The sequence below is a fragment of the Chenopodium album genome, chromosome 19 (assembly GCF_948465745.1).
Source record: "Chenopodium album chromosome 19, dcCheAlbu1.1, whole genome shotgun sequence".
Taxonomy (NCBI): Eukaryota; Viridiplantae; Streptophyta; class Magnoliopsida; order Caryophyllales; family Amaranthaceae; genus Chenopodium; species Chenopodium album.
This window is the reverse complement of record NC_137852.1, coordinates 39,239,773-39,489,772: the sequence shown is the minus strand read 5'-3', so window position 1 is coordinate 39,489,772 and position 250,000 is coordinate 39,239,773. Positions and strand designations below refer to the sequence as shown.

The window sequence follows — 250,000 nt, the reverse complement described above, 5'->3', positions numbered from 1 at the left end:
TTTACTGAAATCTGCTATGCTTTGCCTAGAAGCTCAAAAGTATAGGACCTAGCTAACTCCGATAGATATTTAAAAATTGCAAGCAATGACCTAGTTACAACCGTTATGTGGATGTTTAACTAGGTTAAATCTCGTACAATGCACGAGTTCAATAATTATTTAATAATTTATTAAGTTATAATAAATCAGTTTCACCAAGTACTATAACGTATAAAATATTTTAAAACAATATAAACATATGAAAGAAAACATTGGCTTTCGGACTAGGCTGACTGTTTCTATTAGGTTTGACAATAAGTATTTCGTATGTAATAGTTATAATGTGCAACTTGATAATTCAGGAGGTTTTATACAAAGTTAAGTATTATTTTTAAATACAATCATTACTTTTATTTAACAAGTTTTTTGTGTGGCCGGTATTACTTATTTAGGGGTTACTTGGTCGATCAAGGGTTATTACTTGGCCAATTAAGGGTTACTAAATTGATCACAGGTTACTTGATAAGTCAAGGGTTCTTGGTCGGTAATAAGTAAGTGGCTAGCCACATATGAAACTTTTTGTACTTTTTTTTTGTTTTTGTTATAAAGTAATTTTGAGGGATGTTTTTAAAATAATACGTTGCCAAGTACGAATGGCAACGGATCAGATTCGGGTCGGATTTGGCTAAATCCGAATCCGATCCGTTTAGTAAACGGACTATGGATTTGGATTCGAATCCGAGTCCGAATCCGAAAAGTCCGAGTCCGAATCCGATCTGACTCGTAATTTTCGGATCCGAATCCGGTCCGTTTTTACGGACCCCCGAAATGATCCGATTATTTTTTTTATTTTGTAATGTCATATACCTATAATTGCTTGTATTGTCATACCAAGGTAAGGGCCTGTTATCTTATGTTGAAATTCAGTTTAGTTCAGTTTAGTTCAGCTCAATTCAGTTCAGTTCAATCCAGCTCCTAATTTCCTTCTCTTATAAAATATTCATTTCAGTTCAGTTCAGCTCAGCTGAGTTCAGTTCAGTTCAGTTCAGCTGAATTCAGTCAATGAGAACAGGCCCTAAGTATAATTATAACATAATTAAATAATGTACTAAGTTACATAACAAAATTTTGCTACAAACAAGCAAACAATTGTCCCAAGTTATATAGCGTATGCTCATAGTCTCGGATTCGGACTCAGATCGGACTCCACCGGACTTTGCGTAGGGTCCAAGTCCGATCCGCCTCCTATTCGGATTCGAATCTATTTTATCGAATTCGGATTCAGACTAATTTTAAACGGATTCAAATCGAATTTTTTTCTTCGGATTCGAATAGAACTCGGATTAAATTGCCATCCCTATTGCCAAGCATCCATTTAGTTTGTTTTTAATATGAACTAGGTTAAGTCCCGTGCCATGCACGATAATTTTTAAAACTTGATACTTATCATTAATTTAGCATTATTATTTAATTATAAAAAATTAAACCTAATTGCAGAATAAGATAAAAGTTTTGTAATTACAAAAAAATTTTAAAAAATTGATCACACCAAAGAAAACAGAGAGAATGCGAGTGAGGGATAGCTCAAGTGGTTAGAGATCTTGGGATCGATTCTTAACCCCGCCCTTGTGGCTCTCTTAACACAAAAAAAAAAAAAGAATAATATATACACAACTAATAAAAATAACTGTGAATTACATCATAAAGTTGTAGATAGAAAACAATTATTGCATAATATTGTATATAAAAAAATAAAAAAATAATAAAAAAATTTTTAATTGATTGTGTACAAATGTCAAATGGAATCTATACTATATACTAAAGTAGTCACCAAAAATATCCTAGGATTACATGTGTCAACTTCTCATAAAATATTTTCCCGTCCAAAAACTTAGGATTTTTTGTTTTTTTTTTTGTTTTTTTTTTTTTTGACAATTTTATTTTATTTTTAAAAATAACTTGAATTGTTTTCAAAAAAAAACTTGAATTTATTCTTATCTTATTATTTATCCCATATTCAATTTTGAATTTTGAATTTTTGACTGAATAAAAAATAAAAGGTGTGTTGGTTTCGCCTTTAGTATAAAATTATAGATTATGTAACTAGATTATAAATTGTTTCACAAGAAACAAAAAATATCTAAAAAGTGTCAAGATCGAGTGTGAACAACTGATTTATTCTCTTCAACCTGTTTTAGATAGACCGGACTAGGTTTATTAAGATCATATTAGATTAGAATTTTTAATTATCATACAATTTTTTTGCTAAATATTGTTAATTGCTTATTAATTTTTTTTTTTATGAAAATTACTTATTTGAAAATATGTGTCACGTAAGCAAAATAAAATATGCGTTGAATAAGATTCGAACCCATAAATACATATGATGTGAAATACATATAAATACATATGATGTGAAAAAAAAAGTGACACCCGAGACAACGCCCGAACCATTACACACTGACACTAAATATACAAATAGTCGAACATAATCATTAAATTAAAGAGCACAAACTAGCAACCCGGGATATCGCTTGGGTACACACTAGTTAATAAATTAAATCACGCCAAATTAACCAGATCTTTTTATTTATGAAAAATAGTTCTACTTAAACTATTCATTTTAGTTTAGTTCAATTTAGGAAATTTTGACATTTGCTACCACCTAAAACACCAAGCTTCAGATTTGCTACCTATTTAATTTTTTTTTTACTTTGCTACCACCCTAAACAGAGTTTGTTAGAAATTACTACCATTTGTCTTACACCGTAAGCATTTCCGTTACCACCACCCAACCACCGTCCAGCCAGCACCCAACCACCCACTCCTTCCACCGTCACTGTTCAACATCAACCCCACCGCAACCACCACCCAACCTGCTCCCAAATCCCTTGCCGCGACCCCAGCCGCTCAAATTACCATCAACAATCGCCAATCAGCAGCAAAACCACAGCCAACCACCATCAATTACCGCCCCTTTCCCCTGTTCCCTTGCATTACCATTAATCGGCACCAACATCTAATCCCAACCACCGCCAGCCGCCGCACACAGAAAACGAACTTAAATTCACAACCCCAGCCCGTCCGAACCCCAGCAATCGAACCCAAAATCGCGACCCCATCCCCGTTCGAACCCTAGGAATCGAACCCAAATTCACGAGACCTTTGGCCAATTTGATTCGATGGAGAGATAAACCAGTGGCTATTTCCATTGTACAAGCAAGATTAGTTGGATTAGCTCACTTTTCCGTAGGTTATATATTCACATATGCGGCTTTCTTGATTGCCTCTACATCGGGCAAATTTGGTTAATTTTTGTGTTGTCTTCACGAGAATCTCATTTCTTTGGATGGAGAAGGCAACCCCCTTTCTTATACACTTTTACATCTAGGATCCGACTTGTATCATTGATACTAATAGGAACGCCGGCGTCGCGATCCCAGCCCCCTTCGCAGCCCCCTCCCCTCGAAAACCCGCTTCAATCCCAGCCAAAAACCCCAATCGATCTGAGCAAATCTCAAACCCCAATTCAATTAAGCTTGTGGGTAACGAGAGTGGAGAATGTGGGTGAAGGAGAAGGAGGAAGAGCCGTTTTTGGGGAGTTTTCTGGCGGCGAGGTGGAGGACCATGGGGAGGTGGCGCCGGCGGCAGGAGGGGGATGGTGGCTAAGGTGTTTTGGGTGGCTGGTTTTGTTTTTGTTTTTGTTTTTTTTTTAATTATTTTTCTTTTAATTTTTTAATAAACTTAACGGAAAATCTAACAGATTCCGTTAAGTGGTAGTGAATTTTAACAACATCTGTTTATGGTGGTAGCAAAGTAAAAAAAAAAAAAATTTAAATAGGTAGCAAATCTGAAGCAAGGTGTTTTAGGTGGTAGCAAATGTCAAAATTTCCTACAGTTTATTGAATCAAAACTTTATTAAATCAAAAATGAACGAAAATACTCCTACATAAAGTAATAACTAGGTTAGGTCTCGTGTCATGAACGGTTATTTTAATTACTCCATGTTTTCTTTTTATAAAATAATTTATGATATACAAAATAAAAAGTTAATATCTTTATACAAAAATCATACTCTGCCATAATTATATCTTATGTAAAAAGATTATTTTTTTTCCTTATTAATCCGTATTTAATTGGGCAATAACATAAGAAAGGTAAATATTATTGCTTGTTTATTTGGTTGACAAAAATAAATTTTCTTTTAAATAACTTTCTTATATAAATCTTTTCTAATTATATTAAATTTTTTTAAAAAATACTAAGGACACACCAAGACATGACATGTGTCATTACTGGTGTGTCTTTTAGTATATAGTTATTAATTGGCCCCTATGAGTGAGTACCCACATTTTACATCAAATAATAATTCGCTTCTCCACTTCTTTCCACATTTCATTCACAATCACACATTTTCTGTAATTTCAACTATTCTCATCAATAATCTGTTTTAGGGTTTATTCTCATACGATTATTTTTAGTTCAATTCAGGTTAGTTCAGTTCAGTTCAGCTCTAATAAGTTCAGGTCAGTTCAGTTCAGCTCCTAATTTCCTTTCTTATAAAATATTCATTTCAATTCAGTTCAGTTCAGCTCTAATAAGTTATTCAGTTTAGTTTAATTCAGCTCAATTCAGTCAATGAGAACAGCTGAACAGGCACTTAGTATTATGTTATTGATGAAGGAGAGGATTCAACAATAATACTCTTATACTTCGTATAAAGTAATAATTGGCACTTGTGACTTTGTGAGTACCCACATTTTACATCAAATAATAATTCCCTTCTCCACTTCTTAGTTCTTTCCACATTTCATTCACAATCACACGTTTTCTGTACTTATTATTATTATTATTATTATTATTATTATTATTATTATTATTGTCGTTCGTTGTTGTAATATAAGCTTAAAAGTATGAAATGGCTTTATATCATTAGCAATATCATTAGACAAAAACTGAATTGAACTGAACTGAACTAAACTAAACTTATTAGAGCTGAACCGAACTAAACTGAAATGAATTGAATTGAACCGACCCATTACGAAGGAGAGACTAATTCAACAAAAAATACTTTCATTTTAATAATTTCCATAAATTAATATTTGAGTCTTGTGAGTACCCACATTTAACATCAAATAATAATGTTATCTGAATTTAATTTCCATCTCTCATATATGATATTTTTCTAATTAATAAATCCCCAAAACTAAGAGAGCCATTCATATCAAATAATAATGTTATCTGAATTTAATTTCCATCTCTCATATATGATATTTTTCTACTAAGAGAGCCATTCATTTCATTCACAATCACTTGTTCTCTGTAATTACAACTCTCATCTATAACTTTTCTGCTGTGTTCAAAAAAAAAAAAACAAGTATGGCAATTGTAGAGATGGTAGTTTCAGCAATGTTTAAGGAAGTTTTAGATAAATTGGTGTCCGAAGGAGTGAAGCAGTTCACGAAGCTGTTCAACAAAGGAAAGAATTCTGAAAATGAAATAAAAATCGAAGAATGGAAGGATGAGCTGGAGATGATTCAAGCGGTGTTGAGTGATGCTGAACAGAAGCAATGTGATGAGCCAAACGGAGAAGCAATCAGGTTGTGGCTGGAGAATCTTCAAGATTTGGCCTTTGATTTGGAGGATCTTTTGGATGACTTTGCCGTTGAAGCCCTGAAAATGAATGATGATTATCATTTGAAGAAGAATGCTCGTGGATTTCTCCCAACTTCCTTCCATAATATGGTTTGTACTACTTCTATTTCTCTCTACTACTCTGTACTTACTACTTACTCCAATAGCATTTTCTAAAGACCATTTATGCTCTACATATAGACGTCCCCTCTTTTTCTAAGAGTTACAATTTCATCGATACAAGTTATTAGGATATAATAATATAATGTTAGATGTGCATAAATAATATGGATAGTGGCGAATTTAGCATTTTCAGATCAAAACCTTTTGCGTGCCTCCGGTTTACAATAATTTTATTGTACATCGAACATTTTTGCAAAAAGTGACTCTTTTTATTTACAAAAGTTACCCTTTTTCTTTACAAAAGTTACCCTTTTTATTACAAAAGTAACCCGTATTTTCACAAAAGTGACCCTTTTTTTTTACAACAGTGACCTTTTTTTTTAACATAAGTGACCCTTTTTTATACAAAAGTGACCCCTTTTTTTCACAAACGTGATCCTTTATTCTCAAAGTAACTAAGCTACATATGCAAATTGCAAAACAAAGTATCAAAATCTCACTAGTTTTTTTGTTTTTTTCAATAGTAAACCATACAAGTATTATTTTACTTTGATTCCAAAATTTCTGCTACTGCTTCCAATTACCATACAAGCATGCATCGTCACCATCATTACCTTCGGAAGCAAGGAACGAAGAGCTTGGTGCCGCGATCGAAGGAATGAACGGCCAAACACTCAACAACCATCAGATCACTGTTGATGAGGCTCAAGCTCGCGACAGTGGTGGCGGCTCCCGTAGTGGGTGAAAAATAAGTGAGGAGAAAGAGAGGCTCAAGCTTGCGGCGGTGGTGGCGGCGACGGTGGCTTCCGTAGTGAGTGAAATAAGTGAGGAGAGAGAGAGAAACTGATAAAAGAAAGTGATGAAGAGGCTCACGTGCTATTGATTTACAATAGCACTATTGTACATCCGATTTTTTTAAACATTTGTGTTTTCAGATTGGGATACTCCGTAAAACCGTAACATTTTATAGAGGTGTCAAAATTCGACCTAATCTGAATCCATCTGTTTTGAATTGTAATAGAAGTGATTTGATTCGAGAAATTTAAAACCCAAATCTAATATGTAACCAACTTCGAATTTGACCTGATCCAAACTTAATTCGGAACAAAACTCGAAAATGATTTGACTCGACTTTAACTCAAATCAAATCAGATTGACTCTATCTAAACTTAATTAGACTTAAATTAACCAATCAAACTCATTTTGAACCCAATCCGAATTTAACCGAACTATATATGAATCGATTTGAAGTTAACCCGTTTTAAACTCTGCAGATTTTTACCGAAATTGGCAATCCGAACGAACAAACCCGACCCCTCGTGATCAAACCAAACTCCATCCGATTATCCAAATTGAGACATCTAGTAGCATCAATGTGCCAACCACTAACAAACACACCAACTTGTCAATCTCTCATGTCCAAAGTATATAGGATTGAAGAGATATTTTCCCTTTAATATTTACAAACCCCCACTATTAAATTAAGCTAATTATATTGGTATTTTTTTGATATTTTTTTTTTTTTTGAATGATAATCAAAAGGGAAATACAAATAATGTTAATTTATGAAAGTACTAATTTTTTTTAAAACTTTTTTGCTCAGGTTGGCAATATTTTGGCGTGTGGTTGTGGATCTACCCGGCAAATTGGATACTCTGGTCCAGACTTTTCGTCAAGGATTGATGCGATAAGCAACGCCTTGAACAGTATTAAATCCCGGGTTCCTACTTTGGGTCTCATATCCAACAACTTGAGGCTACCAACATACGCAATAGAGGAGCTAAGAAAGACGCGACAGACCTCTTCTTTATGTGAGCCTCATGTTTACGGGAGGAATGATAGGAAAGAAGATATCATCTGTCAATTGTTAGAAGATAACCCAACTTATGAGAATTATGTTGTGATCTCAATCGTTGGCATGGGAGGCATTGGGAAGACTACTCTTGCTCAGTATGTTTACAATGATGAGAAGGTGAAGGCTCACTTTGATCTTAAGGCATGGGTGTGCGTATCAGACGTGTTTGATGTCAAACGCATAACAAAAGATATCATCAATTCGGCTACCCCTGGCAATTTTGATTGTAACAACTTGAATGAAGCACAACAGAAATTGCAAGAAGTGGTAAAAGACAACAAAATCTTTGTTGTTCTTGATGATATTTGGAGTGAGAAATATGAGGAGTGGAACCAGCTACAGATACCTTTTCTTGGTGCAGCACGAGGAAGCAGAGTCATTGTCACAACCAGAAAGGGAGTCACTGCAATGGTGATGAATAATCAGCAATATCCCAACACCATCCGTTTAGAACGTTTGTCTGATGAGTATTGTTGGAGTATATTTCAGCAGCATGTTAATACTGTGTATCCAGACCTTGCTGAGAGGCGGGATGATATTATCCGCAAATGCGATGGATTACCTTTGGCTGCAAAAACTCTTGGAGGTCTCCTACGAAAGACAGTGGATAAGGGTAAGCGCCAAAGGATATTAGATAGCCATATTTGGAGTGACAAGTGTGAAATTTTACCGGTTCTAAGGTTGAGTTATCATTATCTGCCATCTCTTCTGAAGTGTTTATTTGCTTATTGTTCTGTATTTCCCAAAGATTACGAATTTAAGGAGATGGAGATTATCCAACTGTGGATGGCTCAGGGCTTCCTACCAGACAACACAAATGAAAGAATTGAAGATATAGGCTATGATTACTTCAATGATCTGGTATCAAGGTCATTATTTGAAAAAAATCCAGCTTATGAAGGAACGTTCATCATGCATGACCTCATACATGATGTGGCTCAATTTGCTGCAGGCAACTTATGCAACGTAATGGATGGCACGGATACACACACAGATTTCAGAAGAACTCGCCATTTGTTTATCACCAGGCATGTTCAAACCTTGGGAAACCAAATTATGGCTTCTCAGTTGCGTACTTTTCTAGGCGACTATGGTTTGAAAATCAACTATTTTGATTTCTTCACAAAAATCCGTCACGTACGCACTTTATCTCTAAGTTCGGGTGTCATTAAAACTTTGCCGGAATGTATTGGTGATTTAAAACACTTGTGCTACCTTAGTCTCGATTTTCAAAGAATAAAAGAGTTGCCACTTTCAGTCAGTGATCTTTGGAATCTCCAAACACTTTGCTTGAAAGGATGTTACAATCTTGAGAAGGTTCCATGTATTGAATTGCTTGGGAAACTTCACCATCTGTACATTAGTGATACCTCTCTAAAGGAGATGCCGCTTGGAATCGGGAAATTAACAAACTTGCAGACTTTGGATACATTTGTGTTGGCAGTTGGAGGTGGGTCCAGGGTAAGGGAGTTGGGGAAGTTGCATCAGCTCTGTGGAAGATCAATAATCGTTTCCGGGCTAGAAAATGTGATAGAGGTTAATGATGCAGAGGAAGCCCAATTGTCTAAAAACGAGAATCTAGCTGAGTTGTATTTGAAATGGGGAGGAACTTGTCGTGATATGGTTGATGACAAGACTAGGACATATGTGGTTGAGAAGTTGCGGCCTCACACTTCCATCAAAAAGTGTAAGTTGGATGGGTACATGGGATCGAAATTTCCAAGTTGGTTGGGAGATCCCTCTTTCATTAACATGGTTGACATACAGTTGAAAAAGTGTCAGAAATCTGTATGCTTGCCCTTACTAGGGAATCTACCCTCATTGAAGAGTCTTCTAATTGAAGATATGGATGGTATTAAGAAGGTTGATATTGAATTTTATGGGAATTGCTCAACTCCTTTTCCATCTTTGAAGACTCTACGTGTTTTGAGAATGAATTCCTGGGAGGAGTGGGTGCACCCTCCAGTCGTAGTCGACAACATCAACAAGGCATTCCCAATCCTTGAAGAGCTTTCTATTAAGGGTTGTCCGTCATTGCAAGGTGATCTACCTTCTCATTTGCCTTCTCTTAGAAGGTTGGAAATCGATGGAGTCGAGCAGCTACAATCCTTGGAATTGAAGAGTTTGTTTACCTCAACTTCTCATCTTGAAGAAGTCATTGTTTCCAGATGCAAATCTATGGTCTCTATTGGTCAAATTCCCTCGACTCTAAAATTGCTGAAGATTTGTGGTTGCAAGAAACTAGAGTATGTAGAATTTGATGAACATCATGTGAATTTGTCTTGTGAAAGTGACGACGAGAAAGGCCTAAAGAGTGAAGAAAGCATAGGAGTCTCCTCGAAGGTTGCATTGGAACTTCCTCTTCTCACCGAATTGAAAATAGAAAGATGCCCAAGTCTAATATCATTACAGCAAAACTTGCTTCTCCCAGCTTTACGAGATCTTCAGTTACGGGATTGCAAAAATATGGAATGGCTTCCTGGTGAATTGCACAACATTACCTCCCTCCAGGAGTTAGGGATTGAAGAATGCCCTAAAATACATAGCTTAGCAGAAGTTGGTTTACCCAGAAACCTTACATCTCTTGCAATTGAAGAAGTGAACATAAGTCAGGCGATACAAATAATAGAGTGTATTCCGTGCCCCCACCTTTCTTTCCCTTCTTCCTTGTCCAAATTAGAAATCAATGGTTTCCAAAATTTGAAAACCATATCCAATGGCAGCACCCTTCCCAACCTCACTGACCTTCATGTTAGGGATTGCCCAAGGCTTGAATCATTGTTTAGCAATTTCATCTCACTTAGGATTTTATCAATTGAAAATTGCCCAGAATTACACAACTTTCCAGGAGGAGTTTTACCCACAAACCTGAAGGAGATTACAATAAGAGGAACCAAGATAGACAAACCAATAAAAGAGTGGGGATTGCACCTTCTTACTTCCCTTAGTAAGCTTATACTTGATAATGTAGGCAGCTGTGTTGATACACTAGAGTCCATTAGCTATCCTGACTTTCCCTCTTCTTTGGTTAGATTAAAGATAAAGGGTTTCCAAAATTTGAAAACAATATGTTGTTCCACTCTTCCCAACCTAAGGTTTATGGATATCAAAAATTGCCCCAAATTGGAATCCTTAGGTGACAATGGCCTTCCTCCACTCAGTCTTGTTGAAATTAAAGAGTGTGATATGATAGAACAACAATTGACAAGTGATCCCTATGGCTGTATACATACAAAGAATGGAATATTCTCCCTGCCTCCATTTTCATCTGTTTCCATTTTCACTTGTATATGCAGGTTTTTGACATTCTTTGCTTATCTATAGCAACCCCAGTGCATGTGATCTCATGTTTTCACTAGAAACTGTATTATTTGTATTATTTTATCACACGTTTGCTCTAGAAACTTGTAGAAAGCTAGAAACAATAGCATATAATCCTTTGCCTAATACCATTGCACATACTCTCTTATATCAGGTGACAAACATTATTGTTCTACACTTCTAGAGCTGCAGAAAGTCTGTCCACGTTCAGACATTCATCCAAAGATTAATGTCATTACAGTTTGCAAGACGATCAGATCCCTGGCAGAGTGTTTTGGTTATGCTGCAGTCGTACCAAATAGAAGCTTGTCAAAGCTAGAAAGTTTCGACGTTTATTAAATTAAGCAACATTGTGGCCAAGATGCAGTGCTGTAGACTATTGTTCCAAGAACCAACAGATAATGCATTAGGCCTCTGTTTGAGCTTAATGGCAACTTTGGTTAGGCAAGATACTTGAGAGTCAGACCGCTCTATATCTGCAACTACTTCAAGGTTTGTTATTGCCTTGAATTGTTTTCATTATTCACTTTTGATTCAGGGACAAGTCGACAGGAAGCACCTGTAACTTTTACAGTCACATAAATTGCGAATTTGCTTTTCATTGATGTTGTATATGCATTTCATCTGTTTCCAACTTTTTGTTGTCCAAAAAAACCAGGTGTTTCTCTTTTGTTTCACACCTTTGGTAATTTCTCCTATATTACTGATGATCAATGGCTTTAGGAAGCACTAGTGTCCAGAGTAATTTTTTTTTTTTTTTTGTAATTTCTCTTATACTACTGATATCTAGCTAGCACCAAGTATGCACACACTAGAAAACTGGAAACAATAATGTATAATTTGTTTCTCTTTTGAAATTGCTCGTAATTTCTTTTATCAGGTGAAACATTTTTGGGTCTAGAACTGCAGAATGCATATATCTCCACATTGCTCAATCCTGTTGTTGAGAATGTTGACATTCATTCACCGAATACTGAGGTGGCGTAATTACAACCCCTGGCAGAGTCTTTTGATTATGCAGGTATCATACGAAGCAACATAGGACCATATTGTGGCATTAGACATCTGTAAGATACCTAAGAGTTTGTGGCAGTGAAGCTCACTTTGGTTATGCAAGTTACTTGGGACCGATTTCAATGTCTGCAAGTATTTCGAGGTGATTAGTGACTCATGTACATGTTTAATCAGATTTCAAATAATTTTACTTGATTCAATCATTACTCTCATCTGTATGTTTGATTTTGTTTGTTCTTTTTTCCTGGTGTATTTACAAGTCTCCAGAATTTGGATGATTAGACATCAATATGATAATATGTATAAGGCAATTTTTCCTAATTACATGTATTTGAAGTTTTAAACTAGCTTGGAACAACTGGGAGGGTGCTTATTGTTTTATGAAATACAAAATAAAAATTCATAATATATGGTGGACTTTTTTTTTTTTTTTTTTTTTGACATTGATGGTGGACTTGTATACACAAGTAGAATAACTTTTGTATACATCCGGTATACAGTAATTTACTGTACATCCGGGGTCACTTTTTATTAAATTTAGGGTCACTTTTACAATTTTTTAGGTAACTTTTATCAGTAAAGCATAAATATTTCGTAACTTATATTTATGTCATGGTAACTTTTATTCATATTAGGGTAACTTTTGTTCATTTTAGGGGTAACTTTATACCGGATGTTCAATATTTATTGTACATCCGATTTATTTAAAAGTTTGTCACACAAGTATAGTATGAATAAATTCTAAGATTACCTAAAATCGGGAGGAGAACACTAACCACTTGAGCTATCTCTGACTCTCTTTCCTTGATAAATGATGATGTGGAGTAACATCTTGCCGAGCAATAATCATTGCCCGACCCCATTATACATTGTAATTAAATTATTATTTTGATGCTTAACATTGTAATTAAAATAATTAGAGCTGTTTTGTACAAATAGAAAAAGTACTTACTAAATAATTGGTCCTTTGTGACTTTGTGAGTACACCCATTCAGAATTTCGTCACTTTACAACTATCTATCACCGTTAATCCTGCTATCAATAATTCATTTCCCACCAATCCCAGACAAAGATAAACCAATCATTTCATTCACAATCACATTTTGCTAAATCATAAACAAAATAAAAATCAAATTTTGCTAGTAGCCGATCAAGGATGGCCATTGGTGAAACGTTTCTGTCTGCATTTCTGCAAGTGTTGTTTGAGAAGCTGCTGTCAACCGGAGGAAGCCAATTCTTGAAGATGGTTGGTGGAGTTGATCTGCCGAAAACAATCAAGAAATGGAAGATAAAGCTTACTAGGCTGGAAGCTCTGCTGGATGATGCTGAGCTGCAGCAATTTCACAGTAAACCTGTCAAGTTATGGCTCAATGATCTCCAAGATTTAGCTTATAACATTGAAGATATCTTGGACCATTTTGCAATCGTAGTTCAAGGTTACAAGTTGAAAAAGGTGGAGGAAGATCAAGTTAATGCAGTAGATGATCATTCTCACCAATGGTATTCTAGACAGTAGTTTATGCAGTAGATGACCATACAAGTCATACAACAATCCTAACTATCAATGGAACTTCACTCAAGCAATAAACATTAAGCGACTTCAATGAATTTGACCATTTCAAGCTAGTTATACATGCCCTTAAGCTAGTTATAACATAATTACATGACTGGATATAGGGAGTAACCAAAAGACATTTTGCTTGATAGACTTGAAAGTGAAACTGCTTTGAGACACTATAATATGGAGTAAGATGCTATGAGCAGTCAAATTACAACATGTGTGCTGTAAATTTAATGGTATAAGTTTTATTCATTGTAGTTCCTCAACAAAAAACTCACCAACTTTAAGGGTGGCACAGTCAGGAATTGACAGCATCAGCTTTTCATTCCAGACTGGATTCAGGTTGTTCTTTATAACACGAGTCTTCACTGACTGCGAGGAGAGTTTCATCAAAACCAAATCAATATAAAAGCAAGATCCAAAGATAAACCATGAGAGCTCACAAAGTCACAAGGGGAAGATTCTTACTTCTTGTCCCAGACAGAGGATGACATATGGATAACTAGATACCATATCTTGGATACCAAGGTTCGTGCCTCTGACCACATTTACTTTAATCAGTCTAACAAATTCAGTCATACCTGGCTGCAATCAGAAAGTACAAGCTCGGTTGCAGAGGACTATAGTTTCTAATGAATTAAAGGGTTAAATGTATAAGAATTGTTGTTTTTAAGATGAAAAGGATGAAAAACATTCATGAAAATAATGTTGAAAATAGATTTATGAATAAAAAAAAAAGAAAAAAAAATTGTAATCCATTATGTTTCATGAAATATAAAGACATACAATCAAATCACAGTTTTAAAACTTTTCTGCTCGTCCTTTCTTTTTGAGCTATGGCAGCTACAACGAACACATGCCCAATTCCCGTAATGCGAAGGCTGCTTACTTGTTTATGTATTTTTATCTAGTGATAACACCAGATTCTTGCTTGATGAAGTTTGATAGGTTGACGGACTTCTATAGGTTGATGAACTCGTAGGACGTGAATATGGACACATCAGATGCTCATCTGAATTTATAAATTGTTGTAGCTCATAATTTCTCCTACACAAATCCAAAAGTAAATAAATACAATAAAAAAATAAAGAGAGAAAATAGAATAAATTAGCGTACCAAATTTCTGCATTTGTAGAAAAAGAACTATGAGGCATAGGACTATAATACCTGATAAAATCAGAACGCTCCTCTAGCAATATCTGGTTTTGGTTTCATTATGTTTCCAGGAATGCAGGCTTCATACCTTTTGTTGGCTACTATATTTCCTCCTATTACTTCCAGGGCACCTACTTGGTCCTCTGTCCAATCATCAAGCTTCACTGATAAAATTTGTAAATGTAATACAAAGACATACATTCTTCATCGTGATCCCCTCCCCAAAATAAGATGTCCATATCCCTACGACATTGCTATAATTTTAAAAATAGAAGCTCGGATATGAGGTTAATCAGATATTGTGCAGTAATAAGCTTCCTCAATAATAGCAGAATGTGACTATTTTCTTGGGGCATAAGCTAGTTTGCCTCTTCTATTTTCATAATCATTCAGCTTAATAATTCGTCTATCTTTAAGGTAATAAACTTTGGAAAAAGCAATGAAATTTATCAAAAATCTAAATGTTCCCTGTAAAAGCCCCATGCATCCACCTCAATTAGCTAACATTTACCCTTGTAAACGTTCAATTTTGTTGGCTGTAAGCCTGTAATCACTATTAAAAGATGTGAAAAAATGATAGGTATACCTTTAATCACTAAGCACTATACTCATGAAAAAGTGTTACTTTCAAAAGCATATCACTAAAAAGTAAAAACACATTTCTAGTTATGACATACAATTCTCATCAACTTCACAAGTATTGTGTAGATTCACTGTTTCCTGCTTATCAAGCAAATATACATAGTTCAGCTTTAGAAAATAGCATGTTCCTAAGAGCACACCAATCACACAAGACTTACGGCCTAACTGTGGCCATCACAACACCCCCCCCCCCCCTCTTTTCTAAAAAAAAGGCACTAACCACCAGTTTACATCTCATGCAGGTCTAAATCACACAGCAATGGCAGTCGAGCCAGTCCTGCAAATCAATTTAGGGGACTTCAACAGGACTAAAGATCAGCTGAAGTCGAATTAACTCATAAGAAAATTACAAAGATGGTTTAACCCCAAAGGATTGCAATGAAAGGGTATTCAAAATTGAATTCATATAATTATGCTTATGATGACAACTGCTGTATAAGCTTCAACAAAAGAATATCTACAAGACTACAAATACACAAGAGGGTAACCAAAAACAAACAAATCAATGCTTGGCAATTCAATTTTGCTTACAAATTACAACAAGCCAAACATGTACAAAATCAAGAACATGATTCTGAACCTTTGTTCCACACATTAGTTTACCTTCATTAATTTACAATACAATACTGGGCTTGTTTTTCATCCATCACACTGCATCATTCAATTACTCATCTCTAGTGCCTCAGCAAGGTAATGGAAGATATGGCTGTGAACTGTGCCTATTAATCTGTTTGGGGATTTAAGCAGTTTCATGGATATAGAAGGAAAGTTTATTGGTCATCACACCCTATGTTTTATGGTATTGCAATTATATGCTCCATCATTGATCAGCCAAAATATAACTTCGCAAACATTCATCAATTAATTCTTACATCAATCTACAGTATTTTGTAGTGCAACTGAAACTACTCAATCATTATTACAAAATGTAAACATCTGTTGCATTTATAGATTATATCAATGTGGTCAACTTTTCTCAAACCCATATACAAGTTTTATCCAACACACTTAGCTATGTCTCTTTGTTTAGATATATCTGCTCATCCCATTTTTTCCCGTAAAATCTTTCATAAAATAATTTAGTCCACCAATCTCTTTATTTCTTCTTAATTAGGGGGTTGCATTGCATTTATAAAAATTACAAGAGTAATCAAATGCAATTATAAAGCACAAAGCATTTCTAAGCATATTTACATAGGTTTGGATGCCTTACAGAGCACATAAGATCTAATATAGTCATCCACAAACAAAGTTGACATGTCAAAGAAGCATATTATTTAGCAAAGCATTTAAACATTAAAAAGGAGAGACGAAATCAAAAGAAAGCTCTGTGGCATTTTATAATTTTTAACAATTTAACAAGAAACTGAATGTACATCATCATCTCAGGAAAGGGCCTTAATATTTACCATATTTTGGTTAAGTCATTGTCCTCTCCAAAGCCAGAGGCAGTTTCTTATTCTCGATCAGCTGCTACAGCATGAATTCATCAAACTGCTCAGCTCTTTTTTGCATGTCCTTAATGATCTCATCTGTGGCAGCATAAATCTGGTTCGGCAAATATACTTCCAAATAATCAAACCATTCTGCTAGAGTCAGCTTTTCCAGGTCGGGCACATTAATGGCCTCAGGATCTTTGCTTCTATCATAGCACTTGACCTCGGACTCTTTAACAATCTCTTCAATATCTGATTCGTCCACTCTCCCATCATTCAGTATTACATCACTCTCTACTCCATTACAAACCCTTTCTTCAGCTTGAGAACCGCCATTCAGATTGCCATCAGCTTCCTCCGTACAATGCTGCTCTCCCACACATTGATCCCCTCCATCCTGATCAAGAACCATCCCCTCCAAATACTGTGCATTTCTCTTATCATCCATCCATTTTTCGCAAAGTTGGTGCCTTGAATTGACCACCTGTTCTGGCAATTCCTTCCCCAACACTTCATGATTCACTTTCTCTTCCAAAACATCTTGATCACCTCCCACACATTGATCACTTTCGCAAGGTTGGTGCCTTGAATTCACCACCTGGTCCGGCAATTCCTTCCCCAACACCTCATGATTCACTTTCTCTTCCAAAACAACATCTTGAGCAGCTTCCATTCTCGAATCATCCAACATTGCATCACTCTCTATGCCACCACATAGACCATTTTCCTGCTGAGTAGTCTCATCCATCGGTTCAGCAGAATTCTTCCCTTTCAAAGTCGGAGCACCTCCCTTTTGTTCAGAAATCCCCACCTTTATTTTATCATCCACCCAATTTTCACAAGGAACTTCCTTTTCTAATGCCTTTAAACTCTTAATACTATGTTTCTTTATCCTCCCATGTCCACGCCCACGACCATGGCCACGACCCCGACCCTGACCACGACCACGAACACCTCGTGTGTTTTTACAATCATCCATATCAAAACCCTTGTCTTCCACAACTTCCTCCACCACAGAAGTGGGTGGTATTACAGCGACAGCATTCTTGGCACGCCTAGTCCTCCTGGGCAGCATAACTTGTTCTAAACCCAGAAATTCAACCTCTCCTCTCCTCCTAGTGTTCTTCTTCCTCATAACCCCACACTCATCTTCATCCTCTTTCTTTGCATCAACCTTCAAATCCCCAATTTCCAACTTAAAACCCTTAATACTCCCCAAATCAATTGCAGCTTTTCTATTTCTAGTAATTCTACGATTATTGGTTTCCTCCCCAATTGGGACATTTTTAACCCTAATTGAGGTAAGCTCACCGATTGCAATCTCATCCCCATTACGAATTACAAAAGGGGAAAGGGGTTTAAGTTGAGAGGAGTTCAAGATAGTACCATTTGAAGAATCGAGGTCTTTGATTTCCCAGATTCCAGATTCTTTGTTGAATTCGATGATGAGATGATTGGAGGAAATTCCGGGATCTTTGATGGTGAGATTGTTGCCTTTTACGACTCGCCCAATTCGAACTTTGGAGTTGAATGCTAGGGTTTCACCTTGTCGAGGACCATTTTGCATTAGCAGCTTCAGAGTTGATGAATTGGTGGACGCCATTGTTGGGAAACTGGAGATAGAGTTCAAATTAGAAGAATGAGCTATTCAAGTATAACTGAAAAATGAAAATAATGGGAGTTGTTGGCGCTATAGAGGAATTTCAAAATTATACTCGTATATACGAAGTATATAACATCATAGTCTCTCCGTGTTTTTTAAGTGATACATATTGACCGGCACATAGTTTTAGGCAATTTAATTGACTTAAATAAAATAAGAGATAAGTGGGGCAATAGAGTATTAAAAAATTGTTAAAGAAAGATAGTGAGGTTAATAGTTTATTGAAAAATAATATATGTGAGAGGAAAGATATAATAAAAAAAGTAGTAGTGGGTTTGGGTGGGGACCATGAGAGGAGAGAGATATAATATTTTAATGTATTGTTTGCCAAAAAAGGAAATGTATCACTTAAAAAAAACACGGAGGGAGTAACGATATAAGGGCCTAATTGACTGAACTTAACTGAACTGAATATTTTATAAAACTTGAGTTGAACTGAATATAATTTGAAGAGAACAGACCCTTATAAGTTCAACTTATTTTGCATTTGTACATTCTCATTTTGCATTTGCACAATTTCTTATCATGAATATTTTCGATTATATTATGTGGATAAATAAAAAGTGGATAAATAGAAATATTAAAATAAGGGAAATCTAATCTAGCAATTTTTGTGTGGGGCTTTCACACTGTACGGCCAGCTAACGTACGAATAGCCCCTGACCAATTGAATAGCCTCTGGCTGGCTAAGTAATCCCAGACCGAGTAAGTAACCCCGACCATTCTTTCAAAAAAAATTTGGTTGGCCACACAAAAGTTTGTGAATCTAATAAGATACCACATATTAATATTTCTATATATTTTTTTTTAAGCTTATTAATATTTCTATATAAATCATTATTGTAGTACCAATTATTTTATTTTGACGACATAAACAGTAAATGAGTAAAAAAAAAATGTTTAAAAAAAAGGTAAAACTATTAATACTTACGAGTAATATTTTTAAGGCGGAAGCCAACAAACGCCCCGAGGGTGTTGGAGAAGATAGTTTAAAGTAAAAAGATTAAATTAAAATGAACATTAATTAGGAAAATTTGATATAATAATCCAACCTTTCGCCGGTCTTCTTTTATTAATCCAACCTTTTGATTATACATGATTAAACCCACCTTTACCCCCATTCTATTTTATCAGGCCAAGTTGACTTGCTACCTGTTCTTTAGGTAATTTATTTTTTTAATTATTAAAAAAGACTTTAAACAAAAAAAAAAGTTGAAAAAATAAATTAATTTTTTTTTTTCCTTTTCTCTTTCCCCTTCCCTTACCCCTTCCTTAAATCAGACCCCTCCCCTTCCCTCCATTAAATCCGGTGGAAGCCCTTCCCCTTCAACCTCCATTTCCGGCCAACAGTTTCCCCTCCGCACCTCCACTTCTCCTTCCCCACATTTCCAAAAACCCTTTTTCGACGACATTTCCAACACCCCCATCAACAATCACCACCGAAATCCTCAATCACATAAGGCCGTAACACATCACGACACCCAAAAAACCCACCACGACACTCCAAACACCTTGAAACCCAAAATTCGGTGGTGGGTGGGTGGGGATTTTGCGATGGTTTTGAACTGAATTTTGAGGGAGGATGGGTGGGGATTTTGCGATGGTCAAATTTTCTAGTTTCTGGTTTCGAAGGCGGCAGGGGGTGCGTGGGAATTCTGGGTTCAAGTTATGGTGGTGGTGGTTGGTTTCTGGGTTTCATGGTTGGTGAGTGCGTGGGTGGAGAAGGAAAGAGAAAAAGAGAAAGGAGGAAGGAGAAAAGAGAAAGAAAAGAAAAAAAAAAAAAGATGGAGGGTGCTGCCCGTGAAATATGGAGGAGAAGGAAAGAGAAAAGAAGCAGGTTGGAGGAAGGAGAAAGAAAAAAGATAAATAGATAAATAAATAAAAAATAAAAAAATTGGACCAATCCCAACGTGACATGTGGACATGTAACCTGCTGTAGTAGGTGGATGACTGGTTGGGCCTGATAAAATAGAATGAGGGGGTGAAGGTGGGATTAATCATGTATAATCAAAAGGTTGGATTAATAAGACAAGACCAACGAAAGGTTGGATTATTAATCATGTATAATTATACTGATCGGTGTGTGAATTTGTCATGCATTCCCAAATTAATAACAATTTAGATAATATTTTAACACTTTGTTGGGATCAAAGGAAATGGAAGAAAGAGAAAGAGAGGGGGACAAACTCTTTTGTTTGGGTAAATGATTGAGGTAAGGAAGGGAAAGGAGAGGGATGGATGGATCCATTTTCCCTCTCTCTTTAATAAGCACAAGTTAAGAAATGCACGTGTGAATATTAGTGATCCATCAAGCTCGATTTTCTATTTTTTTTTTTTTAGATGGTAGTTTTTTTTGTTTTTTAAGGATGGTAGTTTTTATTTATTTTTTTTTTTAAAAAAAAAAAGAAGAAAAACAAAAATAAAAAGGGTATTTTGGGAAAGTGAAATTTATCACCCAAAACCCCCCTTTCACTTTATATATAGGATACTCCCTCCAAAATTTGAAATATTTGGAGGGAAAATGGAATTTACCTTCCCCTCCCTTTCTTTCCCCTTTCCCTTCCTTGTATTTCCCTCCCCTTCCTTTCTTTCCCCCTTCCCTTCCTTGTATTTCCCTCCCCTTCCTTTCTTTCCTTATTTGCTATCCAAACAAAGAGTAAATGCTTATCTAATGCTCTGGGGATGTTCGTTAGCAAGATCCTATTTTATTCATCATCTAATAAAAGTTATACTCTTTTCGATTTTAAATATTTGCTATGTTGAATCAATAATTGTAGATATATCGTATAACTATAATTTATGGGATGCATGACAGATTCAAAATCAGCTAACACAACAAGCTTCTTGTTTTTAATAAGATTGTCAATTATTTAGTCCACCAAAATCTTTTAAACTAGTACATGTCCAGTTTTGAAATTTCTGTGCATTGAGTAGCCTTAGTGCTTCAGTGCTCTGCATTAGAATGTACAAGAGAGATATAAGATTCTACCTTGAGTTTCAATTGAAATGAATGTACACTTCATGGTTACTATTACATCAATGTTAATGTTATATACTTCATAACAAAGACAAAGAAAAGAGGGATTTACATTTCTTTTCTGGTAAGCTCGAAACTAACTATCCTGCATAGGAAAAAAAATACGACACAAGCTTCTATACGTGCATTTTAAGGGGTCTAAATGACCCCGTTTTCCCCACAAACTTTTTCCGGGGGGGGGGGGTGTTAAACCTATTCTTCCGTATTCAAAATCCTACCAAGCAGTGTGGATTCATCACAAGTCTACTTTAAGATCCCCTACTATTGAGAGAGTGGGACACATTCGAGCTCAAGGTCAAGGACTCCTCTTTCTACATTCTGCAGTTTGATAGACAATTGCTGCTTTATTTGCCCGTCTACAAGGGAGATAATGCTGTCGTTTAGAAGGGTGTTATCTTCGCTTGCAACCCATGTTCCAAGCTGGGTTGCTCCATTTTGTGATGACTTCTCCAAATCCCTAGCAGCAGAGACCAAGGGTTGGATGTCAATTTCAGCTTGGCCCATAAAATCGTCCGTGGTGAAGGTGTCCTTGTCATACACAAGCTGCAAATTTAAACTAGGGCCTAAGTTTTTGAAAGTAAAAGAACCAAGGAAAAAACACAAAGATAAAATAATTGACGTCGAAAAAAAAAAAGGTTCAACTATATGAGAGTGCAAAACTGGGAGAAAATTTATTCTGTAATGCAATATGCATTCAAACTCAAGAAAGAAATTGGAGCCTTGAAGGTGAAACTGCTTAAAGATAATATAACACAGAGTAAGATGCTATGCCTATGAGCAGACATGTTACAGTATCTGCGCTGTAAGTTTTCGTACTTTAAGTTTTGATCATTGTAGTTCCTCAACAAAAACTTACCAACTTTAAGGGTGGTAAACAGTCAGGAATTGACAGCATCAGCTTTTCATTCCAGACTGGATTCAGGTTGTTCTTTATAACACGAGTCTTCACTGACTGCAAGGAGAGTTTCATCAAAACCAAATCAATATAAAAGCAAGATCCAAATATAAACCAGGAGAGTTCACAAAGTCACAAGGGGAAGATTCTTACTTGTTGTCCCAGACAGAGGATGACATATGGATCACTAGATACCATATCTCGGATAGCAAGGTTCGTGCCTCTGACCACATTTACTTTAATCAGTCCAACAAATTCAGTCATACCTGGCTGCAATAGGAAAAGTCAAATACATGTACATAAGACTGCACTTTAGGACCCAATCAGTAAAATTAAAACATGGGTCATGACATGAAATGTAATGATAGACGAAAGTACAAGTTCGGCTACAGAGGACTAAAAACCCAAAGATTCTAACAAATTAAAGGGTTGAAAGTATAAGAGTTGTTTTTAAGATGAAAAACATTCATGAAAAAATGCTGAAAGTAGATTTATGAATTAAAAAGGAAAAAAAAAAGAAAGAAAATTGTACTCCATATATTGCATTACATATAAAGACTTACCATCAAATCACAGTTCTTAGAACTTTTGTGCTCGTCTTTTCTTTTCGAGCTATGGCGGCTACCACGAAACGCATGCCCAATTCCTGCAATGCGAAGGCTGCTTACTTGTTTCTCTATGTGTTTCTTATCGAGTGATAACATTAGATTCTTGCTTGATGAAGTTCGATAGGCTGACGGACTTCTATAGGTTGATGAACATGTAGGACGTGGATATGGACACATCAGGTACTCATCTGAATTTATAAACTGTTGTAGCTCGTACTTCCTCCTAAACAAGCCCAAAAATATATAGTTAAAAAAAAAACAAATAAATAAAATAAAATTTCGCGTGCCAAATTTCTGCATTTGTAGAAAAAGCATTATGAGGCATATGACTGTACAATACCTGATAAAATCAGAGCGCTCCTCTATAGCAGAATCTGGTTTTGGTTTCAATATGTTTCCAGGAATGCAGGCTTCATACTTTTTGTTGGCTACTATATTTCCTCCCATTTCTTCTAGAGCATCTACTTGGTCCTCTGTCCAATCATCAAGCTTCACGGATAAAACCTGTAATACAGACATATCCTTCATCACAATCCCCTCTCCAATAGTTATTACAATAGGAACTCATGTATGAGCCAAGTCAGATATTGTGCAGTAATAAGTTTCCCCAATAATAGCAAGATGTGACTTCTCGAGGCATAACTGCATAAGCTAGTTTGCCTCTTTTATTTTCATAGTTATTCAGATTAATAATTTGTCTATCAAAGCAATGAATTAGTCAAGAATTTACATGTTCCCTGAAAAATCCCCATCAAATTCACCTCCATTAGCTAACATTTACTCTTTTTCTGTTCAATTTTGTTGGCTCTAATCACTATTCAGAAATGTGGATACATATAGCTCTAATCACTAAGCACAATCCTCTTGACTGAAAATTTTTACCTTCAAAAGCATATCACTGAATATTTTCACAATTATATTAAAAAAAAAAAAAAAAAAAAAAAAAGGCAAAAGGAAAAGGCACAAATTAGTAAAGCACGCTCCTAGTTGTGACATACAGTTCTCATCAACTTCACAAATATTATGTAGGTTCAATTTCCTCCCTATCAAGAAAATTGTATAAAGTCCAGCTCTAGAAATAACCGCATTATTGGGTAATCCATATGTATATCCAATTATGTAACTATGTTATATGAAGTATATAAAAATTTTGTACCATACCTGTGTTACATGTACTCCAAGGCTTCTGTGAATACCAGAGCACTTGATACAGATGAATACACCGACACCCATAGACCTGAAAATCACAGCACAACACAAATCATTTCATATGCCTGTTGCTTTCTAATTTTTGCATGTGCTTTTACTTCATGTCTTCATCTTCAATCTTATTCAACTTTCATGACATAATTAACTTTTTCCATACATTTGATGTTTCTCATCCTATATGTCTATTGATATATTAATTCTTCATTCTTTATTACAGATCCCACTCTTTGAAAGATCCAAATTCATAATTTTTATCAAAGTATACATGAATTGTCTATAAGTTTTATATCAATAACCAAAGTTTTTATTTTAACATGTAAATAAAACATTACCTAATATCTAACAATGGGACAAGATGTTCATTTAAAGTACTTACACCCATTTTGGTTCTGGGGTGCCACAATCTGCACATTCTCTATTTCCACTGTGAGATAGCAGTAGCTCTAACTTCTTTTGAGGGCCAGAAGCTGCAAAATAATGTAAGATTTATACATGACAATAACATGCAAAATAAATGATGTGTTCTTTCTTAATGGAAATATTAGGGGAAATTGTCTATGATCAGTATCTTTTCACTGAGCCATTACAATGATGCAAGTTCCAATTTAGAAAACAGAATCTAGAATATCCAGCTAGTAGATTCTCATTAAATATTTCCTATCTAATGACTAATGCATAGACAAATGTTTGTTATATTATAAACTACTACAGTATATGATTGTATACCTTAGGTTTCTTCTGGGACACTATAGTGCTTTATCAGCATTTAGTGCACTTATTTTGACTTTTTAGCACATCCAATAATCCTAAGACGTTTCAAAAGTGCATGATTTATTTCTTTAAATCTAGCAAGAAATATACTACTATGAAACAAACTAGATGATTCATTGAAAGAGGATCTCTAAGTTAAAGGGTGTTGTGAGCCAAGATATGTGCAATAATCAAATAGATCCCAGCCAGAAATCTCAGCAAAATTAGCTGGAATTTTACGGTGAATGATCATACTCAAGATGCAAATGGCATAAACAAACATGCCAAGCACCTTTATATGTTGAAGGAAGACATTTATAATCTTTCCATGATAATTACTTCAAGAACTAGCAAATGAGAATTAAATGCAAACAATAACAGTATACTGTTTCAACATGGTGAACAAATTTAAGAAATTAACGTAGTAGCATCATATAGAGAAATTGATTGTCAGCATAAATTTTAAAGTACCATGCTTTTCTCTTTTTGATTTGTTGCTTTTACAATGTTTATCTGTCGGTGCTTTTCCAGAGTGTTGATTTTCGGAAAATTGCTTGTCTGCCTGCTCGTTTGCTGATTGTAGTCTTTCTGTCTGTTCTTGATCTGATTGTAGTCTTTCTGTCTGTTCGTGTTCTGATTGTAGAATTTCTACCTGTTCTTGATTTGATTTCCGTCTTTCTTTCTTTTTTGGTTTTGACTGTTTTCTTTCTGTTTGCAGTTGTTCTAATTGCATTTCTTCTGCCTGTTCTTGTTCTAATTGTAGTCTATCTGCCTGTTCTTGTTCTGCCTGTAGTCTTTCTGCCTGTAAAAGTTCGTAAAGAGAGGTACCTGTATGCATCATTAGTTTAAGCCTTTGAGTTACAGCTAAAGAACATTATTTAGACCACAAAATAAATAAATAAATAAATAAATAAATCTAAGACTCCATCAAACAATAAATGGAACTAAACACCAATTAACATCTCATGCAGTCAAGCCAGTGCTGCGGATCAATCTTCTTACTTCTACAAAGCTATAGATAAGCTGAAGTCAGAGGTTTTTATACTGCAATTTGTACCAGAATATAAAGGATTAAAGGTGGTTTACCCCCAAAGAATTACGGCGAAAGGGTATCCAAGACTGGATTCAAATATATATGCTAATGACTGATAACTGCTGTTATCAAAGAATTGGCAATTTAATTTTGCTAACAAATAACAACAAGCCAAACATGTACAATATCAAGAACATGATTCTGAATCTGAACCTTTGTTCCAAAAATTTATTACCTCCATTATACTAAAATACATGATTAAGCAAATTATCCTTCATTGTTTATCCTATCTAACAAACATAACTACTAAATTGTTTGAAATTCTTCAGAATTTGAATTTCACTTAACTTTGGTATTATACAAAAGTTTTGCCACCAAAATGTAATAATTCAGCACCTTAATGCTAAATAACATAGATAACATGAATAAATATAACCATAATTCTAAAAATTGTGCGCAAATTCTTATAAAAGACGGTATTATAGCTGATAGATAATAAAAAGGACAATATAAATTTGATATGCCATAAAATACAATGTTAGAAATTGGAAATACAACCCAAAAAAAAAACGAAAATTTAACGAGAAATTACCTCGAACATGAGTTTTTGTATCTACATTTTCTTCTTGTGTGTTCATCTCTAGCCTCACTTGACCACAAAACGAAATCATGAAAATTTGTTTGACCATTAAAGAACCGCCATTTTTAAGGCTCCTTAATCTGCATTAAAAATAAATAAAAATAAATAAATAAAATAAATAAAAACCATTCCAAAAAAAATACCCAGAATCAAATTATCAAAAAGCAACAAATATTGCAATTACCCACATAATAAAAACCAAAGAAAATTACACTTACAATATGAATTCGTAAAATAAATGCAATTTTATCAGAAAAATCAAGAATTTTGTATGGAATTGTTGCAATGTAATGAAGATTAAGAGAATGCATGGAGAAAGGAAAAAAAAAATTGTAGCAAAGATATGGGAATCTAGGTAGATGAATTGGGTAATCTGTTGTTAGGCTTTTTTGCTGGATTTTTTTAATTAGGAATTTTTATGAACAATAATTTGATTTTTAATTGTTGGTGGAATATTTCTTTATGAGTATTTAATTTTCAACTAACAGGGGAAAACCATTAACCACCACTATAAGGCAAAGGAATTTTGCTGGAATTTGAGGTTACGTTTTTAGGCATTTTTAAAAATCGATTAATAAAAAGTTAATTAAAGTGAGGACTTGAAGAGAAATTTTATTTATTTTATTTTTATTGATGATTTTAATTGGATGATTTTGTTTGTTCTGCTTTTGGATAATTGTACTATATTTGTTGCATAGCTTCTCGTCCTCTCCCTCATGGCGCGTGTCTAACTTGTGCCGATTGCCGAATATTTGTTTTATACCTCTGTTTTTGTTAGTTAACATGTTTTGACTTTAACATTACTCGTATTTTAGTTTTGTTCTTTATACATATGAAAAATATAGTCAAGTAAGATCTTGTTAGATTTATCACGATACATATTCTTTGATTATCAACTTTTTCATAATTTTTGCTTATCATCTTATCGGTAATCAATCATATTAATGAATAAATTCATGCATTTGCAGACGTGACTAAATAAACGTGTTTACTAAAACGAAATGGAAAAAATAGTTTATACTAAGAAAAAATACTGGCTAGGTAATAATTTCAGGTCTTTGCATGTAAAAAAAAATGGATTAAAAAAAAATCACTAGGTTTTATTGTACTCATCTCACTTTAATTTTCCACTTATTTCAGGAAAAATACTCAGATTTTATTTAATTAAAAGTCGCGTTTTATTCTTTCTGTATCTATTTAAGTGCATTACTAACTTATGCATAGAGTTTTTATGCAAGTGAAATTAAGTAGATTTGTTAATGGGTAGGCTTGTGAAATTGGAAAACTAAGTAGACATAATTAATGATATGCTAGTTTTGTAACTTTGAAAACTGATTTTTCATTACTCATTATTGTAGTTCCATACATGATCGTTCTTTTATCAAAAGAAAAAAAATAATTCAATGATCGTATAGATACAGTACAAGATACTTAGTAGGTAAATGTGTTGAAACAAGGAAATTGTATAAGTAGATTAGTTGGTGAGCTATTTGCTTTCCAATCAAATACAAGGTTGAGTTAGAAGACACATTCTGAATTAAATGTTTTTGTATGCTAGAGGCAACTCATGTCATCATATTTGCAAATTCAAACTTACAACCAAACAAAATTAGGAAAATTCATAAAGAGAAGTTATCTTTTTCATATCCCCCCTTTCATAAATGAAAATCAAATACTACCTAAATGAACCAAATAAACACTAAAGTGCTAGCTTAATGGATTTCGAGAAGGATTTTCTCATGAACAAAAGAAAAACAACTATACTCTAAATACTTTTTTTTTTTTTTTTTTGAGGGGATCACTTTAAATACTTTTTGTTTTCTTTTTTTATAAAAAAAAAAAGTAAAAAAATATTATAAATAAAAAAATAAATCTTTGCAGTTAATATCTCAAAATTTTCAGTTTTCATTTCAAAATTGTTTATCAAACGAGTCATGAGTAAAACCTATTACACCGTATGATTGAATTGAATTCATCATGTTACGTAGCTTATTAAATCTACAACAATTTGTAAGGTACTCAATTGTTCTGTACTCCCATGATTAGCTTGCAATTAGACGTTTAACCCTTATTGCTAGCAATGCTTTAATTTTGTGCTATTGTCAAAAAAAAAAAAAAAAAAAAAAAAAAAAAAAAAAAAAAAAAAGAAGAAAAAGAGAGAAAAAAAAAAAAACAATGCTTTAATTTCCAACATTATTGGGATTATATCGCTCAAAATTGTATAAAGGCGCGTGAGGTATCCTCATGGTTGTGATGCAATCTAGGCGATAATCTAGAAAAGTGGTGTGTTTGCAAGTCAATGAATAAAAACTTTTGTACCACAAAAATGATTAAAACATTTTAAAATGACATTAACAATAATAAAAGAAAAGTGCTACTTAAGCAATAAAAACTAAGACGAATTATTTGATAGTCTAATGCAAGAGGAGAGGCATTAGTGTTGGTTTGCCACTCCTCTGCCACTAGCCTTACTGTCAACTTATCAAGTCACGTCCACGCCAACCGTCCAAAATTTCAAGATCACACATTCACACAAAGTACGACTCAGCTTCCTTTAGTTTCAATAGTTAGGTATATATGCACAATTGCACAAAGAAGGTCTAGGGTGGAAATGAATGTGAGCTTTTATGCTACTCGTATTTATTATAGTCGACGAGTGATAGGGTATTAAAGGAAATATTGACCTTCAATCATCACTTTGAGGTTTTAGATGAGTTGATCTTAACATAATATCAAGATTATGTATAACTATTTAGTCTACATTCTTATCAGCTCATGAATTTGGAAAAGAGGCAAAATGATCAATTAAAGAATACGAAAATCAACTTCACTTAAACAAAATATGGAAAAGAGTTAAGAAAATAGAGATGCATGGCTAGAAATACCAAAAGAATATTCAACGAGAACCCCAACTCATTGATCAAGGGTTTGATAAAGAGTCAACCGAATTAATTAAAGACCTTATATAATTAATCAAGACTACCGCGTGCATAATCAATTAAGCAAAACTATTTCATTAAACAAATCACTTGATTAGCGAATCATATCTGTGCAATGGTCCAAACTGAGTATTAATTAACAATATGGACTCAATTGCCCTTTTGAGCTCGTCAACTTGTTTTCTAAGGTCGGACTCTTTGATAATGCGTGATGAATACTTGGGTAGCAAGAACAATCATGTTCCTTGGTTTGAGGAGCTATCAATTATAAGTTAATGTTTCCTAATTGATGATGATGTCAATCAACATTGTCAGTATATATTGGGGGTGTTTGGAAACCAGCTTTTCAGCTGGCTTTTGGCTTCTTCAAGTTGGTCAAACAGCCAAAAAACATGTTTGGTTAGTGGCTTTTTTAACTAGCTGAAAAGCTGGCTTTTAAGCCAAAAGCCAAAAGCTAGTTGGAGCAGCTTTTGGCTTATGGCTTTTGGCTTGTTGACATAATTAACTTTTGATTAATAATAATTAAAAATTAATAATTAATAATTAATAATTAATAATTGATAATTGATAATTAATAATTAATAATTAATAATTGATAATTGATAATTAATAATTAATAATTATTAATTAATAATTAATAATAGTAATTAATAATTAGTAATTAATAATAGTAATTAGTAATTAGTAATTAATAATTAGTAATTAGTAATTAATAACTAATAATTAATAATTAATAATTAGTAATTAATAATTAATAATTTAATATTTTTTGAAACATAAATTATTAATATTTAATAATTAATTTATAATAATTACTATTTAATAATTAATAATTAATTATTATCATTGAATAATTAGTTTTTAATAATTAGTATTAAAATGGAGTAATATACAATTATTAGTAATTTCTAACCAATAATTAATTAATTTAAATTATAATTAATTATTATTAAATTATTGTAACCTTATTGTAAATACTTAATAATTAGTTTACAATTATAATTACCAATAATTTATTATTTTAATTAATATTAAAGTACTTTATTAGTTCATTAGTGTTAATATAGTTTAACAACAGCTAGCACCCAACAGCCAATTTACCAAACACTAGAACTCTAGTCAAACAGCCAACTAAAAAGCCAATCTAAACAGCCAGTCAAACCAGCCAACTAAAACAGCCGACAGCCAACAGCCAATTGCCAAACAGGGCCATTACCTAAACAAAAAAGATTATTCTTCAAAAGCTATTATTCTTCATAATTTGCCCATGTATACTCATATTTGTCCCTCTTACTTTGTGCTTTATTCTAGTAAATTCGAAGATTCTTTTATGAGATTTGGCCAGAACTGTAACACCCTAGAAATTCCTTTCCTTTAAATACACACTTTACTCTTTTAAAAATACGATTTAGGAATATCTAAGACATAACCGCCACCGTGAAAACGGCTAAGGCAATTATCAAAGACACACAGCGGAAGACTTAACTCAAAACCATTCAAAACGAGTCAACTTAAAAGTTAACCAAACGAAAGTAAAGATTAAAACCAAAGTCAAACGAAGTCAAATAAAATCAACCTACAACTTGGAACCATTGAAGGCCCTTATCAAAACCAATTAAATTACGAAAACTTTTGCGTTAGTCTCATAAGCATAACATAATATAATATAATATTTGAATGCAATAAACCACATCACAACTAATAGAAACTAGCATGATTCGCTCTTCACTCATGCCCCATCATGAATATGCCTCAATACCTGAAAAGAGTATCTCTACTTGCCCCCACTACTCTCCATTAAAATGGATCATCGTAGGGCCAAGATAAAGACATAGCCAGACATAAACAATACACACAATCAGCATACATAAGCGTAATTAAACACACTAACATGCATTCTCCTATCATCACACAGACTTACCTCTTTGCACCTGTTTACAAGCACACACAACAAACAACAAGACTCTTTGACTGGACACTAAATAATTCATTTAGCGTTGATTACGCATTCGAACGGGTTTCCAACTAAGCCAAACCTACCTCAATAAAATGAGGCCCACTGACACGGGAGCTAACCGTGCCAACATCACCTATGGCACACACATTGGTGGCGGAATTCCAGTGCATAATAATAATAATAATAATAAAAGGGAATATATAGCGTCCTGTACTCCATTAGAAGTTATGGTTAAATATAAAACCCCATAACTCCCCCCATATGTTCATACTCAAGGTATATACGTTCCAAGAGTTTTGGTGCGTAATCTCTTTCACTTTACGTTATTTACATATTATTAGACTTGGTGATGACTCTCAAAGCATAACAATTCAAACATCAATAATATTTCAATCACTCAAACATACCAATTTAATTCTTGAATATTTAGTGACCACATGATATTTAATGTTGAACCATTTTTAATTCTACCTCAGTGTCAAAGACACCTTAAATGCATAAAACGCCAACAATCCTATCCCTCGGTGTTAAAAACACCTTAAGTGCACAAAGGCACCAACATACAATTTATTCCCTGTGTACATAGACACTTATATAGCTCATTCCTCATGCTTAAACCATCAATAAAAATTATATGAACCATAATAAAATTCCTTTTCAATAATCCAAACATAATTAAACAATTAGTTTGATTAAACATGCTCTCTATCATGCCATAAATAAATATGTAGTCCATATAATCATGCCAAAATATAATTTTCCAATCCATAGATCATCACAAATAATTCATGCTTCACAATTCAATCACCAATACCAATAATTCACAATTCAATACATGAACCTTAGCATGATACTACTTGTAATTGATTGAAATTAAGCCTAGCATGATTCTACATCATCAAAATATGCTAAGTACGCGAACGTACCTCAATTAAGCCCATAAAGTGGCCGAAAACACTACAACAATTCCCGAATCAAGTCTCCTACATAAAGGGACAATAATACTAAATTAATTACTCTTGTATACACAATTTCCAGCAACTTAAACTCACTTTAAACTATTTAGAATAATCTGAAAATTATTTAAAAACCCCTAATTAAACTCCTTTTTAATGGGTATCACACCCTTTTATTAAAATCACAATTATACTACTTTAAATAAAATTCCAACATTTTAAACTAATCAAAAACCCCTTTAAAACTTCATCAAAATATATTTTCATACTTAAATTATCCATAGAAAAATTAAATTATCTCTTACCCTTTAAATTCAAGGATAAAATTTTAAAAAAACTTCGTTAAAAATCAAAAACTGCCCAAAAATCATACTTAGAGGCTGAATTTGGCCACGAGAGGGTGGTGCACACTACCAGAGGTAGTGATCCTTTTTTAAAACGTTGTTTCCACATGGAAAACACTACTTTTTTGTAACACCCCAATAATTCTCTCTTTAAACCTGTGAGAAACCTGTAAATAACCTGAACAAATCCAAGAGAATTACTGGAGTGCTACCGCCACGTGTTCAAACGTTAAGGCTATTACAGAAGTTAGCAGCGGAAAACCAAAACAGTTTAAATAAACCTCAAAGAAAAGTATTACAAGTTGGAACCTTTAAGGCCCTTATTCAAAACCCAAAAGCATAAGTAAGTAATTAAAATTCAGTGTTAAAACAAACTTAAACCAAAAGAAATGGTGTCAAGTGGAATCGCGTTAAATAAAATCAAACTTGCAAGAAATGCGAAAATAAGCAACCAACTCTCTACTCAAGATCCCACAACCCTGATGAATGCTCCATGTGAGAGAACCTGTGGTTATTCTGCTCCCCAATATTACAAGTGTAAAAATTGGATCGTCACAGGGTCATTTGAAGGCGAAGGCCATGACCAAGAAGGACACACACAAAAGCACGCAATCAGCAAAGCTGAGTACATACAAGCTGCAAGTAAAATAAGGAAATACTTAACATGCTACTAATAAACAATCATACGCATAAGTAGATCACAAACTCAACACACGACTCGATTATTTAATTTATTAAGACTCCACTAGCTAATAGTAGCTAACTCATTTCAATTTATTCATTGGATTTAGCAATAGACAAGGTTGTCCAACCCATGTCCCATTTGGAACATCAATAAAGAAAAACCCCATGCCTCCTTTCGGAAACATCAATAAACATCCAACGACCACGGGCGCGACTCCGTGACCGTAGTTAGTATGAGATCTCACCTAACTCCTAGTTTTATAAAAAAAAGTATTTGAAATAAGAGACTCGTAGATCAGACGGCCTCGAGAAAAGTACACGGCTAATACCCCATGTACCCCAACCCCTGATTGTCATTACTCCAGAAGTGCACCAATCCAGAGTTTTATTGCTCATCCATCTTGCACTTTACGTGATTTACAGGTTTAGACTTGGTGATGACTCACATGCATAACAATTCAATCAATCCAATATCAATTCAATCAAGTAAAACAACTTTTCAATTTCAATTCTTGATTTATTGGTGGCAAGCAACATTTATTATTCATTCCTTTACTACCTCGGTGTATAAACACCTTGAGTGCATAAGGCACCCCAAACTCGTAACCTTGTCTTATAAGACATGAACCATTCCTTTACACATCCTATTTCATTAAATCATGAATGAGTAATAGTTGAATCATTTCACCAATCACATACCTTTGCCTCTAAGCACACCTTGCATAATTAGTACATAACCAACAATTGCAATAATAAATAATGCACATCAAATGAAATTCACAATGTATAACCATACAATTTTAACCCAGTCATCCCTAGACATGGTACTAAGTTCTCGATCCATCCTTAAACATGCACCTAAAAGCAAGGTTTTGTAACTTGTACGTACCTTGAGTAAACGATTCGATTGGCCACTTTAAAGACTAAAAATCGCCTTCTACAAAGTCCTCTCCTAAACCAATTAATAAGGAATAAATCAATACCAAAGCAATTAAAATTACAGCAATACTAAAGTATTTAAAAACCTCTCAAATCATTAAAATAAGGTCCTTAAATTAATCCAATTAGCCAAAACTAATAGTACAACATCCCAACTACAAGTTTAGGTGTTAAAATCATGAAAATATAGTGTTTAATAATAAATTACAGCAACTTTAATGTGGTAAAATAAATCTGAAAATTTGGTTTAAGCATATAAAATAATCCCATAAGCATAATTATTTGAAATAGTCATTATGTAGCAAATTAGTGTGTTAAAAACCCAAGAATATATCAATTCAATGCAATTAGAGGCTTCAAAATAAAAACATAAAATCTGAAAATTATTTTTAAGGTTAGAATATAAAGTTCAAAGCTTTTTCAATCACAAAATACTCACAATAATTATTTTATAGGTTTAGAAGCATAAAAACATGAAATTAACACTACTTGTTCATAAAAATTGAAACTTTAATAAATCTGAAAATTTATATAATAATTTAAACATACAAAAACCCATAAATTTATAATCTTTTATAATCTAAACATACTATCAAACTATAATAATAAGAATTCATAAACAAAATTTAATAAAGATCAAAACTTTAATTAAATAAAACAAGAATAAGAGAAGGAGAAATAAGGGAAGGAGAAGGGAGGAAGGCAGACTGTTGCTGCTGGTGGTTCGGCTGGAGGCGCGGCGGTGGCTGCTGGCGGCAGGGGTGGCAGCTCGGTGGTGCTGCTGGCGGCAGCACTGTAGCAGGTAAGGTTTTTTTTTTTTTTTTTTTTTTTCTTCTTCTTCTCTTCGTGAAAACAGTAGGAAGTAGAAGAGTGTTTCTTTTTTTTTTTTTAACGTGAGATTTGAGGGAGGAGAGCTATAAGGGTTTTTATTTTGGGCTTTTTAATCTCCTAATTAAATTAGGATTGGTATTCCTAAATAGGCTAGGATTATTAATAAATATAAAAAAAAAACACTACTTTATTTTAAAAACTTCCATAAAATAATTTATTTAATAAAATTACCATAAATATAATTATAAGAGTAACATATAATTAAATTATAATTAAATTAAAATTTGGGGGATTACAATCTACCCCTCTTAAAAGAAGTTTCGCCCTCGAAACTTAACCCAAAAACCATAATTTTTCAAAATAGCTCAAACTTTTGTGTTTTGTATTGCTGTAAATTGCTTGCTTCTTAACAAACATACTTAACAAATCGGACTTTGTACTCAATGAACTCATATTTGGCTTAAGTGTACATACTTTTATTGTATGTAAACGCAATAATAATGCATAATGATAACCAAAAACATGTAAAAACGTGCAAAATCAAGCAATAAATGGTATAATTAAGGTAAAAGCGCGAAATTACATCGCATTCTTCCCCCCTCAAAAGAAAAGAGTTACGCCCTCGTAACTCACCTCGTCAAATAACTCGGGATACTTGTTTTTCATTTCTTCCTCGGCCTCCCAAGTGGCTTCTTCATATTCCTTATTAGACCAAAGGACCTTCACTATCTTCACATCTTTGTTTCTAGTACTGCGCACTTTGTGATCTAGTATCTTTACTGGTCTTTCTTCATAAGTTAGAGACTCATCTAATGGAATAGTCTCTGGTTGCAAAACATGAGTTTCACTAGGCACATACTTCTTTAGCTGGGAAATGTGGAACACATCATGCATTTTCTCAAACTCCATTGGCAAAGCCAATCTGTAAGCCACCTTTCCCACACGTTGTAGGATTTCATATGGCCCCACATACTTAGCACTAAGTTTCCCTTTCTTGCCAAATCGCATCACACCTTTTGTTGGAGAAACTTTCAGAAAGACCTTGTCCCCAACATTAAACTCATCATCTCTTCTCTTTAAGTCAGCATAACTTTTCTGTCTATCTTGTGCTGCCTTGATACGCGATTGGATTAGTCTCACCTTGCCCACCATATCCTCAATGAAATCTGTACCCAAAGTAACCCGTTCACTGTAGTCATTCCAGCAAACTGGACTTCTGCACTTCCTTCCATATAGTGCTTCAAAAGGTGCCATCTTGATGCTTGCATGGTAACTGTTATTGTAGGAGAATTCTATCAAAGGTAGGTGATCCTCCCAATTTCCTTGGAAATCTAAAGCACAAGCTCGTAACATATCCTCCATAGTTTGGTTTGTTCTCTCAGTCTGACCATCTGTTGCAGGGTGAAAAGCAGTACTCATCTTCAATGTTGTCCCAAGGTTCTCCTGCACTTTTTGCCAAAACTTTGATAGAAACCTCGAATCTCTATCTGACACTATGTCCTTAGGAACTCCATGCAATCGAACTACATTCTTCACATAGACACTTGCTAGCTGCTTCTTTTTCCAGGTCTCTTTGATAGGAATGAACATCGCTGACTTAGTAAGTCTGTCCACAATCACCCAAATCGTGTCATTCCCAGAACGAGTCTTGGGTAGGCCTGTCACAAAGTCCATGGATATAGAATCCCACTTCCATTCCGGTATCTCCAAGGGTTGTACTTTTCCCATGGGTCTCTTGTGATCTATCTTCACCTTCTGGCACGTCAGACACTTGGATACAAACTCAGCTACCTCTCTCTTCATATTCGGCCACCAATAGAACTCTTTCAAGTCCTTATACAACTTATCTCCCCCGGGGTGAACTGAATAAGGTGTATTATGGCACTCCTCCATGATTTTTCTTTTAATCTCCTCGCACTTCTGTGGTATACACCATCTCTCTTTATATCTCAGACTCCCATCCTCATGAATCTTGAATTCAGTCTCCGCACCACTAGTCACCCGATCCCTAATCTTCTGAAACGACTCATCCTCCAGTTGCTTTTCCCTAATCTCCTCAAATATGGTAGGTTGGATGGTTAAAGCACTCAGTAATCCCTCTAACTCTCCTTGATTGATAACCTCAAGGTTCAGTCTCCTCATATCTTCACACAACTCATTAGCCACAATTAAAGCATTGACATTATGACTCGACTTTCTGCTAAGGGCATCAGCAACTACATTTGCCTTTCCCTCATGATACTGAATGTGGACATGGTAGTCTGTGAGGTACTCTAGCCATCTACGTTGCCGCATATTCAAGTGATCTTGGGTGAAGATGTACTTTAGGCTCTTATGGTCTGTGAAGATCTTACAAGAAACACCATAAAGGTAGTGCCTCCAAATCTTCAAGGCAAACACAACAGCTGCAAGCTCCAAGTCATGGGTAGGGTAATTGACCTCATGTTTCTTCAGTTGTCTCGATGCATATGCGATCACCTTTCCATTCTGCTGTAATACACATCCCAAACCATGCTTTGAAGCATCACTATACACTTCGAATCCTTCTCTCCCATCAGGTAATACCAGCACTGGTGCAGTAGTCAATCGCTCTTTGAGGGTTTGAAAAGCTGACTCACAACTCTCATTCCACTCAAACTTACTCTGCTTCTTCATAAGGGTAGTCATGGGTCTAGCTATCTTCGAAAAATCCTTAACAAACCTTCTATAATACCCAGCTAATCCCAAGAAACTACGAACATCAGTCACATTCTTAGGTGTTGGCCACTCACTTACTGCCTTAATCTTCGCAGGATCCACAGATACACCCTCTTTCGAAATGTAATGCCCCAAAAATGCAACCTTCTCCAACCAAAAATCACACTTAGAAAACTTAGCATACAACTTGTTCTTTCTAAGAGTTTCAAGGGTAGTTCTCAAGTGCTCAGCATGTTCTTCCTCATTTTTCGAATACACCAAAATGTCATCAATGAATACAACCACAAACTTATCCAAATACTCATGAAACACTCGGTTCATCAAGTCCATGAATATGGCTGGTGCATTGGTTAACCCAAAAGGCATGACAGTAAACTCATAATGCCCATATCGAGTTCTAAAGGCTGTTTTGGGAATGTCTTTATCTGCAACCTTCAGCTGATGATACCCCGACCTCAAATCAATCTTCGAAAACACACTTGCCCCCTTTAGCTGGTCAAACAAGTCATCTATCCTAGGTAAAGGGTACTTATTCTTCACAGTCACATTATTCAGCTCTCTGTAATCAATACATAGCCTCAAGCTTCCATCCTTCTTTTTCACAAATAACACAGGTGCTCCCCAAGGTGATGCACTAGGCCTAATGAACCCCTTGTCTAACAACTCCTGTAATTGAGCCTTTAGCTCACTCATCTCAGCTGGTGCCATCCTATAAGGTGCTTTTGAGATAGGTGCAGCTCCTGGGACTAAATCAATGGTAAACTCAAGTTCCCTCTTAGGTGGCATTCCTGAAATCTCTTCTGGAAAAACATCTAAAAACTCATTCACAATGGGTACATCCTCCATCCGCCTACTCTCACTCATACTCAAATCTTGGACACAGCAAAAGTACAATGGACATCCCTTACTCACTAGCTTCTTGACCTTTAAAGCAGAAATGATCCCAAAACCCTTAGGCTTCCCTAAACGTCTATATGACACCTTCTTGCCCAAAGGATCTCTCAACTGCACCCTCTGCATCTCACAATCTATCTTGGCCTTGTATGAGCTCAACCAATCCATCCCCAGAATTACATCCAAATCCCCTAGATTAAACTCAATAAGGTTCGAAGGGAAGATAGCTTCTCCTATTTTCAAAGGCAAGCCTTTGAATACTCTATTACAATGGACAAGTTTGCCAGTAGGCAGACTAACCGACACATCAACATGACTGGACTCAGTTAAGTTTAATTTGCGCACAACAGAAGTAGAAATGAAAGAGTAAGCTGCTCCAGAGTCAAACAAGGTGTTGACAGAGGCAGAATGAATAGAAAAAGTACCAGTAACTACATCTGAGGACCTCTCAGCTTCTCCCTTGCTCATCACAGTCAAGCGTCCGGGAGTGTTGTTTCTTGCCTGGTAACCATTGTTGTTGTTGCCTGAGTTGTTGCTGTTGTTGCCAGATCTGTTGTTGTTGTTGCCTCCATTGCCGAACTTCCCATTCTGACCATTTCCAAACTTCCCATTCCGACCGTTTCCCCTGTTCCCCTGGTTGTTGAAGTTGTTAGGCCTCTGTTGAGTGTTCCCACCATTCCCACCATTTCCCTGTTGTTTCTGTTTGGTGTAACACTCATATTCCCTGTGCCCCTTCTTGTTACAGAACCGACAAGTCACTAAATTCCCATCACAATCTCTCCCAGGGTGGTTTCTCCTACACCTCTTACAATGGTAGGTTCTCTCTCCATTGCTAACAGTAGAAGAGTTGCTAGCAGTTTGGTCACCTCTATCAAATGAGTTCCCATTCCTAGGCCTCTTATAGCTACTTTGGTGCTCTGGTCTCCCAAAGTCCTTCCTCTTTTCCCCGGCCTTGGCAGTCTCTCCCACACTCTTAGAATTTAGGTGGTACATGTGGGCAGCTCTTTCATATACCTTGTCTAGGGTTTTAAATACCTTCCCCGCTAGGTCTTTTTGCAGTTGGTTAGTTAACCCTTGCTCAAACCTCTGAGCCTTCAGCTCCTCAGTGGGTACTACTTCAGGGGCAAACCTAGCAAGTGCCATAAACTTGTTATAATACTCAGAGATTGTCATCTGCCCCATTTCCAGGTTTATGAACTCTTGGGCTTTTTGTTTCTTTAGGAAAGGAGGGTAGAATTTGTCTCTCAAAGCGGTTTTGAATACCTCCCACCCAAAGTTAGGTTTGGCTTTCACTAGCTCACAGTTATCTCTCCACCAAATGTCAGCTTCATCCTTAAGATACATGGCTGCTTGATCCACCTTCAAATTATCAGGGCAGTTCAGTGCCACAAACAATTTGTCAAACTCACGTATCCAGTTCTCTAAGAAGGTGGGGTCAGCACCTCCCCTGAACACTGGGGGTCTCACTTGTGCTAGCTTCTTGAACATTTCTGCCTGGGGGTCAAGTTGATCCCCTCGGTTTTGGTTCAGATTCTCTGCCAACATTCGGATGGCTTCAGCAAGGGCGGCGTTATTGGCCATTGTAGTTTTACGCCTGTAAATATAGGGACATCATACTCTAGTTCAAATACCATACACATATACTCACAGAATCATCATAATAAATATCACATATATTGGTTCAAAAGGGCACCTTGCTTTGCACCCCTTTGTCCCAAGTAGAATCATACAAATATAAACACAATTCACACCCAAATTCAAGTAAAATTAAGAAAAATAATCCCCATACCACGTCACTCTTACTAGCTTGATAATAACCAAAGGAAATATCTTAAAATCTTTATTTCACTAACTTTAACTTTCTTTGGCTCACAAATATTAGTAAAATGAAACTTCTAATATAAAATAATGACTTTATTATAACTTAAATAAAAGTATGAATCCCAAAGAACAATAACTCTATAGCTTTAGCTACTTATTCAAATTAATCATCTAAAGCATACTATAATGAAGTTCTAATAGCTATTATTAATGGCAAGTTGCCTTATTCATGCTAACTATACTCTAAAAAAAAAATATCTCAAGGTATCACATTGTTGTTCCTATCCTTCTTTTCATCATAGTTATTGATATCAAAGTCGGGATCCTTTTCATCATCTGAATCTTCAATAGTTATGTACTTGTGAAGCGGATTAGGATTTCTAGTAGCTCTTTTTCCCGCATTTGGATCTTCCAGTGGTGGTTGTAGCCATTCAAGGTCATCCTCATCTGGAAAGTCAATAAGGGTATAGTCCTTGAACATTCTGTTATAAGTGTTAATCTTATGCTTCTTATTCTTCGCAGTTTTAAACTCATGTATATATTGGTAGTCTTCCTCATCAGGATTATCTGGCGTCATAGTCCTTTCGTACCTCTCTAAGGTATCTTCACTTCGCGCATCATTCTCATCCTCAGACACAACAATAGGGTTGTTCCTAGTAGCATTATTCGTGCTTCCAGACGTGCTTACTGAATCACTCATCTCCTTTCTACGTCATCCCAACGCAACCAACATACAAAAGCATAACACAAGCACATCACAAAAAAAAACATCAATTAAGACATTAATTACTAAATGTTAGATAAATAAGAAAAATGACACTCCAAATGACAATAAAATGTAAAGATATGTATGGAATATGCATGCATTCCCTTCTTAAGTCTACCCAAAGCTCACCAAGTAGACAAAATAAACTTCAAAATCATTTTAGATAAAACATTTCAAACATACCAAGTTTCGAAAAATCACTTTAGCCTTTGAACTTAAATCCTCAATGTTAGTTAGTTAGGCGCCTAAGACATGTTAAGCTAATTGGCTTTTAGTGGTAATTAAATCTAAACCTAAGCTCCCAGATACCACTTTGTAACACCCCAATAATTCTCTCTTTAAACCTGTGAGAAACCTGTAAATAACCTGAACAAATCCAAGAGAATTACTGGAGTGCTACCGCCACGTGTTCAAACGTTAAGGCTATTACAGAAGTTAGCAGCGGAAAACCAAAACAGTTTAAATAAACCTCAAAGAAAAGTATTACAAGTTGGAACCTTTAAGGCCCTTATTCAAAACCCAAAAGCATAAGTAAGTAATTAAAATTCAGTGTTAAAACAAACTTAAACCAAAAGAAATGGTGTCAAGTGGAATCGCGTTAAATAAAATCAAACTTGCAAGAAATGCGAAAATAAGCAACCAACTCTCTACTCAAGATCCCACAACCCTGATGAATGCTCCATGTGAGAGAACCTGTGGTTATTCTGCTCCCCAATATTACAAGTGTAAAAATTGGATCGTCACAGGGTCATTTGAAGGCGAAGGCCATGACCAAGAAGGACACACACAAAAGCACGCAATCAGCAAAGCTGAGTACATACAAGCTGCAAGTAAAATAAGGAAATACTTAACATGCTACTAATAAACAATCATACGCATAAGTAGATCACAAACTCAACACACGACTCGATTATTTAATTTATTAAGACTCCACTAGCTAATAGTAGCTAACTCATTTCAATTTATTCATTGGATTTAGCAATAGACAAGGTTGTCCAACCCATGTCCCATTTGGAACATCAATAAAGAAAAACCCCATGCCTCCTTTCGGAAACATCAATAAACATCCAACGACCACGGGCGCGACTCCGTGACCGTAGTTAGTATGAGATCTCACCTAACTCCTAGTTTTATAAAAAAAAGTATTTGAAATAAGAGACTCGTAGATCAGACGGCCTCGAGAAAAGTACACGGCTAATACCCCATGTACCCCAACCCCTGATTGTCATTACTCCAGAAGTGCACCAATCCAGAGTTTTATTGCTCATCCATCTTGCACTTTACGTGATTTACAGGTTTAGACTTGGTGATGACTCACATGCATAACAATTCAATCAATCCAATATCAATTCAATCAAGTAAAACAACTTTTCAATTTCAATTCTTGATTTATTGGTGGCAAGCAACATTTATTATTCATTCCTTTACTACCTCGGTGTATAAACACCTTGAGTGCATAAGGCACCCCAAACTCGTAACCTTGTCTTATAAGACATGAACCATTCCTTTACACATCCTATTTCATTAAATCATGAATGAGTAATAGTTGAATCATTTCACCAATCACATACCTTTGCCTCTAAGCACACCTTGCATAATTAGTACATAACCAACAATTGCAATAATAAATAATGCACATCAAATGAAATTCACAATGTATAACCATACAATTTTAACCCAGTCATCCCTAGACATGGTACTAAGTTCTCGATCCATCCTTAAACATGCACCTAAAAGCAAGGTTTTGTAACTTGTACGTACCTTGAGTAAACGATTCGATTGGCCACTTTAAAGACTAAAAATCGCCTTCTACAAAGTCCTCTCCTAAACCAATTAATAAGGAATAAATCAATACCAAAGCAATTAAAATTACAGCAATACTAAAGTATTTAAAAACCTCTCAAATCATTAAAATAAGGTCCTTAAATTAATCCAATTAGCCAAAACTAATAGTACAACATCCCAACTACAAGTTTAGGTGTTAAAATCATGAAAATATAGTGTTTAATAATAAATTACAGCAACTTTAATGTGGTAAAATAAATCTGAAAATTTGGTTTAAGCATATAAAATAATCCCATAAGCATAATTATTTGAAATAGTCATTATGTAGCAAATTAGTGTGTTAAAAACCCAAGAATATATCAATTCAATGCAATTAGAGGCTTCAAAATAAAAACATAAAATCTGAAAATTATTTTTAAGGTTAGAATATAAAGTTCAAAGCTTTTTCAATCACAAAATACTCACAATAATTATTTTATAGGTTTAGAAGCATAAAAACATGAAATTAACACTACTTGTTCATAAAAATTGAAACTTTAATAAATCTGAAAATTTATATAATAATTTAAACATACAAAAACCCATAAATTTATAATCTTTTATAATCTAAACATACTATCAAACTATAATAATAAGAATTCATAAACAAAATTTAATAAAGATCAAAACTTTAATTAAATAAAACAAGAATAAGAGAAGGAGAAATAAGGGAAGGAGAAGGGAGGAAGGCAGACTGTTGCTGCTGGTGGTTCGGCTGGAGGCGCGGCGGTGGCTGCTGGCGGCAGGGGTGGCAGCTCGGTGGTGCTGCTGGCGGCAGCACTGTAGCAGGTAAGGTTTTTTTTTTTTTTTTTTTTTTTCTTCTTCTTCTCTTCGTGAAAACAGTAGGAAGTAGAAGAGTGTTTCTTTTTTTTTTTTTAACGTGAGATTTGAGGGAGGAGAGCTATAAGGGTTTTTATTTTGGGCTTTTTAATCTCCTAATTAAATTAGGATTGGTATTCCTAAATAGGCTAGGATTATTAATAAATATAAAAAAAAAACACTACTTTATTTTAAAAACTTCCATAAAATAATTTATTTAATAAAATTACCATAAATATAATTATAAGAGTAACATATAATTAAATTATAATTAAATTAAAATTTGGGGGATTACATTTTTTGTCAAAATCGGATGAGTTTAGAACCTGATCGGGATTAAACGGGATTAATATTAACGAACGGGAATCTATAAATTAAAACACGAATTTATGTGTTCAAAATAATCTGGAATTAAGTTAAACTAATTATTAGTTATAATCACCAAAATTTCCAAAATATCATTACTATAAAAGCCCTAAATCAATTGTTCATAAAAACCCTAAAAATCAAGTCTTTAATAATTTTAAAACCCTAACTTATAATTTTATGAAATCTGAAAATAAAACACTTTATTATTTAAAATTTACAATCTTTAATCATCAAAACATAATTATGATACTAATCAAACATACTTTGAATAATTAAAACCAAAACCCATAAATAAAATCATCAAAATAGCTAGAATGAAAAGAGGAGAGAAAAAGGAAGAAAATAAGACTAACCTTTTTGTGTGGGAAATTTTGGGGATCTAGTAGATATATATAGTGTAGGGTAATTAGTGTAGGTTTGGGCTTCATATAATCATGAAATTTAAATGTTGAAATAGGTGGCCCAAAAGTAAAAATAGGGTGATTGGGTATGGGTTATATTTGGATTAAATACTTGTTGACCCAAAATATAAACACTTGCTTTATTAATAATTAAATAATTAAAATAGTTTGACCCAAAATATATTTTATAATTAAATAAATAATTTATAAAATACATCAAAAATACGGGGTATTACAAGAACAATGACTAGAAGATCACTAGATTTAATCAAATTCACCCCTCTTTTCAAGTGAAATATCTATTGCTCTGTATGGATTGGAGAGGAATAAAGTTGATTGGGAGAGAAAAAAAAAGTTACTCGTACTAATTAATAAGTAATTCTTAACAAATAAGAAAATGTTGCAATTAACTATAAACATAAGAAAAAGTCAAGTATAGATTAATTAGAATTGGAGAGAAGTTTTTTTTAGTTGTTCCAATTTAATAAATTGCATGTTTGTCAACGCACAGCTTTGATTATTAATATATATATTTTTAATTATCTTTAAAAACAAATTATAATGTAATCATAATAGTATTGCTACCGGGAAGCCAATAGAGTTGCTAATTGGTTGGCAAGCTGATTGGTTGGCAAACTATGGGGTTACTATGGAGCAATCTTTGGTAATTTTTGATGCGATCCTGGAGGATCTTCGGGCCGTTTAATTAGAGGATCTGAGAGGAGTGACGATGCCGAGGATAGATTAGTTTTAGCTACTTTGTTTTTAATTTTTGTTTTCTGTTATTTTTGTTTTCTAGTTTGCTAGTTTATCGTTGTTTTGGGGGCTTGCCCCTCGACCCTTGTGTTCACCAAAAAAAATAAAAAATAAAAAATAATAGTATAGATAGAATCTTTTCTGTAAAAAAAATAATAATAATACTTCCTCCGATTTATTTTAGTTGACACCATTTGATTTTTACACTATTCACATACTACACTTTGACTCGCTTTTGTGATTTATAGATACGATAAAATATAATCATGTGTGATCTTGTTTGAATCGTTTATATGTATATTTTATTGATATCCACTTTTTATAATTTTATAATGTTGATAATTGAAGTTATTAAGCGTTAAAAACATGCGTTGGCAAGCGTCATAATAGAAAGGTGTCAACTAAAAAAAAACAGAGGAAGTAGTATAGATTGAGACAAATCAAGTACACTTTTAAATGAATTTTTTTAAAATATATTTAGTAAAAATTGTGGTCAAAATAAGTATTTTAGGGTGTATAAAAAGTCAAAGTGGAAGAATTGATAATTAACGGAGAGTATATATCTTAATATTGTCATGGGCCACACCTAGAGGTATCCTTACGCCCTTGAAATAGATATCGCCTGATATCAGAACTTGAGTTGGGTTGGTACTTACCAGATCAAGTTAAAATGGGTTAATTCCACTACTTGGATCAAACCAAGTTAGGTCATTGTCAAGCTACGTAAGGTTTTTGCTTGCTCGAGTATAGTTCAGGTTCGAACAGGGTCTTATTTGGTAGACGACACTCTAGCTACTACAATAGGTTTCAATTTTGTAAACACCTTATAAAATTGTGAACTTTGATCAATACCTCAAAGATGGATCATTAATTTATCATACTTCATGCATGATTGAAATGCATATACTTCATGTGTCATTAAAATGCATATACTATAATCGTTTGATACAATACACTCGTAATATACAAGTCCTCGTAACCCCGAAAGAACCATTTTGCCTTTTAGCAAAACACTACTCCCTAGCCCTCGTCTACTTTCCGTATCATCTCCTTTCAGCCGCACTTCCCACTTAAAACGAACATATTCACATTCACTTTCACTCCCATTTTCTCACTCACTCATTCTCCGCCATTTCCCCCTTTCTTCTGCTCAACTCCACCACCATCAATGGCGGCAACTTCCTCATCAATGGAGTCCCTAATCCTCAAACTCCACGAAATTTCCGCCGTCAAATTCGGCAACTTCAAGCTCAAATCCGGCATAACTTCCCCAGTTTACATCGACCTTCGCTTAATCGTATCATACCCTTCTCTCCTCTCTCAAATCTCCCAAACCCTAATTTCCGCCGTCGCCGCCGCCTCTCCTCCGGCGACCTTCGATGTCATTTGCGGTGTTCCTTACACTGCGCTTCCTATCGCCACCGTCGTCTCCGTCGCTAACGATATCCCCATGCTTATGCGCCGGAAAGAGGTTAAGGCTTATGGTACTGGGAAGCTTATTGAAGGGGTTTTTCAGGCGTCGCAAACTTGCCTCATTATTGAAGACCTTGTTACTAGTGGTGCTTCTGTTCTTGAGACTGCTGCTCCTTTGAGAGAGTCTGGTCTCGTTGTCACTGACGCTGTTGTTTTGATTGATAGGTGAGCGCTCTTTTTATTTCGATGTATGGTACACTCGAGTGTATAATAGAACTTAACGTAGTCGGAATAGGGTACACCCCGGGTGTAGGATGGGGAATTGATATACATTAAAGCTAATTTAATTTCCAATTTTAATGGATAGGTGAGCGCTTTAGTATCGATTTTCACTTATGGTACACTCGGGTGTATAGTAGACATTATGTAGTCCACAGATAATTTTTAACTTGTTGTACAACCTGTATGTTACACCCGGATGTATAATGGAAATTAACGGGTTATATATGAAGTGATTGACTTTGCAGCTGATTTGATTTCCAGTTTTTATTGATTTTTGCTGGATTCATTTGATTAGTGTTTATGTAAAGTGATGATAAAATCTGAAGTTAATACTATGTTTTATTAAATTTGAGAACATATTGGTTGATGGCTGTTGAATATAAATATTGGTAACTTTGCATTTGCAGGGAACAGGGAGGAAGAGAAAATTTGGCCGAAAACGGGATAAGATTGCACTCATTGTTAAAGTTGAGTGAGATGGTTGGAGTTTTGAGGAGGTTGGGTAAGGTAGAGGAAGAAACGGAGAAGATGGTGTTGAAGTTCTTGGAGGAGAATAAGAAGGTATCGGTGCCAAGTGTGGTGAAGGAGAAGGTTGGAGGATCGAAGATGGGTTACGAGGAGAGGGCTAAGTTAGCTAAGAATGAGACTGGTAGGAAATTGTTTGAGATTATGGTAAAGAAGGAGACTAATTTGTGCTTGGCTGCTGATGTTGGTACAGCTGCTGAATTACTTGACATGGCTGATAAGGTATTTTTTCTTGCTATTATATACATTAAACTTTGAAGCTGGTACTTTAGCTTCTTCTCATTGTACAGCATGTTAAAGTATGGCGCATTTGCGCAACACTAGCAATTAATTAATATTCAACCATGATGAACATCTTTTTTGGTGGCAGATAAAGTTATCCTCTCTTCTTGGTCCTTAGTAGTTCAAACTTATAAGGATTATCTGTTGTAGAACTCTGATGAAAGTGCTGAACTGTCTCATATTGGTTTCCTTCGCTAAAAACTTTTAACATTTCATGATTTTTCTAATCTAACTTGAATAGCTGAAATATCCTAGTGGAAACTGGCTATTTTACTTTGACTTGATAAGCAAAATTTCAATTGTTTTGGTGCATATTGTAGTGTCAATTGTCAAATGTCCTACATGTGTTCTGACTAGAACTTAAATTTGGAGTCTCAGCAACATAGGGCAGAGGTAACATTGTTCTTTGGACCTAAAGTGTAACATTGAGTTTTTTTATGAAAATTAACATGAAGCCGAATCCTATTCAAGAGATGCATATGCTTTCCTCCAAAACTTTCTATGGTTTACTCTGGTAATGGAGGTGCTAGTCCTCCTTAAGAGTACTTGTGTATGATGGTTATATCATTAAGTCATTAACATATGAACCTATGAATTTTCCGATATGGTTGTCTTGCATTGCCTCAATTTTTTAAGACAATGGTGCTGATTTCTTCCTAGTAAGCAATGTCAAAGGCCATGCCTTGAATCATTTATCTGTAATTACATTTTGATTTGACTTAACCTGTTTGCACACTTTATTGCAGGTTGGACCAGAAATCTGTTTGTTGAAGACTCATGTTGATATATTGCCTGATTTCACCCCAGATTTTGGTTCTAAACTTCGATCGGTATGTTGTGATCATATCTTCATCCTAATTCCATCCCCCCCCCCCCCCCCCCCCTCTCTCTCTCTCTCTCCCCAAATCCCCTTCTACAGAATATGTCATTATTTGTTTCTTAGGCAACTGTTTTGCCACATTGGCAACTGAACTTGACAGATTGCAGACAAGCACAATTTCCTAATTTTTGAGGATCGCAAATTTGCTGACATTGGCAACACCGTAACTATGCAGTATGAAGGGTAAGAGATCATATTTTGCTCAAATTTACTCTCACATTCTCACAGTGTTTATCACCTTGTCTCTCGACTCCTCTGAGCTTACCACTTTGCTTGTTTCAGAGGTGTCTACCGCATCTTGGACTGGGCTGACATAATTAATGCTCACATCATCTCAGGCCCTGGTATTGTGGATGGTCTTAAATTGAAGGTATGCTTTTCAGATCAAGTCATTTAATACATTCAGCTTTTCTGGATTTATAAACATTTGTCAATAATCATTTTCCTGCTGAATTTCAGGGTTTACCTCGTGGTAGGGGCCTCTTGCTGTTGGCTGAAATGAGCTCTGCTGGTAATCTTGCAACAGGAGATTACACAGCAGCAGCTGCAAAGATTGCCGAGGATCATTCAGATTTTGTTATAGGTTTCATCTCGGTTAATCCGGCATCTTGGAAATGTGGACCTTTGAATCCATCCCTAATTCATGCTACACCTGGAGTTCAAATGGTTTCTGGTGGTGATGCTCTTGGCCAACAGTACAACACTCCACACTCAGTATGATTCTTTCTTGTTACTCCATATTTTCTGGGAACAGAATACAGATAGTTCAAATACCACGGTACCACCAGAAATGCTAAAGAGTTAATTGTGGTCTGTTACTCTGATATATAGTTGTAGGACCCAGGTGATGTACCTGTTCAAAGTCATATAAGTATATAAAAGTATTGATTCACTAAACTAGTTATAGAACTTGATATGGGTAAAATAATTAAGGCCATACTGATTTTAAAAGTACATGTAAATTTAGATGCCAAAAGAAGGACTATTCTTGGTAAAAGAAATCTATGCATGTTGCATACCGTTTACCAGGCTGCTTTATATTTTAATTAAACTGGCTACACTATTGCAGGTTATCTATGACAGAGGCAGTGACATGATAATTGTTGGTCGTGGAATCATTAAAGCAGCAAATCCTGGAGAGGCTGCTCGTGAATACCGAGTCCAAGGTTGGAATGCATATTTGGCAAAATGTACGTAAATCAAACAAGTCTGCTTGGACATGCTCAGTTTTGCATATTGATGGCCTGACTTTTCCAATAACCTGGAACTTTGTTCAAGGAAGACCTGAATCGGTCTACACCGATGGTTCAACTGTAAGGTTCAAATGTATTTTAGTTAGGGCCGTGTTAGGCTTTTGATCTGGCTTGAGTTATTGTGATTCTCTTTGTAATTTAGAATGATGGTATTGAGCCGCTATTCTTGAGTGCTGCATAATTCCTTGGACAAATTGCGCCCCATGTATCTCTATATTTGAGTTTACGAAAAAGTAAAAGTTTAATAAATCCAGGTTACTGCAGTTTTATCTCAATTGATGAGTAAAATATAGCTATGTTGATCCACCTGTAAAAAATTTATGGTAAGAAATTACTCCATGATTATGCAGATTGGATGCCTTGTTGCAAGTAGAGCTCGCAATTTGAGTTTATGGGTCCTGTTTGAGCTCATAGAATTCACAAAATTTATCAAACATCATGTGTAATGTTCGTGTTTAGGTTAGTTTCGTGTTCTTCTTATCTCAAACTTGTGTCTTTCAGTAACTTTGTACTTCGCATCTGTCGATTTTGGTTGTGTTGTCACGAAAAGGTCAATATAGACTTAATTGCAAGGATGCATTCCTAGCTGGAGACCCAAATAATTAAGTACTTAGAGCATCCACATTTTAGGATAAATGTTTCCAAAGTGACTCTCCTCATTTATGCTTGTGCAATGTGGTAAATAAAAACAATGTAATGAGAATGATAGAGATTAAAGACAATGGGAGGTGATAAGAAAAGGTATGCTTTGAAATCTCACATTAAAACTTCTCTTTTAATATCTTTGCTCTTTGAATACCCCTTGTAAGTAATAAAGTACTCCATTCTTTTTAAGTTGAAGCATTTTGGCTTTTCATACTGTTCACAAAATATGCTTTGATTAACTTTTATAATTTATAATTATGATAAAACGTTGTCACTTGAGGTATTATTATAAATGTCTCTTAATCTTCATTATATATTTTTATACTGGTTTTTTTTTTTTAAACTTTTTGATAATTAGAGAAATTAATTGTTGAACTTGTGTGCTAATAAACGTGATAAAAGATACATGTCGACTTAAAAAGGACGAATGAAGTATGAGTATGACACTTAAAGACTAGTTGTCTTTGTACACATTACACAAATGCCTAAGCCAAGTCATATTGAAATTTAAATGTTACTCCGTACTTCGTACTTACACAATTGTTGAGTGATGGAAATAGTTAGGAATTAGGAGCTGTACTGTTTAATTGTTTATGAAATTTGGCATTTTACGTTTTAACATTAGTAATTGAATGTTTCCTCTGCAGCTGCCTTGCCCTATCCGGCTATCCTAGATGTAATGAATCACTGATTCAAGTGTCAAAGCACCCTTGCATTAATTCGTCTGTTGCCCATTGTTTAATATGCTTCCAACATTCAGTGATCTCTAACATAAATAATTAGTGCAACTTGCAAGTAGGGCATTTGGCATGTTGCTTGAAACCAATTGCCTAAGCCGTGCAACTTGAATTCTCCAGCGTCCGTATTATATAGTTGTGCGTACCAACGAAGTTTCGTGTGTAACAGACGCACTCGTCTTACAGTGGCAAATGCCCTGCTTGCCTGTATTATGTACTTGTATAGTAAACGCACTCGTCTTACAGTGGGTTGACAATCACCATTGCTAATATTGTACGAAATCCTGCTAGAAGCGAAATAAAACTATTATAGTAAACTCAACTGACATAGACGGCAAATCAACAAAATATCTTGGCTATCACACGTCAATGGTTAATCTTCGAAAAATCTCTGCTTAACCATTCATAAGGCCTTCCATAGAGTAGGAATTATCCTGTGAGCTGCCAAATATGATAATTCATGTCGATCCACAAACAACAATGAAGCATATTTGACATTTTGCCAAAAAAGGATAAGGATTCAACACTTTTCACATGAACAACATAACATCGTCTCAGTCATGTATTTGATGCATAGGCCAGCAAAGAGAGTTTGCCATTTTACACACACGAAAATACACGAACATAAGACTTTCTAGTGGAACTACAAGGAGAAGCTAATTCTAACGGAAGACTTTCAAGAAAACTTAAGTCACTGTTCTTTCCAAATCCTACCAGTTACCCTCAGTTTTAATTCCTTCCTATCACCACCTGAAAAGAAAAGAGCCATATTTCTCTGGATAATCAGGCCGTCAAAGCTGTCACGAACCTTGCGATGGCTATCCCTGATGCTCCTTGGCACTCCTTGCCAGCACAACTTTCTTCCATTTCCTCCTACCTCAAGGCTGTAGCTATAGTTCTTTGCCTCATTGTCATCCCCCATGAATCGTAAGAAAGCTATGTAGACAGGAGCCATACCAAGCTGGAATGCTTCAAAATGAAGGCAGAAGTACTGTCCAAAGCAACTGAAGACCTGAAGTGCAAAAATAGGAAAGGAAAATATTAACACAAATACATGATCAAGTTATCAGTATTCAGTATTACTAAGGTCATGTGAATTCTAAGTTCTCCAAATCATGCATCCCTTCCTAAACAATCCTTTCAGTATTTAAATTTTCAACTCTCACTTGCAGAGTTATCAATTTATATCTGCAACATATTGAGGGCAAAAACTTTTTAAGGCCCAAATCATTGGATGAAAACAATATGCTACAGATCAATTATTAGAGTTAGCAATCTTAAGCGCTCTTCCACATAGCTTAGGATGTGTTGTCCACAACATATTTTGAATTTAAGTTCAGATAGTCACAGTTCAGACAACTTAAGCTAAGATATGTATGAAAAAACACACAGAGTGAGCAAATTAACTAATTCAGTATTCTAAATTTTAAATGGATGTACAAAATCTGAAAAATGCTTACCGTAAGCATCCAAGTAGCATTTTCAACCTCATGGGGATTTGACTTCACATAGCGATGGTTGAATGTACTGCCACTGTGCATGTCAACTTTATGATCCTCCTTAAGGTGGGCCACCAGGTAAGGGATATCACCAATGACAGTGCATTCTGATCCAGCATAAGGACAGCTATAGGGTCTAAAGGAACATTGGGACTCATGCTTCAGCTTGCTATAGTAAGGATATATGCCTACACATCCGTAACTTTGATATTTACATGGAAGTTCAAGAGATGCAGCCACCTTCTCCAGGGCAAGGCATCTAATGTTACCAAGTTCATGCCTGCAAGTTGGGCACCGGTTGTGTACCCTGGGCTTGCAATTAGCACATATTGTGTGGCCATTTGAGCACTGCGTCAATGACAAAGGATACTGTAATCAGAAAATTGCACAAACATATAAACCATAAAAGTCGTGCTCAGAATTTAACAACCACTTGCCCCCTCCCCACCCTCTCTCTCAAGCCATTATAGCTAATAAGAGACAACTGTTCATTCCAAAAAAAAAAAAAAAACACTGGAGTAGAGAGTAAGGAACTATGAACCAAATGAGTTAAAACGAGAAAGTAGAAATCAAGGAGAGCTTACATTTGAAAAAAACAAAAAATAAAGAAAGGAAAAAAAAAAAAAAAAAACTGAGCAAGGCCAGGCAGAGATGGAGCACAGTGATCTAGAATCTTTATAAACCAATTCACCATTGTTCGCATTCAACACTTCACTTTACGTTAAACGACATTCTAGACCTCTGATTGAACTACAAGCATAAGTACATGAACACTCTTTAGTGCAAACCCAACGAAATGGGCTGCCTTATAATAATTTCGGAATGATGCAATTGGAGCAAGTTGTACGGACCTAATGGAAAAGAGTGAAAGATTCATCTAATTCTTGTAATGAAAGTGAGTGCACCAGAGAACAGAAAAATTGCCCTTAACATGGCAATCTAATTAATTTAGCTTTAGTCACTTACTAAGAAAGTTATTCTTTACCCAACCAAAATCAGATTGATCTAATTTTCAATTGATCTAAAGTAATTTCAAGTATCTGCTTAAGACTATTTAATTTCTAAGCTATTCATTTTCTCTGTAGGCTTTTGATATCCACAGCAAATCATGGAATTCGACAGCATGAAAGCAAGAAGGTGCTACCTTTGTTATCAAAATTCTTAGAAGACGAGTGAAAAACTTGTTTACAAATCCTTAATACAGCAATACACTAATACTCAACATACATCTTTTAAGATCCCATATCAGCTTTCAACACGAGCATATCGATCATGAGACATATTTTTCAGTCAAAAAAATCATCACCTATCCCCTCACCTCCGACCCATACAAACGATTATGAACCATATTTATTTAAGACAGAGGCAGCAGGGACAGCACTACATGGAAAATCCAGGTGCAAGAGTTTAAAATTTTCAACCAACTGAAGATATTCAGGTACTTTAACATCACATAAGAAGCACTAGAGGCAGCCTCACCTGGTGGATTGGAGGGTACATGGCAGTTAGGCACACTGGGCACTCCAGCAGCTCATAAACACTGCTAGACACAATTGGATTTGGTTTAACAGTACTTTGTGCAGTATCCATCACATTTTCTACAACATCAATCATATCTTCAGTCGAGGGAGGGTCGATAACTTCAGGCTTCCCCCTCACATCATCAAGATATGGACTTCCAGTAGCCATATTGTTGGCCAAATAGTTATCTGAAAGCAAAACAGAATGTTTATCATTATTTCCTTTTCAGTAAAACAATGTGTTCATCAACTCCTTTTCAGTAAAACATATCAGGAAATATAAGTTCTATGGAGTAATAAACTAAGTTTTGGGACTTATATTTCACAAAGATAAGTGTACCAAAACTCAATTCACAAATATGATAAGCTCTAATAAGTTAAGTACAAGGCTAAAAAGTTCTTAAATCAAGTGAAGAGATTTTTTGACAGAAAAAAAAACCCTATTCTTGACAACTAAAACCAAGGTACCCACACATTGACATTACCTATACATAGCCATACAACTATTCAAGGCCTTCATCTAATTTAGTTCTCTCTGCAATCATAAAAACGCGATTTAGCATGTTAATGCAAACAAGGATGAGGATTACATACCAACAAATTTCCACTCCGTTCGAATCCAATTACCGGCCTTCCTCTCTTCAAATTTGTTGACTAATTTTGATCCCTTGTCTACATATAGACAAAGCAAAAAAAATGTTCAACAATTAAGGTAACAGTAAAACCCATGATTTTTTTTTGTTTCATCAAGTGCAAACATCAGTCAAAATGAAGGACCTAAATATCAAGCTTTTTCAAAATGAACATCACAACTATAGAAATCCTAAATAAAGACAAGCATATATAGATTCTTATGCACATAAAAGCGCATACTTCAAATTGCCTAATTATACAAGTAAATTAGACAATCATCCAGCTATAATTTAGCCTATGCTAGGAAGTAAAAACTATGAAAATAGAAATCGTTTTAATCACAATAAGCTTAATATCTACAATAAACAGGGATTCAAACAAACTATAAGTTCATAATTACAAATAAAATATAAGGTTAAGTACTTAAGTCTCAATTATTTTTATAGTAAATGATATATTCAAAAGATATAAACTTTGAAATTTCTTCATCAATACAGAAAAATAAACAATAAAAAGATACAAACTTTTACAAAAAATCTACGCCATAAAATGCAAACATAACATTCTAATTTTGAAAATAACTAATAAATTACGAACCACAGATAATTTGAAAAACAAAAACCTCTAATAAAATTGCATAAAACATTTAAAAAGAAATTATCACAGACAAAAAATTGAACCCAAGATTTTAACATCAAAATAAAATTGATCAGTTATATTACTTCTCAGAAAAACCCAACAATTAAAAATCAAAAATTTGATCGTCAAAACCCCAAATCATCATCACAATAAAACCCACAAACAAACAATCAAATAAAAAGAATTAAATAAATTAAAACAAACAAACAAATAAAAAAATAAAGAAACAAAATTACCTTGAAATGAGGAATTCAAAATTTGAAATTCAAAACCCCATGAAAGAACAAAGAAGAATAAAACCCTAGAAAGATGGAAGACGGTGGAAATTGGAGACCCTCAACTTTAACATGAACAAAAATTCAATTGAATTATAAAAAAGTGGGGAATTTGTAGTTTCAGAAGAGCTAATTATTAAATTTGTTTTTATTTTGGCCGTCTGAAAATGGGAATAATATGGGAGACGACTAATAAATAAATAAAGAGTAAGAGTAATAAATATAAATATTTATTACAATATTATTATTACCAACAATAATTTTTTTTTAAAAAAAAATATAGCAAGGCCTGCAATTTAGTTAGGAGGGCAAGATATTTGAAAATAAAGAGAGTAAGAAAAAATTTGGGAAAAGAGAAGAGAGCGTATGTTTGTGTAAAAATGTGTCAAGTTGATGGGTTTTTGGGGTTGACAGACTTTTTATTGAGTAAATACAAAAAGAACTAGTCAATATATGTGGGGTCTTTCCTTTGGTTCAAATAGAGAGGGACTGAGGAAGGATCATCCAAATTGTTTGTTCATCTAACACCTACCCTCATCATGATGTAAATTATGAATTTATGATGAGTTACGGCTACGAATATAGATAACGTCTTGATTTAGGCCCCGTTTGGTTTGATGTAAAACATTTCAAAAAAAATATTTTTTCTATTTAGTGGCAAAGATTGAAGATGATGAGTTATAGATTTAAAATTCCTTTCTCTGTTTGTAATATGTGTTGCCCTTGTGTCTTATTTGTACATATAAAAAACAATTAAAACAGCTTTGCACTTATGTTCACGTGAAATTTTAATAGGACAGTTTGATGATTTATAATGAATTTACATTACAGCGAAATATTATCTCATCAATATTTTGATTGATTGTAAGACTCGTGTGACTAATTTATTGATATATTTTCATTACTTATGCTCGTGTATTTTTTTATTTTTTTTATAGGTAAGGAGAAGGGCCCTGATCGAATCTCAACCCTCACGAGTTTTTTGGTCCTGTATTTACGGATCAGAGTGCTCGTATGATTAATTGATTGAGGTATTTTCATTACTTAGGGTCTGTTCACATTTACTGAACTGAGGTAAACTGAACTGATTGGAGCTAAACTGAACTGAACTGATTGGAGCTGAACTGAAATGAATATTTATGAGACAAGGAAATTAGGAGCTGAACTGAACTGATTGGAGCTGAACTTAAATGAACTAAACTGAAATTAAGTAAATGTGAACAGGTCCTTAATGGAGATATACGGGTACTCGTAGAACTGATTGATCTTTCCTTAGGTATATTGGTTTATTAGATTGCAAATCAAGAATACAATGAATTTTAATATTTTTGTAAGGATTTCTTCAAGAGTATATATGGAATCTATAAAAGTTTAAATACTTAGACTTCAATTTAAGAATTGAATGATTATAGATGAAACTTTGTTGTATAAGAATAACTTGTTATATTATATGGTTTCATATTCTTTCTACATTATCTTTGTGCTTCTAAAATTTTTCACCTTAGTAATGCAAAGTCTAAAAAAGTATATCTAATAATTCGGTGTAATTTTTTTTTATTATTATTAATTTCAAACTTTTCATGAGTGTATATGTCGCTCAGTCATAAGAATGAGAAGAAATTTCTTGTGTGATTTTAGCAATTCGTAGATAAATGATTAAACATTTATTCGCATAACTAGCCCTCTATAAAGCTCCATTTTGAACCATAAAAGAAAAAAAAAAACTTGTGCTCTTTCAAGTGAAAAAGCCATTCAATATAGATGGTTCAAAAAACTCATAACGAAATAAAACTATATACAAATTACTTCCCTGTTTCTTTATAGTTGCAAATATTTTTGACTTAAATACCATTCAACTACTATACTTTGACGAGTTATAACTAATGAAAAATGTGGTCAAGTGAAAGTTTGTTAGATTTGTCTCAATTTATATACTTATAAAATCTCAAATTATAATTTTTAGGTACTGATAATAAAAAATATTAATACTGAACAAATGCATTGACAAACGTGAAATAAAAATTATTGCTATGTTTTACACATAAGTAAAAAAACTAAAGATTTAAACTATATTCCAATCAAAGCTAGTTAAAATAAACATCTTTCATTCAAAGAAATTAAGTTGTTTTTAACTTTTTCTTTTCCATTAATCAATTAGCCACCAGCCCCTCAATCAAGTAAACAAAGTAGTCGCCCTTGCCTCAAATCTTAGCTCTAAATAACTAACAAAACTTATATTTTTAGTCGCCTTCCAACCAATCTTCCAAGGTAAGATAATTTTCCATGCTCATGTATACAACATAGTTGTATGTCAATGGGTGATTCACCTTTGCAGCTCTTTATCAAAATTAGTCATCAAATTTATTTGAAGCAACCAACTAGAGTTAGGGTTGTTCACATTCATTGAACTGAGCTGAACTATATAGATTGGAGCTGAGCTAAGTTAAACTCAGCTGAAATGAATATTTTATAAGAGAAGGAAATTAGGAGCTGAACTGAACTAAACTAAACTGAGAACTAAACTGAAATTAAGCTGAAGTGAACAGGTGGAGATTAGCGGATATCCACATACCCGCTGTGGGCACTATCCAACAAAGTCGTTGCCATACCCGCTCCAACATAAACGAACGCAAGGCAAAATAAGCAAACAAATGAAACAATGCCTGCTTGGCATCCCTGAACCATAGTTGCTAGTTCATCTAACTTTTATACCTTAGTCAACCAAGTCTTCTTCAAATCAACGCAAGTAAAAGAACATTGTACAAGGATATACAATGTTTGTGTACACTTTTTCGCAACCTATCTAAGACGAGTGGAAATCTGATGAAATCTTCTTCAAACTCATTCTCACATAAGCAGAGTTGCACAACAAATCCTGGGAACCCTTGTTTTTTAAACCCAACTTGCCATTAATGGAAGAATCCATTGAACTTTAGTAGTGAATCAACTGTTTTGACGGCAGTGATCGAAATCCTTGCCCATAGAATTGGATACCCAAATTTAGTAGTGGAGCTTTTTTTAAAAAAAGTTAACTTGGTACATTATGCTTCAAAAGTTCAATGAAGATTGAAAAAAAAAAAGAAAGTATAGAAAGCTAATTATATACTCCTAGACTCTAGTGTAGCTATCTATCCATACACCTCCACCCCTAAACAATGCATAAACAAACCCAAGAACCCTTGTAATTGTGTAGTAACTGAATAGTAACCACAATTTTTACCCACCTATACATAAAAAAAATAAAATAAATAAAAAAAATAATTCAAATCATCATTTCACTTCATTTTCTCTCTCTTCACCCAATTTCTCTCCTTAAACCCATTGATCTACTTTTTCAAATCCAAAATTTCTACGAATTTAAGACAAATTATCAATAAAAATTGTTCAATCACTACAAAATTCAACAAAACAAGATTGAAATTCGAAAGAATAAGTGGTTTTGTTCATATTTGGTTCAAAGAAGAGTATGAAACCTAGGTTTTACTAAATTTTTTTTGTTGTGATTGTATTTCAAAACAATTATTGAATCATCAACTTTGGAAAATGCATCATGTAAGCATTTACTATAGTTTTAGTAATTTTTGTTCAAAAACTAGTAAATCAAATCATTACATTCTTTATTTTTTTTTTTGTGCAACGAAGAAAACAGTTCTAGAAAAGGAAAACAAAGATTCTGGAAAAATGTAAGTATTAATAAAATTAATTCGTAGTGAATTTTTTTTTTTTTTTTTGATGAATGTTCATTTCCATTTTGATAAATGCTCATTTATACATTTGTATACTATCATTCACATGTTTTTTTTTTCGAAAAAACTCTCATTTAATTAATACAAATGCTCATTCAATTCATATGTATTTAATAATTTACAGTCATTCATGTAACAATGTTCATTTTTTTCATAGTTTGAAGTGGAGAATTATTTTGATGAATGTTCGTTTTTATTTTGGTAAATGTTCAATCACATAATAATACATGGTCATTCACAATTTCACATATTAATATATGATTATTAGAACATCAAAGGTGTTTGATCATGATTGTTCATTTTTATTGCAGTACGAAGGAAATAGTTTTAGAAAAGAAAATAAAAAATCTGGAGAAAAGTAAGCATTAATTAAACTAGTTCGTAGTGGGTTTTTTATTTAATAAATGTTCTTTTCCATTTTGATAGATAATCATTTGTATATTAGTATACAATCATTCACTTGTTAATAGATGATTAATATATATGTATAGTCATTGTATTAATGTTTATTCTTTTTCATAGTTTGGGGTGGAAAATTATTCTGATGAATGTTCATTTGTATTTCATGTTCATTGATTGATATCTTTCATAGGCATTTTTAAACTGATGCATGTTAATTTATATATTAATAGATGGTCATTTTAATATTCAATTATCTAATTATGTTCATTTATGTATTAAGAGTTGTTCATTTCCATATTAATGGATGATCATTTCTATACTATTATATGTTCATTTATTTATTAATATATGTTCATTTCCATATATATATATATCGATCATTTTAATTGTTCTACTATTCATATTCATATGAAAATCGGTTCATTTCAACAGTTATTCTTGCTCAAATCTAAATAAAAATTCATTTGTTTTTGTCTATTAGTTAAACAAAGAATCGTGGATATAGTGAGTTAGTTACACCACATAATATCAAGGAGAAAAAACAAGACGACAAAAATAAGGAAATTAATCAAGAAGACATGTATTTGTGCAACATGAACCAATAACATGAGCTTGTATCTTTCAATTTTGAATCGAGAATTCAGTATGTATAATAATATGTGTGGAATTGTGTTGTATATTTTAATATCCAATATTTCAATTTTTGGTGATATAAAATTTCTATTTGATTTTAACAAGAAGGAAATAAACTTTTTTTTTCCCAAAGTATTATTACAAATCACATCCTTCAAAAGCAAACATTTAAAAGGAAATAAACTTTTTTTTCCCAAAGTATATATAATGTTCATATTTTTTGACGACTTGTATAATGTTCATATTAGGAAAACAATATGTTCATAAACAAAAAACTAAATATTCATAACAAATATACATATATAAATGAACATTAAAAGTCACATGTACAACTTATAATCCCATAAACACAAATATATATGAGCGTCTTTAAAAAAATTATTACAAATACACAAAATAACAAATTTTAAAATATGTTCACTAGTTAAAATATATATGAGCGCCTTTAAAAGAATAAAAATCATTGAAATTCACGTGTACAACACTTATATTCAAATACAACTACAATAATCCTATAGTTTACTACAGAAAACATACATTAAACATAAATGAACATTAGATGATGGAAATGTTCACTTTCATGTTTATGAAACAATTACATGCAATAAGATAGCTGTATGGAAATGCATTATAAATTGTAATTAAATTGAATATATTTTATATTGGAAATTATTTTAAACAACTCTTTATTTACATAAATACAATTCTAAGACGTATGTATTTGCATACATCTTACTATAAAACTTACACATAGCTCTTAAAATGAACATTTAATGATACAAAAATGAACATATGTTGAAACACGAATAAACAAAAATGTACATTGGATGATGCAATACTTCTAATAATAAAAATGATTTGAACGCAGCAATCCATATAAATAAATTTGCTCATTTTTATTAATAAAAAAATTCTTAAAATGCAATTCAAAATATACTAATTTGAACAAAAACTCCTTATTATAAAAATGAACATCTAATGATTTATAAATGAACATTTACCAATACAGAAATGAACATATTATAAAAAATTTACAGAAAATTCATAAATGAAAGGACCGGAGGCGGGGCACGCGCGGAGGGAGGGTGCAGGCAGTGTTCCCTGCCTTAGAGTCTAGGTAAAAATTTGTAATAGAAAGCTCGACAATTACTAGGCCCGTTCTTTTGGACTAAATGCATTCTAATTGAACTGGACTACAAAAAAGTGAGGAAACCAACTAAATTGAGCTGAAAAACAGAATAATAAGTCCAAAAGAACAGAGCCTTCGACCAACAGATGTACCTGAAAGTGTTATATTCCCATAAATTGTGAGAAACAAAGGTCTGCGTATAAGCGTATACATTGGATGGATTCAGGTTTCCAACAAGTCTAAATTTAGTCCATACTTTGGAATATTGGCAATTGTGGCTAATTAGCATAAGTTACATTGTAACCACTCAACTAATACCCATTTTAAATACACAGTTGTCTTGAAAATTATTAATGAACTATAAAGCTGATATACATACAGGATACAAGGAAAAGAAAACAACAAATGAAAAAAAAGATGAAATTTTACCAGAGACTTACAACAAGTGACGGAGGATGAAGTGGGTCATGACTGATGCCCAACTTCAAACCAGAAAAGGACAGAAGTACGACCATAAATGACTCGTACACTCTGCAACACAAGAGTGCCACTGGTCAAAACAGCCTTGGCACCACCTTCAATCCTAGTACGAGAAACAGTAACACCATCTCCGCGGGAGTTTGAAGAAAGAGATGGTAACTTCTTTGGCCCCGTGGCTGTGCTCACTATTGGGCATGAAAGATAATCCAGAGGATCGGTTTCACATTGGAGGAGACAACTGTCTATAATCAACCTCCCACTCCTATGAAGCAAGCAGCAGCCGAGCTCAGCCTTCACTGTCAAGTTTGTAATTTTGCAGGTGGAAAGGAGCTCCAGAGCACTGTTTAACAAAAAGAAACAATGCACAGACGATACTGTCATTTGCATCCAAAAAGAATATAGGGTCACTACCCATAAGCCCAAATGCCCAACCAATCAAGCCTAAAATAAAAAATTTCCGATCACTTAATCTCTCTAGCATGAAGGTTTATCTCAATTGTCTGGCTGGCACCAATGAGTGGGAAAATGAGAAAATATCTCAATCAGATTGGTGAAAGGCTTCAACCCCACAGGTTTAGTAGCAATGCTTGTACTTAAAATGCTCAAGTTTGGCAGAGATTCATCATTTAGAAAGGCCCATTCAATAAAGCCCAACAGTAGAAGGCACAGCAAAGAAATTTTGCGAACCTGTCAGTGCCCCGGGAACAAAGAAGAGTGGTTTCTTCAGGAAGCTCACCTCCACCAATCTGAGCAAAAATAATCAAATTAGAATATTGAAAAGGCAACAATAATGCGCACAAAATTATGAGATAGCAAGGATACACCTGACCTATTCCTCAACTGAGAAAAGCATGCTTTAAAGACATGTTTAATTTGCTGTATTACTTAAATAAGATACAAATGGATGTGAAGTGGTGAAAAGACCAAAAACAAAAGATCAATCTATTGCACCATTACCATCTAAATCTAAAATTATGTGTTGCACAAACACTACTTAGAGCACGTATTTTGGGGTTCTACAAGTAATTCTTCAAGTAGTACTTAGAGAAAAGAACTCAAGAGCCAACTCTACCACAACAGTGGGGCTCATGAGTAAGCCCTAAGGTGGGTCTCCACGAAGAGTCACTTCAGAATGGCTAAAGTCATCAAAAAAAATCGGAGAGCTGCTTCTATCCCTTCATTAAATGACATGAGTCCATGGTTCTTTGAATTTTGTTGGTCTACACTTAGGTGTATCCACATAAAGACACACTTACCATTGCTGGGGTTTTTTTGGGTAGAGATCTTGAGAGTGTCTTGAAGCGAGAGAGTGGAGATCTAGTTCTACCAATGTACCTGCTCTAAGTGCACAGTTGTGCACGCATAAAAGTGTAATTTACCCGTCCATATGATTCTCAGGTAATTTTGAGAAACATTCAGATTCTCCTAGGACTTGCTCTAAGTCATTGAGATTTTTTTTTCCTATATGGTCTAACATTATTGATTTACCCCACAGGCCCACAACTAATAAAAGAACCCACCTCCTAAGGAATGCTAGCGAGTTTAATCATATACGATTATACGAGTCTTTGACCAACAATACTCAACAAAAAAATAAGACGATACTCGAGGCTATTAAGCAAAGTGTGCCTGATTAGATATACTTTTTCAATAATCACTTTTACATAGGCCAATATCAAAAAAAAAAACCAGATAAATAATCAGTGGTAACATAAAAGAAAGAAAATGTGCATGTGGACAAGTATACCAACATCCAACCTGTACTAAAAGGAAGAGATAAAGGTGAGGGATTGAAGCAAACTAAATTATACATCTACACTGACACTGACACTGACACCGAACTCCCTATGCATATGCATATGGCTATACAGAGGGACACTCACACAGTCACACCAAGTTGCACACAAAGCACAAATAAGAATCATCAAAACATTTGAAAAGGGCAGAGGCTCTGGCCTCTGGGGGTGTGGAAAAACTGTTACAAGAGCTCAATGGTTTCTCTTAATAAGTAAAACAACAGTAAATATGAAATGAAGAATATAATTTGGAGAGATTATTAATATTACCAGGCAGAGAGGCTTCTTGATCTGAATGTTAGAGGTAAAATGGACCCCTCCAGCAGCAATCAAGATGGTATCACCAGGCCTAAAAGACAAGAAGCCTGTGAGATTAATTGATTTGTATTAAGAAATGACAGCCACTCGGGCAATTTATTTGTACTCACTTTGCAGCGGATACCGCAGCATCAATACAAGAGAATACACCAGGTTCTGAAAAATCCTTAATAGTTCGGTCAACTCTCAACCATAGGCGTGGGTGGCATGCCAAGAATCGCCATCTGTGGCAAACGAGGGCGGTGTTATAACGATCTGCAAACTCAAAAGTAATAAGTGACAAAAGCTGATACCCACAATAATACGCTGAAGCAAACTAATAAGACAATAAGTCCATACACCATCAACACAAAACCTCATCCACCTGAACTATAGCACTACCAATAAAGATAATTAACTACTATATGATTTATAAAGTCCTATACAATCTAAACAAAAAATGTTCAGCAAATTAAAGGGAAAAGACGAATAAGAGGAAAGACAAGCAAATATCAAGCACTTCTTTCACAGCCATAAGCCAAAACAACCCCCTAAGTCCCAAATTTGAATGTAAAAGCGAGCAAACATATCAGGCACGGCTTCCAGAACCTATTGGCCCCATCATTTCTATAGTATTACTTCTTCGATAGACTAAATCAATGACAAGAATTCATGGAGGAAACTCTTGAAGCAGACCAATACAATGACAGAAGTCAGTGCCACGAAATCCATTCAACTTAACAAAAACTGATAGATGTATATCCCATCACATTCAAATTCAGCTCAATCAATGTTTAAAGGCAGCAATAACCCCCACAAAGGCAAGCATTTTGTTTCTCATACTATTTTTAAAAGTCTCAAGATGCCACCTTTCAATTCGTAGAGTAAACAATTCATCCAGAAATTAATCATTTCACAACAATTTGACAAACCCTAAACCAGCAAAAGAATCCAGTAAAACCCAATTACCAAAATCAAAACTTTCAACCTTCTATAACCTCAATTTCACAATTAAGCTCAATTAAACAATCAAATTCCACAAAATACGATATGGGTCTACCTCCAATCAGAATAAAATGATCCAAAATCACATCAAGAGGGTAAACAACCACCAAATTGAACAACAAATTAGGGTTTCAAAATCAAATTGAAAATTGCAAATTGGGGAAAATGAAAATAGGGTAAAGTAACAAACCAGGAAGAGGAGAGAGAAAGCTGAAAATGTGCATGAGGCAATTATCATCCAAAGAGTTGATTAGGGAATCTGAGGTAGTGGATAAATGCTTCGAAAGCCGCCTCCATTTGTTCTTACTCCTCTGTTTTCCCCCAAATTTAGATATAGAATTAGCTTCAGAAGCAGGGTTTGCTTGCTCCTGATCAGCTATAGACGCCATAGAAATCAATTTTCATGAAAAAAAAAATTCTGGGATTTTTTGGGTGCTGCAATTCTGGGGGTTGAAGAAACGTTGATTTGCAGAATTTTGTGCACCTCAAACCGACGACATCAACGATAAATTAAAAAGTTTGCGTGTATATACTCTTTTCATTCAAGCCCCGGTCCACTAATGTCTAATCAGTAAACAGTAATCAGTAATCACTTATCATAGACTCATACAGAGTGAGGGGTAACAAGTGATTTAGGCTCTGTTTTGATTTAATGAATTGAGCTGAGCTGAATTGAATTGAACTAAATCGATTGGAGCTAAACTGAACTGAACTGAACTGAAATAAATAGTTTATATGAGAGAAGGAAATTAAGAGCTGGACTGATTAGAGCTGAACTGACTGAACTGAAATTAAGCTGAAGAGAACAGACTCTTAGACTATCGATTTCAATCGATTCTCATCTTTGTTGTTGTTGCTCTCTAAACACCATTTATATATATGTATGTATACATATATGTTTTTGGAGGATTTTGACCAAACCTTGACCCAATTATATGGAATTTTTTAAATTTGTGGGATAGATTATAGAAGTAAAAATAAGTTAAGTTTAGTAAAATAAGTTCAATTTAGTAAGAATAAGTTTTGCAAAAATAATAAAACTTTAGTAAAAAGAAATCTCAATTTTGGCAAATATAATTTCATTTCAACATAAAAAGGGTGAAGAGGATAAGGTTGGAGTAAGGGTCTATTCTCTTCAGATTATTTTCAGTTCTTAATTTCCTTCTCTCATAAAATATTCAATTCAGTTCAGTTTAGTTCAACTCAGTTCAATCAATCAGAACAGGCCTTAAGATCTATGGAGAAAGTAATATACAAAATAATAACCCAAATAAAGTAAAGATGATCTTTTTTTTTCATAACATGAACAAAGAGGTTGTAAATGCACAACATTGACCATTAATATTTGCACTATATATTAAAAGGCGTTCCTTTTTAAGAAATGGTGCCACGTGGCACTCTTCAAATTATATGTGCCATGTCACAATGCCACATCACATCCAAAGTACATGCGCCACGTAAGCTTGTCAGCTCATTCAACAAAATAAAATATGCTTTGCACAAGATTCGAACCCATAACCTACGATGCATATATTTAATACATTTACAATCTCAACTAACCTCTATTAATGTTTCAAATTTCACATAATATTTAATTATATATATTCCTTTAATTTACTTAATAAATTATATATATTAAATTATATATATAACATATTCCTTTAATAAATTAAAGGTAATATAATTCATTATTTTTAACAAGATTATAATATAAATACATATTGTAATCCCCCGTATTTTTAAATATTTTATAAATGAAAATTTATTTTATTTATAATATTTATTTGTTATTTTTCATAATTTAATTTCAAAAGTTTCAAATTATTAATCTGGGTCGAAAATTATTTGAACAAATTATTTTATGCACCTTTATTCTACAATTTATGTCCAATCACACAAGCCTAACCCATTTATTTACTTAATCGACCCATTATTTTTATGAGGCCCAATCTTTCTTTTTACCCTACAATAATTCTCTCCTATAAATACCCCATGAATCTCCAAAAATTTCCCACACAAAAAGGTTAATTAGTCTTATTTTCATCCTTCTTTGTTTCATTATTTTGCTTAATGTTAATTTAATTGTTTTGGGTTTTGATTTTAGTATAAAGATTATATTTTTAGCATCAAATTATATTTTAATGGTATAAAGATTATAAATTTCAGATTATATTTATGTTATAAATTTCATATTTTATGAATTATAAACCTAGGGTTTCAATTTATTGAAAATCATGATTTTAGGGTTTTTATGAACAATTGATTTAGGGCTTTTATAGTAATGATGTTTTGAAATTTTGGTGATTGTAACTACTGATTAGTTTAACTTGATTCCAGATTATTTTGAACACATAGATTCGTGTTTTAATTTTTAGATTTCCGTTCGTTAATATTAATCCCGTTTTAATCCCGATCAGGTTTTAAACTCATCCGATTTTGACAAAAAAGTAGTGTTTTCCATGTGGAAACAACGTTTTAAGAGATAATTTAATTTTTCTATTAAAAGGGTAAGAGATAATTTTCGGGCAATTTTTGGTTTTTAACGAAGTTTTTTTTAAAATTTTATCCTTGAGTTTAAAGGGTAAGAGATAATTTAATTTTTCTATGGATAACTTAAGTATAAAGATGTATTTTGATGAAGTTTTGAAGTGGTTTTCGATTAGTTTAAAATGCTGGAATTTTATTTAAAGTAGTATAATTGTGATTTTAAAACAAGGGTGTGATTACCTATTAAAAGGGAGATTTTTAGGGGTTTTTTTATATAATTTTTAGATTTTTATTAGACTTTGAACTTGCTGTAATTTCATGTATAAGAGTGTATTTTAAGGTTTTTATGAAGAAAAATTTAAAGAACTATATATCAGCCTTTAATTTTAACTAAAGGGAAGATTTTAAAGTGTTGTTTGATTTGGATTTTGAAGGTTTTAAAGTAAGTTAGTATTGCTGTAAATTTGATTGATTGGGTATTGATTGAGATGTTATTATTTTGTTTAGGAGAGGAGTTTATTGAAGGTGATTTCTAGTTAGTAAAGTGGCATACTGTAGACACCCATTTGTGTCTCCCCAAAACCAAACCCGGTGATGAATGCCTTGTGCGTCGAAACATAATCGAATTAGGTGAAAGTGATTCGAAAGTCAAGTGTCGCGGTTTAGTTTTAATTAATTTCTTTTCTCTCTGTTTTTGAAAATGACTTTATTTTATGAAAACGTCCAATTCAGTTTAATTTGGTCCATGATAAGGGTCCAATAATAATGTAGTTGGATAGGGCTTGAAGAGACCTTTCCAACGATATATTATAAGCCCAATTCCGATGAATATTGAGGAAGTTATGGCCAAAATACTAAACTGGGCCCGGAGTTCTATTTTAATACGGCCCAATGATCTAGAGGAGGGCCCAATGTTAATTATCATTCCTAAAGCTATTTGGATTGATTATAGTTTTCTAGAAGTTTCTAGAAAGTTCTTTTTAGTTCTAATATTGATAGGATTAATAATTAATTATCTTAAAGGTTTTTTATTTGGAATAAAATATTATTTTATTATCCTAAAAATGTATTTCATCTTTTGTACGGATTCCGTAGATCAAGTTGATTAAAGATCGGATTCTGTAAAAAGATAAAAACGCGCTTATACAGGCTGTCGCCAGACGACAAGTTTGTCGCCACGCGACAGACTCTGTCGCCACGCGACAAAGCCTGTCGCCTCGCGACAGACACTGTCGCGTCGCGACAGAGTCCAGTCCTGGCGACAGCGTGAAGTTTTATTTCTTATCAAATTCCGTGTTTTTCCGGATTATTTTCATTATAAATAGCGTCCGTATTCCTGTTTTCAGAATCATCAATTATCAATTATCAATTATCAATTACTATCAATTATTATTAATTCTTATTCTCTCTTCTCCCTTGAGCACTTTATGCTTTCTTTCTCTCTTTTCTAGTTTTACAATATTCCGCATACATTAGATCTTGAGTCTCCTAGCCAAGTTCGAAGTTGCCTTCGCCCTAGACGTGCAAGGTTTGATATTTTCTGAGGGTTTGGTCCAAAACTAGTCTAAACTTTATTTAATTTGATTTTAATTTAATTCTTTAATTGTTGTTTATTTATTTTCATTGAAGTTTACTAACTTGTGTATTTTGTTATTAGAAAGAGGTACGAGGCTTCAAAGTATGTAATCTTATTACTCTCTTTCAATGTAGAAAGCATGCTTATTATTGATTAATTCCTAGTATCATGTTAGGATGTTATTTTATGCTTTCTAGTATCATGTTTAGGGTGCCTTTACTCTTTCTAATATCATGTTAGTACCATGTTAGGTTTAAAGCTTTGATCTTTATTGTTTAGTGACATGCTAGGATTGGTTATTAATCTTGTTAGTATCATGCCTTGGATCTTGCTATTATTATCAAGCTTTATTATGCCTTATCATGCTATTATCATTATCATGATTATTATTTATTGTTTATTATTATGTTGCTTGATATTATTTATTATATTGTTATTGCTTGATCACACCTTTTATGCAGGTTTAAAGGGAATTTGTACTTGAAATCACGCTTAATAAGATAATTAATAATTTGGTTTAGGCTAATGTGATTTTAATTCAAGTGATCGCCAATAATAGTATTATTTGTGCATTAATATTCAACCAACATAGATAAACAGGGTAGGTTTAATATAATGTTTGTATGTTATTCGAAAAGCGCGCATGAATACGAGCAGAACAAAGTAGAGGCCTATTTTATAGGGCGGGTCCTTTCTTTTGTAGATTGGATTCGTACCCTCATCCCCGGACCCTGTTTGGTTCAAGACCTTATGGAGTAGTTGACGGTCCTTTGGATTGTCTTTTGGGTACAAGTTCCTTAAAACTTGTTGGCGACTCTTTTTGCTCTTTGTCTTTCCCTTTGGAACGCCACCGTACTTTAGTGTATGATCACAGTGGGGTTCAAGTTTGGGGTTATCATAATGCTTGAAATATTCCCTACACATACCAATTTGTTTGCTCAAGGTACGTACAAGTTACGAAACCTTTCTTTTAGGTGCATGTTTAAGGACGATGGATCGAGAACTTAGTATCATGGATAAGGATGACTGAGTTAAATTGTTTGGTTATACATTGTGAATTTCGTATGACGTGCACTATTTTATATTGCAAGTATTATTTGTGCTCTAATTATGCAAGGTGCGCTTAGAGGCAAAGGTATATGATTGGTGTAATGATTAATTTATTACTCATTCATGATTATGCAAGCAGGATGAGTAAAGGAAGAATTTAAGTCTTCTAAGACGAGGTTGAGGTTTTGGGGTGCCGAATAAATAATCGATGTTGCTTGCCACTAATAAATCAAGAATTGAAATTGAAAAGTTGTTTTACTTGATTGAATTAATATTGGATTGATTGTATTGTTATGCATATGAGTCATCACCAAGTCTAAACCTGTAAATCACGTAAAGTGCAAGATGGATGAGCAATAAAACTCTAGATTGGTGCACTTCTGGAGTAATGACAATTAGGGGTTGGGGTACATGGGGTATTAGCCGTGTCCTTTTCTCGAGGCCGTTTGATCTACGAGTCTCTTATTTCAAATATTTTTCAAAACTAGGAGTTAGGTGAGATCTCATACTAACTACGGTCACGGAGTCGCGCCCGTGGTCGTTGGATGTCTATTGATGTTTTCGAAAGGAGGCATGGGGTTTTTCTTTTATTGATGTTCCAATCAAATGGAGCATGGGTTGGACAACCTTGTCTATTGCGTAATCCAATGAATAAAAATAATAATTTACCTATTCTTAATTAATGGAGTCTTAGTAATATAAATAGTTGAGTCGTGTGTTGAGTATATAATTTAATGATGCATGATGATTGATTATTAGTAGCATGTTATGGATTTCTTTATTTATTTTGCAGCTTGTATGTACTCAGCTTTGCTGATTGCGTGCCTTGCGTGTCTTTCTTTGGTCATGGTCTTCGCCTTTCAATGATCCTGTGACGATCCAAGTTTTACACTTGTAATATTGGGGAGCAGAATTATCACAGGTTCTTACACATGCAGCATTCATCAGGGTTGTGGGATCTTGAGTAGAGAGTTGGTTGTTTGCATTTTATTTCTTTTGCAAGTTTGAATTTATTTTAATTTGATTTTATTCGACACTATTTCTTTTGGGTTTGAATTTATTTGAACACTTAATTTAATCACTTACTACTTTTATTGGGTTTTGAATAAGGGCCTTAATGGTTCCAAGTTGTATGACGTAATTTGGTTTCATTCGTTGGTTTTAAAACTTATTTACAACTGATTTAGTTTTTCCGTTGCTATTTTCTGATAAAGCCTTAACGTTTGAACACGTGGCGGTAGCACGCCAGTAATTCTCTTGAATATTGTTCAGGGTCTTCACAGGTTTAAAGAGAGAATTATTGGGGTGTTACACATATGATGTTAAAAAAAAAGTGATACCCGAGGCAACGCCTAAACCACTACATACAACTATGTACAAGTAGTCGAACATAGTTATTAAATTAAAGAAGTACACAAACTAACAATCAAGGGTATCACCCGGGGTATACACTAGTTATGTATTAGTAAGGACTAAGGAGTATCCGAATATTAAAAGTTAGGAAAATTTGCTCGGAATAATCCGACCTTTTGCCCGTCCGCTGAAAATAATCCCACCTATCGATTATTTTTTAATAATCCGACCTTTAATGTCAATCCGATTCAAATGGTCCCAAGTGACCGGTAACCTGTTAAATAAGTTTTTTTTTTTTTTTGGGTTTAAACTACACGTGTCACTCTATGATTTGTCTAAAATTTTAAATTAAAGAATTGATTTAAAAAAAAATAAACAAAGTTACAAAAACTGCCCCAACCACCAGTGAATTGCATCCCCAACCACCGCCAAATTGCAGCCCAGCAACCGGCAAATTACAGCGCCAGCCACCGCCGCTGAAAGGAAGCCCCAACCACCGCAGTCGATTTGCAGCCCCGACCACCACAGTTCAAGCTTCGCTCAACTCTTCCTTCCCCTGCTTTTCTTTTCGATGTAATCGAGGTTCTCTCGCCAAAAAACACTTCTTCACTTTCTTTCTCTCTCTTCTCTAATCACACTCAAAAAAACAGAGCATGAATTACAGAGCTTTCAACAATGGCGAACATCCTAAACCTCAAAGCCACAACATTCCTCCTATCATCCCATTCTCTTTGCCACACTCAACGCCTTCCCATCCACCTCCTCACAACCCGACCCACAACCCGAATCCGGGCCAAAATCCGCGATATCTTCATTTGTTCGCTCTACAATTCACACCTGAAATCTAGGTGGGGAAGGTGAGGGAGGACGAACTGGAGGCGGGGGAAGGGGAGGGAAATCGGTATCGGGATTAGGGAAGAAGGGGGGGCCGAGATCGGGATGGGGAAGGGGATTTTGACGGTGATTTAAGTGGGATTTCGTGGGAGAGGGAAGGGAGTTGGTGTTTCGAGAAGGTGGAGGGGGCGCCGGCGCTGGGAAAGAAGCCACCGGCGGCCGGATCTGCGGCGGTGGGGAGTCAAGCAGACTGGCCGGCGGGATGGGCAGAGGTGGCTGATGGTTTTTTCAATAATTAATTTTTTAAAACTTTTTTCTTAAAAAAAAAAACTTTTTTTTTTAATTTTTTTGGCCAATTATAGGTCGACACGTGTCATCTAACCTGCTATAACAAGTTAGGTAACCGGTTGGGACCAGTTAAAGCGAATTAACATTAAAGGTCGGATTATTTAAAAATAATCGAAAGGTGGGATTATTTTGGGCGGATGAGCCAAAGGTCGGATTATTCCGGACAATTTTTCCTAAAAGTTAATATAATGAAAATGTACATGAAATAAATTCAGAAATAGATACGTTTGTTAATTTTTATGAGTTATTAGTAAAAAGAATATAATTTAACTTTCCCTTCGTTTTTTTATGTAAGTGAAATATTTTAACTTTTGAAACTATTCACATAATTCACGTTAAACTTTGACTAATGTTAGTGATTTATACATAGAAAAAATATAAGTCTTGTAGGTATGTGCTGGAATCTTCTCAATGAATGGATTATCGATAGTCAATTTTTATGGTTTCACTTGTTGATTTAAAGATATTATTGGTCAGAATTTTGCATTGGTATATGTGCACAAAAGAAACATTCCACTTAAAAAAATTGAGGGAGTTAAAAATTCAAACTATGGCGACTAATATGAAACGGAGGTAGTGTTTTGTAATGAAATACGGAGTATATTAAAAAATTATTGTAATTAGTGTGATGCCTTTATCCTAAAACGCGTTAAATTCAAGAGGGAAAAAAACCTTTAAAAATTAGAGTGACTTTGATACCATGTTACACTCAAGAGAGATTGGAAAAAACAACTTAAAATTGTACTCTCTCCGCCCCTTAATACAATGTCTCTTTCTCTTTATTATGTGAGTAATAAATGATCGAAAGAGGCTTTGTATTAAGACGAAGGGATTATTATATTCACGATAATATATATATATATATATGTATATATATATATATATATATATATATATATATATACATATATATATATATATACATATATATATATATATACATATATATATATATATATACATATATATATATATATATACATATATATATATATATATATATATACATATATATATATATATATATATACATATATATATATATATATATGTATATATATATATATATATATATATATATATATATATATATATATATATATATATGTTAATACAAGGAAACCTAATTTGCCTAAAGCTTGATAAACTTCCTAAATGATAAATATACCCCCTCCGTTATTTTTTTTTTTAAAAAATCACTTTGACAATTGCACTATTCATATACCATGGTTGACTTAATTTTTTCACCTCTAAAAAATGAATAAATGTTATTATGTTATATATCATTAGATTCGTCATAATGTCTAGTTTCATAATATAATTTTGTTACAATTTTACTAATACACAATTGAAGATATTTTTGGTCAAAATTAGAGCTGTTCATGGACGGGACGACCCGCTAAGCCCGCCCAACCCGGCCCACAAAAAGGCGGGCTTGGACAACCTTTTTTTAAAAATTGGTTTTTTGGGCGGGCTAGGCCCGACCCGTTAATATAAACGGGCGGGTATGGACAAGAAAATATGTGTCGTGGGCTAGCCCGTCCGGCCCGTTTATAATAATAATAATAATAATAATAATAATAATAATTTAATAATTTTATTTAGTTAGTGTGATATTTAATAATAAAAATAATATTTTGTGTATTTAAGAAAATAAAATAATTAGTACAAAGAGACTATAATGAACTATAAGCTTTTATTAGTTACAATTATTTATTTTAATTTTATATAATGACATACTTTGTGTGTTTTTAATTTCTACTATCATTATTTGTGGATAAAATAATTTAAGACAACTCTACCAAAATAATTTTAGCACATGTAAATAATAAATAGATTAATTAGTGTTATAAAATAAAACAAAAAATTAAGGCCCGTTAGCCCGCGAGCTAGCTAGCCCGGTCCGTTTAGTAAGCGGGCATGGAAAAAGTATCAAGCCCGCATAAAAGGGTTCGGACTTGTTACATGAAATCCGTTGGACAAAAAAATAAGCATAAGCCCGGCCCGCAACCTGCCCAAGCACGCAAATGATCACCTCTAGTCACTCAAAATAGCGTTTCGGCAAATGTGCCGGTCAAACTGATGCATATAAAAAAAAAAAAACAGAGGGAGTACAATTTTATATAAACCAACCGACTTTTAATACAACGATCATATATAATGCATTTACTCCATGAGTATTTATTACTTCATCCACTTTCCTTTTGCAACCTAATTTTATTATTCCAGACTTGCTTCATTTCTTTTTAGAAAACTTTTAAGAAGATTTTATTATTTTCCTTCCCAATAATGGTCTCCTCATAATATAAAATAATATTGTTTACTCCGTACTATTTACTCTTAAAACTTCGTGTCCGTGTCCAAAAACTACGGAGTAAATAAAAAAACTCCTTGTCCAAAAACTAAAATAATCAATAAAATACGGAAAAGTATTTAGCTATATAAACGCTTAAAAACCATTTCAACTAACCAAGCTAGTTGTCATCCAATCATAATACTGTATAATGAATGAGGTACCTAGGGCCCACCCCACAACCTTAGCGTGCTAAATACAGCTCCCACAGTCCTACAACTACACTACTAGCGTACGTCCCTTCTTCTTCTTCCATACCTTATAAACCTCCTCTTTTCCCCCTTTTTTCATCCCACACCAAAAACAGCAGCAAATTTACACTGAAAAACCACCAAAAATGGCTGATAACAATGGCGAATTCAGCAACTGCTTAACCCACTTTGTAGAAACTGGAAGCGTCGAAAGTCACAGGTATTATCTGGCACGTAAAACCCTCTTCGAACTTCTCAATGACAGGGGTTATGCTGTTCCTAACTCCGAGTTAACTCGCTCTCTTCCCGAGTTTCGTGCCGAGTTTGGCCAGAAACCTGACCCTCTTTCCCTTCGCATTTGTGTTCCTCTCCGAGTTGACTCGTCTTCTAAGGTACCCTAATCATTGTTATACTCTGTTTTTGTAATAATCCCACCATTTTTATGGGGTTGAAATTATGTTGGTATTGGTTGATTTTGATTATATGTTTGATTTAGTGCATTGGGATTAGTAAAGTATGCAAAAAAAAAAATGTGATTTTTGGGGTACCACATTGTATGGGGATTGTGGGTGCTTTATTTTTTTTTTTTAATTATTCTGTAAAAAAATAATACAAAATTGCGAGAATTACTTCCTTGTTTACCAGTTTTTTGATTTTTGGTTTTTATTTATGGTTGAATGAAAATATGGTTTAGGGTTGTGAATATTGAGTATGCTACGTTTGGAACCCTAAAGTTGCTGATTTTTGGTTTTGAATTAGATGATGTTGGCTGTGTTTTCAACTAGGATTATCATTATATTTTTATTACTATTTATTTTTCGGTTTGATAATGCACGAGAAAAATGCGTAGATTGTTATACCATCATGTTAGGGGTCATTCTTTTGCTTTTGATTTTTGAGTATGTTATGGTTGATTATTTGGAATGGGGTGTGGCCGAGTCAGTGGTTGTGAGGGTGGCGAGGTTGCAAAGATGGGGTGGTAAAGGTTTATCTTAGTTACAACAGCGGTGTAGTGAATGACAAAGGCTATGTTCGATTCATCTTATCTAATCCGATCTAATTTCTACGTTCCGTCCAACTCTGATCTCTTGACTAAACTTTGATTCTAATTGCGCCTTAATCCATAAGAAAAGAATGTGTCATATGAGATGTTGTAAATTCGTGTTAACACTTAATTTCCAAGTATGAAAGTTCCTTAACTTCTTATCTTACAAAGTCAGATAAAAGCAAATGAAAATATTTGGTGTGCTTAATTTTGAAATTAGCAACTATTTGATTAAATAAGTTGTACTATACTAGCGAAAAATGAGTTATGGGAACATGGAGTAAAAAAAGATAAATAGATTTTAAATAGCTCACCCAAACAATCAGCAGGGGATAGAGTGGTTTTAATTCCCTTTCCATTACTTCATTTCCCCCAACCAAACACCCCTTAAATTTATCCTTTGAAATCATGTTTTTTGTTGACATGTCTTGGCTGATTTGTTTACTACTCTATGGTTTTATGTTATGCATTTGGAGGAGGAGGATCTTTGTCGATGATTATATGGAAAAATAAAATTTGGTTTATGTAGCCGACCCTACTTATGGGATTAAGGCTTGGATTGATTGATTTGTTGAGAATTTACATTTTCAAGCATGCAACAATCAATGAGTTGCTTGCAAAATCCTGAAATGAGACATCCATGACAAAGAAGAGTGTTTTTGAAAATTTACATTAGGTGGAAGTGTGCAAATAATGTGTTGGCATCGGCTTAATACCACATTGTGCAGCCATTCTGTGTTGTATTGAGAGTTTGAGGCCCAAAGACCCTTAAACATGTGTCTCATACTATAAATGTCATGTGGTCATTGTGTGCTATTTCAACCTGTAGAGGCATATATTTCCCATTTTGTTGATAAAAAAAGAAAAAACATAAATTACATTTAGTTTTGGTCTTTGAGGTTATATACTAGGGGGCACTGGTCTGGAGAGTGGTTGTATGACTTGTATCTGAATATCTTAAGAAACTATCTTTGCTAGCCTGTGCTATGTCCTAGGGTAATTTTACACTGCTATTGGAAAGGGCATATGTTGTCCATCACTCCACCCCGTTTTGCTCCGAATCATTAGGGTAGCACGAGAGTTGGTATACTGTGTTTAAACTAAATTTGTTTGGTATACCTATAAAGACTTTGTACTCATTGTATTATTAATGACTTGGCTTATTTGAGACGTAGTTAGCAATCAGAACCATTTGTCGTCAACTTTTGCTGTAGCATTATATGGACAAGTAGTACTTTCTTGAGCATTTTTTCTGGTCAGTCATGGTCAGCAATGTTTACTTGTATATTGTCAGCCCCCCATGAATAAAAAGACCCTGCTTTTATGTTATTTGCTTGTTCATTCCCTATGTAATGGATTCTGATTCCTGAAATAACAAGGATGCCTGAAACTGAGTAAGCCTATTGTTCTGTCATCTAGTTTTATAGCATCCATGTGAAACTATTCTTGAGCATTCTTAAGATTCTTTTGGTGGAAGAGAGGTTAGCATATTTACAGATAGGAACTCTAAGGCAAGTTGTTATGGACATATGGTTGACATAAAAATTTTAAGTTCAGGCACTTGAGAATGGCAATAAATTATTTTCTTTATTTTTGAGCTGTTTTTTTTAGTCTCATTATATCTAATACAGTACCACTAATTTCTTGTCCTGCAGATTTTGGTCATCTTTTGTGGAACCGAGGAAATTAAAAAAGGCAACATCCTTACAATTTTCAGCCAAGTCATCAACAAAGAGAGCTTGCACCGGATTATTTTAGTCCTGCAAAGCAAAATGAATCACCATGCTCGAAAAGTTGTGGATGAATACCCAGTCAAAACAGAGATTTTTCAGGTCATATCTATAGGCAATTTCAAGCCTTTGTTTCAAACTTCTTATGCAATTTTGCCCCTTTAATCTCTCCTACATGTTCTGTTAAATACATCTGTGGCTGTTGAATGCTCTAATTTTCCTGGAAAATCCACCTTATCTTCTTTGGGTATATCTCTTATCTGTGCTGTGACTCTGTGAGGGATTTTTTTCCCTCTGAAGGTTTTTTTTTTTGTTTTGGGTGTTGGGGGGGGGGGGGGGGTTGTTCTTTCGAATGTCTGTGCCAGACTTTATATCTTTGTTTCCAACAACATCACTAGGTTTACATGCTTGGTTGAAGAAATTTTGTACTACACTGTTTCTTCAAAAGCAATTGATATAGTACTTCTATTGTCGGCATGAATGGATTTTCTTTTGGATTCTTATCATGATAGCTTATCTTCTGTGCTTATCTTGTTATTCAATTATGTATAAGCTGCTGTTTCAGAGTTTGGAAGAACTTTGATCAAATATAGGCTGATCCCTGCTCTAAGTGGCATGCATTTTCCTTTTAAATATCCACTTGTGTTTTTATTTAGTATTGCATTTTAGGTTTTCTTTAACAGGGTTAGATCATAAATAAACTATATAGTCAGTTGAACCGTCAATTTTGCTGTTACCTTGATGGTTTGATGTATGCTTGGTGCCAGCTTCATTGTAGTAGCTCATCGAATGGCCTAATTGAGGTGCTTGTGTCAAGATGTGACATTGCGCTACTGTCTTTCTTTGGTTATCATCCTCAATTCAACTTATTTCAAAGTTTAAACCTCTATCTTCTTTTCCTTGTAGATCAGTGACTTGTTGGTCAACATCACAAAGCATGTCCTAACACCAAAGCATGAAAAGCTGACTACTCAGGAGAAGGAACGTCTACTACAGAAGTATCAGGTGAATAAACACCAGGTAATTCGTTATTTCCCCCCTTGCAAGATGCATTGCACTCCCATCCTGGTGCACTTGAACTTGCAATTCCTGTCTATACACACGAGCTAGAAGGTATAAAGTTAGGTTGTTTGGGCCTTTACTGAACTAATCCACATGTCTATTCTTTGGCTGTATATTTTCGTTACTAATGCTGGTTTTTGGTGCATGCGATGTTTTCCCTATACTCATTATTAAGTTCACATTCGTTATACAAAGTACATTCATAGTCATAATGCAGTCAGTATGGCCTAAAGGAGCAGATCTATCTATAGATTGCATTAGATGTGTCTCTCTTCTGCTGTAGGTTGCATAAATTAGAGGCTTCCCGATTCTAATTTTTTCTTGTCACTTGCAAGCATGTGTTACACCTGAATTCATGCATATCTACAGCAAACAAACTTTTTAGAACTTGACTCACTAATCATAAAGCTTTGATCCTTATTGGTCCATTTAATGGCTGTAGATATTGTGACTGGACAGTTACTATGGAATTTGAATGATATGATTACCTTGAGAAAATTTATTTACTGCTATCATCTTCAGAAGCATGAAAAAGCCAGCGTTTAGTAGTATCATTTTATAACTATTATATTGTGATTTTCTTGAGCACAATCTATGATTTTGTCCTTTGAGAATTTTGTGTTTCTCAGGCTCACATATGCAGGACATTGTTTACGCACCATAATAATTTTATTGTTGATTGTGACTAGTGAAACAATAAGCATGCCCCATAATTCTTGGATTCTATAACTCAAGTTATATAACATGGTTACATGTTTATTTTCAGTTGCCACGCATGCAGGAGAATGATGCGATTGCACGCTACCATGGACATGAGAAGGGGGAAGTCATGAAAGTTAGCTACACTGCTGGACTACCAAGTTCCCTGGTTACTTATCGGTGTGTTCTGTGATGACTGGAGCTACAAATTCGATCAAAATTCACTAAAACAGTTAAAATCAGACTTCTTTATAATATTATGACATGAAAATTCTCATCTTATGCCACAAATTTTTGATTGTTTTGCTGCAAGATGCATGCATGAAACATGTAAATTTGGTGCTGGTGATATGAAGTACATAAACAACAGAGGATTTGATGCGTTCTGATTGGATTTGTTGCTTTTGTCGATTTCACTTATAATAGAAGGTTCAATTACTTCCGAATATTAATTCTCAATTCACATTATAGCTTATATTCATTTACCATATCAATTTGTATTATAATGCTAACACTTGTAGCTGCTTTTAAGGACATGCATACATACTTCCTATTATATGTCTTTTTAAAATATAATTCAATTATATATCAGAACATAACCTAAAAACAATTTTGCTCCTTGTCAATAAAAATAATAGGACCTTTATTGAATACAGGTCTCACTCTTGATCATTGTTTCATTATTGTTGTAGTTTTACACCCACTTTACCATATTTGTTGTCCATTCTCCTTGTTTAAGAGTTTGTGATAAAACATATTCCATAATCCCATATAAAAATGTACTATTTACAAAACTAATTACAATTATTAACTTTGTTATCATAAATTTTATTGAGAAAAGAGGTGATTTATTATTGTTATTGTTATTGTTATTATAATATTCAAGCAGGTTTTTAACTAACAGATATTTGAATAAGAAAAATACTTAAATAACGAAAAAGAAGTAGATATAGCTTAAATGTATCAAAAAAATACTTAAATATCAAAGTAAAATGTATCCAAAACTACATAAAATGATAAAAGATATAACTTCAACATGTATCTCAGTAGTAAATAACACACTTTAATGACAGAAATTAAACTCGAGTGGAGATGCCTTGAACAATTTCCTTGAATAGGTCTTTGGCCATGACTCTGTAGGCGTGTTGAGTCATGTGAACTCCATCCCAGCTCACTAGTTTAGAGGGATCACGACAAACTGGTACTCCATTGTTTCCACACATTCGAGTAAGGTTAAAGTTATACTCGTTGTCACCAATTCCACAACATGTCTTTTGTACATCATTCTTTTCAAATCCTGCATACATTGATAAGTACATGTATCAGTACTTACTCTAAACAAAAGAATATAATCAAATACTTCGTATTAAGAATTGATAAAAACTAACCATGTGAAGCAGCATTTTGAATGAGTCCCTTCAATGCGTTGAAGTAATCAGCATAGACAATTGCAACATTTGGATACTGTCCTTGAAGCTCCTTTAGAACTTCTTGTAATCGATCATTTTGAAACGTTGCGAATTCGTTCAAACCCTTTAAACAATGGAGTTCATCATACATATTCGAGTCATTCACCTTGAAAGTGCTTAGATAAATTGGCATACAACCAATTGCAAAGTTGCCAGGAACTACAACTTTAGTGGCACCAAGATTAATAACATCCTGCATTATTATGTATGTAATTAGTAATCCATAATTATTTTATGAACAATCTAAAAACTGTAATTAATAATACGATAGAAAAACAAACCTTCACAGAATTAATAATGGCTTGAATTACTTGATCCACCATTTGTTGCACTTCTTCCATTGTTTTTCTTCCAAAAAAAGCGTAGTTAAAGTCGTTCCCTCCGGTTTCAATGATAAACAATGCGTTTGCAAGTTTAGTCTTACAATCTGCATACACATATATGAATAAGAATAATAAGTAACTATAATCTTGATCGTTAATCAAATCCTTCATAATCATTAAAACATAATGGTAGTCATATTTCAAACGACTAATATAAATTTTCATTAGTATATAATACTAAAATTTATTTGATAGTTTCATGAGAATTTATATTTAAACAAGTCCAATAATATTTTGCGTGATATATATCATCTTTTTTTTTTTTTTTTGATGTAAAATATCATCTATTTTGTATTAGTACAATAATTTAATTAGTATAGAGTAAGATGGGAAGTATAAGTACCTTTTGGGTCGTTGGGGCAGAGTGATTGAAGGTGAGACCTAAACCAACCAAGTTGAACGGATAATGAACTTTGGGTGACCGGCGATGTAATATTTTTAGCAGCTAAGGTTGAAGAGTCTAGAGCCGTTGAACCCGCGACAGCAAAGTTCACACCATGAGCGAAGTTGCCAGCTTCATTAAGATACGCATCAAGAAAAGGTAACTTGAAGTATTTGGCTGCAAGTTATACAACACAACAAAATTAGTTACTAGGGTTACATACATATATTATACTGACTTACAAAAAAAAAAAAAAAAAAAAAAAAAAAAAAAAAAAAAAAGAAAAGAAAAGAAAGAAAGTACTAGGGTTACATAATTAAATTAGTTGACTAGTTATACTAGTCCATACTACGTTGCACCAAAAAAAAAAAAAAAAGAAAAAGAAAAAAAAAATAAATCCATACTACGGAGTACTTAATTATGTATCATTGTAATAGTTTTTTAGCACCGGTTTTTAATTAGTGGTTTAAATCATAAAAAACTGATGATATTTTAAAAATATACTTCATACAAAATAAAACTAATTCAACGACAATTCTTTATATACGTTATTAGTTTAACTTATGATCAAAGAATACAAAATATAAAACAACTAATGCAAAATCGTTGCAATTTTTTTGAAATAATGGAGAAAAATATAAGTGGATATATATAAAAGTTAAAACATTAAAAGATTGTATATTTAACATAAAGATGATTAGGAAGTCTAGCAAAGTGACACATACCAATAAAATCGATCATAAGAAGACCATTGGAACAACGACCGGTTGGCTTATGGAAGAAAGTTTGTCCATAAGGAAGTCTTGCAAAGGTTGTATGTTCTCCAATGGGGGATTCACGTACTAGGTTACCGGTATCTGATATCGAATCACCAAACTGATAGATTGCATCTACTTTCGGTATTTGTTGAGGGAGTGCATTGAGGCGAGGAAGGGAAGAACAAAGAGCAAGAACAACAAAGAATACTAGCTTTAGGGAAGCCATAATTTTCTTATTACTACGCACTTTTTTTTTTTTTTTTTGGTTGTGTTGTAAATGAAATTGAGAGGGGAAGTGAATATGAATTTATAGGCTTAATGATCTAGTCGGCTTAACTTTCTAAGAAGATTAAGTTCTACTAGGAATAAAATTTCCTAAATTAACGTGTTGTACTGAATCTTAGATTATCTGGAGTAACTAATTAGGATTAAGGTTGTACTAATTAACTTGCATCAGAAGAAAAACTATTGCTAATAATTAACTATTGTATATATTCGTAGGATATTAGGATTAATGTTTCCTAAATTAATTTATATATTGTACTAATTAGGATTATAAGGTCTTGCTAGTAAAGTTGACTTGCATCATAAGAAAAACTATTGCTAATTTGCTTTTGTATATAATTCGCATGATATTAGGATTAATGTTTCCTAAATTATCGTATTACACTAGCTTCTTTCAAATTTTGCTAAATTGGTCATCTAATAGAGAATGTTTAATGTTACAAAATTGGTTCTAATAATTCTAGTTTTACTACATTTAATTTAATAAACCCAAATTTGCAATAGGTCTTAGGTGCATACTTATGCATATTATAGCTGGAACAAAGGAAGACCCAAAACATGCGGCTCGATTCAATAACCTAGACAACATATCTGCGATTCGCCAAAATCAACGCTACACTCTACAAAATGAACATTTAGTAAAAAAAAAATATGAACATGAAAAATAAATAACATTTAATAATAAAAAATAAACACGTAAAAAAAATGAACATTATTTAATACTTATAATGCATATGTTTCATAATCATATTATTATCATTTCTATCATTTTTATGTTCATAATTAAATGCATTTTATTCATAATAATATTTTATACGAAGTATGTTCATAGATAATTTCAAATATTCATAATGTAAATATGTGTTGTTCATGAATTATTTTAATTAAATCTGTTTATACTTATGTTGTCTTTCTTAAATGTTTATGCTCGTATTTTTTATGCATATGTTCACCTTTTAAATGCTTATATTCACTTTAAGGAAACCAATGCTTACGTTCATATTTTGAATTGTTATGTTCACTTTCTGAAATTCATATGTTCATATTTTTTATGCGTATGTTCACTTTCTGAAAAGCTAATGTTCACATTTAGGGGAACCTATGCATATGTTCATATTTTGCATGATTATGTTCATTGATAAAAAAAAATGCAGAAAATCAGATGAAATTCATACACATATGAAATTGATCGAAGCTAAAAAAATTCAATTCATATGAATTTAAAAAATCAGATAAACTTAATCAATCAAAATTAAGCACAAATTCACCACATGATAAATTCAATTGAAAAAATTGAAACCAAAGAGAGAGAGAGAAAGAAAAAAACCCTCAGGAGAGAGAAATTAAAGAAGGAAGGAGAAAAAACAAAGGAAAATAAAATCATAATGAAATTTTTATCGAAAATTTTGATGAGAATTAGGAAAGAAAAGAGAAGAGAGAGAATTGGAAAGAAGGAAACCAAAAACTTTTTTTTAATAAAAGAAACAAAATAACGAGGGAAGAACGTTAGAGTTGCGCTGCGTTTCATGCAGGATGTGCGTTTCATCTTGTTGCATCTATCTTACATGCATGTATGAGGATGCATGTAAGAATATGCACATAACTTGAAAAAATTTAAATTATACAAACCAACTTAAAAATAGAATGGATCAATTACTTTAGGTCCAGTCTCCAGTCCATAAAATAACATTTACTCTGGTTTTTCTATCAAGTCCGGTCCAAGTACTTAAATCCAAATTGGAGGCCTGAAATTAGGAAGTTTAACTACGAAAGTATGAAGTACTAGTAATTTAGTTAATAAGCTTAGGGCCTGTTTACATTTACTTAATTTAGTTCAGTTCAGCTCCAATCAGTTAAGTTAAGTTCAGTTCAGTTCAGCTCCTAATTTCCTTCTCTCATAAAATATTCATTTCAGTTTAGTTCAGTTCAGTTCCGCTCTTGATCTTATCAGTTCAGTTTAGCTCAGTTCAGTAAATGTGAACATGCCCTTAGTCTAAATCCCAACAAAATTTTGATCGTTTAGCTGCAAGATGCAAGAATGAAACATGTGAATTTGGTGCTAGTGATAGTACATAAACAACTAACACAGTATTTGATGCATCCTTCTTAGATTTGTTGCATGGTAGATTTCACTTAAAGTTAAAATATATAGAAATTAGTTCAAGTACTTCCGAATAATGATTCTCATCAATAAGTTATATGAATGAACATAACCTAAAATACAATTGTGTTCAAAAAACCAATATTCGGACAAGCATATATGTTATATAATTCCTAGTTCCTATTATATGTCTTAAATTAATAAAATTTAATAATTTATTAGAACATTAACTCAAATACAATTTTGTTCAGAAAAATCAGAAAACAATACCTTAGGAATGTAATTTTCTTGTAAAGAGAATAACGAACCTTGTCAATAAAATTACTACTAGTACTAGGAGTAGGTGATTTTTATTGATACGAGACATACTAGGCGACTAGGCTCACTCTTGATCATTATTGAAATAATTTTACACCCACTTTACCATATTTGTTGTCCATTCTCCTTGTTGAAGAGTTCGTGATAAAACATGCAAATTCCATAATCCCATAAAAAATGTACTCCTTAGTCCTTACGAAACTAATGACAACTATTAACATTGTTACCATAAACTTGTTGAGAATAAGGGTATTATATTTTTTAGGAAAAATTGTAAAAAAACAACCTTTTATAACACCTTTTTTGTGAAAAAACTCCTTATAAAAAATTTCTTGTAAAAGCACACCTAAAACCACTTTTTTTTTTTTTTTTTTTTTTTTTTTGCGAAGTAACACCTTTACCGATTTCCAGTGTTTGACTCAGTTTTCCGGCGTTGACTTTGCACGTGTGGGTCACGTGATCTTCTTCCTTTAATTTTTTTTTCTCTTTTCCCTCACCGTCACCACCTCACCGCCGCCACCTCACCACCACCACTAATTCACTACTACTCTCACCAACACCATTTCACCCAATAAATTTAATTTGCTCCCATGAAAAATCCACCCCTTTTCATTCAGACCCATCCACCCAAAAACCCCACTTCACCTCTTCATCCCCTTCTTTCATTGAAGCCAAATAGAGAAAGCACATACAAATAAAAAAAAAAAAAAAAAAGAATTAAAGACCACATTGGTGTTCATTAATTGGCCTCTCGAAATTACTCCTAATTTCATCATTTGTGGGAAAAAACGAAGAACTAACCCTAATTTTCAATTACAAACCCTAAATTATGAAAATACGAAAAAACCCAACATAATTTACAAGAAATTCAGTAATTATAACAACTTACCCTACTCGAAATTAGGTTAATTGCAACAGTTCATGCTTAAAAATGGAGATTTCTTCATCAATGGTGAATAATTGGGACTTTGTTGGAGAAGAGGGAGGAGAGAGGAAGTTAAATTGGAGAAATGGAGGGTAAATTGGGAAAAGGGGGAAGTCACCGGAATACGTGCTTCTCACGTGCAAGTCAATGCCTGAAAACCAAGTCAAAGGACTATAATGTTTGACTATAATGTTTGCTGGCATACAAATTTGAACATTAAGTATAATTTTCCATTCAAAAAAATATTGAAATTTCTTTTTAGAATTCTAGATTATATCCAACAACATGAACAATTTATCAAAGAGATAGTAAAACCTTTTTTCATTATTTTATTTTAATGATTAGGAAAACTGTGTAATATATTCGCATAATACATTTTGTAAATAAAAAACATGGAAAGAGTAATCTGTATTAATATTACTATAAGAAAAATACTTAAATACCGAAAAGGAGTTTATCAAAGGTATGTATCAACAATGAAACAATACATACAAATTACGGAGTAATTTATAGGTTCAACACGTATCTTAGTAGTAAATAATACACTTTAATAAAGATTGAGAATTAAACATAAATCTTTTTCTCTCTTCTCTAGAAAAGAATTATACTTAAGTGGAGATGCCTTGAACAATTTGCTTGAATAGGTCTTTGGCCATGACTCTGTAGGCGTGTTGAGTCATGTGAACTCCATCCCAGCTCACTAGTTTAGAGGGATCGCGACAAACTGGTACTCCATTGTTTCCACACATTCGAGTAAGGTTAAAGTTATACTCGTTGTCACCAATTCCACAGCATGTCTTTTGTACATCATTCTTTTCAAACCCTGCATATATCGATACATGTATTAGTACTTACTCCAAACAAAAGAATATAATCAAATACTTTGTATTAAAAATTGATAAAAACTAACCATGTGAAGCAGCATTTTGAATGAGTCCCTTCAATGCGTTGAAATAATCAGCATACACGATAGCAACGTTTGGATACTGTCCTTGAAGCTCCTTAAGAGCTTCTTGTAATCGATCATTTTGATACGTTGCGAATCCGTTCAAACCCTTTAGACAATGGAGTTCATCATACATGTTCGAGTCATTCGCCTTAAAAGTGCTGAGATAAATAGGCATACAACCAATTGCAAAGTTGCCGGGAACTACAACTTTAGTGGCACCAAGATTAATAACATCCTGCATTATTATGTGTGTAATTAGTAATCCATAATTATTTTATGAACAATCTAAAAACTGCAATTAATAATACGTTAGAAAAACAAACCTTCACAGAATTAATAATGGCTTGAATTACTTGATCTACCATTTGTTGCACTTCTTCCATTGTTTTTCTTCCAAAAAAGGCGTAATTAAAGTCGTTCCCTCCAGTTTCAATGATGAACAAGGCATTCGCAAGTTTAGCCTTACAATCTGCATACATATATATGAATAAGAATAATAATTAACTATAATCTAATAATCTTGATCGTTACTATCCTTCATAATCATTAAAATATTATGGTAGTCATATTTCAAAACTAATACAAAATTTTCATCACTAAAATTTATTTAATAGTTTGATGAGAATTTACATTAATACAAGTCCGATAATATTTGACGTGATATATATCATCATCTACTTTATATTAGTACAATAATTCAATTATTAAAGAATAAGATGGGAAGTATAAGTACCTTTTGGGTCGTTAGGGCAGAGTGATTGAAGGTGAGACCTAAACCAACCAAGTTGAACGGATAATGAACTTTGGGTGACCGGCGATGTAATATTTTTAGCAGCTAAGGTTGAAGAGTCTAGAGCCGTTGAACCCGCGACAGCAAAGTTCACACCATGAGCGAAGTTGCCAGCTTCATTAAGATACGCATCAAGAAAAGGTAACTTGAAGTATTTGGCTGCAAGTTATACAACACAACAAAATTAGTTACTAGGGTTACATACATATATTATACGTAGTACTGACTTATACTAGGGTTACATAAATTATTTGACTAAATTATTAAATAAATAAATAAATAAAGGTACTAGGGTTACATAAATTATTTGACAAGTTATACTAGTCCATACAACGTTGCACAAAAAAAAAAAAAAAAGTCCATACTACAGAGTACTTAATTATGTATAATTGTAATAGTTTTTTTAGCACCGGTTTTAAATTAGTGGTTTAAATCATACAAAACTGATGATACTTTAAAAGTATACATCATACAAAATAAAACTAATTCAACAACAATTCTTTATGTACGTTATTAGTTTAACCTATGATCAAAGAATACAAAATATAAAACAAATAGTGCAAAAATCGTTGCAAATATTTTGAAATAATGGAGAATAAAAATAAGCGGATATATATAAATTTCATAAAATTAACAATTCAACATAAAGATGGTTAATTAGAAAGTCTAACAAAGCAAGTGATACATACCAATAAAATCGATCATAAGAAGACCATTGGAGCAACGACCGGTTGGCTTATGGAAGAAAGTTTGTCCATAAGGAAGTCTTGCAAAGGTTGTATGTTCTCCAATGGGAGATTCACGTACTAGGTTACCGGTATCAGATATCGAATCACCAAACTGATAGATCGCATCTACTTTCGGTATTTGTTGAGGGAGTGCATTGAGGCGAGGAAGGGAAGAACAAAGAGCAAGAACAACAAAGAGTACTAATTTCATGGAAGCCATAGTTTTCTTGCTTCTACGTACGTACTTTTTTTTTTTTTGGTTGTGTTGTGAATGGAATAGAGAGGGGTAGTGAATATGAATTTATAGGCTTAGTGATCTAGTCGGTTTTTTGGTTAAGGCGGCTTAACTTTCTAAGAAGATTAAGTTCTACTAGGAATAAAATTTCCTAAATTAACGTGTTGTACTAATTCTTAGATTATCCGGAGTAACTAATTAGGATTGAGGTTGTACTAATTAACTTGCATCAAAAATTATTGCTAATAATCAGCTATTGTATATAATTCGTAGGATATTAGGATTAATGTTTCCTAAATTAACAAATTGTACTAATTTTTTAGATGATACGGAGTAGCTAATTAGGATTATAAGGTTTTACTAGTACAGTTAACTTGCATCATAAGCAAAACTATTGCTAATTTGCTTTTGTATATAATTCGCATGATATTAGGATTAATGTTTCCTAAAATTGTTCTACTCCGTAATAACTCTAGTTTTACTAGATTTAATTTAATAAACCCATATATTCAAAAAATAATAATAATATTGCTAATTTTGATTTTTAACACCACAAAAAAAACGAAAAAATGGTTTTTAACACTACAAAAAAAAAAAAAAAAAAAAAAAAAAAAAAAAAAAAAAAAAAACTTTTATTTTAACACCACAAAATTTTACAAAAATTGGATTTTACCACCACTTAACTCATTTAGGGATGAAAACCGTTAGTGGGGCCACAATGCCTACGTGTCAGCATATTATTGGTCTAATATAATAAAAAAAAATAAATAAAAAAAAAAGAAAACCATAAAACTACCCCAGCCACCCCACCTCCACCTTCAGCCACACCTCCGGTAGGCTGCCGCCGCAATTAACTCACTTCGGCAGCCCCGTTCCCAGCCCCAGACCACCGGTAAATCCCCTCCCTCCTTTAATTTCCCCTACCCCAAAATCGATAAACCCTCCCAAAGACCACCTTGAACGGCTGCCATTTTTCAAACACCATGAAATTGGCGATCGAAAACGACTGCCAGTGGTCGAATTTGGTCGATTAAGGGCCTGTTCATATTTACTTAATTTCAGTTCAGTTCAGTTCAGTTCAGCTCCAATCAGTTCAGTTCAGTTCCAATCAGTTCAGTTCAGTTCAGTTCAGTTTAGTTCAGCTCTTAATTTCCCTCTCACATAAAATATTCATTTCAGCTTAATTCAGTTCAGTTCAGTTCAATTCAGTTCCAATCAGTTCAGTTCAGCTCCAATCAGTTCAGTTCAGTTCAGTTCAGCTCAGTTCAGTAAATATGAACAGGCCCTAAGGGATGAAATGGTCGGTTAAGGGCCGAAATTGGTCGATTTTCGCCCGTAAGTGGCCATTTTAGGGCCGTTTTTTGGTTGTTTGAAATTCAAACGACCTTAGATTGTGGCCGTTGGGGGTGTGATTGTCGATTTTGGGGTGGGGGAAAGGGAAGGAGAGGCTTTTCCGGTGGCTTTGGACTGAGAAAGAGAGGGGAATGGTGAGGCGGAGGTGGCGCCGCGCTTCCGACAGTTGGGCTGGGGTGGTTGGGTTAGTTTAGGGTTTTTGTTTTTTTTTGTTTTTTTTTTCTTTTTTTTTTCATAAACTAATAATATGTCGACACGTGGCACAATTGGACCCCACTTAACGGAATTTTGGATGGTAGCCGTTAAGTGGTGGTAAAATCCATTTTTTGTGAAATTTTGTGGTGTTAAAATAAAAGTTTTTTTTTTTTTTGTAGTGTTAAAAACCATTTTTTCGATTTTTTGTGGTGTTAAAAATCAAAATTTCCTAATAATAAACCCAAATTTGAAAAAAATTTAAATTATACAAACCAATTTAAAAATAGAATGGATCGATTAATTTAGGTCCAGTCTCCAGTCCATAATATAAGAAAACATTCACTCCGGTTTTTCTATCAAGTCCGGAATAAGTACTTAAATCCAAATTGGAGACCTGAAATTATGAAGTTAAACTATGAAAGTATGAAGTACTAGTCATATAGTTAATGAACTTAGTCTAAGGGTCTATAATTGACTGAATTGAGCTGAAATGAATTGAACTGAATTTTTTACTCCCTCCGTGTTTTAATAAGTGTTACACTTATCAAATTTGGCGGTGTTTTAATTATACTTTCTTTTTTTGGCAAAAAGCTACATTAAAATATTATATCTCTCTCCTCTCATGGTCCCCATCCAAACCCATTACTATTTTTTTATTATATATTTCCTCTTACATTCATTACTTTTAAATAGACTATTTACCCGACTATATTTCTTTTACAATTTTTTAATACTCCAACTACCCCACTTAGGCACTTAGCTCTTACTTTATTTATGTCAATTAAATTGCCTAAAACTATATGCGGGTCAAACTGTAACAATAAAAAAATCACGGAGGGAGTATAAGAGAAGGAAATCAAGAATTGAACTGAAAATAACATGAAGAGAACATGCACTAAGGGCCTGTTCTCATTGACTGAACTCAGTTGAACTGAACTGAACTAAACTTAGCTGAGCTGAACTGAACTGAACTCAGCTGAACTGAACTGAACTGAAATGAATATTTTATAAGAGAAGGAATTAGGAGCTGAACTGAACTGAATTGAGCTGAACTGAACTGAACTCAACTGAATTTCAACGTAAGAGAACAGGCCCTAAGTCCCAACGAATTTTTGATTGTTTAGCTGCAAGATGCAAGCATGAAACATGTGAATTTGGTGCTGGTGATATGAAGTACATAAACAACACAGTATTTGATGCATTCTACTTAGATAGTTCAGTTCAGCTGAACTGAACTGAACTGAAATGAATATTTTATAAGAGAAGGAATTAGGAGCTGAACTGAACTGAATTGAGCTGAACTCAACTGAACTCAACTGAATTTCAACGTAAGAGAACAGGCCCTAAGTCCCAACGAATTTTTGATTGTTTAGCTGCAAGATGCAAGCATGAAACATGTGAATTTGGTGCTGGTGATATGAAGTACATAAACAACACAGTATTTGATGCATTCTACTTAGATAGTTGCATTGTAGATTTTAATTTTTTTTTTTTTTTTAAACCTCACTTTTATTTTTTATTATTATGATTATTATTATTATTATTATTATTTTTTTTTTGACAACAGCGAAACAATTTTTTATGAATGATCATAACCTAAAATACAATTGTTATTAATCCTATATATCATATACTTCCTAGTTTCTATAATATGTCTTAAATTTATAATGAAATTTTATAATTTATTAGAACATTAACTTAAATACAATTTTTGTTCAAAAATCAGAAAGCAATACTTTAGGAATGTAATTTTTTCTTTATTCAAAAAAAAAAAAAAAAAAAAGGAATGTATTTTTCTTGTAAAGAGAATAACGAACCTTGTCAATAAAAAATGATACTACGTACAACGTACTGGCAGTAGGTGATTTTTATTGATACGAGACATACTAGGCGACTAGGCTCACTCTTGATCATTAATTCATTAAGTTTTACACCCTAGTTGTTCAATATTTGTAGTCCATTCTCCTTGTTTAAGAGTTCGTGATAAAACATACTCTATAATCCCATAAAAAAAAATGTACTCCTTAGTCCTTACGAAACTAATGACAATTATGAACGTTGTTACCATAAACTTGTTGAGAAAAAGAGGTATTATATGTTTTATTGTTTTTTATAATGTGTTTCTTCTTGTGCTTCCTTAAACTACATTTTTTTTTTTTTTTTTTTTCTTTTTGAACATTAATGTATTACAACTTTTCCATTCGAAAAAATATTGAAATTTCTTTTTAGAATTCTAGATTTGTATCCAACAACATGAACAATTTACCAAAGAAATAGTAAAACCTTTTCTCATTATTTTATTTTAATGATTAGGGAAACTGTGTAATATACCCGCATAATACATTTTGTAAATAAAAAATATGGAAAAAAATTACATGTAATCTGTATTAATATTATTATAAGAAGAATACCTAAATATCGAAAAGGAGTTTATCAAAGGTATGTATCAAACAATGAAACAATACATTAAAATTAATACATAGCTTCAACATGTATCTTAGTAGTAAATAATACACTTTAATAAAGATTAAGAATTAAACTTAAGTCTTTTTCTCTCGATCTTCTCTAAAAAAGAATTAAGCTTAAGTGGAGATGCCTTCAACAATTTGCTTGAATAGGTCTTTGGCCATGACTCTGTAGGCGTGCTGAGTCATATGAACTCCATCCCAACTCACTAGCTTAGAGGGATCGCGACAAACTGGAACTCCATTGTTTCCACACATCCGAGTAAGGTTAAAGTTATACTCGTTGTCACCAATTCCACAACATGTCTTTTGTACATCATTCTCTTCAAATCCTGCATTTATCGATAAGTACATGTATTAGTACTTATTCTAAGCAAAAGAATATAATCAAATACTTCGTATTAAAAATTGACAAAAACTAACCATGTGAAGCAGCATTTTGAATGAGTCCCTTCAATGCGTTGAAGTAATCAGCATAGACAATTGCAACGTTTGGATACTGTGCTTGAAGATCCTTAAGAACTACTTGTAATCGATCATTTTGAAACGTTGCGAATCCGTTCAAACCCTTTAAACAATGGAGTTCATCATACATATTTGAGTCATTGGCCTTGAAAGTGCTGAGATAAATAGGCATACAACCAATTGCAAAGTTGCCAGGAACTACAACTTTAGTGGCACCAAGATTAATAACATCCTGCATTATTATGTAACAATTGTACGTAATTAGTAATTCATAATTATTTTATGAATAATTTAAAAAATCTAATTAATAATACGTTAGGAAAACAAACCTTTACAGCATTAGTAATGGCTTGAATGACTTGATCCACCATTTGTTGCACTTCTTCCATTGTTTTTCTTCCAAAAAAGGCGTAGTTAAAGTCGTTCCCTCCAGTTTCAATGATAAACAACGCGTTTGCAAGTTTAGTCTTACAATCTGCAAACATATATAAGAATAAGAATAATAAGTAGCTATAATCTTAATCGTTAATTTCCTTCATAATCATTAAAATACTATGCTAGTCATATTTCAAACAACTACTATAAAAATATTATGGTAGTCATTAGTGTACAATACTAAAATTTATTTAAAAGTTTGATGAAAATTTACATTAGAACATGTCCAATAATATTTTACGTGACATTATCTATTATTTAATAGTTTGATGAGAATTTACATTAGAACAATTTAGTCCAATAATATTGTACGTGATATTATCTATTTTATATTAATACAAATAATGTAATGTGAACAACTTTTTAAAAAACAGAGAAATTATTATAGAATGGGATGGCAAGTATAATTACCTTTTGGGTCGTTAGGGCAGAGTGATTGAAGGTGAGATCTAAACCAACCAAGCTGAACAGATAATGAACTTTGAGTGACCGGCGATGTAATGTTTTTGGCAGCTAAGGTTGAAGAGTCAAGAGCCGTGGAACCCGCGACAGCAAAGTTCACACCATGAGCGAAGTTACCAGCTTCGTTAAGATACGCATCAAGAAAGGGTAACTTGAAGTATTTGGCTGCAAGTTATACAACAGAAAGTATTTAGTTACTAGGTTACAATGTTAAATACATATATTAACATACTAACTTATACAACACAAAAAATTTAATTACTAGTGTTACATAATTTAATTGACTAGTTCGTTAAGAAGTTATAATAGTCCATACTACTTAATTATGTACATAAATTAACTTACTTTCTCTGTTTTAGTGGTTTAATTATACAAAAATAATGATATTTTAGATTATTTACAATAAAACTAATTCAACAACAATTCTTGAACACTTTATTAATTAGAATAAGAATAAACAGTGCAAAAATTTGCAATTAATTTGAAATAGTAGAGAAATAATAAGCGGATATATATATTGAACATACGAAGATGAACTATTTCATAAAGATGATAAAAAAAATCTAACAAAGTGACACATACCAATAAAATCGATCATAAGAAGACCATTGGAGCAACGACCGGTAGGCTTATGGAAGAAAGTCTGTCCATAAGGAAGTCTTGCAAATGTTGTATGTTCTCCAATGGGGGATTCACGTATTAGGTTACCGGTATCGGATATCGAATCACCAAACTGATAAATTGCATCTACTTTCGGTATTTGTTGAGGGAGTGCATTGAGGCGAGGAAGGGAAGAACAAAGAGCAAGAACAACGAAGAATACTAGTTTCATGCTAGCCATGGTTTCTTGTTTCTACGTACTTTTTTTTTTTTTTTTTTTTTTTTTGGGTTGTGTTGTGAATAATGGAATAGAGAGGGGAAGTGTATGAATTTATAGGATTAATGATCTAGTCGGTTATTTGGTTAAGGCGGCTTAACTTTCTAAGAAGATTAAGTTTTACTAGGATTACAATTTCCTAAATTAACTTGTTGTACTTCTTAGATTATCCGGAGTATTGGAGTAACTGATTAGGATTAAGGTTTTACTTATTAACTAAATTGCATCAGAAGAAAAGCCATTGCTAATTTGCCACTGTATATACTTCGTAGGATATTAGGATTAATGTTTCCTAAATTAACACATTGTACTAATATCTTAGATTGTACGTAGTAAGCAGACACTAGTAATTATTTAGGACTAAGGTTTTTTTAATTAACTTGCATCATAAGGAAGCCATTGCTAATTTGCTATTGTGTATACTTTGCTATTGTGTATACTCACTGGCAATTCTAGGAATTTTTTGTTATGGGTTCGGAGTTTTCGAACATAAAATAATATACTTCCTTCTTCGTTTATTTTTTGACTTAATTTGAATTTTGCACTATTCACACTCATTTTTAATCGCCTTTTGTAATTTATATTTAAGTTAAAACATAGCTATGTATGTTTTTCTTTAAATCGTTTCAATAAATCTTATCACAAAATCTATTGATTGCGATTTTTTTCTTAATTATTGGAATTAAATACATTGATGATTAGATTTATGCATTGACAAACATGATAATGTAGCAGATCAAATAAAAAGAATAACAAATAAGTTAACAATTACATAAATTTGTAACTATAGTTATTAAATAAATCCAATGACCAATTAAAGCAAGGGAATAACAATAACATTACATAAGTAAAAGGCCAACTAAAAGGAAAGATGTGGCTAAAAAGCCAAAAAAGGTCAGTTAAAAAGATTGAATCCGCGTCACAGTGTAAGGAACAACTTCATATCACGCGCGACCTTCACCACTGCTCCAGCTCCTCATTTACGTTTACTTATTGCACAGAAATAGATATTATATTTTTTCTATTTTGCAGATTTTCAGAAATTCCAGAAATCCGGTATAGGGTCAGCTGAACCCACTGAACCCATACTGGAATCGCCACTGTATATACTTTGTAGGATATTAGGATTAATGTTTTCTAAATTAATGTATTGCACTTTTCTCAAATATGAATTGGTCATCTAATAGAGAATCAATGAAGTATTTAAAAGAAAAAATTGGTTCTAATGGATGAATTCATTGAATTGTGTCTCAAATTACATGTCTAAATGAAAAAAGTAGAGTTTTGAGTTGTTAATGGTTCAAGTGCAATTATAGACAATTTTGCAATTACGGAGTATCAACTATCAAATACCAAGTCCACGGGTTTGTAAAGGCTTAAATTAGCTGGTAATAGATTGGGTTAGTATCATAGATTAACTTTTGTCAATTCTGTGTCAATTAACCCAATCGAGAACTTTTGTCAATTTTGTGTCAATTAACCCAATCGAGACTAAAGGTTCCTAATCAAGTTTAATTTGGCCAAATTCCAACTTATAATCAATTTATTAGATGTCTGTATTTCCTAATCTAGTCTTACCTTACTTTTGAAGTTATGGGGCATTAAATTAGGTCACAAGCTGGTATGAGTTTAAAATAAAGATGAAATCAAGGTTTAATTTGTGTGAAACTTGAATCAAATAAAAAAAAAAAAAATTCCCTCACGATGGCCGTCTATGCACGTTTGTCCATGTATTATTTTAACCACTAATAATTTTAATTGTATATTAGCAAAAAAAAAAAAAAAAAAAAAAAGGTAACAATTTGATATTAATAAACTACTTATTGAGGAAAAAAAAAAAAAAAACTACTTATTGAGACAAATCAAATAAACTTAACATGATTATTATATGTTGTACTACATTTTTTTGAATAGATATGTTGTACTACATAGCAAACCCTATATCTTCATAGTAAACCTTGAGAGGCAGGTAGTTAGAGATCTAGGTTTTAAATTTACAAATGTTACTACAAACATAAATTGCCCCCAACTTTTCTTAACTTAACTGCACCGTAAACCATGTTTTGATTTTAGATTTTTTTTTTTTTCCTTTTAATATTATCAACAACATATGTTTGGCTAATTACTGATAGCTTGTTTAATTTACCTTAATTTTGCTTATCTGAATTGATTTGATCTGATTTGGTTTAATAAGATCTAATTGTCTATTTTGACCAAACTTTGACCTTAAGTGTACGATAACTATAAGAAAAAAAAAAAAATAACAAGTGGGGTCTTATTACATTCGTAATAATGTATATTTTATTAGTATGTAATTTTTATAATTTTTTTTCATTACGAAATTAAAGATATTTAGCGATTAAAAACTGCACATAAAACGATGATCTAATATGAAATTATTTTCAAATCTGATCAAATGTGAACTTATCTAATCTAAACTTTTTTCTGAAATAAGTAAAAATTAGTTAAACTAAACAAGGCCAAATCTTGTGTGTTGTCTCATTTTTTTACTAGACTAGAATAATCATTATTTGTGAATATGAGTACTTCAATTAATCAGGTAGGTAACCTTAATTTGCTCATAAGAATAACCCCAATTTATTATACGAGTAACAATTAAATAAAAATACTTTGACGATTAAATGAGTAATTTTTTGCTTGTTGATAAGAATAACCTAATTTTTCCAATGCCATAACCCTATATATGTCAAAATAACCCTATTTAACCATCGATGTAACGCTGTAAACTTTAATACTAAGGACTTGTTTTACATCATTTTCTATTTTCAATTTTCTATTTTTTGAAAAACAAAAAACCAAATATAGGAAACAAAAAAAAGGTGTTTCCACTTTTCTGTTGTAAGTTTTGCAAATTATAATGATTTTATAAGTTTGACTAATTTTTGTTTCATTATATGACTTATATCATATGAGGTTGAAAACCAAAAACCAAAAAATAGAAAACCACAACAATGCCAAACAAACCTATTAGGCCGTATGATGTATTTAGCTCTATTGGGCCAATGTTATGTTATGAGCCCTACTCTTTAGGTTGTATATATATACACATGTGCATATGCTAATGAGAACACAACACTATTCTTCCTATTCTCTCTAATATTGTCATGGTATCAGAGCCAGGCCCACGGTTTGGGACCTCTAATGGCTTGAGTACATTGTCAGGCCCAAGTTTGGGACCTTTAATGGCATTAAGTATTCTGGGCCAAATTGAATTGGATCAAGTGATCCTTGAGTTAAAAGGGACCTTACATGTGAGGGGGAGTGTTGAAGTATATCCCACCAAGTAACACATGTAAGAGTCCCACATTGGTTTAAGATGAGAGAGTTAATCACTTTATAAGGCTACGGGGCTACTCCTCCTATTGCCATATGGTTTTGGGATGAAACCTCCTTTGCTTCTATGTGAATTGATGGTACCATGTGACTAGCCACATTTAAAAATTTGTGTTGGCCAAATGGGTTTTCTATACAACTTTTAAATGGTTATATGGAAACCAATTTCTCAACCCAGATTTTGTGACTTTGTCACACATGAATTTCATATTCATTAGATCCAATACAAGATCATTTCGCTCCCCTTCGATTTGGACCCTCTTTGTAAATCGACCAATTTCTTAAATTGATAAGCAAGCACAACACTAGAAGTCTAGAACAATGAATGATGACGAGAAAAGAGCCTATTGGGTGCACCAAATAAAGACATGCTGCCAAGTGAAACGGCATCAATCCAAATTAAATAAATCTTCCTGTTGATACTAATAAAGTTTACTTTTTCAATTTTCTTGGTGCACCTTACTATAGTGTTTGTAAGCAAGAAGAGTACATAACTTACTACACAAAGCTACATATCCAATGAATAAAGCACCATAACAATCAAACCTGAACAAACTCAATAAAATATGAGAACATCAGACTCGAACAAAATAAACCACAAGAGCATCACAAGATCAAATCCAGAACCTATGAGGTCATCTAACGGTAAAAAGTGTAATGCAGAAGACATCATATATTCATATTAACCTTATCAAAAGAGTTAGACCGAGACCTGCCCAGCTAAACTAGAAAATCGATGATCATATACAAAAACAAGATTGTATCATGGATTTAAGGGAAAGACCACAAAAAATTATGAAGTAGCCATAATGCCCTATAAAGAAAAACAAAGGGGAACAAAACAATCCAAACTTTCCCATGGAGGGTGTATTATTACTTTGCACAGTATAACTGTATAATCTATCTGTTGGTCTTTCCCAGGGAGGGTGTTCACATGATTTTTCCAAGTAAATCTCCACCCTAAACATAAAATACACCCCTAAAGGTCCTCTTGACAGTTCCCCAACCTATCTATCTCTAACATCTTTGAAAATCCAAGTCGATTGCCATAATACTCCAAGGTTGACAATAATTATCATAGACCAGCAGACACCATATGCAGAAGAGACAACCTCAAATTAAAAAGACACCTCACTGCAAGCTTAAGGACACCTAAATCAACTGTGCCCAACAATTCATCCTTCTCACAATGGTTTATGGTTAAACTTGCCTAACACAGTTTGCTTGAAGTGGTAAGAATTTTGGATTTGAGCAAAATTCACGAGACATCTTTTTAAGCTGCCAGCCAACATAATTCCCTTAAGCTGCCAGTCATGGTCAATTTTATGAAAGGTATGGGTGAAGAAAATAAGAAAAAGGGTGTACTGGGAAACATGTTAGCAGTTCTTAAGGGCTATGTAACATAGCACCTCTTTTTTTGGGGAGGAGTGGGGAAGGAGGATTCTGTTCGATTGAAAAGCCAAAGGTGACATTAGTTAATCTTTGGTATTACAGATCCAAGGTAGCATAGAAGAAATTTTTTCCAACCAGTGCACTTATTATGAAACTTCATTTTTATAGTGGGACAAGAAGTAGGTACAACAATCTTGTATGATATAAGAACTGACATTTGCAAGTACTTGCATACCTGTCAGTCTTCTGTGATGGAACTTATGAAAGGCTGTACCCTCACAGCACTCAAATTGAGTACCATGATAAACCTAAAAGGTGATAAAGATCATACTGAAAAATCCACCTGGGCAGTTTAACTAATTTATTAGGTATCAACAATCTATATAAATCATACATATCATTACCAAGACGGAGCGTGGACTTACTACCATGAAGTCAGGTAGCTTCATTTGAAACATAGCAATGCCCACAAGCAATCATCGGCAATAATGATGTTTTGAAAGATAGAGATGACTACGTAGATATACTGGCTTAAATTACTTAGACAGATGGCTCTGTCAGCAGCAAGAAATTTATAACCTCCATGACATGCGCCTTGCAATGACCAAGTTGGCTGACAAACAAAGAAAACCACCCAATTACAAGTAATCCGGTAGATTAACTTACAAATGCAAATTTACTAACCATTAAGAGATAAAGGAAGGAATTACCCTTATCATCCTGATTAAAATCTCAACAATAGTCAACAAAGTTCAGTCTGCATGCTCTGCTGTAGTTTGTTTTATTTGTGGATTGATGTTCATCTCGTTTAGAGAAACGTCATTAGATACATCTCCCTCATTGGAATCCACAAAATCATGAAGACTTTTTGATCCACATGGAGAGAGAATATATTCATTTTCAGAGTTCTTGGGCAACAAACCAATTGGCTGGCTGCTTGGAGCAGGTGGTTCTGGCTCAGTTGAGACTTTTGTTGACGTGGATGACTCCGGTGTCTCAGCATACCTGCTTGAAAGCTTGAGAGGCCGATGAAAGAGCAAGTGAGCCACAGCTCGGTCGATATGGTTGGTCTCAGTCTCCACATTTGCATTTCCAACAAATCTGAAATTACACGTACATAAATATGGATGTGGTTAAAATAAATTTAATTCAAAAAAAAAAAACCCAGTAAAGTATCTCTCTTAATATCAAACAAAAAAGCAGTTGTTCCAATATATAATGTCAATAATTTCTTAATAAAACAGTCTCTGGCTTAAACGCTAAAAGAATTCTGATAGTTTAAAGATTGAACCACATCCATATACCAGGCCAATGTCTATCAGTCAATTACCATGGTTATGCATTTCCTTTCCATAGAAAAGGCCTTTTGGATAGAAAGGGGAAAAAAATTTAAACAAACAAAATAAATCTGGCCAGGGACTTAGTGTAAAGGTCCAATATATCTTACATAGCTCACAAGAGTAAATTGCAAACTTGTTGCTCATATAACACCTTTGAGCATCCTAAACATATTTCTTTTTGGGTGTCAGCATGATCGGCATAGTTTTATGTTGATTTGACCAATGGAAACAACGATATATCCCTGATTCATTATTAATTTTTAGCCAGAGAAAATAAATTTAAACTAGATTCAAATCAGACATCTCTGAGATCCAAATCATTCTTTTCATTTTCATTATTTAAAAATAGACTAATAAATCCCGCTTACATTTTTTTATCCAGTTCAAGCACAATTCAATAATACGAAGCCATTGCCCATAGCTTTGATTAATATGAACTATATAACAATTCGAAAATTATAAAATCATATAGGATTAACTCCCTAACCTGTCATGATTGCTTGTCTCTTCCTTTGCAATATCAGGCTCAAAAGTGCTGCTCTTTTTACTGCTAGTATCACTAACATAGAGTCTTTGTGTAGCACTATGAGCCAATCGATATAAGCTATCTCTTATACACAGCCTTATCTTCATATCCAACTGCATAATAAGAAGGGAGCTTCCTTCAGATTTACTTCACATTATGCAGAAATCAAATGCAATTAATTGCATCATTTTATCAGAATACTAAAATATAAATACCAAAAAAAGGGGAAATAGGCATTTCTAACTCGCACAAAACATATAATTGAGTCCAGTGTAATTTCCAGCATATTTTGGGATGACTCAAAAAACTACCAAATTTCATGAATCAAGGCAAGAATAACATGGACGTACTCTTGATACAATATCTTGCAGTTGGTAGAGAATTGTGTCCTCTGCTGAATAGTCGTTGATGTTGGAAATCATACTAGAATCATCCCCTTTGTTTGGGGAACCAGGATCATAGCATGGTACAATGTTCAAGATATCATCGACTTCAAGGTCAGAGTTATCCATATGACGGACAGGATCCTCTAGGCAGCTCTTACGAGATCGGGAGTAATCCCCACTTGAAGCTTGTTGACCTAACCGCTGCTGTTGTTTCTGTATAGCAAGCATTGCTCGCATTTGCTGACGCCGCCTCAGTTTTTCAATCTTCTCTTGGGGTGTCATTTTCGTTTGTTTTGTTGTAGTCCCAAGACTCCCAGCAGGTTTGTTAATTACATCTCTAGGACTTACTTCAGAACTTGACAGTATAGACTGATTTTCATCTTCTGTATGTTTCAGCATGCGCAAGGCTGGATGACTGCTGAAATTCCCACAAGCATAAGGAGCACCATATGGGGTTGAGAAATTTTGGTATGAAAAAGGCCTAAATTCCTGGGACAACTGATGTTGAACAGGGACTGAGGCCGAATGATTTTCTACTGTACTTGTAGCACATTGGCGACTGAACTCTGGAGCATTAGATGCAGATGATGGCCAATTGTCATATACATCCTGCATTAATCTGGAATCAGTTAATCTATCAGTTGCCAGCTCATATTTTGACGGAGTTCCAGACCATTTTTCCTGTAGGAAAGATAAAGAAACATCAGTGGAGAGGACAGATTTCTTAAAAGTATTGCAGTCAGGAAATTTATACATTGTAATCATGATGACATATTGAAGATAGCATATAGGAGGATACATCTTGCAACAAATTTTACGGAACACAGTTTACAACTCCAGAAAGTAAAAATGAGATTTATATCTGCTATTAGTTTTATAGTCAGAGGCCATGTAAGAATTTAGATGCCAAACTATGTAGTTCTATCTCTATTCATTAAGTAAAAGCTTTAGAGTCTTCTCTTAGGGATTCAAAATCCAGAGATATAAATATAAATATACAGGGTCTCATCATCAATAGGAAAATATAGCTTGTGTAGTTGTGTGTCATTCTCCTATAAAGATTCACTCTCTGTATTGGGATATTGGTATGATTCTTTCTCAAATTGTCAGCACTTTTAAAATAATCAATTCCATAACCTATAGGGTATGACTAACAAAATGGAAGATTATACAATTCATTTGGCTCATCATGCCAGACCTATTGTTAAGTTGTTAGTCATAATAATTTTCCTTTCCTAATCTTACCCATAAAATTGTTCAAGACTAGAGAGGTTTGAGTAATTTCTTGCTTGATTAAAATGATATTCTTATGTTATGTTTCTTTCAATAAAAGAATATTTTTACATGTAAGATAATTATTCAAGATGGATGGGAAGATTGTCCAAGTTTCTGAGGTCTTCCTTGGGAATCTATAATTCAAAAGGATGGAAAATTGGATGTAGATGTAGCTCATAGGATCAACGCAGGTTGGTTGGAAAAGTGCGACAGGGTTTTCATGTGATCCCTGCATACCTCTTGGATGGGTATATTCTACCAAAAGCAATAAGGCTTGCTTTGTTATACGGTACAATATGTTGGCCGTAAAGCATTGCCACGTGCAAAAGATGAATGTGGTGGAGATGTGTATGTTGCGATGGATATGTGGCCATAAAAGAATAGACCGATTAAGGAATAAAATAGTCAGGAAGAAAGTAGTAGTTACATCGATTGAGTACAAGATGAGGAAGAATCGCTTAAGGTGGTTTGATCTAAGAAGGAGACCAAGTGAGGCTCCAGTAAGAAGACTCAAAGAGTTGCAAAGGGCTGGAATCGCAAGGTGCAGGGGAAGGGAAAACCTAAAAAGACATGGAAGAGGGTGTAGAGAGCGACTTCACACTTCAGTGCTTTGGGGATTGAGGAAACATGAGAACATTCACGTCAACGACGTGTCATGATTAATATTACTTTTGTTTATGATATCTTAGTATATTCTTGTTTTATTTTACAATTCGTGTTATACAAACTTTGTTGATTTCCTTTGCTTAAGTTTTCTCAAACCATTGTTTTTTTTAGTTTTTACTCACACGTTTACCACTCTTTTAAAACTTCTTCAATTTTATTTTTGGTACTCTTATAAGTTATAAAACTCTCTTAAATTTCACTTGGATGCTCTTTCTTTTTCTTAACACAAATTTTTATCAAACAATTTCAATTGGTCATCTTGTTATGTCTTTTTTTCTTTGTCGGACGATTCATGTTAGACGACGCCAAATCATTTTGGGACTAAGGCTTTGTTGATGTTGTTGTTGTTGTAAGGAAATTATTCAAGGTAACTCATAATGGTTGAATAAACCCTGGGTGTTTTTCTAAAATAATCCTAAAGTGCCAAAATCTCTCCCAAAGAATCTTAATTATAAGAGAATTATGATTTCAAACATAGAAAAGATTAGGAATCATTATTAGTGGGACTTTATGACAACTCATATCAACATCAAACCATACTCCATTAACAAAATTATAATTTCATTACAAGTAAGATTACTGTGGAACAGACTTTGGCACTTGAGTCGTTTTGGAAACTCCCAATAAATCAGGGTTATTTTGGAAAAACACCATAAGTTCAGGGTTACCTCGTTTATTTCCCTCATTAACTGTCCCCGACAATAAAGACATTAGTCTGCCAACAAGAAAACAAAGATGTTACTGGAAAGGCAAGACAGCCTTAACAGGTATAAATTACTAAATCCATTTCACAATACTAGACAAAGAACAAGCTACTGATGATTTTCATAAATTTCCACAAAGTGAAGCTCCTCAAAGAAAAAGACCACTTTGATTTTTGTAAACGATCCTCAAATTTCAAATGGAATAGTCCAAAAGGTATGAGTGGGGGAAAAAAAAAAGCATAGTCATTTCTTTAACCTTGAAAGTAAAACAATGATGCCAATACCAAAAATTATCAGAATACTAGGACCAGATTCAGGGTGTAAAGGAATGTCTGTGGATTTCAACTGTCTCTATTACCAACAATAGAATTAAAAAGTCTCAACCATTCTCTTGGGCTCCCTGGACTCCTCATGACATTCAGATTTTCAACAATGATATTGGGAGTCATATAAATGAAAATTACTTGGCTTCACATATCACCCTCTATACCAGTCCCTACAAACATCCTAAAGCATCACCAACCCCTGCACGTGTTTGGCAGTTTGATGGAAATGTGAAATTCGCTCCAATGTAACAATCACCCTTTCTCTACCACCTATCTGCTCTAACCAACTATATATGAAATGTCTGATTTACGGGGAATCCTTCACCTGAGATCTGGTTTTGATTTTTGAATATTATTGACAGATTTAGACTATCAAGAAAATGACAAATCCCATTGGAGTTACTTGATTTCTTTGCAGGGTAAATGTTTTTCTAAATCCATTATGGTATTTCATCTCATGCAGCTGAGACATGGTTTTGAATAGAATAAGAGTTACAGACATACTTCGTATTAGACGACAATTGATCTAGTTGGTGTTAATTGGTTCGTGTGAAGGACCAAAATATATCAGACATTCTGACCAATCATAGTATTTCACTTCATGCAGCTTTTACAGTGTTAACCATCTCAACCTCAATGTTGTAACATATCTAACTAGAGTGAATGGCCAAAATCCATTAAATGTCATTTCTTTACACTCATTTGGCACAAATTCAGCAAGAAAGCATACAATAAAGAAAAACATACTCCATATATAAATTCTTCAGTAAGAAAATGTTTTACCTTTACTGTGGGCTTGTTTGGAGATGCAATATTTTCAGCAGCAGTATGAGAGTCAATTGGTGTCTTTAGAGTGATGCCCAAACCTATCTGTATAGTATAGTGACCAATTACAGCATTCTATAATAAACCCTGTGGAATGTGAAGAATAATTACAATCAGTTTGACACTAATTACGGTTGTACCTTTTCCTCAACCAAGCCAGTAGTATCCACAGCATAATCTTTATGTTCCACATGTCTGTCGATGGTTCGTCGATGGCAAGGTGAGATGCTGCCGGCCTTTCGGCAGCCAGTTGTTACAGAGGAGTCTTCATTGTGCAAATATTCTGAATTTATTTCAATATTGGTAGAGGCACTTCCTAATGCTCCAAATTCCCAATGTGTCGAGCGTAGAGCTGCAGATGAGGATTTAGCTGCCCCACTTAAGAGACCCTTAGGTGATGACCATAGTTCATCTGTGCTTCCAAGACTTGTGCTTCCATCTATGTCATCGTTGCTGCAATATCATCACTTGTGAGAATACTTTGTTAGATGGATATTTATCACAAAATTTCGGAATTTCGTTTTCTCCACCAATAAAGATTTAATCAGGAAGGGCTTCAAATTTTGTTGTACAAAACAATGAATGCATAAGCGTAAGTCAAGAACTAAATGTCGTGCACATATGGAAGATAAAACCAAATAAGTACAAATGACTATATAAACAAATAAAGACAAGCAGTCTTAATTTGGGCCGTGCTACAGCAAATTATTTGGTCCCTGATGCTCTGTCGTCTGTACTAAACATTCCCAAACTATCTAACCCAATGTTAAAATCTATCCTTTTCTAACTCCCACCGGCCAGCTTAATAGCTACTATTTCTATACATATGCCTAAGCCTAAGCCTAAGCTTAAGACCTTAAGAGTAGAGTTTTGCTGCATGCAAAGGTTGGTGAAGTTGCTACACTTCATAGTCCCACTTTACAACAATGTAGTCAAGTTATTTCTGACAACACTCTTTATTTCCAAAGCTGTTAGGCTATTGAATAATGAACCCCTTAGCCTTATCCATGGCATCTATGTACCTTAAGGATGACTCTCTATTTATCCACCAATCTAAGAACCATATATAGAAGAGGTCACATGTAACTTGAAATTTTTAGTTGGATTATTGTAAGGTGGTGTTGGTAAGCGAATTTGAGATGTTGGAATTGGGCAATTATGAGGTGGTGTTGCGAGCAGTTTGAGTGAGGTAGCGTGTTGGAATTTTGCAAAGGGTGAATGAAAGGGTAGTGAAGGGGGGTGAGGTCGATGGTATAGTTGGCAAGTAGGTGAAGGAAACAATAATGTGGTTTTGAAGTGAGTGGGGGCTATTTGGTGCTTGTTAATGATAGGGATAAAATTAAGGCATGGTGGAGCATGCAATTGGTTAAGATTACGGGGTGATGGGGTTAGTTAGTACTACGTATAGTTTAAAAGTCAATTCGGGTTATTAGGGATAATTAGGCGGGGGGAACTATGGGATGATGTAATACCCCCTTTATCACCAATTGAAAATTCCATTTCACTAAAAAAATCTTGTCCCTAAATAAAAGTATCATTTCATATTTTTTTCCTTTATCTAGATTTTTTTCTCACCTTTAATCAATCAAACCCCATTAACTTCTTTTTGTATTCACTTTTAATCAATCGAACCCCCTATCTTGCATTTTTATTCACTTTCCTAAAAATGTGTGCAAAAGGCAAATGGGACTTTTATTTGGGGACAGCAGAGTAATGCTTTTCACTTAGAATTGGTTTTGGGAATAGTGGTACTACTTTGGGGTGGTTTTAGATGTAAAAGCCCTTAATACTATGACCGTGGGATCCATGTTGTCTCTACTAGATATGAAAATAAATAGTATTCAAATAGTGAATGAGTGAGTTCAAACAAAGATAAAATTGGCCAACAAAATATAATGTTGAAATTATTGGATCTTTTTAAATTATCTTTGGGAAGATCAGACACCTCATTTCAATGTGAATGTCAACCATTGTTGAACAATTTTTTCAGAATTATTTTGCTCATTAGTAGAGGACGTCTTCTATATCATAAATTCTCTCTAAATTAGTTTAGTGTTTCTTTATTACTCCGTATATAGAACAGCACAAGACATGAACACAGGACACATACAAAGACTAGACTTGTAAACTGGGTTAGTAATTTTGATTGAGTTTTCCATAGAATAAATGTAGACCATCATAGACATGCATAAATATGTACAACCAAAATCCAGCAGGAGCAAGGACATGTTTTATTACCTGAATATCCTATCAAGATCATCAAAACTTCCAATGCTTGCCCAACTGTTGCCTACAAGATCACCAAGCTCTTTGTCCTCGTGATGAATTTGGGAACTTTGAGGAACACCATCTAGCTGAATTTTCTTAGCTCCAACTACAAGGAAAATATTATCTTTCTGTAATCAGAGATAGTGTATTAAAGTATATTTGTGAAAACTAAGATCAGCACAATTTCTGTTTTAAGGGATGACAAAGGGGTGAAAGGGGTGACATAAATTGTTTTTTATAAAAAATAAATAAATATATAAACTAAGATATTATCAATAAAAAAAAAAAATTAACAGAGGTACATTAAGGAAGTACCAAGTGTCGGGAATTTTTTTATCACAAGAAGACGCCTAGCATTGGCTCATGGAATAATTTTTTTTTTTTTTTTTTACAAGTGCCCAAATACTCAAGTTTCTTACTTCATAGGACAAAAAAAATTTCAGATACAAAATTACTTAGTAAATCTTGTCAAACCAGCAATCTCATTGTGTTATTACATACATAAAAAATTGCCAAAGGGTTGAAGAGATGATAGCCCTAATGGACCTATCATTTCCAACCAAGGAATTCCATCTTAATATATCACAGGCTTTTATAACTCACTTCCTATATGGATCTTTGAAAAGGTTAATATCTAATGTGTACACATCAAACAAGGTAAATTGCATGCTCATCCACTCTTTTGTCATTCGTACCACTATCACAGTACTACTGATGAAATACTACATTACATTAATACCTATACCACTGCCGTCAGATTTTGAAGCACTGAATGAAGGCAAATCGAGTTGAGAATCCACAACTTCTCCTGAAGCAGACAAACCATCACTCTTATCTCTTTTAAATCCATCTATAAACAACTTAGAGGTAGATGCGTTTTTTTCAACAGCCTCCTTTTTAGAATTCTTCTCAGTCAATGTTTTTTGGTCATTATCACCAGAATCTGACAAAACTTTCTTCTCAATATCTTCTGGATAAGGCACAATGTGATCATCAGCTTCCCTACCTTCACCCCATATAATATTAGCAAGCTGGAAATACATTAGAGCAATCAATTAGTCCTACAGCATTAATTGGAGAAAAGAAAAAGATAGCTTACAGCAGCAATTTCAATCCATAACTGAATAGAGAAAGCTTAAATCATGCAAGATGAGGAAGACTCTCTATTCCTTCCTTCACAAAAAAAAAAAAATAAATAAATAAATAAATAAATAAATTGTGCCTAGTATTTTGAATAATCCTATAATGGTGTTTCCATTAAATAGACTCATAATATCATCCTCACAAGCCCTCCAAAAAAATGTCATCACTTTGAATTCCCAACAAATAGGTAGCATCATGAGATTCATAAAAAAAGTGATTCTATGGGTATCTACTAACATGGTATTTAGTGTAGTCATTGTCCTTTCAACTCCACCATTAGCTTTATGCCTTTATGTCATGTAAAGTGGTTTTGTGGTAATGGAAAGATTTTTTTTTTTTTTTTAAGTAATAGAGAGATAAATTAAGTTTAATAAATATATATAAAGCAAATTGTAAGGTATCTAAAGTTCCATACATAAACTCATTCGTTAAGAACAAGTAACGAATAACAATAACCGAGATAATGAATATTGAGCACTCCATCATACATAGTAGTATAGTACATACCACAACACCCATAAAACCTTGAAGGCATAAAGGTTATCTTTATATTATGGCCAAATGTTAAGCTAAAGATCCTTTCCCTACCACACTCTTTTTATGATGACAAACTAAGAGAGCAAATAGTGAGAAGACACTAAGGCAAATGCTAGATACTCAAGAGCTTCACTGGATGAATAATCATCCTTGTATCAAGCAAGAAAATAAAGTTCTTAAATATGGAAGAAAACATTACAGATTAAAAAATTTCTCTACCTTAGGAACATGCTGAGTATCAAATCAGAAAACAAATCCGAAAAGGCCCACATTGCTAAGAAAACAAATCTATAGACAATAGAGGTGCAAAGGACAGCCCAGTAGCCATCGATCTATGTAGAATACTATTAAATTTTGAGATAATATGGAATTGGTATAGTAAAATAGCCAATATTAGTAATTTGATGTTAACAAATAACATTCCATATTACAATAGTATTGTAGGACCTATATTCTGGATCAAAAGGAATCAGAACAGCATTTTTTTTATTTTTTTGGCTGGAGGGAGAATCATCACCATTGTAGATTAGTCCTGAATCCCCTTTCAGATTTTCACACACAGTGGATGAAGTCGTTGCTAGCCTTCCATGTGAAGGTCCAATTGCGATGGTATTGGAATGCTAGTTGGGCCAAAGTTGAAGTGCAGTGATGGTATTGGAATGCTAGTGATGGTATTGGAATGCTATTTGGGCCAAAGTTGAAGTGCATCTCAGTCTAAATCCTATGACTGGACTAGCAGCAACTGAATTTACTGCTGCTTAATTAAGAGCCTTTAGTTCAAGACAAAAAAAAATACCAATTATCATATTTAGTAAGTTCAAACTTCAGTGACTCCCAATTTGAGGATCAAAATCTTCTGAGAACAAATCCATTATCCATAATGAAATTGATTTTAGAATGACACAAAGAGTTCACTTTTTCAGGAAAGACCTATAGGCAGAATATGAAGATCTAAGTGCCCAAGGCAATAAAAGTTCGTAGCTGTTCCTCATGCTGGAAAGAGGAGAAGGTTGAAAAAGTTTTGAGGAAGAGATAATAAGAGGTGTACACTAGCTACTGATGAAAGATTGTATCTTTATGCATCAGAGAATATTTTGCCAATTCAATGATATAGTAATTAGGTAACAATGGTTATTAATAGTAAGGATAAAGCTGCATACATATTAAAAGGCTTATGTCTTATTCAAAAAAAATAAAATAAAAAAGAAGGCTTATGTCTACACAAAGAACACCACAAAAAAGCCAAGCACAGATAATAATAGCGCGTCACAGACAAACACACCCTCCACATAACTGTGCATGTCAGGCCTAGCCAATGCAGCACATAAGTGTTCATGTCAGGCAGTGTGTGAGTGTCATGCCTCATTCCTCAACCACAATCTTGTAGAAAAGAAAATGTGCGACACGAACAAACACAATAGGCAGGCCAAGCCAACCCCAGGCCGGGCCTGCCTGATTGCCTGAGGCACGGCCCAATCTTATGTACAGATCTTCTGACATAGTGCAATACATATATGACATTATAGGTTTGCCAAAAATATGCCAATGTTCTTTTCACTGTATGGTGTTTTAGCTAGTTCGTATGTTCATAGTCAGATTTTTGACAACAGCAAATCTAGTTGCCACACTTTCCTTAGCCAGAATCTAATGCTAAACGGTCACAGCCAAAAAATCATGGAATATCAAAACAGGTCACATTGGATTACCTACTTACAAATCATAACCATGTGAATCTATGAGAATTTTCTGATAATGCTAAATTAATTCTATAATCCACAAATAATAAAATTTAACACAAATTAGAATTATATCATCACAAACAAGAAATTACTACTCCAAACTTCAAACAATTTTACGCTTTTTTATTTTTTTTTAACCTCACAAATTTATGCAATATTCAGCAATTCCTTAAACTCTCTCTTGAATTTTCTCATTTTACTAAACATCACCTCAAAAAATTAAAAAGTAAATGTAACATGTAATGTGATACTTTGCCTAATTAAAAATCCTCATTACTCTATGAATATTATGCTATAAAAAAATTACTAATAAATTAAGATTCATAGTTATCAGATTTACCAAATTTAACACATCACAGAGTAAAAATATACTAGTACTTGTATAATATTATAAATATTAACCGATATAGTCCGTCAACAAATCAAAACTTAATCAAATTCCACAGAAATTCCGCCAATTTTTCAAATGTGACTCCGCAAATTACATGAAATTATTAATTCTAAAAAAAAATTCATAGTAAGCCATAAAATAAGCAAATATAGTATCGTCAATCAAATTCCTCAATAAATTTCTAAAAAATCAACAGAAATTTCCGGCACTTTTTTCGTGCATATTTCACATATAAATCCACAAATTTATTAATTTTATTTTTGAAAAATTTGTAATTAAGCAAGAATACGCTCAGCTCAACAAAATTCAACCAAAATCCACTGAAATTCCGCCAAATTCTCAACTAAATTTCACATTTAATTTCACAACAAACAATTTAAAACTAAAAATAAAAAGGCAAATACGACTTAAATTAATTCGTAAAAATTAAAATTAAAAACAAAATAAAATACCTCTTGGTCGTCCCAATCAAACATCTTCAGAATATGAAAGCTTAACCCATCCTCTTCACAATCAGCTCAAAACAAATTCACCATTACTCCAAATTCAACCTCAGATCAACAAAATTTCAGCAGAAAATCGAGAACCAGAAAAAATGGCGCAAATTGCAGAAATGAAACCTAATTAAGCACAATTACAAGTTGTTCCGACAAACGTCAGGCAGAAAATAAGAGAGAGAGAAAGAAAGAGAAAAAATGGAAGTTTGTGTGATTGTATTTGAGTATTAGAGAGAGAAAGTGATTGATTGACACGTGTAAGGGAAGTTTGGCGGAGGAGAGAGAGAGGGTATCTAAATTAGTGGTTTAGAGGAGGTTTCTAGAGATCTATTCCTTGCCTTTCATTGGTTGGGCAATTTTGCCCAAGTATTTTATATTTGTGGGTTCAAATTATATATTGCTATGTTTTGACGTGTATATTCTCGTTTACTAGATTTTGATTTCCTCCGTTTACACGTCAGATTTGTTCGTGTATATCCTCTACCATTTTTATTGCCACTAGTAAAACACGGGAGTAGTGTTTGTGACTTTGTGGTTCGCCGGCACGAGTAAGCGGCTAACCGTAAAGCATTAATATTTGAAAAGGTAAACTTGACACTTACGAGGCGTTTGGATTGTGAGAATGGGAGTTCTGGATTAAAAAGTGGGAATGGGGAATTAATTGATAGTAATACATGAAAATTTACCAATACCTTGTTAGGATAATGGGTGGTAATATATAGGGAATAAATAACAATTTTACAAATATACCCTTACTAAAATTACTATTTCATTCTTTTTATTAATGTTAAAAATGTCATTTCAACCCTATTCCCATTCTCATTCATTTATTACCTACCCTCCCTAGGTAATAAAATGGTGGGAATTCACCTATAAATAATCTCATTCTAAAACCCCTTTTTATTTTCATTCCATTCAAACAAACAAGGCTTATTTTTTAAATTGGGATTAAAATTCCTAATCCCACCCTCAATTCTCAATTACCAAACACCCCCTTAGGTATTGTTTAGTTCACCTTATTTTTACTTATTATAGAAAAAATAAGTTCAGATTAGATAAGAAAAAATAAGTTCGGATCATAACATCGTTATATGTGCGGTTATTTATCGCTGAATATCTTTAATTTCGTAATGAAAAAATTGTGAAAATTTCAAATTAATAAACTACACATTATCACGAATCTAACAAGATCTCACTTGATATATTTTATCCTTACAGATTATCGTACACTTAAGGTTAGTTTGATCACATCAGATCAGACCAGATCAGATTAGTAAAAATAAAATGAACCAAACAAGGCCATAGTAGGTTAATAATTATCGGAAAATTTGTTTAAGATTTGGTTAGCTCAAAATCGACCTTTTGATTAATTAAAAATAAACCAATTTTTTTGAACTATTATATTTGATTGGGTTAAATGACCTTCAACCAGTGCAACAAGTCAATTCCTTTCCCTATTTTTGTGGAAATTTCTCCATCTATAAGAACCACTCAGGCCAACCAACCACCGAAGCCAACAAATTACCTTCAACCCCCTCCCCAACCACAACCACTGCCTTCATTCAAGACTCACTTTTGCCAACTATCTCTTCGGTAATATAAGGGTTTGTTTAGGCGGTAATTGATGACAATGGTGAGCAAGAATAGCAGCAGCATCGCTCACATAGTGGTGGTAGTCTCTAGTGGTGCACTGAGAGAGGCAATTGTCAATTTTCATCAAACTGGGAAAGGGGGGGAGAAGGAGGTTAGGAATTTGGGTGCATGAGGAAAGGAATTAGAGGCAAATAGGGGGTTTAGCCGGCGTTTAGGGAGGAAGGAGATTGATTAGTAGGGCGAGGAGACCGTGGGGAGCTGAGGGGGGTTTGTCAGCAATGGGGAAGGAGAGGAAGAGATGAGTATTATGAGGATAGGGATGGTTGGTGGGAGGAGAGATATAGAGAGAAAAAGTAGTGACAGTAGGGAGGGGGAGATGGCAGGCTAGGTGGGTTGATGGTTTGCTATGGCCGGTATTGGGGTCTGCGGGGCTTATCTGCAGTGATCGACATGAGGGGGGCTGATTGGTGTTGTTTGGGAGGGGTAATTTAAAAGTACTTTTAAATGATTAATTTTACTAATTTTAATTAAAATTTCAAACGAACCAATCATATTATGACACATGGCATAATTAACACTAACAACTGATTTCCCTAAAATCTTACAGGTCATTACTCATTTTGAGAAGATAAGCTAAGTCAAAGTAAGACTAAATATTTGGTATGCCGCTTTGGTACACAGAGAGGGACAAGCAATGAGGTGGTGAGTTTTGATGAAAATGACTTGACCATGAGTCCATTAGTGAATGCTTTAAATATCATGGGTAAATCATCCAGAAAAGTGGTGATATTGATCAAGGCATAGCCCACAGGATTAAGTCGGGGTGGCTTAAGTGGAGAGCGGCCATGGAAGTGTTATGTGACCGAAGCATTCCCTTATAGTTGAAGGGAAAATTCTAGGATTGCCATAATACCAGTGCTGCTCTATGCTCTATGCTACAGAATGTTGGGCTTCTAAGAAAAAGCACATTAAAAAGATCGATGGAGGTTACGGGAATGCGAATCTTAAGGTGGACGTGTAAGAACACTCTAAGGGCTGCTCTGATTTACTAAATTGAGCTAAACTAAACTGAACTGATTGGAGCTGAACTGAATTGAACTGAACTGAAATGAATTATTTATGAGAGAAGGAAATTAGGAACTTAAATGAACTAAAATGATTGGAGCTGAATTGAACTGAATTAAGCTGAAGAGAACATACCCTAAGAGATAGAACAAAAAATGAGATTATTCGCAAGAAGCACTAGTAGAAAATATGTAATGGCAAGCGGTTCAAACCCCCAAATGGAAAGCGGTTTTGAACCGCATGCTATTAAAGGGCTTGCCATTAGCCTTTTACATGGCAAGCGGTTCTGAACCGCTTGCCATTTGTAGTGAATGGGCAGCGGTTTTGGCGCCAAACCGCTGCCCATTATGGCTACAAAAAATATTTTTTTTTTTTGGTGTTTTTCACTAAAATTGATACACGAACAAACTATATGTAAAACCAATAATATTTAGATAAATTAATTGATTGTTGTAACTTGTAAGTATTACATTTCATAAAAAAAAAAAAATAATACAAGTAATAAAATAATACAACAGCTTGATTAAAAAAAAAAAAACAACAACAACAACAGCTCTTGTTCACTTGCTCCACCACCACCACCGTCCACATGCACCACCACCGTCCATGCACGCGCACCACCACCAGACACCAAATCCCAGCCATTTTTGCGTAAAATGACCCCCACCATCCATCATATCCCAGCCCATTCGACCACCAAGACCCCCACCAAAACCCCCACCAACACCAGATCCCAACCTACTTCGCCCACCACGACCCCCACCAACACCAGATGGGCCTGAAACAAATCAATTCAACCACACATCACCATAAAATTTAAAAAAAAAACTTAAAAAAATAAAAATTACCATGAATTCCACCATAACCTCGAAATTGACTTGAAATTTGGGTTTTAAGGGTCAAATTCGACCAAGAAAACTCTAGATCTAGAGTTTTATGGTCGAGTTTGACCTAAAAACTCGAAAATTATAGTCTAAACTCGAATTTGCTCGAAAAGGATGGTCTATGCTCGAATTTGCTCGAAAATATGGTCGTGGGTCGAATTTTTCGATGATCACACCAAAGAAATGAGAGATGGAGAACGAGATGGAGATGGAGATGAGAGAAGAAAGAGAAGGAGAACGGAGAACGAAGATGAGAGAAGAAAGAGAAGGAGATGGAGGAGAGCTGGAGAGAGTGAGGGCGTGAAAATGGAAGGGATCGGAGGAGGATCGGAGGAGGAGAGAGAGCGTGAGAAATAGAGAGGAGGAGGAGAGAGAACGTGAAAACTGAGGGTATAGAGGAGGAGGAGGAGGAGGAGAGAGAGCGTGAGAAATATAGAGGAGGAGGAGAGAGAGCGTGAGAATTAGGGTTTTTTTAAAGAAATGGCAAGCGGTTCATGTTCCAAACCGCTTGCCATTTACAATTTGGCAAGCGGTTCACCCTAAACCGCTTGCCATTTACAATATTGCAAGCGGAATTGCAAAACCGCTTGCCATTTGGGGCTTCCCATTACATTTATTCTACTAGTGAAGGTATAGGTGACAGGCATTGTAGACAAACTTATAAGGAAAAATCGTCTGCGTTGGTTTGGGCATGCAAGAAGGAGACCCGAGGGTGCACCGGTACAAATAGTGGAGGGGTGGGACCATGCATGGAGGGATTAAACAAGGGAGAGGGCGGGAGACGGAAATTGACTTGGTTGAAAGGAGTGAAGTTTAGGATTTGCATGAGGATAAGGCTTTGGATTATTGTAAGGGATGGAGGAGAATGATCTTTGTCGATGACTACATGGAATGATCAAATTTAGTTTATGTAGCCAACTCCACTTAAGGAATTAAGGCTTTGATTGATTGATTCACTGGCGGAGTTAGAGGAGTTAAACGGAAAGTGCGTGTTTCTTTACTTCACACATTCAATTAGAAGTAATAATACATAGTTGTAGGCGTCGTTCGAAGCGCGCCTACGTAGAAGCATGTTGGTGAATATGCTTGGCACTCATAGGAAGTGGGAATTGACATATACGATTAGGGACAACGATTAGGGACAAGGAAAGTAGGGAGCCGCCAACAAGTTTTTTAAGGAACTTGTAAACCGTTCACGGATCATAAAAGGCAACCACGATTAAGGGACAACGATAGGCAACAACGATTGACCCGTGAAGGTTACACCCCATTCATAATCCATGAGATTACTAACTCCATATGGTTCGGAACCACGAAAGGAGGATCGGGGATGATGGTACGAAGTGAGTCATGGAGTCACATTCGCCCGTATTGGCCTCTACTCGATTCTTATATTGAAAAGTATTCCTGTGATCTCAAAGGCATACAAACAAAATATTCAATTCGCTCCAAACTATTATTATGCTAAATTGGTTTAATATTAATGCAACACATAATTCTAATTATTAGTGATCACTTCGATTAAACAACAAGATTAAAAAGGAACCTAAACCGGTTGTCCAAATTATCTTATTAGGCGTGATTTTCAATTACATATTCCCTTTAACATGCAATACGGTGATCATAATAAACAATAGAATAAACATTAATATTGGAAGCAATATAGCAATAATTCCAACAATAAAATCGTTAGAAAAATAATAGAAATAAAAGGAACATGATTCCTTACTTTGATTTTGTTTGCTTGCTACTATAAAAACAATAAACGCGTTAGTAACTTCAAGGAAAATAATTAAACAATAATTAAAATGGAATTAAATTAAATGAGAATTGATTTGGGCCAAACCCTCAAACAGTTCTACCTTTCACGCCGTGGCTTAAGGACAGAACCTCGGGTAAAGTATGGACTCCTTGGAGTGCTTAAGGAAGGTATTTTGAAAGAAAGAAGGGTAGGCTAGTGTTTAGGCTAGAGCATAGAAGAGAAAATGAGAGATTATTTGATGCCCCGTACATCAGAAATGAGGGGTTATTTATAGGGAAAATGTGCTGAGGGAGCACACGGAACCCTAAAATGACAGAAACCCTAAAACTGTATCCCGTGACACGGCAAAGCGTACCGTGACACGGTACATAATACCGTCAGACGGGAAATATTCCCGTGACACGGTGTACTTTTATGTGACACGGGATAATTTTTAACACACGGGAAAAGAAAACGCGTTAGGGTTTACGCGGAAAGGACACACACTGTACCCGTGTCACATCAGATCTCCCGTGACACGGGACACTCTGTCGTCAGACGGCAATGTTCCCCGTGGCGCGGGATTTCTTGCCGTGACACGGGACATTTCTGTCCTTTTCCGTCAAAATTTAAATTTAACCCTAATTCTAATCAGCATTTTTAGGTGCCGATTGATAATTTCGGGCCATTTTTCTGATTTATTAAAATCGGGCTAAAATAAAAAGGTTTGAAGTAAAAGGTTTGGGCCAAAATTAAAACTATGCTTTTACCAAACATCAAGACTGATCCACGGGCTATTCAGAAATACGAATTTAATTAAATATGAATATGATTTTTATACACTCTCGGGATTAAATATTAAACCCGACCAATAGTGGCAGTGAAAGGTTGTTCATCATCGGGTTTGGTTTCGGGGAGACATTTTTAGGTGTCTACAGAAGCCCCCACTTTGACTGAGTTTGTAGAAACGTCAGTTTCGAAAACGATAGTCAAAGTATTCGAGTGGGACGGAGAATGATTTAAGACGTTCTGCGATCTCAAATCACTCTGTATACGCCGATATCTGCAGAAAAATGTTAGTTCTACAGATAAAATAGTAAGGGGATAGAATACGTATCTGACACCAGTGTATCGGTGACAAATGAGTTTGGAAGCTTCCTATGCTTGAAGGAATCCACCGGATAATGTTTCGCTGAAATGCTTTCCATGCCTGAGGAAAGCCGACTGATGAATTTGGTAGTTTTCTATGCTTGAAGAAATCTACCGGATGACATTTTCCATGCTTGAGGAAAATCGACAAATGATTTTTGCGGTTTTCTATGCTTGAAGAAATCCACCGATAATGTTTTCCATGCTTGAGGAAAACCGACAAATGAATACTTTCCATGCTTGAGGAAAGCCGATGAATGAATACTTTCCATGCTTGAGGAAAGTCGATGAGATGAATGAAATTGCAAGTCTCTGTGTATCGAGAACCTTGCGCCATGAAATGATGGTGGTTCGATTGTCCCCGAACGTGGGCTATAGTTGGTTCGCTTGTCCCCGAACGTGGGCTGTAGTTGGTCCGCTTGTCCCCGGACGTGGGCTGTAGATGGTCCGCTTGTCCCCGGACGTGGGCTGTAGTTGGTCCGCTTGTCCCCGGACGTGGGCTGTAGATGGTCCGCTTGTCCTCGGACGTGGGCTGTAGATGGTCCGCTTGTCCCCGGACGTGGGCTGTAGATGGTCCGCTTGTCCCCGGACGTAGGTTGTGGATGGTCCGCTTGTCCCCGGACGTGGGCTGTAGATGGTCCGCTTGTCCCCGGACGTGGGTTGTAGATGAGACCTGCAAAATAAAATTTGCCAAGGGACTCGTCTAGACTATGATTGACTCAACCAATTGACTTGACCAATGACTTGACCAAGTTTGACTTGATGTGACATGACATGTGTATGACTTGTGAGTGTGTGTGTGTATATGTGTGTGCAGACACAAGCAAACGAAGATGTAAAAGCAAAAATTTTCCGTCAATTTTTGTCATGAGTGGAGGGTACCGACTTTCTCCCGAAAAAGAAAGACATGAAAAAAAGTTTTATTTTCGAACTTCCCTTGATGAATAATTTTGAAAAAGTTTTTGAACTTCCCCAAAAGAAACATACGAAAAAGGAAAAGAAGTTTAAAACTTCCTCGTTGAGCATAGAGAAATGAATTGCGTGGATTTTCTTCTAGTCGTCTTGAAGATAATGTATGCATGATACATGTTCTTAGGCCAGGAGGCTAAGGACAATTACATCATGTGACACGATAGATGAATTAACTTAGGTCATGGAGCTAAGCATCATATATGGTGTAAGAAACGATCTTGAACGTCACTTAGGTCTAGAAGCTAAGCACATATATAATTATTGCATAATGAACGTTGCTTAAGTCAAGGAGCTAAGCACGATATGCTTTGTATGATTAAAAATCACTGATATATAAATGTTGCTCAGCATATTATGCGATGCATGAAACAATGAATATTGCTCAGGTCAGGAAGCTAAGCATGTTTACAATGTTGTCGTGAAAGATGATGACATGCAAAATGTTGAAACAAGATTTCATGATAAAGGGGTCTTAAAGGGAAGGATGATATGACTATGTATGTGTGAGTGAAGTGTGTGAAAGGGATACTAAGGTTGGCTGCAGGGGTTGTGGTGATAGAAATAGATGTGAGAAGAGTCAAAGATGATGACTCTCTTTAGGCTGGGTAAACTAAGTAATGTGGGTTCAAGCCCCCAGGTCTAGCTCTAAATGGGTAGGGATAAGCATTGGATATTCTTTGACTCAATCATGCATAGATATGAATATGAATGTGGCCGCACCTCAATGTGAGGTTGCCTACGTATCCGTTAGGAATCAGGCCGAACGTAGCTCTAACCGAACCTTGCACAAGTGTATGTACACCTCAAAGAGGTCTTTCAAGGGTTGTAATGTGGTTAAGTTGATGGTTTAAGGAAGAAAAGGATAAAAGGCTCAAGACCCGAGAGAAACCCCCCCGAGATGTGAAATTGTGTATTTTAGAACTTTGAATTTGCAAGTTTTATTTTTCACATATTTTTTGCTTTGAAATTCTTTTCTTTCTCTTCCTTTTTTTTCATTCTTTTGAATCAATGTAGGCAATCTCAGATCATGCGGTTCATCACTCACTTAGCATTCATGTTTCTCAGGCACGGTACCAAGCACTCGATGAGAGACGCAATTTGAGACGTGTTCATATCGAAGACATTGGAACACTTGCCTTTAGACATTGTTTTTTTTTTAATTTTATTTTATTTTTTATTATTTGAACTTGCTTTCTTACTGTTACACAAATTGCACATCTTTCCATCCCTGGGTTAAGTGAATGTGGGTTGAATAAATAAGGTCAATCGTTAGACGAGGCTCAAAGTGGTTTACGAAGAAATGGAATGAGTGTTTGAAAATGTTTTAAAGGAATGAAAGGGTTGCAAAGGTGCCTCAAATCATGGGTGTACCTTGTGTTTAGTTCGGCAATTTTTCTTTTTTTTTAAAATGAGAATTGCTATGATCAAGATATAAAGAAATAATGCTCATTTTATTGATGGAAATGGTGAATAAGATAACAAAATATCAAATTATAGAAAAAGGGAATCTAAACACTAAACTTAGGATGGGAAATCTATGCTAGACTTAAAAGGGCGAAAAGGAAAAAAATCATGAAATCTAGCACGAGGAGCTCGTCGCGCGCTTTATCTTCATTGCTGCTTGTCACTTTTTACCACCTGGAGGGACTGGAAGTTTGTTGACATCAACAAGATCCTGAATAGCATCCTTTAAATTCCAGCATTGTTCGGTAGAGTGACCCCTTCCTTGATGGAACTTGCAATGGGCATTGGGGTTCCATTTGGCGCTCCTTTCTTCAGGTTTGGGCTCTGGAAATGGCCCAATAGGTGTGATCAAGCCTTGTCCGTAAAGGCGATCAAAGGCCGCATCATAAGTCATTCCTAAAGGAGTGTAGGTTCTCCTTTTCTTGGGCAATGGAGCATCAAGAGCTAATACTTCGTTGAGATCAACTTGGTTTATATTGTTGGTAGTATTTTCCTGCTTAGAAGACGAAGAAGAAGGAAGGTCGTTCTTCTTGTTTTTCCAAGTGTTGTTATTGTTACTACCGGCAGTCTTTATTAGTTCGTCCTCGATATTGATGCCAATGTCATATACAGCTTCAAAAGTGTTCAACGGAAGAAATTTGAGATGTTGCTTGTACTTGTGAGTCAGATTTTGGATGAAGAGGCGAATCATCTCTTTTTCTTTGGGAGGATCTACCAAGAGTGCAGCTGTTTCCCTCCACCTATTTAGGTAAGCAGTGAAGCCTTCATTCTCTTTCTGTTTGAGAATTGAGAGTTCACGTTCAGAAGTTTTACTTTGAATGTTACACTTGTAACGGTTCATAAAACTGTCGGTGACATCTTGCCAAGTCGCAGTACATTTGGCATCTAGGGAATAAAACCATTGTTGGCAAGCATGTTCTAAGGAGAGAGGGAACACCGTAGGGAAGAGTGTTACGTCCAATCCCTTCAGAGCCATGGTTGCAGAAAAAGCCTTCAAATGAAACATAGGGTTATCAGTAGGTTTGAACTTGGGAATGTCAGCGGTGGAAAACTTCTCAGGAAGCATATCCCTTATATTCAGAGAAGTGGCAGGTTGCTTTACATAGGTAAACTCTTCAGAGATCTTACTCATCTGTTCTCTGATCTTGTCTATTGCAGCTACAGTGGCATTGCTTTGATTGTTTTGCTCTACTGTGAGAACCCTGGTAGTGAGTGCTTCCATCATAGTAGACAACCTTTCGATGGCCTGGTTCATGTTCTCCATATCTTCCTTAGTGGCCATTGGTTGAAAATAAATGGTAGATGGATTCTGTGGGGATGCTTGTGGTGTTTTTCTTGTACGCCTCTTAGGTATAAGAGGTTGGTGAGGTAGCGACTCAAACCGTAACAGTCTTCCCCTGCTTCTTGACCAAGTGCTGTGAAATGAAATAAAATCACTTAATTGTTTGACTCATTGCTCAAGATAGGGAAGGAAGGAAAAAGACATTTGAAAACAGGTGAGAAACTCCACTCATTTTTTATTATGACGGAAAAAGGGTGCATGAACCTAATATACGATCATAAACGACATGGTGCATGACTCAAGTCGGAACATAAAGAAAGTGCGTGGACTATTCTTGACTCGTGAGTGACTAAGTGATGTTATAAGACTCGTGGTATGATCGTATGGCTAGACATGTGAACAAAAACCAAGATGACTGATGCGAGGACACGGAAAACTTGACTGACGGCTTTTTTTTTTTTTAAAAAAAAAAAAAAAAAAAAACACCATGACACGGTATACATTCCCGTGCCACGGTACGGTACCCCGTCAGACGGTGTACTGTACCGTGACACGGTACACAACCCCGTGCCACGGTACGGTACCCCGTCAGACGGTGTACTATACCGTGACACGGTCAATTTTTTTTTTTTTTTTTTTTTTTTGAAAAACCCACCGTGACACGGTACACAATCCCGTGCCACGGTACAGTACCCCGTCAGACGGTGTACTGTACCGTGACACGGTCAATTTTTTTTTTTTTTTTTTTTTTTTTTTTTTTGAAAAACCCACCGTGACACGGTACACAATCCCGTGCCACGGTACGGTACCCCGTCAGACGGTGTACTGTACCGTGACACGGTCATTTTTTTTTTTTTTTTTTTTTTTTTTTTTTTTTGAAAAACCCACCGTGACACGGTACACATTCCCGTGCCACGGTACGGTACCCCGTCAGACGGTGTCTGTACCGTGACACGGTCAATTTTTTTTTTTTTTTTTTTTTTTGAAAAATCCACCGTCTCTCGATCGGCATTCTCCGAATAAGGGGAGGATACCATCCGACGACACAAAAACAAGACTTCCCTAAAATACGGTCAAAAAGTGGTGCACGATTTAAAAGTGTGTGAACACTACATGTAGTGATAGACGCGTGTTTTGACCGTATAGCTAGACATGACACCAAATTGGACACATAGACCACATATGCACACAGAACCAAAAAAAGGATAGACGGGACATTTTCCTGGGCACCGTGTCACGGTGCTGTCTTTCGTGACACGGTACAGTCCACCGTCAGACGGTAGTAAGAACCGTGTCACGGCACTGTTCACCGTGTCACGGCAGACTTGCTGTGACGCGGTGCTCAGTTCCAGGGCTTTTTGTGACATTTTTCCAGATTTTAATCGATTTTATGGTCCGTTCTAATTACTAAGTGGAAATAAAAACCCTCGGTCATAGATTAGAAACAAAATGAACAAACACGTGTGGGTTAGTATCAAATAAACCACGTAGCATTTAGTCACGATGATGCAAAAACGTTCTCAACCTAAAGTCAAGTTCTATGTTCGACTATGGTCAAGCTTTGGGTGTCAAAAGGGTACCATGGTTAAGAGTTTGGACGCGTTAGCAAGGCAGCCTCCCTTGAGGGTGTATGCCAACGGGCGGCTCCGCGAGTTCGTGATGAAATCGAACTCGACTCCATGGTTTGGGTGGATTTAATAACTCGGATGAACCCTTATTGCCATGAGCGTTTTTGGGTTGATAGAGCTTAAATCCCCCGGGGCTAAGACGTATGTAGAACACATACGGTTTTTCAGAAAAATCGAAGGAAGTCAACTGTGAGAAGAGAAAATAAGCCACCGGGCTGATTTTAGAACTGCCGTGACACGGCAAAATTTCCCGTGTCACGGTACAGTGCACCGTCAGACGGTACATTGTACTGTGACTTGGCAGACTCTGCCGTGACACGGCAGTCAGAAAATCTGACTGGTGCCCTATTTTTCTTCGTACGCAATCGAGTTATTCAATTTTTCCTACGGGACAGATCCAAATTCGACGTTAAAACGTCGATGCTTATGCAAAAATGCCAACTTAATCACAGGAATATTTTTCAAGAATCTTTCAAGTCTCATCCACTCATCTCGATTAAATACCGATCACTCAAATCGATAAATAACCGAGAATCCTCCCCAGTGGAGTCGCCAAATTGTAGGCGTCGTTCGAAGCGCGCCTACGTAGAAGCATGTTGGTGAATATGCTTGGCACTCATAGGAAGTGGGAATTGACATATACGATTAGGGACAACGATTAGGGACAAGGAAAGTAGGGAGCCGCCAACAAGTTTTTTAAGGAACTTGTAAACCGTTCACGGATCATAAAAGGCAACCACGATTAAGGGACAACGATAGGCAACAACGATTGACCCGTGAAGGTTACACCCCATTCATAATCCATGAGATTACTAACTCCATATGGTTCGGAACCACGAAAGGAGGATCGGGGATGATGGTACGAAGTGAGTCATGGAGTCACATTCGCCCGTATTGGCCTCTACTCGATTCTTATATTGAAAAGTATTCCTGTGATCTCAAAGGCATACAAACAAAATATTCAATTCGCTCCAAACTATTATTATGCTAAATTGGTTTAATATTAATGCAACACATAATTCTAATTATTAGTGATCACTTCGATTAAACAACAAGATTAAAAAGGAACCTAAACCGGTTGTCCAAATTATCTTATTAGGCGTGATTTTCAATTACATATTCCCTTTAACATGCAATACGGTGATCATAATAAACAATAGAATAAACATTAATATTGGAAGCAATATAGCAATAATTCCAACAATAAAATCGTTAGAAAAATAATAGAAATAAAAGGAACATGATTCCTTACTTTGATTTTGTTTGCTTGCTACTATAAAAACAATAAACGCGTTAGTAACTTCAAGGAAAATAATTAAACAATAATTAAAATGGAATTAAATTAAATGAGAATTGATTTGGGCCAAACCCTCAAACAGTTCTACCTTTCACGCCGTGGCTTAAGGACAGAACCTCGGGTAAAGTATGGACTCCTTGGAGTGCTTAAGGAAGGTATTTTGAAAGAAAGAAGGGTAGGCTAGTGTTTAGGCTAGAGCATAGAAGAGAAAATGAGAGATTATTTGATGCCCCGTACATCAGAAATGAGGGGTTATTTATAGGGAAAATGTGCTGAGGGAGCACACGGAACCCTAAAATGACAGAAACCCTAAAACTGTATCCCGTGACACGGCAAAGCGTACCGTGACACGGTACATAATACCGTCAGACGGGAAATATTCCCGTGACACGGTGTACTTTTATGTGACACGGGATAATTTTTAACACACGGGAAAAGAAAACGCGTTAGGGTTTACGCGGAAAGGACACACACTGTACCCGTGTCACATCAGATCTCCCGTGACACGGGACACTCTGTCGTCAGACGGCAATGTTCCCCATGGCGCGGGATTTCTTGCCGTGACACGGGACATTTCTGTCCTTTTCCGTCAAAATTTAAATTTAACCCTAATTCTAATCAGCATTTTTAGGTGCCGATTGATAATTTCGGGCCATTTTTCTGATTTATTAAAATCGGGCTAAAATAAAAAGGTTTGAAGTAAAAGGTTTGGGCCAAAATTAAAACTATGCTTTTACCAAACATCAAGACTGATCCACGGGCTATTCAGAAATACGAATTTAATTAAATATGAATATGATTTTTATACACTCTCGGGATTAAATATTAAACCCGACCAATAGTGGCAGTGAAAGGTTGTTCATCATCGGGTTTGGTTTCGGGGAGACATTTTTAGGTGTCTACAATAGTACTAATTAATGGCATCATATCATGTACTAACTTCTAAATTACCATAGTAATTTACATAATTTTTTTTTTTATTTTTTATTTTTTTATTTTTTTTTATTTTATAAATGCATACATTACAACCCCAAATTATTGGTTATAGTAGGGATTTCGGGTAAAAGTTTGATTTTATTATATGTCTCGCTATAAATTAAATTGTCCCGAGATTAAAAACTTTGAACCTATGGATCTTCTATTGCCCAAATTTGAATAAGAAATTGTTTATTTGTTAAAATTATCGTGAATTAGAAATCACATTTATGAATTATTTGATAATTTGATTGTATATCGCTTTCAAAAAAATGAAGATTTGAAGGTGAAGTTGTAATTGTAAATATATGCTATTTTTTTCAATTTTTGGACTGTATCACAAAAAAATTAGATTTTCGGGTTGTAAAACTTAGAAGTATTAAACACAATCCGTACAATTTTTGTATGTTTAAAAGGTTTTGTCTATTTATACAATGTTTGCTACCTTTAGTCCGCCCCCCTAGGTGGAAAATCCTGCACTGGATTGATTGGCCCATAAAATAGCAATGAGTCAATCTTCATGTAATGTAGAGAATATCTAATTAGAAGCTACTTTGTGTAATTTGTGTAACAAATTCATCAATAAAATTTTCTCCTTTGATCTCTTTCTTAAATAAAGCGTAACAAACTAATGAAACGGCAATCATTATTATTATTATTATTATTATTATTATTTTTATTATTATTATTATTGGCGCTGCTCTTTACTCTTTTCCTTTAAACATATGTCATGCAAAAATCAAAATGATGATGCTTTACAAACTTGCGAATTTGCGATTATACAAAGATGGAAACAAATATAGAGGTCGGCAGATCTTAGTTAAACACATAGAAATAATAAAAAAAGTGTGTAATTTCGCACTCTTTAAGTCCAAAGTATGAATGTCTAATGCATGGATGCCAAGTTAGAAAGTAGGGAATAACAATGTGAGCTACATGTTCCAAAACATAGAAAATTGCTAGATGAAAAAAAAAAAAAAAAAAAAAAAAGTACAAATAGACAATTAGGACACAACAATTTTCGTGGAAAATGAGTAATCTTTTGTGTCTGTTACTAACTTTATTTTAAAATTTGATTCCAATTTATGTCATAAAAATATAAAATAAATAATGACTCCCAATTTGTCTATATTTTGCTTAAAGACAATGACCCACACCTAATGCACGAACAACTCACGTTGATTCTGCAGCTAAACTTTACCTTTGTCATCAGGAAATTTAGTACCACTACTATTAGTACTATATCGAGCAATTAAGTGTACTACTACTAATGTAAAAGTATTTATTTTATTTTTTTTTATTTGATATATTTTGAATTCTACATTATTTGAACTTCTTTTTTTAACTATTACTCCGTATGTAATTTATTTATATGTGAGATCTAATTATATTCTTTTTATTGCTTCAAAAAAAAAAAAAATTACATTCATCTTATAAAGTAAATAGTGATTATTCACTCCCTCAAAAAAAGATATTTTATATTTAGTGAGGAAAGTTTGATGACATACATGATATATAATAATTTCTTGATATAATTCTACATTCAATGAGTTGGAATAAGGAAAAAAAAAATGAATCTATGATAATCCAATCCACATGTTTCAAATCTCTTAAAGTTTATATAGCTGTAAGGATTTATTTTCATTTTTTGTTGTTATATTTTATTAAACATTAAACAATAATGTTTTTACTTTTAATTTTAAAGATTATAAGTTTGACACTAAAATTATATTAACAACAATTTTATTCTTATTTTATACAAGTATATTATAACGAAAAGTAGGCCGACAAAAATTAGAGAAAATGTCACGTGTCATTTAAACTTTTTTGCTTCGAATTTTTTAATGGTAAGAAGGTCATAATGTAGTCCCATAAAATTTGATTCTTAAATACTCCATATTAGAGATACGGGGTAAGAACGATATCACTACTCCATCACCTCAACCTAATCGTTTAAACTTTTTTAAAAAAAACATCTTTATATATAGTTTTGGAGCAAGTATAAAAGTTGATAACGTACCATATATGTCCAATTTTTCTGTAACACTCCTCTATATTATTGCCAAATGGCACTCAATATCTCAGCAAATTTTTTGGCCAGTGACCTACCCAACCCATTCAAAGTTGGACCTGATAATTCTTCTAAGTAGTATCGAAACTCAATTTTAAAATTTGTACCGAAACATTTTTTTTTTGGTTAAATTGTTTCAAAGATTATGAACAAGTATGGATTATGGAATACAGAATTTGTTTGTAGTTAGTACTATTGTGGAGGGAGTTATGCATGGTTTTGCTGTATGCGACTACGCGTAATTTGACCAAAAAAAATTTAAAATCTGATGGACCTGTTTGTTTCCAATTTTAATTTCTAATTTTCAAAATTATGATGATTTTCTCTAAATAAATTTGACTAGTTTATTTTTATTTTTATGAAATGAAATATACTGTATGATTTTCAAAATATATAAAAATTGAAAAATACAGTAATACTAAACCAAAAATTACACCATATTTTGGAGTATTAGATTTACTTTTATTCATTAGCAAATGAAGTTAGTTGAGTCTTGACATCAAGGGTTATAATATCTTTTTATAAGTACATTGGTACATATGTGAACTATTATTTTTTTGGGTAATAATTTACCTAAAAGTTTGAAGTGTTGAACTAACTCATTTAATAGCCTAATTTTTTTTAATCAAGTGATGCACCTCACTGAAAATTGTATTCATAATCAAATCATTCAAAATAAAAAATGTATCAATTTTCCAAGTAGTAGCCAATAGCCATGATATATTAGTCACGAGTAATACACTAATATTTGATCCAAGTAGGTCAGTTAAAGCCTTAAAGGTGGTCTCATGTTGATAAGACGGTTTTGTTAAAATTTTGTAATACTCGTACGTATAATGTACGTAGTATTTTGTAGGTTGTTTTATGATTTTATTAGTGGGTATAAGAAAATTTCTTTTCAAAAGCTAAACTAACAATTAAGAAGACTGATTCATTTCTTAATATATGAATTTTATTGATATTATATGATACATTTCATTTATTGTCATGAATAATTGAGTACACATATGAATTACATTAGACTCCCTATTTTAAAAAAAAAAAACTAAAAATGAAAATCTTAAGCATTAATCAAAACATTTATTATATTGATCACATGTGATTCTGTCATTAACTATTAATCTAAAACTCCGTACCCTTTATGTCTTTTGACCTCAATTTACTTGGCCCATTTGACCAATTTTTGTTAATAAAACAAATTAATAATTTAGTGTGAGACGATCTCACGCAAAACTTACTCTACTTTCTGTGGGCGGTGGGACCCATAGAGTACTAATTTAAACAATAAACATAATTATCCTTAATGGTTAAGAGACTGTTCAAATTATAGTATAAATAGAGGGCAGGTACTCAGGGTAATGAAATAGAATTTGATTTTGAAACATCTTTCATTCCATCAAAAAAAAAAAATCTTTAGAAAAGAAAAAAAAAAAAAATCAGAAAAATGGCCACCCTCATTGCCTCTGACCACGCTGATCCTATTGCCGATGCCGAGGCTCTCAAGAAAGCATGCCATGGTAATAATCATCAACATTTTTTTTTTGTTAGATTGATTAATTTTTTGCATGCAAATAATTATTTTTCACAAATTTATACTGTGTTTTAAAAAATGTGACTAAAATTTTTCGGGGTCCAGACATGGTCAGATAGGCCGATAGTATACGTGACTACTAATTCCCGACAAGGGCGAATCGAATGTGACAATTTTGATTGTAATTGCAGGGTGGGGAACTAATGAGAAGGGTATCATCGAAGTCATTGGTCACAGGAATGCAGCACAGAGGAAGATGATCAAGGAGGCTTATGAGCAGCAGTACAATGAAAATCTTATCAGGCGTTTTGAGAAGGAGCTTTCTGGGGATTTCGAGGTGAATTTTAATTAATTAATTATTATTATTATTTTTTTCTGTTCTATCATCTCAGAAATTTAATTTTTTTTTTTCATGATTTTTTTTCTTGTTTTTACTGATGTTTTGGACAAATTAATTAGTCATTCAGAATTACGTAGTACTCGTATATGTTTATATCATAAATTTTGCTAAAACATTTACGAGTATAATCTTTTGATGGGTCATGTTTATTGAGATTGATAGAAATCCTGTTTGTATAAAATAGACAACGTCTGAATCTCATCTGGGTTTTTGTGATTGAAAATTATACAGTAGAATTACTATCACTACACCTAATTTTTATTGGTCGATTTTTTATTTTTTATTTTTTTGTTTTTTATTTTTTTTTGTTAAACTTTTTACAAAAATTTCTTTTGTAAAATTTAATTTTTTTTTCCTGGAAATTAATTTTCTGAATTTTTTTTGAACTAATTTTTTTTTCAATAATTGATTTTTTTTTTAATAAATTTGACGAACAAAAAAGAAATTTATAAAATGACCAATAAAAATTAAGTTTAGTGGTAGTCATTTTTAGGATGGCTACCATACAAACAGTGATTTAAACATGTAGTAAAACAAAAAAAAAATTGAGAAGCATTTAATTAGCCTGGTAAGTTTGGTTTGAGGTCGAATAAGTTTGGGTTTGACCGATCGGATATGAGTCAGTTTTAACATCAATATCTAGTTTTTCATCAATTTTGTGGATTATTTTGGGTTGTAATCTTGTAAATTTGTGACTAAGGGCTTGTTTATAATACGTCATAGGTTCGAATCCCCCATCTCCATTTGTAGTTATAATGTGTAACGTTATTTTGGCTCAATCGGACCTTAAAAAAAAAACCCTGTTGGACCTCAAAGTTTTGTTTAAGTCCTAACAAATGTAGCTTTCACTAATGTACATGGTTCAAATTTGTTTATTTAGAGAGCTGTTTACCGATGGATGTTGGATCCCTTGGACCGGGAGGCTGTTCTAGCCAATCTTGCTCTCAAGAAATCGGACTACCGGGTAATCGTAGAGCTCGCATGCATTCCATCTGCAGATGAACTCTTGGCAATCAAACGGGCCTATCAAACTCGTTACAAGCACAGCTTGGAGGAAGATGTTGCATCTCACTTCTCTGGTGATATGCGCAAGGCAAGTTTTCTGATCGTATCCTTGATCCTTGCCATTATTATGATTTAAATTTATTCGTGTTTATGTGTCATATCATTAGATATAATCATAACATTATAATTTTCGATGTTGCTGCAGCTGCTGCTTCTGCTGGTTAGTGTCCACAGGTACGAGAGTGAGGCTTCAGAGCCAAAGCTAGTGGAGGCCGAGGCTGAAATCCTTCATAAGTGTATCAAAGATAAGAATTATAACCATGACGAGATCATAAGGATCATTAGCACCAGGAGCAAGGTTCATCTCACTGCTACCTTTTACCGGTACAGAGACGTTTACAGCACCCCAATCACTAAGGTACATAAGCAATTGACAAATATTTCAAGCAAAAATTGAATTGAAAATTTCATTTGTGCTTTATGACAGCAACTAATGGGCTTAAATTTTATTATGTTTGTGTAGAGTTTGGCTTCTGATCAAGACAAGGATTTCGTAGCAGCGCTTCAGACTGCTATCCGATGCATCAAGTCCCCTTTGAAGTACCTAGAGAGGGTAATTTCTCTTCTTGCTCTATATAGAAGTACAGTTTTTGTTAGAAACATTTTGTTTTGGTTTTACTTGTTATGATGTTAATTTATTCCGTGTTTGTGTATAGCTTGTGACCGAGGCAATTAAGAAGCGTGGAACTGATGAGGATGCTCTGACAAGGGTGATTGTAACAAGAGCTGAGAGGGACTTGGGGGAGATCAAGGAGCTGTTCTACAAGCGGAACAGTGTGACTCTGGAGCATGCCGTGGCTAAGGAGACTCGTGGGGATTACGAGAAGTTCCTCCTTGCTCTTCTGGGAAAGCAGGATTAAACTACATGATCATATAAAACCGCCCTGTAATTCCAGTGTCGATTTTAGCTATGTTGTGGTAATTTAAGTTGAGCATTATCGTTAGTAAGAAGCTCAACAAGGCTATGTATTTGAACCTTTGGTGGTGTGTTATGTTATGCTGAGGAGTTTAATATATGAATGGAATATCATTTGAACTTTAATTAATTTGGCTATACATCAACTGAGGTAAGGTCAGTAAGCTTTGAGTTTAAATCTTTTAATTTTCATGTGTAAGATGTGGGGTTTAAATTGTTTGAAAGGGAAAACAATTCCTCCAAGTTGTTTATTTGATTACAGAAGTCCAACTTTTCATAAAAAGTTCCAGAGTTTAAATGAGCAAATTCATGTGACGTATAATTTTGTCAACTAGACAACTTCATATGCTTTCACTTCCTTATAGCCTAATAGGGCGCTTTACACTGCATACACACCTACAACTTAAAATTACTTAGTACGAAGTACGGAGTATATTGCAAAGAAGAAGAGAATATGGCGAGGCCGAGCCAAGGAAACATCACATGGTGAGGCTAGACGGAAGGGAGAAGTTAGATCTAAACATATAACTATCTCCTAACTTTGTAGAAAAGGAAAAATAATACGAGTAACATGTTGAAGAATAACTGAATAAAGCCTTAACATATTATTTTCAGCATTACCACTTGTTGATTGAAAAATAGTCTTATTTATGGACCATGAAAAATATCATGTCATAAGATATTTTTGCTATTATATTCTTTGTACTTGTATAGGAGTATTTATTTTGTATTACTTATGACCAAATTAAAGATGCTTAAAATAATAGAGGTATCAAATCGGTTGTTTGGGTAGGATTAATATTGAGTTTGTTTTAAATGATTTGAAATCATGACATATAAATTAGCTCGTTACTCAATCTGAGTCGTCATCCACAATTTGGTCAATTTTTAACCGCTCTAATTCTCTAATGAATTGTACGGAGTACCATTCCCCCTCCCCACCCCCCCCCCCTCTTTTTCCCCTTATGCTTAACTTATCCAAGTGACGCAAGTAAATTTTCAAGTTCTTAAAACTTATGGAGGCTTATAATGTGAAAAATAAATTAATTAAATTATTTTATCATTAACATAATATAGTAGTCACATTTCAAACAACCACAATAAATACATCATATGTTACGAGTAATTTGATTCAACGGAATAATAAAGTGTGAAACTATCCAGTCAAACTTCACGAGAAAAACACGTAGAATTGGAAGAAAACAAAGAACATTACTTTTCTTGACATCACATAATTAATTTCAAAAACATTATAATATTCGTTTTCAGACAATCAGGTTACCAACTCAATTATTACATGTATTGATGTATAGTGTGACTGGGGACCCTGTGCTTTTATTTAAGACTTGATCCATCTATCTATTTGCACATTCTGCAGTCTGATATTTACATTCATACATCAAATCAAAATCTTTTGAAATAAAGTCTGAATTTTACAAAATTACAATGGCTACCCTCGTTGCTCCTGATCATGCTGATCCCATTGCTGATGCTGAAGCTCTCAGAGCTGCTTGTGAAGGTCATCATCATCATCGATTATATTTATTATCATCATTTAATCATCATCATCATCATAATTTACATTATGTTGTTTATGTGATATCTTTTATTTTGATTTGCTTTTAAACTCTGTGTTTAAGATTTTGATTTCTCTGTTTTGTGGGTTTTTATCATTTCACTCTTAATTTTGATCTTAATTTTTTTTTTTTTTTTTTTTTTTTTTTGGGTATAAGGAGAGCCGTAAGGGCAAATGATGTAGACGGGGTTTAATATTTTGATCCCATGGTTTTGGGTGCCACCCCTCAAGACTTTGATCAATTAAATTAATTGATTAACCACATTTTGATCTTAATGCTCCTATGAACTAAATACATAACTTGATTAAATCTTGTTAAGCTGTTAATTGTTATTTGCATTTGATCTTTATATGTGCTACATTGACTTTTTTTTGCTTCTTTGATCATTGTTAGCTGACCTCAAATTATTTTGGGACTAAGGCTTTATTGTTGTTGTGATCTTTGTTATGCCTCAAGCTTAAGTTGACTTTATTTTTATACATCTTAATCTAATTAAAAGGGATTACTTGATGATTAATTTTCATGTTAGCCGACCTCACTTATGGAATTAAGGCTTTGATTGATTGATTGAGTTGATGATTAATTTTCATCTAATTACTAATTAATGAAGATGGATTGATTAATATGTTTGGGAAATGCAGGATGGGGAACTAATGAGAAGGGAATTATCGAAATCATCTGTCACAGAACTGCAGCCCAGTTAAAGCTGATTAAGGAAGCATATGAAGAGATGTACAGTGAAAATCTTATGAAGCGATTTGAGAAAGAACTTTCTGGCAATTTTGAGGTATAAATTATAAGACCATTTTGTTACTCGTACTCTTCATTTACCTGTGTTAAAATCACGACACTTTATTTTAGGCCACAATCATGTAACGTATTCACAAAATTAACTGGGTGCGACACTTGGACACATACCTATGTCCGACCTTAACATAGATGTGGCCTATTATTACGAAACAAAGAGTATCTAGTAGTAGCTCTAATTCTTACTTTTATGTAATGTAGAAAGCAGTTTACCGATGGATGTTGGACCCTTGTGACCGAGAGGCAGTTCTAGCTCATAATGCTTTGAAGGAAAAGAAATTGGGGGTTATCATTGAAATTTCATGCATCCCATCTTCTGATGAGTTGTTGGCAATCAAGAGAGCTTATCAAGCTCGATACAAGCATAGCTTGGAAGAAGATGTGGCTTCTCATTTCTCCGGTGATCTGCGCAAGGCAAGTCCTCGGATCCTAACCATTGATCACATTGAGTTGGCTATTGATGTCTTTCGATTGTCATAACTAATAATGTTGTAATGTTGAATATTATTGCAGCTGCTACTTCTGTTGGTTAGTGTTTACAGGTACGACTCGTATGAGACTGAAGTCATAGACCCAAAGTTGGTCGAGGCAGATGCTAAAATTCTTGAAGATTGCTTCAAAGATAAGGAATATAACCATGATGAGGTCATTAGGATCGTGACTACTAGGAGCAAGGCTCATCTCGTTTCAACTTTCTTTCGCTATGAAGATATCAGTGGCACTCCCCTTGTTGAGGTTAATTAAACCAACAATCATCGACTTTTTGACAGCATTCCTAATAAAACTTTGTGAACCTATATGAACTTGTTTGAGTAAATTTTTGTTGTGAGCTGAAATTGTGTAGCCCTTATGTGAACTTAGTGGTCTTTGAACTTCTTTACTTTGTGTTTTCATATCAAAACTGGTCTTAAGGAGATAATCTAATGCAGTAAATTTGATCTGGTCTCCACAGGTTTTGGATTCTGATAAGGAATTTGTCGTAGCACTCCAAGCTGCTATTCGATGCATCAAGTGCCCTCAGGAGTACTTGGAACAGGTAGCTAGCAATTCTACATTTGCTAATCTAGGAAGATTTAAGTTTTTTCATGTTTAAAAAGAAAGTGTTTCTGATAATGTGTCTGAACTCTGGAATCATTAGGTTCTGACTGACGCGCTAATGAAGCATGGAACTGATGAGGATGCTCTGACTAGAGTCATAGTTACAAGGGCTGAAAAGGATTTGGGAGAGATTAAGGAGCGATTCTATCAGAGGCACAGTAAGACTTTGGAGCAAGTTGTGGCCAAGGAGACTCACTGGGACTACGAGCCCTTCCTCCTTGCTTTGCTCGGAAAGCACGATCATTAAACAAGATTAAACACATGACAATATCAGTGTCATTGTTGTGTCTCTGCTTTGAGTGTGTATCTTTTCTTTTGGCTTGTTTTGTGGCCATTTTAACCGGCTTTGATGTTGGTGAGAGACATTACAAGACTTTGTGCCATCTATCTGTCTGAATGCTATTGTATTGCAGAGAATAAATTCCTATGAGTGTTTTACCCTTTAATGAATTTGGTGTAGCATCAGTTAAATTTCAGATCTGAGTGATGAAATTTGGCATAAATTTCATATGAATAGTTGGGGAGCAAGTAAATATTGAAAGATAAAACGATTTTATGATTTAATTTTCGACAAAACCATTTTTTAACATTATCTAAAGTAATGTCACATACAAAGTATGATAAACTGTACAACTCTCTTCATTTAAACATTTGCCAAAATCGGTGTGAAGTAACAAAGGAAGCAGAAGCTGCACTTAAATCTCTTCAGCTAAATTATGTATTACATGGGAAATTAATAATAAGAATGGACAATGAACAATCTGTAAATATGAGTGGAAGTGGAATAATCTGCGAATGAGCGAACAATGTATTAATAGGCTGATAATAGATAATCACTGACTACATAGAACTTTCAGTCCTATGAGTCCAGCTTCCAGAAAATCTTGTAAGTTGGTGTCCAGTGGCCAGTTGCTTGCAATCTATCTCACAGTGGAGAGGAGCGCGAAATGGATTCACCAAATACCTGCGATTCAAGCTGTATTAGCTCATTTAGCTGTGCATCAGGGTGTACATCAATCCTGATAATAGAAGCGAGGAACTTTGCTATTCAGAAAACACCTGATAAGCCAATTTGATCTTTAGACAAAAGAAACTCAAAGACAACCCACAGTAGCAAGTAAATGGCACCCTTGCAGGGTTGATAAACACATGCTATAACAGAAACAGCTTCAGCATGCCACTTACTGAAAAAACATTCAAAATATACTACAAAAGTGCTAAATTATGTTTCACAATATTACAGATTACATTGTATTTTGTCAATTCAAGGCGGAATTGACAAATCTGCCTTGATCCTCTATACATATGTCACAGCCTATATGGCACTAAACGACTGCAATAACGGCCAAACAGCACAGTAATCATCTGCAAAACAGTCACTCATGAAACATGAGTCATGAGCTCATGACAAGTGAGAAATGCACACTGGTGTATATATATGCGTCACATGACATTATTTGTAGTCCAAAGACAGAGATAACTAGGCAGAGTGTATTCACCAAGTAGGCGCGTTGAAAGTAAAGCTGAAGTACAGCTTCAGGCATGGTTTTATACTTTTATTTACTTACTTTTACCCACTCAGTATTATCAAAGAAAAGTATGAATTAAATACAAAGCATAAAAAGAAAGTTTCTATAAGGGTTGCAACAACTAGACAACTAGTATCCAGTATTAATCGAAAGGACTGTAATGAATATACAAAACTTCAATATCTGTTCTATGTTCTTTTCCTTCTGTAGTTCTGTTAGTATCTAGTATCTTTTCATAGCTTTCCCAAGTTTTTATAAGTATGCATTGAAGTATATAGTATATAAGCCAAGATTTTGGACAAAAGCAAGCAATAACCATTTCTCATAGAAGTAAATAATATGTAAATGCCTACAAATAATAAGTAGCCAATCTCTGACGGATAATCCTTAATTCCTTATAAATAAGGTAAACATAGAAGAGTACATACAGGATCGACATAAATTTGAAATATTAAAACATCCACCTAAAGCCAGTTTGTGCTTATTCCCCTCTAGCAACCAATGTGAGCAAGAACTCCTTGAAGTTTCCGAGACAAGTCTCTTCAATTTTCTCTGACAAAGGAATTCCAAATCGCTTCTGGTATGCAGCTTTTATCTCCTCCATATTACCATCAGCTTGAGACACAATTACTCGAGTTAGAGCCTCTTGGGTGAACTCATCAGCCCCTTTTCTCATTGCAGCATCCAAAGCCTGCAGTTTATTAGTTTGATCAATCATAAGCTTTCATCAGCATCTTAAACATCAATACATCTTTATGTTAGCTACATGACTGATATTTAAAATCGCGCCTTACCTCACTGAAGTACACTGCAGGGACAACTAAGCATTCCAACGCTACTTTTAAGCTCGGATTACCATGAAGGTCCTGCAGAGATTAGTACAGTGGTGAAAATTCTGTTTCATTTTTCCAATCAGATCTTTTAACACAAGTTTGAAGCTTGATTGCAGTCTAAGCCCACACAAATTTTATCAGTGTTTTTAGTCCAAGAGATTTTATACCTCATTCAGCTCTTTCCCAAACAACTCCTTGTAGTGTCTGAAGATAGCGGTGAGATGGGGCTTGCTCCTTGTACACAATATCCTCACTACCTCTTCATCCTCGACGGGATGAATATTCTTGATGGCATGGTGAAGAGCCTCAGCTTCAGATTTAGCAGTCCCATCATGCACTCGAGTACCTTCATACCTGTAGGCGCTCACTAGTGCTACCAAAAACTATATATCCACCAAACAATCAATGAATATCTGTCACTTTATGTTAATAAAAGAAAGAAGACTAATGTTGTAAGTTTGGACAAGGAGAAACTAACCTTGCGTTCGTGGCCATAAGCATGGGAAGCAACATCTTCCTCCACTGAAGAGTCGAATAGGGAATGATAAGCTTTCCTCGCTCCCAAAAGCTCTTCTGACGATCTTGTGCAGGCAATCTCCATGACCAAGTTATACCCTTGAGGGCCTTTGGTTAAAGCCTCCTTGAGCAGACGAGCATCTCTTTCCCAAGGATGCATGGTCCATAGCACCAAAGCACTCTAAGAAATGCAAGCGTAAGAATGTTGATTATTGTCAAGCACTCTAAAAAAGAGCGAAGCAAGTCTAGGTGATGAACTCAAAAGTCTAGTTAATTCAGAGAAAATACAAGTTTATCACCTTAATAAACTTGTACAGTTAGTTCATCTATGATAAGCTTCAAAAGCGAAAAATCATGTATGCATATACCTTAAATCGAAGAACTTCATGCTTGATGAGTTCAACTTGTTTCTCATTCCACTTCTCAAATTGGCGCTCATTATCTGCTAAAAAATGGCTTGGACTAGACTTCCTAAACGAGTTTTTGTGGTCATGTTGCCACCTCCCAACAGTCGATATCAATGCCTTCTCGTCGACTCCAAGTCCTTCATTAAGGTAACAAAAATATGTTTAGTATACACCACTACGAGCACCTAAAATAACAAACTACTTGTAAGATTATTATTTATTAGTCAAACTTGCGTCTAAAAGTCAAAATGTTACGATTATTGAAGTACGAAAGAAATATACTAAACAAATGGATCCAAGTCATAATAATTTGCATCATCTTTTTTTTTTTTTGATATTTTGGGTACAAAAATGACAATATGACATGGCATAATAGAAGACAACTCAGAAAGCATAAAATTATTGTTGTTGTTATAAAGTCGCCATCTTCCCTTTCAAAAAAAAAAAAAAAGTCGCCATCTATTTGTCACTTAAATGGCTTGATTTGTAGGCCCATTCATTAAAGATGGTCCAGATGGACAGTTCGCTACCTGTAAATGTATAATGACAAATTAAATAATTCAGTAAATATAAGCACGTTTTTTTTCTTTTTTGTTAATTGAGTCAATTTTGAAGTCAACTACGAAGTATAAAGGATGTGTTTAGCGAAGTATTTGGATTAGTCCTAATCCTAAACACACTTATTTACCTACTTTTGAATTTTCTTTAGGCATAAATTTTTTTTTGCTTTCCTTACTCTTATGATCTTTCACATCTTCCCTGTTTATATTATTTTATACTCCGTACAACTACTGTATCTAAAATGAGATCTTGACATAGTGGTAAAAGATTAATATGTCCAAGTTGAGCAAGTATATGTTGCCATTTCTATTAGTAATTCTCTCGCGACTCACTTGCTTAGTAAAAAATTAAAACTAAAGTAACACTCATGGTTTCTAATAAATTTATAATTTCTAACCAACAAAAATAAAGGCCCACATTCTAGTAACATCCACATATCCTTGATTTTTATTTGTTTCAATTTAAAATCTTTCATTTTTTGGAGCGTTTTTCAAATATAAGAGAAGGTTTTGCGTAGAACGGACTCATGTGAGTCCAATTTATAACCTTCAAACACACCACCTCCATTTTCCTTATGCTAAACTTGCCACTTTAGTGATTAAATTTTTTTTGTATGATTGGACTCACGTGAGTCCGTTCTACACAATACTTTTCCTAAATATAATTGCAACATTTTCCTTTTATGTACTCCATGTTTTATAATAATTGCAACATATCATATTTGAAAATAACACACTATTCTTTTATAATTTCTCTCCCATTAATTCCGCTTTCACAAATGTTTTACTATTATTTTTTTCTCCTACCAACTCCACCCTACACTACTTTTTTAATTAATTTTATTTTCTACTAACTATATATTATGTTATAAATAATCCTCTTTTGGTCCCGTATTATAATTTTCCTAAAACTTTGTGCATATTCTAGTGTTGTAATTATTACGAAACGGAAGAAGTAGTGCTTAGATGAACTATAATTATTTACTACACATTATAACCAATTACTCAATATACTTTTTTACCAAATATGATCTACTAGTATTGGACTATTGTAATGCACTAAGATACACCTAAAGTTAAGAAAAACCCTTATTTTTCGGTGTGTTATACCCTTAATACAGCTAAATGCATGTAAGAATCTCTCAACAATACCCATTTTATAGACTTGGAAACAGAGTAACTTTATGCTTTCTTTCTTTTTTCAACGTGGTAATAACGGTAATACTGAATCATGTGATGTTGAGAAAATTATCGTATAATCGGTCACAACATAATCCCAAAATTAAACTGAATTAAGCAGTAATTGTAAATCTAAGTTTCTATGAATAGACTCTGAGAATCAACTTTGACTAATAATTTCATTCAAGTCATAATATCAACTTTTGCATAATTTTTAAAGAATGTCAATCTGGTATGACTTACCGGAAACAAATTCTGATCAACAAACCAATTCTATAATTTTTTTGGTATGATTACTTTCAAAGTTTTGACGACAACAAAGCCTTATTCTCAAAATGATTCGGGAAATTACTTCGCTATAACTATAAACCAACAAAGAAATTTACGCAAGACATTACAATTTGTGAGTTAGGCTCAAATGAATCCTGTTTAATGGCTAATATTATGACTAATTAAGCAGAATTTATTTTTCAAAAGTAGCATATTAAATAAAAATAATTCCATACATTATTTTCATTTTTTTAAAATAACCAAAATTGTAAGATATGAAAGAGATTGGAGAGAGAAAAACCTGAGAAAGCCTTGGTGACAGCTTCATGATCAAGAGAAATATCAGCCATAGTTGAACTTGTTGTTTGTATTGAGGAGAGAGACTGTTAAAAGCACTGAAATAATTAAAATAGCTGGTCACCTAATTCTATATATACATGGACAACATGGTTGATTTAATCATGAGGGTATTTTCGTCATTTATGTAATTGTAAGGCAGATTAATACTGTAAAATAATGTGATTATTTTATGACATTGTGAAACGCATTACTTTGGTCAAACTCAAACATCCTTTTATGGAGTTACTAAAGTACAAATTATACTTATTATAAGTAACTTCAATAGGAAAATTAAGAATTTATAAGTTCCTTCAATAATCTTAATTGCTCCAATAACATTTCTTGTACATGATCGTGGTGTAAGAGTATCCTCATATAAATTTAGCTCTTTTCTACATGGATTAGCTAATTGATGAGCCTTATGTTTTTTTGTAACCGTTGTAAAACAAAAAAAACGGCTATTTCACCAAATGCCACTGAGTAATTTAAAAATTCACCAAATACCATCGGACTTTTCAGAATTCACCAAATGCCACCCGATTTTTTAAAAATTCACCGAGTGCCATTATGACCAACGGCCGTTAACTCCGTTGGTCATTAGGGATTAATCATGACACATGTCATGATATAATTGGTCAATTTATCTTAATTCATTAACAAAAAAAAAAAAATTCCAGCCACCCCCACCACAGCAAAACCCTAGCCCCACCCTTATCTCACCGGAAAACGGCCGGCGACCACCTTAGCCACCAAAAATCAGCCGGCCGGCCCTTTATCGCCCCATCTGACCCACCGCCGACCCCCAAAACCACCCACGATGCCCGCCCTGAACCCAAAAACCACTCACTCAGTCGCACCCACCCCAGAAATCACCAATAAACCAAAATTTCCAGCCACCTACCCAAAAACCACCAATTTTCCGATCAATTGCCGGAAAATCGAACCCTAATTCCCAAATTCAACCTCCGTTTTCACCCAGATCTCAATGATTAATCGGGAATGGCTTCTTCGGAAGCCAATTCCCGGTTGAAACAAGTGCTGGTGCCTTCTCTTGAGAAGATCATCAAAAATGGTTCATGGCGGAAGAGTTCGAAGCTTGTTCATGAGTGCAAATCTCTTCTTGAGAAGCTCAATTCCTCTCAACTCCATTCTTTATCCTCTTCTCCTGAATCGCCGTCTTCCGCCATTGTTACAGCTGGTTTAGTTGTTGATAGTGGGACCCACGAATATTCTCTAGAAGATTACGAGCTCATTCTCTCTCCTTTCATCAACGCTGCTTCTTCTTCGAACCCTAAGATCGCATATGCTGGAATCTCTTGTTTGTAGAAGCTAATCTCACATGGGTATCTTCGAGGTGATCGAGGCAAATTCAACTGGGTCAAATCTTGAGTCGAAGTTGCTTTCCTGAGTCATTGATTCGGTTTGTAAGTGAATTTCGGAATTAGGGTTCGATTTTCCGGCGATTGATCGGAAAATTGGTGGTTTTTGGGTAGGTGGCTGGGAAATGTTGGGTTTTTTTTTATTTTATGTTTTTTATTTTTATTTTTATGAATTAAGATAACTGGTTCAATCATATGATGACATGTGTCATGATTAACCCCTAATGACTAACGGAGTTAACGGTCGTTGGTCATTATGGCACCCGGTGAATTTTTAAAAAACTGGGTGGCATTTGGTGAATTCTGAAAAGTCTGATGGCAATTGGTGAATTTTTAAATTACTCAGTGGCATTTGGTGAAATAGCCGTAATAAAGCTCTTTTTATAATTGGGTTAAAAAAAAAGCTCTTTTTATAATGTTGACTATTATGTGATTTGTGTGTATTTTCAGACTATTTGAACGGACAATTACTCTATTCTTATTTTGATAGTCCGAGGAACAAATACACACGGGTCAAAAAAAAAAGTATAAGTTCGTGTTTTTCATATGAGAAGAAGACTATACCGAATATAAGTATAAGGACCTGTTCTCATTGACTGAACTCAACTGAACTGAACTCAACTGAAGTGAACTGAACTGAACTGAACTGAACTGAACTGAACTGAACTCAGCTGAAATGAATATTTTATAAGAGATGGAAATTAGGAGCTGAACTGAAATGAATTGAGCTGAACTGAATTGAGCTGAACTTAACTGAACTGAATTTCAACGTAAGAGAATAGGCCCTAAGTTCGTGTTGTTTTTCATATGAGAAGATAACAACATAACTTTAGACGAGTCGGGTGACAAAGAAGAAATTAAATAAAACTAAGATTTGTCATCAAAATTAAACCATGTTTAAGAGATCATTAGTCCTCGTAATCCTACGTGCTTCTTATTAGCATATGATTTAGAGATACTCTACAAAATTTTAGGGAAATTATTTTGGCACATCTTAAATTGATTTTGGCACACCCCTATATGAGAAGAGCATAGAAAACTGTGTTCTCACATAAGGGTGTGCCAAAATCAATTTCCAAATTTTATGTGACAAGTGCGTTGTTTTTTTTTTTTTTTTTTTTTTTTTTTTTTACATTGTAAGCTCATCTATTTTTGTTGTAAGAAAAAGGCTCATCTATTCTATTTTAATTAACTTTTGTTTATTCCCATAATATACACATTCATAAATATTGGTGCAATGCTTCTAAATATTAAATCTAATGGGGTGCTTAATACATTGGAATTGGGGTTTGGGAATGAGAATCGAGGAGGTGGGATTGTGGGAATGTATATTGCTTTGTTTGTTTTATGGGAAGAGAAATTGAATGTAGGTGGTATTAGAAATTAGCAATGAGATTAAATTAAAGTAGCTCTATTCCGATGATTTAATTACACGAAGGTTTCCTTCAAAAAAAAAAAAAAAAAAAAAAATTACACGAAGGCGAAGTTAGAGAGATGGAAATTGGGAATAAAGAGAAAAGGACCATTTTGCTATCCATTTTTTTTATGCAAACGAGGGGCTAGGCCCCAGGAAAAAAAAAAAACAAGAAAATTAAAGAGAAATTACACGTGGCCAAGCCACACCAACAATATCATCATGTAAAATACGTCCTAACTCGGTAGGAGGGAATTGAATCAACTCGATATAGTTGTTCTGGGTGACCCCATGATTTGCTAGCCAATCTGCTGCTCGATTTGCTTCTCGGTAGATATGAATGACTTGAACTTGCCAGGTGTTATCATCGATGAGCTGCTTGTAGTGGCGTATAATAATATGATTACCTTGGCCTCGGACCTCGGTGAATTTCTTCGCTGTTCATTACTGTGACAACAAGTTGACTATCTACTTGTACCTGGAGCTTAGTAGCATCCATCCTCTTTTCTAACTCTAGACCATACTCAATCACCTTTAGTTCAGCCATAAACGCATCACAATTCCCATTTTTAAGAGCAAAAGCATGAAGCATTTTACCAGTGTGATCTCGAACTAAACCTCCACTGCCTGCTGGACCTGGTGCCCCTTTGGCTGCACCATCGTGTTCAAAGCTAGCCAGCCATTTGATTTAATTACACTATGATTTAGGCCCTGTTCACATTTACTGAACTGAGTTGAGTTGAACTGAACTGAACTGATTTGAGCTGAACTGAACTGAACTAAGCTGAAATGAATATTTTATGAGAGAGGAAAATTAAGAGCTGAACTGATTGGAGCTGAACTGAACTGAACTAATTGGAGCTGAATTGAACTGAACTGAACTGAAATTAAGTAAATAATGTGAACAGACCCTTAATAACACCATTTTGCTATTAATAATAGCATAAGGATATAACATTAGTGATAGATGGTGTTATTGTAAATTTGATATTTATTCCCAATCAATAACCTATACAATGGTACAATCTAAATAAGGGGGTGTCAATATTATATTGAGTTCCCAACCATAAATTATCAATCCCATCCCCAACCCTCTTATGAGCCTCTTCACATGCGGGGTGCTGGATGAGATTTGAACTCGTGACCTTTATGTTACGTTGATTTTTGATACCATATTAAAGGATCAACTCAACCAAAAAATGAAACTGATGGTTAAAACCTAAGATTGATTTATATACTCTCTTAGGGTCTGTTCATAGCTACTGAACTGAATTGAACTGATTGGAGCTGAACTGAACTAAATTAAACTAAACAAATTAGAGCTAGATTGAACTAAACTGAAATTAAGCTGAAATGAATAGGCCCTTAGTCACCTTTCACAAAATTTATCAAATAACATAATATTTTCTGTCTAAACAAAAAAAAAAAAAAAAAAAAGTCAATGATTGGATTAAATTATGGAGAATTTGCATATGTACTCGTTTTTTTTATTTTTTATACCATACTCTACTCTGTATTATTATTATTTGTGTTCAGTCTTCACCCGTACACATAATGTGAATAGTACAAAACGTGATGCACGAGTACTGGATCAGTAGTTTATCTCATTATCATATTAAACCAGAATAATGGAATGCACTACTGTATGCTGTTGCCTGCAAAGGTTCCATCATTGTTTCACATCAAAAAAATAATTAAAAAGTTCCATTACCATTGTCTGATTTGTTTGTAAAATAAAGAAAAAGCTCCACCATTGTGTGATTAAAAAAAAAAAGAAAAAATCTGTAGTACAATTAGTAAACATGAAATAAAAGGTCTATCATTGTTAATTTGTTCACACCAAGTCACAAAGATATGTTCACATGGAAAAAAAATAAAAATAAATTAATAAAACAAGGTTTGAAAAAGTTGGTCGGGATTTTCGATCATACCAAGTACAGTATAACTTTTACATTACTAAATCAAATTTTTTGATTGTCGGTGTTTGACAATGATCGATCTTACCTCTAAAATTACATTTAGCAATTGTTATTTTAGCAATTGTTACCTCTAAAATTACGTTTAGCATCGATCTTACGGAGTATTATGCTTTTAAACCCTAAACAAAATTGAATACTATCTAAAATATTGAGTATATTTGTAAAGTTGTATCACAGCAATAAATTTAAGATTTAACCAAGTGAAATTTGGCGTAAAGGTAAGAGCTTGTTCTCATTGACTGAACTGAATTGAACTGAACTGAACTAATTAGTTTTGAACTGAACTGAAAATAATCGTATGAGAACAGACCCTAAGAGTTTGACCTCGAGTATTAAAGACCGTGGAATCGATGTTTATTGGAATCGGCCGGATCTCCTACCCACTCGCTCCCAGCGATTATGGCTTATGAAGTTGGAGTATTTTAACAAGTGAGAGACATAATAAGTGTTGGTTTGTTGAGATCATTATCCTTGGCTTTAATAAAATTATGAACTCAACATCAATCAAATTAATTATAATTATTGCATCTAAGCAATGCCAAAGCTTTAATTAACGCGATTATGTGAAGTCTAACAATATATTGTCAATAATTTGTAAGATCATATTCAAACACTACTGCTATCACTAATCACTACCTAAACCAATATATTGTCAATAATTTTTTCAAACATGCCGCTAACAGCTTCATAAAACACGTTCTAACAACTGAACAATCACTACTAATGCTATAATTAACAAATAAACACTTGTAAATTAAAAATGGTACGCCATCATATAAGCTAGGATTAGCAATGGACGAGAAGATCAAGTCGTTTAAAGATTACTTATACTCCGTAGTAGAGCTGTCAAAAGCTGACCCGACCCGAACTACCGACCCTAACCCTAACCCGTCTGAACCCGAAAAAAATGGTGACCCGAACCCGACCTAACCCGACCTGAAACCAACCCTAGACCCGAGTTGACCCGAGTATTTGAGACCCGAACCCGACCATGAACCGACCTAGAGAGGACCCGACCCGAATGTGACCTGTAAATTATTGACCTGAACCGAACCCGACTCGAACCCGAGAATGACCCAAACCCGATTTAACCCGTCAAAACCCAAATTCAACCCGACCTGTTACTAACCCGACCCGAGTTCAACCCGACCCGTTCCTAACCCGACTCGATTTTGAACCCGACCCGAAATAAACCCGACTTGTTATTGACCCGACCCAAATTCAACCCGACTTGTTATTGACCCGACCCAAATTCAACCTGACTTGTTATTGTCCCGACCCGAATTTAAACTCTACCTATTACTAACCCGAATTTTAGGATTTAGGAATTTTTAGGATAAAAAGAGTACTCCGTATTGACTATTGAGTTTCAGGCTTTTTTTCAATTTATTAACATGGATTCCAATTATAAAACAAAATTGGCCTTTCTCGTCTTACTTGACTTATCTCTTACATAATCCTCGTCAAAGAAAAACTGAACTGGATGGCAGCAAAAAAAAAAAAAAAATAAATAAATAAATAAATTAAACAAAAAAATTAAAAAATACACGGGACCCAGACAATAGCAAGTCTTTCTCATCTTACTTGACTTATCTTTTTTTATTATTATTATTTTTTTTAAGGGAATTCAAATTTTTGACTTGAACCACACCCGAGACCGACTTGGAAATGACCCGACGTGATTATAACCTGCAAATTATTGACTTGCCAATTTGAACTCGAGAATGACCAGATAAGTTTAAATGACCCAACTTGATTGTAACCCGCAAATTATTTACTAAACCCGACTTGAACCCAAGAATGACCCGACTTGGAAATGACCCGATTATAACCCGCAAGTTTTTGACTTGAACCGAACCCGACCCGAACCCGAGAATGACCCGACTTGATTATGACCCGCAAATTATTGACTTGAACCGACCCCGACTCAAACCCGATAATGACCCGACCTGATTATAACCCGAAAATAATTGACTTGAACCGAACCCGACTCGAACCCGAACATGACCCAAACTCATTTAAACCCGTAAAAACCCGAATTTAACCCGACTTGTTTTTCACCCGACCCGAATGTAACCCGACCTTTTATTGACCCGACCTAAACCCGACCCGAACCCGAAAAGATGTATGACCCGACATGACCCGACTCAAGCATGACCCAACCCAAACCCGACCCACATAGGTCTTGACATTAACCCATATTGACCCGACCCGAGATGACCCGACCCACACAATCCCGACTAAAATCCGACCCATTTACCCGAATTGACAGCTCTACTCCGTAGTAAGATTAATTAAAAGAAAAGATCAATAGGACTGTGCAATAAAGACTAATTAATTAATAATGTCAACCCAAAATTGACAAATCTATCTGTCTATATTTATATGAACACTTGTTGTAAATTAAAATGGCACATCCTATACTACTATGACCTCTCAACCGATCGACAAGAAGATAGTTTACCATATATCAAGTCTAAGGCCCTGTTCTCTTACGTTGAAATTCAGTTCAGCTCAGCTCAACTCCTAATTTCCTTCTCTTATAAAATATTCAGTTCAGTTGGGTTCAGCTCAGTTCAGTTCAGCTGAGTTTAGTCAATGAGAACAGACCCTAAATTATAAGACCTACCATAAAAAACAAAAAAACACGAGTTTAACGTGCTTTCTTTCTAATTATATGACCCCAACACTGCTGGCAAAATTGTCTATATCTAACCAAACATTTGATTAAATGAATACTATTATTTTTTGAAAACAAATGAATACTATTATTAGTACTATATGAATTGTAATCTTCCTTAACCCCACTCCACATGTGCTTCACGCTGCTTCCCTTTGAAGTTCTTAACTTCTCTTATCCTTTCAATAATTGAATTAGCTAGGGACTAATTAATGCAAAGTTGACCTTCACCATCATCTTTAGCTACCCCAAACCTACCTTGACAAGTGTAACTGTGTAACTACTCCGTAACTTAAATGATACAGCTCGGAGTATTATAATGTACTCCGTATGATTGTATATTTGTATGTATCTTCAAAGTTTTACATTGACAGACGTAAAAAATGAAAAGTTAATAACATAGTAACAGTATGAAAGAGTAGGGGAGAAAATGAAAGATTCTTCCCTAAGAGAAATACTCTGTATATATCTCATGCAAGACATTAGTGAAAAATAAATTATAATTATAACAAATAATACTACAATATCCAACTATTTGAAATTAAACTAGTGTGTACCCCGGGCGTTGCACCGGGAAACAACTTTAAAACAAAATGTAATCCAAAATCCCATTGTTGAAGATATTACATTTCCATTGTTTAGGAATTGTTGAGGCTATTCCTCTTAATTTATTTTTTTCAGGCTGCATATTTATTTTTTTGTGCTTACTTATACATATATTTATTTATGTGTATATGGAGAACATAAATTGGCTGTGGCTCAGACGGTAAGGTATGTGATCTTGTAACCATGAGATACAATGTTCAAACCTTGTGGGATGTTTTTTTCTTATTAATAATGACATTAAATAAATGTTGCAATGCTAGAAGTGACATGGCATAATGATAGTTAAATGATGATGTGGCGCAATGTGGTGCAGATTTATGTGACACATAAACGTTTTTAGGAACGCTTTTTAATATATAAGTATAGATGGCTGATTAGCATTCCAATTATTTGTTCTCCAACTGGCCTGTTGGTTATTAATATGTTGAAAAATCCAATTGTATTGAAATAAAGTAATTTTGTGGTTGTTTGTCTAAGGATCTGTTCACATTTACTTAATTTCAGTTCAGTTCAGCTCTAATCAGTTCAGTTCAGCTCTCAATTTCTTTCTCTCATAAAATATTCATTTCAGCTCAGTTCAGTTCAGTTCAGCTTAGTTCAGTAAATGTGAACAGACCCTTAGTATAAGACTATAAGTACTCTGTATAATATAATATTATTTTTTATTATATACCTGGCCAAAAAATAATTGAAATAAGGGTAATGCTATATGTAGCCCTAAGTGCTATATATAAGCATTAAATACACTCTTGGAAATTGTATAAAATTAGGAATTCATGACAAAAATACGCGTAAATAAGTGTAATTATTGTTTATATTTTGATGATTTATTTACTTTAACGATTTTCAAGTGTAAATTTAATGCTTATATGTAGCCCTAAGGGCTATGTATAACATTTTCCATAAATACAAGTACATGTCTACTTACGCTACCTTAAATTATATACATGACTCTCCGTTTACGTTTGTATTTTCATAATTTATTGAGAAAAATACAAAATTATGTAATCATTTTAACTAGGGAAATTATTAGAGCATATATTCAATATATATGGACAAACAAATATTATGATGAGTTCATGACTGCTCACCTACCTAACTACTCCGTACCTAGCATATTGAAATATTGAATACTTGTACGTATTAATTAAAAATAAAGAAATTAATACCTGCATAATTCTATAAGTGTCTCATTCTAGCTGTCGTGTTTTCCTCCTTGTTTAAGACAAATGGTTTCAAGGTCAACGAGAAGATAATCTATTTTAAGCTTAACAAAAGCATGCTTAACATTAATTCATTATTGAAAGATTCAAAGATATATCTAGAAAACGATAGAGATACAACATTACTACTTCACAAGTTCATTGTGGATCAACTGACGAGGCCCCGGTACTATACAGAAATAATAGTCATATACTTATATTATTACCATTTACCCGTGTATGTTGTAACACACTGTAATTTTTTCGTGCCAAGTAATGTCGTAATTTTAGGAATTGGACTTGGAACTAATTCCAATTCCGATTCCAAATATTATGAACTGGCCCCAACCAATTACAAGCCCAAATCTTTAAATTTTGACTAGGCACCCGGTTTGCTCACCCTTAGTCAAAGATCCTACTACCTACTTGATTCACCTAGAAATAAAATATTGACAACTTAGATCGGATTTTGACCTGTGAATTCCCTTCCTGACCCAACCCAACTTGACCCGACTTGATTCCATACCCGAGTTAATAAGGGAGAACCCAAACTCGACTCAAACAACATGGAAACCAACTTAATTTGACTCATTTACCATATTTTGTAATGACTCAAACAATCCAAACAACTACGAAATTTGACATGAATTGAAAGGTATCCGGATTCAATCTCATTTCATATTTCCATTATTGGGTACCAATAAAGTGGGAAACCATTACACTAAAGAAATTGTCCATCTGTAATGAAAGTACGAAAAGGATAGGCTGTGAAATGTGAATTTGTTTTTATTTTATTTATTTTACTCCATCAAAGTTGCAAGATCTTTACAAATGGCCTCTCATAAGTCATAACCGAAGGTAAAGCCAATTAAATAAAAAATTAAAACGTGCGATTTCTGTTACAACAACTCGTACATTATTACAATCTTACATTACCCAAAATCCAAAAATCCCATAATACCCAAAACCACCTTCTTCTCTAACTTCTTCTGAGAAAAAAAAAATCATCAAAAATGGCTACTCTAATAGTCCCAGAAATTGTTCCTTCTCCAATTCAGGATTCTGAGACCCTTAAAAAAGCTTTTCAAGGTCATCTCCTTCTCTTTCTCTCTCCTTTGACCCTCATTTTTCATTGAATTTCCTATATTTAATTTAATTTTTTTTTGATTTAATCTGAAAAATTGATGAAATGGGTAATTGAAAGTGCAGGTTGGGGAACAGATGAGAAAGCAGTAATAAAAGTATTGGGTCAGAGAAATGCAGGTCAAAGGAAGAAGATTACTCAAGCTTATCAACAGCTTTACAATGAATCTCTCTTTGATAGTCTTCGTTCTGAACTTTCCGGTGACTTTTTGGTATATATTTCTTCTAAATTTTATAAGTAATTCTTTTATTTAATCTTTATGGTTGTATGTTAAATTTTGGTTCTTTAAGGGCCCTTTAGTAATTTAAGCAAATATAAACTGTCAAAATCTAAAAACTTTGGCAGTAAATTTTCATTAGTATTTCCTGCCTTAAATGATGAAATGCCTCCCGGCCCTCCCGATTGGTTAGAGCTTTCCTTTTGGTTCTAGGAGATGACGTGATATTTGAACTTGTTTAGCAATGTTAATAAGATCCCACTTGATTAATTTTTGAAGAAAAGTTTGCCAATTTTTCAAAATTTGACCACAACTGTTCAAAATGTTTAATTCTCAATTTAAAACAGATTTTTTTTTGAAAGAAATGTATTCTAGTAGAGTATGTGATTAATGTGAATAGTATAGAAATCAAAGTGTTATAACATAATTAGTCACATAGTGGGATACTTGGATTTCATTTGATTCATCTTAATGTGTATTGCATCCGTTCCAAAACTATCATAATGAGTTTCATGCTTCCTAGTTATAACGTACAACTTTAACCATTACTCCCTTTGTCTCCTTTTTTTATTGCCCCATTTGACTTGACACGGTCTTCAAGGCGATTTTTGAAACGTATATAACTCTTTTTTTCATACGAGATTCTATTGTTGAAATGAGAATGAAGTTATCAACAATTCTACTTCAATTAGGCAGCTATTTTTTTTTTTTTTTTTTTTTTTTTTTTTTTTTCCAATTTATTTCATTAGTGTTATCACTTGTCAGTTAAGTGATTTCTTATGGTGTTAAGGCTGAAATTTTGGAATTTTATGACATATTTGGTGTATAGTTAATAAATTTGGGCAAACGAGAGAATTTCCATTTGCAAAATATAATATGGGGCATTATCATGTTTCCTTGTGAGAAAGAAAGTAAAAAATGATTTGAACTTCTAATGACTGTACTGTAAATGGGAGATTTAGTTAGTAGTTTAGCTATAAAATAACTGCATTGTGTTGATGTGTGACCATATGCAGAACTTTTTTAGATGGACTGTTTTACTCTGAAAGACTTAAAGCTTATGCATGAGACTTGTAGTGTTTACTGCTACAATTTATGTTGGAATAATATTTTGTCAAAAAAAAAAAAAAAAACACTTCAAGTTTCCTTCTGGGTGCTCACTTATTTCCACACAGTTTATCAAATAACATCTTTGCTACTTACAGAATGCAATACTTCTATGGACATATGATCCTCCGGAAAGAGATGCGAGACTGATTAATGATGCTTTAAAGGCGACGAAGAAAGGGGTGAAACATTTGCAAGTCATAGTTGAGGTAGCATGTGCTTCTTCCCCTCATCATCTGATGGCTGTCAGGCAGGCCTACTGTTCCTTGTTTGAATGCTCCGTTGAAGAAGATATCGCATCAAATATACAACTTTCATTGAGAAAGGTAATTAGTATAAGGGGGCTACGTCACTAGCTTGAAGTGATGTTGAAACACATCATAATGCCAATGTTATGTACTTACATGAATTATAGAATTGTATGATGTATGCAATTATGTTCTATTTTAAGATCTGTTATATGACTTATATCAACTAAATGTGGGTTATATTCTGTGTCATTTTGTGGAAGTAACAGTATTGTCTGTTCCCATTGTTATCCATAATTAGGAGTCACATTGTTCCAACCTCATTTTTAAGGATATATTATGATTATGACTTTACACCACAAAAACGAAGAAAAAAATCCATTTCAATTCAATTCGTAGTTTTTGTGCTATGTGACATATCTTTATCGTCTTACCATTATTTGATATATGTATTGGCTTGTTATTAATTTAATCATTGACCATGATAGTGTAGCAACATCTTATTCCGGACATCATAAAACAGAATGTGTGACTAGATACCAAACAACGGGAGTAATCTTTATTCTAATACTATTTTTGTAGTTGGCATCATTGTATCAGTTCTTAGCATGACGCTAGGATTGGAGTATTTTGGCTGACTAGTGTTACCTGTATTATGTAGTTTCTTGTGGCTTTAGTGAGCTCCTACAGATATGACAAGGAAGTGGTGGACATGAATGTTGCCAAACTTGAAGCTGCTCACCTTCATGAATCCATCAAAAAGAAGGAATTAGACCATAATCATGTTGTGTGGATTCTTGGAACTCGAAATTTCTTTCAGCTGAGAGCAACATTTGCTTGCTATAAGCAGGAGTATTCTAGTACCATTGACCAGGTCACTTTCTTACCTCTGTTTTAATCACCCAAGATAATTGAATTTAACAACACAAATTGTAGCTTACCTTTTAACCATGGTCTTTGACAGGATATATTGAAATGTGGGAACGATGATTTGCAAGCTTTACTGAGAATCACCATTTTGTGCATTGAAAGCCCTGAGAAGCACTTTGCTGAGGTATTTGATACTCATAACTATGTTCTTGTTTAAATTTACTTTATGAATGATGCATATGCCATGAGTAACATCTGAACTCAATCAAGATGAAAAATAATTCCTCGATTTTTTATTGACTGGATAGTCGTATAAATCCATTTTGAAATACTTTCTGCCAGGTTAGTTTGGATTAGGATCCTTGCAGACTCTGACAATGGCAGGACCCATATTGGTTTTTATCCATTTCGTTTAGAACCTATTTGGAGTTTATATCCCTAATATAATTCAAAATATACACTGTTTTAGGAAATATATTTCTCATCCCTCTTCTGAACTTTCAGTTTCTGTATGGTATTCCTACTTTCTTATTGCCTAAAGCTTCCAAAAGTTAAGGAGCCACATTTTCTATTCTCAACTTTCCTCAAAACCAATTCCATATTTTATTGGCTTCAGACATAATATATCATCCTTAAGTTCGATGGACTTCTGTTATTTTCTCTCTGATTTTGGAACAGATAGACTTTAAACTATTTAAGTTGATCAGAAGTGAGTTAACTTATTGTTCACTAAGATTTTTAATTATAGATATGTTTTGTTTAGTGTAATCAGTGTCAGTTTTGAGCAAAAATTCCATATTGAATGGAGCAAATCAATTACAATTAACAATGGGTTTTACCTTGAAGAATTGTCTTTTGTTGTCTATTCACTTTGATTGTAGGTTCTTCACTCGTCAGCTGAATGTGTAGGGTGTAATTGCTTTTCTCTTTTTTCGTTAGATTGCTCAACTCTCTGCAACATGTGTAAGGTGGACTTGCTTTCCTCTTTTCCCAAATTTATTGATATTTCAATATTAATAGGACTAGAACTACTGCAGTACCGTGATTGTAAATTAGCCTACTAACTTGTCAATCCTACCTTCATTGAGCCTTTTTACAAAAATTAAGTGGTGACTAAAAAGTACAGCTTATATATGAAGCTGTTTTTGACTAATGTGAAATTACCTTAACTTAGGGAAAAGGATACAGTCTAGTGGAAGACATTGTAGTTTACTAATTTTGCCCAAATGATATTGACAATTTATAGAACCCCTCAAACATGTTTGTGAACCTCTGAAAATTTACTCAAATGAGGTTAAGAGGTTCACATTACCAATTTCATTTGACCTGAACTTAACTCGACCGACTAGGTTGAGAGGTTCACATTCTCCTGTTTTATGAAAGTATTATGCTGTGGCTCATCAGGTTTTGGTCTCTGAAAGTTTATACTTTGATGGCTTTTGGTTTCTGACCTGTGTGTCTGCAGGTTATAAATTCATCAGTTGTTGGACTCGGTACAGATGAAGATTCACTAACTAGAGCAATAGTGACTCGGGCTGAAGTTGACATGGTAAAGATCAATGAAGAGTATTCAAGGACGTACAAAGAAAGTGTTGCGGATGCAGTTATTGGCGACACATCAGGGGACTACAAGAATTTCTTGCTGACTTTGCTTGGCAAACAAATATAAGCACCCTAAGTAGGTAGTCCTGTAAGGCAATCTGGTCGATGATCTTGGCTTGTTTATCGCATTCTTGTACTATATGTAGTGTTTATTAGCACGTGTGACAGTGTGAACCAATGCTGTAATGGATCGAGTCATTGATTATTAATTTACCGTGAAAGATACTTTTGAAATTTGCTTGGCTTTTTATTGTTTTAGGGTGAATCTTTCAAATTTTCAATCAATTTTGCTATTTCTTCTTTTATTGAGTTCTAAGTGAAGCTGTGTAGAAATATTAATTCTACTAACTATTAAAATTAAGTTTAGAACCAAGCCATAGCAACAACAAACAAAGACAACTATTTCATTTCACAGTTAAAGACAAATTCATAAGGTGAGCTATGTCACAAATCCTCAATAAATCAATGAAAATTCTGTAAAAATATATACACCAAAACTTCGCTCAAAAGCTATTCACTTTATTTTTCTTAAATCAAGACAGAAGTGCACCTTATAATGAACTATCCAACTTTTTCATTAGATGTCATACAGTATACTATCCACAGCTTTGTAAATGCCAGAGGCTAAATCCTTGTCAGATGTGCTGATCGTTGTGATTGTTGGTCGGACTTTTATTAAAGCATTACTAGGCTCATGCACATGTATATCAAAAGATCTACCTGATCCGTCAATTGCACCTTGTCCTACTGTAATTTTAAAACCCATATCTTCTAATGCAGTCGAAAGCCTTCCCAAATCAATGGAGGTCCCCTTGGATTCCTTCCCTGTAAGTAACCGATATTTCCCATGTTCTAAACTCAGCTCCCCCTTTAGTCTTGTAATGTTAATATCTTCCTCCAAATTTATCCAGTGATATTGGGAGACTAAATCTGTTGGAATCTCAAGTTCTGCTCTTCTCTTTAAGCTGGGGACGCGTAACATAATGTTTTCAGTGTAGTATATCACTGAGATTGACTTTGCATTTACAAGAGCCTTCAAGTTTTCGGGTAACTATTTCGAGTATAAACAGAAAAACTTCAGAATTAATGGAAAGAAATAATGAGATTGAATCAAATAGTCAGAGGAAGAAGAGTTACCAACACAAACTTTGGTTGCAGCTTCTGTATCAACGGTGCAACTTTACTTGTTCTGAAACAAAACAAAAGCCATAGGTGACAAACTGACAACAACATATGGAGACAAACTGCAGGCAGTAAAACTACGCCAAGGGCAGTAAAACAGATGACAATTACAGAGGCTGGCTGCAATTCCATTATTCTTTAGTTCTATATGATAGCGCTGTTTCTTGAGGAATGCAAAGGTGGATTCTAAAAGTTTACATTAACAATAATATTCAAAAAACAAGTAAGCATTATCAAGTAACATGTAAATGCCAAAAGTAAGGCACAAAGAAACAATCAATCCAAGCAACAATCACCTAGAAAATGAGTGCAATTTATATTAAAAAAGCAGAAGTACCTAATGCCAGAGAGGAATGAACATTGAAGGACCTTCATGGCCAAAGGTTTGAAAGGTAGGAGAGCTAAATCAGCATCTAATGCTTTCTGTAACAATCATACAATTCACTCTTGAACACAATAGAAGAAGAATTATAACAATCATACATGACAAAGTGAAATGAAGAAAATTACCTCCAGAACAAGCAATGAATTTTCATTCTCATGCCAACGCTTAAGAAAATGAACAACAGGCCCAAGCCGCAGATTCCAATGAGGAGCAAATACTATGCATGGTTCCTGCCAAATTTTCCTGGAAACAAATGTCATTCTTATGAACAGAACATGCCAACCACAAATGTCGCAAGGTTTGGTGCTTCATGGGAAAACTAGCACCATCTTATCAATATGGTAAAGTCCAAAACAAGAAATGTATATAATAGTCTTACTGTAGCCACCAGCTTCAGAGCCAAAGAGGGTTAAAGAACTGAGTGTAAAAGAGGGGCATGTGTAAGGGAGTGTTGAAGGTGGAGGATTTGTAAGAAAAAGTATGAAAGAGAGTACTGTAGGTAGGGTTTGTGCTGAATGTTTTTTTGCCAAAAGAATAAATTTTTTGGTCAAATAGTGAAAAGGGCAAAAGTGTAACCAACAGAAAGGAAAGGGTGAAAGTAGAGAGCTTAAATAACAAAGAGGCATGGTGATTGTACATGTCATTAAGCATGAAATGATAGCCTTAGTAGAGGTCCACATTTTTATAATGCAACTCAAAACTGTATCTCATGCACAAAATGGGAATGAAAGTCTTGGTAAGTTGGTAGTTAGGAGTAGTTTGAATTCTTCAAATGCTTTTATCCTCTCTATGTTGTGCCCCATCCCAACCCTTGATTCAATAACAAACTAACAACTAACAAGTAGGCGGTTTTACATTAATTATTAGTAAAAGAACCATAATTAGTGGCCTTGACTAGCAAGACCGTGGTAATATGGAAAAAAAAAAATACTATTACAATCATTAAAACTAAATAAGAATCCTGATATGTGACAAACTAATAATTAATTTGGAACTGCCAACTTGCTATCACCTTATCACTTGAACTCTACAAACACTTTTATAATTGGTTAAGCCAATAGCATTTATCAGGATTATATCTAGAATTAAAAAGTGTGACAGAAAATACCCGACAAATTGATACAAAAAATTCAACAGACATTTTAGAGATAAGATATATAGGAACACAGCAAAGATGATAAAATTGCATCATCATCACACTATGAAAACCAATAAGGTTGACCATCTAGGAGCATTTATGTAAAAAGGGGTTGTCTCCACTCCTATCAGGATGGAGTTGATGGTAATAATGCAGAAGTTACATCTAACATCACATTCAAGAAAGAAAAGATGTTAATCTTACAATAAATCAGTTGTGCAGATTGAAGGTAGCAGATGAAGCCTTTTCTCCTTTATAAGATCAACATGGGCAAACAAGGGCTCACCAGCAAACAACTGCATTATTACACAAGAGATCGCCAGCTCGTTTTAATCTCAATAATAAAATCAGCTTACTGGCATACATACTTTTAGAGCCAAGCTTTAATGCACATACCTTTTTCTGTCGCTGCACACACAGCCACTCTGGAATTATGGTGGTGTAGGATAAAAGTTCTTCTGCAACAGAAGAAATGAAAAATATGGGGACCTATAACATCAATTACCTGATGGTCAGTTGTCAGGTCAAATTGTAAGGGAAATTTTCCAGACAACCCCCATCCCCACCCCACCAAAAATAAATAAATAAATAAATAAATAAAATAAAATAAAGGTTGCATTCCTCAAAGACACATAATATCAAGCAGTCAAACAAACCAAAACAGGATGGAAATCTCATCCCATTCCATCCCCTTCCATGCCATACCAAAATCTATCTCAGCCATGATTTCAAATAACTAACTTTAAAAAAAAAAAAAAAAAAAAAAAAAAAAAAAAAAAAAAATATATGATTATACTCCTTGTATCATTCAATGTCAATCTTATATGACTGACATAGATGTTTATGTATGATGCTTACACCGGTTGAACCAGTTAGACATTTTTTTGCCTATTATATCGAACAGCCCACACAGGAATGTTCACCTACCTTCAAATTTAATAATTCCTCATAAACTGATATCTGCTCCAATAGTTGCAACACTACACCAATGCGACCAATAGGAATTAGAACAGAGCCTCCTGCTTTGAGAGAATCAATAGCATAAGAGCATATAAATTCTAGCTTCTGCTCCTCCTCTGAACTTCCATCAGGGTCGCTTAAGGACTGGATGGAGGCAACCTCTGCATTTTCATTGCTGCAATACAGTGATAGCACAAGATTTCTAAGAGATCATGACATAATATGACATCAGAAAATGAGAAAATCTACTCAAAGCATTTATGTATCTTATTTGTTTTTCACCTGTAGCGGTTATTAAAGTCTTGACTCTTGATTAGACTACCAAAAGATAAAAGTAATATATATATTTAAATGCAGAGCAGAGAATTACATTGGAGCTGACTGATCAGTCTCTTCATCAACATCTTCCGTATTATCGAGAGAAGAGAAGTCTGAAAACAATACTAGATCATGATCTTGTAGAGCATGGTAATCAAAACTCAAGGCTGGAGCAGAGTCAAGGATAGAACTAGATAATAAAACAACATCCTTTTTTGGACTTTTAATCTCCCAATTTGACGTGCCAATATCGAGACCAGAGCTGAATGCCTTAATAATTAGCAAACCACTATAGCAAGTTTCTTCAGCATATTTAAGTGATTGCACCTTCTGAATGCAATCCTTCACGTCAGCTGCACTAAGAAGAATTTTAATTTATAATCAAAGATATAAAAATGTGTGAAGAATGTAAGCATCAGAAACACAAAAGGAAAAGGCTGATATTAGATGAAATGAGGAGGATTACAGAGGCAATCTTATTTAACACAATCTGAAAGCCAAAACTTATACCACAAGAAAATAGAATCCAGTACATGGTGACATCTAGAAAAAGGTCATCTTAATTAAGTTAGTGAGGACATGAACCAATTACTTTGCTTTCATGCATCTTACTTTTTTTGATTGCATAAGATGCAACACTCATTGCCCAATTGCACCATTAATCTAGAAATCTCTTGTAAAGATCATTGCAAAAACCCTGCAATTCCAACTATTATTATCAGCTTAGTGTTTTACATGCTGCATTCTATTTATATTGCTGACGGTTAGAAGTAAGTATTGGCTCAGAAAACATATGTAAATAAACAAATTAAACATTTAAGTAGCATTAGAAAGTAGCTCATCCAACTTCTGTTATCTTCATACAGTTGAACTTGAAATGCCACCTTCCAAATTAAAAGCGTAAATAGTACAATCAGTGTAAAAATTGTGCACTTTGATTGGGCTAGGAGAGGCGATTTCAAACAGTTGAGCGAGCACACGAGCGGAAGAACCGAGGAAGGGAGGGGGGGGGGGGGATAAGCACACTAGGGCACATTTCAGTGAGGCATGGATCTTGCGCCTGACTCCAGGCTCCCTATTGCCTTAGTGTGGCTTGAGCCTAGACTCTAGGATCTCTATCGCCTTACTGTTCCCGCTCTTGACTATTTTTGCATTTAATTAACAGGATTTTTTCTGGATTTATAAAAGGGAGAGTACAAAAAGGGCATTTTTACAAAGATTTACCTTGTAATTGTGTTAATAGCACAGCCAAGGTATTATATTTCACGAGTAAACAAAGCCAATGCAACCATAAAAGTAAAACCAGCGGGCTATATATTATATGTTAAAAGTCTAAATAAGTTATATCATCAAAATAATTCATGAAACACTCAAACATCATCAATTATCATCATCCAAGAAAGTTAAAGCAGCATAACAGATCCCGAAGACAAGAACATAAAGTAGCTACATAAGCATAATACTACCTGTACAATGGTAACCAGCCACCAAGCTCTGTCCCTTCTTTGCCCAAGATTATCTCCTGTATAGAAGGCGGAAACTTGGCAAGCTCCTCCCACTTCATCCACTTGGCACACCCAGAGTCCTCAGGTCCATAAAATTGCCTGAACTCTCTATGCATAGAAAGAAGATCCTCCATCATAAGCTGCCCAATTCTTGTCGTTGCTTCAGTAGCATAAATCTGATCATCGAAAACCATATCAACAAACTCACTAACATATCCACAAGGGACAAAACTAAAGAAGAAAAAAAAAATCAGACAACAAAAGTAACTTCTGTGTACGAAAAATTCACCTTAGCAACGAAATTCTTATTGCGGGTCAAGAATGGCAATCCAAGCATTCCCATAGGACTTGAGATTAATACAACATCAATGAAAGAAACATCCCATAGGTGCAAATTACTAACAGTTTTGTACCAAGGGACCCCATGAATCAAACTACTAGCATCAAGGGAATTATCAACTTTTTGCTTATTATGAGCTGCACAGTCAGTGTCCACAGACGCATGGCACGAGCAATCAAAAGCGTATTCAAGCCGTCTTTCAGAGTAAACAGGTACAGGAGCAAATATCAACAGAGCTGAAAGATCCAATGGGCAATCTACCAAAATGCGGAATCCACTAATTTCAATTATGTGACATGGCGGGAAATAATAACCCTGTCCCTTGCTTAAACAAGTCTGCAAATTTGACAAGAAAACATTAAGGATAATGAAGATTACATATAAAGAAATGATCATATATCAATATAATCTATCCCCGGATTCAGGTATCACATTATTAGTTCAAATTACACTATCAACAACATGAGTAATAATCCCGAAAACAGAGGAAGTACATAAAATAACTTGACGGGAAGTGAAACAAAAAGGGGAAAAACTTACCAGCTTCATGGAAACAAGAAAAAAGAGAACTTTCCCAAATGATCATATAAAAAAAGGGTATCTGATTATCCTTTCCTCAATGACATTCACCCATTAAAACTAATTGCGGCATTTTATCGAACACCTTATGAGCATGAAGGGTAATAAACAATTTTGGAGGGTGTTTGTGATTGTGGTACTAAAATTTGTATGATCAAGTATGCAAGAAGAGAAAAACGATGATAGTGACAGATTTGTGACGAGCTATTCTACGGTATAATTAGTTGTAAAGAAACAAAAGTTTCAGAAGCAGCGAGACGACTGTGCGTAGAGAAAGAGAAAGTGAGTGAAGTAAAAAACAGCGTGAAATGACGGTGGATGTTAGGTGGTCGGCGTAGTTGCCGGAGGTGGGAGCTGCGGTTGAGTAAGAGAGGTGATGGTGGTTGTGTGAGGGCAGAGAGAATAGAGAAGAACAAATGAGGGAGCACCCGTTTACTTTGTCTTTTGTTTATCAAGCAGCATAATACTACCTCCGTTACAAGTTACGTGCAACGATTTGGCATAAAGCAGAGAGAGAAAATGTCTAATCGTGGCACATAACCTATAACGGAGGTCGGAGGTAGTAGTAAATACTTCGTAAATCAATAAAAATGTGGAGTCACCATGACATTGATGTAAATTCTTGGACTCTAATGGTTAAATCATCCATGACTTTAGTTAGGGTATTTTATCTACAGTGTGTCAGTGTACCCACTTGTAAAAAAAAAAAAAAATAAGAAAAAAGAAAAGGAAGCTGCTTTAGCAGTTTAGCTAATTCCAATACACCATACCAATAATAAGATGCATATAGGAGAATCTAGTTTCTAATTACTAATCTACGCTAATTATAGTCTTTATACCCTGACTATGCCCTTATTAGAGTCATGGATGACTCTAACACTTAGAGTCCAAGAATTCCTTGACAATGAGTCGAGTAAAATAGAAGACTAATCCCATATTCGAGGAATTCTGGACTTTAACGGTTAAAGTCATCCATGACTCTAATAAGGGCATAACAGTTCTTTAACTTATTACCCACTTGTAAAGAAAAAAAAAAAAAGCAAATTGAAAAGGAAAACCAAAACCAAGGTATGGAAAAAGGACAATGAAGTAAGGCCATGGAAATGGTTTAAAAAGAATAGGTCTTTCTTCTCCATTTCCTTTTTTAAAAAATTAAAAAAATTTCTCAAATAAGTAAATATGCAACTTTAAGGTCTTTCTTCTCCATTTCCTCAAATTGAGTTGAAAACATCAATTACAACATTGCTATTGAGTATTGACGAATTCACGGGTTCCCTGATTTATATTATCCAAAAAATCGAAATCAAAGTTTATTGTACTTGGTATCTAAAAGAATACCATCAACGACAAATTGAATAAAGGAATATCATCAAGGATTATTGGAGAATGCCATCAAGGATTGTTAGAGAATACCATCAAGGGCTATTGGTATCTAAAACAATACTATCAAGAATTGTTGGAGCATACCATCAACTCATCAAGGGTGGTTGGTATCTTAAAAAATACCATCAAGAAGTTCGTTGGTATCATAAAAAATAAGATACCATTAACAGCAAAAGATAGAACAAGAACATCACCAACAGTTTGTTCTCGCATTTTTTTGGTGCCAAAATTTGTCACATGTTGAGAACTTCATTTGAGGAAATAGCTGAAAAAAGAACTCAATTTGCCAGAATTTCTTTTTTGAGAAATTAATTTTTGTTCTAAACTGAACAAACAATTGAAAAGGACATTTTTTTTATAAATGCTTTTTTTTGGATTCATGTTTTTGCCCAAATTATTATGACTCTAACAGTTAGAGTCCAAGAATTCCTCTCCCATTTCCACCCAAATTGGGCAAGGATGGAAAGAGGTTTGGTAGGTGATGGGGCGGGAATAGGTATAAAAAATGTACATGTACCACGAGTGATGAGTTAGGTATGAATTTCAGACTAAACTCGCCCCCATTGCCTCCCTCACCTTAGTGTCTTACAATAAAATACTTAATTTTTCAGGGAACTTACGGTAAAATAGTGTAGTATAATTGTAAAATACAGTAATGTAATTTAAGAGTCTAGATACTATAATAAAAAATCTATAATTTATGCAACCTTTTTAAAAATTAAATAGTAAGACACTCAATAGTAGCGGTGGTAGCGGGTATGAATGAGACAGGTTTGGGATGAGTATGGATATCCAAGTGGGTTGTGGGGCGGGGAAGGATATTAGCTTGTACTCATTGGAGCAGGGAAGGATATTAGCTTGTACTCATTGGAGCGGGGATGGATGTGAGTATTATACTCGTCATGGGTGGTGGGGCGAAAATGAGTATAAGAATTTTTAAGCGGGATGAATGTGAAGGTACCATCCAATGGAGGTAGGTGGATCACAATCAAGGAAAAGGAAGATGCTTTTTCTTTTTTTTTTTTTTTTTTTTTTTCATTTTTTTCTGTCAAAATGTGAAAATATTTATTGTAAAATTAATTTTGTCACAGAGATAAATGTAGAGAAACCTTGACTCTCTCGAACGATAAAGAGAAAGGGTGGTGCGGGGAGTGGATTCTTAGGCATCTTAGCAGCCTACAAATTAGGAAAAGATCAGTCAGAGGATCAATTAAAAGAATACAAAATTTGACTTTACTTATACATAATAAGGAATCGAGCTGAAAAAGGAAATATACATGGTCAAAGAATATTCAATTGAATCATAGCTCATCAATCAAGGATTTGATTGGCCTAGTCAAGAAGTCAACTGAATCAATTAAAGATCTTATGAAATTAATCAAAACTATAAAGTCAATCAATTAAAGCTAAATCAGGAAATGAATCAATTGATTGACGGAATTTTACCCACGCAACGGTCTAAACTTGGTATTGACACTACGAACTTAAATGCAAGTAAGTCAACCGCCCTTCTAAGCCTTTTTGAGTAAGGTAGCTTCCCTCCAAAGCTCGGACCATTTGATGACACGTAATGAACAATTGGACAACAAGTATCATTATGTCCCACGATTTAGGAAAATTTGTCAGAAAAAACCTTTTAAATGGCTCATTTTGCAAGAAAAAACCTTTTAAAGCATTCTTTGTTATAAAAAACCACCACGATCATTTTTTTTGTTGAATGAAACCTGGACCCTCTTTTCCGACATTGACTAACACTTTCAGGCGTTGACTCAATTCTTTTACTTCTTGCTGCCACTTGTTTTGATAAATGCACTCCCCTTATTACTTGTTCTCTTTATTTTCCCTCCAATGTATTTCCTCTCTAATTCTCTCTCTCCTTTCTTCCATGAATACTCTACAACACTATCACATCAAATTGGGTTTTTCTACCTCTCTCTCAACTCACCATATACACTTCAACAATAACCTGAGGTAAGTGTTAAGTAATTAGTTCTATGCTCAAAATTTGCCCAAAAAAATTGGGGTTTTTTGTAGACAAGCAAGCGAACTCACTTGACGAAGGAAGACGGCGCTTGGACGCAAAACAATGTTTCCCCAATTACGTAGTGAAGTACAAACCCAGCTATGTTCTTCATTTTCTCAATTTGTGTATACATTGTTAGGTTTTATCACCAAAAATTGACATAAAACAAACATAATTAACCTAATTGTTGTTCATTGTTTGATGATTTTGAGTTGTGATGGGTTAAATAATACATGCAAATTGGTTTGCATTGCTGAAAATTTTGTTTGGAATTGTGAAATTGTTACCCTAGATTGTTGAATTTCTGGAAATTTGTTGTTGTTGGTGTAAGATTGAGGGAAAAAACGTAAATGTGGGTTGCAAGAAGTAAAAGAAGTACGTAAGTCAACGCCTGAAAGTGTCAGTCAATGCCGGAAAAGAGGGCCCATGTTTCATTCAACAAAAAAAGTGGTCGTGGTGGTTTTTTTTTAACAAAGATTGCTTTAAAAGGTTTTTTCTTGCAAAATAAGGCATAAGGATTTTTCTAACAAATTTTCCCACGATTTAAGGAGCAAATCAAGGAAATATCAATCAACTAAGTCAACATTTCCTAAAAAATAAAGATGCCAGCAAATATCGTCTGCCAAAACAACAGATATTCTGCAATAATTACCTTTATTAGACTTACAACTAACTTACAAGTCAATAGAATGCTCTTTGTAATAGATTTCACTCAAATATTGTCCAAGAGTACAATTTACAACACTTTAATACTAAAATCTCTAACAATATTAATTTTATCTTTGTTCTTTAATTTATTATCGTTATTATAATTCTATCACAAAGTCTTATATGCGGCCAGCCACACCGTGTGGCCAGTCACTATAGGGGTTACTTCGTTCGCTAGTGTAATGGGGGTTACTTGGTCAATTTTAAAGGGGTTACTTCATCATTGTTATAGAGTTACTCGGTCGGTGTTATAGGGGTTACTCGATCGGTATTATAAGGGTTACTTAATCAATGTTATAGAGGTTACTTTAAGTGGTCACACGGTGTGGCCGGCCGCACACAAGACGAGCTGTTATTCTATTATTTTATTGCTCTTAACTAGTGTATTTGGTGATTGTATTTACTTTCTTTTGACAGATTTGATTACTAAACCCCTTAAAATAACAAATTTGAAAAAAAAAAAAAAATCTGAGATTTGTCCTAAACAGGTGGTCTCCTATTATAGCCAGTGAAAAGGCATTGTCATTGTTGTACAACTAATATGCCCAATTGTTACATTTGGAAATGAATATTATCTATACGGCTATACACGTACAATATCTTTTATAATCAAAATGCTTTCAAAAAAACTAATCTAACTTAACTTATCAGCCTGTCAAAATTGTAATACCTTCTGTGACCCCAAAACCAGAATAACAAGTGAACAGCCAATCGATAAACTATAATCAACAAGACAACAATACAAGAAAAATACCCTAAAATACCTAAGCTAATGTTCACAAATGACTAAACTTTTTGCTATATCAGTAAATTCTGCTGTGGAAGACAATTATACTTCTAGCATATCCTAGCTATAAAGTCACAGAGCCGAGCAGATTATGATAGAGGTTTTGCAGGCAGTCCAAGATGGGCTCATTTGCTTAATTCAGTTAACAACAAAAGAATTGGACAGGTCACTGAGAAGAGCTTGATCCTTCTTCAGCAAAGCTAACTGGTCTTAAGAAAGGTGGTCGATATGCATCTGCTGCATTATGGGAGTTGATATCCAGATTACTTTCTATCTCGTCGCTCTCATCATTCTCCTTAAGAATCTACAAGAGAAAGTTTAATGAGCTTTAACAAAGAAAATGCCTAATACAGCAGTATCTTTAATGACCACAAGGAAAATACAAAATTTAAATTTTCAATACAATAAGAAGTATGTATAAGCGAACATGAAGCAAATGTTTTAGGTTAGATTCCATAAACATGCGTCCATTCCAACAGCACAATAAATGGTACAGTATGTGCCTAGTCAAAATGGAACAATTTTATATACTGGTAAAAAAAAACCCCAAAGCGTAGCTCAACAATCAACTATGTACATAATGCAATTCTATTCCACATCCAAACATCCAAAAAGTGAAAGGACATGGAAATACGGAAGTAACAACATATTAATCACTTATATTGAAATTCACAAGCACCTGGATAGTATGTTGGCTGAAAGACGGAAGAAAGCGAAGCTTGCAATACTCATTGAACAGCAATGTGAACACAAGAAGTGGTAATGTGGCAACTGATGCCCCTGGCTTTGACTTCAATCCGAAAAGACCAATCATAGTAATTTGCATGAGAATGAGGGCGAAAAAGATGTAAGAATGAACATATGGCCAATATTGTCCACTAGTCTCATAATCAGTTGGATATACATCCTCAATCTGCAACAAGAATAGATTTCAAAATCCTAATTATGCATCTGACTTGAATAGTATTATAAGAAAAAACATAAAAGTATTCATGAAGTTGTCAACTGCTTTCTGATACTCAACCAAAAACCCTTTTCAACACAGCAGCATGTCTTGCATATTATATTGATACTTCAATCCTACAACTAGCACTAAAGACGTCTGTGTGTGTGTGTGTCCTATCCTTCATGATTTCTTAAGGATATATACCACTGCTATGCATTTGCCTGTCTTGTGTTATTGCCTAAGCAATAGCTACTGTACTATTTAGTGTCTTTCTAGCATGTACATCAGCTTGCTTTATATGTTTTTCTACAAATCTCACTCAAACGTGAAAATTTTCGTTACCTTTTATCCTCAGGTTGCACCAACAAAGATTGATGAATTATGCAAAGCAGTTCAGAGTTATATCATAGAAACAGTTCACATGATGTGATGGGCAACATAGTGCAACTTAGACAAACTGTTTTCTGTAAACAAGGTACTCAAAAGATCAAATAAACTCTAAGATTAGAGAACTACCAACACTTTGATTCTTATATAACTTACATCGTGAGAGGCTGACATTACTTTAGATCACAGAGCCTGTCATCAATGGAAGAAACTAAAAAAATACGATTTTACGAATAATGAAAGCTGCTCCAAGTGACTGGTGAGTTCTTATGGCGTGCACTCAAAATTGACAAATAAAACACACAAATCCTGTAACGAACTACTACTCTAATTCACAAGCAAGTAGAATAAGCAAGATATTAAGCAAAAGAAATTGATTTGAGGAAGAGAAGGGAGGCTCATTCATTAATAGATGGGAGGTTTCTTACAAGCAGTGGCTTGAGGCCACAAATTTCCAAGAGAGTGACTTTAGGTCACTAGTCCATTTTTTTTACACAAAAGTTACCTATGCGTAGCCCTTCTTCCCCCCCCCCCCCCCCCCCCCTCTCCTTTTTTTTTTTTATTATAAATATACACTCATTCAGCAAAAGCTACGAAACGAATCCCAGCTACCCCCTCCTATACTCTTGTCCTGTGCTCCCTGCAATGTGCTGCTCCACTACCTCCCCCTTTCCTTGCTCATGGCCCTTCTTGCCCCTCCTTACGTAAGTAATTAGCCCGCGTGGCTGCACAGCTTCTTGCCCCTCAAAGAGAAAAGGAAATATGGAAGCAAACCCGTTTCCTTTATATTTTCCCTCATTTCAACTGAGTACCAACAAGGCGGAAAGGGGGGGAAAAAAAAGCAAATTGATAATTTAACTCCAGATTTAGCAGCAAAACCATGACCCTTATTTATTAAAAGGACAATTTCTCTTTTTCACTTTTGCCTAAATTACAACTATAAAGAGAAAATTAAACAAACTAACCTGGTTCATGTAGACAGCATATCCCAAGTATAAATAGCCAAGCACAAATGGAAGGAGCAAGGGAGCAACAAGTGCATAAACCATGCCAATCAGAAAGCAGAGGCAAACAAAAGGGATGACCCTAAAATAAGGCAGAGAATAAACATAAGGAGATCTTTTCTTTCCACGACCAAATGTATGTCTCTTTATGGCATCCCAAACCAGTAGGCCCGCTTGCAGTATTTCTAGTGAGAAACCAGACAGTCCATCAGACAAGATGTATGTTGTGAAAAAATCAGCCTGACAGACAAATTAAGCTTATGAGATGTTCATAATCTACAACATTTAAAGCATACATGTTTGACATCATTGCATTTTGCATAATAGGATACTTGGATTTAATTAAAATTATTATTCATACCTGAAAACAAAACAGTACACCCTCATACCATGCTTTTTTCATCATAGATTAATAAAGTAAACAAAATCAAGTAGTGTCAAAATCAAAGGAAAATATATTACAAAATACCATAAGAAAGTTGGCATTATAAACTGGTTTGACAACCTTACCTGAGCTGCGACAGCACGAGCCAAGCGGCTTGGAAAATCACCTGGATGACTGAAAGATTCTCCAAGTTCATCAAGGAGAGATCCTGACAGTAAGGTCAAGAAGAAAACATTGCCAACTAGAAAGTAAAACACCATATTGCAGACTTTCATCTCTGTCTGACTCTTTGAGGGATAGCCTGCTAAGTGAGCCATCCCCAGTATTGAATAAGGAACAACGTAAATAAATCCATTGAGTATAACACTTGGAAGGTACCCTGTTACAACAGATCTTAATCCTGGTCTGCAAAAGAGTTCAAATGTTTGAATTAACCATTCATACAGCATCAGCAATAACGAAAAAACAGGCGAGAAGAAAAATAAAGGTGCAGTTTGCTCAAATTTGCATATATGAAGTCACAGAAGAATCATAAATCAGACAAAAAACTATATCCAAAATAGGTGTGTCCTGTCCAATCAAATATTCATATGACAAATTTAGGTTTTGTATTTATAAATGATCTAAGTTTCTTTAACCTTGTCTATTGTCTCGCTGAGCATTATTTTTTAAGAACATGTTTGTCGACCCAATAAATAAAACAGTAATAGTATAAAATGCCAAAAGAAAACAACATAATACATGACTGTGTTCCTAATTTTTACAATTACATTCAAAAATCACAAAAATTTTGGCATAGATTTATGACAAATTTAGGATCTTTCACTAATATACTTAAACAAGTCATTCTGTTAGCTTATACAAACTGTTCATTTCAAATTTAGGATCTTTTACTTATACTTCACCTAAACAAGTTATTCTGATCACAAATAATAAATCGATTTTGGCCAATTCATTGTTTTTTAGATCTTAAACAAACATGCTTCACAAAAATAGAGGAAAACACATTTATCAATCGACTTACACAAAGTAGACTTTAAAGTTAAGGCGTGGTTTTGAAGAATGGACAACAAAGACCTAGATTCAAGTAATACTTAACACAAGGAATAATGTTTCAGCTTAAAAACAGCGTTACCACATCAAATAAATAATGTTTCAGCTTAAAAAAAAAAAAAAAAAAAAAAAAAAAGATTCAGTTTCCAACCAAGTGCCCTAGAAAATATCCTGCTGAACAAGGATTCGTACAAGACTTTAATCAAATCCAAAAGGCTAGAAGATTCTTGAAGATGGGCTTGAGGATTCGAAATTAACTTTTATAAGCTAACATGATTTTGCCATAATATAAAAGCGTGAATTTTACATGATAGGCCTTTTAATTCAAGTTCAGTAGCTAAATCAACTATATAGAATGATTTGTATACTTAGATATATTAATTTTATTTAGGTGTGTGGGTTTATATTAGATCCACATATTTGTTTATTTCCTATGGCTTATAGGATTCCTAAGTCTCCAGGTTTATCATCAATGCTTTGCTAAAAATAAAGGGGTCATGAGCCACCAATTAAGGTGGACATTAATTATTCAAAGTTCTGATTTACTGAATTTTGCTTTCATTCAAATTTATGATGCATTAGTTTAACAATAGGAGCTATTGCCTCTATAGTGTATCCTTTGATTTTCCCACCATTAATATCACCTATCAACCATCCATCCATACATATCACAGCCATGAAAACTCCAAGGTCTATTCTACAGAAAAACTTGAGGAAAAAAATGGATTCACCTGCAATGGATAAGAAGCTTTCACACGATATTCTTTACGCCTGAAGTAATAATAATGAATCAATGTTAAATTGTACATGCCTCTCCATTGCTGCAATGTAGCTAATATTTTAAGTGTTAAAAAAAATAGATTAACTTAATGGATTTATTGGGAATAACTATGTTCACCCTATCAAAGTGTTTTTCACAGATAATATAAAGTTCTCCACAACATAAGGCAGAGACAAAATATGTAACAAGGATCTACCCCTAAGCCTGCAGACGAAAAAGAAAAGTGGAAATGAAAAACTAAAAATTGTTCTCTGTAACTACATTTGCCAAATCCTTCCTAAGTTGAGGGGTTCACTGTTATTCTAGCATCATAAGTTTTATCTCAAAACTAGAAAAACGTTTCCAAATTAATTTTCAGTAGATGATACAAAGTGAATTGACAATAGCTCTTAACCAAACATCAATTCTTACAAGGCTAATTACACCTACATATATTTTACGTAAAAATTGGAATTAGACATCAGAATATTCTTGCAAAATACTGCATGAAAGAATAAATATAGTGTCGGATTTTTTTTTTTTTTTTTTTTTTATTTGTTTTTCACTCGCCACATGGACTAATTTCAACAATATGTTTAGAATTCAATTCGAACAGTTAACCACACACAGTGTTACCTAGTATTCTGGTTCCCCTTGCAAATTGCACATTTGGAATGCATCCTCTTGAACACTTTAGGGCTAATTTATCATAAATAGGTAGCATATTGCAGTCGGATATTCGTTCCACACACTGAAGTGTACTACACATTAGGTAACCCTGATCACACAGTCACATTGACATGTGAGACTGTGAGTCTTCCTAAAACAATTGCTATGGATTTTTATCCCAATTTCCATATTAATCTAGTTCATAGATAGCAATGAAACAAGAATACTCACATTAACTGCACAGCCATAGCTGGAGGGAACCACTTCATCAGCCTTTCAAATTTTGCTATTCCTTGAACAGCTGCTACCGGCACAGCGAAGAAAATTGTAAGAAGTGTTGCAGCAAGATAGAAACCAATCTTGTACAACAGCAACCTCCGAGAAGGGGTTGACAAGTTTTTCCATAACAAATCTCTAGGTTCTGGAGCTTCTTCTGTAATCCACAAAAAAGGATGTGGGTGCTGCAGGGACTGTGCAGCAAGTGCAGCTCCCACCCGAGATTTAAATGTCACAAAAGCAGCAGGCAACTCCTGAAAAAACAAAAGATTCTTGCTGAGCCTAACTTAGCACAACAAAAATGGACGTATGGACAGAAAAAGGGATTATTATCTGCTTTTGATTCCATTATTTACCATAACTTTAAAACCTGATGGGCGAAACTGGCAAAAGAATATTTCAAGGGGCCAAGTCTTAAACACGAAACCTAAAAGGTTAAATTGCACAAGACTAAGATTTGAAGCACTAAATTACAATAATTTTTCAGCTCCCCTATGCTCACACATGCACGGATGCACATTTATTAAACAATAACAATAACAATAACAATAACAATAATAATAATAACTTACAGTAGACAAGAACGTTCTCAAGATTTGGCCATCTATTATTAATCCCGATTTTGAGCTAACTCAAAATATTCACAACTAAAGGCAGAGTAAGGGCTATTCCGATAATAGTCTGAGGCAGGCTTTTCATTTGTAAAAGCAAGAGAAAAAGAATAACCCTTCACCCAGTGACCCACTACCATCATTCCTTTTCCTCTCTTCCCTATTACTCTTCACCACCACAATCTCTTCCTTACTTTCATCCACCTATTTAGGCTCTCTCTACCATCAACAGCTCACCAGTTACCACCAACCCCACCCCACCCCCCCCCCCCCCAACCCTTCGCTCAGAAACCATTTTTTTTAAAAAAAAGTAACAGTTTAAATAAGATACTGTGTTTAGCAATAAGATACTGTGTTTAGCAAACATTAATGTCTTTAGCCAAAAACATGTACATGAATATGTCTCCACATTTAAATTAATTCTTACATGTATATGATTAAAAGCCCGCATGTTTGTGCGCATACATACACAAAGATACTTCATCATTCATCATACCCAACTAGAAAGTATGACCATACAGGCTCCACACAATTCTTGATGAACAGCAAATACTAATAATGTCTAATCTTAGGTAATGAATGAAACTGTCACTACAAAACTAATTTACCATTTTCTGAAGCATAGTTTCATACTGCATACCACTTATAACACCACATATTCTGCAAAGTTTTTCCTCTAGCAAAGTGATTTTTGAGGCATCACCTCTCAAAGGTTCTGTAAGTGAATCCTTCCGATTAGATTTCTCTTGCAATCGATGAATCTTTCTTTGTATTAAGGCTGCTTGTTCCTGCATAAGGCAATGTATTTATTTGATATACTAATAGTTCCACATCAAAGGAAAGACTAATCTATTTCCCGCATTTAGAACAAGAGTGGTAGCTTGAAGCAACTCTACTGTTAATCATATGGCCAACTAATTTAACTTTTCTCCTAAGAGTAAAACCCATATGATAGGGAGGACACAGCATTCAGGGGTAACATCCCTATTAAACGTCAATCCCTGGTGTACTTGTGATTTAGCCGATATGAAGAATATCATTTTTTTAATAAGTTCTCTAAGATCATTTAAAAGGACACGCACAAAAAAAAAAAAAAAAAAAAAAAAAAAAAAAAAAAAAAAAAAGAGAGAGAGAGAGATTCTAGTAAGGATAATAAGTGATACAAAAACAAAAGCGAGCTAGCCATATTTCACACCATCATTGAAAGTTAACTCCAGAGATACCCCAAGAAAGTGATACAGTCCCACAAAAAAACAGATATGTAGTACATAATAAGGAAGCAAAAGAAGAAGAAGAAAAAAGGGGGGCTCAAACTATCTGGCATTGATCACCGCTCGATAGTCCCCTAATTAATACCATATATCAAAATTAAATATCAGCTGAAGCAAAGCTTTAACGTGGGGGGACTAAAAATCCGACTATCTCTCTACTTTCTACTTATAAGAATATTCACAACTAATATAAAAATGCAAATCTTAGATTATAATATATTTATACTGGGGTTTGCAGCTCTATTTACTATCCCAAAGGATGACCATGCACATTAAATTCATATCTTTAATGACACTAAAAACAATTAGGAACTCCAACCCTTCATTCTTTCAAAAAGTTTACATAAATGACCTACATTAGGTAGGTAGGCAAACACTATGAAGAAAATGCTGATTTCAAGTCTCATCTATAGGCAATCTGCAAATTGGTGCACAATCATATAAATATATTCAAGAAAATAGCAATTAGTTGACACCTCATAATGCTTACCTGCAGCAAAACAAGATCTCTCCCATCATACAGCATCTGATGGGACTGAAAAGCATGTTGATAATGTCTGGTGAAGAAGTGATGTACGCTGCATCCATAGGTTTTATGTTCAGTGCAAAGTGGAATTTCTCGAACTAAAATAGTGAAGTGATCTGGTCTATCCTTTAATTTTTGAAGCCACAGAATTCTTTTAGCCAGAATCTCTTTATACTCCTGCAAATATGAAAGGATGTAAGTCTTAACATCACCATTGGTAACTCAAATATCAAAAGGAGAAAGAGAACATTGTCTTTTAGAAATTTATTCACATCGAGTCATGGAAAGTAAGTCCGTCTCATAAACCAGGTTAAAACTCCAGTACAGATCTCATCAGTCCCATTACCTTCAAGAGTGGCTGAAAAAAGTTTCATACTGACAAGGTTAAGGTTATACTTTGTTTTTCAATTCATGCATCATAAAGAAATGGCATGCAAACCAATAAGAAGGAAAAAAAGGTGGTGTGATTTACATATTTATCCATGTGATAAACTTTAACTGGTAAAAGTGGAGAGTTGATCTACACTTATCTTGAGAACAAGATAGTAATTTCGCACATAAAACTTAACTAAAAAGAGAAGTGACGCATACATTGCAAAACTCCCCCCCAAAAAAAATATGATGCATCTATTGAGAAACAGAGAGAGTATGTAAAAGTGTGCAGTATATTATGAGTCACATTATCAGTTGTCAGTATAGTCAATTGTCTACTACCTTTGTTTCATATAATTTGCAACAAATGAGTTTGTACGAACTCTTAGGCAAAATTTGTTTGTGAGTGTTCAATGGAGAGAAAAAGATAAAAATGTATGTGATGAGAAAAGATATAGTGAAAAATGAAAACTTTAAAAGGAAAGGAAACATTTGCTCCACATGATGTGTAGCAGTCGTTTTTAGTAAGTGTTACACATAATATGAAACATAGGTAATATAATAAATCAGATTGACAAGTCTTTAGCTCCTCATACATTAAGCTTAAAGTTAGCAACCCTAGTTGTTAGAAATTGCATAAAAAAACTTTCAATGGTTTGAGGTAATTAAGCCAAGGCATTCTCACATCTTGATAATTACCCTTGACCACCCCAAATCTATACGTGATCATTCTATTGGCAGCACCTAAAAAGCATAACCACATAAAATTCCTTTACCAATTGTTTCTTCCCATGCTAGCAGCGATGCACAGAACAAGTCCTATCATTGATAAGGCTATTGACACTTCCTTTCTCAAATATTCTTTAGCTAGCAAAAGAACCTTTGAACAGAGGAGGATTATCTTTTAAGGAGATTTGTCATCCTCAGAATACCTCATTACACTCAATCCAAAAATCCTATCCACCCCCCTCAATTCCAAAGTTGTTAAAAAAAAAAAAAAAAAAAGCAAAAAAAAAATAAAAAATAAAAAGTCATGCATACTTTTCTTAGGAAAAACAAGAAAAATTACATTTTCTTACAACATCAAAATTTCCAAGATATTATGCAGGGTATATTTAGATTTCTCTTGAATCACCTTCATAATTAAAAAAATACCAAACTGCAAGGCTTCACAAGAATCAAGAAAATCTTTTGCAAAGTGATAGCATGTTTTACAGATTTAATATTCTCCACTTGAAATTTCTTATCTATTTGGGTCAAAAAATGAGTAAGCCCTTAATAAACCTACTTGAAAGTGCCTAAAGTCCACCAATTTCTTCTAGAACTGTTTCTCTGTAAAGATGATATAATAAGGCCAATATCCCAGCAATACTGTATCCCAACCAAATGTTAGTACTAGAAAATTAAGATATAACTAGTTTAAAAATTGAAAGCCAAAAAGAGGAAGCATTGCAATAGTTTAATAATATATTTATACACTTTCATGTTTAGGAAACTCTAAGACACCTCTAACCGCTCTAAGTTAATATGATGATACCAACTCCCAATGTAATGGGGGAGAACCTTAAATCCAGATTACTTAGGAATCTACATTATGAACGTTTGTCTGTTCAATCGAAGGCAATATCAAGCAATACTAACGGTTCCATTTAAAGCATGTATAAAGTACCGGTTGATAGTGAGTGAAAAACTCACCTTATACAACATGTACAATCCATACAAGGAAATGAACCATAAGCAGGAAAAGTGGACCCACAGCCTGTTAATAGAAGTAAAAGAGGTTGTCAAAACACTTGAAAAATTAACTTTCATGGCTTCAAATCATGAGGATCCAACATCTATGAGGGTATCATCATAAAATTATACATCCAGCTCAACATCCAATTCAGAAATATGATGAAGTCATTCAGAATGGGGTGATACCAAGGATATCAAACAAATTATAACCCCCAATGACCTCTCACAGCACACCGACTAATGGAGGCAAAAGGGCCACCAGATGTAGACAAGATGTGTTAAACATATCATAAAAAATATTCAACCAATCATGCATAATCCATAATTAAGGAAACATAAGTTTCCTACATATAGATATAGTCATATACATTCATTTCTTACAGAAAAAATAATATTTAAGACTTAGAGCTACACCCCCAGACCCCACACATATCATGTCTAAAGTAGAGCTAATTAAATGGGAGGTGGCCTTGGTGGGATGAGTGGTAAACAGGTGATAGATAAAGACCAGAAGAAGAATAGCATATTACTATAGAATGATATTGCAGCTGTGGGGGGGGGGGGGGGGGGGGTGTGGTTGTCCGGTAAAGGACCTTTAAAATTCAAAAAAATGATGCAAAACAATGCAAGTTACTACCATTTCATTAGTACAGTTTCTTACTTTTAAGTCCTCTTCTACAATATATAAGAAAATTTAACTCATACTCTACCATTGACGCAGAACAATGCAAGTTACTCATTGTTTACCCACAAGAGTACGTATAAAAATTCAAGTAGTTTAGAAGAAATACAGTCCATAATTATCTACAAAGAAAGGAAACAGCAAACAACCTGCCAACAAAAGTTCAAAACCCACTTTAGGGAATAAGCAGAAGGCAAAAGGTGATTTACTACAGCAGTCATATGCTAAAATCATCTACAGCAGAAACCAATACCATAAGGTACAAATACTTAGAAGCAGCACTAGAGACAATCAACTACTCTCATACATTATTTTGCCAAAGATGAAGGGGAGCATATATCTGTACCTATTAGACCCTGCTGTGATATTTGATATGGTAAACGAATTCATGTAATGAGAATGGTTGGACTGTGAGGACTCGGAATAGTAATTGAGTGGAAGAAGTATTAGCAACCCGATCACAGAGCAAACCACAAAAAATCTGATACTGCAAAAAAGAGATCCCCGTATAAATGACAATGAAAAGAATGTAATACTCAGAAGTTTCTTACAAGAATGGAACATCATGACTAAACCAAGTTAGATATAATAGAGAAGACATACCATACCTAAAATGTGTCCCAAACAATTACGGTTAACACTAGAGACTACACAGCACAAATAATGTAAGGTGGAAAACCCTTTAAATTTGACATCATTTCTAACAGGCATATTAGTCCAATAGCAGATCATAGATTTATGATAATCCATAATCCATATTCATTCTTTTAGTAGTACCAAGTTACCAAATGTTTCCATAGTAAAATGTTTTTTGTTTGTGTTAAACAAGGAGATCATAGAATCATCAACCATATATCAATATAAGTGTGCGATTTACATGGTTCATATGAGACAAATAACTCTTACATATCTCCAACAGTTGGCTTTATGTGTTTGTTGACTGAAAGAAGAAAGGTCAGATGCAAAATATCTGAAGAAGCTCAACTATTCATCACAAAACAGTGAATGTTATTCAAATAGCAATATTTTCCTGATTACCACCAATAGTTTAGAGTTCATCACTTTATCCAAAAAGATTGTCCTATTCTTTAATTTAGACCTTCTTGTTTTCAACAATCACAAATAGGATTTAATGTGAGCTTCATTAACCTGAAATTACATCATTTTTTGGTCAATACAAAGAATTTTTGTCAAATGAGCCTTGCTATGCCCATCAAAGAGGAAACTTATCAAAGGAAGTTCCCTCCCAAAACTAATTGGTATTGAGAGGAATAGCTATTCGAGATAATAACTTATAAATTCGTTGTTATCTTCCCTTTTCTTCAATATGAGACAATTCACGACGTGAGTTTTCTCATGAGGTGGAGTAAGCTACTTAGGTTACACTTTACAACTTTATATATTTCATCCTAGGACAAGGTACAACAATCGAAGCCTTAGTTCCAAAGATGGGGTCACATATTGGACAAGGTAGCAATTGATAAATTGGAGGAATTCATACACGCACTCGGGTGTACATAGAGAAAGGTTCACTCGAAATTTTTCATTTTTTTATTTGTGCTCATTCGATACTTTAGTATTATATCAAATAAGCAAAATACGTAGTATATTCTTTGGTGCACCTTCCTATATACAAGCCATTTTCCACTCTTTATTCTAGACATTAGTGAATTTTTTTATTTTCTTCAAATAATGCAAACTATGAAAATATATGAATTGATCACCATGATTCACAAAGCTCACAAATCAAGATTTTGCCATTTTCATAATCAAATAATTGTACTAATTGAATATAATTATATTTTTCATATTGTTTTATTCTGGAAAAATTGATAAAATTCAATTTTAAAAATCACAGCATTGTATTTTATTTTTTATACATATACCTTCACAAACCGAAAACATGTAGCAATCAAATCAAAATATGAAAAAATAGTAAGATACCCAAATTTGAAGAGACGGATGATAATGAGAGCATCAAGGCCAGAATTGGTAAGAATTTCGTCCTCAGAAACACGAAGAGCGCGAGGAATCCACGAAACGGAAGGTAGAAGACGACGAAACGAGAATCGATCAAACGACAGCGTTTGTTGTTGTTGTTGATGAGAGAGACGACGAGCGTAGTAAATGAAGGAATTCGAAGGTTGTTTCTTGAGAATGGAGAAAATACAGAGAATCGCCATTGCTAACCCTATGTTTATTGCTGCTGATGCTACTAGACCTTCAGGAGTCATTTTAATGGAGGTTCTTCAGGAGAGAGAAAGTGAGGTGAATTGAAATGTTTGAGTTGGTTTTTGTTTTGAGTCACATTTCAATGACAGTATGACACTGCTGTGTATTGCTAGTTTTACGTGGCAGAGTTTTAGAGCGGGAATTTGGGCATTTGCCGTTTTAACCCTCTACTTTTGCTTACCCGTTAGGGAAAGCTGACTCGACCCGAACCCGATTATTAGCCGACCTGTCTGAACCCGAAAAAATGGTGACCCGAACCCAATATGACCCGACCTGAAACCAACCCTAGACCCAAGTTAGCCCGAATATTTGAGACCCGAACCAGAATAATCGATAATTAGTGTTTGAACTGAGCGTAATCTGCTTAATTTAACTTTTAATAAAGCTGAATTGATTAGAGATGGGACAATTATAAAGAGATAGAAGGAGGAGGTGAGTCTAATTTTAAAACTTTAAATGAAAGTATAATTTGACTCATCTACTTGATAAAATCAAATTTAAAACTTTTGACCTTAAAAAGTCAAATGTGACAATTATTTTGGGACAAAAGAAGTAGTCAGATTTTCCTTAACTTCATAGAATTCATACATCAATGGTGTCAATAAATAAACCCCAATCAAAATTCTCATATGAAGATAAATGTTGTGGCACATTGTAAACAATTGCAAAAAATTGATGTCTTTTTTTCTTTGCCTTTTTTTGACAAAGAAACAATACAAAGCCTTAACTAGTTACCCACTACGACACTACCTAATAATTGTGTATTGACCTATAAGTGCTATGACCAAAATTTACCTACTACTATATATTTTTACCTTCTTTGACAGAAGTAGATCAATAAGTTAGACTAACAATAAAACTATGCATTGTTCTATTAATTTGATGACAGAAATTCACTATCATATGGAACCTTTGTTGCAGGGATCCATTCATTTCCTTGGATCAACTGAGAAGCAGTGTATGGCAATGCCTCACTTGCATCCTCTACCACCTTATAACCTGACCATTTTACTCTCCTATTCGTATCAGCTCCCGGTCCCCAGTTTCTGTACTCGAGGTAGATTGCATTCGAATCAGTTGTATTAGGCCACTTTTCCCACCCTGAAGGACTGATTAACCTATCCAAGAACGATTCCATGACCATAACAGTCGAGTAAGGAAACCATGGTCTACCTAGAAATCCACTTATGTTGGTTCTTAACCCATCCTCGGGTGCTAATGTAAAGTTGCAGCCCTGCAGTGTGAATCCTGAATTCTGATCTAAGGATTGTCTACCCTGTGCTGTGTACGTTACTATCAGATATTCTGATACACGGCCATAGAGGTTGCATTTCTGAAATACAGCAGTTGCAAATCCGAAGATGAAATCAACAGTTCCATATATGTCACACTCTCTATAGAATTGAGTACCTTCTTTAGCATACAGTGTGTCATGGTACCCTATGACTTTACATCTGTAAAAAATCGCGTGGTTTGCTGAACATAAAAGTGCTACTGCTTGTCCACTCTCACTTCCTGCATTGTTCTCAAAAGCTATGTCTTGTGCCATGAATCCATCACCTAAAACAGCTGCATTATCCCATTTATAAGATCATATTAACACGGGCATAAACTATAACAGTCTTCTGGTAGAAAATTAACATGACAAAGGATCATTACACTTTCGAACCTCCAAACAAAGGAGACACAAACACAATCATACATATCATATCATAAAGTATGCTAAATTACAGCTCATTACAACAAATAATGAATTGTATAAAGTATATAACATCTTTACTTGAAAATAAAAAAGTATGTTATACAGCATATAAAATTGGCTTTCAACTAGTAAAAAAGTTATCCTGCTAGAATCAGAAGACTTGTTAATGCAGCTTCCGTTTCGTGTATTACATACCAAATTAAAACAAAATCAATCTGATTGAAACCCATATAATGAATTTTATATGCTTGCTTTACAAATTAAACAAGGCTGCTGTGACAGAAGATATCAGCACATTTTCGTCAAGTGCATCAGATTCTAAGGATGTTACAGAACATAGAAAACTGCTAATTGCTAGTACCTTTTTTTCTGTAGAATCTGAGCATTTATATATTAATATATTAATCCCACAAAGCGCAAAATCAATGAAAACACAATAAAATCATCCATTGTTACTACAGAAATAATCACAATCAAGAAACAATAAGAACAACAATAAACTGATATATACTATACTCACTGAAAGTGGCAGTTTCTGAAGTTGAAAATTCAGAAATCTGACGGTCAGCTGTTATTTTGGTGACTTCTGCTCCATCCCCAACTAATGCTATGTTAGTCTTGCTTTGAGGTACGATCACAACTTCATTGTACACCCCAGAGCAAACCCGAATGTAGAACCGCGACGAGGCGTATGATGGAGCAGAGAGGATAGCCTCTGAGATTGTTGTGAAATCCCCATCTCCATCTAGAGATACTGTGGCATTGAAGTTGATATTATTATTTGTAATGGAGTTGGGTTTATGAAGCTTATCATGATATTTTACAAAGAAATAAACTCCTGGAATAGCCACTACAAGAATTAGCAGTATAAGCCAAACACAATTATTTTCTGCCATTTTGGATTTTTTTTTGCAAGTATTATTGTGGATACATTTTTTCTGGTAGTGTTGTGTATATAGGAAAATTGTACGGAGTAGTATGTTTATAAAACTTTTGTTATCTTTTTATTTTTATTTATTACTTATTTATCTACTTGATTGTTTTTAGGTCTCAAGAGTCTTTATCTACTTGTATAAGATCAATTAAAAGAATTCTATAAAGTTTATCATGATATTAAAAAAAAAAAATGATTTTTTAATATTAAAATATACAAGTATATAACCCATATGTGTTTTGGGACTTTGAATAATAAAAGGGATGGTGGCTAACTTATAAGCATATGCATGCACCTATATAATATGGTTTCAAGATGTAACCTAATTATATTACACATAATGGGGCCACTTGTTTCATTAGAGAAAGCCATATCGATAATCAGCGTTTTTTTTTTTATGTGGCCGGTTGACACACGCCTTTGACGGAAAACCTTTAACCGAGTAATTTCTGACCGATCGAGTAACTCTTGACCAACGGAGTAACCCCTAATCAAGTAACTCCTGCCACACGGGCACACGATGTGGCTAACCACATAAAACTTTGTGGAGGAAGTATAAATCAAGGGTTGTGAGACAAATGGAAGTGTCTCACAACTATTAAAATAACATAAAAGTAAAAGAAAGAGAGAGAAAGGAGGAGAGATATAGGAAGAGTGAAAAAGGTGGTGTGGGTCCCATTAAAACTTTTCAGACATGTATCACGTGCAAAAACGGACAAAAATTTTTGGGGACCATTACCACTAAGTTTATATTTTGTTCCACTAAAACTCGAGTGGACCTTTTTGAAATACCACTGAGACTATTTCGTACCACTGAGAATGCATTTTGTACCACTGAGCTCTAATGGTATTATTTGATAGCCTAATGAGACATTTGAACCTTTTTTTAAATACCACTGAAATTATATTTTGTACCACTAAGAGTGTATTTTGTACCATTGAATCTAAAATGACAAAATTTAAATCCCGCATGAAATGACCAACTTACCCCTGCGAGACACTTCTAAATCTCTCTCAACTCTCCGTTTATATAACCTCAACTTTGTGTATTGCTAAATAATACTCTTTTCTTAAATACTCCTGCCACACGGGCACACGGAGTATATGTACATTAACTTTCTTTTCTTAATTATGATGTAATATTACATTTGTTAAGGCAAAGTTTAATACGGAGTAATTAGGAAAATTATTATGACGGCTTATTGAGGAAATTCAACATTGTCAGAGGGTAGGAAGTAGCAGTGAGATTTTTCAGTCTCTCGTTGAATTGAATATGATTTTCTTAGCTAATTATAGTGATGTAGGCAGCAATGTAGCACGGGCTAAGGTGCAGAAGCTGAAACGATGCAGACAAGAAATCTCATTTTTATTGTTTACTTTAATAATTGTATTTGTATTTGTATTTGTATTTGAATCAACATATAAGCAATATAATGACTTTATGTGCTTATAATGCAGCTATGAAAATAATAAATGGATGTATTTATTCAGATGATCCTAGAGGAAGAACAGATGTTTGGTTTTTATGAATTCACTACTGCTTACAATCTCTGGGTCATACAAATAATTCCAACACCAAAGAGGATTACAAATAATCTAACCTAGCAAGTAACAATCCCGATGCGTTGAATCAACTTTTCCTAAGATGAAAAACCATGTTTGCTACAAAGCGATACAAAAATGAGTCTACAAGAGTACAAGCTGATGCACTTGCATCAAGTACGGTTAGTTCACAGCATAATGATTGAATAACAATCAATCCCGCCTTTCAAATGCTCGATAGAAGTGCAGAAAATTGGCAAAGCAAAAGCTGAAAGATGCTTCAGAGGGAATTACAGTGGTACTGATCCATAGAACACTACTTCAGCTGGGCCGGTCATGTATATACGGTTATCTGCCTCCCTCCATTCAATCTCCAATGGACCTCCAGGAAGGTCAACAGTGCAATTCTAATCCCCCAAAATAAAATAAATAAATAAATAAATAAATAGACAGATATTCAATAAAAGTAGCAATATCAAACAGTAAAGGCAATGAAGATTGAAGAAATGGAAACCAATTCAGAGAGGAATATGAACATTGTTTGGCTATCAGGGAGCATTACAAAAAACATGAAATACTAAGCAGTACTCACCCTCTCAGATCGACCCTCGAGCACTGCAGCAACGACAACTGCACAAGCTCCTGTTCCACAAGCTAAAGTAGCCCCTGCACAAGTGCACAATCAAGTAATTGGAGTCAACAAGGATGAGGAACAACCCAACTAAGGTAAGTATATGTATATAAATATACGAAGTAATTTAGAAAAAGGGAAAGAAAAAAACATTCTATAATTTTATACTCTTAAAAATATTTATTAAAAAGACTTTCAAATAAATCGAACCTGCACCGCGTTCCCATACACGCATCTTCAGGTGTGACCGAGAGAAAACTTGAACAAACTCTGCAAGATCAATACAGTTTTCAGGAAAATTCATGATCCTTAAGCTATCGATGAAAGAGACTTTCAATTAGAATCAGTGTAAGATTTACTAAAATGTTTCCAAAACTAAAAAGAAATAATAAGTTCAGAGATCCATAATACCACAATTCATGACCAGTATATTACAACTAATAAACTGGTATAATAAATATGTAGTAGTTACACACCCCCCCCCCCCCCCCCCCCAAATCTCCCAGAGTAATAAAAAATATATATAGTATCCTATAATAATAGTCTGCATTACGCACAAGGTAAAGTTTATCTTACCTAATGAAAGAAAAAATCAACAAAGAACACGGACTGCACTTCAATAGAGTCTATTTTTGAGATAAACAGAAAGATTCAAAGGTATCAAATTGCCAATGGATAAATTCAGACAGTCTGGTGTATCTATTATTCTATATGTTCCGCAGGAAAGTGTAATAGTGTATTAATCACGAAGGCAAAAGCAACATCATAATGAAGTAGATCTGTAGATATATCCGCATGCAAGATCCCACTATTTTTGCTTAATTTATAAGATAAATATATATTACTTCATAATGTTAACATCTTGGACTTCAGACAGCCAAAAATATAGATTGCCGAATTTGTGTGATAGGTTTTTCGTTCATTGAGTTCAAGAACATACATACAAATACATCCACCCTGGTGAAAGACAATCGTCACTGACTGATCCCATTATGATAAATATGCAAAATTCTTTTCTTGGGGGGGGGGGGGGGGTGGAGAGGAGTTAGAATCTAAATTTCCATTGTTGCAGAAACCAAAGTGGTGCTTCAACTTTGTACAGGACTTTGCCAGGCTCGAGTACAAAATTTTCTGCTAGCCATCTATGCTTGTAAATGATTTCAGGGGAAAATTAACAGAAGATACGAAGCACAATGACAGCATATGTCAGAAATTAATGGATGTCCAAACACGTTAACATTTGTGTGTGTGTGTGTGTGTGTGTGGGTGGGTGGGTGTTTGGGGGGGGGGGGGGGGGGTGGGTGGGTTAAAGAAGCAAGGCACAAGCTTTCAGAATCACTAACTACTTGTTCCAGTTCAGATTGGATAAACAATGGATGCTACCATAAAATCTTTTGGCACACAGAAATTGCCTCTAATGTCAACATACTCATGAGAAGAAAGAGTACTATAGTTATCAGGGAAACATGGAGAATAAACGTCATTACAAGATTAACACATAAAATGTACAATTATTTTTTTACATCACATCATCATTTATCAAAATTAAAAACTGACCAGTGTTAGTTCGAGCTGGAAACACATCATGGTGCTCAAATTTCGGTCCAATGTCAGCCAATTGTATTTGATCAACCACCAGATTCTGTTTGGTTACAAAATCAGCAAAAGTTCAAATTATGCCCATGAAAACCAACAAATAATTTGTCACCAAGGGTGAGTGAGGGAAAGAAAATGATGACCAATGTCTTAACAAATAAAAATTATAACCCATATTGCACTCTTCACATACAAATATTTCCTTTCAATTTTAAGGAGGGGGGGGGGGGGGGGGGAGGGGGGGTGTCTTAAGCGAGTTGGAAAAAACATTTCCAACAGAAGGGTGGGAGCAGAACAGAGAAATCCGTATTCTGCAGAGGGGTTGAGACTTGAGAAGTTGAGAGCAAAGAGGTTTCAAAGCAAATATGAAGCACTCTTTGTACTCTTCAAGCAAGAAATGAGATAGCCATAGGATATTCATGTAGAAGAAAAGAGAAATGGTTAACCATAAGGACCTAACACCTAACTAGACCAGATTCCAGACTCTGAACTTTCAGCTAATCATGAAACAACATATTCTATACGTTGACCTCTTCTACAGATAAGAATCTAGCAGTATTAGCCTACACAATCCCTAATCAAAAGATTTTATTAAACAAGACGGAGAAAATTATACCTGCTCTCCTTTTCTACCAAAAGTAACACAGTGTGGATTCCCCATGCTCACACAGGTGACGCTCCAGGTTTCTCCGTCAACCACTAGATCTGATTTAACAGCAGAAGATTCCTTGTTTGCAGGCAGTTTTGTAGGTACATCAGCTGCTCTAAGCACTGGTTCACCCATATCGACTTTAACCTGACACACACAAAACAATGCTGTAAAATGGATAAGGTGCCGCATATAAGCAGAAACATAGACTTTTATCTTAAAAAATCATTATACTTTGTACTCCTTCCATGACTCCATCTCACTAAGATTGCCCCATATTCCTAATATGGTTGTCCGGTTGTCCCATTGAGATTGCCCTGTTACTTAAATAATATAATTTCCTCCTCTAACAGCCCATGTACAATTACATAAAGGCAAAAAAAAAAAAAAAGCATCCCACATGCTTAGAAATGAATCAACTCTTATATGAGAGAATTATGGGGTATGGGCAATTGTAGTATGACGAAGGCAATGATTGCCAAAAGGGAGCACAAAATTATTCAATCAACTTTTTACACTACTTTTTGCAATGTACAGTTGAACAGTCATACAGATAAGGCTATAGGAAGGGAAAAATAGTGGTATTTGATACACGGTGAAGTTTAAGCTGCAAAGGCAATCGTATAATAGTACACCTACCCTATAAAACACCAAAAAGGGCTAGAGGCTAAATTATGTACCTTTCCATCATCTTGAATCTCAGGTACAATCAAACCAGCACCAGTATGGACTGTGAAACTGAACAGCATAGCATAGAACATGACACATAGTTAGTCAGGGAGGCAGAATAAAGATCAAACTGATTTTTGATAGACAAGAGTTTCGGCAATTACAAAAGAGAACACAATGAGCTGTCCATAATTAATTGTTTATGTATTACCCCTCCCTCTCTTTTTCTCCTCACTTGCGAAAAGAAAAAGGAAAGAAGTCTATTCAAATTCTATAGAAGAAAGTCCACGTATTATCCCAAATTGTTCTGGATCTTCCTTGCATGATGAAGTAAGAGTCTACCCACCATTTCTTTTTAAAGTTTTTCTTTTTCAAAGACAATCATGACTCGTCAAGGTAAAACTGTTTTTTAAAAAAGTGTTGGAGATGCCATTTCATGCCAAACATAGCAAAAATTGGAAAAACGCCCTGTTAACTTGTTAAGTCTTAGAAAACACCCAAATAAATCAAAATAAATAAACACCAAAAAAAAAAAAGGCTTTAATAACAGCGTAAGCTATGTTTCCGATTTTTACAAGTACAGTTCATACTTACACAAGAGGAACAACATTTACACTAACAGTGTACTACAGTTCCTGCTTATCCAAAAGTACAAAGTATCATTGCTAACCAGTTGCTTTAGCCATACAAGACATAGTCAGGTCAATTTTTCAGTATTTGAACTGGCTGATTAAAACCGAAAAAGACAGGGAGCTTATGGGATGGTTATACTATGACAATTAATCAATGAGTGGTTCTTTTAGGAGCAAGCCATTTCTAAAATCTCACGAAGACAATAGGAAATGTACATAAATTAAGATAGGATATGTAACAGCCAATGAAGTTCAACAACTAAAATGCATTATTAGTAGAGAAATATTTACAATTACACATATACATGAAATAAAGATCGACATGCACAGGCAGGGGAGGGCTTGATAATGTAAAAGGTAAAGTTTGTATCTTCAGTCAAGTTTCATAGCAGTGCCAAGCTCAGATCAGGTGGGAGTATAGAGACCTCGCTATAGTTCTCTATCAATGCTTTAACAGGTCAAGCATTTTTTATCACTAACAACTAGTCATTACAAATAGGTAAAATCATAAGGCGAGAAAGAAAAGTCATTAATCATTAAATGGAGTTAGAAGATAATGATTGGGCCGAAAAGCAATTACCTGTGTTTCCCTTGTAAGTTCTCGAGCTCGGCAATGAATCTAGCAAAGCATCTCACTCCATTACCACACATCTAAAAAAAATAAAAACTCAATAAAAGATCAGTTAAGAAGTACTAAAAAAACATTTACGCTTTGTTTGGATAGCAAAGAAGGAAGGAAAAGAAGGGGAGGGAAAATGGAGGAAGGGAAGGGAAAAGAAAGGGAGGGGGAGGTGAGCTCCATTTTCCCTCCAAATCTCTCCTATTTTGGAGAGATTATGCTTATTAAAGAGAGAGGGAAAATGGATCCTTCCTTCCTTCCCCCAATCTTTTACCCAAACAAGAGAATTTGTCCCCCTCCATTTCTCTTCTCTTCTCTTCCTTCCATTTCTTTCTATCCAAACATAGAGTTACTTTTTAAAAAAATATTACACTTGATTGGAGCAACTACGATAGGTAACCATAACAATATATGTATCCAGTCAATTAAGAAATGTCGCCATGTAGTCTGAAATGTTAATTTTTATAGGTGACCTCTATTGCAAAGTTTATGCTTAAACAAGTGCATTGTCGTAGTAACTTATAAGTTGTAACAATAGTTTCAACAAAAAGAAAGTAGACTTGAAATCCATAGAGAATACAGTCATATAAACAAGATCCAAACTTCAAAATGAAAACTCACATTTCATGCTCATAAAACTGGTACAAGAAGTATACTGTTCACAAAGATATACACACCTCTGGCTCACTTCCATCAGAATTGAAAATCCTCATAGTATAATCAGTGCCATTAGTTCCAGGCATTGCAAAGATCACGCCATCAGCTCCCACTCCAAAATTTCGGTCACATAGCTTCACTGCTTGTTCAGGGGTTACCTTGGGCTCAGTTGAGTCTCTATTATCAACCTACTCAGCACAAACAAACTAGGTAAATGGCCGAAAAGTTAAACAAAAAAATTCCACAACAATAGAAATCATATAATTCAATTCACTCAATATCGTAGTAAACAAACAAAATGAAGGGGACATTGCCTACCAAAATAAAGTCATTGCCAAGTCCATGGTACTTGACAAAATGAAGAAATCCACTCTCTTTCCGGTCTAAAAAGGAGGCTCTATCCTGAGTTTGAGGGGCCATTGACACAGCCACAACTTGAAAACTACGACGGCCTTTACAAGATTTATTCAAAGCCGAATTGCTCCTTAAAAAAGAACAATGTCGGGACTGAGCCAAAGTGGACAGACAACGTCGAGAACCTGAGTACAATGATGAGGAAGAGGAGACGGAAATCGAGGTTGTAGTAGTGGCTGCCATTTAACCTGTAAGTTATCATATCAATTGGTTTATAATGAGCTCTTATATTCATCCAACACAGCATACAATAGTAGTATATCGTTTACATTATCAATTCACAATAAACAACCATACTAATTTAGTCATTTAAACCATCACATTATACATTAAAAAGATACAAATATTTAAAACTGTTAGCTCCTAAAATCAACAAAACCCAATAAAAGTCCAACATTTTACAAGTAGAAATTGAACATCATGCTCCAAATCATTGATGGGATACTTGTAAAAGACAATCATATTTACAGGGAACCAATTTATAAAAAAAATTCATTAGAGCATAATCATTTCTTTACATGGAATTTTAAATTGAAGAGCAAGAATAAAAAAATTAATAAAAAAAAAACCCCCCACAAATATGAGCGATGTTATTAAGGCTTTCAATAATTTGTTAATTATGATCAATAATTCAATGAGTTAACTCATAAAAAGACACCTAAAATGGGTATACTGTTAAGCTTAAAAAACGATAGTGTGAATTTGTGAAATTAAAATTAAACCCTAGATAGCAAAATTTGATATTCAATAATTAAAAATAGAAAATGAATGTCTTACCTCAGAAGCAGATTCAATGGAGGAGAGGAAGCTCAGAAAATGCTTCAATGGAGAACTCAAAGAACGTTCAATGGAGGAGAAGAGCAGCGTAAAAGTGAGAATTTCAGGTATATTGCAATATTGGTTGAAAAAATACAAAGGTTTTTTTTTTTTTTTTTTTTTTTTTTTTTTTTTTTTTTGGTTTTTCAAAGCTATGCGGTAGTCGAGTTTGTCAGGTGTACCCTGCTTTTTCAAATTTCTAAATTTTGTCCCTCAACTCACTATCATCTCCTTAGGCACGTCACCTAAAGTTAACTATAAATTTAATAAAACAATGATAAAAGGTAAGGAAATGATACTATAAAGAAATCTTAACCACAACAACCCTAATAATGAAAACTGAAGCCACGAAATCATAGTCTCAATCAACTTTTAAATAACTAATAAGAGTACATTTTAGTATTGATAAGAAGTTGAAGGGCACAGCTTAGAAATTTGAAAAAGCATGGAATAACCTTAGAAACTCAACTACCTTAAGGGTATAGATTAGAAAAACCCTTTATTTTTTACAAGGAGAAAAAAAAAATTACTGATTCTCGAGTAATAATTTTTTTTTTATTATTATTTTTTTTTTTTTACAAAAGACGAGTAATAATATAACTCTTATTAATACGTAGTGTTTACGAGTAGAGACTGAGAGTTAGCTGAAGTAGTTAGAGTTTTCATTTTTTATTCCAAGAGATCATGGGATTAACAAAAGAGTTTTGGCTGAACATAGCTAGTTATTACAAAATACAAAAATATTACACTAATCAGACAATTTTTGTTGATTTATATATAGTTTTGCCACTTGATTAACATGTTTTGTTTATTAAGGTGACAAAATGGAGTAATCTCATTTGGTCGTCTAAAATTTTGGGTGTAACCTTTCTGCACATATACTAGCTTCGTTTCCAAAATTATTAGGTAAAATTGTAAGAAAATACTTCGTACGGCCGTATCTTGTTATGAGTTAATTTGTGAACTAGTACCTTACTTTATCTACTTATTTATTTATTTTGATTATCTAATAATAGGTCCAACTTTGTGGAATTCTTCTCAAAATGGTCCTTAACTTATTATAATGGGTTAAGAGTCACGTGTCGTATTTTGGTTCGGTGTTTTTTTTAAAAACAAACCCCACCACCCTATCTCTACCTACATTCACCCTTTTTCACCACCATTAAGCCTACCAAGCCACCCTCAAGTCTATTTGCCTCTCATACACCCCTTAAACATTGACCTCTCTAGCCAGCTTCTCGACCACAATCAAATCACCTCATTCGGTCTTTTTCTCCACCCTATCTCTACCTACATTCACCCTTTTTCACCACCATTAAGCCTACCAAGCCACCCTCAAGTCTGTTTGCCTCCCATACACCCCTTAACCATTGACCTCTCTAGCCAGCTTCTCGACCACAATCAAATCACCTCATTCTGTCTTTTTCTCTCATTATCATAAACCATCCACCACCCTAATAAAAAAATCAACATAATGAAAACACATGACATTAGTAACTAATTAACCCGATCATTTGAGGTTTAGGACCGTTTTGGGATGAATTTCCCAAAGTTGGGTCCATTATGGGATAATTAAAAGGTGGGAGTGTTTTTAGCGGATCGTCGAAAGTTGGGACCATGAAAATCAATTTTTCCTTTTTTTTGGTAAACTAATATCTCTATTTAAATTTTGATTTAAAATCTCTTTGATGACGGATTTTGGTCAAAAAGTCAAGTTTCTGGCATTTGACTTTAATTTTCCCCCTATCTTTGTGCACATGTGATGCACTCCAGTAAATTTCCTATTTATACATTGGGTGGGGTGGCTCTCACAAGCTCATTGACAAGATGAAAATTAAAAGCCAGAAACTTAAATTATTGGTCGGATATTTAATATGAATTAAGAATGTGACATTGATAATTTGATCCTCATGCATTATTTTCTATGTTGCTCAGACTTGGATTTAGGTATTATATCCGACACAGTGTCAGATCCTTCGACACTCAAGATGATAATATGATAACTCAATTGCCTGCCTTTATTATTCCACCATATTGCATATTTATACAAGCTGCTGTACTCCTTGAGCCACAAGGAATATCTTTTCCTAATTCTATCAAAACTAGGAAACTAAGTATTATTTCCTAAGATACGATAGGAAATATATCTAGGAAAATATATCAAAGTAAATTGCAAAGATATGGTAAAAGATACTAGTCTATCTTTCCTAACACCCCCCCCCCTCAAGTTGGAGCACTCGGATCAAAGATGCCCAACTTGCTAAGGAGATAGTCAAATTGCGGCTTTCCTAATGCCTTTGTAAAAATATCAGCTAACTGCTCATTTGTACGTACATGATATGGAATAATTAGACCTTCTTGAATGGCATCCCTTACAAAATGACAATCAACCTCGATATGTTTAGTGCGCTCGTGAAAAACCGGATTTTGAGCTATGTGTATCGCGGCTTGACTATCACAAAAAATTGGAATGGCTCGTGGATGTTGCACGCCCAAACTCAAGAGTAGTCCCTTTAACCACTTCATTTCCATCGTCAAAGCTGACATTGAACGATACTCAGCTTCCCCGGAAGAAGTTGCTACCGTGGGTTGCTTCTTAGACTTCCAAGCTATTGGTGAGTGGCCCAAAAAAACCAACCACCCAGATAATGAGCGACGCGTAAGAGGGCAAGCTGCCCAATCAGAGTCGCACCATCCATTAAGAGTTAGATCACTGTCAGATCGTAGTAATATTCCCTGACCCGGAGTGCTCTTCAAGTAGTGTACCACTCGGGTTGCGGCCTCCCAATGGGCTTGCTGTGGTGCTTTCATAAATTGTGAAAGTACATGCACCGAGTAAGTAAGATTTGGCCGAGTGACGGCCAAATACACCAGCCGGCCAACTAACCTGCGGTACTGTTCCGGGTCTGCCAGCAAGGGACTATCGCTGCGTGCCAAGCGGTGGTTTTATTCCATCGGAGTCAAGGCCGGTTTCGATCCCAAAAGGCCCGATTCTGAGATTATATCTAGTGCATATTTGCGTTGAGATAGGAATAAACCGGTACTACTTCTTGCAACTTCAATACCAAGAAAGTATTTTAGTACTCCCAAGTCCTTCATATGAAAACAAGTGCTCAAATAATTTTTGAACAATTTCAAAGCCGTTGAATTGTTCCCTGCAACAATTAAATCATCCACATAAACAAGAACATTAAGTTGAACTGACCCCTTTGTAAAAGTAAAAAGGGAGTAATCCGAGTAGGATTGAACAAAACCATAGTGTTTCAATGCCGTTGTAAGTTTGGCAAACCAACACCTAGGGGCTTGTTTGAGGCCATATAATGACTTTCGAAGACAACAAACAAGATCTGGTTCATCAGTGGTGAAGCCCGGGGGTAGCTTCATGTATACCTCCTCATTTAAGTCACCATGAAGAAACGCGTTATGGACATCCATTTGATGTAGCTCCCAATTCTTTGAGGCGGCTATAGCAAGAAAAGCACGAACTGTTGTCATCTTGACAACCGGAGCAAATGTCTCATTATAGTCAATGCCTTCTTTTTGGTGATTACCAAAGACAACTAATCTTGCCTTCAATCGTTCAATACTTCCATCAGCATTGTATTTTATTTTGTACAACCACTGACTTCCAAGGGCCTTTTTCCCGGGAGGGAGTTTCTCCATTGTCCATGTGCCATTATTTTCTAGAGCACGCATTTTTTCTTTCATAGCCATTTTCCACCCATCATCTTGCATTGCCTCTTTGAACGATCGTGGTTCCTTGCCACCTGTTATAGCTGCAACAAAATTTCGATGTTTCGCAGAAAATTTATCACAACTAACATAATGTGCTATAGGATACGGCATACCTGAGGGAGGTGGAGAAATTGGATTGAGTGATGCTTCGGATGGACTATTACGAGCAACGTGAGTATGAGTGACATAGTCATCTTTATATTTGGTCGAAGGTATTTTTGTGCGGTGACCACGCCCTAATAAAGTAGGTGCCGTGGCCCCACCCTCCTCTCCTTCCCGAGCTGCTGCCGTGGCTGTGGGATTAGCGGCAGCAGGTGGCGGGGTTGGAGACTGCCCATCATCATGATCCTCAAAAATTGGATAATTATCCATATTGTCCCCCAAATTAATTGTGGCATGTATATCATCATTATCAATGTCAATGTTGGTGGTTTCGACATCCAAATATGGGTATAAATCCTCAAAAAAACGTACATCACGGGACACAAAAAATTCCTTTTTGTCTAAATCAAACAAATACCACCCTTTCTTCCCAAAAGGATAGCCAACAAATACACATTTTCTACTACGACTTGCAAACTTATCACCTTTGGCCTTTTGGTTATGAGCAAAACATAAGGAACCAAACACACGTAATTCACTAAATAAAGGAGGAGAGCCAAATAACACCTCATAGGGAGTTTTGTTACCCAAAAGAACAGATGGGGTACGATTAATTATATGAGCTGCCGCTAAAGCACATTCCCCCCAAAAATAAATTGGTAACCCCCCTGAAATCGAAGGGCACGAGCAACATTAAGAATGTGTTGGTGTTTTCTCTCTACCCTACCATTTTGTTGAGGGGTTCCTACACAAGAGGTTTGAAACAAAATTCCTTGGGCAAGAAAATAATTCTTCAAACAAAAAAATTCAGTACCATTATCACTTCGTACAATTTTTATTTTCTGAGAAAATTGCCTATCAATCATGGCAATAAAGGACATAAATATTTTAAACACTTCCGTTTTATCAAGCAATAAATATATCCAAACTGCACGGGAGTAATCATCAACCAAGGTCAAAAAATAATGAGCACCACAAGACGATGGTTTATCATATGGACCCCACAAATCACAATGCACAATCTCAAAAATACGGGAAGCTTTATTTTCACTTAAAGGAAATTTGTCTCTAGTGTGTTTAGAACGATGACACACTTCACAATCTTTATTTAAATGACCACTAGAATTATTAAGAAAAGGAAGTAGTTTTACAACTTTTTCGGATGGATGACCCAATCTTCTATGCCAAAGTCTCAAGGTGTCTTCAACCGATATTGTTGCAAGAGAAGCTTCTTCCCGGAGATAATATAGTCCATCCTTGAGATCACCCGTGCCAATCACCTCCCTCGTGCGTTGGTCCTGTATAGTACATATTGTAGAGTTAGTTATGACTTCACAATTATTTGTTGAACACAATTGCGAAACCGAAATTAAGTTACAATTTAATTTTGGAACAAAAAGAACATTGTAAAGAGTAATTTTGTCCGTTAATTTAACGACCCCTTCTTTCATGGCGACTACATTTTGGCCATCCGGGAGGCCTACATTGCAAGGAGGGACATCACGTAATTCTAATAAGTGTGTTAAATCGCCAGTTACGTGATGCGAGCAACCGGTGTCTATTATCCACTTACCATTGACACGGTGTGAAGGAGGCGTAGCATTACCCATCACAACCATTACGGCTTGCCATTGCTCGGCAGTAAGGTGCGGAAGTTGGTGAGCATGGGTTGCAGCAGCAGGGGTTGAAGGAGTGGGCTGATTTGCAGGGGTGGCATTGGCCTTGACAGGGGTATTTTTCCCACGACCAGCCCCCTTATTGTCCTCCTTTGAGCCGTATTTTTCGATGTACCAAGCAGGAACACCATGTTTGTCAAAGCAGGTAGTAGTATCATGTCCTTTCTTGTGACAATAACTACACACTAACGCAGCTCTCTCGGCACGAGATAAGCGAGGTTTAGAATTGTTCTCCATCCGTACAGCAAACCCAACTACTTCTGGGGTTCTTCTTTGATGTGAGCAATGCCTCGAACTCTTTCTTCTTGAGCAATGGTTTGAAAGGCCCTATTTAAAGTAGGAAGAGGGTCTTGAGAGAGAAGAGTGGAGCGCAAGGCGGCATAATGATCAGAATATAGGCCAAGTAGAAACTGTTGGAGCCGATCACCTTCACGCCGAAGGACATGTTGTTTGCCGACATCACACGTGCACTGACCACACTTGCAATTAATCAAGGGCACGTGTTTGTCAAGCTCATCCCATAGAACCGATAGCTTGCTAAAATAAACCGCAACTGGCATTGTCTTTGCTTGCTCACACCTATTAATTTCGGATTTTATTTGTTGAATGCGAGGACCGTTAACAAGGCCGAATCTTTCATGTAAATCATCCCAAAGTTTCTTTGCATTGTCATAGTTGGAGAGCATAGAACGAACCTCCGGGTCAATGGTGTTCATAAGCCACGATACGAGCATACATTGTATCGTAACCCAATCATCTTTTGTGCAAGGAGGAGCATAGCTCATGATTGTGCCATCAAGAAAACCAAATTTGCGTCTCGAAGACAATGCAATATAGATAGCGTGAGACCATTCATTGAAATTGTCAAGTTTAAGTCTTTGATTAGTTATAAAATCACCCGGACGATCTTGAGGTCCAAGGTAAAAGGGAGAGTTAGGCTCAATTTTAGGAGGTGGTGGTGGTGTATCACCCATGGTGGTGTTTTGTTTTTAAATTTTTTTTTTAATTTTGTTAGTACCGTAGCTCCGATACCATGATAATATGATAACTCAATTGCCTGCCTTTATTATTCCACCATATTGCATATTTATACAAGCTGCTGTACTCCTTGAGCCACAAGGAATATCTTTTCCTAATTCTATCAAAACTAGGAAACTAAGTATTATTTCCTAAGATACGATAGGAAATATATCTAGGAAAATATATCAAAGTAAATGGTAAAAGATACTAGTCTATCTTTCCTAACACAAGATATTCCTACGTATAAAATTTCATATAATTAAGGCCATTATATGTTTAAATGTCATGTCACGTCGAAGTGTTAGAGGATTTGACACCCAACACTCCAACACTCGATGTACACATTGTGTATAGTAGGGTATTGTAGTAACATAGATTATTTTTCATTAACCGTACGCACCACCTACAATTTGAATTATATGATTTTATTACAAGTTTACGACCAAAATCAACATATGTAGCAGACATAACAAAATTACATACATAAACCAAGGCAAGACTACATACATTAATTAATCATATTCAAAAAATAACTCTTCTATTCAAAAGGAACCCTTTCACAGAACAAACATTGGCAAAAAGGTCATGGCTAGAGAAAGTGATGCCATGATTGGGGTGTAACGAAGGAGACTTTGGTAAGCACTAGACACATCCGAAGTCGAGGATGAAGATGAAGGCGAAGAGGAGGATGATGATGATCCTGTTGCGCCGACAACATTTACCTTAAGCTTCATTCCTGCACTACAATGCCCTGCAGTTCCACAAACGAAAAATCGAGTGCCAGCTTTGTCTAGCTTAACAACATCGTTACCCCCGTTCATTGAGTTTGCAGCGTTGCTAGTGTCACACTTTTTGTACTCACTTTCACTCCCTAGTTCCGTTACGCTGTGTAATCCAGGAGTGTACTTAAACACTGAAAATTAAAGAAAAAAACATCGTCATTAGTGAAAATAATATATTGGATTCAAATTTGTCATTGCCAAATCTCAAAGCAAGGCGTTTTCTTAAAAGTTAAGGATGTATTATTATTAGATTATAATAACAAATTTATGTGAGTGATGTCATACATAAAAAAATTGCCATGTATAATAGTATAATCCCAAAAGTACTATAAGGCTATGTTATGTTCACTTTAATTCAGGAAAATATTAGAAATTCTAAAAATTGTTTGTATTAAGTCTAATATAAATTCAAATAAATTGATAAATCAAAAGAATAGAACATACTATAATTTTATTTTTTGAAATATAACCTAGGCTACATACTTATGTAGCTATATCAGATGTCTTAAACCTCTATTATTGTTAGAGATAATATCGGAAAATATATGTGTGATATATTTTCCGTATTGATCTTATTAGGAGAATAATATATTTAGGTTTATTATATGTTAAGATATTATTTAAGTATATCTTTTAGGAAGATTGTTTCCTATCTTATGTTCTTAGGTTTTGTATAAATACTCAACCTATTGATGAATAATAAACAGGCAATACAAAAGCCATTATATTCTATTTCTCTCTAATTTGTCATGGTATCAAGAGCAGGTTAAATCTTGGGGCCATTCACAAAAATTTCCCCCCTGCCGGTGGGTTAGAAAATTAAACTCACCGGCGGGATTCATAAATTTTACCCAAAAATTCTGCTGTGCAATTTTTTTTTCTTTTTTGTGAGTTCATTCGAGCATGATTTTGCTCCTTTGGATATTTTGCTCCTTTGGATATGAGTTTGGTTTTACTCTAAAAAACCAATAAGAGATTTGAGTGTGGTTTACTCTGAAAGACCAATAAGAGATTTGAGTGTGGTTTACTCTGAAAAACCAATAAGAGATTTGAGTGTGGTTTACTCTAAAAGACCAATAAGAAATTTGAGTGTGGTTTACTTTGAAAAACCAATATTTGATTGGAGCTCGGTTTTGCTCTGGAAAAACCAAAATTGTTATATTTGCAGGTTCGAAAAGAATGACGTTCCTGTTTGATTGATGACAGATGAGTTCGAAAAGATGAACGTTCTCATCATTGAAGAAGAAAAAAAATTGAAGGCGACATCACAAGAGTGTGCATCTCGGCTTCAACAATTTGAAGAATTTCCAATCGCAACGTTCGTGTTACTGCCGTTACGATTGCGGGAGGGTGTTAGAGATAATATCGGAAAATATATGTGTGATATATTTTCCGTATTGATCTTATTAGGAGAATAATATATTTAGGTTTATTATATGTTAAGATATTATTTAAGTATATCTTTTAGGAAGATTGTTTCCTATCTTATGTTCTTAGGTTTTGTATAAATACTCAACCTATTGATGAATAATAAACAGGCAATACAAAAGCCATTATATTCTATTTCTCTCTAATTTGTCAATTATCAAAGATTTATGGTATACACAACCAAGTTTTTTAAGCTTAGATCTTAGACAACAAATGGTTATTTACCAATACCTATCAAAAGATACGAAACGAAAAAAAAAAATAAATAAATAAATAAAAAAAAAAAAACAGAGGAAGTATATAACGCAGTGAACATACCAAGTGTATCACCAACTTTGAAAGTCTGACTTTTAGCCCATGAATCATAATCTGTAGTCTCATCCCAACCATCACTTCCACCCACAACATGTTGTGTTGCACTAACTTCCTTTGCAATTAACACCATGAACACCACTGCCACCATCATCGACATTCTCTTCAATCCTTCCATGTTTGTCGTATTGCTCGCTCGTACGTGTTCGATCAAATCTCTCTTCGAATAATTAGCTTATTAATTAGTACAACTTATCAATCGTAGGAATACAATGCTATGCTATATATAATGTATAAATAAAAGCTAACGTTTTTATGAAGTCAAATGGAGGTGGCTTAAACTTTGCTTTGCAACTAAGGGATTATAGTTAGTTGCTGCTACATATTGTGATAAGATTATTGACAGACTATCACCGTCATAGTTGGTTGTATGAACTTTCTGGGTGTCTCAATATCTCAATTTTTTTAAGGTATTTATTATTTAAAAAGAATTCTTGCTTAATTTGAAAATTTATCAGATTATATATACAAGTAAATATTCATTTTTTATTGCTTCTTTTTGAATTGGTATGACTTGGTTTAATATTTGCAAGTTTATTACTCTAGTCAATTTGGTGCATGGTTTTTTATTCGCAGTCTTGTAATATACTCTGTATTCATTTATCTATTTTATTGCTGAAACATGTTGCATGAGTTGATAGATTGTTTAGAACTGTTCCGATTTATTGAAAACAACTGAACTGAAGTGAAGTGAACTGAAATGAACTAATTAGAGCTAAACTGAACTAAGCTGAATAGAGGTGAAATGAATTGTTTATGAGAGAAGAAAATTAAGAACTAGAGCTGAACAAACATGCCCTTATCCCTTTAAACTCCTATGATAACATATAGTACAATAAGCTCAAGTAACATAAAACATAAATACTTCGTATAGCTAAGACACACTCACTTTTTTTAAAAAAAAATAAAAAAAGTCTATTTTTGTTTCTTAGTGTTAAGTTGAATACAAGCTTTTAAATAAATCGGATGTACAATAAATATTGAACATCCGTTATAAAGTTACCCCTAAAATGAACAAAAGTTACCCTAATATGAATAAAAGTTACCCTGACATAAATAAAAGTTACGAAGTATTTATGCTTTACTGATAAAAGTTACCCAAAAAATTGTAAAAGTGACCCTAAACTTAATAAAAAGTGACCCCCGATGTACAGTAAATTACTGTACACCGGATGTATACAAAAGTTATTGTAAGTTGAATTACGAGTAGTTTAAATAATTTTAGACAATTTCAAATAATTTTTAATTACGAGTAGTTTAAATAATCTTAGACAAATTCAAATAAACCAAAATAAGTTGAATTGATTTAGCAATTGGACATCAATCACTTATTTTACACTACGTATGTAATTAATTAATCCGCAGATGTAACCTAATTTGCATAAATTAAACGGAGTACTTTCATATCAGGACATTTCCCCATTTTGAGGAATAAATAGCCTCCACGCTACTCATCCACTACAAATATCGATTAATTAATGGCCATGCACCAATTAAGTAAGATTAGACATATTTGAAAAAGTAATAATTGAATCGAAAACAAATTCAACAAGATCTCATTTGAAAATATTTTTGGTAAATGCTAATTTTGAAAAAAAAAATGATTTTTTACAATCTTTAAAACGTTTGTAAAACGATTTTAACTTCATTTTCATAAACGTAAAAATTATAAAAACTCCATATATAGATCCACCAACATTCCACATAACTATACTATTAAATGATATTCTATGATCAAAGATTTTAAAATTTGATCCAATTCATACAATGGTGTAAAAGATTTAGGAACAGGGGGAGTGGTCACTCGGCTCTACATAAGATGTCTGATGAAGTAAAATTGAAAGCCATATGTAATTGAAAACAAGGGTGGCCACAAAATCCATAATGGCATTGATTATTAGTGGGGGAAGGTACAAACAAAATTGCAATCGATAGATGAAATTGATTAACATTATAAATAATTTAAGCAATCAAGGAATTATGTGTATTTATACGGCTGTGTATTGAAAGTGACTTGGTGATTGTGATTTGTGAAAGAAGATTATGAAGACATTAACTTAGAAAGAAGATTATGAAGACATTAACTTAGCCTATGACTTGGTCTCCCAACACTACCACGAACTTCACGACAATATTGGACCATTTTTACAACGTTAGAATTTTACAATTTTTTCCACTACATGTAACTTTACCACTACTTGATTATATTCCTCTCTAATCCAAAATTCAACCCCCAATATTCAACATTCCACATTCTAATTGGCTGTAAGGGTGCCAAAATCTTTGTTCTTCTCTTTTTTCTTTAGTCATCTGCGTCAAAAAGGTTATGGTATTTAAAAGAGTATAAAACATATTCTTGAGTCACAACCATCAGCTTAAATTTTTTGTTATGATGGTCCTCTAACATGGTATCGGAGCCAGCGAAGTGAGCTATTAAGCACATAGTATGAGGTGGGCCTATAGGACTCTCGTGTAATAAGAGGCGTGATAAAGTATAAAACGTATTTCGTGTGCCTATAAAAATCAATTATTCCACGTGAATAGATGAAAAAAGTGTAGGACATCTAACAAAATTTGCAGGATTCTTTTTTTATTGTCATGTAGTTTTAGAATCATGTGCGTTAGGCCCTGTTCTCTTACGTTGAAATTTAGTTCAGTTCAGTTCAGCTCAACTCCTAATTTCCTTCTCTTATAAAATATTCAGTTCAGCTCAGCTCAGTTCAGTTCAGTTCAGCTCAGTTCAGTTCAATTCAGTTTAGTTCAGCTGAGTTCAGTCCATGAAAACGGGCCCTTAGTTGCCTCTCATACTATCCCCAATCTTTGAGTCAAGGTCAAATGTCATACTATAAGAAGTACCCGTAACATAAGATTGAATCTCTTCAACGCTATTCTCTTTTACTCGTAATTCACTAGACTAGAAACCAAGAAAAGCATGTTGAACTTCCAAGAATTCAGTAAATTTTGTGGAGTCAAAATTTTCTACCATACTTGATACGCAACATACTTGGAAAGGAATAAAGAATTGATACACTATAGACTAACTTACTAAAAGAAATAGTCCAAGGTAGGCCCTTTCTTACCATTCCACTTCATTTCTTGGCCACAACAGTCAACTTAATCTAATAAAACAGAGTTATACCATTCAAGTTTCCTGGAATTTCATTTTAGTCTTGTTTAATTTGTTCATCACTCGTTTTCTTCTTCTTCTTCAATCCACAATTTTCATTCATCCAAAAAGTACTATAAATAGTTGAAATAATTAAAGGGGTGATCCCCAAAACCAAAAAAAAATTAAAAAAAAATGAAGAAGATTAAGCAAGTAAAAATGGAGACTACAAGAAGTTTCTCAGAGCTTGTGTTAGAGCTTGTAGCATCAGCAGATGAAGTGGTTTCTCTAGCAAAAGACTCAGAAATCGACACGGAAGTTCTAAATGAGTTTGCTATCTACATTGAGAAGCTTTCGCCGATCTTAGACACTCTAAGAGAAGATAAGATGATTATGGACACTCCAAGTATAAGGTCTGCCATAGGGTCCTTAGAAGCCGAGCTTCAACGTGCTCGTAATTGCATTGTTAATAAGCATACATGCTCGAATGATCATCGTTTCGATGTCATCCAACAATTAACTCATGATCTTGGGAGATCATTAGGCCTTTTGCTGTTTGCTAGCATTGGGGTGTCCTTAGACTTAAAGGACAAACTTGGGATTTTGCATAAGGAGATGATGAATGCTAAGTTTGATCATCATTCTTATTGTTGTTCGTCGAGTGAGAGTACTAGTAGGGAGATTGTTGAGGAGATCATGAATGAAGAAGAGGTTTGTCGCGAAAAAGAAGAGATTATGATCATAGAAAGAGAGGATGTTGCATTACAACTTAAGTATGGAAATGATGATGAGTTTAAGAATTCTCTTTTGGGATTAGAGATAATGATTAGGGATAAAATCGTTGATTGCGAGTGGATTACTGATGAAGGTATAATTCCCATTTTGTTTAATCGAATGGGTTCGAGCAAATGCATTGATAGATCAAGTATAATCAAGGTGCTAAGAAGCATTGCGCATGAAAATCCTCAAACCAAGGTACTTACTCTTTTCTATTAAATTTGTTTAACTGATTTTTTATTTTATTTTATTTTATTTTTTCCTAGTGTACTTAAGCACAATTAGATTTTGTACTAATTAAGTTTAACAGGAAAAAATGGCAGACATTAATTCACTAACAACATTGGTGAAGTCCTTGGCTCGAGATGAGATGGAACGACGAGAAGCAGTTGGATTGCTGATGGATCTTTCTCAGTTGTCTTCAGTTCGACGAAGAGTTGGGAGGATCCAAGGGTGTGTAATTATGTTGGTGGCTATATTAAATGGGAATGATCCAATTTCATCGAATGATGCAGGGAAATTGTTAGCTGCACTTTCATGTAATACTCAAAATGCTCTTCTTATGGCTGAGGCTGGCTATTTTCATCCTCTAATCCAGCATCTTAAGGAAGGTATAGTGTACTATTATTTTCCTAACTTATTTTTTTTGAGATAGAAGATTATTGCATTAATTAATCACGAGACAACTTGTCCATGAGTACATTCGAGGATACATTATCTCTAGGACCGTGATTTTCCCAAACCTACCATTCGTATTTTCCTTAACTTCTTAGCTGCTTTACTTCCTTTTCTTCTTTGTTCTTTGTTCTTTTTTCCCCCTAAATCTTTTCAAATTTCAAGGTTGCTTTAATTTTTAGGATAAGGTTGCTTTAAGGTTGTTAATTATATAAAAAGAGCTGAGTTATTACTTGTAACTTGGGCAGCCTGATTTATGACTGAGATACATTACAAAATACATGCCACCGGTTCTAATTTGATATTCAGGTTAAATTACAGGAAACATCAAAGTGTAGGCAAATCTTGAAGTTCTCGATTATAATATATCAATTTGTCAAGAACTTTGGCAAAGTTAGTAAAGTAAAGCAACTTGTGAAGCACATTTTTTTTAATAAAGGCATGTTTTACACCTTTGTATTGTGGCCAAATTAGCTGTTTTATGGATTTTTCATCTAAAAGATTCAAATGGATATCATTTAACTGAGATACTTTTCTTTCAAAAGAAGCTTAGGGAAGAATCACTGGATTTGAATCAAACTTTAAACTTTGAAAGGTGGGGATGAGATCAAGCTACTTCACTGCTTTATAGAGCGAGTACCATACAGCTTTACTGCAGTCTGACTACTCTTTTTAGGATCTAGGGATCAAGTTAGATTGAGCAAACTTTATAAAATAAGGATTGCATATAGTTGTATACTAACACTTTCGGTTTATCAAAAGCTATCTTCGGCTGTGTTCAGTTTAGAGAAACATTTTATACTGATTTTATTTTCTACTGAAGATATACTTTGAAGATAAAGGCTCCGTTTGTTTAGACTGAAAATATTTTCCAGCATACCATCCTCTATTCATTGGGCTGCAAATGATGGAAAACAATATACATTGTAGAAAATATATTTCGTCACCAGAAAGCTACTTTCAATTTGAAATTATATATTCCACCCCTTCAAAATTGAAAATGGAAAAATGGACTCTCCTAGGAAAACATATCCATCCAGCTGAATAAAATCATAATTAGTTAACAGTCTGACTTAGGTGGAATGCTTCTTGTTCTGCTGAACTTAACAAAAATAAATAAAAAGGACTATTGATTGCAGTAATAATGTGAAAGGCTCTACTTGCTGTTATGAATTGGTAGTATGAATCTGTAGTTTGAGTGACTGTAAGTAAGCAAATCTTACGCTGATATGATGAAAGTTGTATATTCTTGCAGGTTCAGAAATGAGTAAAATTCTGATGGCAACTGCACTTTCAAGGATGGTATTGACAGAAAAATCTCGAGCCTCACTTGGAGAAGACGGTGCCATTCAACCATTAGTCATCATGTTTAAGACAGGAAAGCTTGAAGCAAAGCTTTCAGCCTTAAATGCTTTACAAAATCTTTCCCTCACAACCAAAAACATATTATACATAGTTGATTCCGGTATCCTCCCTCCTCTGCTTCAGCTACTTTTCTCTGTTACTTCTTCTCTCATGAGCCTCCGGGAACCTGCATCTGCTATCCTTGCAACCATATCATGTTCGGATTCTGTTCTTAAACATAGAGATTTGCCTGATCAACTTCTCTCACTTATAAACTTGTCTAGTCCAAAAATAAAGTGCAATATCCTTCTAGCTTTAAACAACATTCTTTCTCAGCCTGGTGCAGCTGAAGTTACAAGCAAAACAACCCAAAATGGTGCTATGCAGCTTTTGCTTCCTCTTATCAATGAAACCGACACCAAAATAAGAGTGGCAGCCTTGAATCTTTTATTTACCATATCGAATAATGTATCCATTGAAGAAAGTTATCTTCCAAACATAGTGAATATAATCTCATCTTCATCGTCAGAGGCTGAAAAGGCAGCTGCTATTGGTTTGTTGAGCAACATTCCTCTTTCTGATAAAAAGGCAACTGATACCCTGAAAAGGATGAATTTGTTGCCTATGCTAGTCACGTTAATTGGTTCTTTGAGCTCTTCAAGTTCAAACACCACTACTCGATGTTTAGAAGAAAGTATTGCAGGTGTTTTTATCAGGTTTACACTACCTACAGACAAGAAACTACAAGTCTATGCAGCAGAAATGGGAGTAGTACCTATATTAGTAAAGATCCTATCAGAAGGATCAATTAAAGCCAAATCAAGAGCTGCAACATCGCTAACTCAGCTATCACAAAATACCCTTTCTGCTAAAAGGTCTAGGAATTTGAGGTGGGGTTATTGTGTTCCTACGCCTACTGCAGATGGATTCTGTGAAATCCACAGTGGATATTGCAGTGTGAAAGGAAACTTTTGCCTAGTAAAAGCTGGTGCTATTCCTCCTTTGATCCGTATTTTGGAGGGTGATGAAAGAGAAGCTGATGAAGCAGTGTTAAATACCATTGCCACTCTATTGCAGGATGGAATTTGGGAAGATGGAAGCAATTTCATAGCTAAAATATCAGGTGGAGTGGAATCTATTATTAGGGTGTTAGAAGTAGGAAGTGTAAAGGCTAAGGAAACGGCATTATGGATATTGGATAGAGTTCTTCGGATTGAAGAATTTAGATCGAAGTATGGAGGTTCAACTCAAGTGGTGTTAATTGATCTTGCTCACAAAGGGGAGCCTTCTTTGAGACCCCTGGTGGCTAACATATTGATGCAGCTTCAATTGTTACAAGATCAATCCAGCTACTTCTAGTCATATGTTTTGATAGGATAAATTATGTAATATTTTTGCTTTTATTACTCCGGTATAAATGTATAAATGTATTTTGTGCAGTAGATTTGATCACTTAGGCTTGTGAGCATATAAAATAGAGGAAATGTAAGGAAAGGTAATTATCAATGGAGGTAAATAAAGTGTACACAGTAATGCATCAGCACAAGCATGCAATAGTCGAGCATACATGTGAAATCAGTTGTATGAAGGAAAATGAAACGATTTGGAGCCTTTTATTGAAACTTTACTAATATATTTCATTTGAATTCTAATCCCTTTAAATTTATGAGAATTAGCAGGGAAGCAGACATACAAAGTATATTGCTAAAAAACATGAAGAATGAGAACATGGCTGTGAGACTATTTATAAGCAATGGCTATGATATTTGTAAGTGTATGACTTTACGATGCACGAAGCAGCATCAAGCACCAATGCAAGCACCTATTATCTTCCAAAGAAGGAAGAAAAGTCTACTTAAACACACAAAAAGGTCAAGAAAAACTACGCCATCATGGAATCAATTTCACACACTGAACTCTTTTCAAAATAGCTTTAAAGCAGAAAGAACTGACCAGCAGAACATGCCTTTTCTGCTTGCTGTACGTATTTAGTCAGGTTCAAGTCTCTGACTAAGATCCAATTCTAGCAAAGGTGACCATGAGTCCATGATGGATTCCGTTGCCTCGGCCTTGCTTTATTTGAGAAAAAACGTAATCTGTACAGTTGATGCAGAAACCCCTACGTTCATATGAGCACTCCTAGGAGACCACAAATGCACAATGTTAAAAACAGACTTTTTTCATTATAAAAAAACACAAGTTATCACTCTCCAATTCTTCATGACATATGTTATGTATGATAGCAATCAAATAAGGTTTATTGTGCAAGAAATGGTGGCTAATTGGAATCAAACTTCAGTCAAGAGGTATTATTGACAAAGCAAGTAACTAAGGAGTAGAAGTCAGCTAATACCAGGTGTGATTGATGAAATCTAGAAACTGTGAGTTGAACTCTTGCCAGGGATGCTCCCAATCAGTAGTCAGATGTACTCCAGTTAATAATTGGATTGCTGCATAACCTTGATCATAACAAAAATACAAAGTAATTACCAAGCATTATGCCATAATTACAAGATATCATGCTTCTATGAGCTCGGGTGAGGATGTCAATGAGTCAAGTAGAGCTGAGTATAACACCACCATCATATACCAAGCCTAGAACTCGACTCATGGGTCCCAAAATTCCAGCCTATACACGACACAGACGGAAGTTACTAGTCATTCATGACCCAAGTTATTACAGGGTAAAGCTTTTTCAATGCCAATAGGGGAACTAGAAAAGTAGACCCTTTAGGACATGGTTAAATTAGGAGTAATACATTTAACAGGGTATAGAACTTAGAAGTATATGCATGTATCGGTCGTACTTTATGTACCGGTGCATTATTTATGTCATTGTATTGTATTATGTACTCCGTATGTATCAATTGGTGCCTGTAATCAAGATTATTATGCTTCCGTATGCTCGGGTGAGGGTGTTTAATGATAAGTGTCATTTATGTCGCTATTTTTAGGAGTTTTCTTGTTAGTTTCTCATAGTTTTTCTATCTTTTTACTTGGTTTTAATAACGTTTTACTACATTTGTCATGTTTATGTGTGAAATGTCATTATTGCTCAATTTTGGCTTTTCTTGCATATTTTGGTGGCTTATGACATTAGATTAAACTTTATTGGTTTACTCTTATGTTTAGGAACACTTGGATAAGTTTATTGCTCAAGATTGAAGAAATATAAAACATAAAAGAACAAGTAATGAATAAATGTGCACTTGATTTGCAAAGATCATACTTCAAACGCCTATATCTTTTGATCTAAAAAACATTTTGAAGTGATTCAAATTGGAGAATAAATTTCATCTCGAGAGCTTTCCAACGACTGGTCACATGCCTTATTCCGATGAGTAACGAAGAAGATATGACCTTCCGAAAATAAGCTGTTCCGCCAGAAAAAGGCTGCACGTCCGTGCCAATAAGTGGCACGTCCGTGCAGGTCCCTGCACGTCCGTGCCTAATGAAGCACGCCCGTGCAAGGTCAGGCAGTAGCTGCTGCTCGTATTTTAACAGGTCTGCACGTCCGTGCAACCTTTGGCACGTCCGTGCCGACCTGTAGACGGGTCGTTTTTCTCGTTTTCTCCGTCCTTTCTATTTGGGGTAATATAAATACCTTCTTAGCTCCGATTGTAAAAGGAGAGAGCTTCTTAGTGTAATTTTAGCTTAGGTTAGTTTTAGGTTTTTAGAGAGAGAAACTCTCAAATTTTGGAGAGAGAAAGTGAGAGAAACAATGGTTTTCATGGATTTTGGATAATCAAAGGAGGAATTTGATGATTTGAAGATCTCCATTTTATATCAATGAGCATTTCTTACTCTCTTCTCCCTTTATGCTTTATTAATTGCTTTGTTAATCATGTTTAAGTAGATTTCATTCTACTAGGTGTTGAGTGAAGCTTTGGTATGGTTAATCAAGTTACTTGAGATAAATTTGATGATAATTGTGTGATTAAATTGATTGAATTGATGATGGCATGTTGTTTGTTTTAGATTGGATTGATCTCCCAAGATAGCAAACTTAATTGCATGTTAGTTCTAGTTTGACAAGGGATTGTGAATTAGAATTAATATATTTGATTGCATTTTGGGTAAATTTCTTCTATGCACCTAGTCAATGAGGGATCTAGGCTAGGAATTTGAGAGATTGCTCTTGAGTGTAATTAATTCTCATTTTAATTCTTTCTTTGCATGATTGATTATCAAATCGATTCCCATTAACTTGTTAATTGTTCAAAGTGGATCTTTGCCCCTAGTAGACTTTATAATATCTTGATCTTTATATGTGTGTTAGTGTAGTTGTAGTGTCCACTATCCATAAACCGACTTCGGCGTAGCTTAAGCATTAGATCGAGAACAATCCAACATTGCCGTTCCTTGTGGTTCGACTCCGAACTTACCACTAGACTTGTTTAGGGGTTAGTTTAGGATAATAATAAATTTTGTTTGGCCGTGAGGAGGTTAATCAACGACCTAATTTCCCCGCGCTCATTTAACTCTTCTTTACCACCCCTTTTTTTTCCGATACATTAAGAATTTTCTCGGAGAGATGTTATTTTTTTTTCACACCTTTATTTTAATAAAAATTTAAATTAGTTAATTATTGTGTGAAAAGTCAAAACAGCCCTTGTGCAAGTCTAGACAACCTCAAGTTCTTGTACATTCTAGAACAAATCCCTAAACCCCAACAAAAACCCTTCTTCTCTTGTTATTTTGTTACCTCTATCTTCTCTCTTTCTCTCTTCTACACAAAAACATTCACAAAAATCAAGTCCTGAATCCTTCAATCAACCAAATCAATGGCATCAAAAAACATCGGAAGAAAACGAATAGGATCAAGCAACGACAACAACAATGGAGGAGGAATACTAAGCAGAGTTACAACCACAGTTACAAACTCACCCATCTACCAAAAAACCCAGCAAACTGCAAGCAATGCAGCAAACAGTACAAAGAAGCTGCTTAAGAGCACTGGTAAAGCTGCTTGGATAGTTGGCACTACATTCCTTGTAATTGCTCTTCCCCTCATCATCGAGCTCGAGCGTGATGCTCAATTGGATGCTTTGGAGCTTCAGCAGGCTAGCCTTCTTGGCACCCCTCCTCCTGCTGCCCCCAAATCTTATTAAATTTTGGTTCTTTGATTTTAGTAATTTTTGGGTTTTGTTGGGGTTTTAGGGTTCTTGTTTTGGTATAATCTATGGGTTTGATTTGATATTTTAGTTGACTAAAAGTATGAAAGAAATAAGGGTTTGATGGGTTTTCCTTTTTTTTTTTTTTTTTTTTGTATAATTATAGTTTGAGCTTTATATACAGATGTTTTTATGTGATTTAGCCTATTTTCAATGGTATAATAATGAAATTGGACCTGCTTTCTTGCTAATTGGTGTTTATTATTTATGATGAATTATTTCATTGATTTAATTTTTTACGGGTTCTTATTATTCTTCTGCTGTGAAAGAATTGAAGGTTAAGGGGTGTTCTTGCTTAATTTTGGATTTGTATGATATTACCTTCTTTAGTGTATGAAAGAATAAGGTGCCCTTAGTTATTTTGCTATTTAATCTGTAGTGTGAATGTGTGATGATTTTGATTAAAGGTCTTGGCTTTTTTTCTTCTTTTATTGTTTTTTAACCTTATATTATTTTAGTTGCAGATTTGCAGGGGATTTATGTTGGGACTTGGGAGCTTGGGCTTTTAGGGCAATGTAACTTTTATTAGAAATTTTCTCTCTTTTTGGTGTGTTTGTGTTATTTTACTGCTCTTATCTTTTGATGGATAGACATTAGACAATGAAACCCATTACCAATTGAAAGACTTTTTAGGAGTAGGAAAATTTGCTGTTGTGGTGAATTTGATAGTGAGTTTCACGGGACTATGAAGTGAGGGAGAAGGGTAAATTCTGCTTTTGGATCCCATATGAGTGGACCTTGACATCAATCTGGTTGTTTATAAGTTGAAGGAGGATTACAGATATAGAGAAGAGAAGCCGTTGCTTTCGAGGTTTATTGAAATTAGGCAATGGTTGTTATGTTGAAGACGGCAGCACCCAGGTGTGTTAGGAGAACTTGAAGCTGTCCTTAAACCAAAATTTAAAGAGGGTATAGTGGTATAAAAACTAAATTATATGGCATCAATTAATCTGACATATAATTGTTGTGATTCTTTTGAAGCTAGAAAGTTAATGTGGGAAATTGAAGTTTGGTACTTTCTTTTGTTAAATGAGGGGGGCATGCATGATGCAAATGGTGGATAAATATACTAGGAAGTAGGATTGTTAATTTCGGTCATGAATGTGAGGATCATATCGGCAGGGCTTGTTTATTTAACATGTTTGATTTGGATTTCAGTTGTGTGTAAGTGTGTTGTATGATCCATTGCCTCCATGTTTAGGCATGTTATTACTCTCTCAAGGCTAGGAGATTGTTTAGGAGCTATTTTGATTTTGTTTTGCATTTGTGATGGTCGTGTTATGGATTATCTTACCCTGAATAACCATGCCTTATTTTTATAGAAAGGATGAAAGAAAACGAAGGGCTTAATGTGGGAAATTGATGTTTGGTACTTTCTTTTGTTTAATGAGGGGGGCACAAATGATGCAAATGGTGGATATACTAGGAAGTGGGATTGTTAGTTTCGGTCATGAATGTGAGGATCATATCAGAAGGGCTTGTTTATTTGCCCCTCTTTCACATGCTTGCTAGATTTATATTATTTGTGTATATATTTTTTAACCGCAACAGAGCATTGTTATTGAAACGAGATGAGGAGATCAAAGTGAGAGTAGAAGCAAACAACTTAATTATCCCTTCAAATAACCTTTCTGCAGGATCAAGAATCTGCTGTTAGCACCCATCAACTCTATGCTTTGTGACTTTGTCTACTCTGATTTTTTCATAAATATCATCTCTGTTATGGTTCTGTATCCATTACTATGTAGGCTCCTTGCTCTCATGAGCCTTTCATAGCCATCAAAGATGTTTGTCCTGTTGCAAACCCTTAAGGAAATCGTAATGACCCGATGACCACATCACAGTTTTATGTCACTTGGCTATTGTATAGTCTGTATTTAGTCTTCTATAGGGATTGCTCAAGTATGGTTGTGCTCTGTATGATTTTTTCTTAGGATTCACATAATTTACCATTGCTCTTAAGCGTGGGTTATGGGCATTTACCATTGCTCCGTATGATTCATTGCCTCCACCGAAAAGCGGAGCTTTTGGGTTCGCTCCCTCTACTCTATGCGGTCGGCCTTCTTACTCCATGTTTAGGCATGTTATTACTCTATCAAGCCAATTTATATTCATTAGGAGTTTGTTTAGGAGCTATTTTGATTTTGTTTTGCATTTGTGATGGTCGTGTTATGGATTATCTTAACCCTGAACAACCATGCCTTTGCGAGAGTTGTAATTTGGCGTAATTTTGGACTTAACCTACTTATTGTTGTTGATGTAGCTTGACAAGAATCCTTCTGTTTTATTTATTTTTATTTATTTTTTTTATAAATGTAAGAAAATTTACACTATTCTGTAATTCTGTTGGGTAATTGTGGCCCAAATTTTATGGTCCAATCCTCTACAATGTCGGTGCATGCATATTATAACTTTTGGTTTAAAGTCTTGATCTTGATTATTCTAGACCAAGCATAATCTTCTAGAATAATCTTCTAGAATAATACACATTACTCATGTAATGTTGGTCAACTCAAGGAAAAGAAGCTACTACCTCTAGATCGTATTATATGCAACTTTGAAATTTCGTATATCTCACAAGTAATACCCAAAGTTGAATATAATACAACCCGGAGGTAGTAGATAATTCTAGTATTAAAGGATCAAGAATAATCTTAAAGGTTTTTGCCGATGTTATCTACTACTTATGCACCACTATAAAATATAAGGGAGTTTGGCATATACAAAAACAACAAGAAACCAAATACACAAAGAGCCACACACAAAGAGAGTGAGGGATAGCTTAAGCGGTAAGAGCTTCCCGGGGATCTACATAAGCAAATAATGCGTGTTATTATCCTTATTACAAAATTTTATACACATAGTTGTTCACCTGAATTCTTATAAGGTGAACTATTGACATGTTTGCTAAGATAAGAGGCATATTTGAGTTGTGCATTTGAAATATTATCAATCACTTATTCCATAAAATAATCCCTATATTATAATTCTAATAAAAATAGAGGTTTGAACGTTGTTTATTTGAGAAATATGACATAATTTACTCACAAAATACGCAATCAAGTAAACACTCGGTTTAAATATCAAAACCAAAAAGCAACATAGGTAATCCTCGTGTGATCCCTCACTTTTGCCTTGTCCACAAAATCAGTTGAACTCACATTTTATAAAATAATTTCCTTCAATCTCCTTTAAATAAGGAAAAAGACATTTGGTCAGCATCAGAAACATTGTTAGGGTCAAAACGTCCAACTATTTTACCTTCATAAATATTGGTATTATGGACTTTCTTCAAATTTTTTGAGTAAAATGCATTTTTGGGGATTCACCTTCCATACTTTTCATCCTTTGGGGACTCAACTTTCACTTTTCATCACTTGGGGATTATCGGTCACCAGAATTCAAAAATCCGGTCACTTAATTAAAAAATTCTCCCTAAATTTGTTGATTACAACTGTCAAAGAGATAAAATTGTTCGTATAAAATTAATCAATAGTCCTTGACTCTTCAAAAAAATACATTGAAGAAAACTTCAATATGTTAAAAGATTCTATAGAGCCCAAAATAATGTTAAAAACTTAAAATTGTAATCGGATAACCTCAAAATGTTAAACATTTCTGGGAAAAGGAAAAAAAGGGAAAAAATAAAAATAGCATATGTTGAGTTCAGAGTTGTGCTTTTACCTCAAGTTTGATTTAGGGCCAGTTCTCTTTAAATTATTTTCATTTTAATTCACTTCAGTTTTTAATTTTCTTTTCTCATAAAATATTCAATTCATTTCAGCTCAATTTATTCAATCAGAATAGGCTCTTATTATGTAACTTCTCATGTCATTGATTGAGATTATTGTTGTGAGGTCCAATATTTTTAGATACAACATTACTTGGATACAATATATACTTGTATTGAAGAGTAATGGAAGATTTTTGAGGAGTGTTGGAGAAGCTTTTTCGTCTACTATGGAACCGTTGTTCGTTTGAGAAAATACAGGACTACAAGTTGCAACTTGCTTGACTGTAGTCTAATCTAGGTTATTTTAATTAGCAGCATAGTTTCATTTTATTAAAAGTATGTGTCTTTATTTTTATTTAGCTGTACAAAACAAATTAAAAAAAAATAAAAATAAAAAATTACTTTACCGGAAAATGTTTAAAACCTACTGACAATCCCCAAACGATGAAAAGTGAAAGATGAGTCCCCAAAGGATGAAAAGTATGAAAGGTGAATCCCCTAAAATGCATTTTACTCCAAATTTTTTTGTTGACATCGGGCAGTCTGCAAAACACCTAGTTATATTGCAAAATCTCTAAAATCTCTAAAGCATTTCAGCAAAACCTTGCATGCAATAAGAATATTACAAAGAAACACAAAAAAGAAATGGAAATTTTGTACATAAGACTCAGCATTACTTTGCCAACATAGCTTTTCAACAAACACCTTGCATGCAATAAAGAATATTGCAAATAAACAAAAAGAAAACCCTAGTAAATAAGACTCAACATTACTTGGCCAAACATCAGTCCAGATTCTAAATTAAAAAATGTACTAACATCTTTGAAGCTTTTCTACAAACACCTAGTAAATAAGACTCAGCATTACTAAGGGCCTGTTCTCATTGACTGAACTCAGCTGAACTGAACTGAACTGAACTGAACTGAACTCAGCTGAACTGAAATGAACTGAAATGAATATTTTATAAGAGAAGGAAATTAGGAGCTGAACTGAACTGAACTGAACTGAAGTGAACTGAACTCAGCTGAACTGAACTGAACTGAACTGAATTTCAACGTAAGAGAACAGGCCCTAAGCCAAATATCAATCTAGAATCTAAATTAAAAAATAAAAAGCACCAACAGACGCCTTGCATGAAATTTAGAATATTGCAAAGAAACTTTGATACTATTTCAACTCACATTACACCTTTTAAATTAGAATCGATTTATGATGATCAATAATCATTTATAAGCCAAAACCTGTTACCATTGAATATCTCTAGTCTCCATGCATCAAACTTTTAAATTTTGGGTGTGTATATTATACTGAATTAGACTTTTTATTCGTTCAATATTATGTCATATAGATTTTTTTCTTGAGGTTTTTTTAGAATAGTTTTACTCTATTTAATTTTCTACGTAATAAAAAAAATCCACCATATTTAAAACTCTCATACTCAATATATAAACTACAATAACTCTTTTTTTTTTTTGGCAGGGGGTGGATGAGCTAAATCATCAATTTTAACGGACTAACTCAAAAACCTTCAATATTACACCTTATAAAATTAAACTAGGGGCATATAGTAATGTAACAATATAGCATTAACAATGTATGATGGTCAACAATCCATTTTATTTTTTGGAAACTTAACAATAAATATGATTCGAGTAGATAATTTTTCATTGTCTATACTACCTAGGTTACAAGTTGTTAAATACTGACTTTAAAACTGATTTAGTCGTATTATTACTATCTCTAGCCATTTTTCAGCTGATTAGTCCATTTATGATGTCACTTATCAACCTAAATGTAATTTATGATATATTAATCTCATTATTGAGGCCTATGAATCAGTTTATTAGCTTGTAAGTCATGGCAATTATAGATTGAAAATTGTAATTTATGTCATTTTAGTCACTTATCAATGGATTTCCACTACTAGCCTAAGGCCCTGTTCTCTTCTGTTGAAATTCAGTTCAGTTCAATTCAATTCAGTTGAGTTCAGCTCAGCTCAGCTCAGCTCAGTTCAGTTCAGTTCAGTTCAGCTCAGTTCAGTTCAGTTTAGTTCAGTTCAGTTCAGTTCAGCTCTTATGTCTAATGATATGTCTAATGATATTGCTAATGATATAAAGCCAAATTTCATTCTTTTAAGCTCTTATTACAACGACGACGACAACAACAACAACAAATAATAATAATAATAATAATAATAATAATAATAATAATAATAATAATAATAATAATAATAATAATAATAATACCGCCGATCTGGTGGACTACAGGATGAAGGTGACGGCGTCATTGGGGTTTTTTGTGTTTGTTTGGGGCACTGCCGATTTGGTGACTGCAGGAGGAAGGAGATAGCCTTTTGGGGTTTTTTTTTCTCTTTATTTGGGGTTAGCATTAAAGATACTAGTTAGCATTAAAGATAATGGGTTCAGAGGGTGTTGGACTGTTAGGCCATTGCTTCCGTTAGCTTTTCGTGTTTTTTCTTTTCTTTTTTTTTTTTTAATTTTTTTTAATTTGTTTAAATGGGTTAGATACATGTAAGTGTTTTGTGTTCTTTTGTCATAATACTATTTTATTTTAAAAATAAATAGTATATGTGTTTAAAATATTTAGAGGTTTCAAGTTTTTAATATATTTTCCATAAATTTTATAATTATATAGTATATTTTTCGTAAATATTTTAATATGTACATTTGTATATACACATAGGTATAGTAATATATAATCAAAGAGCACTAATCCGTAGTTAAAAATCACTAATTAATAAGTTCAGTTCAGTTCAGTTCAGTTCAGCTTAGCTCAGTTGCTTTCAGTCAATCAAAATAGGCCCTAAATATAAATTAGTGTTAAACAATAATGATGTCATAATTAAGCTAATTTGCTGGAAAATAATTTGATAAAGTTTTTAAAAGATTGAGTTTATAATAACTAACTCATATCAGGTGTTACGAATTTACAATATCAAACCTAAAATATAATTTCTTAATGAAAAATAATCACATGCTATTAAGAATTAATGATCATGTCCACATTATTATGAATTTACTGTTTCTGAAAATTCTACTCCATTATTACCCTTATAAATAAGACGTCTCAATCGCCCTTTATCTAAAGACTTAAAACCTAAAAAGATCGTTCGTGCTCATTTATAGTCTTATACGCAAGCCGTAAGCGTAAGCTACCCTATTCCGATTTCCAAGCCCAATAAACTCACAAAGTCTTTTATTGGATATAGTATTGTACAAGTAGTTTTTTTTTTATTTATTTTTTTTTTTGACAATGGGAACTAAATAAATGAAGAACGAGACAAATTACAACCTATGAGCAAGTAAAACTAGCAAACATACCAAACTAAAACCTAACAAACATACCAAACTAAATACACAAAAAACCAAAGGAAGCCTTGTACTGTGGCTGAGGCAACACACCTTAAGGAAATCCACTAGCAAGACTTGCCACTTACCACCGGAGGAAAGACGAAAAGTTAGATAAAACCCGAGCCATGCATCATACCAATTACTACGGAGCTTGGAGAACCATAAAATCCTTACCAAATCCTTATTGTGGACCGAGAAATGCCAAATGAACTGAAAACCTCGAGATGGACACTTAGTGCAGGATAAAACTAGTTAAGGGAATTGAAACTTGTAATGACACATAAGCAAATGTGCAATGAAAATTGCGGAGAAATGTAACGACTAAAAGTTGAATGCACCTTATTGCCAAGAAAAAGACCCTTGACACATACTCTCAGGGATTGAAAAACGTAGTTACTTCCTAGGAGTCCAGGAACACAACCAAGAGAGTCGTATGATTGAACGACTCTGCCTTGAGAAACCTTGCACAAAAATGCAGGTTCTTCTCCTAGAACTCTACCTATCGAGAGTGCAAGAAAATGGAGGACCCTACTAACCCCAAACATTAAAGATGGGGCGCCTCCTTCGAGATTTAGATTAACAGCGATGACGATTGACTTTATGACTTTGTCATCACCAACACCAATATTGGGATGATGGTAGCTGATTAAAAACCCAAATCATCCCACAACCTAAAAACAACAGGAAAAGCAAATGATAGGCGTGTCGTGTACCTAACAAAAATAACCTAACAAGACCACTACTATGTAGACGGGCAAGTAAGGGTCGGATCCCAAGAGACTATAGTTCAACTAATTAATTAGACTCAAATAATTACTAAGCAAGTAACCAAACAAAATTCAGGAATCTATACTAGAACAATATTAACTAATAAGCAATAATAATAATAATAATACGGAATTAATCAAGAACTAAAAACATCTAAGATTAAGTATCCCCACTAATATGAATCAATGCAATAGAATAATCCCTTTCCCTCAATTAAATCAATTAACATCCCATAGGACAGATGCTCCCTAAAACAATACTAAGAGTTTCTTTCGATCAACTAATAGCTTCCCTAACATGAAATCATACCTATTTTCATGGAATCATACATATTAAAGACATTGAGAACAGCATCCTATAAGTCCTAGCAAGAACAATTAGCTATTTTCATGCATAAAAGCTCCAACTTTTAATTAGGGTTCTAAAATCAATTAAGAATCAACTTTCGTTGTAAACCTAATCACATTCAACAATTCTATTTCTAGTTAATCATTGATAATAAAACCAACCCTAACAAAGAGGAATTATAAATTAATTAAATTGGGAATTGGGAATCAAATAACACATCAATCCATATTAGGGTTCAACCTAACCCTAGATTATGAAACTACTCACACATGATAATAGAAATAGCAAGACAAATAATTAAAGAAAACATAATAACAATAGAAAATTAAAGAGATTAAAGATGAAAGAGAAATACTTGAAATTGAATTAAGATGAATGTTTCAATGGAGTTCTATGTGTTCTCTCACAAAACAACGTAGAATGGAAAAGCTATAATAAAAAACTAGATGTTTTAAAATAGGGTTAAAACCCCTATTTATACTTTCCTAAAAATAAACATAAATAATAAATAAAATAAATCTCCTGCGCACACGTACACGGCCGTGTGCTGATGGGTACACGACCGTGTAGCTGACCTATACTTGATCTTCAGATTTCATCATATACGTACACGGTCGTGTAGTTGAGAGGTACATGACCGTGTAGGTAGACTTCATACGGAGATGGAATCACACGACCGTGTAGCTCGTGGTACACGACCGTGTAGCAAACATTCATACTTGGAACTATCGCATGACCGTGTAGTTAAGGGTACACGACCATGTAGCATGTAAGCGTGGATGGAAGAATTACACGACCATGTAGCATATGGTACACGGCCATGTAGTATTATCATCAATCATCATCTATTACTCCAGCAAAGCTCCATTTCATTCTGAAATCACAATATAACAACCAAACAACCAGTATAGAAGAAATCGAGTCCAACTTGGATAAAACATTCAAAAACACGAACTATAAGTTGAAATTCTATAGTAAACGCATTCCAAATAACCCAAGAATAACGGTATAATATCGACTTATCAGCAAACCGACCTTTACCACCCTTCCCCTGCAAACTCCAAATGCAAGGTAAACCCTCCGCCTACACAAGCAACTCAAGCCCCTGGAAACTAAAACACAGAATTCTAACCAAACCACTTAAAGGAAACACACACCCATCTTGAAAGCTCCCCTTCACCCAAAAGCTTGCAATTCCCAAGGAAACAAAGTCCCATCCCGAAAAAGCAATTAAACGGACCACCAACCCAACAGGCCTGCCTAAACTAACATCCCCTAAACCCAAGGGGGAACCCGACCAGCCAAGCTCCAAGAACAACGACAACACTTCAAAAGCCTCTATAACTAGAACAACCCTTTGAAACTCCAACTCATGGACAAACAGAGCAAGAGTATTATTAATAAAAACCAGAAACCCAAACAATAATAACAACAAACTAAACAAGCACAACAAGTATAAGCTAAAGCAAAACATGAACTAAAAATAAAATAAACCAGAGCAAAGAAAATTAACAAATACCCACAAATCCAGTCATGAGTTCAGAAGAAGCAGAGAGTACTAGCAAACTACCTCACGGAATCAAAACCGAACACAACAAGTCATCAAGGCCAACGCAAGAAGACCCCTCACCTGAATTGAACCTTCAATAAAGGGAGGAAATCCTATTGTCAACTTCACCTTTACCGCCGGGAAACAATTAACGGATTTCCGTTCAATGGCAGCATTTTGATTCGTTGGATTATTATAATCTCAAACACTTGACGACACACTTAAACCTGGAGAACTCCCCAATGAACTTAAAAATGAAAGAACCGCAACTCCCCTATTTTCTTTGCCAAGGATCTATCGCTTAAAATAGAAAACAAAATAAAATGAACTATTGAGAATAAGACCCGCCGGCGATGGCTAAGAGGGAAGCGCCGATTGCCGGCGAGTAGGGGTTGAGAAAAGGGACAAAGCAGCGGGGCGGTGGGAGGATAAGCACAGGGTTCGTAGAGAGAGATAACTATTTAGATAAAGTTTGATACTTTTGAATATTGAGTATTGTACAAGTTATTAAGATACACAGTATACTCGAATTTCATCTCCATCATTGGCTCATTGATTATATTGCTCTTTCTAAGCATTAGAGCTTTTATGCCCGAGAAAAAAAAAACCTTTATTCTTGTGTATTACTTGCTCCGTTCTTTTTTATTTGACTCGCTTTGACTTTTACACTATTCACCACCTATTCTTTGACCGTCTTTTGTTAATAATATGCTGGGTCTTTTAAAATTCGTCTCAATAAGTATTATCATAATACTTTCTCCGTTTTTTTTAGTTGACACTTTTTTTTAGTCACGTTTTCCAACGCACAACTTTAATCATTTATATCTGTAATTACCGATTAACAAAAATTATGAAAATTTGATAATTTGAAAATATATATCATAATGAATCTAATAAGATCCCAAATGACTATATTTTTCATTGTGTATAAACCACAAAACACGGTCAAAAAAGAGTATGTAAATAGAGTTAAAGTCAAAACGTGCCAACTACAAAAAATGGAGGTAGTATATAACTTTTAATATTTTAACATCAGAAAAATTAAAGTTATAGATCGGTTAAGTTTTGAATTGACAAGCATCGTAAAAGAAACGGGTAAAGTAAAAAAGAACAGAGGAAATTACCAATTGCCCCTTGAGTTTCATCCGTTAACTGGACTACCACCACTCGAAGGCCTTCTTCCTGCTAGGCGAACACAGTCACAAACTGCAGACTGCTGAACTGCCTAAACCCTAAACCCTCCTCCATTACACTCGCCTTTCTTTCTCTCTCTTCAACTACGCTTATCAAATCCCCAATTCCAAATTAGGGATTCCAATTCAGAATAATGTTGAGAAGGAACATTCGATTGAGAAGAGAGTATCTTTACAGAAAAAGCTTAGAAGGCAAAGAGCGTTTGTTATATGAGAAGAAACGCAAAATCAGAGAAGCTCTTGAAGGTTTGATTTTTATTGTTTTTCTGGGTTTAATTCTCTTTTTTATTTCTGGGTTTTTGTTTTTTTATTCATTTCTGGGTGTAATTGATTGAATGGGTTATTATGGGTGATTTTTTGACAGATGGGAAGCCAATTCCAACTGAATTGAGAAATGAAGAAGCTGCCCTTCGCCAAGAAATCGACCTCGAAGACGATTACACTGCTGGTATATTCCTTTTTGTATCTTTTCACTAATCAATTTGTTTTGATTTTATGAGAATTTAACAGATGATTTGATTTTATACATATTGAAAGACATTCGAAATTAAATTATGCTACTTGTTTGCTTATGCCTTGTCATCTAAAATTTGTTGGCTTTTTGGGTGTTATGGGGTTTGTGTTTACTTTGAATTTTAACTGAGAGGAGCTGTAAGCCTGTAAACTTATTGTTATGTTGATTTTCGTTTAAGGAGTTGTTTTGATGGAATTCGGGTGTTGTAGCTGCTTAGTTATTTTAACAAGAAGATGAACTTTTTAGGAATTTGTTGAGAAAGTTGATGTGAAAAAGAAATCCGCATCCTGTAAACTGATGTTCAGTTGCTTTGTGTTTCCCTTTGGTTAAGTGCAAAACATGTATTGTAACCTATTATGCAAGGGGTTTGTTAAGAGTATGAAACTCGTGTGTGTCCGATTTTCAACCCTGGCCATTTTCACATAATTGTGTGCTTTTCTATTTTAAATGTAATTTCCATGCACCCATGTCCCATATGCATGGATAGACAGGGTGCCTTATGTGAAACACAAAGTTTGTATTTTACTCCGTATGGCTAGCACTGTTTAAGGATGGAATTTAAAGGTTGTAGATTTAGTAAATCCATAGCTCAGGTAAGAGATGGATAGGTTGTAGCTATTATGAAACGTTCAAGATGCAGACTATTGATAATTATGGACTTGTAGTTTCCTTTTTCCATTTTTCCCTTGCAAAAATATTAGTCTGTCACTCTGATTAGATTATTGTTAATTTATACCTTTATATGAAGTATTTAGTTATTTTATTCCCATTGTTACACAGTTCCTAGGTCGCTTATTGATGATGAATATGCCAAGGCAACTGAACGAGAACCGAAGATTCTCTTAACTACATCAAGGGATCCTAGTCAACCTCTTACCCAGTTTACAAAGGTTTGTCCAAGTTTCAGTGATCATCCTTTGCTTCTGTCATATGAACGTTACTTTTGGTTCCAGAATTTAGAGTATTATTGATCCAGGGAATGCTATTTTGTAGGAGCTGAAGTTTGTCTTTCCTAATGCAGAACGTATGAATAGAGGTGGCCAGGTTTGTTATTTTCTTATTGCTCCTCCGTCAACTTATGATCTATAATTGAGATACATAATAGGAACTTTGTTACTCTGCTGCTATGTGCCATCCATTGTTTATTTGTGTTACCTTTGTTTCTGTCAGCTGTACATGTGTTGGCTGCAAAATCTTCACCTAATCATCCTATATACATAATTGTTGATAATAGAAGGGGTTTTCTGTCTTACACAAGTCAAGAGTTGATGGAGCAATGTATTGCATATACTTGAATTTAGCATGTATGTTTCCTAAATATGTCCCATCCTGGATGTGTGGAGACTGGTCTATGTGAAATCTAGTTGTGAAGCCTTGTTCCCCCCTTCCTCTCCCACCTAAGGCGAAAAAGAAGAAAAGGACACTTATATGGTCGTTAATATGTAAAGAAGACAAACATCTCAAGTTGCACAAACAAATTGAGTTTCTTGCCACTCTAGTTGCCCTTATGATCTGAATACAATGTACAGAGTATAGCTAATTTTAGGGTCAAGCTTTATACTACATATTTTTGGGACCTATAAATATGAAGAAAATTTGTGAGAAGCAAGTGGCTTTCTGCTGATTAATGAAGATATTAAAAATGTAATTTTATGCACCTTATAGGCTTCAAAAAATCACTTGTCCTGCTTTAGTTTATTTTCTATTTCGTTCTTTCATTGCTTTGCTTCTGAGTGCATTAGTTGACAACTATTGTTTGGGAATGGTATCTTAAGATTTACTCAAGGTTTTGTTTGTAGGTTTTTTTTATTTATGTTAGCCTTCACTTTTTTTTTTTTTTTTATTATTATTATGGCTGCAGATTATTAATGAGATAATTGAATCTTGCCGCGCACGAGAGTTTACAGATCTTATATTGGTTCATGAGCACCGTGGTGTGCCTGATGGGCTAATTGTTTGTCATTTGCCTTTTGGTCCTACTGCATATTTTGGATTACACAATGTGGTAAGTATTCCGCTCTTAGTTTTGTACTTGACTTACACAGTTACACCTGTGGCATGGGAGGAAGATCCTTACCATATTACCTGCAGGTTACCAGACATGACATCAAAGACAAGAATTCAATTGGAACAATGCCAGGGGCTAATCCACATCTTATTCTTAATAATTTCACCACCAAGGTATGACATTATTTTTAAATTTCTGGCTTTATCTTTGGTTGATTCATCATAGCAGTGACTATAAGATGTCTTGTATAGTTTAAAACTTCTTCAACTCACTCCAAGGATTTTGACCGCCAGGCTAAGATCCATTGCCTTTTTTTTTTTTCCAACTTTATTAAAGTAATGTATTGCATAGATATTGTTCACATGATGTTGTCCACATGTAATATTATGTAACTCTGCTTGTTTCCTGTATTAAAAAATTATTGACTCTCTTTGGGCCATTTTGCAAGTACAGTTTACTGAGGACTTTGCAAGTATAGTGTATTGACCACCATGTCTAATCTTAGTTTTAAAAGGCGCACCAAGGCGCAAATGGTCCTTGCAGCCTAGGCGCAAGGCGAAGGCGCGCGCCTTTTGTATGCAAGGCGCATGTATTTATATATTAATTTCAAATTATATTTTACTTTGATTGTACTTGATACTAATTAAAAAGATTCATAATAAATTAAATAATGATATATGTAAATCTAAGGTAGTCTGAATTTGAAAAAAATGTCCACCATTTTTCAATTTATAACTTAAACCTTAGTTATTTTCCTTGAAGCACAAAGGCGCACCTTACCCAAGGCGCTTTGAGGCGCACGAGGCGCGCGCCTTCCGTAGGTGTCTGAGCCTCGACTAGCTAAAGCCCATTTCCCTGGGAGCAAGGCGCACTTTTTAAAACCAAGTGTCTAATAAGTATAGTCCTCTAAATTTATCTACTGCAGTAGTCAATCATGTTAACTTTAGGATGGGTTTGTGATTTAGTATAAATGTAGAATAATTGTCATTGAAGCTACATGTATATTCCAGATTTTCCATTTAGTTCATTTATCTTCTTAGCTAGTTGGAGAAGGTACCTGAACATTCAAAAGGGCTTTACCGCTTTAAACTCCACTTTATTAATTTGATTGCTAAAATCCTAATTCCTAAGCGAGTAACGTGGGCCTTGGTTTTTTATTATTCGGGGGGGGGGGGGAGATATAAATCTACGATGGTATAGCTCATAAGTGCTGTGATTTTAATGAAGCTCCTTTACTAGTGGACATGGGCTATATTGTGCACTTTTTAGATACTAGATCTTCCTGTGACGCATTTTACATGGAGCAAAGCTTGAATTTCTGCTTACTTTCTCAGGGCTGACTCTTGGATTTATCCGCAGCTAATGAATACTAAAACTGAAGATTATGTATTGAGAACTTGCAATGTGGTTCAGAGTTCCATTAATTTTACTCTATTGAAGTGTCTTTTTTGTATCACTCAAATATGGGTTTATTTTGTTTCAGTCACATAGCTGATAGTGGAGTTCTATTTCTTTTTGAAATACTGCTGTATATCATGATTTAACTGTCAAACGTACAAGCTGATCATATTTTTGTTGTATTTACTATTTTCTAGCTAGGGGATCGGACGGCAACCATCTTGAAGCATCTGTTTCCGGTACCAAAGCCAGATTCTAAGCGAATTATTACTTTTGCAAACCAGTCTGATTATATCTCATTCAGGTCAGATCAAAAGTGCTTAAAGATAATTTATATGTTGTATCTTAATCTAGTTCTTGATGGAATACCTTTGTAGTTATGAAGCCTTAAATCACACCTTGACCCCCAACATCCTCGCTGAAATGAACACATTAAGCCTTTACGTTTCAGTTGTGTTTTGTTTGACGAAATTTTTTTTCTACAAATTTGTTTAGTTTATCAACGGGTGGAGAAAATATTTCTCAAGGGTGGAAAACTGCTCTCCAACTCCAAGAGTGGATAGCTTTTTCCTTTTTAAAGAAAAAATAGCCATATTATGTATTCCTCCTATCTATATTTCCCCTTCTATTTCCATTTCCCTTTTCTCAGTAACTTTTTCTTGTAAAGAACCAACAAATGAAAAGCTAGTTTGTAGTTGTGCTTCCCTAGCAGCTATATTTTCCATGGAAAGTCTTTATTTAGAGAACACGGCCTTACACTGGCTGTTCAAAGCAAGAAATGTAGAGATCTAATGGAGCAGCAGCATAACTCTTCTCAAGCAGTAGTGTTGTGCTTCATTATTGCTGCATGCCCTAACAGAACAATTTGTGTTTTAAGTAGTTGACCTGGATTAAGATATGACAGCCAAAGACTAAATTCTGATGCTTATGAGCTACCTGGCCACTATGGCTAGATCTTCCACTGATCCTCTTTACAGTTGTCCCAAACTTTGTCACTCCTACAATCCCACTTAAATGAAGAGATTTTTTTTTTTTTTTTTTTTTTTTCTTTTTCCCCCATTTAAAAAAAAACTGTTGTAAGGTAGTGTATTCTTATTTTAGGCTTAGTAAAGAGACTTGTTCAGGAAAGTAACCTCCTCCCCATCAGAACACCAACACACTCACACACACACTATTTGAAGAAAGAAAATAAAGAAAAGAAAACAAGTACCATGATACTGATGTCTCATGGTAAACTGGTCCATCTCCCTTCAATTTGGCCTGTGTCATTTAATTTTTACTTTTTTCTACTTTGCTAATTGTTCTCAATATATTGCAGACACCATGTTTATGACAAAAAAGGGGGTCCAAAATCAATTGAACTTAAGGAGATCGGTCCTCGTTTTGAGCTACGATTATATCAGGTGAGCTTGGTGTGATGCCTTTGTTTATTGTTACCACAAACTAAAGAACTCAGCTGTGCTTGTTTTAATATATTCGTGTGAATGATATACCTTATTGTACTTAGTCATAGAGGTCCCATCTATGCTTGTCTCATCGATGCCTTCCTGACAAGTTCCACAGTAATTCCATTCTCTTTTTTTGTGCATATATTATATACTAAGGGGTTGTTTGGTTGCCAAAGAAAAACATGGGAATTTGGAAATCCTAGGAATTGAAATTTTTTGAAGTAGTTTGGTTAACAAATTCATGAGAAGTAGAAATTCCCATGAATTTCCATTTCCCACAAAATGGGGGAAGTTAATTACCTAGGGGGACCTAGGTAAGTGGAAAGTTCATTATCTGTATCATAATCATTAAAGACGTCCTATGGAATGGATGTACGCATGAACTACCCTGCATCTGATGAACTCTAAAGCTACTCTAATACACTTAACCCTTCTCATGAGAAGATTATGCTAGGACAATGTTTCTGTCTGCTAATGAATTTCTTACTCTCCCCAAATGCAGATTAAGCTGGGGACAGTGGAGCAAAAAGAAGCCCAGAATGAATGGGTACTCAGGCCATACATGAATACCACGAAGAAGAGGAAATTCCTTGGCGATTGATTGCATCGATTGACTTTAGACCTGTTGTTGGCTGTCAACTGAGGAAAATACCTGTAATTTTTCCTTGTGATGCCCTCACACACTTACCATCGGTAGATGAATGCAACTTTATGTTGTAATTTGTATCAATTTTGACACTATGAAACATTAATTTGATTATGTTATAAAAATAGGTAGAATCTCTTTTGTCTGACAGTGAGTAATCTACTGTGCTTTGCTTTGGTATCTATATTTGCTAATTTGCATTCATATATGCTATGATATACACGTGATCTGGGTATTGTTGAGAAGGCCTCACATAAATTACCTTCGTTATTCATTTACGCTATAATAATACTTTGTATAATATAGTAATATACAACTTATCTGAATCTATGTCTAATACTTGGGATTTCACTTTGGTTCATACTTAATTCTAGAGGTGATCATTGGACGGGCTTGGTCGGGTCGGGTTTAGGCCGAGATTCGTGCCGGATTTTTTGTGCCCAAAGTGGTCGGGCTGTGCGGGCTTTTCGGGCCAAATTTAGGCCAGGCCTAAAAAATCAACTAAAAATGCTTAAAAACGTATTCCCAAACACGCCCAAAAATTTTAATTTTTAGGGTTGGGCGCGATTTCGGGCCAAAAAATTCTGCCCAAAATCGGGTCGGGTCGGGCCAACAGGCCGGGCAAACCATGATCATCTCTACTTTATTCCCTACTTCCACTGCCGCCAAGATTTTTAGCCTCGAGTGCCCTCCGCAGCTTATGGATGATTACATTTATTGGAAATTCACTAAAGATGGTGTTTTTCCCACCAAATCAGCTTATGCTCAATTAGTCGCATCTTCGGATTGACTTCCTCAAGCTTCACCTTCGATTCATCCTCTTCATTGGAGTAAGGTTTGGGCTTTACCTATCCTTCCCAAGTGGAAGCTCTTTCTTTGGAAATTTTTTCACAATGCCCTTCTTGTAGCAGTTAAATTACGAGTCATGGGTCTCCCTGTGGATCCTTACTGTTCAAACTGTCACTTGGTCCCAGAATCTACTGATCATCTCTTTCTTCACTGTTCCTTTACTCGACGGCTCTAGGTCTGTGCTCCTTTGGGCATTCGACTTCCAGCTCCTAATAGATCATTCCACCAGTGGTTCATTTCCTTACTATTCTCCGTTATCTCTTTAAAGAACTGGGATGGTTTGGATTCAATATTGTCTTTCACTTGGGCTATCTGGATTCTTCGAAACAACATCCGCTTCAGACAGGCGATCAGTTCCCCGCATTCTGTTTTCCAGATTGCTCAACACTGGACTCATCGTAGTTTGGCTGCTAGAGACTTTTCTCTCTCAGATAACTCTCCTCCTCTCGGTTTTGGTTCTCAGATGCGCACTTTCCATCTTGTGGAACTGTTGCTCTCATTGTGGATGGCGCCTGGAATTCCCAAGATCGCAAAGCAGGTATTGGTTGGTGCTTTTATTCTTTAGATACAGACATCAGCCTGAGAGGTGCTGCTCGGGCCTGCTTTGCTCTTTTAGCTTTCCAAGCTGAGTTGTTAGCCTGTCTCTTTGGTTTAAGGATGGCTCTTCAGCGTGGTTTTTCTCGGGTTCTTCTTCGTACTGATTGTATGTTATCTATCTCTTCTCTGCGAAGCTCATCTAAGGACATTTCTTCGTTCCAAGTATGCATTATTCAGAAGGTTTCTAGAGATGATGTCCTTCCTGCTCACCACCTTGCTACTTCAGCTAGGAGACGTCAGTTAATTAGTTACTTGTTCTAGTTTGTTTTTGTTTTAAGTTGTCCTTTGTCAAAAAAAAAAAAAAAGAAAAACTTATCTGAATCTTCTCAAGTATGAAGATGGCCTTTTGCGATTGACAAAATGCCACCTTAACTTTAGGGGTGCTTACACCTAGGGCTGTCAAAACCTAACCCGACCCGAGAACTTAACCTGAACCGGCAATGATATGAACCTAACCTGTACCCGGACAATGGGGTGAAACTAGTGACCTGTAACCCGACATGAACTGACCATATGTTAACCAACAACCGATTTGATCCAATACTTTTTGACATAAACCCGAATCTGCTCTTAACCTGAGAGTAACCGTCAACCGATTTAATCTGACCCAACAACAATCTGAATTCGAATTATTACCCGACCCAATTAGAACCTGTACCCGAGTCATGGAAGGTTTAATAAAATTTATATGCCTTTTGTTCAACTTATATACTGGTACAAATCTATAAACCCACAATCCGATTTAGCTTGTATACCTTTAGTTCTCTATTACTCATATTTAGGTTTAATAAAAACTTGATAAAACTGATCAAATTATGGAAGGAGTAATTATATAGGTTCAACTTACGCACATTAATATTTATTGGAATTGAACTTGAACCAAAACCTAACTCAACATTAACTCGAACCCGAATGTACCATCTATTAACCCACTCAAACCTGACTGACTCACACACAACCCGAGCCTGAAATTGAATCCGATCTGAATTTGGCTCGAATTGAACTCGGCATATATCCGAAAAGGTGAACGATCAAGAATAAACTAACCTGAAATTGACCGGACCCGAACTTGAACCTGATATGAGGCTAGATAGTGTAACACCCCAATAATTCTCCCTTTTCCAAACCACTTGCTTTAAATAAAATAGTGGAGAACTATTGATGTGCTACCGCCACGTGTGAAAACGTTAAGGCTTTATCAAAGTATCGCAGCGGAAAAACAAACTTAAGTCTTTAAAATAATATAGTTTAGAAAACGAATAAGCCATAGCTTACAAATTGGAACCATATAAGGCCCTTATTTAAAACCAAACCAATATTCAAAATCCCAAAACATAATTAAAATAGTAAAACATAAATAAGTTCAACACAAGGAACAAATACTCTCAATCACACCAATCCCTTGACAATGCGTATGTCAAATCCCCGAACTTCACATCATCAAGCTAACCTGTGCAATACTGCTTCCCAATAATACAAGTGTAATAATTGGATCATCACAGGGTCATTGAAAGGCGAAGGCCATGACCAAAAGAAAACACACACAAAAGCACGCAATCAGCAAAGCTGAGTACATACAAGCTACAACGTACAAAACCTAGCATGCTCAATTAATTAAAGTAAATAAACATACAACGTGAATTCAATAATCAAGACTCCACACTTAAATAATTCAATTGACTCAACATACTTACTAACTAATTCAAAACACTTGACTCTATATTTAATTTAATTAATTTAGTTTGGAGTAAGCAATAGACCAGGTTGTCCAATCCACCGAATCATTTTGGTCCCAAATGACCATTTGAAATAAAAGTTTAGCGCGATGCAAGAATGGGCGCAACTCCATTCTCACAAAGTTAGTCTAGGATCCCATCTAACTTTCATTATAAAATAAAATGTAAATACCAAAAGAGAAGAGGACATGTTGATCAAACAAGCTTCGAAAAGCCACGGGCTACCACCGTGTACCCCAACCCATAATTGTCAATACTCTAGAAGTGCATGTTTTCCAGAGTTTTATTGCTCATCCATGTTTCACTTTACGTGATTACAATTTTAATTAATAGCCGACTCAATCAAGAAGACCATACATAACAATCATACATCAATTCATTTTTAATCTTATTTAGGACAATGGTGATCACATCACAAATTGACCTTTAATTCCATTAAACTTCTAAATTATCCAAAATTGATGAACATAGTCAACTCACCTAGCCATTTCGGCTTAATCCATCTTTACTCAACATACTAACAAGTTATGATTGAGTAATAAATAAATAATAATAACCTTGTGGAATAATTAATAAATTCATTCCACTTAAACCATTCAATTCCAATCCTTTAATAATCCAAATGTGGTTGACAAACCAATCCAATAAAATTATGCTTGTATCAACATTCCATACAAACATTTTATCCAATATAATTCAACATGTTTGCATCCATAATTCCATACAAACATAATCAATTTACCAAAACATGTTTCATAAACATAAGCACATGAATTAAATCAATGTGTAACCAAACAATTTCCATCCAAGTGATCCCTAATCATGAAACTAAGTTTTTTTCCTTTTGGTACCTAACATGACACTACTTATAACGAAGTAGACATGTACGTACCTCGTATAAACAATCATTGAGCCACTTTTAATCACTTAAAAATTCTCCTAGGGAATAATCACTTCCTAGAAAACAACCAACAATTAATATTACTATCCCAAGTAATTTCCAACAATATAATCTGATGAAAAACTTATTAAAATGAAAAAAAAAATATTTGTATGCTTAATTAACTTTAAAAAAAATTAATTTTATTAATCAAACTCAAGGATAAAATTTTAAGCATAAAAAAAACTTCGTTAAAAATGAAAAACTGCCCGAAAATCATATTTAGAGGCAGAATTTGGCCACAAGAGGGTGGTGCTCACTACCAAAGGTAGTGAGTCTTTCTTAAAACATTGTTTCCACATGAAAAACACTACTTTTTTGTCAAAATCGGATTAGTTCAGAACCTGATCGGGATTAAAACGGGATTAATATTAACGAACCGAAATCTAAACATTAAAACACGAATTTACGAGTTCAAAATAATCTGGAAACTAATTAGTAGTATAATAACCAAAATTTCAAAACATCATTACTATAAAAGCCCTAAATCAATTGTTCATAAAAACCCTAAAATCATGATTTTCAATAATTAAAAACCCTAGGTTATTAAATTTACAAAATCTGAAAATTATAACATTTATAAAATCTGAAATTATAAAGTTTATTCATCAAAATACAATTTGATACTAATTAAATTAATTCAAACAATAAAATTAAAACCCATAATCAATAATTATAATTACACAAATTAATAAAACAAAAGAGAAAGGAAATAAAACTAACCTTTTGTGTGGGGAAATTTTGGGGATGTATGGGGTATTTATAGGAGAGAGAGTGGTGTAGGGTTAGTTTTAAGATTGGGCCTCATAAAATTAATGGGCCAATTAAGAAGTAAAGTGGGTTTGGTTTGTTGGACATAAATTATTGAAGAAAGGTTCATTAAAAGTTCTTTGTAATAAAATCGTTTATCAACCTCAAAAATAATTTGAAACTTTTAAAATTAAATCCGAAAAAATACAAATAAATATTATGAATAAAATATAATTTCATTAATAATATATTTAAAAATACGGGGGATTACAGATAGACCCGACATGACTAGATCCTAATTTAACCCGAGATATTATTTGACCCAACCCAAATCCGACTTGAATACGATTCCACAAATCTACTACAATACACGAAATCCGAGCAATTTAGGAGGTATCGGGAGCTGGTGTTGGAATTTCACGGAACCCGAATTAGGGTTTCAAGTCTTTTCGCCACCGTGCCCCGAAACCTCAAAATTTCCTCAAAAAGCATGGATTATAGCCTTCAATTTTGTAATGTTTTGACCTTTTTTTCGCCCGGAAAAAAATTGTCGAGACGTTAACCATGGTCCCTAATACCCTCCAAGAGACCAATAAGATCGGTGGAACCATCCAATATGCCCTTAAACGGCCATTTTACCCATTCACAACTTGAAGTGATTTCGTAAACTCAAGCCTACCACAGACGTTTACGACAACATATAATGATCATATGCTTTTTCAAACGGAATTATATGACCCTGAGATGTATCCGTTAGGGTCTCAAGGCTTCTTGCCACCGGGTCCCGAAACCTCAAAGTTCCTCAAAAGCGTGGATTATAGCCTTTAATTTTGTAATTTTTTTTGACCTTTTTTCGCCTGAAAATAAAAATTTCCAAGATGTTTACCATTGTCCCTAATATCCCCCAGAAGTCAAATTGGGTCGGTGGAACCATCCAATATGCCCTTAAACGGTTATTTTACTTGTTCATAACTTGTAGTGATTTCGTGAACTCAAGCCTACCACGGACGTTTATGACAACATATAATGATCATTTGTGGTTTCAAACAACATTATATGACCCCGAGATGAATCCCTTAGGGTTTCAAGGCTTTTCGCGACCAGGCCCAAAAACCTCAAAATTCCTCAAAAAGCGTGGATTATAACCTTCAATTTTATAATTTTTTTTACCTATTTTCGCCCGGAAATAAAAATTGCCGAGGTGTTTACCATGGTACCTAATAGCCTCCGGGAGTCCAATTGGATCGGTGGAACCATCCAATATGTCCTGAAACGGTCATTTTACCCGTTCGCAACTTGCACCGATTTCGTAAGCTCAAGCCTACCACGGACGTTTATTACAACATATAATGATCATATATGGTTTCAAACGACATTATATGACCCCGAGATGTATCTCTTAGGGTGTTAAGGCTTTTCGCTATCGGCCCCAAAACCTCAAAATTTTCTCAAAAAGCTTGGATTATAGCCTTCAATTTTATTTTTTTGACCTTTTTTCCCCCGAAAATAAAAATTGCCGAGCTGTTTACCATGGTCTCCAATACCCTCCGGGTGTCCAATTTGGTCAGTGGAACCATCCAATATACCCTTTAACGGTCATTTTACCCATTCACAACTTGCATTGATTTCGTAAATTCAAGTCTACCACGTACGTTTACGACAACATAAAATGATCATATATGGTTTCAAACGGCATTATATGACCTCGAGATATATCCCCTAGGGTCTCAAGACTTTTTTTCACCAGGCCCCGAAACCTTAAAATTAACTCAAAAAGTGTATAGCCTTTAATTTTGTAATTTTTTGACTTTTTTTTTCGCCCGGAAATAAAAATTACCAGCATGTTTACCATGGTCCCTAATACCCTCTGGAAATCCAATTAGGTCGGTGGAACTATCCAATATACCCTTAAACGGTCATTTTGGCCGTTCACAACTTGAAGTGATTTCGTAGACTCAAGCCTACCATGGAAGTTTATGACAACATATACTGATCATTTGTGGTTTCAAATAGCATTATATGACCCGGAGATGTATCCCTTAGGGTTTCAAGGCTTTTCGCAACCGGGCCCCGAAGCCTCAAAATTCCTCAAAAAGCGTGGATTATAGCCTTCAATTTTGTAATTTTTTTAACTTTTTTTTCGCCCAGAACTAAAAATTGCCGAGATGTTTACCATAGTCCCTAATACCCTCTGGGAGTCCAATTGGGTCGGTGGAAACATCTAATATGCCTTTAAACGGTCGTTTGACCCGTTCACAACTTGTAGTGATTTCTTAAACTCAAGCTTACCACGGACGTTTATGACAACATATAATGATCATATATGGTTTCAAACGACATTATATGACACCGAGATATATTCCCTAGGGTTTCAACACTTTTCGCCACCAGGCCCCGAAACCTCAAAATTCCTCAAAAAGCGTGGATTATAGCCTTCAATTTTGTAATTTTTTGACTTTTTTCGCCCGGAACCAAAAATTGCCGAGATGTTTACTATAGTCCCTAATACCCTCTGGGAGTCCAATTGGGTCGGTGGAAACATCTAATATGCCCTTAAACGGCCGTTTAACCCGTTTACAACTTGTAGTGATTTTTTAAACTCAAGCCTACCACGGACGTTTATGACAGCATATAATGATCATATATAGTTTCAAACGGCATTATATGACACCGATATATATCTCCTAGGGTCTCAACACTTTTCGCCACCGGGCCCCGAAACCTCAAAATTTCCTCAAAAAACGTGAATTATAGTCTTTGATTTTGTAATTTTTTGACATTTTTTCGCCCGAAAATAATAAATTGCCGAGATGTTTACCATGGTCTCTAATAGCCTCCGGGAGTCCAATTGGGTCGATGGAACCATCCAATATGTCCTGAAACGACCATTTTACTCGTTCACAACTTGCACTGATTTTGTAAACTCAAGCCTACCACGGACGTTTATGACAACATATAATGATCATATATGGTTTCAAACGGCATTATATGACCCCAAGATGTATCTCTAAGGGTCTATTCTCATTGACTGAACTCAGCTGAGTTGAACTGAACTTATTAGAGTTGAACTGAACTGAATATTTTATAAGATAAGGAAATTAGGAGCTGAACTGAACTGAACTTATTAGAGCTGAACTAAATTGAACTGAAAATAAACGTACGAGATTATGCCCTTACTGTAACAAGAAAAGAAGAGAGTTAGTGAAAAGTGAGTCCCTAATTTACTTGTTTGGGTAGCAAACTCTGTGTTTTATTGATATTATGAAGTACTTCGTATTATATAGCATACTAGCATGTGGATTATGTGGTGGGATAAGCAAAGATAAAGAGTGTTAATTTTTTTTCCATAAAAGGAATAACGAAAAAGTTGAAAAAAAATTTACCATAGAAAGTTGGAAAAATAAAACACAAGAAGTTGCCTCAAAAAAATAAAACATAAGAAGTATTCTTCCTCACCTCCCTCACTCTGTTTGTGAAGTAGCTCTCTCTGTTTGTGTCAAGAATGATTTGGAAAGTTTGGCTCAACATACATAAAAAGACTCTTTAGAATAAGCTATTCAGAATTGTGACAGCTGCTAACATGATAATTACTCGGTGTGCAAATTTTTGAAGGCATAATCAGAAAAATGTTCTTTTCTTGTTATACTGATCAAGATCTTCAAGGTCAGTAAAACTTAAGGTTACATCAACCTGTATACAGTACAGTACAAAATTGAATTGATCTAATCTACGGCTAAAACCACTATGAAACACCGTCTTTTCCTAACCCCTCCAAAGCAGTTCTACATTGCTTCTGAAATTAGCAACCCCATGATTGCCATATTGCCTAGCTCATTCAGACATTGCCGGATTGCACCCACCAGATATCTTGCTCAGTAATTTTCACGCTACCAGGGTTACAGAAGAAGAAATTCATTTACAAGAATCATAGAGCTGAAGGCTTACATAGTTACATCAAAGAATATACTCGATTCCTCGATAAGCAGCTCAAATCATCACGTACTAGAGGTTCAGCAGTCTACTACGTGTGGCATTTAAAACAAAGAGCTAACTGGCCACTTTTGTTGAACCTCTTTTGTTGACATGGCTATACTGACTAGTATAAGAGGATAAAAACAAGGTTGAACGTTGCTAAATCCAGCTGCATAAGACATCACCATGCAAAACATCACCTTTTGACACTCCCATCAACTTACTCCTCCATATTGGAGGCAGCAAGATCAGCATCACCATCTGTTACAGCGTTTTCTGTTACACGAACCTCAGGATTCTCTATTTGCACATCTCCATTTTGACCAATCTTATCTTCTTCCATTTCTGTACTTTCCTTAGAGTTATTTCCAGGCGGGACTTGCTCTGATTTGCCGTTTTCCAAGACAGATCCTTCTGTCTCCATGTCATTCACTGAGGTCAGGTCTTCCTGTCCATTCTGGATGGGTTCTCCCACAGACAGATCTCCTTGTTCAAAATTAACTGAATTATATTGGAGGCTCATCATCCTTGCCTGCAGCATCAGAATATACATGTCAGAAAAAACCCAAAATTCGTCTCCCAGCAAAATATAAAACAGATTTCCAATATACTATACTTCCCATCTTAAATTAGGGCTTGCCTAACTTTCTCTTTAAAACATTTTTTTTTTAAAATCATCTATACTTCCCACAGCCCAACTTTATTTTTCTTGCTTTAAAATCTGTGACACAAGATTAAACTATGTAAACTTCAACAGGGAAGGAGTAGGTGCATTCTAAGGCTAGAAACGATCAACTTTTGTAATGCAGCTAGTTGACAATTATACAAAAATATAAGACAAGTCAGCACACCTGGTCAACCTGATGTCTTTTGTAGTTCACAATATTAGCCATCTCTTCCACACCACTGACAAGATAGGCTGGACCTGTGTCCTCAACATGACGATCTGTGAAAGGCATGTTCTCTGTCAAGTTTAAAGCAAGGTGATCAGGTCTCTGTAGAAGACGCTGGAAAGTAGGTTGTAGTTCATAGCACTGCTCAAACAATGAACGGCGGCAGAAAACATAGAGGCCAAGTCTTGCACGAGACATTGCAACAACCAATCTTCTCACATCGCGCAAGTGACCCACAAATCGACTGCGCACCAGCGACAATAAGATAAAATCATTCTGCTGACCTTGAAACTTATCCACTGTTGTGACCTGAAATTAAAGTCGAAAGAGGGTAAATATAGTGCAGAAATAAATTTACTAGGAGTCAAGAGTGAAGCAGAGTCTTTTATAGATCACCTCTACTGATATGCATGTCTATGATATAGTTCCTCCGTTCTATTATATTGCAACAAGGAGGAAATTACACATCCCAAAGCACATTTTATACGCTAAATACTTATAATTGTGTAAGAGTAAAAATTATAAAAAGTTGATATCGTGAAAGTATTTTATGAGACGAATCCAACTAGATCCCACATGACTATATTTTGCTTAACGTATAAATCATATTAAATGGTCAAACAAGAGTGATGAATAGTGCAAAAAGTCCATTGTTGCAATATTAATAGAACAGAGGAAGTATTAATAATTGAAGGCCAAAAGGTAGCATAACTAATCTGTTAATCATCTTTTAACAGCCTATACAGTAAGGAATGCCCACGATAAACTTCCACTATGACTACGATCAGGATGCATTCATGCAAATCAGAAAACTAAGCCTAGCTTTAAAGAAGATAGATACTTTCCATTATAGCTGCTTGTGCTTGAATGCAATAAGAATACTAATACCAACATTTTCTATTTTGAACAATGAGTTCGACATTGAAGGAATTGGCTTACCTTGTTTGGGGGGCCAATAATGTCGTATGGAACGCATCTTCTGCTTATAACATCACGAATGAGGAATTTTTGGCCATTATAAGTAGTTAAGATGGATATCTTATTTGCAGGATAACCCAACAGGCGCATGTATATGTAAACACTAACAATGTATTCAGCCTCTCCCTCATTCTGATAGAACCAGGGTGAAGGAGCACTTTCACCTTTGCCATTATAATCCGGCACATCTACTAACTGATAATCATAAGAAAACCCAGCATTTGCTCTATTAAAAATAGTTTCTTCCTTGACATAGGGAAGGTCTCCCAGCTCTCTATACCTCCAGTTGTAAAGTTTAGCTATGCTTGGTCGTGCTCGACCCTGAGCATTAAGCTCAATATAGGGAATGCCTAGACGAACAAAACGAGTAAAAAGACTTTGATCCATGTGGCTATACTTCTGAAAGGCCATGTTTTTTACAACTGGAGGCAGCTGGTGATGATCACCAATTAATATGCAACGTTTAAGACGTGCATAACCATCTTCCTGTCTCTGCAGCAACATTGGAATAAAAGTTTCAATTTCCAGGATTTGTGCACTTTCTTCCATCAATAGGTTGTCATATTTGAATCCAATCTGAAGGAAATCCTTTCTCTTGAGAGCTGCATGCGTGCAAGTCATAGCAACAATTTTTGCCTGCTTAGTCATTAGGTAGTTAGCTCTATCCACAGTTGATTTCAGCAATTCAAATGCTCTACACTCTTCAAGCTCCTGAAACACGGTTTTGAGATGGCGAAAACATCCTTTGGCAGCCCGCATATCTCTATCGAAGGATTTTCCAGTAAAGATTGGCTGAGGGGCATCAGAAAAAAACTCTTTAAATGGGAAGCGGTCCTGAACAAATGTTGGATTATCTTTATTATCAGAACAGGCAGCTAGAAATTGCTCCCAACGTGAGTAGACATGAAGCAGCCAAAAGAACCCAGCTGTTTCACAAGTGTAGCCTACATCTTCAGGAAGCTGAAGAGATCGCGCTAACCTCTCCACCTCATTAAGCAGTTCCAAACGTCGCACAAGCATTGCATTAACACGACCTTGACGACTGAAGTCCAGATCAGTTGCTAATTCCTGTTCACCTTGTCCTAATCGAAGAAGATAACGAGCGGGCACATCTCTCTAACCAAAACAACAAAAGACAATTAAACGGTGTATTAATCAAGCAAAGTATACAGGTCATCCAAAAATAATACAACATATGTCAGCCAACAAGCTATAGCTACCTCCATTATCTTTTCAAAAAGATCATTCAGAGCCTGATTGGAGTGTGTTATAATTAAAGTTCTCTGGGAAGGACAATTGTGATATAGAACATTTAGGATCTGCACAGCTGTATCAGTCTTTCCAGTACCAGGTGGACCTACTACCATAGTCAAGCCTGGCTGAACACCAGAGATAATTGCCCCAACCTGCCAAAGGTACAAACAGAAATTGAGGATTAGAAATCAATTATATATTTTGTCTTACAAGACATGGTATATGAGTCAGTTCCATGGTGTGCTTTATCATGAAGATGAAAGCTGCAGTTTTGAAGCAACATATTCAAGTCTAGCAGCTATGTAAAAAGGATAGGTAGATAGCACTAATAAAATGAGGAAACAAAAATCTTCCATATCAATAAAATGGCACAAGAAAACAGAAGATAAACATCTGAGAAAATTAGAATACTGGAGTGCAGAAACTTATTCAAGTAACACCAATTCCAGTGTAAAGATCAACTATGGGACCAGAACTTTCTCACTGCTAAGGACTTAAGATTCAGCTCACGTTATCTTATCCATTAAAAGAACAGAAATCTATATATAAAAAAATAAAAAATAAATAAATAAAATAAAATAAAATAAAAATTATATGCAAACTAAACTTATAATCTGCGCTCATCCTATCATTACCCCGCACCCACCCCTCCTGCCCCCTTTCTCACTGCTAAGGACTTAAGATTCAGCTCACGTTATCTTATCCATTAAAAGAACAGAAATCTATGTATAAAAAAATAAAAAATAAATAAATAAATAAAATAAAATAAAAATAAAAATAAAAATTATATGCAAACTAAACTTATAATCTGCGCTCATCCTATCATTACCCCGCACCCACCCCTCCTGCCCCCTTTCTCACTGCTAAGGACTTAAGATTCAGCTCACGTTATCTTATCCATTAAAAGAACAGAAATCTATATATAAAAAAATAAAAAATAAATAAAATAAAATAAAAATTATATGCAAACTAAACTTATAATCTGCGCTCATCCTATCATTAACCCGCACCCACCCCTCCTCCCCCCCCCCCCCCCCCACACACACACACACACACACAAACCCTCTCTACATTGCGTATGTATTGGTCACCATCTTATTTAAAAAAAAAAAAACTTAATTTGAAGATACAAACCCAAATCTTGATTATTATAGTGATTTGCGCATGGAGGAGTAGATGTGAACATAAAAGGATATACATTCGAATTACCATCCTCATATCCTATAAGAGCTATAAATACATCAAAGTTTAAACAACGCTTCCACAAAAGATAAGGCTTGCGCTCTCACTTCCTATTCACTGCCCCATTGATAATGTCAAAAGCTCTTACTCTTTAGTACTTTGTATATATTATGTTTGCTTTTCATGGATGACAACACTTGCATTTCCTGATTTCTGAATCAAGTGCTTCAATGTATTGTTGTTATCATAGAAGTTTTCTGGGATGAAATTTTGCAACTAAAATTTTAGTTGTGAGCATTTGTTATTTGAGTGAACTTAATGCTGTGCTTCTGATTCAAATTCTTCAGTTGGTAATGTAATCTAGATGACATTAATTTCATTTCTTGAGATGATGGTTGTCAATTGCTTCTCATTTTTGAAGCAAAACTAAGTTACTAAGGATTTAATTGGATAAGTTTGAGGTCATTAGCTTATATGCACTATAAATACAGAAAGAGAATAGATTACTTTTTTTGCAACATGTTTAGCATCTTGAGTTAAGACTTTGCACTACTTTTTTCTTGCCCCAAGTGACTAACAGCTACGTCCTCTATATACAATTAGTTGCACAGTATTTATTTTGTGTTAAGAGTTAAGACTTAACAAAATAAAAAAAAATGATTTCAATACATAGTCATGCAAAATCCTGTTAGATTCATATCAACATATACACAAACAATATCAAATTATTAAATTTCGTTACTAATTGACAATTAAACATATTGAAGGTCAAAGATGTGCATCAGCAAGATTTAAAGTCAAAATGTTGCAACTCAAAGTGAACAGATGAAGTATCATGACAATAATGAATCATCAGAATGCTAAAAGTATAGAGAGGACAAAAAGCAAAAAAAACAATAAAATTCATGGTCGAAGATTTTGCAAATTAAATACTGCCACCTACTTCCCACAACTTATGCTGTATTTCATGATCTTGGGTTCTTCATAAAGGAGGTGATTATTCTAGTTGGTTTTTCAATATCAAAGTAAACTTTTATGCTGAAAATCTGAGTTATGAAGGTGAAGAATTAGAGTGAGAGGAGAAAGAATATAAAGTGAATTAAATAGAGGGGGAAGGGGGAGGGATGTTGTATCCAACACATATTCTAAATAAGTTTTTGTTTCTTGCAGGCAAATATAAACTAGTATAACTCAGCAGTCAGTTAGTAGAATCAGCAAGTCAGCAGCCAGGGTTGTAAACAAAGAATTAAAACTAATAAAGAATACCGTCCTTGATAAGTTTTGATAAAAGGTCCCAAAAGTACCGTTACAAACATCAAAGATTAAAAGAACACAAGCAAGAGACCATGCCAGCGCAGCTACCATTGGAACATGAAAATCAGAGCGACGAGTTTCTTTTATTAAGTAGCACAAATCAATCACAACTAATATTCAACTACATCTTAGGTGTAGTAGAAAATTCTCAATGTCACACACACACACACACACACACACACACACACAAAGACATTGCTTTTTTAAAGTTGCTTTCATTTAAACCTAAGTGTAATGATGATTTTAGATTCAGAAACCAGCAATACAGTAATACTCCCTACAAAAAAAGCAATGCTGCACAAGCATGAAGGAATCCTTTAACCCACGTCATTATATCATAAGTTAAAGTATGCACCTGAGTAGGGGTAAATCTAACTGTGTTCTGTTTTGGCTTGTCTTGGGGGTATGGACCTGGATCAGGAGGAATATATGTCTCAACAACGAGCCTTTCTTGAATTGCATTGACATCACCATCCCTGGAGGCAGTTATATTAGATTTGTTGCCAGGGAGAGCTTGAACATTGCTTTTCAGCGTCTTTGGAAGTTTAATTTGAAATGGAGGCTCCGGATGCAAGTTCTCTGAACCATCAGGATTAACAAAAGAAATCTGAAACCAAAAGGTGAAATGAAAACAAAATATTATCTTACGTACCTTAATTGTTCTGGTGAACCAAAAAAGAAATGTATGATTGATTCAAAGAAAACAGCATTAAACTATGTCAGATATCACACACCTGATAATTTGAAAAACTGTCCTTCAAATGATTGGCATCCAGAAAAGTATCCTTAAAATCTACAGTCTCCAAAAGATCAGGCATGTTAGTCCACTGAGCAGCTGAAGGATTCCCATAACCCAAAAATATGTTGTGCAACCAATCAGGAACAATACACGTTTCATTCATAAGATCTCTAATAGATTCTAAAATGGCCTTGAAATTATTTTCCTTCGGTTTTCTCCGCATTAAAATGTTAAAAGTTCCATAGACATCTTCAGCTCCTTTCTCTGCAATATCTGTGACATCCATGTGGTATTGTGCTGCGTCTAGTGCAACAGTTACAGTTCTCAATTCACCCTTAGGAGGTTTCCACTCGTCACGTTTTATTTTTCCAGTAAAATCATTCATCAGACCTCCTTCCTCATCCCGGATCTCTATCACTTCACATCCACGTACACAATGAAGCCCAAGCCGTTGAGGAACAGTTGCCTTAGATGCTTCCTCTGTGCTCAATGGCTCAAATGAAGGGCGTATAGAAAGCAAAAATAAAACATCATGCTCTTTTAATCCATCCCATTCAGATCTTATGTGTGATCTATAACTGGAAATGCTGTAAGTAACTTTTGCAGTAACTGCTGCTGGTTTTACTTCCCCAATGTTAGGTTGCTTCACCTCACTAATCCTAAATTCCCTAATGGGTACGGCCATTCTTGACCAACCACGGAAAGCTGTTTCCCCTTCATTATTGATATAGGCAAGAAGGTGCGGCACAGCTTCCTGAATATCCTCCCGAATTTCATATGTAGACTCCAAGCGAAAAAGATTAAAATTTCTCAACAAATAATCATGAAGGGTCAAAAACTGCAAATTAAGTTTAGGGAGAGCCAGGCATCCTTCTCCAGAGTAGTTAATGTTAGGTACAAGACTTTCATCCCACATAATTTGCTCATTTGGGTAGAGTGGGAGAGCATTTATGGCTTCCTTCTGAGACTTTTGTTTCTCAAAAAAGGATACCATAATTTCAATTAAAAAATCAACCCTGTCTGACCATGGATCATTGTTTGAAATGAGTTTGAGCTGTGCATAAAAGGAAAAAGCAAAGGAAAACATTAGCAAACATATAACATACATAGGGGTACACAAAGGGATGCAGTCTGGAAACCAGTCAACACACGTTACTTTAATAAAGCGTAAAACAAACCTTAGAGCACACTAGGTCTTTGAGCTCATTAGGCGAAAGAACAGAAAGTTTCTTTGAAAGATCAACTCGCTTGTGTATTGCACCAACATTCGCTAAAGCCAGCTCCCGCAACTGAGGAACAAAAAGCATACATAAGGTTACATGAACAAGTAGCTTAATATTTTAAAGGACAAGTTGTAATCACTTCACAGCTTTATTAACACAATCAAAGTCCACGAACCTTGGGAATTTTCTTAAAAGCAAGCAATTGAAAGGATTGAAAGCGATCATAGTGTGCTTGAACGACCTCATCATCAGTCAGTTGAGTCCCTTCGTGATCATTGATCTCAAATGTTTCATAGAATTGTAACAAGTCAACCAGTTGTGAAAACAGCTTTCCTCTTACATGAGTATAAAGTTCACTCAAGTGACATTTGGCAACAACTGCAACATCAGCCACCAAAGGCCTCAAGTATCTAGCATAGCCAACAGAAATGAAATAAGGAAAATGACTTAAAGCAATAATGTGATTACGTTACCATCAGTATCGGGGAAATATCAGTAAGGAAGTTAATACTCTGTGTAAAAATTCAAAGCACATAATGATAGCTAGATAAAATATGACATATACAACCAATAATTATTGTGCCTCCTAATTTCTGTTCTTTAATTCTTTTTCTAGAATCCTAACGATGAGCACCTGAGAACCCTTCTATTTTCATGAGAATACACATTATGGAACATAAAATGGGAATAAAAAATAAAATAAATAAGAGAAATGCATATAATCAAAAGGTAGGAAATGCTGAAAAGTATTTTTAATTAAAGGAAACTAATTAAACAGCTACGAAGTTCCAACTAATTCGTTGCAAAAGAAAATAGTTCCAACATTTCACATATATAAATTAAGTGTACATCATTCTATTATGAGTTATGAAAACAAAACTACATCATTTTCTTGCATGTATGTAGTCTCATTTTGAAAATAGCTATGGTTCCATTTCCTGCTCAACAAGAGAAAGTTCAGAAAACTCAAGAAAGCTACCATCATGCATGATATCAAATAGATCCCTGGCGCATGGGATATAGGGACAGCCAGTAGGTGAGATATCAGTAACTAAAGCCAGAGAGAAAGCAAGATATAAGTCAATGCGTTCAGAATTCAGATCTGCAAGTGCAGAGAGATATTTCGAAGAATATGGATGGACCATATCTAGAGTTTTGTGGAAAAGAGAGGCAGAGAAGAATTGTATATATAGCTTTAAAAAAGGAACATTTTATATCCGCAGGTTTACTTTGGAAGGAGAAACATCAGCAGCCAGAAAGGGAGTCAATATTAAACAGGAAAGGGAGTCAATATTGTACAGGAGAGGGAATCACTATTGAAGTGTACAGGCATACTGCAGTTGAATAAAAATATACACTCCAAAGAATTCAGACTAAGACCTCACCCCCACCACCCTCCCCGCAAAATTCCCTCTAAAGAGAAACACAGTTTATGTTATCATGGTGAGCCCATTCAAGCAAGAATAAAATAAAATTGGAATCCTATCAGAGCACAACCATACCTCCTTGTTGGCAGTTGGCTTAGTAAATCAATAAGGAACTCCATAAACCTCTCACAGTACAAGACACAAGCATCATTAACTTCTCGTAAACCATTTGTACTAATTCTTTCTGAATCATCATGCTGTGTGGAGAAAAACACCTCAGAATCCAATACCTGCAAAGGTGCATGTGTAAGTACTTAAACTCTCATTAGTATACTCAAAAGGAACAAAACTATCAACCTCCAAGCATACATATTAGCAATCTAGAAAAAATAATAGACTCCATCAGAGGTACATACCCCCAAGAACTCCACGATGAGACTTCTCAAGAATGTTGCTTCCAGAGATTTTGATGGATCATAATTTTCTCCCCGCTTCTTAGCTTTCTTGGCTTCTGCCTTAGTCATCTTTTTCCATTTCTTTATCAAATCAGGGTTCAGACAAAGCTCCATCTGATCAGCAGTAAAACCAATATGATCAATAAATAGGGAAGATCAAAATTATTAAAAAATAAAATAAAATAAAAAATAATAGTGTGAAGCAATATCATCTTTAAACTCTACCTGAAAACGGCCATATGACAAGCTATGCCAGCATTGCAGACTTGCCAGTCTTAAAGCAGTATCACTGACAACTTCATCCTCCAAACTCTGCAAATACAGGTTCCATGAACATATTTTTTGTTAGATAATAGCTTCTCCTTGGAAACATTTTCTTAACAGATTATTTCCTCCCCCATTTTGTGAACTCTAATTCAAGGATATCATGTTTAAGATAAAACAAAAGGTAGAATTCAGCACATGTGCCGTGGTTTAACAGTGTGAAGCACTACAAATACTACTAAAAAATAAATAATTGCTTTAAAACATAACTACTTTATAGCATACTAATTAGCATAAAGTATTGCTTTTTATAAAACAGAAATCTGGTACTTATGTCCGAGGCAAAGACGACTCAAAATTCTACATGCTAACATCATGGATATAAGTAAATGACACAAGCGAACCCTCAAAAGCAACAATAAGGTGAAATGTTAGCACACCTGAAAGACATTAATCATGAAAACCAAGTAGTTGGTCTTCTCCGCAATGGTAAAGTGTTCCCCCTGCACCAAATATTACAAATAGTAAAATAAAAGTTAGAAGAGGAGTGCCTAATGTATCTATGGGATACATATAATAAACACATTTTGGGGCAAAATGAGAAAAAACATCCATCCAATCTATATATTGTGTACATATATTGTACTCGTACATGATATGATAAATATTGTATATGCTATTACATATGTTGTACTCTCTCTATCCCCAGATGAAAGTCTCGTTTGCCCTTTGCACCAGATTTTAGAATGATCAATAAAATTATAAGATAGTGGGGTTTTGTTGATTAAAGACGATCAAAATAAACAGATACTGAAGTTTGGTTGATAAAAAGTAAATTTAAAAAGCAAATAGTGGGGTTTGGTTGATTAAAAGGGATTAAGTATCAAATAAAGCTGAAATTAGATTTTATTTAGGGACAAGAGTTTTGGGTAAAATGGTTAAATGGGTGCAGAGGGATTATATGTTAAGATGCATATTATTACACAATTTGTACACTACTGTAAGAATATCAATTTGGAAAATAGATTCGTGTTAATCTAATGAATGTAATGCTTTTTTCCCTTTCTCTTTGTTTCAAATTTTCACTGTACGTGTGAATTTGCCATGACATATGTTTCTTACACATTAGTTATTTCCCCAAGTAAGGATGCTAAGAGAAAAAAAAATGAAAATTTGACTGCTTGTAAGTTTGTGACCATCAGGAAGGGGAGATTGCTGATGGAGAGAGCGCTAACATTCAAATTTTCAAAGCAAAGTAATTTACTCCATAAGATATTAAATAATAATGCAACATGCCAAACAATTAGCTACATATATGTGATATAACAGGACTTCAGCTTCCAAGTTTTCCTTTCTTAATTCTTTCCTATTCAAGGGGGGCAGAGATGATTGTTAAAGTAGATATCGTTCTCTAGATGCTATTCCAATAACCCACAAGTGTACATAACTAGTACACCAACCAGCTACATATAACACTATAACAGGACTTCAGCTTCCGATTGCTCTGCTTTCTTAATCCTTTCCTATTCGAGTGGCCTAGAGATGATTGATGAAAGTAATGATTATCTTCCAAACGACATTCCAATAACCCACAACCCACCTCCATAAACGAAATATATGTTGGTGTGTTCCATACTTCCATTCAACTTATATAAATTTAATATAAGTTCCAATAAGTTCACTTCACAGCTACAATAGTTCTGGCGAGTTCAATTCACCGTCAAATTCAGTTGAACAAAACATGCCATAAAAGATCATAGTCTTTCATTTGCCATAGTTAGGCTAAACTAAACTCCCCCATATTTTACATAACTCGAAGAATACAATCCGTGTTATACTTCGTACACATTTTTACAAGTTATAAGCATACTATGTAAATTCTAGAGCAACATTGCAAGCAGTTCTAAGTGCATAAATGAGCTTAAACAATTACAGAATCAATGCAAGTATCAAAGCAAAACATATAACAAAAACCAAACCTGTTCCTTAAGCCGAAGAACCCGCTCCAGGAATGCCTTGAACACATCTTTCCTGTCATGAAAACACACCCAAGCTGCCACATTCTCTCTGAACTGCAAAATATCCAACAAAAAACACCCATTAAAATTCCCAAAAACAAATTAAAAACACAAAACACGAAAAATACAATCAACTAACCAACCAACCTTCTCATTAATCATGAGTATCATAGACATAACATGCTCAAAACTAGCAGTTTCAGAATCAAAATACGGCCAAAGATAATTCTCCAAATACTGACTAATCTCCAAAATCATAACCCTTTGCAACGGCACCGGTTTTCGGCCCGATTTCACGAGCAACTCCTTGCGATAAATATCATTGACAAGC

At 34.6% G+C, this 250,000-nt stretch overlaps 23 protein-coding genes and 2 pseudogenes across 27 annotated transcripts in view; 9 read left to right on the top strand and 16 right to left on the bottom strand.

Moving 5' to 3' along the window:
* The first annotated feature begins 5,210 nt into the window (after positions 1-5,210).
* LOC145593657 (putative disease resistance RPP13-like protein 1) lies at positions 5,211-11,209 on the top strand. 2 transcript variants are annotated; one of them, XM_081649952.1, is made up of 3 exons: positions 5,211-5,724; positions 7,340-10,887; positions 11,067-11,203. In XM_081649952.1, the coding sequence occupies exons 1-3, from the start codon at positions 5,359-5,361 to the stop codon at positions 11,068-11,070; spliced, it is 3,918 nt and encodes a 1,305-aa protein (XP_081506078.1). In that variant the 5' UTR covers positions 5,211-5,358; the 3' UTR covers positions 11,071-11,203. The 2 variants fall into 2 exon arrangements, with proteins under 2 accessions (XP_081506078.1, XP_081506077.1); XM_081649951.1 differs by having other exon boundaries at positions 7,340-11,209.
* A 2,527-nt stretch (positions 11,210-13,736) lies between these two features.
* On the bottom strand, positions 13,737-16,037 carry LOC145594348 (putative ADP-ribosylation factor GTPase-activating protein AGD11). The gene is made up of 6 exons (XM_081650676.1): positions 15,953-16,037; positions 15,320-15,412; positions 14,731-14,806; positions 14,408-14,534; positions 13,956-14,072; positions 13,737-13,859 (listed from the first exon to the last, which is right to left on the bottom strand). Exons 1-6 carry the CDS (start codon positions 16,035-16,037, stop codon positions 13,737-13,739), a joined length of 621 nt encoding a protein of 206 aa, XP_081506802.1.
* A 5,324-nt stretch (positions 16,038-21,361) lies between these two features.
* LOC145595518 (putative ADP-ribosylation factor GTPase-activating protein AGD11) lies at positions 21,362-27,142 on the bottom strand. 2 transcript variants are annotated; one of them, XM_081651936.1, is made up of 10 exons: positions 26,774-27,142; positions 26,508-26,635; positions 25,354-25,710; positions 24,509-24,599; positions 24,085-24,160; positions 23,264-23,427; positions 22,879-23,146; positions 22,469-22,585; positions 22,277-22,372; positions 21,362-21,963 (listed from the first exon to the last, which is right to left on the bottom strand). In XM_081651936.1, the coding sequence occupies exons 2-10, from the start codon at positions 26,602-26,604 to the stop codon at positions 21,682-21,684; spliced, it is 1,548 nt and encodes a 515-aa protein (XP_081508062.1). In that variant the 5' UTR covers positions 26,605-26,635; positions 26,774-27,142; the 3' UTR covers positions 21,362-21,681. The 2 variants fall into 2 exon arrangements, with proteins under 2 accessions (XP_081508062.1, XP_081508063.1); XM_081651937.1 differs by having other exon boundaries at positions 25,354-25,684; positions 26,774-26,790.
* Positions 27,143-46,613: 19,471 nt separating this feature from the next.
* On the top strand, positions 46,614-50,443 carry LOC145595517 (uridine 5'-monophosphate synthase-like). The gene is made up of 7 exons (XM_081651935.1): positions 46,614-47,190; positions 47,655-47,994; positions 48,801-48,884; positions 49,035-49,117; positions 49,217-49,304; positions 49,394-49,648; positions 50,004-50,443. The coding sequence occupies exons 1-7, from the start codon at positions 46,721-46,723 to the stop codon at positions 50,130-50,132; spliced, it is 1,449 nt and encodes a 482-aa protein (XP_081508061.1). The 5' UTR covers positions 46,614-46,720; the 3' UTR covers positions 50,133-50,443.
* Positions 50,444-52,032: 1,589 nt separating this feature from the next.
* On the bottom strand, positions 52,033-56,514 carry LOC145595516 (E3 ubiquitin-protein ligase DIS1-like). Its single transcript, XM_081651933.1, has 5 exons — positions 56,097-56,514; positions 55,183-55,260; positions 54,548-54,777; positions 53,030-53,416; positions 52,033-52,581 (listed from the first exon to the last, which is right to left on the bottom strand). The coding sequence occupies exons 3-5, from the start codon at positions 54,755-54,757 to the stop codon at positions 52,261-52,263; spliced, it is 918 nt and encodes a 305-aa protein (XP_081508059.1). The 5' UTR covers positions 54,758-54,777; positions 55,183-55,260; positions 56,097-56,514; the 3' UTR covers positions 52,033-52,260.
* A 5,794-nt stretch (positions 56,515-62,308) lies between these two features.
* Positions 62,309-66,112, bottom strand: LOC145595515 (F-box protein SKIP5-like). The gene is made up of 5 exons (XM_081651932.1): positions 65,814-66,112; positions 64,750-64,894; positions 64,592-64,670; positions 63,213-63,271; positions 62,309-62,865 (listed from the first exon to the last, which is right to left on the bottom strand). Exons 1-5 carry the CDS (start codon positions 66,010-66,012, stop codon positions 62,511-62,513), a joined length of 837 nt encoding a protein of 278 aa, XP_081508058.1. The 5' UTR covers positions 66,013-66,112; the 3' UTR covers positions 62,309-62,510.
* Positions 66,113-75,911: 9,799 nt separating this feature from the next.
* LOC145594347 (DNA-directed RNA polymerases IV and V subunit 5B-like) lies at positions 75,912-80,740 on the top strand. Its single transcript, XM_081650675.1, has 5 exons — positions 75,912-76,207; positions 78,516-78,692; positions 79,497-79,610; positions 80,419-80,531; positions 80,665-80,740. Exons 1-5 carry the CDS (start codon positions 75,962-75,964, stop codon positions 80,738-80,740), a joined length of 726 nt encoding a protein of 241 aa, XP_081506801.1. The 5' UTR covers positions 75,912-75,961.
* A 687-nt stretch (positions 80,741-81,427) lies between these two features.
* LOC145595851 (acetylajmalan esterase-like) lies at positions 81,428-83,569 on the bottom strand. The gene is made up of 5 exons (XM_081652285.1): positions 83,311-83,569; positions 82,547-82,762; positions 82,102-82,247; positions 81,740-82,013; positions 81,428-81,648 (listed from the first exon to the last, which is right to left on the bottom strand). The coding sequence occupies exons 1-5, from the start codon at positions 83,567-83,569 to the stop codon at positions 81,428-81,430; spliced, it is 1,116 nt and encodes a 371-aa protein (XP_081508411.1).
* Positions 83,570-87,580: 4,011 nt separating this feature from the next.
* Positions 87,581-89,659, bottom strand: LOC145594346 (acetylajmalan esterase-like). Its single transcript, XM_081650673.1, has 5 exons — positions 89,401-89,659; positions 88,655-88,870; positions 88,245-88,390; positions 87,883-88,156; positions 87,581-87,795 (listed from the first exon to the last, which is right to left on the bottom strand). The coding sequence occupies exons 1-5, from the start codon at positions 89,657-89,659 to the stop codon at positions 87,581-87,583; spliced, it is 1,110 nt and encodes a 369-aa protein (XP_081506799.1).
* Positions 89,660-93,710: 4,051 nt separating this feature from the next.
* Positions 93,711-96,472, bottom strand: LOC145595676 (acetylajmalan esterase-like). Its single transcript, XM_081652095.1, has 5 exons — positions 95,632-96,472; positions 94,999-95,214; positions 94,482-94,627; positions 94,111-94,384; positions 93,711-94,019 (listed from the first exon to the last, which is right to left on the bottom strand). Exons 1-5 carry the CDS (start codon positions 95,888-95,890, stop codon positions 93,805-93,807), a joined length of 1,110 nt encoding a protein of 369 aa, XP_081508221.1. The 5' UTR covers positions 95,891-96,472; the 3' UTR covers positions 93,711-93,804.
* A 4,528-nt stretch (positions 96,473-101,000) lies between these two features.
* LOC145593656 (protein LNK2-like) lies at positions 101,001-113,586 on the bottom strand. The gene is made up of 9 exons (XM_081649950.1): positions 113,251-113,586; positions 109,728-110,019; positions 108,959-109,094; positions 106,861-107,173; positions 106,679-106,765; positions 102,889-103,605; positions 102,500-102,651; positions 101,383-101,773; positions 101,001-101,285 (listed from the first exon to the last, which is right to left on the bottom strand). Exons 1-8 carry the CDS (start codon positions 113,272-113,274, stop codon positions 101,425-101,427), a joined length of 2,070 nt encoding a protein of 689 aa, XP_081506076.1. The 5' UTR covers positions 113,275-113,586; the 3' UTR covers positions 101,001-101,285; positions 101,383-101,424.
* A 17,189-nt stretch (positions 113,587-130,775) lies between these two features.
* On the top strand, positions 130,776-133,458 carry LOC145595506 (annexin-like protein RJ4). The gene is made up of 6 exons (XM_081651924.1): positions 130,776-130,933; positions 131,139-131,284; positions 132,228-132,440; positions 132,558-132,770; positions 132,876-132,965; positions 133,069-133,458. The coding sequence occupies exons 1-6, from the start codon at positions 130,861-130,863 to the stop codon at positions 133,270-133,272; spliced, it is 939 nt and encodes a 312-aa protein (XP_081508050.1). The 5' UTR covers positions 130,776-130,860; the 3' UTR covers positions 133,273-133,458.
* A 1,230-nt stretch (positions 133,459-134,688) lies between these two features.
* Positions 134,689-137,256, top strand: LOC145595505 (annexin-like protein RJ4). Its single transcript, XM_081651923.1, has 6 exons — positions 134,689-134,847; positions 135,547-135,692; positions 135,914-136,126; positions 136,226-136,447; positions 136,665-136,748; positions 136,851-137,256. Exons 1-6 carry the CDS (start codon positions 134,775-134,777, stop codon positions 137,055-137,057), a joined length of 945 nt encoding a protein of 314 aa, XP_081508049.1. The 5' UTR covers positions 134,689-134,774; the 3' UTR covers positions 137,058-137,256.
* Positions 137,257-138,768: 1,512 nt separating this feature from the next.
* Positions 138,769-142,500, bottom strand: LOC145595504 (annexin D4-like). Its single transcript, XM_081651922.1, has 6 exons — positions 142,406-142,500; positions 140,057-140,232; positions 139,651-139,869; positions 139,340-139,555; positions 139,134-139,205; positions 138,769-139,030 (listed from the first exon to the last, which is right to left on the bottom strand). Exons 1-6 carry the CDS (start codon positions 142,452-142,454, stop codon positions 138,821-138,823), a joined length of 942 nt encoding a protein of 313 aa, XP_081508048.1. The 5' UTR covers positions 142,455-142,500; the 3' UTR covers positions 138,769-138,820.
* A 10,134-nt stretch (positions 142,501-152,634) lies between these two features.
* Positions 152,635-157,082, top strand: LOC145595503 (annexin D3-like). Its single transcript, XM_081651921.1, has 6 exons — positions 152,635-152,792; positions 152,913-153,058; positions 154,270-154,497; positions 155,081-155,293; positions 155,384-155,473; positions 156,755-157,082. The coding sequence occupies exons 1-6, from the start codon at positions 152,717-152,719 to the stop codon at positions 156,956-156,958; spliced, it is 957 nt and encodes a 318-aa protein (XP_081508047.1). The 5' UTR covers positions 152,635-152,716; the 3' UTR covers positions 156,959-157,082.
* Positions 157,083-157,317: 235 nt separating this feature from the next.
* LOC145595502 (uncharacterized) lies at positions 157,318-163,679 on the bottom strand. The gene is made up of 11 exons (XM_081651919.1): positions 163,260-163,679; positions 162,669-163,055; positions 162,341-162,555; positions 160,927-161,232; positions 160,524-160,731; positions 159,993-160,085; positions 159,801-159,892; positions 158,584-158,701; positions 158,411-158,496; positions 158,029-158,080; positions 157,318-157,942 (listed from the first exon to the last, which is right to left on the bottom strand). Exons 1-11 carry the CDS (start codon positions 163,266-163,268, stop codon positions 157,469-157,471), a joined length of 2,040 nt encoding a protein of 679 aa, XP_081508045.1. The 5' UTR covers positions 163,269-163,679; the 3' UTR covers positions 157,318-157,468.
* Positions 163,680-168,341: 4,662 nt separating this feature from the next.
* Positions 168,342-181,159, bottom strand: LOC145594345 (hyperosmolality-gated Ca2+ permeable channel 2.5-like; annotated as a pseudogene). Its single transcript, XR_014102834.1, has 10 exons — positions 180,823-181,159; positions 179,225-179,365; positions 178,155-178,218; positions 176,052-176,264; positions 174,899-175,078; positions 173,635-173,933; positions 171,047-171,326; positions 170,498-170,776; positions 168,879-169,112; positions 168,342-168,503 (listed from the first exon to the last, which is right to left on the bottom strand). The product of XR_014102834.1 is annotated as a hyperosmolality-gated Ca2+ permeable channel 2.5-like (transcript).
* Positions 181,160-181,712: 553 nt separating this feature from the next.
* On the bottom strand, positions 181,713-183,755 carry LOC145595501 (pectinesterase-like). Its single transcript, XM_081651918.1, has 2 exons — positions 183,333-183,755; positions 181,713-182,679 (listed from the first exon to the last, which is right to left on the bottom strand). Exons 1-2 carry the CDS (start codon positions 183,706-183,708, stop codon positions 181,985-181,987), a joined length of 1,071 nt encoding a protein of 356 aa, XP_081508044.1. The 5' UTR covers positions 183,709-183,755; the 3' UTR covers positions 181,713-181,984.
* A 1,452-nt stretch (positions 183,756-185,207) lies between these two features.
* On the bottom strand, positions 185,208-192,082 carry LOC145595500 (diaminopimelate epimerase, chloroplastic-like). Its single transcript, XM_081651917.1, has 10 exons — positions 191,933-192,082; positions 191,060-191,343; positions 190,762-190,929; positions 190,046-190,116; positions 188,845-188,902; positions 188,132-188,311; positions 187,477-187,561; positions 186,130-186,189; positions 185,881-185,954; positions 185,208-185,695 (listed from the first exon to the last, which is right to left on the bottom strand). The coding sequence occupies exons 2-10, from the start codon at positions 191,336-191,338 to the stop codon at positions 185,579-185,581; spliced, it is 1,092 nt and encodes a 363-aa protein (XP_081508043.1). The 5' UTR covers positions 191,339-191,343; positions 191,933-192,082; the 3' UTR covers positions 185,208-185,578.
* Positions 192,083-197,738: 5,656 nt separating this feature from the next.
* LOC145594343 (uncharacterized) lies at positions 197,739-198,458 on the bottom strand. The gene has a single exon (XM_081650671.1). It carries the CDS (start codon positions 198,456-198,458, stop codon positions 197,739-197,741), a length of 720 nt encoding a protein of 239 aa, XP_081506797.1.
* A 103-nt stretch (positions 198,459-198,561) lies between these two features.
* Positions 198,562-201,264, bottom strand: LOC145595499 (basic blue protein-like). Its single transcript, XM_081651916.1, has 2 exons — positions 201,033-201,264; positions 198,562-199,417 (listed from the first exon to the last, which is right to left on the bottom strand). Exons 1-2 carry the CDS (start codon positions 201,202-201,204, stop codon positions 199,062-199,064), a joined length of 528 nt encoding a protein of 175 aa, XP_081508042.1. The 5' UTR covers positions 201,205-201,264; the 3' UTR covers positions 198,562-199,061.
* Positions 201,265-204,172: 2,908 nt separating this feature from the next.
* Positions 204,173-208,615, top strand: LOC145593654 (U-box domain-containing protein 24-like). Its single transcript, XM_081649949.1, has 3 exons — positions 204,173-205,167; positions 205,280-205,580; positions 206,900-208,615. Exons 1-3 carry the CDS (start codon positions 204,388-204,390, stop codon positions 208,345-208,347), a joined length of 2,529 nt encoding a protein of 842 aa, XP_081506075.1. The 5' UTR covers positions 204,173-204,387; the 3' UTR covers positions 208,348-208,615.
* Positions 208,616-211,772: 3,157 nt separating this feature from the next.
* On the top strand, positions 211,773-212,099 carry LOC145594342 (mitochondrial import receptor subunit TOM9-2 pseudogene; annotated as a pseudogene).
* Positions 212,100-223,127: 11,028 nt separating this feature from the next.
* LOC145595498 (uncharacterized) lies at positions 223,128-229,288 on the top strand. The gene is made up of 9 exons (XM_081651915.1): positions 223,128-223,370; positions 223,489-223,572; positions 224,419-224,528; positions 224,632-224,682; positions 225,500-225,643; positions 225,730-225,819; positions 227,242-227,348; positions 228,363-228,447; positions 228,995-229,288. Exons 1-9 carry the CDS (start codon positions 223,259-223,261, stop codon positions 229,091-229,093), a joined length of 882 nt encoding a protein of 293 aa, XP_081508041.1. The 5' UTR covers positions 223,128-223,258; the 3' UTR covers positions 229,094-229,288.
* An 8,337-nt stretch (positions 229,289-237,625) lies between these two features.
* Positions 237,626-250,000, bottom strand: part of LOC145593651 (uncharacterized) — a 12,841-nt gene continuing 466 nt past the window's right edge. Inside the window, exons 1-14 of one of the 2 annotated variants that reach the window (XM_081649941.1) lie at positions 249,817-250,000; positions 249,631-249,723; positions 248,092-248,154; positions 247,613-247,699; positions 247,349-247,501; positions 247,068-247,222; positions 245,741-245,975; positions 245,521-245,631; positions 244,338-245,396; positions 243,959-244,210; positions 241,074-241,259; positions 239,815-240,969; positions 238,834-239,184; positions 237,626-238,514 (exon numbers count right to left, since the gene is read on the bottom strand). The exon at positions 249,817-250,000 is cut by the window's right edge and continues 466 nt beyond it. In XM_081649941.1, coding sequence (XP_081506067.1) covers positions 238,203-238,514; positions 238,834-239,184; positions 239,815-240,969; positions 241,074-241,259; positions 243,959-244,210; positions 244,338-245,396; positions 245,521-245,631; positions 245,741-245,975; positions 247,068-247,222; positions 247,349-247,501; positions 247,613-247,699; positions 248,092-248,154; positions 249,631-249,723; positions 249,817-250,000 — 4,396 coding nt within the window. In that variant the 3' untranslated portion in view covers positions 237,626-238,202. The remainder of the gene's footprint in view (positions 238,515-238,833; positions 239,185-239,814; positions 240,970-241,073; positions 241,260-243,958; positions 244,211-244,337; positions 245,397-245,520; positions 245,632-245,740; positions 245,976-247,067; positions 247,223-247,348; positions 247,502-247,612; positions 247,700-248,091; positions 248,155-249,630; positions 249,724-249,816) is intronic. The other variant, XM_081649942.1, reaches the window with a different exon arrangement.

Bases quoted from the DNA above. Each gene is read 5' to 3' on its own strand.
- LOC145593656 (XM_081649950.1), bottom strand. From the start codon at position 113,274: ATGTTTGATTGGGACGACCAAGAG. The intron at 110,020-113,250 runs GTATTTTATTTT...ATGTATTTCCAG, and splicing joins TTGATTGGGACGACCAAGAG to CTTGCTAATATTATATGGGG. The intron at 103,606-106,678 runs GTAAAACATTTT...TCTTTCCTACAG, and splicing joins CAAACAAGCCCACAGTAAAG to GAAAAATGGTCTGGAACTCC.
- LOC145595505 (XM_081651923.1), top strand. From the start codon at position 134,775: ATGGCTACCCTCGTTGCTCCTGATCATGCTGATCCCATTGCTGATGCT. The intron at 134,848-135,546 runs GTCATCATCATC...TGGGAAATGCAG, and splicing joins TCTCAGAGCTGCTTGTGAAG to GATGGGGAACTAATGAGAAG. The intron at 136,448-136,664 runs GTTAATTAAACC...TGGTCTCCACAG, and splicing joins GTGGCACTCCCCTTGTTGAG to GTTTTGGATTCTGATAAGGA.
- LOC145595501 (XM_081651918.1), bottom strand. From the start codon at position 183,708: ATGGCAGAAAATAATTGTGTTTGGCTTATACTGCTAATTCTTGTAGTG. The intron at 182,680-183,332 runs GTGAGTATAGTA...GGGATAATGCAG, and splicing joins TTCAGAAACTGCCACTTTCA to CTGTTTTAGGTGATGGATTC.
- LOC145595498 (XM_081651915.1), top strand. From the start codon at position 223,259: ATGTTGAGAAGGAACATTCGATTGAGAAGAGAGTATCTTTACAGAAAA. The intron at 223,573-224,418 runs GTATATTCCTTT...ATTGTTACACAG, and splicing joins CGAAGACGATTACACTGCTG to TTCCTAGGTCGCTTATTGAT. The intron at 227,349-228,362 runs GTCAGATCAAAA...AATATATTGCAG, and splicing joins TCTGATTATATCTCATTCAG to ACACCATGTTTATGACAAAA.
- LOC145595502 (XM_081651919.1), bottom strand. The intron at 162,556-162,668 runs GTGAATTTTTCG...TTCGATGATCAG, and splicing joins ATAAGAATTTCGTTGCTAAG to ATTTATGCTACTGAAGCAAC. The intron at 158,702-159,800 runs GTAAGATTAACA...ATTTGTTTCCAG, and splicing joins ATCTGCACAACTGATTTATT to GAAAATTTGGCAGGAACCAT.
- LOC145593654 (XM_081649949.1), top strand. From the start codon at position 204,388: ATGAAGAAGATTAAGCAAGTAAAAATGGAGACTACAAGAAGTTTCTCA. The intron at 205,168-205,279 runs GTACTTACTCTT...TAAGTTTAACAG, and splicing joins ATGAAAATCCTCAAACCAAG to GAAAAAATGGCAGACATTAA. The intron at 205,581-206,899 runs GTATAGTGTACT...ATATTCTTGCAG, and splicing joins AATCCAGCATCTTAAGGAAG to GTTCAGAAATGAGTAAAATT.
- LOC145595516 (XM_081651933.1), bottom strand. From the start codon at position 54,757: ATGGCTACTGGAAGTCCATATCTTGATGATGTGAGGGGGAAGCCTGAA. The intron at 53,417-54,547 runs GTGAGGCTGCCT...TCATTGACGCAG, and splicing joins TGTACCCTCCAATCCACCAG to TGCTCAAATGGCCACACAAT. The intron at 52,582-53,029 runs GTAAGCATTTTT...TTTGCACTTCAG, and splicing joins ATGCTACTTGGATGCTTACG to GTCTTCAGTTGCTTTGGACA.
- LOC145595517 (XM_081651935.1), top strand. From the start codon at position 46,721: ATGGCGGCAACTTCCTCATCAATGGAGTCCCTAATCCTCAAACTCCAC. The intron at 47,995-48,800 runs GTATTTTTTCTT...ACTTTATTGCAG, and splicing joins TACTTGACATGGCTGATAAG to GTTGGACCAGAAATCTGTTT. The intron at 49,305-49,393 runs GTATGCTTTTCA...GCTGAATTTCAG, and splicing joins TGGATGGTCTTAAATTGAAG to GGTTTACCTCGTGGTAGGGG.
- LOC145595851 (XM_081652285.1), bottom strand. From the start codon at position 83,569: ATGGCTTCCCTAAAGCTAGTATTCTTTGTTGTTCTTGCTCTTTGTTCT. The intron at 82,763-83,310 runs GTATGTGTCACT...TATAACTTGCAG, and splicing joins TCTTATGATCGATTTTATTG to CCAAATACTTCAAGTTACCT. The intron at 82,014-82,101 runs GTTTGTTTTTCT...ATAATAATGCAG, and splicing joins CCATTATTAATTCTGTGAAG to GATGTTATTAATCTTGGTGC.
- LOC145594343 (XM_081650671.1), bottom strand. From the start codon at position 198,458: ATGGGTGATACACCACCACCACCTCCTAAAATTGAGCCTAACTCTCCC.
- LOC145595506 (XM_081651924.1), top strand. From the start codon at position 130,861: ATGGCCACCCTCATTGCCTCTGACCACGCTGATCCTATTGCCGATGCC. The intron at 131,285-132,227 runs GTGAATTTTAAT...TTGTTTATTTAG, and splicing joins AGCTTTCTGGGGATTTCGAG to AGAGCTGTTTACCGATGGAT. The intron at 132,441-132,557 runs GCAAGTTTTCTG...ATGTTGCTGCAG, and splicing joins TCTCTGGTGATATGCGCAAG to CTGCTGCTTCTGCTGGTTAG.
- LOC145595503 (XM_081651921.1), top strand. From the start codon at position 152,717: ATGGCTACTCTAATAGTCCCAGAAATTGTTCCTTCTCCAATTCAGGAT. The intron at 153,059-154,269 runs GTATATATTTCT...TGCTACTTACAG, and splicing joins AACTTTCCGGTGACTTTTTG to AATGCAATACTTCTATGGAC. The intron at 155,474-156,754 runs GTATTTGATACT...GTGTGTCTGCAG, and splicing joins CTGAGAAGCACTTTGCTGAG to GTTATAAATTCATCAGTTGT.
- LOC145595515 (XM_081651932.1), bottom strand. From the start codon at position 66,012: ATGGCGTCTATAGCTGATCAGGAGCAAGCAAACCCTGCTTCTGAAGCT. The intron at 64,671-64,749 runs GTGAGTACAAAT...CTTGTCTTTTAG, and splicing joins GCTGCGGTATCCGCTGCAAA to GCCTGGTGATACCATCTTGA. The intron at 62,866-63,212 runs GTTCGCAAAATT...TTTGTTAAACAG, and splicing joins TGTTCCCGGGGCACTGACAG to TGCTCTGGAGCTCCTTTCCA.
- LOC145593657 (XM_081649951.1), top strand. From the start codon at position 5,359: ATGGCAATTGTAGAGATGGTAGTTTCAGCAATGTTTAAGGAAGTTTTA. The intron at 5,725-7,339 runs GTTTGTACTACT...TTTTTTGCTCAG, and splicing joins CAACTTCCTTCCATAATATG to GTTGGCAATATTTTGGCGTG.
- LOC145595504 (XM_081651922.1), bottom strand. From the start codon at position 142,454: ATGGCTGATATTTCTCTTGATCATGAAGCTGTCACCAAGGCTTTCTCA. The intron at 140,233-142,405 runs GTTTTTCTCTCT...ACCTTAATGAAG, and splicing joins TGTCACCAAGGCTTTCTCAG to GACTTGGAGTCGACGAGAAG. The intron at 139,031-139,133 runs GTAAGGCGCGAT...AATAAACTGCAG, and splicing joins CTGCAGTGTACTTCAGTGAG to GCTTTGGATGCTGCAATGAG.
- LOC145595676 (XM_081652095.1), bottom strand. From the start codon at position 95,890: ATGGCTAGCATGAAACTAGTATTCTTCGTTGTTCTTGCTCTTTGTTCT. The intron at 94,385-94,481 runs GTTTGTTTTCCT...ATAATAATGCAG, and splicing joins CCATTACTAATGCTGTAAAG to GATGTTATTAATCTTGGTGC. The intron at 94,020-94,110 runs GTTAGTTTTTGT...CGATAAATGCAG, and splicing joins TCAAAATGCTGCTTCACATG to GATTTGAAGAGAATGATGTA.
- LOC145595500 (XM_081651917.1), bottom strand. From the start codon at position 191,338: ATGGCAGCCACTACTACAACCTCGATTTCCGTCTCCTCTTCCTCATCA. The intron at 190,930-191,059 runs GTAGGCAATGTC...TGTGCTGAGTAG, and splicing joins TTGGCAATGACTTTATTTTG to GTTGATAATAGAGACTCAAC. The intron at 186,190-187,476 runs GTCAGTTTTTAA...TTGATCTTGCAG, and splicing joins TCCAGCTCGAACTAACACTG to AGTTTGTTCAAGTTTTCTCT.
- LOC145595518 (XM_081651936.1), bottom strand. From the start codon at position 26,604: ATGGTCAAACAAATTTTCATGATTTCGTTTTGTGGTCAAGTGAGGCTA. The intron at 22,586-22,878 runs GTAAGTCTTTAT...TTCCTATTGCAG, and splicing joins CTAAGAACTGTGATTTGATG to CCAGGTATGACTGAATTTGT. The intron at 22,373-22,468 runs GTAAGAATCTTC...CTCTCCTTGCAG, and splicing joins TCCTCTGTCTGGGACAACAA to TCAGTGAAGACTCGTGTTAT.
- LOC145594347 (XM_081650675.1), top strand. From the start codon at position 75,962: ATGGCTGATAACAATGGCGAATTCAGCAACTGCTTAACCCACTTTGTA. The intron at 76,208-78,515 runs GTACCCTAATCA...CTTGTCCTGCAG, and splicing joins GAGTTGACTCGTCTTCTAAG to ATTTTGGTCATCTTTTGTGG. The intron at 79,611-80,418 runs GTAATTCGTTAT...GTTTATTTTCAG, and splicing joins ATCAGGTGAATAAACACCAG to TTGCCACGCATGCAGGAGAA.
- LOC145594346 (XM_081650673.1), bottom strand. From the start codon at position 89,659: ATGGCTTCCATGAAATTAGTACTCTTTGTTGTTCTTGCTCTTTGTTCT. The intron at 88,871-89,400 runs GTATGTATCACT...TATAACTTGCAG, and splicing joins TCTTATGATCGATTTTATTG to CCAAATACTTCAAGTTACCT. The intron at 87,796-87,882 runs GTTAGTTTTTAT...CGATATATGCAG, and splicing joins TCAAAATGCTGCTTCACATG to GGTTTGAAAAGAATGATGTA.
- LOC145594348 (XM_081650676.1), bottom strand. From the start codon at position 16,037: ATGAAACTGCTTAAATCCCCAAACAGATTAATAGGCACAGTTCACAGC. The intron at 14,807-15,319 runs GTATGTCATAAC...AAATTTTATCAG, and splicing joins TTGTGAAGTTGATGAGAATT to TGAAGCTTGATGATTGGACA. The intron at 13,860-13,955 runs GTAAGAATCTTC...CTCTCCTCGCAG, and splicing joins TCCTCTGTCTGGGACAAGAA to TCAGTGAAGACTCGTGTTAT.
- LOC145595499 (XM_081651916.1), bottom strand. From the start codon at position 201,204: ATGGAAGGATTGAAGAGAATGTCGATGATGGTGGCAGTGGTGTTCATG. The intron at 199,418-201,032 runs GTATGTTCACTG...TTTAATTTTCAG, and splicing joins CAAAGTTGGTGATACACTTG to TGTTTAAGTACACTCCTGGA.